The 280,934-nt window shown below is 35.5% G+C and overlaps 40 protein-coding genes and 3 pseudogenes across 74 annotated transcripts in view; 28 read left to right on the top strand and 15 right to left on the bottom strand.

Moving 5' to 3' along the window:
* The window catches only part of LOC130991359 (calcium-transporting ATPase 7, plasma membrane-type-like), a 1,155-nt gene extending 428 nt beyond the window's left edge, over positions 1-727 (top strand). The window contains exons 1-2 of the mRNA XM_057915526.1: positions 1-65; positions 454-727. The exon at positions 1-65 is cut by the window's left edge and continues 428 nt beyond it. Coding sequence (XP_057771509.1) covers positions 1-65; positions 454-587 — 199 coding nt within the window. The 3' untranslated portion in view covers positions 588-727. The remainder of the gene's footprint in view (positions 66-453) is intronic.
* Positions 728-1,531: 804 nt separating this feature from the next.
* Positions 1,532-4,112, bottom strand: LOC130991358 (pentatricopeptide repeat-containing protein At1g25360-like; annotated as a pseudogene).
* Positions 4,113-10,181: 6,069 nt separating this feature from the next.
* On the bottom strand, positions 10,182-18,489 carry LOC130991357 (calmodulin-like protein 11). The gene is made up of 4 exons (XM_057915524.1): positions 18,321-18,489; positions 18,071-18,228; positions 17,813-17,893; positions 10,182-10,534 (listed from the first exon to the last, which is right to left on the bottom strand). Exons 1-4 carry the CDS (start codon positions 18,394-18,396, stop codon positions 10,397-10,399), a joined length of 453 nt encoding a protein of 150 aa, XP_057771507.1. The 5' UTR covers positions 18,397-18,489; the 3' UTR covers positions 10,182-10,396.
* A 6,424-nt stretch (positions 18,490-24,913) lies between these two features.
* On the bottom strand, positions 24,914-29,151 carry LOC130991356 (protein LIKE EARLY STARVATION, chloroplastic). Its single transcript, XM_057915523.1, has 4 exons — positions 27,660-29,151; positions 26,184-26,842; positions 25,535-25,722; positions 24,914-25,457 (listed from the first exon to the last, which is right to left on the bottom strand). The coding sequence occupies exons 1-4, from the start codon at positions 28,159-28,161 to the stop codon at positions 25,073-25,075; spliced, it is 1,734 nt and encodes a 577-aa protein (XP_057771506.1). The 5' UTR covers positions 28,162-29,151; the 3' UTR covers positions 24,914-25,072.
* Positions 29,152-30,607: 1,456 nt separating this feature from the next.
* LOC130993012 (vegetative cell wall protein gp1-like) lies at positions 30,608-31,033 on the bottom strand. The gene has a single exon (XM_057917734.1). The coding sequence runs from the start codon at positions 31,031-31,033 to the stop codon at positions 30,608-30,610; it is 426 nt and encodes a 141-aa protein (XP_057773717.1).
* Positions 31,034-31,959: 926 nt separating this feature from the next.
* On the bottom strand, positions 31,960-34,698 carry LOC130991355 (guanine nucleotide-binding protein subunit gamma 2-like). The gene is made up of 4 exons (XM_057915522.1): positions 34,122-34,698; positions 32,474-32,526; positions 32,341-32,385; positions 31,960-32,257 (listed from the first exon to the last, which is right to left on the bottom strand). The coding sequence occupies exons 1-4, from the start codon at positions 34,236-34,238 to the stop codon at positions 32,173-32,175; spliced, it is 300 nt and encodes a 99-aa protein (XP_057771505.1). The 5' UTR covers positions 34,239-34,698; the 3' UTR covers positions 31,960-32,172.
* A 30,407-nt stretch (positions 34,699-65,105) lies between these two features.
* On the bottom strand, positions 65,106-66,996 carry LOC130991353 (putative F-box protein At1g49610). Its single transcript, XM_057915521.1, has 2 exons — positions 65,930-66,996; positions 65,106-65,573 (listed from the first exon to the last, which is right to left on the bottom strand). Exons 1-2 carry the CDS (start codon positions 66,902-66,904, stop codon positions 65,364-65,366), a joined length of 1,185 nt encoding a protein of 394 aa, XP_057771504.1. The 5' UTR covers positions 66,905-66,996; the 3' UTR covers positions 65,106-65,363.
* Positions 66,997-69,165: 2,169 nt separating this feature from the next.
* LOC130991352 (putative F-box protein At1g49610) lies at positions 69,166-71,718 on the bottom strand. Of its 2 annotated transcripts, none has more exons than XM_057915519.1 (2): positions 70,765-71,718; positions 69,166-69,790 (listed from the first exon to the last, which is right to left on the bottom strand). In XM_057915519.1, the coding sequence occupies exons 1-2, from the start codon at positions 71,671-71,673 to the stop codon at positions 69,365-69,367; spliced, it is 1,335 nt and encodes a 444-aa protein (XP_057771502.1). In that variant the 5' UTR covers positions 71,674-71,718; the 3' UTR covers positions 69,166-69,364. The 2 variants fall into 2 exon arrangements, with proteins under 2 accessions (XP_057771502.1, XP_057771503.1); XM_057915520.1 differs by having other exon boundaries at positions 69,166-69,787.
* Positions 71,719-73,438: 1,720 nt separating this feature from the next.
* On the top strand, positions 73,439-75,529 carry LOC130991351 (F-box protein At5g03100-like). Of its 2 annotated transcripts, XM_057915518.1 has the most exons (3): positions 73,439-73,569; positions 73,648-74,615; positions 74,956-75,529. In XM_057915518.1, the coding sequence occupies exons 2-3, from the start codon at positions 73,665-73,667 to the stop codon at positions 75,418-75,420; spliced, it is 1,416 nt and encodes a 471-aa protein (XP_057771501.1). In that variant the 5' UTR covers positions 73,439-73,569; positions 73,648-73,664; the 3' UTR covers positions 75,421-75,529. The 2 variants fall into 2 exon arrangements, with proteins under 2 accessions (XP_057771501.1, XP_057771500.1); XM_057915517.1 differs by having other exon boundaries at positions 73,452-74,615.
* A 2,682-nt stretch (positions 75,530-78,211) lies between these two features.
* LOC130991350 (F-box/LRR-repeat protein 25-like) lies at positions 78,212-80,248 on the top strand. The gene is made up of 2 exons (XM_057915516.1): positions 78,212-79,108; positions 79,698-80,248. The coding sequence occupies exons 1-2, from the start codon at positions 78,236-78,238 to the stop codon at positions 80,124-80,126; spliced, it is 1,302 nt and encodes a 433-aa protein (XP_057771499.1). The 5' UTR covers positions 78,212-78,235; the 3' UTR covers positions 80,127-80,248.
* A 3,988-nt stretch (positions 80,249-84,236) lies between these two features.
* On the top strand, positions 84,237-91,735 carry LOC130993011 (F-box/LRR-repeat protein At3g26922-like). Its single transcript, XM_057917733.1, has 2 exons — positions 84,237-85,220; positions 91,241-91,735. Exons 1-2 carry the CDS (start codon positions 84,312-84,314, stop codon positions 91,733-91,735), a joined length of 1,404 nt encoding a protein of 467 aa, XP_057773716.1. The 5' UTR covers positions 84,237-84,311.
* LOC130991349 (uncharacterized) lies at positions 85,511-87,849 on the top strand. The gene is made up of 2 exons (XM_057915515.1): positions 85,511-86,951; positions 87,539-87,849. Exons 1-2 carry the CDS (start codon positions 85,688-85,690, stop codon positions 87,574-87,576), a joined length of 1,302 nt encoding a protein of 433 aa, XP_057771498.1. The 5' UTR covers positions 85,511-85,687; the 3' UTR covers positions 87,577-87,849.
* Positions 91,736-93,706: 1,971 nt separating the features above from the next.
* LOC130993010 (F-box/LRR-repeat protein At3g03360-like) lies at positions 93,707-95,654 on the bottom strand. The gene is made up of 3 exons (XM_057917732.1): positions 95,531-95,654; positions 94,519-95,446; positions 93,707-93,916 (listed from the first exon to the last, which is right to left on the bottom strand). The coding sequence occupies exons 2-3, from the start codon at positions 95,419-95,421 to the stop codon at positions 93,707-93,709; spliced, it is 1,113 nt and encodes a 370-aa protein (XP_057773715.1). The 5' UTR covers positions 95,422-95,446; positions 95,531-95,654.
* A 2,915-nt stretch (positions 95,655-98,569) lies between these two features.
* Positions 98,570-128,244, top strand: LOC130991342 (F-box/LRR-repeat protein At3g26922-like). Of its 5 annotated transcripts, XM_057915500.1 has the most exons (4): positions 125,724-126,180; positions 126,260-127,223; positions 127,536-127,626; positions 127,740-128,244. In XM_057915500.1, exons 2-4 carry the CDS (start codon positions 126,303-126,305, stop codon positions 127,742-127,744), a joined length of 1,017 nt encoding a protein of 338 aa, XP_057771483.1. In that variant the 5' UTR covers positions 125,724-126,180; positions 126,260-126,302; the 3' UTR covers positions 127,745-128,244. The 5 variants fall into 5 exon arrangements, with proteins under 5 accessions (XP_057771480.1, XP_057771481.1, XP_057771484.1 ...); XM_057915501.1 differs by lacking the exons at positions 125,724-126,180; positions 126,260-127,223; positions 127,536-127,626; positions 127,740-128,244 and adding exons at positions 98,615-98,911; positions 99,176-99,954; positions 100,392-100,997; XM_057915499.1 differs by having other exon boundaries at positions 127,536-128,244.
* LOC130991337 (putative F-box protein At1g49610) lies at positions 102,262-131,738 on the top strand. 10 transcript variants are annotated; one of them, XM_057915485.1, is made up of 4 exons: positions 102,262-102,443; positions 102,556-103,407; positions 103,444-103,505; positions 114,346-115,107. In XM_057915485.1, exons 2-4 carry the CDS (start codon positions 102,564-102,566, stop codon positions 114,811-114,813), a joined length of 1,374 nt encoding a protein of 457 aa, XP_057771468.1. In that variant the 5' UTR covers positions 102,262-102,443; positions 102,556-102,563; the 3' UTR covers positions 114,814-115,107. The 10 variants fall into 10 exon arrangements, with proteins under 10 accessions (XP_057771468.1, XP_057771466.1, XP_057771467.1 ...); XM_057915484.1 differs by lacking the exon at positions 114,346-115,107 and adding an exon at positions 104,032-104,825 and having other exon boundaries at positions 102,280-102,443; XM_057915483.1 differs by having other exon boundaries at positions 102,263-102,443; positions 102,556-103,505.
* On the top strand, positions 107,344-109,900 carry LOC130991339 (F-box/LRR-repeat protein At3g26922-like). Its single transcript, XM_057915489.1, has 3 exons — positions 107,344-107,554; positions 107,667-108,613; positions 109,141-109,900. The coding sequence occupies exons 2-3, from the start codon at positions 107,675-107,677 to the stop codon at positions 109,636-109,638; spliced, it is 1,437 nt and encodes a 478-aa protein (XP_057771472.1). The 5' UTR covers positions 107,344-107,554; positions 107,667-107,674; the 3' UTR covers positions 109,639-109,900.
* LOC130991341 (putative F-box protein At1g49610) lies at positions 113,175-118,968 on the top strand. 2 transcript variants are annotated; one of them, XM_057915496.1, is made up of 3 exons: positions 113,175-113,320; positions 116,945-117,882; positions 118,333-118,968. In XM_057915496.1, the coding sequence occupies exons 2-3, from the start codon at positions 116,953-116,955 to the stop codon at positions 118,801-118,803; spliced, it is 1,401 nt and encodes a 466-aa protein (XP_057771479.1). In that variant the 5' UTR covers positions 113,175-113,320; positions 116,945-116,952; the 3' UTR covers positions 118,804-118,968. The 2 variants fall into 2 exon arrangements, with proteins under 2 accessions (XP_057771479.1, XP_057771478.1); XM_057915495.1 differs by lacking the exon at positions 113,175-113,320 and adding an exon at positions 116,703-116,850.
* Positions 131,739-133,386: 1,648 nt separating the features above from the next.
* On the top strand, positions 133,387-136,294 carry LOC130991334 (F-box/LRR-repeat protein At3g03360-like). Of its 2 annotated transcripts, XM_057915472.1 has the most exons (3): positions 133,387-133,760; positions 133,854-134,810; positions 135,607-136,294. In XM_057915472.1, exons 2-3 carry the CDS (start codon positions 133,854-133,856, stop codon positions 136,129-136,131), a joined length of 1,482 nt encoding a protein of 493 aa, XP_057771455.1. In that variant the 5' UTR covers positions 133,387-133,760; the 3' UTR covers positions 136,132-136,294. The 2 variants fall into 2 exon arrangements, with proteins under 2 accessions (XP_057771455.1, XP_057771454.1); XM_057915471.1 differs by having other exon boundaries at positions 133,387-134,810.
* A 1,479-nt stretch (positions 136,295-137,773) lies between these two features.
* On the top strand, positions 137,774-140,239 carry LOC130991345 (F-box protein At5g03100-like). Of its 2 annotated transcripts, XM_057915505.1 has the most exons (3): positions 137,774-138,128; positions 138,206-139,146; positions 139,553-140,239. In XM_057915505.1, exons 2-3 carry the CDS (start codon positions 138,223-138,225, stop codon positions 140,039-140,041), a joined length of 1,413 nt encoding a protein of 470 aa, XP_057771488.1. In that variant the 5' UTR covers positions 137,774-138,128; positions 138,206-138,222; the 3' UTR covers positions 140,042-140,239. The 2 variants fall into 2 exon arrangements, with proteins under 2 accessions (XP_057771488.1, XP_057771487.1); XM_057915504.1 differs by having other exon boundaries at positions 137,774-139,146.
* A 1,008-nt stretch (positions 140,240-141,247) lies between these two features.
* Positions 141,248-144,000, top strand: LOC130991336 (F-box/FBD/LRR-repeat protein At5g56420-like). Its single transcript, XM_057915478.1, has 2 exons — positions 141,248-142,841; positions 143,271-144,000. Exons 1-2 carry the CDS (start codon positions 141,837-141,839, stop codon positions 143,718-143,720), a joined length of 1,455 nt encoding a protein of 484 aa, XP_057771461.1. The 5' UTR covers positions 141,248-141,836; the 3' UTR covers positions 143,721-144,000.
* A 626-nt stretch (positions 144,001-144,626) lies between these two features.
* LOC130991347 (F-box/LRR-repeat protein At3g26922-like) lies at positions 144,627-147,723 on the top strand. 3 transcript variants are annotated; one of them, XM_057915511.1, is made up of 3 exons: positions 144,627-145,011; positions 145,314-146,002; positions 146,646-147,522. In XM_057915511.1, exons 2-3 carry the CDS (start codon positions 145,352-145,354, stop codon positions 147,084-147,086), a joined length of 1,092 nt encoding a protein of 363 aa, XP_057771494.1. In that variant the 5' UTR covers positions 144,627-145,011; positions 145,314-145,351; the 3' UTR covers positions 147,087-147,522. The 3 variants fall into 3 exon arrangements, with proteins under 3 accessions (XP_057771494.1, XP_057771493.1, XP_057771492.1); XM_057915510.1 differs by lacking the exon at positions 144,627-145,011 and adding an exon at positions 147,583-147,723 and having other exon boundaries at positions 145,018-146,002; positions 146,646-147,112; XM_057915509.1 differs by lacking the exon at positions 144,627-145,011 and having other exon boundaries at positions 145,018-146,002.
* A 1,753-nt stretch (positions 147,724-149,476) lies between these two features.
* LOC130991344 (F-box protein At5g03100-like) lies at positions 149,477-152,024 on the top strand. The gene is made up of 3 exons (XM_057915502.1): positions 149,477-149,847; positions 149,925-150,865; positions 151,292-152,024. Exons 2-3 carry the CDS (start codon positions 149,942-149,944, stop codon positions 151,778-151,780), a joined length of 1,413 nt encoding a protein of 470 aa, XP_057771485.1. The 5' UTR covers positions 149,477-149,847; positions 149,925-149,941; the 3' UTR covers positions 151,781-152,024.
* Positions 152,025-153,086: 1,062 nt separating this feature from the next.
* Positions 153,087-156,519, top strand: LOC130991335 (F-box/LRR-repeat protein At5g02910-like). 4 transcript variants are annotated; one of them, XM_057915476.1, is made up of 3 exons: positions 153,087-155,416; positions 155,846-155,932; positions 156,236-156,519. In XM_057915476.1, exons 1-3 carry the CDS (start codon positions 154,412-154,414, stop codon positions 156,293-156,295), a joined length of 1,152 nt encoding a protein of 383 aa, XP_057771459.1. In that variant the 5' UTR covers positions 153,087-154,411; the 3' UTR covers positions 156,296-156,519. The 4 variants fall into 4 exon arrangements, with proteins under 4 accessions (XP_057771459.1, XP_057771457.1, XP_057771456.1 ...); XM_057915474.1 differs by having other exon boundaries at positions 153,089-155,416; positions 156,086-156,519; XM_057915473.1 differs by having other exon boundaries at positions 153,094-154,316; positions 154,395-155,416; positions 155,846-156,519.
* Positions 156,520-157,119: 600 nt separating this feature from the next.
* On the top strand, positions 157,120-163,531 carry LOC130991346 (F-box/LRR-repeat protein At5g02910-like). 3 transcript variants are annotated; one of them, XM_057915507.1, is made up of 3 exons: positions 157,120-157,528; positions 161,515-162,498; positions 162,966-163,531. In XM_057915507.1, exons 2-3 carry the CDS (start codon positions 161,530-161,532, stop codon positions 163,404-163,406), a joined length of 1,410 nt encoding a protein of 469 aa, XP_057771490.1. In that variant the 5' UTR covers positions 157,120-157,528; positions 161,515-161,529; the 3' UTR covers positions 163,407-163,531. The 3 variants fall into 3 exon arrangements, with proteins under 3 accessions (XP_057771490.1, XP_057771489.1, XP_057771491.1); XM_057915506.1 differs by lacking the exon at positions 157,120-157,528 and adding an exon at positions 161,003-161,434; XM_057915508.1 differs by lacking the exon at positions 157,120-157,528 and having other exon boundaries at positions 161,457-162,498.
* On the top strand, positions 157,415-160,077 carry LOC130991348 (F-box/LRR-repeat protein 25-like). Of its 2 annotated transcripts, XM_057915512.1 has the most exons (3): positions 157,415-157,553; positions 157,591-158,556; positions 159,201-160,077. In XM_057915512.1, exons 2-3 carry the CDS (start codon positions 157,606-157,608, stop codon positions 159,639-159,641), a joined length of 1,392 nt encoding a protein of 463 aa, XP_057771495.1. In that variant the 5' UTR covers positions 157,415-157,553; positions 157,591-157,605; the 3' UTR covers positions 159,642-160,077. The 2 variants fall into 2 exon arrangements, with proteins under 2 accessions (XP_057771495.1, XP_057771497.1); XM_057915514.1 differs by having other exon boundaries at positions 157,522-158,556; positions 159,289-160,077.
* A 1,353-nt stretch (positions 163,532-164,884) lies between the features above and the next one.
* LOC130991340 (F-box/LRR-repeat protein At5g02910-like) lies at positions 164,885-171,174 on the top strand. Of its 4 annotated transcripts, XM_057915492.1 has the most exons (3): positions 164,885-165,430; positions 165,511-166,506; positions 170,680-171,174. In XM_057915492.1, exons 2-3 carry the CDS (start codon positions 165,526-165,528, stop codon positions 171,130-171,132), a joined length of 1,434 nt encoding a protein of 477 aa, XP_057771475.1. In that variant the 5' UTR covers positions 164,885-165,430; positions 165,511-165,525; the 3' UTR covers positions 171,133-171,174. The 4 variants fall into 4 exon arrangements, with proteins under 4 accessions (XP_057771475.1, XP_057771474.1, XP_057771476.1 ...); XM_057915491.1 differs by having other exon boundaries at positions 164,885-166,506; XM_057915493.1 differs by lacking the exon at positions 170,680-171,174 and adding an exon at positions 166,977-167,529 and having other exon boundaries at positions 164,894-166,506.
* Positions 171,175-176,227: 5,053 nt separating this feature from the next.
* LOC130993009 (uncharacterized) lies at positions 176,228-177,612 on the top strand. Its single transcript, XM_057917731.1, has 2 exons — positions 176,228-176,840; positions 177,160-177,612. Exons 1-2 carry the CDS (start codon positions 176,295-176,297, stop codon positions 177,610-177,612), a joined length of 999 nt encoding a protein of 332 aa, XP_057773714.1. The 5' UTR covers positions 176,228-176,294.
* Positions 177,613-186,942: 9,330 nt separating this feature from the next.
* LOC130993008 (F-box/LRR-repeat protein At3g26922-like) lies at positions 186,943-189,066 on the top strand. Its single transcript, XM_057917730.1, has 3 exons — positions 186,943-186,964; positions 187,071-188,017; positions 188,325-189,066. Exons 1-3 carry the CDS (start codon positions 186,943-186,945, stop codon positions 188,772-188,774), a joined length of 1,419 nt encoding a protein of 472 aa, XP_057773713.1. The 3' UTR covers positions 188,775-189,066.
* A 3,069-nt stretch (positions 189,067-192,135) lies between these two features.
* LOC130993007 (F-box/LRR-repeat protein At3g26922-like) lies at positions 192,136-193,647 on the top strand. The gene is made up of 2 exons (XM_057917729.1): positions 192,136-193,104; positions 193,213-193,647. Exons 1-2 carry the CDS (start codon positions 192,136-192,138, stop codon positions 193,645-193,647), a joined length of 1,404 nt encoding a protein of 467 aa, XP_057773712.1.
* A 3,519-nt stretch (positions 193,648-197,166) lies between these two features.
* LOC130991330 (F-box protein At5g03100-like) lies at positions 197,167-199,230 on the top strand. The gene is made up of 3 exons (XM_057915468.1): positions 197,167-197,233; positions 197,354-198,324; positions 198,581-199,230. Exons 1-3 carry the CDS (start codon positions 197,212-197,214, stop codon positions 199,025-199,027), a joined length of 1,440 nt encoding a protein of 479 aa, XP_057771451.1. The 5' UTR covers positions 197,167-197,211; the 3' UTR covers positions 199,028-199,230.
* A 2,885-nt stretch (positions 199,231-202,115) lies between these two features.
* LOC130991332 (ylmG homolog protein 1-2, chloroplastic-like) lies at positions 202,116-204,801 on the top strand. Its single transcript, XM_057915470.1, has 4 exons — positions 202,116-203,957; positions 204,059-204,108; positions 204,183-204,276; positions 204,521-204,801. The coding sequence occupies exon 1, from the start codon at positions 202,355-202,357 to the stop codon at positions 203,087-203,089; it is 735 nt and encodes a 244-aa protein (XP_057771453.1). The 5' UTR covers positions 202,116-202,354; the 3' UTR covers positions 203,090-203,957; positions 204,059-204,108; positions 204,183-204,276; positions 204,521-204,801.
* Positions 204,802-213,884: 9,083 nt separating this feature from the next.
* LOC130991331 (uncharacterized) lies at positions 213,885-215,300 on the top strand. The gene is made up of 2 exons (XM_057915469.1): positions 213,885-214,350; positions 214,672-215,300. Exons 1-2 carry the CDS (start codon positions 213,967-213,969, stop codon positions 215,122-215,124), a joined length of 837 nt encoding a protein of 278 aa, XP_057771452.1. The 5' UTR covers positions 213,885-213,966; the 3' UTR covers positions 215,125-215,300.
* Positions 215,301-219,343: 4,043 nt separating this feature from the next.
* LOC130991329 (F-box/LRR-repeat protein At3g26922-like) lies at positions 219,344-221,574 on the top strand. The gene is made up of 3 exons (XM_057915467.1): positions 219,344-219,462; positions 219,568-220,511; positions 220,819-221,574. The coding sequence occupies exons 1-3, from the start codon at positions 219,441-219,443 to the stop codon at positions 221,266-221,268; spliced, it is 1,416 nt and encodes a 471-aa protein (XP_057771450.1). The 5' UTR covers positions 219,344-219,440; the 3' UTR covers positions 221,269-221,574.
* A 2,532-nt stretch (positions 221,575-224,106) lies between these two features.
* LOC130993006 (F-box/FBD/LRR-repeat protein At5g56420-like) lies at positions 224,107-225,789 on the top strand. The gene is made up of 2 exons (XM_057917727.1): positions 224,107-225,102; positions 225,316-225,789. The coding sequence occupies exons 1-2, from the start codon at positions 224,107-224,109 to the stop codon at positions 225,787-225,789; spliced, it is 1,470 nt and encodes a 489-aa protein (XP_057773710.1).
* A 334-nt stretch (positions 225,790-226,123) lies between these two features.
* Positions 226,124-227,813, bottom strand: LOC130991328 (uncharacterized). The gene is made up of 2 exons (XM_057915466.1): positions 227,599-227,813; positions 226,124-226,639 (listed from the first exon to the last, which is right to left on the bottom strand). The coding sequence occupies exons 1-2, from the start codon at positions 227,608-227,610 to the stop codon at positions 226,232-226,234; spliced, it is 420 nt and encodes a 139-aa protein (XP_057771449.1). The 5' UTR covers positions 227,611-227,813; the 3' UTR covers positions 226,124-226,231.
* A 3,127-nt stretch (positions 227,814-230,940) lies between these two features.
* Positions 230,941-232,936, top strand: LOC130993005 (F-box/LRR-repeat protein At3g26922-like). Its single transcript, XM_057917726.1, has 4 exons — positions 230,941-231,846; positions 231,954-232,106; positions 232,307-232,519; positions 232,874-232,936. Exons 1-4 carry the CDS (start codon positions 230,941-230,943, stop codon positions 232,934-232,936), a joined length of 1,335 nt encoding a protein of 444 aa, XP_057773709.1.
* A 13,168-nt stretch (positions 232,937-246,104) lies between these two features.
* On the bottom strand, positions 246,105-247,621 carry LOC130993003 (uncharacterized). Its single transcript, XM_057917725.1, has 2 exons — positions 247,121-247,621; positions 246,105-246,551 (listed from the first exon to the last, which is right to left on the bottom strand). Exons 1-2 carry the CDS (start codon positions 247,619-247,621, stop codon positions 246,105-246,107), a joined length of 948 nt encoding a protein of 315 aa, XP_057773708.1.
* Positions 247,622-248,738: 1,117 nt separating this feature from the next.
* On the top strand, positions 248,739-250,163 carry LOC130993002 (F-box/FBD/LRR-repeat protein At1g51370-like). Its single transcript, XM_057917724.1, has 3 exons — positions 248,739-249,368; positions 249,552-249,704; positions 249,858-250,163. Exons 1-3 carry the CDS (start codon positions 248,739-248,741, stop codon positions 250,161-250,163), a joined length of 1,089 nt encoding a protein of 362 aa, XP_057773707.1.
* A 1,525-nt stretch (positions 250,164-251,688) lies between these two features.
* Positions 251,689-254,358, bottom strand: LOC130991327 (carnosic acid synthase-like). Its single transcript, XM_057915465.1, has 2 exons — positions 253,470-254,358; positions 251,689-252,549 (listed from the first exon to the last, which is right to left on the bottom strand). Exons 1-2 carry the CDS (start codon positions 254,337-254,339, stop codon positions 251,944-251,946), a joined length of 1,476 nt encoding a protein of 491 aa, XP_057771448.1. The 5' UTR covers positions 254,340-254,358; the 3' UTR covers positions 251,689-251,943.
* A 2,386-nt stretch (positions 254,359-256,744) lies between these two features.
* On the bottom strand, positions 256,745-259,502 carry LOC130991326 (carnosic acid synthase-like; annotated as a pseudogene).
* A 2,673-nt stretch (positions 259,503-262,175) lies between these two features.
* On the bottom strand, positions 262,176-265,664 carry LOC130991325 (carnosic acid synthase-like; annotated as a pseudogene).
* Positions 265,665-267,102: 1,438 nt separating this feature from the next.
* LOC130991324 (pentatricopeptide repeat-containing protein At4g18975, chloroplastic) lies at positions 267,103-268,128 on the bottom strand. Its single transcript, XM_057915463.1, has 2 exons — positions 268,023-268,128; positions 267,103-267,992 (listed from the first exon to the last, which is right to left on the bottom strand). The coding sequence occupies exons 1-2, from the start codon at positions 268,126-268,128 to the stop codon at positions 267,271-267,273; spliced, it is 828 nt and encodes a 275-aa protein (XP_057771446.1). The 3' UTR covers positions 267,103-267,270.
* LOC130991323 (putative ion channel POLLUX-like 2) lies at positions 267,103-277,897 on the bottom strand. 6 transcript variants are annotated; one of them, XM_057915458.1, is made up of 24 exons: positions 277,500-277,897; positions 276,788-276,864; positions 276,502-276,638; positions 276,092-276,387; positions 275,523-275,594; positions 274,545-274,629; positions 274,325-274,423; positions 274,097-274,251; positions 273,914-274,018; positions 273,712-273,798; positions 273,509-273,593; positions 273,285-273,432; positions 272,720-272,796; positions 272,554-272,634; positions 271,918-272,112; positions 271,739-271,852; positions 271,169-271,261; positions 270,943-271,072; positions 270,795-270,871; positions 270,620-270,667; positions 270,464-270,533; positions 270,308-270,381; positions 270,110-270,220; positions 267,103-270,030 (listed from the first exon to the last, which is right to left on the bottom strand). In XM_057915458.1, the coding sequence occupies exons 1-24, from the start codon at positions 277,571-277,573 to the stop codon at positions 269,929-269,931; spliced, it is 2,592 nt and encodes an 863-aa protein (XP_057771441.1). In that variant the 5' UTR covers positions 277,574-277,897; the 3' UTR covers positions 267,103-269,928. The 6 variants fall into 6 exon arrangements, with proteins under 6 accessions (XP_057771441.1, XP_057771440.1, XP_057771442.1 ...); XM_057915457.1 differs by having other exon boundaries at positions 276,092-276,399; positions 277,500-277,891; XM_057915459.1 differs by having other exon boundaries at positions 276,092-276,378; positions 277,500-277,890.
* Positions 277,898-280,934: the final 3,037 nt, after the last annotated feature.

Below are 280,934 nucleotides of genomic sequence, written 5' to 3'. Positions count from 1 at the left end.
CTCTGTGACTACAATTTTTTCAGGAGAACCCCCAGCAATCAACATAGTTACATCCATTTCATCTGGTAAGATTCCATTTGCAGCTCTCAACTACTGTGGGTAAAGTTGGTAGTAGGCACATTAGTTGTTTTAGCTCTTTCAGTCGATAATCCTGCTGAAAGCCTTATGCAAGAGATGCCTGTAGAAAAAAGGGAACCATTTATAACCAACATATTATGGAGGGACATCATAGGACAAGCTCTATGCCAAATCATTATCATACTTACCATACAGTTCGAGGGTGAAGCAACTTTCAAACTAAGTGGCACAGAAAAGGATACTTTGATTTTCAACATCTTTGTCCTCTGCCAAATCTTCACCATATTCAACACGGTAAAGGGGAGGAACATCTTTGAGAGACTGAAAAAGAAAAGGCTATTCTGGATGTTACTAAGCATGATAGTTCTTCTGCAGGTTGTTATTGTGGAGTTGTTGAAAAGGTTTGCAGATACAGAGAGGCTCAACTGGAAGCAATGGCGCGCATGCATCGAAATTGCCATGATATCTTGGCTGGTAGGTTGGTTATTGAGAAGGATACCTGTTCCTGAGAAGCCTTACTTCAGCTTTCTCTGTAGCCAAAAATAACACCAATGATGCTTCATTAGTTATGTTTAGATGAGATCATTTAATCTTTTTGTTGAAGACCTTTAGCATTTTTCCAGTCATTGATAGTTCAATTAATTGAAAATATAGAGAAGTGTATTGTTAGTACCTTGCTCCTATGAAAGGTCTTTCACTAACATGATCCATTGACGTAGTTCAATCGTGAATTATATATTCTAATGCATTACTTAATATGATGCATATCACTAATTCCTTAGATAAGAGATGAACAGATCTATTATGTTTGCTCCACATAAATCAAGTCTACTTATAAGTTTCATTCCGGTCTAAATAGAATCAAATCTTGCAACTTTAACACGACAACTAATGAACCCACTAAACCCTAAACACACATCAAGATCTTCAACAATAAACAGCTATTGTTTTATGATTCATCAACAGCATCACAATAAACAGAAATATTAACAAAGACACAAGGGTTGATGATGGGATATTAGCAGGTTTACCTGCCATGATCAATTAATTGGGTCAATAAGGCTAAGCAAGCCAACATGTACTCAAACACCATTGTCTTGCAAATGTGTGAGTTATACGGCCTAAGAAAAGAAAGTCACTATTTGCAAGTCCAAATTCTGCTCACTATATCAAAGAATCATAATATTCTCCTATCACGGAGTTATTAGGAGCTATACCTAGTTCCATGGAATACTGGGAAAAGGTATAACAGAACTAATTTGAAGAGCAATTCAATTCTAAGGTGAACTGATAGGACTGGTTATTGGGAGTTGGGAAGCAACTTTCTTCACCAAGTAACATAAACCACAACAGCTACTATTGTTGTTTCCGGTTTCTTCATTTCAGAGGATATGAGAACACAAACACAACAAAACTTAACTACCTTCAGCAACCAAGTCTTCACCAGTATCACCACAAGAGCATTCACCATCCCTAAAATGATGAAACCTCTTCCCATCTCTTACAATAATCTCTCTATCCTCAGCTTTCGACATGAACTTGATTGCACTGTGGCAGTCCCCACAAATACGGAGGTTCTTGAAGATTCTAATGGTGGCATGACGAGGAAGTTTTAGGAACCCATAAACAACTGCCAACTTCTCACTATGTGTTGACAACGAATGTTCTTTTTGTTCCGACTCCATATCATGCAATACATATTTGGTATCTGGAACATATCCCAATTCCCTTAACCTTACCACCAACCCCTTCAGATAATTGTAAACCTCATGAACCTCAGGGTGTACAGCGTCGTCAACTAAGAACACATGAACCTTCTTTTCGACCTCAAGCCAACTACACCCGGGCTCTTTCTTCACTCCTCTATCCCTCATAAACTTACGGACTGCAGCAACATTATGCCATTGCCCTGCAGCAGCAAACATATTTGCCAAAAGGATATAGGTGCCATCATGCTGCGGAATCATGTCAAAGAGTTTTCCGCAGCATGGACCCCTAAATCCATGTTTCCATGAAGCCGGCAGCCAGAAAGTAACGACTCCCAAATTTGTGCTCCGGGCTCAAAAGGCATGGCCCGGATCACATTCTGAGCTTCATTTAATTTTCCAGATCGTCCCAATAAATCAATCAGTCGTGCATAATGATCCTCACCGGGAGTGATTCCATATACTTTAGTCATGGACTCAAAGTATTTCTTGCCTTGATCAACTAAACCTGCATGACTACACGCAGAGAGGACTGTGAGAAATGTGATCCTATCAGGCAAAATGTGTTCCTCCAACATCTCTTCATATAACTCTGTTGCTTTCTCCCCGTGCCCATGTTGTCCAAGGGCTGCTATCATTGCATTCCACGACACCTGATCCAGACAAGGCATGGTAAGAAACACAACATATGCTGCATCAAGAGCACCACATCTTCCATACATTGTTATAAGAGCATTTCCTGCTGAAAGGCTCGAGTCAAAGCCAACACGAATGAGCTGACCGTGAAGCTGGCGCCCTTGTTCCAATGCTGCAAGTACAGCACAAGAGGTGATGGCGCCTGAAAAGGCATAGTCGCACGGTTCAATCCCGTAAGACTTCATCCCATTGAAAAGTTTCAGAGCTTCTTCACCTAAACCATGCTGAGCCAACCCTGAAATCAATAACTGTCCAGGATAAAATATTTTTCTCGTGCATCTCATTGAAAATGGCCTTAGCCTCATAAATTTTCCCCACACTCACATAAGCTGATAACATAGCATTCCAAGAAACAAGATCCTTGGTACAAGCTGCATCAAATATGGTTCTTGCTTGGTAAATTTGACCACACTTCCAATATAATGTGATCAACGCGTTAGTCACCGAAACCATGAGATCCCTCGGGGCTTCACCTCTGTCCGCAGAATGTATGCATGAATCTGCTTGCCATGAAGAAACAAGCTGGCATCGGCACAAGCACTCAAGATATTGGTGTAGGTAAAATCATCGTATTTAATCCCCAAAGAGTGCATATTTCTGAACATTTCAAACACTTTCATAACCATGCCCTCCTGCACATATCCAGAAATCATAGCATTCCAAGCCACCACCAAATCTTGATCCATCCCATCAAAAACTTCTCTTGCAGCATCAAGGTCTTTATTTTTCACATACCCTGTGATCATCGTTGTCCACGACAATTCATCCTTCACCGGCATCTCATCAAACAGTTTCCTGGCGGAAGCAAACAGCGACGAAGAAGACACCAGTGGCGAAGCTGCACACTTCACATAAACCGATAACAGAGCATTCTGAACAGAAGTAACCAAAGCGCAGCCCGACTTGAGCACAACACAGTGCAGCTGCTGGCATTGCTCCTCGCGAGTGGCGATAAGCGCCAACGCTGCGAGCGTGCTACAGTAAGTGAAGTTATCAGGTCCAAAACTCTGCCGCCTCATTTCATTGAAGAGCTGAATGGCGGCATGGCCATCGTTGCTATGGGAATAGCAAGTGATCATGGCATTGTAGCAGACCGTGTCACGGATTCTCAGAGGCGTCTTTTCAAATATATCTCTGGCCAATTTGGGGCTCCGGGAAGCAGAATACGCGGCGATCATGGTGGTTCTTGCAACGATATCTGGTTTGGGAATTTCGTCGAACAGCTTCTCCGCGTAGTTCAAATTGGAGGATTTGCTGTAAATATCAATCAAACGGTTACGAATGTGGCTGGCTGGGATGAATCCAGAAGCAATCATCTGGGCATGGACCCCGGCGGCGATACGGTGGCCGGAAGGGCCGCGTTGGTGGCAGAGCTGAAGCTTGGCGGCGTAGTGATTGGCCAAGGCGCCGACATCCACCGTTTGCCGGAGTATTTCATATTGGCGACCACCGCTCATCGGAATATCCGATTTTTCTGGGAGATTCAAACGCTCAAGAAAGCATTTGTTGGAGCATTTGGATTATGAATTTATGAGCAAGAAGAGAGTTATGCATACTGAGTGTTGTGTGTATCAATTGCATCTTTGCTAGCTTTCAGCAAGTCCTATTATATGGTTTCTCAAAGAATCACAATCAATCTGATACAACTACTGGATCTGTACCGGGGGAGCCCAACATCTCAAACGAAGGAGCAGCCCAATCGGGAGAAGGCCCAATTACTGATCGACGGCCCGGTCGCAACAAGAAGATCCCTGGGCGCTTTCAAGACTTTGTTATGTAGCAGACAAAGGAGCACCTGGCCTTGGGGACCACCTTTCTGTTAGGAGCATCTTTCCGTTGTGTTTTCTGCATGTTTGTGTAGTGCCATTTTGGGCAAGTAGTCATTAAATAGCTGAATGCAAAGTACGTTGCAATTAATGAATGAACAAGTCTGCTGCTTAATTCCTTCTCTCTCTCTTTTCTTGGAGTTTTGGCTCACTCGAAGCAGTCTATATTGATTTATCTTATCATTGGTGCTTTCATTGTTCTCACCTCCTCCCATGGCAGGCTCCGACATCCTCTCTGCCATCCAAACCCTTCAAGCTCACCTGGAAAATCAAATCGCTGCCACCAACAACACCCTTACTAAATTCATGTCGGCTGTTGAGTCCCCGCTTTGCCGATCTCACCATATCCCCTCCTGTACCGCCACCTCCTCTGCCTCCTAAAGATCCCATCCCTTTTAGATCTATGAAGATGGACGTCCCTAGCTTCGATGGCTCTGATCCCTCCGGCTGGATTTTCCGTGTGGAGGAGTTCTTCGATTTTCACCAAACCCCGGAAGAGCAGCGACTGCGCATTGTTTCCTTCCATATGGAAGGCCCCGCCGCTGCGTGGTTCCAGTGGATGAAATCCAATCGCCTTCTGTCCACTTGGCCGGTTTTTATTCACAGTGTCCGTCACCGATTTGGCGCTTCTATCTATGATGATCCACAGGGCCGCCTTTCTAAACTCACCCAAAAATCCACCGTCGCTGAATTTCAAGCAGAGTTCGAAGTCCTTATGAATCAGGTTGTTGGCATCTCCGAGCCCTTGCTTATTAGTTTCTTTGTCACTGGTTTGAAGGCTGATATCAGGAGGGAGTTGTCCATTTCGAAGCCAGCTACACTCATGGAAGCTTTTGCTTTAGCTCGTGCTTATGAGGCGCGCTTGGATGAGTCTCGTGTGGAACACCGCTGGCCATCGCGCTCTCCGGTGAAGGCCACTCCGGTTTCCTTCATTCCCCCTCCTTCTCCTTCGCCCGTCTACCCGAGCGGCCCCTCTGTACCGCCATCGATGCCACCGGTCAAATCCACATCAACACCATTGCTGCCAGCCCCACCCCTGCCCGTCCGCCGTTTTTCTCCTCAAGAACTTCGGGAGAAACGCGAGAAGGGTCTCTGCTATAACTGCGACCAGAAATGGACGCCCAATCATCGTTGTCGGAGCCGTTTCTATGGCCTGCTAGGCACCGATGACGACGCAGATCCTGACGATCCATCTTCTGGAGAAAATCCATCACCGGAGGAGACCCCAGATCCCGCCGTTTGTGGGGATATCTCGACGCTTAACACTCTATCGGGGTTAGGCCGTCCCCGCTCTTTGCATCTATCAGGGGCAATACACCGGCAGGCAGTCCGCGTGCTCGTCGATAGTGGAAGCACCCATAATTTCTTGCACCCCATTATTGCACAACAGCTGAAATTAGACACACAACCGGTTCCACCATTTCGTGTGTATGTGGGTAATGGAGATTACATTGTCTGTAATCGGATTTGCCCGACGGTGCCTATTGAAATGCAGGGGTATGTGGCCACGGTGGATCTCCACCTCCTTCAAATCGCCGGACCTTCGGTAGTGCTCGGAATCCAGTGGTTACAAACACTAGGCCCCGTCACCCACAACTATGCGACGCAATCCATGATGTTCACCGTTGCCGGCATCACGACGACGTTGGTTGGTGACTCAACGATTGATGTGCAGCCGATTACCTTTTCACGTTTGCAGGCCCTAGTCCACAAACGAGCAGTTGACTCAATGTGGGCTGTCTTTATTGGGCTGGATTCCCCTCTAAGTGGGCCGGCCTCTTTCAATCAATTCACTATTCCAGATTCGGCACCTTCTGCCCTACACCAGCTCCTACACCAATTCCACCATCTATTCTCGCCGCCCACTGGTCTTCCTCCCCACCGGACCATAGATCACCGGATTCACCTTAAGCAAAACACGGACCCAGTCAATGTTCGTCCGTATCGGTATCCCCAATTTCAGAAACAAGAAATGGAGAAGCTAGTTTCTGAGATGTTAGCTCAAGGCATCATTCGTCCCAGCCAATCCCCGTTTTCATCTCCGGTGTTGCTGGTTCGGAAGAAAGACGGGACGTTCCGCTTCTGCGTGGATTACAGAGCACTCAATGCTGTCACGGTAAGGGATAATTTCCCTATCCCCACCATTGATGAGCTCCTCGATGACCTCGGCAAGGCGAGAGTGTTTACTAAACTCGATCTACATGCTGGATACCATCAAATCCGTGTCCATCATAAGGACATCGCAAAGACGGCATTTCGAACATCTGACGGCCATTTTGAGTTCTTGGTGATGCCCTTCGGGCTTTGCAATGCCCCGTCTACATTTCAAGCCACCATGAATCAGTTGTTCGCGCCGTTCCTTCACAATTTTGTGGTGGTTTTCTTCGACGATATCCTCGTCTACAGTCCCACCATGGAGGAACACTTCGACCATCTCCACCGTGTCTTTACTTGTCTGAGCCACCAGGAGTTCGTGCTCAAAGCGTCGAAATGCGTTTTCGGGCAGCCATCAGTGGCATATTTGGGCCACATCGTGTCGGAAGGTAGTGTCCTTGCTGACCCAGAGAAGATCGATGCCATGAAGTCATGGCCTACTCCGCGCACGGTGAAGCAACTCCGTGGGTTCTTGGGACTTACAGGCTACTACCGGAGGTTTGTCCGGCACTATGCAGGTATCGCCGCACCACTTACTGAATTGCTAAAAATTGATTCGTTTTGCTGGAATTCTGAAGCAGAGGTTGCTTTTGAAAAACTTAAATTGGCCTTGACAACCACTCCGGTATTGCGGTTGCCGGACTTCAACATTGAGTTTGTGGTGGAGTCGGATGCCTCCGATGTGGGAATTGGCGCTGTCTTGATGCAGCAAGAGCAGCCTATCGCCTATTTTAGTCGCAAGCTTAGCGCGCGAATGCAAGCGGCGTCTACCTACACTAAAGAACTACATGCCATTGTGGAATCGGTACACAAATGGCGGCAATATTTGTTGGGAAGGTTTTTCATCATACGAACAGACCAAAAGAGTATTCGTGAACTCCTTCAACAGACAATTCAGACACCAGAGCAACAGAAATATGTCCGAAAGTTACTTGGCTTCCATTTCCGCATTGACTATCGTTCGGGGTCCTCGAACTTGGCCGCAGATGCCCTCTCGCGGCGCCATGACAAGCAGATTGACGGAGCAGAGCTTGAGAGTGTTCTAGCGCAAGTTTATATTGCTGTAAGCATCCCAACGACAGAGCTCTTGAGTCAGCTCCGACAAGAGAACACTAGGTGCCCTGACCTCAAAGAACTCCACCAGAAATTTGCTGAGCATCAGTTGAGTTCAGATTATGATGTGGTTGATGGAATCCTCACCTTCCGGCAGCGCTATTACATCAGTGAATCCTCCTCCCTCAAGCCCCGATTATTGCATGAAGCTCACGCCACCCCTATGGCAGGTCACGGTGGAGTTAAGCGTACTCTCATTCGCCTCGCGACCACATTTTATTGGCCGAATATGCATAAGTCAGTTAAGGAGTTTGTGGCTACTTGCTTAGTGTGCCAACAGATCAAATATTCAACGCAGCCGCCCGCTGGTCTTCTACAGCCCTTACCAGTGCCGGGTCGTGTTTGGGACACCATCACAATGGACTTCATTACCGGATTACCCTTGAGTCGCGGGTATACTGTAATTTTAGTTGTGGTGGACCGTTTAACCAAAAGTGCTCATTTTGGGTGCCTTCCGTCGAATTTCACAGCAACGAATACAGCATCCTTATTTGCAGACATGGTGGTGCGTTTGCATGGATTTCCGACTATCATTATCTCCGATCGCGATCCGGTCTTCATCAGCAACTTCTGGCAGCATCTCTTTAAGCTTAGTGGCACCACGCTCCGGCATAGTACCGCCTACCATCCCCAAACAGACGGTCAGACCGAGGTGGTCAATCGGACCCTTGAACAGTATCTGCGAGCTTTCACCCTCGCACGACCGACGTCATGGGCATCTTACTTAGGATGGGCAGAATACTCGCATAATACCTCCTATTGCAGCAGTATCCGCATGTCACCCTTCGAAGCTCTTTATGGTCGTAAACCGCAGATGATTCCTCCTTACTCCCCGGGCGCGACCTCCATTCAAGCTTTGGATGATCTTTTGCAGCAGAGGGATATCTTACTCAATCAGTTGAAGGAAATCCTCCGACAGTCTCAGTTCCGCATGAAGCAGCAAGCGGACCGTCACCGACGCGATGTTGAGTTTCAGATAGGCGATATGGTATTGGTTCGGTTGCAACCTTATCGCCAAACTTCAGTTCGAGGCCGCCAACCCCCAAAGATTGCTCAACGCTACTATGGGCCCTTTCGTGTTACTGAGCGACTTGGTCGTGTTGCGTATCGCTTGGCCCTTCCACCGGAGAGCCGCATTCATCCCGTCTTCCACGTCTCGAAGTTGAAGCAGTTCAAGGAAAGTAGCTCTACCCCGCTGTGTACTCTGCCCGAGATAACACTCGACTCAGCACCAATGCCGATTCCACTCGCCATCTGCGGCGAAAGAGAAGTTATTACTTCCGCCGGACCACAACAACAGGTGTTGGTTCAATGGGCTGGAGAACCACCAGAATGCTCAACTTGGGAATCAAAGGAGAGGGTGCAACGTTCATTCCCAAACTTTAACCTTGAGGACAAGGTTATTTTTGAAGGTGGGGAGAATGATACAACTACTGGATCTGTACCGGGGGAGCCCAACATCTCAAACGAAGGAGCAGCCCAATCGGGAGAAGGCCCAATTACTGATCGACGGCCCGATCGCAACAAGAAGATCCCTGGGCGCTTTCAAGACTTTGTTATGTAGCAGACAAAGGAGCACCTGGCCTTGGGGACCACCTTTCTGTTAGGAGCATCTTTCCGTTGTGTTTTCTGCATGTTTGTGTAGTGCCATTTTGGGCAAGTAGTCATTAAATAGCTGAATGCAGATGTACGTTGCAATTAATGAATGAACAAGTCTGCTGCTTAATTCCTTCTCTCTCTCTTTTCTTGGAGTTTTGGCTCACTCGAAGCAGTCTATATTGATTTATCTTATCACAATCACTCTTTTCTGCAAAGATTAAACAGCAATCTTCATCTTCTCTAGAATCTGGCGCTTGAATTCTTATTCATATGGAGTCTCTCTGTCTCTGTTTTCTTTGAAACAACTTTTTTGTATTGATTTTAGTTTTGGGCCAAGTGGCAAATCTTGTGGGCTCAAAATACTTTAGCCCAATAAGGTTTTTGGGCTTTTAAATAAAGTGATATAGAAATAAGGCCAGACCATAAAACCAAGCCCAATTTTTTTATTTTTTTATTTTTTTGAAAAATTCTACTAATTACTAGTATATGTTATTGTTTGTAACGATAAAGCGCAGTCTGTTGGTAAGACGCTTCCCCTCCAACCAATAGGTCGGGGGTTCGAGTCACCTTATGAGCTAGAGTGTGAGTGAGTTTTTTCCTTTCTTTGGTTGTAACAAATTTGAAAAAAAAAATATGTTATTGTTTGTTGTTTTACTTAATCTTCTTTATATTCATTTTAATAAATTTGAATTGTTTCAAGGAATATGAATATTCTTTATTTTCAACTTTTGACGGAAAATCTAATGCAAATTTTGTCATTTTATGAGGGAATTAATTATGTCGTTAATTCCATCGTAATTCGGCAATTTCTTTTGTAATGATTATAGGTAAATGTCAAATTAATGTTGCGTGTAAGGATTTGTTCTTATAATAAAGATTAGTTTGATTATTGATACATTTTGGTATTCCATTTTTTTATTTGTTTAAACCATAAATTCATATAATCTTTAAATGAATCAATAAATTAAAAAAAATGTAGTTCTCGTGCGAGGAAAAAAAAAAGAAGACCAATTCAAATTAACTTTACCATTTGATCTAAAAATTAAAGAATACAATTACAAACTAATCTAATTCAGATAGCAATCGCACCCTTACTTGCAACTGACATACATTTTTTTTCCTCTCTACACACAAAAGCTTAACTACTTAACCTTAATTAGACAATTGGAGCAGATTAAAGACTAATTAAACATGAGATTAACAAATAATTTATCAACTAATCTTTTATCCAATAGCCATCATCATCTTCACAAATTCATCGTAATTAACTTGTCCATCTCCATCCAAATCAGCCTCCCTAATCATCTGCTCCACCTCTTCATCTGTTAATTTTTCCCCTAAGTTGATCATCACGTGTCGAAGCTGCGTGAAATCGGATTAATTAATTTAAAATTTAAAATTAATTAAAGCTAGCTGGAGTTCCAGAGATTAAGGAAATGTTAATTAAAAAAGTGAAAGTGAAGTTCAAAAATAGAGCTAAGTGCATTTGCTTAATTTAAACTTGGTAAAGTTCATTGTATTGGGGATTAATTTGTGCACAAATTAAAACCCTATAGAAAAACCGAGTTGACAAATTCATGTGAACAACTGTGTGTCTGTGTCACATCAATTAAATTAAGTCTCTTGAATATTCCTTTGGAATGTATAAAAAAATCAGAGAATATATTAAAAGTGTATTTTTGTTTTTTCTTTTTCAAAGGATTTAAATAAATTAAAACTAGCATTTGCACCCCATGCAATACACGGAAAACGTCTATAATATAAAAATAAAGAAAAATAAAAATTGATATTATGAAAAAACGAAAAAATAAATTAAAAATGAGTTGAAAAATAAATTTATTCAAAAAAAGGTGAGAGATGAGAGATATTTTCTCAAAATTTTAATCTTTAAATAAGTATAACTTTTGCATTTTAAATCAAATATTTGCATAAAACATATCAAATTAAAGTTCTTATCATGATCTTTAATTTGATACGCACATTAAATATTTTTTGATTAGTCGAATTTCATAAATTTATAAAAAAAATAAAATAAAAAATAAGAAGATAAGGAAAAAGAAAAAAAATACAAATAAATCATCACTATATTATAATTACAAATTTGAAATTAATTTCAAATTGAAATCTTGACTTGTATAGATTTTGTAAAGGCCTCTTTTGCCCCTTGTAATTTTGCAAGATACAATAAATGAAGCTGATGAAAATAAACATAAACTGTAATTAATTCTTGTACTTATCAAGTACAATGTTGTTACGGATAATGAACAATGTTGGAAATATGGTTTTATGCCATATCTGAAAATTATTATTTAATTAAATATTTATTATTTAATTAAAATAATAATTGGATGTTAATCTACATCTCGAGTAGATCAACGTGATATACTTGAAGTCTCAAAACCGATTTCCGGTGAGTGAGATATTGTATGTCAAAGTTTGGATGTTGAAGAGGGAAAATCAGTTTCAACTTCTGCGTTCAACGATTGCGGCCACCTACCGCAGCCGCCGGAGTTGACTGTCGTCCGTTCACACCGGCCGTTCACACTTGGTTTAACACCTATAAATATGGGTGTGTTGTGAGCTTCATAACATACAACTTACGAATCATAATTCACAACTCACAACATAAGTCTAGCTTAGTTCTCGATCCTTATTCAGTTCGCCGGAGCTCGCCGGATTGTGGTGCTACATCCGACGAGACGAAGTCGTTTTACCTTTGGGGAAGATACGCCTAAACCGAAGAGCACTACCGGGGCGATAATCTTCTTGCGGGAAGAGATTCATCTCGACTCGACTTAGTTTATACGTATAATTTATTTATACAGTATATTTCAGTTGTATACATTTATTTGAGTTGTAATTTCTCAAATTATTTTCTTTGTAATAATTTTCAATTATTTTGAGTTGTAATATCTCAAAATATTTATTTTGTAATATCTCGATCGTGTACCCGGTTCTAACAATCGCAAGAAGATTATTTCTCTGCCGTTGATACACGTTCGAGAAATGGCTCACACCGACGTCAATATGGACGGCGCCACCACCTCTGCAACCATCGGTTCAACCACGTCGTCAATGTTTTCCTCGTTTGCATCAATGGGCGCTTCAACGTCAACCATAGCCCCATTGCAAACATCCAGAACTATTGGTCTTGCCGAGAAACCATCAACGTTCTCGGGCAAGAATTTTAAATATTGGCAAGAAAAGATGCTATTCTACCTCACAACCGTGGGGTTTGCCGGATTCTTGATGGAGGATAAACCTCCAACCCCGAGTGAAGGGGAGACGAGCCAAGAAATTCGTGCCGGATATTTGAACTGGTGCCGCGGCGACTACTTGTGCCGTAACACCGTTCTCATGTCTCTGGACGAACGGCTCTACCGTGTTTTCAAGGTTCATGAAACCGCGAAACAATTGTGGGAGGCCCTTGATTTGAAATATCAAGTGGACAAGGCAAATACTACCAAGTATATTGTCGCCAAATGGTTGGAATACAAAATGGTCGACTCCCGGCCATTGATGGACCAAGTGGAAGAATTTCAAAATCTTTCACATGAGGTTCAAGCCGAAGGGATGCCCTTGGCGGATGCATTGCTCGTTGCAATCATCATAGAGAAATTACCTCCTAGTTGGAGGAAATTTCAAAACCTTTTGAAGCATGAGCGCTCGGAGATGTCCGTGCCGATATTAATATCCAAGCTTCAAATGGAGGATCACGTGAGAAGTCGTGATCAAAAGGGAAAAGCTCCGATGGAGGCAAAGGCCAATCTCACCGAGAAAGGCGGTCCCTCCAATAAACGTGGTCGCCCTAACCCTAATAATAAGGGTAAAGGGAAGCAAAGCGGTAGTCAACCATCAAAGTTTGATGGTGTATGTTATAATTGTGACAAAAAGGTCACATGGCTAAGGATTGCCGCAAGCCAAAGCGGAAGAAAGCAAATGGCAACGTGAACAACGTCGAGAAGGACTTCGACGATTGGAACCACGATGACTTTGCTGCCATGATCTCCGAGGTGAATCATGTGGACAACCCGAACGCTTGGTTCGTGGATACCGGCGCTACCGTCCATATATGCATAAATCGTGAGTTGTTCCACAACTACAAAGAAGTGGAAAACAAAACGATAATGGAGGCTAGCGAGCGGACATCCCAAGTCCTTGGCATGGGAGATGTGATTCTTCAACTCACGTCGGGCGTGGAGATCACATTAAAAGACGTATTACACGTTCCAACTGTCCGAAAGAATTTAATTTCGGGCTTTAGGCTTACGAATAAGGATTTTGAATTATTTTTCAAATCTGATTATGTGGTAATACGCAAGTGGGGAAAGTTCCTAGGGAAAGGCTATGCCTCCGAAGGACTTTTCAAACTTGGAGTAAGAGCTTGTAAGCCTGCCAAGGCTAAGATCAATAAAGATGCATCAACCTCTTCTGCTTACTTGATTGAGTATTCTGATTTATGGCATTGTAGACTTGGACATGTTAATCTAAATGCTATAAAGAGATTAGTAAAAATGAATTTACTAAAAGTTGATGAATACAACTCACAAGAAAAATGTGAAGTTTGTGTTGAAGCCAAGATGGCTAAGTTACCGTTTAAATCGGTAAAAAGGAGCACTCAACCTTTGGAACTTATTCACACCGATGTTTGTGATTTAAAGTTCGTGCAAACTAGAGGTGGCAAGAAGTACTTTATCACCTTTATAGACGATTGCACAAAGTATTGTTACCTTTACTTATTGAAAAGTAAAGATGAGGCTATTGAAGCTTTTAGAAACTTCAAAAATGAAGCCAAGAATCAACTTGGATGTCGAATTAAGATGGTTCGAAGTGATAGAGGTGGAGAATACGTAGCTCCGTTTGCTGAATTATGCAACGAAAGTGGTATAATACATCAAACGACGGCTCCTTATTCACCACAATCTAACGGCGTTGCTGAACGCAAGAATCGAACTCTTAAGGAGATGATGAATGCCTTGTTGATTAGTTCAGGATTACCCCAGAACATGTGGGGGGAAGCTGTCTTAACGGCCAACTATATCTTGAACAAGATTCCACTCAAAGGGAAAGATGTAACTCCCTATGAGCTATGGAAAGGAAGGAAACCTTCGTATAAATACCTCAAAGTGTGGGGGTGTTTAGCCAAGGTAGAAGTGCCTTTACCAAAGCAAGTTACAATAGGACCTAAAACGGTGGATTGTATCTTCATTGGTCATGCACTTAATAGCAGTGCCTATCGTTTTATAGTGCACAGATCGGAGATACCTGATATACATGTTGGGACAATGATAGAATCAAGGAATGCTATATTCTTTGAAAATATCTATCCTAACAAGAATAAAGGTACATCGAACTCTAATGATGGAGTTGATGGTGATGCTACAGGTTCTAAACCTATGGAAGTAGCTAGTAATTCTACTCAAGTAGATGATGCCACGGGTTCTAATCATGTACCACCTAATAGGAAAAGACCAAGGTCTAAACCTATGGATGTAGAACCGAGACGTGGGGAACGAGTTAGAAAAGCTAATGTCTATGGACCGGATTATGTTATCTTGATGCTAGATGGCGAACCGGTGACGATTAAAGAAGCTATGTCTGGCTCAGATGCAGCTCTCTGGAAAGAAGCCATCGATATTGAGATTGATTCCATTATGCAGAATCATACTTGGGTGTTAGTGGATCTACCACCTGGAAGTAAAGCTTTAGGATGCAAATGGATCCTAAAGAAGAAGTACAAATCTGATGGTACTATAGATAAGTACAAAGCCCGACTTGTCGTTCAAGGTTTCAGGCAGAAAGAAGGGTACGATTTCTTCGATACCTATTCACCTGTGACCAGACTAACATCTATTCGGATGCTTCTCACTATTGCTGCCTTGCACAATCTCGAGATTCACCAAATGGATGTGAAAACTGCGTTCTTGTATGGCGAGTTGGAAGATGAAATATATATGAAGCAACCTGAAGGGTTTGTAGTACCTGGGCAAGAGCACAAAGTATGCAAACTTCAAAGGTCTTTATATGGGTTGAAGCAAGCACCGCTTCAATGGCATTTAAAATTTGACAGTGTAATGTTGTCAAATGGATTCAGAATCAATGAGTGCGATAAATGTGTCTACATTAAGAATTCTAATAACGGATATGTTATTGTTTGTCTTTATGTAGATGACATGCTCATCATGGAAGTAATTCCCGAGTGATTCAAGAAACCAAAGGCATGCTAAGTAAAAATTTTAGCATGAAAGATATGGGCTTAGCTGATGTTATCCTTGGAATTAAAATTCTAAGAAGACCTGATGGTATTGTTATAACACAATCTCACTACGTTGAGAAAGTGTTAAAGAAATTCAACGCTTTTGACAAACCAATAGCTAAGACACCATGGGAACCTAATGTGCATTTGAGTGTACACAAGGGAGAACCTGTTGACGCGTTAGAATATGCGAAGATTATTGGGAGCCTGATGTATCTAACAAATTGCACTCGTCCCGATATAGCATGCTCGGTCAACAAGTTGAGCAGCTTTACAGCTAACCCTAGTAATGAACATTGGAAAGCTCTTGAAAGGGTTTTGAGATATTTGAAATATACTCAAAACTATGCGATTCATTATACTAGGGAGCCCTCTGTACTTGAAGGGTACTGTGATGCAAATTGGATATCTGATGCCAAAGACTCGTTTTCAACGAGCGGTTATGTATTCACTGTGGGGGTGGTGCTGTGTCTTGGAAATCCAATAAGCAAACATGTATTGCTAGATCGACCATGGAATCAGAATTCATAGCTTTGGATAAAGCTGGTGAAGAAGCCGAGTGGCTTAAAAATTTCCTCGAGGATATTCCATGTTGGTCGAAACCTGTGTCGTCCGTAATAATTCATTGTGATAGTCAAGCTGCTATCGGACGAGCACAAAACCATTTGTATAACGGTAAGTCGAGACATATTCGTCGACGTCATAATACCGTGAGACATCTGATCACTAGTGGAGTTATCACAATTGATTATACAAGATCAATTGATAACATAGCGGATCCTTTGACAAAAAGTATCCATCGAGATCAGATGTATAAACTGTTAGGGGGAATGGGTTTGAAGTCCACAAATTAAGGATAATCATAGTGGCAACCCAACCATGATGACTGGAGGATCCCAAGAACTTGGTTCAATGGGACAACTAAGCTATGAAAATCCGTGTGTTGAACACTCGAATTGCCTATTCCTTGTAGAACAGTGAGTGTTCAGAAACCTGCACGTGGTGAGGTTAAGTCTTTGACTTTTAATGACTCTAGAACTCCTCGAAGGGGACAAGTATAGCAGGATACTTGAGTTAAGAGTCACCTATGTAAGTGTGAAGTGGGGCCGCTTCGATTGAAACACTTATGAATCCAAAGAGGTGTTCCACGGCCTGTAATGGACACAAACGTGAGAACGAATAAGGATTGAAACAATATTGTGTCAATATTGTTGACTCAGTATACACCGAGGAGGACTAGTTCAAGGAACCATATCCACTAGGCCGCCAGTATACTCGATAATATTGACTATGGCAGGTTCAAAGCCACAAGCTACCTTTCCAAATGCAATGTTGTTACTTAAGAGAACTGAGCTAAGTGTCTGCATACATTCGCATACTGATTTCTCACTCATGTGGGGGATTGTTGGAAATATGGTTTTATGCCATATCTGAAAATTATTATTTAATTAAATATTTATTATTTAATTAAAATAATAATTGGATGTTAATCTACATCTCGAGTAGATCAACGTGATATACTTGAAGTCTCAAAACCGATTTCCGGTGAGTGAGATATTGTATGTCAAAGTTTGGATGTTGAAGAGGGAAAATCAGTTTCAACTTCTGCGTTCAACGATTGCGGCCACCTACCGCAGCCGCCGGAGTTGACTGTCGTCCGTTCACACCGGCCGTTCACACTTGGTTTAACACCTATAAATATGGGTGTGTTGTGAGCTTCATAACATACAACTTACGAATCATAATTCACAACTCACAACATAAGTCTAGCTTAGTTCTCGATCCTTATTCAGTTCGCCGGAGCTCGCCGGATTGTGGTGCTACATCCGACGAGACGAAGTCGTTTTACCTTTGGGGAAGATACGCCTAAACCGAAGAGCACTACCGGGGCGATAATCTTCTTGCGGGAAGAGATTCATCTCGACTCGACTTAGTTTATACGTATAATTTATTTATACAGTATATTTCAGTTGTATACATTTATTTGAGTTGTAATTTCTCAAATTATTTTCTTTGTAATAATTTTCAATTATTTTGAGTTGTAATATCTCAAAATATTTATTTTGTAATATCTCGATCGTGTACCCGGTTCTAACAAACAATCGTAGTTATTATCGAAGCAATAAATGTATAAAATATGCAAGTGGCATTTGAATGTACAAAGCCAGCCCCTTGGATCTGAATAACGACATGAATAAATTAAGAAAACAATAAATTCATCACCTACACACAATTTGAAAAAAAAAAATGAAATATTCTTGTAAAATTTCCACTATATATATATATATATATATATATATATATCTATATATTAAAACTATATATATATATATATATATATCTATATATTAAAAAAAAAATCAGCATCATAATTAATTTATTACCTCCTCAGCTGAGATGTAGCCATTTTGATCCTTGTCAAACACTTTGAAAGCTTCTTTGAGCTCTTCCTCCGCATCAGTTTCCTACCAAAATCATCATAAATAAATCTACATAAATAATCAAATATATAAAAAATTACAAAAAAATTTATGCAGTCACACTATGGCCACCCACGAATTAGTTATTGTCTATATTGTACTTATTTTTATTTTTATTTTTTAATAAAAATAAGAAAATTACAAAAAATCATTACAAATTACCTTCATTTTCTTGGCCATGAGATTCAAGAATTCAGAGAATTCTATGGTGCCATTTCCATTGGAATCGATTTCATTGATCATGTCTTGGAGCTCTTCCTCTGTGGGGTTTTGATCCAAAGACCTTATTACAGTCGCCAATTCTTCAATGGTGATGCACCCTGCAATTTTATTACATCAATAAATTCTTCATGAAAATCATGTCAAATATAATATAAATGAAAAAAAGAAAAAAAAAAGTTATGTTAATCACCATCTCCATCTTTGTCAAATAGGCTAAAGGCCTCTTGGAACTCCACTATCTGGTCTTCGTTCAATATGTCTCCCATGAGGTTTTTGCAGGTGTGTGTGTGTGTGTGTGTGTGAGAGAGAGAGAGAGAGAGAGAGAGGGTGTTGAGTAAAGCTCAATCCTCGCTGGGCTTTATGTAGGGGGAGGGAAGGGGACAAGAAAACCTTGTAAATACATCCCATTTTCATTAAAGTTTACAAAAATATGTAAAAAAATGAGGAGTCAAAAAGATAAAATAAATAAATTTGGGGGTCGTGATTTGAGTAGGTCAATATTTGTAATAGTGAGTTAATCATATAGACGTGTCGAGGAAAGGAAAAACACTCGCCCACACACACCCACATCAACTCATTTTCTGGTGACGTACAAAAAAATGCAGTTTTTGGATCTCAATTATACTTTAATTGGTATAGATTTCATTTTATCAACGTGTCTCGTTACACAAAAACTTGGACACAATCGGATGTACCGTATAATTAAGTTAACCTGCATCTAAAAAGTGTTATTTATAAGGTTCGGGTCAAAATACGGGTATTTCGAATCAGGGTGCGGATCATGGTCTAAGTGAGAGTGCAACCCGATTGTACCCAAGACCACCTCATATCGTTATACACGTAAAATGTTTTTTTTTTTTTTTTTTTTGAAGTTTTGTGTTCAGAACTAAGATGAGCGGGTAAATATCATTTTATGATCAAATATTTGATATTTTATTTTGAAAAACGTCCTAACATCTAAGTGTACATTTTTATATAGCTAATTAAAACGTTTAAGATATAAGTTATAAAAATGCCCAACAACATAATTTTGAAAACAAATAAAGACACGCGTTGATCCAATGTTTTAATCTCCGTCTCTCAAAAATTTGCCCTAAAGTATTTTTTCTTCTCATTTATATTTATTAAAATGTTTCTTTATAACCAATCATAATGTGACCACATAGCTTTATTAATTTAGGAAAATATATATATTTATAGTTAATCTACATTTGACTCTAATACTAGGTTAAACCCTAAAGTATTATCGAAACCAAAACACATTGACGGGGACAAAATAATTAGTGTGCAACACAAAGTCAACATTACAAGAATGCAGCATAAGCTATAGTTTATTCTATAAATCACGTTTAATATACTTTTTAACATTATTGAACTCCATATGCTATGATCAAAAATCTTTTTTCACAACTAATTATGCATGTAACATACTTACATATCAATTAATGGCACCTATAAACGCCACTGTTTTTACAAATATTCATAACTCAAAACCATTTCTAAATTTGTAACAACTAACATAATTAACATATAGATCTTGTAATAACAAAATTAAAACTAAGAGAAAAACAAAACATGCTAAATTAATGAAGAGGTCAAAAAGTAGCATCTCTACTTAAAAACTTTTGTATTAATTGGTCCCTCACTCACTTTCTCTCACTCTATTGGTCAGCCAGCTCATATTTTGACATTTCAAACACTGTGCCTTGGATTTTCTCTTTGACCTATATTTTTCTACGTTCATATTGATTTTTTTTGGATCTATTTGGTCTACTTTTGGGGTAAATCTCACTTCATAATTTGAAGAATTTTTGTTACCCCAATGCTAATTAAATCATAAATTTGTATACCTTAATGCGAATTATACCATTGAGATAAATTAATTTTAATGATACAGTAATTATTCATTGTATTATTTATCTTACTTTTATTGATCCATTTTCAAATGTGAATACCAAACAAAATTAATTTGAGTTTTTTTTCCAAGAAAATTAAAACAGTGAAATAATAAAAGGCTTTGGTTTTATTTTGAATTCTCTTGATTAATAATTGAGATATCAAACACATAGATAAGTCTAGATTATTTAGCTATATCCATACATATAAAACCTATCAAATGTCCCCAAGGGGACACCAAGCGGTGCGACATCCTGTGTGCAAACAGTGAGGTCCCGGGTTCAAACCCCACTGCTCCCCCTCCCCAACTCCCCCAAATCAAAATAAAATAAAATAATAAAGCCTATCAAATATGCACTAACTATTTAACCTAGTACTACCTCCGTCCCACGAATCTTGGCACATTTTCCTTTTTGGGTTACCTTCTCTCTCATATTGTATCACTTTTATTACCTTATCTCTCCTACTTTATCATTTTTATATTTTATTAACTACACACTTAAAACACTAATCTACAACTCCTTAATTCCCGTACCGAATCCAAACGTGTCAAGATTCGTGAGACGGAGGGAGTAATATTTACAATGAGAGTAATATTTAACCTTATTAATTATTATGCACTAACTATTTACAAAATATTTAATTTACAATATATTACTAGTACTATTTTTAAAACCACTAGCAAAACAAAAACAAAAATGGAGAAGATATTGTAGCAAAAACAGACAAATAACTTCCTTTGACCCAAAAAACTGTCGGGGCAAAGTGTTGTAATAGATACAAATTTAGGAGTCAAAAGTGAATATTATACATAATATTTCAGGTGAATTGGCAGAAATAATAGTAAATATTGGGGGTAAAATTCCAATTTTCTGGGTATTTAGTTATATTTTATTTACAGCTGTAGTGTTTGATGGGAAGGGAACAATGAGAGTTCAAAAAGGTCAAGTGGGAAAGAATTAGAAGAGAAAGCGGGAAAAAAATAGTATAAATTGGAAAGCGTGTTTTGTGCAGTTTGCTCCTAAAACCAGAGGCCACGCTGCGCTTCTTGCACGAGGGGATCTGCCTTCTTCTGTTTAGCACGTGCCGCGCACGTGAGCATCGCTCGTGATCTTGTTTATGTTGTTGGATAATGATGGATTACTAGAAAAAAAAAAAATTATTATTAGAGGAGATTATTATAAATTATTCGGCCGCGGTTTGATGTTTTAATTTTGTTTAACATGTATATTGGAATTAATGATATTTTTTTGGATGTTTAATTAGATCGTGATAATTTTGCAACTAGCAAGGTGGGGTATATTTTATCATTTTATATATAAGAATGATATGATAACTATTTTATCATTTTGCAATTTAGATTTTAAATATCACTTCTTCTTTTCCAAGTAAAAAAAATAATAAATCCATAAGGTAAAGTATTAAGTCGAAAATCATATAGATGATTGCGCAATTATTGCAGTATCATAAATTCATAATCCTTCATATATAATATTCTTAGCTCTCCCGACGCATTAAAGGTAGTTTTATGAGAAAAGGAGGATGCTGTCATGCTGATTTATGCTAATATTTTTTTATAGTTAATTTTAATTTTTACTTAAATAAACTTTTTTTTATTTTCGACTTAATATTTATGAGAAGAGGAGGTGTTTTCAGATCATCGTTTTGTTCGATTGAATTATTTATATCCTTACGACATATATTATTATTATTATTATTATTATTTTTTTCAAAAGGCTAATTATAAATAATTATAGTTTCACTCAATTAATTAATTACAACACAATACAAAGCTCAATGATAGATTGGATTCAAGCAAAAGTTAATTGGAGGATTCAATTATGACACAACAGAATAAAATTGAATCCGCCGTACATCCACATATGTCTTTTGTGATTAGATTTTTCATTTTTTGTGTCAATTTGGTTATATTTATTTAGAGGAATATAGCAAAAACAAAAAATAAAAAGAATCTTAAAAAGACCGAATAAAATTACAGTCTAAGTTAGCTAGGTCGTCAGTTAATAAAAATTTGAAAGTCTAAATTTGTTATATTATATATGATATAATAATAACAAAAGAAGAAATTAACATGATTTAAGCACAACCTTGCATAATATAAGTGTTTTAAGACCAAACTGATAATCAGATAAATTTTGGCACTCAACATACAATAGTATTATTTTTCATGTTTCTTCTATTTTGGCACTCAACATACAATAGTATTATTTATAAATATTTACAAGAATAATAGATCCACATATTAAGTGACTAAATTCAGGACGGATTCAACTATTTTTAACAAATTCAACTTAAACAATTTAATTAAGAAATTTACCAATTTCCTATATATTGACTCGTTCGGTATATGTGATGCAATCTAATTTAAAATATTATATAGTATAACTCAAATTCAACCCCGAAAAAAAAAACAAGTTAAATCAATTATCTCTAACAAAGTAGGAAATTGACTTCAAAAAAATTGGAATGAGACCTATAATAAGTTAATTAACTTCTTTCGGTAGATTAATTTATTAAAAAAACATTACATAAACAGCTAAAACTTATACATAAACACTCATTTTTTTATGACAACCACATTAAACATTCCAACCAAGCACCATACTCTCTCACAACTAAACTTTGGGTTAAGAGCCGAATTAATACTAATTAATATAAACAGCTTTTGAGCTTCGGGAACTGCGATAATTAAACCTGTTTATTCCAAAAACTTATAAAAATACAATCATTAAAAAATTAATTACAATTTACAACATCAAAACGACATAAATGTGCTTGGCTGTCAACGCGGTTTTGCTCGCCATTGGCTCAGCTGACGAGGTGTAACACCTGTAAATGCATCACTATAGTCAAGTTTAATTAATTTCCTTTTTATTCCAATCCTTAATATTTTTTAAAATTATTTTAACAAGACTATAGTATTTTTATTTCTATAATATATTCATTAGATTTTTCACGTTAATAGGGCCAAGGGTGTGAAGAAATTGTTGAAGGTTTGTGTCTGCTTATACAGATTGACTGAAAGTGAAAAAGGTCCGAAAATCTGTCTCAATTTCTCAGAAATTTTCGATTTATTAATTAATATGGTCATATGCAAAAAAAGGTGTTATTGAATCATACAATCATGAATATAATTTTGCAAACGTTTGTATAGTAACAACAATAATCGAGTCAATTTAATCACATGAAAAATATTAATTATCAGGTAAAATACTTACACTTTCGATAGTAATATACGATCTCTCCACCGTCCATAAAAATAGTGAGTGAGAATCGTGAGATTAAACCCTAAACTTTTTCTTCTTCTTCTTTTTTAATTCAGAAGAGGTTTATTACTTATGTATCTCCAAAGGGACGAAGTTATATATTGTATTAATAATATGTGATTATAAAAATATGAAACATTTTCGAAAAAGCCTACATATAGTTTGTCATTTTGAAAGGTTAGGGACCATCCATATAGTGACATTGTGATTGTCATCTTATTATATGTTAGTCTATTTCGAGCAGTTTACTTCAATAGTTTTTTATATGGGCAAAATAAGAAATTGAAAAAGACAGTAAATAAATGTAGGATATATATATAATCACCCAAAAGAAAAAGAAAAAAAAAAGGTTTGTATTTGCTTAGCAAAGGGGTACTAACCGTACTATAATTTACTAATCTAGAGTTAATATATATTGGGCATTGTTATCAACCAATATATACATTAAAAATTGACATGTTAGTTGGTAGTTTTAAGAAAATCAAATAACAATAGTTACAAAATCCTCTATATTGTTTAGTGTTTATTTCAGCTTTGCATCGTCTTAATTACACAAGTTTTTATGCACGATATATAGAATATTATATAATGGAAACACGAATTTTCAAATCCAATCAAAATAAAAGACGTTGTATTTTTTATGTTTATAACAAAATAAAAAGTAGAAGAAGAAAACATGAAAATTAAATGAAAATATTTTTTTTTGATAAACTTAAATGAAAAGATTGATACCATAGAAATTCAACACACTACATAGCGTGTGATTGTGGAAACTCAAATAAATCATTAATGAAAACACGCTTACTTATTCCTCAGTTACGCGTACTTGGCTTTGAATAAAATATACTAGTACGAGGCTGTAGTTTTCTTGGTTGTTGGCCATAATAATAATAATAATAATAATAATAATAATAATAACATTTGAATTTCTTTGTGGGGTAACGTACATAAACATAAAATAAGAAGATTGTGACAAAATTTTTTGAGACACATAGAAGAGGAATTTGGGCAAAAAATGTGTTCTTATAAATTTTGATATACTATTGTTTTTTGAATGGTTTTTAAAGCGCTTTTTGCTTTGTTTCCTGTTTGACGAGCTCCTTTTCGAGTCTCGGGCCTCTAGTCTGCATTCTTGTGCTTTCAAAGGCTTTTTTCTTTTTCTTTTTATAAAAAACCTCAATTTAATAAATTTTGATATACTATAATATCTTTATTTATTTTAATTGCTAAAGATAGTTTAGTAATTTAATATATTTAGATTTAATTTTATTTATTTTGAAGCGAGATAAGAAACCTTTTTATGTCTAGTTGTTAAATTTATAATAATATTGATCTATATTATATACTTTTATTTAAATTAGTGGAAAAAAATAGCCCACTATGTGGTAGGGTATTTTCTAGTGTGGATGTCCCAAAATGATAAAAAGAGACTATTTTTTGTGGACGAAATGACTAATATTTAGCTATACGGAAAAGAAAATCAACCCACCTTTTCCCCTTACAAATACAAAGAAAATTAAAACTGTTTATGAATAGCAACTTATTAGCATCACCACAAACTAAAGTAGCAGCATGGAATGTGAGAACAAATGCAAAGATAGGAGCAATGAAGCTAAAGTATCAAACCAAGGTGTATATTGCAGAATACACAACAATCAAGATTCAAGAGAGCAAGTATTATGTCTAGTAATATCTACTTCCACTCTATTCAGACAAACACCATCATATATGCATCTACTTACTAGCTAAGAGTAATGCATCAGCTGTTCTCCGGCCATTCGGATGGCTTCTTAACGTCGCGCAGCTGAGTTGAGTTCTCAAAGCAATGGTAGAAACCGTAATGTGGGAATCTCTCGTACCACGTATCTTGCTGAACGTGAGTGTCCCAATGCTCTCCGCAGCTGCTCTTGCCGTACTTGTGCACCCATCCGGAACCGTTGTGACCCTCTCCCCATGTCCGGTTCCAACGCTCTCCATATTTGCCTTCCCACCAGCTCTCCCCCTGCTTCACTCCCTGGCTGTTTGCATCGAAGTGCTCGTCCCATTTGTCGCCCCATTTTGCCCAGCCATCGCCCTCATAGCGTTCAGCCCATTTGTCTGTGTATTTCGTGCTGCCCCCGAGTCCATCATACTTCTCACCCCACCTATGGTCATGATAAATAACAAAAGGTGTAAGAAGTAGTATCCACAGTTAAACTTATATATGTCTCGTTTCAGGTACCTTTCGTGCCAGATGTGTGCGTGGCCAGCTTCTAGAGGAGTGTGTGGATCGATGCTGCACCACTTGTGAGCCCACTTCTCGGCTTGGCCTGCACCATAGCGCTCCCACCATTTCTCCTGCCACTCAGTTCCTTGAGCGTTGTTTCCCCACTTTTCTGCCGTTTTCTCAAGATAGACGGACCCATCAATCTGCGTGGTTTCAACGACCCATCAAAGATGGCATTAGGAACATGTATTTATCGACACTTGAACTAAAAACTAGTGAAATATGAGCAATATTTCCTAACTAAATCTTGTCAGCAGAGGTGAAGTCAATGGCTCAATGATAATTGCTTATCGATGTGAAAGAGGATTCATTTGAAGCAATTAGATTCTAAACAGCACAAACTAGACACCGACTTTTTTTTTATAGGAAATCTGGCAAAACTCATCAGGAAATAAGACATTTCACTGATCATGTGTGTTACATAGCTTCTGTATCAGGAAGCATGACAGATACGTGTTCATATAACTAACATGTACGTTTCAATGATTTTGTTATGGTTCGTAAAGTAGATAGTTTCAAACTAAAGATATGATGCTTCACAGATAATCATGTGATCACACAGAAAATTAACTGATAGTGATAAGATATTAAGATAACGCCTAACCTCCATCATCGATTCCCTCCAGTATTCACGCCACACATTTCCTGCAGCATCGCGTCCAGATTTCTCAGAACCAAGTTCCTTGTAAGCAAGCTCGTCAGCAGCTTCCCAGTATTTGTTTTCCCACTCAACACCTTTATCAGCACTAACACCCCTGACCAGCGTCCACTTACAAACCACCCCGTCGGGCCTTTGTTCTATACCCGTCTCCTTCCACCACCTCGTTCCATCGGGATTCACTCCCTGGGTGGATGCTTCATTCATTTCACTCAGCGCCCCAGCTGCTTCAGCTGCGTGTGTCGAAAATTCAACTCCAAGCTTAAGTTCTTCCACCTGATGAGTTTTCTCCTCGGTGGATCTAGTGACTTCCCGTTTCTCTACCTCCACAAGAGACTGAAGAGGGGGCACAAGATTCTGACTTTGAAGCATTGCAGTTTCAAATGGAATCGACAGAGATTCCTGGCTTCGCTCCTGCTCCAGTACAGGGCTGCTTTGAGCTGCAAATGGAGAAGCCTGTGTAGCTGGCTTTAGTTGACCACTCATAAAAGAATCATCGTTGTCATCATCTTGTAGAGGAGGTGCCCAAGCCCAGAAACTTGGACCTGGTGTTCCGATGGTCGAGCTACTGAATTGTGCCTCCAAAGTGCTGCCATTTTCCCTCCCTGGTCAAGTTAAAATATCAGAGCAAATCCCTGACATGCTACAGAAAGATAAGCAACTAAAAAAATTGAGGCATCAAACTACCAAGTTGATAATGCAGATTTAGTTTTCAAGTAGTCCTACTAAGATGATGATTTTGTTAAGAATGTAATAATCAATCCATCAATCATTAGACGATGACATCCTCAAGAGCGAAACAGACATCACGAAGCTAGAAAACTTAGTTTTTCGACAAACTCAAACCTAAGTTCTTGGATCAAGATCATACAAGAAGAAGCACACACAAATGACAGAGCTATATTACAATGGTAGTTCTTTTCAACCATAATCATAATCTCAACCATAAATAGAGACAAAGTCGTCGACCCCTAGTTGAGTGTAGAGGACCAGGAGAACTCTCTGCAACTTAAAGCCTACAAAACACTACAGATTCTGAATATCTATTAAATCCTCTTTCACAACCATTATCCTCAAGAATAGGCGAACAACGCTGCAGGTAACAACAATTTCTTGACACATGAGTAATCCAAGAAATGTCAATGCATCCAAAATAAAATAAAGAGCACAAATTAGCATGTATACATTTCAGACCCTAAAATCTTGAACATATATTTCCTCTTTTCAACATTAAATCTTGAAAACAGAAATACGCACATTATCTTGAAACAATATGGCAAGCATTTTACTATTTACAATAATATAGCAAGTAATGCATTCTTGAAATGATGATGCCAAAAAACTAAGAAAGTTGCAAGATATTTCTCATGCCTAGTTTGTCAGAGTCTTCTCAAAAAAAAAAAAAAGGCATAATTGAATTACCCTCATCAAGATCGTCCATCTCGGCACCACCACTGGCAATGTCCGGCTGCGGAGGCGCGGTGTCCTTGAGCAACGCTCTCGCGGCCGCAATCGCGGCGGCGGCGCGATCAATCACTTGCATTCTCTGCACCTTATCCCTCTCCTCCGCCGGAACTTCCAGAAGTTTCTCGAACTCGCGGTTTCTTTTCTCCAATTCCTCCGCGCTTTCCTCTCCCGCATTCTCAGCCGCTTCAGCAGAGTTCTCCGCCAGTATCTGAAACTCCATAGAGCTCCGCTCGCGCTCCCTCGCCTTCTTCCACATGTCCAGGTACGAGTCTCCACTCTCACTCGAGCTCGCCGCCTTGATTCTTGAAATGCTCATCGCGCCGCTTTGATTCCCTAGAACATGCCTGGAGCGCCACGGGAGCGCCTGCTGCGGGAAGATGAAAAAAGGGCTCGCCCCGCTCCGGCGGCGGAGCGCCGCCGCGGCGCGGGAGTGAGATGGGTGGAAATGAGTGGCCATTCTCTCAGTAATTGAAATTTTTTTGTGTTGAATTTTGAGTGAAATTTATCAGGGATTCGTTTTCGAACTCTTTTGGGGGAATTGAAAAAGGATTTTCGTGGGATTGAAGGAAGGTTTTAGATGCCTGGCTTTAATGGTGAGAGAGAGAGAGAGAGACAGTTGCAGTATTTAACGGAAATACCCGCCGATTCCCGTGCGCGCTCATGCTTTACGACGGGTGATGTGTGAGCAACAAAATATTTCCCGTAAGTCGGTGAAAGCGAGAAGTGAACGCGATTTTAGGTGGAAGTGGAGGGAACTGTATAGTGAAGCTGTGTAGGGAACTTTTCCTAATCAATCGTGCTTCTTTGGAGGCTTCTATTTATTTCTATATATATGTATAAATTCGAACGATTTTGATCAAAATTATATTGAGAATTGTGAGCTTCTTCGGGAATTGTACTACACGGCACGTTCGTTTTTTTAATTTTTTGTTGTAGGTGTGAAATTGTTTGCAAATGGCATTTTCCTTTTAAAGCATAAACGATGCACTATATAATTATGGAGTTATACCTAAATAAATATTGTTAATAGTTGAAAATAAAGTAATATTTATTTGAGTTTATATTTTTATATATAGAAAAACTCTTGTACATCCCATGTCATGTATTAGACGGGTCTGAATAGGACAACGCAGAACCGGATATGAGTAAGTGAAAATATAATTTTTCTTGAATAAAAATTATTATTATATTTTTTTAACAAATATTACATTTTTTATGTTTATTAGTTCATTTGTTCCTCAAAATTATGCATACCCTATTTTGGAATATTATGCGTCCATGCAACCTTTCCTTGCAAAGTTGCAATCGGCACACCCCATGCATCACGTCTGTGCCGCTGCTCTGCCAGCCACTCGCTGGCGCTCCGTCGGCCACTCCTCTCCTACCACATGGAGTTGGGTCGGGTTAGACCCATCTCCAGTGAAAGAATGAAGCTACTCTTTTACATAAATTTCAATGACATTACATGTATTCCCTCCGTCCCGCGAGTCTTGACACGTTTTCCTTTTTGGGCCGTCCCACGAATCTTGACACGTTTCCTTTTTGGGCAATAATTATTACCTTCTCTCTCCTACTTTATCATCTTTATTATATTATCTCTCCTACTTTATCACTTTTATTACCTTCTCTCTCCTACTTTATCAATTTTATACTTTATTAATTACACACTTAAAACACTAATCTACAACTCATTAATTCTCGTGCCGAACTCAAACGTGTCAAGACTCGCGGGACGGAGGGAGTAATATTTTAATAGTGTTCATTTTGTAGTTCATTTGAATTTTGAACCAATCCTTTCTATCGAAAAATAAAATAAAATTACACGGTCTTAACAATTTTGAATTTCTGGTTTTTTATTGAAGTACTGCAATTTTTGGAATAGTAATTTCTATCATTGGTTCAAAAAACAAAATCTGACCTACACTCATTCAAAAGCTAAAACAACAGACACCACATTTGTCACGTCAAGTAGCTTTCGTATGTCACTGCCGACGTCGTTCGTCGTTTTTCGAAATTTTCTTATATTTGATTTTCTTTAACCACATAAACTCGAAGAATTTGATTACCCAAATAGCTGAGTGACTTATTGCATTATCATCTTAATTATTGTTAATTTAAAAAAAAACATTTAATTTAAGTGATAAAATAATTTAATCTATTAAATACTTTATTTAATAACATTCCACCGTAGTACTGTGATATGTTTTCTCACCTAAATTCTCCCGTCAAAACCGATACGATTATATAATCGAATTGAAGTAAATATTATCATATTCGCAAAAAATATTCTGATATTCGAGTTATATGAAAATATTATGATATTAGATTTGATATTCAATTTGATTTAAAATATTGAATCTCGATTCGAAAATTTGAAGAAAAAATATACTCTCTCTCTCCTACACGAATATTGAGTCACTTGCCTTTTTTTACGTCTCACAATCTTGAGTCATTTCTTTATATGACAATTTTTTTTTCTTTATTCACATTTTCACTTTTTCACCTACCACACTAAATATAATATTATTTTTTTAATTCTCGTGTCAAAAAGAAGTGACTCAAGATTCGTGGGATGAGAAGAAGAGAGTATAAAACAATATTCTAAATAATATAAATATATATTCAATATATTTACCTAATAAACACACAAATAATAAAATACTCAATTGATAATTTAGAGATTTATAATGATGAAACTAAATAATTTTAGATACGACTATCAAAATTTTGGATCGAGCAAAAATATTTAATTTTTTACAACATAAAAACCGAGCGCAAACATGAAATTTTTATCCTGAATTGTAATTTAGCTATACAAAGATTAGATTTTTTTTCTTTTTAATTGTACACAGATCAAAACTAACTACTACTAATAAACATCAATTACAACACACCATATTTCGTCAGTAAAACACAAGCCCATCTGAGCCCATGATGGGAGTTGGAATATCGGGCTGGGTCGGGTGTGGCGGGCCGGGCTCCGGCGGCTTCGGAGGTGTAATTTCGGGCCCATGAGGGGGGACCACCTCGGGTTCCCCGGGTGGCGGTGGTACTTCGGGCTTCGGGGGAAGCGGGTCGGGCGGGCCCGGATATAATGGGCCGGGCCCGGTTGGCGGTGGCGGCGCAGGCTTCTCCGGAGGGATCGGATCAAAATCGGGAGCGATGCGCCGGCGCGGCACCTCCGGCGGGAGGCCGGGGTTGTGCGTCGGCGGCGCGGTGGGAATCTCCGGCGGTGAACTCCCGGGTGCGTATGTCGGGTCGTGGGCGACCCGGAGAGAAGGTAAAGAGCAAATTTGCTTGGGAATTGCATGGAATTGTTGAGGGTTCATTGAGATTGAAGCATAGAGTGGGATGCTTTTCTTGAAGAAATTTAATGAGATTGAACCCAAAATTGTAGACATTTTTTTTTTCTTCACTAGCCAAAGGTGAAGGATTTTGGATTAGTTATTTCAAAGAGAGAAAATGGATAGACATAGTGTGTGTGTTAGTGTGCGTTGCATGTCAAGGTGGCAATGAGGGAACACGTGTCTTCATGTGGGTAAGTGTGAAATTAGGGAATTCGTGGCTTTTGGATTTTTTTTTAGAGAAAAAAATTGTCTCGTAATATATTTACATAATTTCATGTAGTTTGATTTTAATTGATCATTGATAGTAGTTAGTGATGGAATTAATAATTATAAATTACTTAAATATTTAGCCAAATTTAAAATTATGGAGTAATATACTCTAATACTATACCATTTCTATCACTCTATGACTAGACAATATAAGAGAGAAAGTTTAAGGAATTGAATTGAAGCCATATATGATTATGATGGGCTGGGCTCAAAATTGGGCCACAGTTATCTTCAACCTAATTTTAATAGTGGCCCAAACAATTCATGCTTAGTCCATCTAGAAGAATGAAAATGCCTTAGTGATTGAATCATTGAGCTCTCTAGACTTAGGTTTAGATTTTAACACATATTAATAATTTCTCATAAAGAAAACATTCAATTTAAAAATCAGTTTATTTTTTAAAAACTTATATAATTATAAGTTTACCAAATTAGTATATAATTTTATTTTTTCAAGCTGATTCACCTAAATGAGATTTAACATATTGTGCCATGCCAAGTTCAAATTCAATTCATTTTAGTTGATGAGCTTCACAAAACAAGTTTTCCATTAAATCCAACAAGTAGATCAAGGAAGGCTAGATTGCAAAGATAAGCTGAACACACAGAATGAAATATACAGTAACAAAGCAATACAATGAGGCCAACATTCGATCAATTAAAACTTTGGCAAATGAATTGAGGTTGAAAAATTGCATCTTTGTCTGTTTCATACATTTTAAAACATGTCATCTTGAATGCCACACCAACATTGGAAGTCAGTTGGAAGGCATGGGCTTTTTTCTGGGCTGTTGTTGATGTTGATGTCGTTTGCGGTTATAACGTTTGGAGCTCGATTTCGTGGCAACATTTCACAGTATCCAGCACCTGCAGCCAGAAGACTCCGGTGGACCTTCAAACCACCTGTCCCAGATCGGATTTATTGGCCCGGTGGTCCTGAAACGAAGTCACGGAACAAGAAATGAGCTCAACAAAGAGAAGTTAATCGGGAATATTGAGCATCGAAGCTTGCTTCTTACTCTGGAAGCAAAGGATCTGGTCTCGTTTCGATATTGATAAGCATCCTGGTGAAGTATATTTCTTGTTAGAGTGTTGCTTTTCAATGATAACATAAGAAAAACGAACCGTGTAAGCTAATATAATCTTGCTTACTCTTTGCAAGCAGCCGAGGCGCTCTCCATTTTCTCAAGTTGTTCCAGCTCTTCCTGTAGAGCAATAGTCATGAAATACTTTACTTTTGAAATGTCTTAATAAAAAGAAGGAAATATTAACATTATTGGATTATTTAAATGTAGAAAGGTGCTTGAAAAATACAGATTACCATTATCTGTAGAAGCTAATTTAAGAGTTTTCCATACAGATTTTATGAATAAAATTTCACATATTCCTCCATTTCTGCTAATTTTATAAAGAAGCCCTGGCTAGTTTCTGGTATTTTCTGCTGCAAGGAAGAAAAGCAAGCGACATCCACTAATTCGGCACCCAAACAAGTCTTAGTGGCTAAATTCATTAGGACTTATAGGATCTAGCAATGAGAATTTCACAGCCTACCTCTAAACCAAAAAAGAGAGTTTTTAGTATACTCAAAACATATCAGAACAAAAATCGATAAAATTTGCACGGATAAGTTCCTGTATACATATTTGATGTCATAACATAGTTAAATGGTAGGCGTCAAATATATCATATCAGCTTCTTATCCAGTGGAGAACCAAACCCTTGTCGTGTTTCATGGAATTATTAGATTTGGGAAAGGGAAGAACTAACAAACATGCGAACTCTAAAACTGCTACACCGAAACCTTGTCAGCCCAATCACTTAATTTCTGACTTCCTTTTTCTCATTTTATACGAGCCATCGCATAATGGTAGAGGCTAACCTGCAGTATGGGATCTTAAAAGTAGCCTGCGTAATAATCTTGAACAGTTGCAGTAGCCACAAAATAATCAACGTTTCATTGATAAAGCAACATCAGACTCTTCTTCTAATTTCAGAGGTAAAGAAACTTTAAGAGAGAAATTCCAAGACGGTTTTTTCCACATCCCAAGTACTTGCAACCTAATCTCAACAAACGAGAGAAGCCACGTTATCAAACAAATCAAAGAAACACACTCCAATTCCCTAAAAGGAGATCAAAGAAGTACTTTCCTAGTATCAACTATCCAGCCACAAGCCAAATTTTTGAAATCTCTAGACAACATCCAACCATCTTATGATCACCAAATCGTAAAGCAAATCTCTAACAGCACGTATTTTCCTGCAGAACTAATGGAAATTGGAATATATTCCTCCAAACACACACAGAGGTAGTAGATACCAATAGGTGTTTACAAACAAAACCCAAAGCCAATAAGCTTCTTAAGGTCAAAACTATCATTCTATAAGCTAAATGAACTGCAAAGAATTACTACAAGGCAGATTTTAACTTAAGACAGATTTCCTTTAGCTGAGAAATTAAATTAACCAAGTTCAACAAACTAAGGTAGCCCCAAATGTGCAGATAAGCAGCAACAAAAAGACAACAGCACAAAAGCAAAGTCTACTGTTCCAACAAATTAGGGCAGCAATTTTTTTTCTCCTTCCCCAATAATTGTACTACAACCTTACAAAAGGCAAAAGACCAGCCAAAAGAGAAAAAGTTCAATTTCAAGGCACCATTAGCATAAAAATTCCACCTTTTCACCATTAAACAAACAGGGCCTCCAAGAAATCATTTCCCAGATAACATAAACTCACAAAACAAAATTCAAAAAAACCGTGAATCAAAACGCTAAAACGATGCAAGTCAACCGAAAGATACCTCCAAGAAACGAATTTCTTGCTCGAGTCTCTTCAATTCAGCAGATATCCTGTGTTTCCCTCGAGTATCTGCTACTCCAACACCCGATCGCACTTCACCCGAACTCCCTGTTTGCATTTTGTCTCTGAATTGAACTTATTTAACCCAAACCCCCCAAAAACAGAACCCCAAAATCAAAAAAAAGGGAAGGAAGAAAGAAATGAGCCCTCCACAATTGTGGTTGCAGATTTATCCTAGACAGCCATTTTGAGAAAGGGGAAATGCCAGCTCCGTGATCAGTTAACTACTATCTGCATCTCATCGAGATGGAAGATTAATTGCAAATTGGGAAAAAGGGGGTTGGGTTTTACTATTTGGATTTATGCGGGCGTTGTTTAAGGTTCGCGAGTAAAAGGGAGCAAAAAGGAGAAACAAGAAAGAAAAAAAGAAACTTTGCTTTGCTTTAGTATTTTGATTTTGTCAAGAATCAAATAATGAGTAGAGTTGAAGGGAAAGGAGCTGCGCTTTGTTACTGCTGTGGTCAAATGAATTTGTCTTTTTCTTGTCTCATTCTCTTCCCACTGCTTTTTGTTTTGGTACTAAAAGAGTAAAAGGAAAATAGTTAAGAAATTATTGCATGCCCCACTTATTTTATTATTTTCTTGATGATTTCTCTTTTTAATTTCCCTCCAACTAGTTTTAAAGAGACCCCCCCTTAAAAAAAAATGAAATAATCTTTTAGAGTGTTTTAGTAGAGATCCAAGTGAAATAACTATTTCCAATTTATGGAAATAGAGAAAACCAAGGTAACTTCAAAAGATTGTTTTGGACATGAAATGAATGTATCCATTTTAAGTAAAATAGAGAGATTCAAAGTTTACGAACGGTTGTCTACTTGTAGTGAGAGTGTCATTAGATAAGATATACTTTTTTCATAAATTATAGTGATTCTGTTTGTCACGTACAAAGTGGTATATATATATATATATATATATATATATATATATATATATATATATAGGATTTGGTTCAATTGAGATTTATATATATTTTGAGATTTTGAGATAAATAAACATATAAGTACATTTTAATGAACTTGTCAATTAATTTTTATGAACGCGTGTTGGTCTGGGGTTCAATCCCTACAAGTGGCGTATTTTTTTAATAAATTAAATAGATTCATATGTTCATCAATTATATTGGTTACGTTCAAAAAATTTATTGATATGTTCATTTATCTCAAAATCTCAAAATATTTAAAATCTCAATATAAGCTAACCCTATATATATATATATATATATACGTAATACAAATTTTAATTTTAATTATTATTAGTTTTATATAATCTTAATATATTATACCAAAGAATGTATTGTATTTTAGAAATATTTCAATGCATTATATCAAACATGATATTAATATAACATATAATAAAAGATATTTCAATCAAACATATCACACCTTATCTCACACCGCATACCAAACGAGCCCTTACAGTTTAGGCGTGATTATTATAAATTAGCTGTTAATTAAAACATGAATAATTTAATTTTAATTATATCATTTTTTTATATTTGTTTCATTCACAACTTTTTCAAGAAAGAATTGCAAAAGTGGAGTCCAAAACTTATTGATAAAGCATAATATCAACACCTAAACTATAAAGCAGTAAACGACAAACGACACACGGATTTACGTGGTTCGGTCATGAAGACCTACATCCACGGGAGGTTCTTTGTTGGTTTCACTATCTTGAGAATTACATATTACATGTGGTGAATGAAAGATAAGATAAGATGCCTTCTTAATTCATCCTAAGCTTCTATTTATAGGCATGTAAAATAAATCCTAAGGCCTTAAGTCCACCCCTTAGATAACTGGGCCGAAAGCCCCTTAGTGCCTTAATACATTTAACTATAGCTTCTACTCTTAAGCCTTCTGCGCTGCGAGCTTCGTTATCTTGTGGCTGCACAGAGCTTCAGGTTCTCTAGGCTGCGCAGGAGCTTCGAGTATCTTTAACTGCGCAGGAGCTTCGTATTCCTTTTATTATCCCCAGTCTTAAGTTAAACCTGCGCTGGTTAGTTTACTTAATAATAATAATAACAACAACAACAACAACAACAATAATAATAATAATAATAATAATAATTAGGTAAAATAGACTTGAATTACTAAGCACAAAGCTGATGAGTATTCCAGTTCTCATCAAGTTCCAAAAACCCTTTCAAGACTAATAGGAAATTTGATAGAAAAATATCTATATATTTTGGTGGAAATTTTAAATAGATAATAATAATCATTAGATAAAAAGGTTTTGTCAAGATCTTAGTCATTTATTTGATAAGCCTCAAACTATAAGATGGTTTCATCTTCATTTTAATGCTACTATCCTTATTAGAGCTATTTTATATAAAAATATAAGTAATTTATAGAATTTTATTTTCTAAATTAATCAATAAAATTGATGCAAATGAGCAAACAAGAATTTTGGAAACTAAATCTACTTTTCTACAATGGTAACTTTAAATTTAGGAAACTAGATTTTGGGATTGGACCGTTGGAGGCAAGTCACCCTATCTATATATAGACTCTAAATAACGTGCATCTCAATCAATCTCTTCTCTCCACCGCTGCATAGGCTAAAGACGTTATCATTTCATGGGGATTTAGCACGGATTAATCAAAATGTGATTACCCAAATCTTGATTTCATGGGGATTTAGCACGGATTAATCAAAATGTGATTACCCAAATCTTGATTGGTAGCCCCAAATTAGAAGTGCTTGTGTTCTCAGTGACAGACAATTATGCAGGCTATACAGAGAAGTTGAGTTTCAAATCTAATAGTTGTGTTCAAAGACGGATTGTCGAGAACTGCAACTGAAAATGAAGAACAGATCCACTATTTCCCATAATCAGTAATTGTTTATGCTCCAAATGGTGTTTATCTTTTTTGTGGGGAATCTTCTATTATTTGTTTATCATTATATACTATCCCCAAGCCAAACTCTATTGTAATCTATGTTTTTCAGAATATTATATTTAGATAATAAAAGTTTATAAGTCTTTTATATTATATAAAATAGCTCTAACAAAAATAGTAACATTAAAATGAAAGATGAAATTATTTTATAGTTGGAGACTTATCAAATGAATGATCAAGATTTTGACAAAACATTTTTTATCTAATGAATACTATTATCTCTTTAAAGTTTTCACCAAAATACCTACATATTTTTTTCTTTCAAATTTTCTATTAGTGTAGAAAGAGTTTTTGGAACTTTTAATTATTTTTTATAGATCAGTATTTTACAACATATTTTTTGAGACGTTAATTGGCTGTAAATCCACAAAACTATTAGTGAATTTTGGTATTTTTTCAATTCTATAAAGTTGTAATGCTAATACATAAACTTTAGTCAATTCCGAAATTTGTCATGAGTTTTAATTTCACCCAAATAAAAAATGACATGACAAAATTAAAGCTGATATAATAAGCACACATTATATTAATAAATGGTCAAATAAATTTGATAAAATTCAGCCAACAAACAATTAAAATTTCAAACTAAGATAATAAATGATGTTGCCCTCCCAAAAAAATATAGAATTTACAACTGTAGTTTAGGTGGATTTTTTTTTTATCATTCTTGTATTATATAGGTAAAATGAACTTTCAAATTCTAACACTATGAATATGATGAGAAAATTTAAAACTAATATTTTCAAATTCATAATTATTATAACATTCTATATAGAATAAGTTAATTTAATTACACAAATTATATTAGAATCATATACATCTAATTTGACTATAATATTTTAATATATACCCACACGTATGCGAATATCTACACCTGTAAGATACATGCTAGTTTTATATTTAAATTAATTACCTTTAAATAAAGAAATAAGCAATTATCTACACAAATTATGAAAATTAAAATTGAAAATCTATTAATTGATACTAAATTAAGTTGATTAATTGATTTAAATATAGAAACTATTTAAACAAATTAATTACACACACATATATATTAGTATAAATAATAATTAAATTGATTTAATAAAAAACTGAAAATTTAGGATTGGGCTTCAGCCCACCCTAGCCTCCATGTAGATCCGCCATTGTGCGTGGGCTTTTTCCAAAGAATTGAACCAAATAAGACTTGGAACTTCTATTGGGATTTTGCTTATGACCAATGTTGGCGATTTTCTTTGGTGCCCAAAATATATTTTTCTCACTGGAACATTAAAATAATGAAAAAAAATTAAAATAATGTCGTTTTGACGTTTAAATGACAAATATATTTTCCAGCATAACTTGCAAATAAATCAAAATATCAATGTAGTTAAGTCTTCGATCGATGTTAGAATTTCCAGTTCAAAAATATAGACTTGGACCATATTTGCAACTCGCATTCAAAGGTCACATTGTTTTTACAATATTTCAAGAGCTATTTTGCAACTTGACCCAAAAGTCCAGCCATAAATTATAAGTGACCTGGTTTACAATCATTACTTATCCCACCTACGAAAAATGTAATTTTATTACTGCATCTATCCCGTGAAGTTTGAGCAATTTATTTTCGGTACAAGTTTTAAGAAATTAATATTTTGTGTGTTAAGTGTGATAGGTGAAAAAGTGAAAATGTGAAAATGTGAATAAAAGAAAAAAATTTTGTTGTATAAAGAAAGTGCTCAATTTTCTCGGGACAAACCGAAAAGGAATAATTAATGCTCAAGCTTCGCGCACGGGACGGAGGGAGTACTACTTTCATTCATCTACAAAAAATGTAGTATTTCTTTTCTTGTAAACTACTCCTTATATTTTAACTGCATTCATACTTTCATCAAAACAAAATTAATTATTTTCTCCACCTCTACTCAACTATTTAACACATTAGTTTTCATAGGTCTCTGCCTGTAATCAAATTTAAGGGATCACTTTCTCTATTTTATATATATATCTTTCGATTATTTATTAAAATATGTGCCCCAAACTATATGACAATTTTATAACAGATGGAGTATTAGATTTTGGTCTAGGTTACGGCTGAAGTATGTAAGTTGAGGCTATCATTCATTAATCCAAAAACTAATGTTTATATCAATTGGCAAAAACTAAGAGCTAGCTCCATTTGTAATGGCCTATATGTTTAGGAACTGACGTGTTAATTTTTATATCAATTCGTAAAAATTAAGAGCTCTATTTGTTGTATGTTTAGGAGCTGATCGCGATGTAGGGTAGGTCAATTAAAATTAAAATGGAAAAGTAGATAGAGAATGATTTATTTATAGTATATTTTTTGGAATTGGAAGTTGTCTTATGTTTAGGAATGAGACTGCACCCTAATTAATTTTTTATAATTAAGTTACTAGAAATCAAGTGACAATTATAAAACTAAGTTATGAGTAGTTTGTGTTTTGATATGGGTTGAACTTATGATCTTAGTGTTTAACATATGATACACATTAACATGCATCATATGCTTGTCCTTTTGCATGATCTCTGTATCAAAATGTAAACATGCCAATTAAACATATAGTATTAATTATTTAACAATAAATTAAAAACTACATATCACATTAAAAACTAGTTTTAAAGAGACCCCCTTTTTTAAAAAAATAAAATGAAATAACTATTTCCAATTTATGGAAATAGAGAAAACTAAGGTAACTTCAAAAAGATTGTTTTGGACATGAAATGAATGTATCCATTTTAAGGAAAATAGAGAGATTCAAAGTTTATGAACGGTTGTCTACTTGTAGTGAGAGTGTACTTTTTCATAAATCATAGTGATTCTGTACGTCACGTACAAAGTGGTATATATATACGTAATACAAATTTTAATTATAATTATTATTAGTTTTATGTAATCTTACTATATTATACCAAAGATTGTATTATATTTTAGAAATATTTTAATACATTCTATCAAACATGGTATTAATATAATGTATGAATAATTTAATTTTAATTATATCAATTTTTTATATTTGTTTCATTCACAACTTTTTCAAGAAAGAATTGCAAAAGTGGAGCCCAAAACTTATGCATGCACAACTTTGTCGAATTTATTATTTGGCACTCTTGTCTTTGTGGCATCATCCACAAACACAACATCATCGATCCTAGCAATTATATTGAACGCTGAACCCCTTTCAAGAGTCGAGTGCCATATTACATGAAAACTTTAAAGATTATCTAACTTGCATTTGCGAGAAGTGATTTTCTCACATGGGTTATGAACTTAAAAAAATAAAAAAAAAAATTATTAGTGACTCAAAGATATTTGTGTGGTTAAAGATATTTTGTTTACTCAACCCTTTTTTAATTGCTTACTAATTTTAATGTGATTGTCAAATACTCCATCCTTCCCAATTCAATATATAGGGCCTAGGCTGTATTTCCTTATTCGGACGTCATAATTCAATAGGTTACTTCAAAAAATGAAAAATCAACACATAACAAATATCCTCATATAACTCATTATTTACAGCAAATATCATTGTATTTCACACATAATTATCTTTTTTTTTTTCTCTCTACTATTTTTTCTCACATAAGTTACTTTCTCTTTTCTATCTTATTATAAATTATTCGTTTTTTAATATTCGTATCAAATGCTTGTGGCCTATTCAATCGGGACGAAAGGAGTATTAAAATGAAACAATGGTGTCAAATGGCCACATTAAAGACGCAAACACAATTTTTGGCCACTAATTGAAAAAACACAAATTATGGCCATTAATTAGGCAATATGCCTAATATACCCCTAAGTAAAAAAAAAATATTTTTTTATTTTTTTAATTCTCTGCGCCCTATCTACCCCTTGACCACACTCCCCCCACCCCCAAGCCAATTTTTTTTTTACTCCCCCTAGATAAAAATAAATCAAATTTTACTTTTGTTATTTTATTTAATGGCACTTATGGCACTATTAGTGCCATAAGTGCCAAAATGACCTTTTTAAATACTTCCCCTAGGGTTTAGATATTCCATTTAGGGTTTAGATTATCTATTTAGGGTTTAGATGTTCCATTTAGGGTTTAGATTATCCATTTAGGGTTTAAATGTTCCATTTAGGGTTTAGATGATGCTGTTGTTTCTATATTTGTTCTGCATGTTTGGCACTTATGGCACTAATAGTGCCATAAGTGCTAAAAAGACCATTTTACTTTATTTTATTTTGGAATTTCGTTGGCACTTATGGCACTAATAGTGCCATAAGTGCCATAAAATAAAATAACAAAAGTAAAATTTGATTTATTTTTATCTAGGGAGAGTAAAAAAAAAATTGGCTTGGGGGTGGGTGGGGTCGGGGGTCTGGGGGGTAGACAGGGCAGGAGGAGTAAATTAAATTTTTTTTTTGGCTTGGGGGTGGGGTGGGGTCGGGGGTCTGGGGGGGTAGACAGGGCAGGGGGAGTAAAAAAAAAAATTTGTTGGCACTTATGGCACTAATAGTGCCATAAGTGCCTAACCCGACCCGCGTGCCTGATCCTACCCGGCACACGATCCGCGCTCCTGACCCTACCCAGTCCGCCCAATTAAGGGCAAAAACGTCATAAAGCTATAAAAATGGCCAAAATTTATGTTTTTTCAATGAATGGCCATAATTTGTGTTTTATGATTCATTTTGGCTATTTCAAAATTTTACTCTATTAAAATAGTGTCAATACCTCTAAATAACCACTTTGCTTAACAAAAAATTAATAATATCCATAAGAATAAAAACATATTAACTCTAATCAATTTTATAGTAAATAGAAAATTTTGCCCTATTAGTTAAATCTTTATAATCGTTACTTTTTTTTAATCAATTTTCAGATTATACATACAAAATTGCAAACAATAATTTTAAATCATAAATAATATTTTTGACACAATTTACTGATAGGGTTGTGTGAAGTGGTTCAGAACCGGATTGTGTGAAATGGTTCAATTGTAGTATTACACTATGGGCATCACTTCATTTTAAAGTAGATTCCACGTGTATATATACATCCCAGCTGGTGATCCTCACTATGGGCATCACTTCATTTTAGTGCGGGCACTCCCTTCCAACGTTAATCCAAACACCCCTTAACTAACAACCTTCTGACACCCTCCAAATAGCCTTTTTAAAATTTTCATTTTATTGCGGGAAGCGAAGTAATCGGCGAAGAACACGCACGCAGAAATCACTCAACACTGAAAACTGTTCTTTGATGGCGGATGACAAGAAGAAATCGTATCAAACTCAATCGACGAAGCAAAAACCAGGTACTTCACTCACTCATAAGTCATATGCATACTTACTCATGGTGCATGCGCTGCCTTGACGCATAGTTTCAATTTTGATCTTGAATTACTACTGTTAATTATGTTCATGTTTTGATCTCGGATTACTAATGTTGATGATGTCCGACGTTTTAATTTTGATTCTATTTACGTAGAATTTTGTTTTTATGTTTCAATTTTGTTGAAAGATTAACGAGTATTGTGATTTCCCATTTTGACGCTATTATATCAATGATTTATGCAGTTGGTGTTGAAAAGGAAAAATCTCTAGTATCTAGTGTTGCTGATGGTTCCAATATTATCACTCGTATTAGTTAATCTCCATTTGGTTTCCGCTCTGGTCAATGTCCCTTCTCAATAAGCCCGGCGGATATTTTGGCCTGCAGGCCACGTGGCCCAACAGGCCGAATGGGTCGGGCCAAATTGGCCTGATTTTTTTTGGGCCTTAGAACGATTGTCTATGACAGACAACACAAACACACATTTTCCTGCAGAACTAATGGAATATATTCCTCTAAATACACACACATAGAGATAGATACCATTAGGTTATTACATACAAAACTCAAAGCCAGTAAGCCTTAAACTTGTATGAGGGTTCAGGGACTATCCCAAGCCAAATTCTATTGTAATCTATATTTTTTAGAATATTATATTTAGAAAATAAAATTTTATAAGTTTTTTCTATTATATAAAATAGCTCTAACAAAAATAGTAACATTAAAATGAAGATGAAATTATTTTATAGTTGGAGCCTTATCAAATGAATGATCAAGATTTTGACAAAATATTTTTTATCTAATGAGCACTATTATCTCTTTAAAGTTTTCACCAAAATACCTAGATATTTTTTCTTTCAAATTTTCTATTATTGTAGAAAGAGTTTTTGAAACTTTTAATTATTTTTTATAAATCAGTATTTCACAACATATTTTTTGAGACATTAATTGGCTGCAAATCCACAAACTATTAGTGAAATTTGGTATTTTTCCAATTCTATAAAGTTGTAATGCTAATACATAAACTTTTAGTCAATTCGGAATTTACCATGAGTTTTAATTTCACCCAAATAAAAAATGACATGACAAACTTAAAGTTGATAAAATAAATACACATTATATTAATAAATGGACAAATAAATTTGATCAAATTCAGCCAACAAACAATTAAAATTTCAAACCAAAATAATAAATGATGTTGCGGCCCCTCCCCCCAAAAAAATATAGAATTTACAACTGTAGTTTAGGTGGAAAAATAATTTTTTTATCATTATGCAATTATATAGGTCAAATGAACTTTCAAATTCTAACACTATGAATAGGGTGAGAAAATTTAAAATTAATATTTTCAAATTCATAATTATTATAGCATTCTATATAGAATAAGTTAATTTAGTTACACAAATTATATTAGAATCATATACATCTAATTTGACTACCATATTTTAATATATACCCACACGTATGCGAATATCTATACTTGTAAGATACGTGCTAGTTTTATATTTAAATTAATTACCTTTAAATTGTAGTGGGCAAAATCCGCCAACTTGGCTCAAACCCAATTAACATTCCAACCTGGACTAATGAGCCAAACAACTCGGTCAGTCCAGCCCGATAAACTTTGAACCACCTTGGATCGATAACAAGGCTGGCCCAATTACTTAAGAAAACTTGTTCGCCCAACCCGATAAGTCAAGTTATACTTATTGCAAGATCAACCTGGACCGACCCCGATTGACTATCTCACTTCAAGTCCAACTTGTCTAAACAGTTAGGCTGAATAATTTGCATTCAGCCTGAGCCCATCAAACTAGTCCAACAAGTTAGTTCGCCAATCTGGCGCGACCCTGAAAAGTCCTAATAGTCGAACAGACTAGCCTATCCAGCCCAGAAAGCTATAGATCAGCTTGAAGTGACAACCAAGTTGAATATATCACATCTGGCCCAAGAGTTGTTGTCAACCTAGATTGACGAAGTTACAAGACCCAACCGTCAAACCCTAAAACACGTATCTTAGTCGTTAAACCCTAAAACACGTCTCCTACCAAGCTGACGCAGTCAGAGGATACATTTTTATGATCCCGTCAAAATCGCAACAACCTGGAAGATAAGGGTTTTGACGAGGCCAGAGTGTAGAAATCCTAGTGGCTGGATGTCTTCTATATAAAATATCCAGACTAGGTCATAAAAAGAAACACAAAAATCTGGTTGGCTCTCTATCTCCTAAATTCTCTTTACTTTTGTCAACGTGCTAATTGCTCTTACGAGTTAGAAATAGCCAACGTGGTATATCTTTGCCTCCAATCTTCCATTATCACGACCTGTCATCATCGTTTCCACCCTCCGACGCCGCTGACACCTTCCAACCTATCTTTCTCTCTTGTTTCATTCTGTTTGTCATTCTATTTTATTATTTCGTTACTGACTTGTTTCATTCTGTTTGCCATTCTATTTTGTTATTTCGTTACTGACTTGAGCGTCGGAGGCTCTATGGTCGACACCCCCACCCGGTGCTCAACCTAGGGTTCTTACGTGTTCTTGTGTTGATAGGTTGCTAGTGCCCAATCGATCTGGATGTGTCGATGTCATCTTCAATTGTAGATTTTAGCCTCTACATAAATAAAGAAACATGCAATTATCTACACAAATTATTAAAATTAAAATTGAAAAACTATTAATTGATACTAAATTAAGTTGATTAATTGATTTAAATATAGGAACAATTTAAACAAATTATATATATATATATATATATTAGTGTAAATAATAATTAAATTGATTTAAAAAAAAACTGAAAATTAATTTGGGAGTGGGCTTCAGCCCACCCTAGCCTCCATGTGGATGTGGGCTTTTTCCAAAGAATTGGACCAAATAAGACTTGCAACTTCTATTGGGATTTTGCTTATGACCAATGTTGGCGATTTCTTTGGTGCCCAAAATATATTTTTCTCACTGGAACATCAAAATAATGAAAAAATTAAAATAATGTCGTTTTGACGATTAAATGACAAATATATTTTCCAGCGTAACTTGCAAATAAATCAAAATATCAATGTTGTAGTTAAGTCTTCGATGTTAGAATTTCCAGTTCAAAAATATAGACTTGGACCATATTTGCAACTCGCATTCAAAGGCCACATTGTTTTTACAATATTTCAAGAGCTATTTTGCAACTTGACCCAAAAGTCCAGCCATAAATTATAAGTGACCTGGTTTACAATCATTACTTATCCCACCTACGAAAAATGTAATTTTATTACTGCCTCTGTCCCGTGAAGTTTGAGCAATTTATTTTCGGCACAAGTTTTAAGAAATTAGTATTTTGTGTGTTAAGTGTGATAGGTAAAAAAGTGAAAATGTGAATAAATGAACTTTTGCCGTATAAAAAAAGTGCCCAATCTTCACGGGGGACAACCCGAAAAAGAATAATGCTCAAGCTTCGCGCGCGGGGAATGGATGGAGTACTACTTTCATTCATCTACAAAAATTGCATGTAGTATTTTTTTTATTGTAAACTACTCTTTATATTTTTAACTGCATTCATTCTTTCATCAAAACAAAATTATTTTCTCCACCTCTACTCAACTGCTTAACACATTAGCTACCTGCACTCAAATTTAAGGGATCACTTTCTCTATTTTATATATATCTTTCGATTATTTGTTAAAATATGTGCCCCAAACTATATGACAATTTTCATAACAGATGGAGTATTATAGTTTTTGGTCTAGGTTACGGCTGAAGTATATATCTAAGTAGAGCTAGGCTACCATTCATTAATCCAAAAACTAATATTTATATCAATCGATCGGCAAAAACTAAGAGCACCATTTGTCCTAGGGTGAGCAAAAAAATTCGAAATCGAATAACCGAATCGATCCAAATCGAAATTTTAAAATATGGTTTGGTTTTTTTGGTTTTTCGGTTTGATTCGGTTTAGATATTTTTAAAACCGAACAAAACCAAAAAACCGAATTATATTTATAATATATATATAATATTTTAATTATAATTTTATAATATCTAATTCTAATATTTTTTTTTCGATTTTTTTCAGAATTTTTGGTTTTTTTTCCCAACATTTTTTTTTCGGATTAATTCGGTTTTTTGGTTCGGTTCGAATTATAAAAATTTCGGATAATTCAGTTCGGTTCATTTTTTTTAAACCGAACAAAAAAATATGATTTGATTTGATTTTAACAAAAACCGAACCATATAATCGAATGCACACCCCTATTGTCCTATATGTTTAGGAACTGACGTGTTAATTTTTATATCAATTCGTAAAAATTAAGAGCTCTATTTGTTGTATGTTTAGGACCTGATCGAGATGTAGGGTAGGTCAATTAAAATTAAAATGGAAAAGTAGATAGAGAATGTAGGATAGGGTATGTTTTGGAATTGGAAGTTGTCTTATGTTTACGAGTGAGACTGCACCCTAATTTTTTATAATTAAGTTACTAGAAATCAAGTCACAATTATAAAACTAAGTTATGAGTAGTTTGTGTGTTTTGATACGGGTTGAACTTATGATCTTAGTGTTTAACATATGATACACATTAACATGCATCATATGCTTGTCCTTTTGCATGATCTCTAATGTAAACATGCCAAACATATAGTATTAATTATTTAACAATAAATTAAAAACTACATATCACATAAATCTAAAGATGGCATGCACTTGATTTCCTTTGTCTTTATAGCCTGGAGTTATGGTCAGTTGGCGTCTTTATTCTATCATTTGTATTTATAGTTTTTTTTAATAATAATAATAATAAAATTTAATTCGACAGATAGTATGGGAGTATGATCAGTTCAACATTACAACTTTTAAAATAAAACATAAATTGTCACCGGAATATATATTTCTACCGATCGATCGTGAATCGCTCAATTGTGAAGTCTAATTAATTTCAATAATTGAGATTGACTAAAAAAGTAAGAACAACGAAAAAGTTCCTAATTAAGAAAACACATGGTAATCGCTCGGCAGCGGATTCTCTTGATTTGCTTGGCGGGACTCGGATGTTATCTTCCTACCAGAAAGCTCGTCACCAGGTGGTTATTGAGAATCAACTTCTCCCTAAGGAAGGCTCGAAAAACTGGTACCCTCCCCCGAATGGCTTTCTGCGTGTTGACGTCGATGTGGCCTATCAGAATAATGGCCGTCGTATTGGTGTGGGCTTCCTTATTCGAGATTCTGAGGGTCAGGTGGTGGCGGCTGGGTGCCAAACCATTGGTTTTACTCCTACTGTTTTGATTGGTGAGTTACACGCTATTCTGATTGCTGTGGGTTTCTGTTTGGAGAATGAGTGTGGGCCGGTGGTTATTTTTTCGGACTCTCTCCTTGCTATCCATGTTCTCAACGACTCTCACCATGGGTCGGAGTCTTTGTGTGATGATCTTTGGGAAGCCTTCGCTCATGCTCGCCAGTTCGCCGTGGTTGATTTCCTTCACATGCGCCGTGAAGCTAACCGAGCAGCTCATGAGCTTGCTCAAATTTCCTTTTCTTTTTCTGATGTCATGATCTGGAAGGCCGACTATCCTAGTTGGCTTCGAGATATTGTTTTTTCAGATTGTTCTTAATGATATTTAGTCGTTTCCTCTCAAAAAAAAAAAAAGAAAACACATGGGAAAAGAGTAAAGGCCAAAGTAAACACATGAATAGAAAATTTCGAAGTTGCCGGCACTATGAAAATATTGGCCCAAAATAAAAGTCCAAGTCAATTCCCATTAATAATAACCTCCTAATGCACTAATTAATCACATGGAACCAAAGGAGGCCTTTGGTTTGATTGAGGGGATATATAAGATTGATAAAATGGATAGGATTGTGCAGGTGATTAAATAATTCATCTAGTTTTAGGATGATAAACTATTATTTATTTAAGTGTGCGGGCTGAGTTTTCAAATAAGTGTCATAAAAAATATGAACAATAGAATTACACAAAAGTATGCGTATCAAGAAGGAGTATAAGTTTACACGGATATCCATAATTATATTTTTTAATTTTAAGATTTTCAAGTTTTGATTCTCTCTCTCTCTCTCCTCCTCTCTCTATATTAAATGGAGAAGAAAATGAAGAGAATGCATTTAATTCTAATATTAATTATTAAGACATAATTGAAAATTTAACTTAATTTTATTTTAAAATTTGATAATATGACACTTAAAAGGGCATAAAAAAACTCTACCATATGATGCTTATTTGAAAATGAAGGGATCATACATTTTATCCTTCGACTCGTAGTCATAAATGTTAACTAGGGTGATATGGCCATATGGGGAATAAAAAATAGGGGGAAATGTGTCGTGGCTTGATACCTTTAATTTAAGTTTTATTTGAGTATTTTATTTAAGAGTTTATTCTTTTTGAAATTAGATTTTAAAATGATCAAAATAATTATTTTACGAGATTTTTGTATTTAAAAGTTATTTAAATTTATAATTAACACTTGAGTGACATGCATGTTCAGCACGCAGGTGAAGCAAGAAAATGGAGAAACAAGTAATTAAGGTTTAAGTTTCATTCATGCCATGTAAAAAAGTTAACAGCTATGCTATAAATGAAAAGAACATCAGTTTAAGACTCTCAATTAAGCTGTGGACAAAATTCTATTTCCCTTTTAAGAAATAATCATGAGAGAAGTTGGGGAAATATGGAGTTGTCACTTTTCAGTCCATATATATAATCTCAACCATTCTCAACTGCAGCAGATTTACTTCAAATGCTTCAAACTTGAGTGACCATTATCAATTTATCATCTCCGTCTTCATCGTCATCACCTTTTTCTTCAATCTCTTAGGAAATATCTCAAGAAGATCTGCTATTTATTCGAATTTTGAGAAACTTATATCCAAATTCAATATTTTCATCAGCATCAACGTGGGAACAGATTAAATCAAACACATCCTTTTCCTTTTCCAAGAACTTGGAACATATCTTTTTCAAGAACCCTAGCTCCTGAAATATATATACAACAATTAGTTAGATTCTCATTCTCATCAAAATAAATAAGGCATGTTGGTGTATCAAGCTAATTGTTTCGAAGCCAATTAAAAACAAATATGTTTAATTCGATACAAATTGTAGACTTTTATAAAGCAAATTTTTACATGATTAGAAGTTTTTATTAGAAGTTTTTAGTCTGTACCGGTTGAGACTTTACATAATTAGAATCAATTAATAGTGATATCTTCAAACTAATGCCTACTCATTTATCTAAATTAATCCCATCATAAATAAAATTAGTGGATAAAGAACCTAACCTCGTCGCACCAATCATCCGTCCAATCATCCGTCAATAATGTGACACTTTCAACATATCCATTGGTCGGAAGAATTTGCTTCAATGTTTCTTCAATCATTTTGTCCAACACTTCATTCATTCTTTGAAACTTTTCATTGTATAAGGGCCGAAGTCCAAGAGTTACATCAGTTAAAGACGGCGCATTCACCGGGAACTCGTCGCATGTAAACCCTACAATTTCTAGGGTTTCGAGATTCGGAGTTCGGATTGCGACCTCAAAATTCCTCCGCGGCCCCAATCCCATCAACTTCACAATCGAGAGCTTCTTCAGACTAGTAGATTCGATCCAGAAATGCGGAGGAAAGCTACAATAGTCGTCTATAACAGACAACACAAACACTTCCAACTTAGGACTTCCAAGCAAGATTTGGCTGATCACATCTTCCTTGATGCGACCTAAATCCACATTATGAAAGATATTATGGACTAGATTAGGATATATTTGATATATTCTAATACTAAGTAAGACAGTTCAAGTGTGAATTCCTTAGTCGTAATTGTTGACTCAAGTGTGAATTCCTTAGTCGTAATTGTTGACTAAGGAAGACAAGACAATTTAGAATTGTCTTCTTCGCTTATAAATAAGGGAGCTTGGTCTTACGAATCACATATGAAAATATACGAAAACATTAGAAGAGAAAACACCTAGAGAGTACTATGGTTTCAATCGGAGATTTCCTAGCTGTCGAAGATTGAAACATGCACTGGGAATTGTTCCTGCATCGAATCGACATGCACGTGGATACCTCTAGTGGTGGATTCAATTCGCGGGAATCGAGACGCACGTTTACTACACAACAAGTAAGTTAATTTTATTGTTGTGTACGTTTGTAATCTCTACACATGAATCAATTGTAAATCTAGATCTAATCCTTGACTGTTATTTCCGCTGCGTATCATTGGATGATGTCAAGGATAACCAACAGTGGTATCAGAGCCCGGGGCTCGATTTACAATTGTGATTGTGTTCTAATTGTTTATGGGTTAAGAATATGTGATTTTGGAAATCTGAAACTGGAAATTGAAATCGCAAGTTTTGGAAATTTGGGATTAAGGAATTTCGAAACCATTTTCTGAAATTGGGCTATCTTTGCTGGGCCATTCGCCGGATCCAAGCCGACCACCTTGATGAACGAGGCGGCGACGGTGGCTCGGGGGCTCGCCGGTGAGCAGCGCCCGACCACCTGCCGCTGGTTGCGTCGCGGTGCGTCGTGGCTTCGAGCCGACGTCCGCTGCACTCTTTAACAGACCCGCCAACTCGGTCTTGGAGCCCGGCGATGGTGGAGGTCTTGCGTGCTGGAGGCGGCGGATCCGGGGCTGTGAACGGCGACGAGGAGCTTCGAGCTCCTGCCGGAATGGCCGAGAAACGGTGAGGACGCAAGAGGCGTCGCACCGGTGGTGGTCTCGCGCGGCGGACCTGCGCGCTCGCGTCGAGAGTGCTGCTTCTTCCTCCGCTGAAGACGCCTCTCTCCGACGCAGCTTCGACCCGCGACCGGCGTGGACGCGCGACGTCTGATGGCGTCGTTGCTTCGCGCGCGGCGGCGGCGGGCTGACAGGCGAAAGGCGGCAGGCCGGCAGCGGGGCTCCGGGCGTGGCTGACGGGATTTGGAGGGAGGCGGCAGCTGCTGCACTTCTTCTTCAAACCCTTGCTACAGAACCGGGTATGGGCACTGGGCTGGGCGGCTGGGCCTAGTTCACTTGCTGGGCCGCGAGTCCTTGGGCCTTGGAGGCTGGGCTTATGATTTTTTTTTTTAATGTAAAGGCCCCTTTGTGGGCTGAAACTATTTTAAAAAAATATATATATATATATATATATATATGTTATTAATTTAGAATTAATAATATTAATCCCAATTTCAGAATTAAGTTTATTAATTAGATTAATAAATCTTGATTACTATTATTTTAGAAATAATAATAATCATTGTGTGTTTATATTAATTTGGAATTAATATAAATTAATTAGGTTAATGAATTTTATTTAGTATTATTATTTTGAAATAATAATATTGAATGTATATTTATATTAATTTGGAATTGATATAAATTGACTAATTCATTAATTTGATTTATAAATCATGAATTATTATTATTTTTGAAATAATAATATTTGATGAGTTTTATATTAGTTTTGAATTAATATATGAAATTATTATTTTTGAAATAATAATGTTGTATTAATTTGGAATTAATACAAACTGATTAACCCATATTTTAATTGGAGAATAAAATTTTAATTGGATTAAGGAATTTTATTCGTAGAGATTCTATGTTGTTTTGTGATAAGCATGCTATTTGATTTTATGCTTATTATTTAACTATAGTAGTTAGAGACCGCTTTAATGCTTGGGTAGGCGGCGCCCTGTATATGTAGTCCGCGTTACTATGTATGGGTAGGCGGCACCCAATACGTGTGGTCCGCATTTTGTATGCCTGGGTAGGCGGCACCCAGTAATTGTTTTGTTATTTAATATTGGATATTAAATATAAGCAATTAGTATCACATGCTAAATCCCCACTAAATATAAGTCTTTGTGTAAGCACAAAACGCGTCGTCCATCATAATTGTTTGAGCAACCCATCCTTTTCGACCAAGAGTATTTACACCCAAGTGTTTGCTCTAGTCTACAAGGCCAAGGCTCATGCATAGGTTGGCACCGTGTGATGGGGTTGACTTGCTTGATCATTTGTGGCGTGAAACTCGACCAAAGTGATTAGAGGACGCAGATTAATTGGATTAATCAACCAAGAGTTGCAAAATGGTTGTTGCAATTGGCTTAGAGGCCTACTAAGTAATATTATTGTAGTCATCAGCCCAAGCAGAGGCTGCATAATATTGACTTGGATCTTGGACCACTATAATTTATGTTTGATAAATTCGTATTTTATGTTGGGGTCATAAAATATGCAAAAATAGTGGGAGCTAATCAAGACAAAATGCCTTGTTTGATTAGTAAAATAAATGTGACTTTTTGATTTGATTCCTTTTACTGCTTTCTTTTATCTCTGTTTTATCTGCAACTGTTTTGTTATGTTTGTTGGATACGGTAAATTGACTAGGTCAAACTTTCTGGATTGACCGCGTAATTTGCGTTTGGTGCTAAGGCTAGACAGGATTGATTATGTCTTGGAGAAATCAATCAACATCATCCTTAATGTGACTTTAGAAACTTTCAAAATGTTTGACATTGAAAGTTATAAGAAACATATGGATGATGTAACTTCTGCTAAATATGTCATGATTGTGTCTATGAGTTTGGAACTGCATAAACAACGTGATCATATGTTTTCGATTGAGATGTTGATACACCTGAAGAGTGTTGATGCTTTAGAAGCTAAGACCATAAAGTATAAGATACTCATGGATCTCTTCAGGATTAATCTACATAGAGTAGACAAGGTCTCTATGAATGTCTTGAAAAAGATTGAGTTAATTGAGAGGATGGCCACGATTGGAACGAGACTATTCGATATTTGTCTCAATCAACTTAATCTTGCAGTAATGATCTGTCTCATTTGTGAACTTCATAGTGAATTCAAAATGAACAATAGGACAGTGACACTGCCATGAGTTTCATGACATGTTAAGGAACGATTTTGAATCGTCTTCCACTAAGGACAAATAAGTTCTTATGATTAATGCTTCTGCCAATTCTAACCCAAAAGGAAAGAAAAGGTAAAAGAATGATCAAAGAACTAAATTTTGTATCCTAAGGTGGAAACCAAAAGAAGCAGAAGTTACCCAAAGATGAAATGCCTTTTTGTCAAGAAAAGGACACTGGAAGGAATAATGTTTGATGTTCAAAACATTGGATGTTTTGATAGCAAAATTTGGTATGTTTATCATTGAGGTGAACATGTCTACTAACAACTCATGCTCCTGGGTATTAGATACGAGTTATAATTCACACATTTGTTAAAATGTGTGTTGTCTAACTAAAACAGGAGAGTGGGACCAAGGAAATTTGACTTACGCATTTGTTTTGAGCAATAGTTGTTGCTAAATGCATAAGGTCTTATGGATTTGATCTATCTTTGGGTTTGTGGACATGTTAGATTGTTATTTTGTTCTTGGAATTACGAGGAATATAATTTCCATTCTCGTGTTAGACATTGAAGTTTTTCATTCCATTTTGCGAATAGAATTTATTCTACTTTGTTTAATGGAGATGAAAATATTTCACTTGAGAATGCTTTATATTTGCTCAATGCGAACAAAATATCCTCAATGTGTAAAATAAACTATCACAAGCAATGCGAATAGTCCGACTTAACTTTGGCATGTAGGCTTGGTCACTTAATGAGAAATGATTAACAAGATCGAGAAAGTTAGACTATCTCACACTTTTTGACGTAAAGTCTTAAAGTGCTTGTGAAATCACATCTCAAGGTTAAAATGACCAACGAGCCACTTTCTAGGAAAAGAATACAAGCTAAAGTACTTGAGTTGATTCACATAGTGATATGTGGACTGTTTCCAACTTAAGCACAAAGTGGATTTTCGTACTTCACAACTTTCACAGACGATTTCTTAAGGTATGGAAATGTGTATCTTATGAAACACAAATCAGAAACTTTGAGAAATTTATGGAGTTTAAGTTAGAAGTCAAGAAACAACTTGGAGAAGTATTTAATCTCTAAGATTAGATCGAGAAAGAAATACTTAAGCCATGTGTTCATCGATTGCTTGAAGTCATATGGAATCCATCCACAATGGACTCCTCTAGGGATACCTTATCTGAGTTGGGTATCCGAAAGGAGAAATCGAACATCATTAGATATGATTCGATCCATAATGAGCTTCTCAAAACTTTCAGTGTATCTTTGGGACCATGCCTTGTTTATTATTGCTTATATTCTGAACCAAGTTCCACTTGAATTAGTTGAGTAAATATCATATGATTGTGGTATTGAAAGAAGCATAGTTTTACACATATGTGAACCTTGGGTTACACTACATATGTAGAGAAAATGCTCACTGATTAGTTGGAATCAAAAATGAGAAGTGTTACTTTGTGGGATATCCGAAGAAAACACGAGAATACTACTATTTTCTTGGAAAATATAAATTCTCAGTTTTAGGATTGCGATGTTTCTTGAAAAGACTTGGTCTATAGAGAACAAGATCGTTATGACTTAGATCTTGACAAGATTTGAGAGCCACAAAGTCAACATGGAGGAAGAAAACTTGTTAGATGGTCTAAACAAGGATTTAGTGGGAGCTGTTCATGATCTTATTGGTACTGATGCACTACTTAGAGCGTCAGACACATCCAATAAGAGCAGTATTGAAGATTTTTGCAGAAATTCAATATTCTTCAATACGGGGGGAGATATGACATTGGATGTCGAAGATCCTTCATCATGATATAGCGGATCAACTTCCTCAAGTTCTTCAAGTTCAGAATAACGAAGAGCCTGCACAAATGCAACGTCGTATAAGTTCTAAAGAACGTAAACCAACTAAAGAATGTATCTATTGATCTAGGATCAAGATGATAAAGAATTTGGAATTGGTGATGAACTTAGAACCTATGCGAAACTATGATAGTCATAGATTCTTAGAAGTGGCAAGAAGCCATAAAATCTGAATGGACCGGTTAGACCATAAATAAGTTATCATTTGGGGTAATACCTAATTGATGCTAATGATAATGTGCAAACCTGCAAGGCAAGGTTAGTGGCAAAAGATTATAGTCAGTGCGAGAGCATTGATTATGATGAAATCTTTTCGCCAATTGCAAAAGTCAAGTCCATTGAGATGTTACTTGTTGTTATGAACTAAAACAAGCTTCTAGAATATGGAACAAATGTTTGACAAAGAAATCAAATCGTTTGATTTTGGTCAAAAGTAAAGAAAGTATTGTGTTTATAGGAAACACAAGAATGAGAACACAATTTTCATCATCATTTATGTATGACATATTGAAAATGAAAATTATTGTACTCATGATGCAATCCATGAAAGACTAGTTGTAAATTTCCTTCATGGTGAAGGATTTGAGTAAAGCCTATTATATCCTTGGGATCAAGATCTATTGAGTTTGAGCTAATAGATTGTTAGGCTATCAAAATCCACTTACATAGGCAAGATGTTAAGGCGATACTCCATGAATAAGTTCGAAAGGACATCTACCGATGGAATATAGCATCTATTTGTAAAGAAAGGATTGTCCTTCTAATGACAATGAGATTTAACGCACAAAGGATGATCCTAACGCTAGGGCAATATGATGGTCATGAATGTCATGATTTTCACTACACAAGGTGTAGTCTGTGTGCTTAACATCATTGACAGATTTTAAGAGATATTAGAAACAAAAGATTATGTTAATTAGATCAAGTTCCCACATAAGAGGACATAGCTAAACCTTTTGACCAATTGTTATGCATTGTGAATCATAACAAACACTTTGAGTGTTTGGGAATTGGATATCTTCGAGACTGGCTTTAGTCAGTGGGAGTAAAAGTAATATGTCTAGAAATAATCTGTGTTGAGACTTATTACTTGATCACATTTATGACATTTGATGTCACTAATGGCATTATGCATTTATTTGATTGATTACTTTGATTATTTGTTTTCATTCAATTAAATGTTCCCATGAGTTAATACTGTTGCTAATTTAGTGGGAGGTTAGCAATAGAGTATAACTCTTAAAGAGCCCCAACTGAGGATCATCAAGATTGGGATATTGATGATATGTTATAAGTTGGCATGCGATCTGTATCACATTCTTAGAGAATATAGTTGTTCCCACGACTATGAGATATTAGATACTCGTGATAGATGCATGGATACTTTAGAGAGTATTGGCATACCCAACCAATATATCATTTGTTTTGGTGTCTATGATTATTGGTGTGTGGAGTTTGTGACAGTCCTTTGACTTGAGGGCAATGCTTATCTTACTTATTGAATGGTATACTTTGACCAAGTACAATGCTTGCACTCCAACCAAAGGGGTAGATACGGCTTGTGTTGGGTATATCGGGATATAAGGGAAGGTGGTAGTTGTGCCAAGATAGGATTCATTCCTCGATTTACATTTCGAGAAGAACACTCAGTTTCTCTATATTACTTGACCGTTAAGTCACTGGCCAGTGCAATTGATATGTTCGAACTTTAAAAGTTGAACATGATCGATGGATGTCATTTAATAAAGATGAGATAAATTGATAGAGCTATTAGAAAGACACAATGGCAAATTCTAGGCTCTATCGAGTGGTTCGTGAATGAAAGGATGTTACTATATCTTCGCATAAAGGTTTTGTTTACAGAATCCACGTAAACGTTCTTCATATATCGAGTTCGCTACACAACGCAGTCTAGGAGTTTTGTGTAGACTTTAATTTGATTATCGACGATAATGGAGGCCTATTGGGTCACACTTTATGTGTATTGTTGATTCGCTTAAGAGTGCAAAGTTAGTGCTTGGTGTTTAATCTAATGCTAGTCCAAGTGGGAGATTGAAAGATATTATGGACTAGATTAGGATATATTTGATATATTCTAATACTAAGTAAGACAGTTCAAGTGTGAATTCCTTAGTCGTAATTGTTGACTCAAGTGTGAATTCCTTAGTCGTAATTGTTGACTAAGGAAGACAAGACAATTTAGAATTGTCTTCTTCGCTTATAAATAAGGGAGCTTGGTCTTACGAATCACATATGAAAATATACGAAAACATTAGAAGAGAAAACACCTAGAGAGTACTATGGTTTCAATCGGAGATTTCCTAGCTGTCGAAGATTGAAACATGCACTGGGAATTGTTCCTGCATCGAATCGACATGCACGTGGATACCTCTAGTGGTGGATTCAATTCGCAGGAATCGAGACGCACGTTTACTACACAACAAGTAAGTTAATTTTATTGTTGTGTACGTTTGTAATCTCTACACATGAATCAATTGTAAATCTAGATCTAATCCTTGAATGTATATTCCGCTGCGTATCATTAGATGATGTCAAGGATAACCAACACATTAATCGTTAAACTCTTTAGCCGGTCCCACCTCACATTATTATTCTCATGAATTTGAAGGTTACATCCTCTGATTGATAAGACTTCAAGCGATGAGCACGAGTAGAGATACTGGGGCACCAAGTAATAGTCGTCAAAAAATTGATGAACCCCTGTCGAATTAATTTCATGTAGATGAATCTCTAACTCTGCCGCTGATTTCTCCTTTGCCAAACGCAACGACATATCGATTATTTCTTGAAACGGCTCCATAGGCGGCGACAAACATTCGAAATCAATCTTGAATTTCAGAATCTTAGTTCCCCTCCACAACATTAATGCCCGATTAAAAAAGTCGGGTGCCCAATTAAAGAAGTCCTGAGCTCGCGTACAATAGTTAAACGCGGAACAGTAGTCGAGATTAAGAAAGGGGACGGTTTTCCAGAGATCTCTCCAACGTTTAGACAGGATTGTTGTCCGAACAACTTCTATAATCGGCAAATATGAAAATATGTCGAAAATTAAGGAGTCGGGAAGCTCACTGAGGCGATCACGAGTTCTGCTGCGCTTTGAATTTCCCATCTCGTAGTGATCACGAGTTCTGCTGCGCTTTGAATTTCCCATCCGCGAAGCAGATGAAAGGGATGATTGATTGAGTGAGAATGAACGATAGATAGAGTCTATATATAGATATCTCGAAACCCTAATATTGTCTTATATGGCTTAGGCTTCATCAAATATATATCCACCCTAAAATATATATAGAGTCTTCGTAAACCCTATTATTGTCTTACGCTTTTCTTCTATATATGGAATATTTTAATTTTAATTATATCAATTTTTGATATTTGTTTCATTTACAATTTTTTCAAGAAAGAATTGCAAAAGTGGAGCCCAAAATTTATGTTTGCCATAAGGATGGACCACGAGTTTTCCATATTTATATATATTTTTTAATAAACTGAAAAGGAATAAATACCATATTAAATCATCATAAATGGAAAGAAAAGATCAATACATGCAGCCTAAAAACTTCCTTTTTCGTATTAGTGAAAATTTTGTTTTCCAAAATTGGAATCCCTTTCAATATTAAATTAAGTAAATTCGAACAATTATGATTCTTGTGGAGGCCGACAGCTGTGGCTGTTGATGAAGTATAAACGATGATGAATTGTAAGGTAATAAACGGTGTTTGTTGGAAAGAAAAAACAAATTAATTTCGACTCCGATCAAGGAAGAAAAGCAAGCGACATCCACTAATTCGGCACCCATGTAAATAAGCAAAATAATTGCAGCACTGTGTGCGTGTTTAATGCCTAAGTCCTAAGGTTTTGGGTTCGAGTGTTAATGCCTAAGTCCAAAGGTTTTGGGTTCGAGTCCCCTGTGACTCTGACGCACCTTTTAATTTCTTTATTTAATATTATAAATTTATATAACAAGTCTTAGTGGCTTAATTCATGAGGACTTATAGGATCTAGCAATGTAAGAATTTCACAACCAAATTTATTATGAAATAAAATTTAATTCTTATATATATTGATTAATTTTATTTAAGGATATAATTAAATCCAGAATCTTAGCAATTAGTTTTGATAAATCCAAACACTGGATAATGAATCTATTAGTATTCATTTTCCACATAATCATTTTCCTGAAAATAACAATCTCATCAATTCACATTACTTTCATGTTCAATGAAGTTCTTGGGCACCTATATATGCTGTGTACGTGATTGAAATGGAAAATGCGTTGTAGCATAAAAAGTTGATAATTGGGTTTTGGTTTAATGTCCATTCTCCCCTTTTTCTAACTATTTTTTTTACAAATCTTGTTTGTGTTAATGGACAAATATCATTCTATTAAATTCACTCATTTAAATTCTTTTGCATGGATTATCTAACTGAATCTGTATAACTTTTTTCTAATTATATTTTGATAACATTTTATATATTCTTGTATGAAAACTAAAATCATTAAATTCAATGGATATATTTTTTTACTTATTAAGAAAAGTATTTAGTATGAACTTGTGTCTGTGAACAGTGAGTCTAATTAAAGTTCAAACCCGACGACTCCCCCGCCCCCAAGTCCAAAAAAAAAAAAAAACCAATAGTTAAACCTAATTTATGAGCACATGACAAGGCTTAACTAGAAGTGAAGATACCAATATACCATACATGATATACACATATCAAACACAATGAAGTTAAGCAAATTGAAAACAACTAGTATGTGGTAAATTTAGTGAAAATAGTAAAGTAAATTATGCTATGGAAAGCAGCAGGGGATGCAGCATAAAAACATAACATACACAATAAAAACATGGGCTCACATCCTAATAACCTCAGTTAATTTAGTCAATTGATCAAGCTTCCATTTATAATAACCTTTGCAGTTGGGGAGGATCTTGGCATGCTTCGCACCTTCTCTTCGACCATCAACAACACCTCACGATAATTTCTTCGTGTACACTTTCTAAGACGAAGCACCATCTCGTCGAGCGAGGGAGCGTTTTGCAGGAGACTCCCTACAAAAGGAATCATTGAGGGGTCGTGTGCAGCGCAAGATATATCAACTCTCTTTAGATGGATCAGTGAGGAACTGGGGAATGCCGTCTCAGCGCTGATGGGATCAAAAACCTCGAACCCCTATCAAAGAAATTAATTACTACTAATTTAGTACTCAAAAGATGTCAAGCCAAACTGAATAAAATGACTAAGAAAAGCAAAAGAGGAAGCTTAGAAATTATTAGTAGGGTGGTTTACCTCAAAAAAAAGAAAAAGGAATTAATATGGTAAACATAATATTGGCTTATTCTTAAAAGTGAATAAAAGAGAAACCTGGTCTGGTCGATTGAAATACAACATCTTCAACTTTGGGAACAACTCAAGAAGATCAAGGACATCAAGTAGACCAATACGTTTGCTTATGCTTTCATGTATTAGAACCTCAGCATTTGGAAACTGAACAACCATATCTTTCTTCTTCTCCTTCTTCAACTGCAGATACAACACAAACATGAGGAGATCACCAATTCAAGTTACTAAGCTAGAGCATAGAAAATGAAATACTATGAAAGAGAAGAGGAATTTATATACTCCCTCCGTCCACGAAAGATATGCCACAATTTCCTTTTTCGTCCGTCCACAAAAAATATGCCACATCCATTTTTTAGTAGTAGGATCCACACCATTCCACTCACATTATCTTTGGTGGACGGAGGGAGTATAAAAAGACATGAATCTGCATAATTTGTCCAATTCGACTCTTTCATTATATTAATGCGAACAAGAAATCAAACCTTAATGTTCAACACCGTTAATGTGATCTTCTTAACATGGCAGATGCTTGTGAAGAGTTGATAGAACGGCTCAACAGGCAGATAATCCTCAACAAAATATTCTTTAAAACAAGCTTCAGTCAAAGAAGGGGCATGGCACAAAAACCTAGCACCATCATAAATAGATGCGTGAATTTTTAAAGTCAAAAGATTAGGAGCCGAAACCGTGATCACTCCATTTATTTTAGCCTCGTCGATATCGAGCGTCTTCAAACTGCGAGATAGGATATTTAAGTTTTCATCAATTTTAATGTATCTCAAAAGCATATTTTCCAAGCGAGGGGCGCCCAAGAGAATCTTGTTTATGGCGTCAGCCCACGGGGAAATCGGAAGCATAATTGATAAAGTCTCGAGTTGATTCAATTGCACACTCCCCTCGATTTTGAACAAACAAAGTATCAAGGAGTAGTGATGTAATGGAGGAGCATGAATACAAACTCTGAGGTGGGCAGTATGGGATACGGGGAAATATATGTAGATCTTCAACTTGCTTCTCCACCGCAAAAAGCAGCCACTCCACCGCAAAAAGCATCCACGATTTAACATCGCTACAGCTACTCATAGGTGATGACCACCGATGCTGAAGACGAAAACTCTGAATCTTGGCACCTCTCCATTTTGCAATAACCCCATAAATAAACTCAGGGTTTTCGTCTTGGAAGTGAAGGCAGGGGACGGTGGTCCACAGATCTTTCCAGCGTTTGGACAGAATGGTTGTCCTAACAGCATCTCTCGTCGAACACAAAAACGAAAGAATCGAAAGTATTAAGGAATCGGGTAACTCACTCAGTCGATCGAGGCTGTCGGAAACATCGTTATGTTCGGAGAGACAAAGCCGAGGAAGCCATTGTGAGGAAGGAAAGAGAAAAAGGACTTGATTGGAGAAGAAGTGAGCTAGGGTTCTTTCGGTTTGCTGAAAGAGGAGAAAATTCAACCATTCACGTGGACTTTTGATACGCCCAACCCAATTCCATAGCTTGGCCCTATTATGCTCGAGCCCATTCGCCTATTAAATTTTCATTATCAGATATAAATAATGTAATCTCTAAATTTATATGAATGGAATGAATATTTTGGTTGATGTTTATCAAATCTTTCTCTTCTCTCTTGATTTCTGGAGTTTGAGCTGCTCCACCATTCAGTGACGGATCTACGTTGCCTTCCATGGGGCACGTGCCCCCACAATTTATTTATTTAATTATATTAATTATATATATATATATATAATTAAAGTATGTAATAAATAAATAAACCTTTAAATCTTCAAATCCCAATAAATAGTTTGAATGGGTATTTTCTGCAATGAATATCATAAAAAATTATCTACGCAGTAAGATGAAAGATAAATGGTAGCTATGCATTTCAAATCCCATTGAGAAAGAGATTTTCGATGGTCAATCATACAAATATTTCACTTAATAAAAATTTGTAAATTTTAATTCTAATAAACTTGAATTATTATGTAGTATAATTTTTTAAACATATTTTATATTTATAATATGCTTATATATATTTTGTGCCCCTATAATAAAAAAATTCTAGATTCGTCCCTGCCACCATTGATGGTGATCGTATCAACTTTAGTGATTGTCTGATCTTATGTTGTTATTTTATTTAGTTGTTCAGGGGTAACGCTTTTATCTACTCCCTCCGTCTCATTACAAATGTTTTATTACTTTTGGGCACGAGATATTAAGAAATGTATAGAAAATAGATTAAATGAGTTGCTGAAAATTATTTAAATATTAAGTATATAGAGATAATATTTTCTAAAAAAAGAATAAGATATTTGTAATAAGAGGGAGGGAGTATTATTTTGTTGTTAGGGTTTCAACTACTTTTAGACTGCAGCATATATAAAAATTATCCAATTTCCTATTTCTCTCTCTTTTCTCTAACTCCCTCTTTTCTCTCTTAATTTCTCCCATTTCCCCTCGTCAAGATAGCAAAGTTACAGATTTACATCCAAAAAAATCATAAAAAAAAAAAATAGATACAATCATTGATGTTACAAAATCTCATGAAATGAAAGTGATCTTGGGAATGAAGAGAAAACTCACTAAGGATGAAAATGCAGGCGATGACAAAAGCAAATCCTTGAAAATAATTTTTTTTTGACCTTTCAATAAAGTCCGAAAGTTTAAATTTTTTTTAATTATTTTTCATTATTTATTACGTGTAGAACTGGATTTTTCTTCTTCAAAAATCTACTTATTTTAAGGTTAATCAAATTAAATTATTTTATAAAAGAAAAACCGAAAACAGAAAACTTCCTAAAAATAGGAAATGTCAGATTGATGGATAAGAAAAAAGCTTGTACATTCGCAGACAAAATTCCGCTTTAAACGGGAAGGCAAAGAAGTCGAGGTAAAATGGATTTCTTTTATTTCTGTAGTTCTTCGTCAATTCTTAATTAACAGAGTCTGATGGTCATTGTCGTTTGAAGAACAGAGTGTTCTGATTTTTATTTTATTTTTGTGATTTTCCTGCCTCAAGTCATGGATTGGTTTCTTCAGCCCTTTTTCTATGTATTTTTGTGTTATTGTGATTCTTGATTGAGTGAGAATTATTGTTGTGTTCCTGGAAATTCCTTGTTTGTTAATCGATCGAAAACTCTTCGCTGCCAAAGTATGTAAATTTATCGAACATTTGGTGGACATGAGAAAACCGACCGTTTTAAATAAAAAATAAAAAATTGAAAGATAAGTACTGTTCTACCAAGAGATACAAAAGGATGGGAAATAAGAGCACCCAACTATATAATAAGAGAGGCTGCACTGATTTAAAAGGATGGAAAATGAAAAAAAGTTACAAATCTTGTTTGAATATATATCATTAATGGAAGATGTGCTCTGTCATAGAGGGATGGATGAGCATGGAAGCTTGTGGAGAAGAAGAAGAAAAGATTGAAACAAGAAAAAAATTGATTTTGGATATCCGTAAGCAAATCCTGTGCAGAATATGAAATCCTCATTTTTCGGTGAAGAGAGAAATTTTCCAAAGAGAATAGAGTAGATTTAGTTTGGAGAAGTATTGGGTATCTTCGCCTAGCCGGGGGTTCACCGCTTGGTTCCCGACCGTCCTGCCGCACACTCAAGTGCCAATGTCCACTTCTCGACTCTCTTCGTTCTTCTTTACCTCTTAGTACCTGCAAATTACAAAGAAAATACAGCAAGTAAAAAGAAACACAAAGAAAACTTAAAGCATGTAAGAAAGAAGAAATTCAAAGGAAACTCGAGGTGGGAAAAATGTGTCCTCGGGACACTTTGGCTCAGATTTTTCCCACACAAGGTAGCAACTCTTCCAGCAGCTCAATGATCACGACTCAGGCGATAGTAAGAACAGATCAACACCCAGATCTCGATTGCACAGCCACCAGCAGCAGGAATCCGATGGACAGGATTCCGATGGCTTGCACATACACAGAGTATCACCAAACAGGAATCCGGCGATAACTCTCACAGCAAAGGGAAGACCTCGTTCACACACAGGAGAGGAATCTCACAGAAGGAATAGCAGAGCCTTCTCTAAATTTTGTCGGAAGATCTTCCCATCGCTGTGCGGAATTAGGACCAGATTATATAGAGGTTTTGGTGAGGGAAAAAACTACGGGAAGAAGGGAGAAGCCTTAATGGTGGAGGTGGGAAACGAGAAGACGGGTGGTGGAAGGGCGGTGCAGCGGGGAAGACGAAGGGGGAAGTGTGAGGGAGAGAGGGATTAGGGTTTGGGAGCGGCGCTAAGTGAGGTGGGGGTATATCAGATGGGGCAGCGGGCTAGGGTTTGAAAAGGGGCCGAGGAACTACTTTGGGCCTGGAAGTTGGGCCAGGTCAGAGGAGAATTAATGAGAATTGGGCCAACAAAGAGGAAGAAGAAGATTCGTGGCTTCAATCAGCCGAGCCGATATGTGTGAATCCTTCAATTAAATGTTAGCAAAAGGAAAGGAAAATAATTTAAATCCAAAACGGTGTAGTTTTAAGGTTGGGACAGGGAGTGGCACAGGATTTAATTACGGACAGAGAACGAGAAAAATCCAACAAAAGAAAAAAGAGTATTCATCAATTACAAAGCAAACAACCAAAACGACCGAATAAGACGAAATGAAAGAAGAACACTCCAAAGATCTCAAAAAAGAAATTAAAAAGCAAAGAAATTAAACTCTCAATTCTAAAAATAAACATATCAAGGAAATTTACAAAAGAATTCTATGTCCCTTTTAAGAAATAATCATGAGTGCTCACATGAAAATCAATTGTGCAGCAGAAAGGAACGAAGGCGATTTGCTTCAAACTTGAGTGACTGTTGATCATCTTCGTCTTCATCGTCATCGCCTTTTTCTTCAATGAAGACTAAATATCTCTCAAGAAGAGCGGCTATTTATTCGAATTTTGAGAAATTGACATTGCTTTGCAACATCTTCAACATGGGAAAAGGTGAAACCAAACATATCCTTCTCCTGTTTCGAAAAAAAAAACATATCCTTCTCCAAGAACTGATCCTTTTCCAAGTACTTGACCATGAGAAAAGACGATGAATAATCGAAACATATACTTGTCAAGATTCCTAGGTCCTGAAATATATATACAGCAATTAGTGATATTGTCATCAAAATAAGCAACAATTAGTCGGATTATCATTAAAATAAGCATTTTTCTGTACGTATTTGTTTTGAAGCCGAAAGATTCTCCACCAAATTCTAAATTCGATACAAATTGTAGACTTTAATTATAAGGCAAATTTTTACATGATTATAATTTTTTCTTTACAAACTTACCTTTTGAGACATTGCATAATTAGAATCAATTAATGGTGATATCTTCAAACTACTCATCTAATCCCATCATAAATTAATGGTGATGTCTTCAAACTACTCATCTATCTTAATTAATCCCATCATAAATAAAAATAGTGGCTAAAGAACCTAACCTTGCCGCACCAATCCTTCGATAGGGTGACACTTTCAACATATCTGGTTGGAAGAATTTGGCTCAATGTTTCTTCAATCATTTTGCCCAACTCATCAGAGTACAAATCATGTTCGTCACGGCAAAATCCAAGAGTTACATCAGTCAAAGTCGGCGCATTCAGCGGAAACTTGAAGTATGTAAGCCCTAAAATTTCTAGGGTTTCAAGATTCGGAGTTCGGATTTCGAGCTGATTATCCATCCACGGCTCCAATTCCATCATATTCACAATCGAGAGCTTCTTCAAACTAGTAGATTGGATGCACAAGTTCCCAACTAAGGTTGCATTAATGTCTGTGAGAGACAACGCAAACACTTCCAACGTAGGGCTTCCAACCAAGATTTGGCTGATCACGTCGTCCTCAACGCGACGTAAATCCACATGAATCGTTAAACTCTTGAGCCGATCCCACTTCACATTATTATTCTCGTGAATCCGAAGGCTACAGTCTTTGAGCGATAAGACTTCAAGCGATGAGCACGAGTAGAGATACTTGAGCACCAAGTGATAATTTTCCAAATATTTATACTTCGATCTCTCTGTCGAATTAATCTGATGCAGATGAACCTCTAACTTCGCCGCTGATTTCTCCGTTGCGAAGCCCAACGAAATATCGATTATGTCGTCAACAAACGGCTCTAGAGAATTAGTACTTACAAAATCAATCTTGAATTTCTGAATCTTATTGCCGCCGTCCCACAACACTAATGCCCGATTAACGAAGTCCCGAGCTCGCGCAAGATCCTTGAAATAGTTAATCGTGGAATCGTCGAGATTAAGACAGGCGACGGCTTTCCAGAGATCTTCCCAACGTTTAGAGAGGATTGTTGTCTGAACAACTTGTGTAATAGGCAAATACGAAAGTATTTGTAAAATAGAGGTGTCGGGAAGCTCACTGAGTCGATCACGAGTTCTGCTACGCTTCCAATTTTCCATCTCGTAGTTTACGCAGAGTCAACCACCCGCGAAGCAGATGAAAGGGAAGATTGTTTGATTGTTTGCTGCAACTAAAAACCGTAGCTAACTTGCAGTTGACTTGAAATTGAAGAGATTGATTGAGAATGGACGATTATATAGAGAGCATATATAGATATCTTCGTAAACCCTATTATTTGCCTTACTCTTTTCTTCAATGTGGGCCTAGTCTTCGTCAACATTGGTTGAGCCTCAACTTGACTCGTCCATATTTCGGGCCCACTTATAAATTAACTGTTGCATTGGTTTGGTTCATCATGTTGACTCGTATGAATTACTTTTGAATTTTTTTATTTTTGATTTAATTTAAATTTAAAAATTACAATAATTGAAATACCATGAAATCACACTAAACATAAATATGAAAGTACTTCAATTAAGGAAATCAAACATAAATTGTTGTATGTTTTGCATTAAGCTTTATGTATTATTAAATTCTCATCACATTAGCACACGAACTCAACAACACACATCACCATACCTTTAGTCAGTTGACCCAATCAATGAACCTGCATACAAATTGACTAATATCCTAAGCTCATAAAATTTAAATAAAAGTTTTTCTAAGTAACAATCCAAGTAACTTATAATCACCACATTCTGCACTCTAATTTAGTTATTTACCTAACTGAGCAAACTCTAGTTCAATTATCTGTCCAATTGAGCAGCTTGCTATCAGCAGGTTAGGTAACTGATCTCACAACATATAAAACAAACTATTTGAACCAAGTTAGCTCACTCATCGTGTGAGTCATCTGAAGCTCGGCGATATTTTCTAATTGATTAGTCTTATTTGCCGTGGAATCTTCGAGATAAAAGAAGGGGGCGGTTTTCCAGAGATCTTCCCAACGTTTAGAGAGGAATGTTGTTCGAACAACTTGTGTGATCGGCAGATACGAAAATATGTGGAAAATTAAGGAGTTGGGACGCTCGCTGAGTCGATCACGAGTTTTGATGAGCTGCGAATTTTGCATCTCGTCATCAACTCGCGAAGCAGATGAAAGCGAAGATTGATTGATTGATTGTTTGTGTGCTGCAGCTGAAAACCCTAACTTAGTAAGATGAGGCGGCTTTTATATAAATTAAGGTTCCAGTATATATCTGTATCTTGTTTACTTATTAATTTATGGTTTAGTTATATGTTTTTTTAGGGGTTTATATAGAAATATGTAGCATATGTTTTGGAATTTCATCTATTATTTGTTCTTTTTTTCTTATTTGAGGGAAAGTACATCTATTTATACAATAATTACTAAAATAGAAAACACATCTTAATTAAACAGAAGGGTTGCAATCTCATGTGACATTTCATCGAACAGTTGGAGCACTTCAATACGTGTGAATGATCTGCTGGGCATTTTGTCGAATAGTTGGAGCGCATCTTCAGTTTTAATTTATTATGTTTTAATACAACTTTAAGATAATAAAATATGATTCACTGACCAATTAGGATTAACTAGAGTTCACTCATCCAATTAGAAGATGAAGCAAGATAATAACAATTAATTAAGGTTTCCTCAATAGTTTGACATTATAAGGTTCCCTCCAGTGCTAAAACACACACATCGGAAAACATTTGTTAAAAATTTAAAATTAGTGATGGTGTAACTGCTGAATATTATAGGGTCAAGTTGTAATTGTGTTTCCAAATGGTGCGAACTTCTATCCCTAAACGTCTAGGGTTCAAATCCCACCGCTTCTCCTCCCCTAAATAAAGATAAAAGTTGTAATTGTAAAAAAAATGCACAAATATTGTGATTTTTTTTTGATAAATTATATAAATAAATGAAGAAATTTAAAAACCGTAAACGGTGCAAATATTGTGATTTTTGTTGCAATTGAGTTCTTCGAAAAAGAACATTCCCATGAGTTTAAGGGACGCTTACATTTGATGATTGATAATATGCATAATTGAATATTTTTATTTTCAGTGCTTAAATTTTTCCAATCTTACCCTTTCGATGGAATTTAAAATCAAACAAAGTTAGCTCAACTCCTGTGTGTGTTAACCAATTCAATAACCGCTTTTGTCCATCTCTATTCATGTTCATCTTTTAGGGGTGCTTCAAATATTGAATCGTTACATAGACAAAACTTCGAAGTAAATCCAAAACCATGGCCATGCAGAGGCGGAGCAAACGACAGCTGAATAATTTGTTGCAAATTTATCATGAGAAAATAAGGAATTACGTTAATTTAACATATGGAGAAGGTGTAGCAAGATAAGTATTCTCAATTTCATCACAAGAACTCAAACAACTATGTTATATATTAATCAAAAGAGCATCATCAACTTAATCCAAAAGTTTTCAAAAACCATAATACCAATGACATCCATCCCCAACTTAAGCAACAATTATTTACCTGAATTATTCATGTGGCTTCCATATGCTTGAGACATAACTTAGCATGATCAAAATATTAGCTACGCAGTTGGGGAGGATACTTCCATTTCCAACAACTTCTGTGATGCCATGAGCAAATACTCGGACAGTGTATCCGACTCCTTACTTTTATCTCGCGGTAAAAGGATATGGAGTTGTCGTCACCAATAGTCCAAGTAATATGAACTGTCCTGAGATGCAGCAGAAACAAGATGGAGAGATTTTTGTCGAACACGAGGCAGCCCTTGAAATGTTCCGGTAGACCGTTATAGTTGGTTACAAGGACTAAATTCCTCAACGTAGAGAACATCTCAACAACACCCAGAATTTGTTGTTGGTATTCTTCTGGGTAATCTTGTGGGTATTCTTCGGGGTGTTCTTCGCAACAAACATTGAGAATCAAGATCTTGGGAGTGGGAAAAGGTTTAAGTATATGTTTACCTTTCATAGCTCCAAGCGCCTGCTAAAACACAATATTCCATTAATAAAATTGAGTCCTATATATATATGTATCATAATGTAAGCAAGCAAGGGTGGATCCAACATTTGTAAGTAAGTAACAATTGTAAAATGTTACATAATACTATAATAACATTTGTTTATATGTATGTATATATTTATAAGGGTTAATTACCTATAATTACACTAACTATACACAATTTTTTTGATCAAAAAATACATGAACTTTTAATAATTTAGAATTTGGCCGGACTCTAAAAGTTTGTTGGTTAATAACTTAATTATCTGGAGTCTAATTGTTAATTCGATGGTACCGTCGAAAACCTTTTGGTGATAGCTCGCTTTCTGTAATGATACCTGTATTCTTGGATTTTAGTCCCTAGAAGTAGCCAAGAAAAAGAAAAAAATATAGAATTTCATGACATCAACTTTCATGCCATTTTTCGACCACTACCGGTGACCAAAATTCAACAATATAAAGTATCCTTAGAAAGATAACGTCATGAGTTTTCCAACGGTATATTCGAATGGTCCATCGGACTCCCGACAACCAAGTTATTGGCCAGCAAACTTTGGGCTCAGGTCAAATCTAGAAAAAAATAAAAAATCCCATTTATCCTCGAAGAATTTACCACAATTCCCTTTTCGTCCGTTAACAAAAAATTTGTCACTTTCATTTATAGTAACAGGGTCCACAGAACTCCACTTAAATTTAAAATGAAACTCTTACTCCACTAACAATTTCACTCCCATTTTACTAAAACTCATTCCGTTTACAATATGACAATTTTTTTTGTAGACGGAGAGAGAGTACAAATTTATGTATTTTTTTACCAAAAAAATAAATTTAGTTAAAACCCAAAATTTAGATATAATTAGTGTATTCATAGACAATTAACTCTATTCATAATAACTATAATAAACAAATAAATAAATGGAAGGGGAGCAAGCCATACATATATTGCCAAGAAAACGAACCTTGATGCACCAATTTGACAATGTGAGTTTTTGAACATGTTTGATGGCCGGAAAAATTCGTCTCAGTGTCTCTCCAACAAAATCAATCCCAGGAAATAACTTCTTTGGACCATCAATGTTCAGAGCCACTCTAGTTAAAGAAGAAACGTTCATCAAAAAACACTTGCTATATGGAACTCCTCCAATCTCTAGCTTTTCAAGATTCGGAGCCCAGATTCTGAGCTCCGGATCTTCGACAACACGAGCATCTTTCTTATAAAACATTATGATACTGAGCTGTCTCAAACTGCTGGATTTGATGCGCAAGTCTCCCTTGCTGCTGCGAAGAATCAGATTAAACTTTCTCAACCGAGGGCTACCGCGCAAAATCCGATCAATCGCGTTTTTGGTGAAGCCTTCGGCAAAGAGAGTTAATCTCCTGAGCTGATCCCACTGCACATTGCCATGAACTTGAGGATCACTTATCATTATCTGCAAAACTTTGAGAGATGAACACGAGTAGAGGCACTGCGGCACTGAGAATTTGTAGGCTAAAAATATCTGCAACTGTTCGACTTTTTTCTCCGTCGCGAATTGAATCCAAGAATCAATATCACTGTCGCTGGGTAATGACTTGTTGAGATTAGGATCGGATTCGCGAAATTCAACATTGAATCTCACGATCTTCATCCCTCTCCATGAATTTACTATTCCATTGACGAAGTCTCGGAATTTATCAGTATCGATTTTGAGCCGACGATCGTTGAAATCGAGCCAGGGGAAGGTGGTCCAGAGGTTATTCCAACGCTTCGACAGAATTGTTGTACGGACAACATCTGTCATCGGCAGAAACCGGAAAATTTCGAAAATTAAAGAGTCGGGCAACTCACTGAGTAGATCGCAGGCAGAGGACTCCTTATTGATGATCATCTTTTTTTCTTTTTTCTTTTTAATCTGATAAGATTTACAAAATTTGAAGCTCAGAAGCAGAATCTGGTAAATTATACACGAATTTACAAAATCATCGAAGAAGATTGGATGAAAATTACCTCAAAGCATTTCACGGCGGAGGCGCGCGCGGTTGCGGTTTATCAGATCGTATGAGATGCAGCGGCTTCAAAACCTGATTATATTGGGGAAATGATCAAACATACAACGAGGAAGGCGCCGTATATGTTGCCTAACTTCTAAATCCTTTGTTTGTAATTTTGATTCAGAAATCTTGCTTTTTGTTATTTTAAACTTTAATTCTCAGCCATCTCAAAAAAAAATTATACTACTCCCTCCGTCCCAAAGGAAATGTCCTATTTCTTTTCGGCACGGAGATTAAGAAATGTGTATAAAGTAGATAAAGTGGGTTGGTGGAAATTATTTAAATATTAAGTATAGAGAGATAGTGTATTGCCAAAAAAAGAAACATGACATTTCGTTTGCGACAGCCCAAAAAGAAAAACAGGACATTTCGTTTGGGACGGAGGGAGTACTAAAAAAAAGCTCATTTGAAACTCAATTCGATAGTAGAACGGGCCGAGCTCGAGCATGATTTCAAGCAGCAATCGGCTCGTTGAGCTCGTGAATATATTCAAATTCATTTGTTCGTGGATATATTGATGAGCATGTTCACGAACCTTCGATCGAGTTATTGTACGAGTCTTAACTAAGTCGAGCTTGAATTAATTAAAATTAAGAGCATATTTTAAATATTTTTCAAAATTTTCATGAGTTTTTAATGAATTTGAGCTTAAATATCATTTTATACGACGAGTTGAGCTCATACTTAAACTCGAAATCAATATTATCGAATATCACACAAGATGAGGAATCAAGCTCAAACTCAACAAAGGGGTGACAAACCGAGCTCCATCAACAAGACAAAAGCTCAAATCGAGCTCAGAAACACTCGAATATTTAAACGAGTCGAGCTTGAACTTGTTAATATTCCACTCGACTCTACTCGTTTACAGCTCTAGACTGGTATTTGCCTAACTTAGTAAATCATAGTTTGTATATTAGATTCATAATTTGTTGTTTTATACTTCCTCCGTCACATTAATAATATCCTCATTATTATATTAGGACGTCTCACTAGTAATGTTCAATACCATATTTAATAAAAAATTAATTATTTAAAATATTATTAAGAATGAGTCCAACTCACTTTATACGCCAACTCATTTAAAATAATTTTTAAATATCTTCCAGCAACTTTATACACTAACTAATTTTTTCTTCATTTTTGTGCCCAAAGTAGTGGGACATTACTAATTTTTATTGGTCGGGCTCCTTTGGTGTTGGGTCTTTTTTCGTGCGGTCTGTGTTTCCAGTTGCGCGTGCTTTGTTTGGCCCCTCTTTCGGGCTTCGTTTTCTTGCTTATGGCTGGGCTTGACGGGTTCTCTTTTCTTTCATTGGCATTTTGTCCCTCTGAATTTTCGCCGAAAAAGTTTTTATGAGGTTCGACCCTTTGTTAGCTTCGTTGTGCTTTCAATGGGTTGCTTGATTTTACTTTCCCTTTTTCTTTTAATAATATTTTTAACTCAGTAGTGCCCAAAGTAGTGGGACATTACTAATTTTCAATTAATAAGTTTCATCAATTACTCAATAATTTATTTTTATTTATATTAAAACAGAAAAAAAATTGTAATTAAATCAAAAGACAAAGACAATTGCAAATTACACAATTAACTCGACCATTGCAAAAGAAGAACATACAAACACACAAAACCCTAGAAATTGTATCTTCAAGTCCGATTCCACATCCTCTCTAACGGCTTTTGAATTCTCTGCCTTTGTTGATTAGGCGCTGCAGTAACCGAGAGATCATTTGAGGTAATCTTCGAGAATTTGATAAATGTGATATTTCTCCAAATATGTTTTAGGTAAATTTTGAGTTAGATTCTGTTTTAGAGGATTTGATTTTGAAGATGGATCGACTCAGTGAGTTGCCAGACTCTGTAATATTTCACATATTTTGGTTGTTGCCTATGAGGGAAGTTGTTAGAACAACAATTCTATCGAAGCGTTGGAAAAGCCTCTGGACTAGCACCCCTTTCCTTTACTTTGATGATTTTTTTGACCAGTTTGATACCAGAGATAAACTTCGAATCTTCATTCATCGCGCTTTATCGCGTTGGGATGGGGTGAAGGTTTTGAAATTCAAGGTTGAAGTGGAACACGAGGAAACAATACACGGGGATGTTGATTTGTGGGTGCGTTTTGCCATGAAATATGAAGTCGAAGAGTTATACTTGCATATGGTGATAGAGGATTATGTATCATGGAGTGGCGATACTGATCACGAGATACATTGTGTGCCGCAGTTTCTCTACTCGTGCTCATCTATTAAAGTGTTGTCGATCACAAATTGTTTCTTTAGAATCAATGGGGATGTGCAGTGGAATCATCTCAAGAGTTTAACAATAGTTGAAGGTTTTGGGGTCACTCAACACGTGATTAGCCAGATATTGTGTGGTAGCCCGCGGTTGGAGCTCTTAACCGTGGCCTTTGTGGAAAGAGGTGAGAGCTTGTGCATCCGATCTACTAGTTTGAAAGAGCTGTCGATTTATAAGTACTTGTATGAAGCCGATGATCCATCTACTTATACGACAGAGCTGGGAATTTGGACCCCGAATCTTGAAACATTGGAGATTAAAGGAAGTCCATATGACAAGTGTTTGTTGATGAATGTCTCGTCTTTAATTCGTGCAACGCTTGGGTTTTCTAATCTACATTTCTATGATGAAGCATATTGTGACAACTTTTGTGGGATGGATGGCTTTGTACCCAGAAACCATTTCTTTGGAGATTTATTTGGTCAAATTCTTCCAAGCATCCAACACGTTGAAAGCGTGAAACTAGTGTCCTGTTGCGTCAAGGTTTGGATTCTTTCAACTATCTTCTATTGATTACATTGTTATAGATTGATGCAGAGTAACAACATTCACATAAATATTAAGCATACTTGATGAAGATTTCATTGTTCATTCAGCTACACATATATACCTATTGATCATGTTCTCTTAATTCTATTTATTCGGCATCTATATCTCACATTTGATCAATGACTTCTTTAGTGAATCATATTATATTAAGATTTTGCCTTTTTCAATGCACATTTTAAAGATGTTATGCTTTACCAAATAGATTTTGCATTATTTGTGATTAGCTTTGAACCAATTATAGACACACTTTTACATAAACTTATTGTGACAACAGGTGTTTGGAGCTATGATAGAAAGATGCATGAATTCATCTTCTCCTAATGTCAAATCCCTACAGCTCGGATTTTATTTCGAGGAAAGTTATTTTGCAGGTATTATTGAGATTTTCCCTCTACTAAAGAAGTTAGTCATTAAATTTACTAAGAAGGATAGGCACGATGATTATCGAGAATACCTGGGCTTTGATTCTGAGAACTACCTCGAGTTTGAAGCAAATCTTCCTAAGCCATTTTTGCTGCAGTTGAGGATAGTTGAGGTTACTTGGATTGAGGGTGCCGTCATATTTCCGTTTCTAGAGTTTCTGTTGAAATACGCGAGCAAGTTAGAAAGGATTGTGTTCCGAGTAAAAGGATTCACGTCGCCTTCACACCCATCGAAGCTGTTGCTTTTGGCATCACAGAAGCTGCTCAGAATGCCAAAATCCTCTCCAGCTGCACAGTTTATTTTCAGTGAATATTGATCTCACCAAGTTGTGTGTTAAATCACAAGAATATTGCAGAAACTAATAGTCTTTTTTAGATGGATGAATAGCTTGTCATACATTTCTTGTGAATATATTGCAATATCACTATTTTAATTTTTTCAGGGAAACTGTCAAATTGTCAACTTTTATACATAAAGCAATAACCATATAACTTCAATTTTTAAATGTAATGTATCTTTAATACAACAAATTATATATACATCTCATCTGGAGTCTTTTCAAGTATTCAAAATGTTGCCACATCAATTACTACGATATCAATCCAAATTTACAGCAGTTTCATGCTCCCACTCGTGCTCGGTTGCTCGACACCAACGCCTAGAGTGCGAGCCTGCTGCTGATCAGCGTCGCCACATTGTTGATTTTGACGTTGGGGTCTTTGTTTGGGCGATTTTAACTCGTGATCGTTACCCTGCTCTTGAGTATTCCAAGTTGTCTGCGCGAAAGATTGGCCCCGTGGAAATCATTGCAAAGATGAACCCAAATGCTTGTCTGTTAAAGCTTCCTTCTCATTTACGTTACTACGTATACGTACCTCTGACGTTTTCAATGTAAAGCATTTGATTCCTTAATCTGGTGAAAATCCATCTGGAGATGAAGCTGTGCTTGATTCGGCGACGAATCTTTTCTTACATGGGGAGAATGATGGAGATGGGAAGCCCCATTAGCACATCTAGAGAAATTTGATTGTCTTCTGCCAATTAAGTCATATACCATGCTTAGGATAAACATAATTTAGTTTTAGTACGTGCCTGTTTGATATGGGTTTATAGGTAGGATAAATTAAATTAATACAGATTAGTGTGATGTTTGATATCATATGCAGTTAATATGGTCAACTCCTACTTAATCCTACTTCTCCATGCTATTTTGTGGGATTAACCCATACTAATAATCCGCCCACCCCCCTCGGATAAATTTAATACTGAGAAATTGGATAAAAATTCTGCTACCCTTCCTCACGCATATCAATGCAAATGCCCAAGTAATGGTGGACACACATGATATTTTTAAAATTATGTGAGGATAGTTTTGGTATTAGATAATATAATCCAACATAATCCTATGGATATCAAACATAATATAGGATTAAGTAGTCATGATATCAAACACCCATGAAATAATATAAATCCACACTAATCCACACTAATTTCTCAAGATAATTTTAATCCTAATCAATCCTAAACTGCAAATCAAACGGCCCCAATAACTTAGACTAATTTGAAAATTAGGGCTCGTTTGGTTTTCAGTAAAGGATTATGTAGGATAATTTGTAATCAGGATATTTAGCGTGGATAATGACAGATTATTAATACTGAGTTGGTGTTTGCTATCATGGCTAAATACAGAATATCATGATTTAAGTTAATCCTATGGGGGAGGTGGTATTATTAATCCTAAGAAATCTGAATTAATAATACTGGGTCATGGGATTAAACCGGGTCATCCGCATTATTACTAAATAATAACAAACACTAGACTGATCTGTACTAAATTAGCTAATACAGTGTATTAGCCAATATCAAACACACCCTTAGGATAAAAAAAATTAGGTTAGCAAAAATATGACTCAAATTAATAAATAATGCACACACGTGATTTTCAACCCAATTTAAGGGTTCAGGATTTATTTGAAACTAAAATGAGCCGAAAATTAAATTTTCGAATTTGAAAAAGTATGATACTAATTATAATGGGGCCGAAAATTGTTTTGTCATGGTTGTATTACTTATTAATTAGTGTCTTAATTTTGCAACCCCAAAATTTTTGTCCTAACTTTCAAAGTTTATTTTTTTGTTCACCTAAAAACCTCTATCTTTTAGCATTAGATTAGCACTCCTTATGCTATTAGGGTGTCTCCTAATTTTGCAAGCTCAAAAACTTTTTATCCTAATTTTCAAATCTTGTTTTATTGACCTAAAAAATCATCTAACTATCTTTTAGCATTAGATTAGGACTCCTTACTAATTTAGCAAGCTCAAAAAAAAATTATCCTAATTTTGAAATCTTATTTTATTGACCTAAAAAATCATCTAACTATCTTTTAGCATTAAACTAGGACTCCTTAGCCAACTTCAATTGTCGGCCCATTTAAAGAATTCCTATCCTAGTCGAAACCAAAATGGGGCTAAACTAATTAAAATGGGTCGACAATTGTCTTGCAAGTATATTACTTATGTTAATTAGTGGACCTAATGGTAAAAATAGGACCGTAACTTTCAGGATTTTTAGAAAAAGGACTATAAGTTACGGATTTTGAAAATAAGGACTATAATTTTTTTTTTAACATTTACACTCCTTTTTCGGGCCCAAAATTAATTGTTCGGGCTTTTAATGCCACGTAGAGCCCGTTGCTGACGTGGACTGCCATATTGTCAACTTTTTGGCAAAAAAATTTTTTGTTTCTTTTTTGTATTCCCGTTTTAACAATTAACAGTTATATATTTTTTTTAGGAAAATTAACAATTATATTTGTTTTATCTTAATTAATTTAATATCCTAAAAGAAAGCTACATATATACGTTCATTATAATGTTAAAAGACATGTATTATAATGTTACAGTCCTATTTTTACCATTAGGTCTAATTAGTGGCCTACTTTTGCAAGCCCAGAAGAGCCATCTTAATGTCCATATAATCTATATTATTAACCTAAAACAAGCGTTAGGGTTTCTTGCTCAGGTAAACTTCGACACTTTGATAGTATGTGTTATTGCTTCGAATGTGTTTAATTAGGTAAAAATATTTGTGTTTGTTATGTTTCAGACGTTTTGATTTTGCCGATTACGAGATGACAAACTCAAAGAGATGCAAATATCATGACCGACTGAGCCAGCTGCCCGACGCCCTAATCTTCGAGATATTTTGGTTGATGCCGATGACAGATGTGGTTAGGACATCTCTTCTATCCAAGCGCTGGAGAAACCTTTGGACCATTACTCCCTTTCTTAATTTCGATATTGTCGTGTTTGATGAAGATAGGCGTCGGAAATTCGTTAATAAGGCTTTATTGTGCTGGAATGGGACTAGGGTTTTGAAATTCAAAATTTCCGATTCGCGATATTGGCTTGGTGATTCAATGGTTAGTGATGTTGATTTTTGGGTGTGGTTTGCCAAGAAATATGGAGTCGAAGAATTATCTTTACTTCTACTTGTGCTGCCCAATATTGCAAATTCTGTGCCGCAATGTCTCTACTCGTGCTCCTCTCTTAAAGAGTTATGGCTATATTGTTGTAACTTGGAGATTTCTGGGAATGTGCAGTGGAATCAACTCGAGAGTTTAACTTTACGTGTGGAGAAGGTCAATACACATATGATTAACCAAATATTGTCGGGTAGCCCTCAGTTGAGAGTATTTGATTTGGGATATATGAACAGAGATGGAAACTTGAGTATCCAATCAAATAGTTTGAAAAAGTTGTTGATTACCAATTATAATCCTATGAGAAGAACTGAAGTTGTGGTTTCGAAGCTAAGAATTTGTACCCCAAATCTTGAAGAATTAGTACTAGGGGATTATTCATACAGCAAGTGTTTGCCGATGAATGTATCATCTTTAACCTGTGTAGATCTTGCGTTATTCGGATTAGAAGCATTGGGTCAAATTCTTCCAACCATTCAACATGTTGAAAACGTCATATTATCGACCAACTATAGCCCCAAGGTTTGGTTTCTATGCATTTTCTTCAATGGCTTACATTTATTGCAGATTAATTAATTCAACATTTGTATGATTTCTTTGTTGCATATATCAATGGCTTCTTTATGTTTGACCAAGTAGGTTTGTTTCTCATTAGCTTATAATCAATTGCAGCAATGCAGCTAGGTGAAATATCATGCTTGTGACTTATATGTTAGTACAGTGAGTTAGATGGTCTTTTAGTTAGGACAGTAACTTCGACTGATTTGGTAACTAAGACAAAATAATTCAGGCTTGCAAAAAAGTAGGACACTATTTAGTAAGTAATATTGCACTTACATGACAATTCTCAGTCCATTTTAATAGTTTTGGGCTTTACTTTGAATGTAGGCATAGTCAAACTCTTAAAGTGGATCGGGAATTATCCTGTTAATGCATTACTTATTAATTATTAGTGTCCTATTTGTAAGCCGAAAAGTTTTTGTCCTAATTTTCTAATTAGTATATTGGGAACTCCTACAGCATCCCCTTGCCTTGATGCTTGTCTTTTATCTTCCTTGGTTTTTTCTTCAATCAGCTGATTATGAATGTAATCAAACATATTGCTTTACAGGGGCTCGGAGCTATGAAAATGAATTCATCTTTTCCTAATGTCAAATCTTTACAGCTTACATGTTGTTCATATGACTACAAACACGTAGTAGGTGTTCTTGAGATTTTCCCTAAGCTTGAGAGATTAGTCCTTCAATACCAGAAAGAAGATGGCCACCAAGATCACATAGAGTCACTCAATCTACCTGAGTCATTTGTTTTGCAGTTGAGGACAGTGGAGGTTACTTGGGCTGAGGGCGACGACGTATTTCCATTGATTGAGATTATACTAAAATACGCGAGCAAGTTAGAAAAGATTGTGTTCCGATTAATAGAAACCAAGTCACCTTCACCACCATCAAATTCTTTGTTTTCATTGTCACAGAAGCTGCTGGGAATGCGAAGATCCTCAACTAACTGCACAATTGATCTCACCATGCTTCCTTCATAGATTTTGCAATGACCTCATGTTTTCATTTTTCTTTCCTTGATTATTTCTTTTGGAGATTTTTGTATGTGTTTATTCGGAGATTTTTTTTATGTGTTTATTCAAGTCACTAGAGGAATTTTACACTCTTTAATTAAGCTAATGCTCTTTTGATATGTAATGCTATGGATGATACTAACGATATCTAGTGCCTTAGATGTTAGTTTGTAAATTAGAATTCGAAAAGATATGAAAAATTGAAAATCCTGGGAAAAGTCCAATTTTCGATTGTTTAACATATGTAACATATGGGCTACTACAAATTGGAGTTAGATTGTCTTTTAGGATAATAATTTAGAAATTAGGACAAAAATGTTCGAATTTGCAAAAGTAAGACACTAATTAATAGGTAATGCACCCGCAGAACAATTCTCGACTCATTTGAAGAGTTTTGGACTTACTTGAAACTAAAATCAGCTGAAAACTAAATTTTCGGGCTTGTTTGTTTACTTATTAATTTATAGTTTAGTTATATGTTTTTTAAGGGTTTATATAGAAATATGTATCATATGTTCTGGAATTTCATCTATTATTTGTTTTTTTTTCTTATTTGAGGGAAAGTACATCTATTATACAATAATTACTCAAATAGAAAACACATCTTAATTAAACAGAAGGGTTGCAGTTTCATGCGACATTCATCGAACAGTTGGAGCACTTCAATAGTTCAATACGTGTGAGTGATCTGCTGGGCATTTTGTCGAATAGTTGGAGCACATCTTCAGTTTTAATTTATTATGTTTTAATACAATTTTAAGATAATAAAATATGATTCACTGACCAATTAGGATTAACTAGAGTTCACTCATCCAATTAGAAGATGAAGCAAGATAATAACAATTAATTAAGGTTTCCTCAATAGTTTGACATTATAAGGTTCCCTCCAGTGCTAAAACACACACATCGGACAAATTTTGTTAAAAATTTAAAATTAGTGATGGTGTAACTGCTGAATATTATAGGGTCAAGTTGTAATTGGGGAAATGATCAAACATACAACGAGGAAGGCGACGTATCTGTTGCCTAACTTCTAAATCCTTTGTTTGTTTGATTCAGAAATCTTGATTTTTGTTGTTTTAAACTTTAATTCTCAGCCATCTAAAAAAAAAACTCATTTGAAACTCAATTCGATAGTAAAATGGGCCGAGCTCGAGCATGATTTCAAGCAGCAATCGACACGTTGAGCTCGTAAATATATTCAAATTCATTTGTTCGTGGATATATTGATGATCATGTTCACGAACCTTCGATCGTTTTATTGTACGAGTTTTAACTAAGTCGAGCTTGAATTAATTAAAATTAAGAGCATATTTTAAATATTTTTCAAAATTTTCATGAGTTTTTAATGAATTTGAGCTTAAATATCATTTTATACGACGAGTTGAGCTCATACTTCAACTCGAATTCAATATTATCGAATATCACACAAGATGAGGAATCAAGCTCAAACTCAACAAAGGGGTGACAAACCGAGCTCCATCAACAAGACAAAAGCTCAAATCGAGCTCAGGTTGATCTCAAACACTCGGAATATTTAAACGAGTCGAGCTTGAACTTGTTAATATTCCACTCGACTCTACTTGTTTACAGCTCTAGACTGGTATTTGTTGCCTAACTTAGTAATTCATAGTTTGTATATTAGATTCATAATTTACTGTTTTATACTTCCTTCGTCACATTAATAATATCCTAATTATTATATTAGGACGTCACTAGTAATGTTCAATACCAAGTTTAATAAAAAAATAATTATTTAAAATATTATTAACAGTGAGTCCAACTCACTTTATACACCAACTCATTTAAAATAATTTTTAAATATCTTCCAGCAACTCACTTTATACACTAACTAAATTTTTCTTAACTTTTGTGCCCAAAGTAGTGGGACATTACTAATTATTATCGAAAACTACCTGGGCTTTGATTCTGAGAACTACCTCGAGTTTGAAGGAAATCTTCCTAACCCATTTTTGCTGCAGTTGAGGACAGTTGAGGTTACTTGGATTGAGGGTGCCGTCATATTTCCGTTTCTAGAGTTTCTGTTGAAATACGCGAGTAAGTTAGAAAGGATTGTATTCCGAGTAAAAGGATTCATGTCGCCTTCACACCCATCGAAGCTGTTGCTTTTGGCATCACAGAAGCTGCTCAGAATGCCAAAATCCTCTCCAGCTGCACAGTTGATTTTCAGTGAATATTGATCTCACCAAGTTGTGTGTTAAATCACAAGAATATTGCAGAAACTAATAGTCTTTTTTAGATGGATGAATAGCTTGTCATACATTTCTTGTGAATATATTGCAATATCACTAATTTTTTTTCAGGGAAACTATCAAACTGTCAACTTTTATACATAAAGCAAGAACCATATAACTTCAATTTTTAAATGGTCATTCCATTGGCTTTACACCCACGGTGCAACTCGGAGAGTTACATGCAATGTTGCTTGCCATTGGCTTTTGCTTAGAAAATGACCTTAGCCCGGTTTTTCTCTACTCTGATTCGCTACTGACCATACATGTTTTACATGATACTGATAAAGGGTTGGGATCCCTTTGTGATGATTTGTGGGAAGCTTTCGAGCACGCACGTCGTCATGTGGTCATTGATTTCTGTCATGCTAGGAGAGAAGCGAATCAAGCTGCTCATGCTCTAGCCGATCTGGCTCTGGCTTCAACTTGCAAAAATATGACACTAATTAAAAAATCCTCTCACTCACTTATATGTTAGTATAGTGAGTTTATATGATTTTCTAGGACAATAATTTAAACTGATTTGAAAATTAAAATAGCTTGATTGGGTACATATATATGTGGCCTAAGAATACCAAAAATTAAAATAATTGGCCTATTTTTGCAAGTTCGAGAAATAATAGCCTATTTTTGCAAATCGCCCTAAGATAATGGCCTTAAATAATTTTAAACTCGAAAGTGTAGTGTGGCTTTGGTATGTTTTGTATTATTTAATTAATAATTTTAATCAATTACTCAATAATTTATTTTGTTTATATTAAAATAGAAAAAATGTATAATATAATAAAAAGATGAAGACAATCTATATATCTATATATAATATAAAAGAAGAGTTTTTTTTCCTCCAAATTTTTTCTCTCCTCTCAATCTTTCTCATTAAATTTTATCTTTTTCTTTTTTCTTTTTCTATTTTAATTCTTTTGAAAAAATCGTTAATCTCGATTCATGAAAAAAATATTCAATATACATGTTGAATTAAAGATTACGAAAAGACCTTTAATTCAATTTAAAAATATAAAAAATTAATTTGAAATAAATAAGTTATATATGATCATTAAAGTGTCAAAATTAATTTTTGTTCTCTTTATCTATAATGTTGAATATTATACTCTATTTTCATTTGTATTGATTTGTTGGTGAAAAAATTAAGTTTATGCCATTTTTTCGTTCAAAATATTTTACATGATTGATAACTTAGACTAATTTGGAATTAAAAAAAAATGAGTTTACAAAAATAAGACACTATTTAATAAAAAATGCACCAACGTGACTCTCAAAATAAAAAACGCACCAACGTTGAAAATTAAATTTACGGGCTTAAATAAAGCAATTAAAATTAAATTAGTGGTCATCTTTTAATTTCCACTATTTAATGACTCTCAAAACCCAGCCCTTTATTTAAACTAATAGCATACATATATTATAAGCAAATATTAATTTTACCTAATCTTGCATGCTTAGATACACCCCAAATTTCCCTTGGTCCCATCTTCACTTTTCGTTTTATTAGATCCTTTTAATTGTGTAATCAATATCATTAAAGGAAACTATCAAATCGTTAATTTTTATATAAATATTATTATTAAATCATTAAAGGAAACTATCAAACGATTTCTCTTAATTTCCATATCAATATACATTATTTGACCTAAAACAAGCGATTAGGGTTTCTTTAGTCTTCTAGTATTTATATATTGCCTGAGACTTGCAAAACAGACGGATCGTGTCGTGTTTATTGTTCTTCATCGTTGTTGTTTGTCTGCATCATTGCAGTTCTTCTTGATCAGGTAAACTTCGACACTTTGATCGTATGTGTTATTGCTTCGAATATGTTTAATTAGGTAAAAATATTTGTGTTTGTTATGTTTCAGACGTTTTGATTTTGCCGATTAAGATCGAGATGACAAACTCAAAGAGATGCAAACATCATGATCGACTGAGCGAGCTGCCCAACGCCGTAATATTCGAGATATTTTGGTTGATGCCGATGACAGATGTGGTTAGGACAACAGTTCTATCCAAGCGCTGGAGAGACCTTTGGACCATTACTCCCTTTCTTAATTTTGATAATCGAACTATGTTGTTTGATGATGATAGGCTTCGGAAATTCGTTAATCGGGCTTTATTGTGCTGGGATAGGACTAGGGTTTTGAAATTCAAGTTTCTTTCGCATAAGCTTGGTGATTCAATGGTTGGTGATGTTGATTTGTGGCTGAGGTTTGCCCAGAGATATGGAGTCGAAGAATTATCTTTAGTTGAAGTAGTGCAGCTCAATAGCGCAAATTGGGTGCCGCAATGTCTCTACTCATGCTCCTCTCTTAAAGCGGTATGGCTATTTTGTGGTAAATTGGAGATTTCTGGGAATGTGCAGTGGAATCAACTCGAGAGATTAACTTTAACTTCTGGGGAGGTGAATGCACATACGATTAACCAAATATTGTCGGGTAGCCCTCAGTTGAGAGTCTTTACTTTGAGATATAACGATAGAGGTGGAAACTTGAGTATCCAATCAAATAGTTTGAAGGAGTTGTTGATTAGAAAGTATCCTGTTAGAGGTTTTGAAGATCTGGTTTCGGAGCTGAGAATCTGTACCCCAAATCTTGAAAAATTAGAACTCGGATGGGTTAATCCATATACAAAGTGTTTGCTGATGAATGTATCATCTTTGTCCCATGCGACTCTTAGGTTATGGGGATCATGTGTATTCGAGCTTATTAAGTATGACTTGCATTCTGGAGAAGCCTTGAGTCAAATTCTTCCAACCATTCAACATGTTGAAAACGTCAGATTATTGAACTGGAGCACCAAGGTTTGGTTTCTTTGCATTCTCTTCAATGGCTTACCTTTGTTGCAAATTAATTAATTCAACCTTTGTATGATTTCTTGATTTGCATCAATGGTTTCTTTTGTTGAAAATACTAATCAAGGTCAATAAACAACCACATCTAGAAGTATAGAAATATTTAGCAATAGTCAAAAGATATATTTTGTGTGACTTTAGTAGGATTTTGTATGACTTTGCTTCATGTTGTAATCTATAAATAGATATCAATGTAATATGAAAATAAGCAAGAGAAATACAAGAAACAATACTTACAATCTCTCAAATTCTCTTACAAAATGTTTATACCATATTTTAACATGGTATCAGAGCATGTTTAATCCTTGGAACTCAGAAAAATTTTCCTCATTGTTCCTTTTTTACCTCAACCCAAATCAAGGCAGCCAAGCCGTTTTTTTTCCTCCATTTTCCTTCCTGAAAAAAATTAGATCACAATGTCAGAAGAAAGGCAGATCATAGAACCAAAATCAGATACAAACGAGCTAACCCAACAAATAGCCAATCTGATGCGAAACTCCGAAAACGTCGTGCTCGGATTCAAATTACATGGCAACAATTATCCCCTATGGGCACGCCTCATGAAGGTAGCCATAGGCAGCAGGGGCAGGTCCGGACACATCACCGGACAACCACCACCACCAAAACCTGCAGATCCGAATTACAACAAATGGGAAGAAACAGATCTGGCTGTTTTTTCTTGGTTACTACAGAATATGGAAGGGAAACTAGTGATGAACTTCGCCCAACATCAGACGGCTAAGGCCGTTTGGGACAGTCTAGCAGTAACATACGGTAGTGGAGCCACAGATCCGCTCCAAATCTACGACTTGGAGGTGAAAGCAAATAAGGTGAACCAAGGACAACTTACCCTAGAGGACTACTGGAATGAACTACAAGCCATATGGCTCAACATCGACAGACGGGAGCCGAATCCGCTGGATTGCTGCGAAAAGGGCATCACCAAATACCAGAAGCTCATCGAGAGTCGGCGTCTGTATCAATTTCTATCCGGGTTGGACTCAAAATATGACCACGTTCGACGGGATATCCTCAAGGAAATCCCGGCTCCCTCAGCGGAATCGGCGTTCTCGAAAGTGAGAAGAGAGGCCGCCCGACTACAAATCTTGCAGCCGGCAACCAACCACGCCGACATCGACGCCTCATCATCGGGAGGAGTCGGAGCCGGACTCGCCGCCGTCCACCGCCCTACTCAACGGGCTGAAATCCGACCACCACACACCGCCACCATCAGGAACAACCCACCACGCTCAGGAAACTTCCAAAATCGAAAAAAGGAAGATAAATCCAAGCTCTACTGTACTCATTGTGGCATGAACAAACACACCAAAGAGATGTGCTTCCAAATTGTTGGTTACCCGGAATGGTGGGAAGACAACAACAAAATAGCGAAAGGGAAAATGGCAGACGGAAGTGGAGCAACACCAACCGGAACGACGGTGGCCGAAAACCGGCCGGCGTGGGCCACGGTGTCGGCGGCCATGGCTGTCGACCGACTGGCAGCTGGAACGTGGGGCGCGAGGGAGATGTCGGCGGCTGGAGATCAGTCGCCGCTGACCGTGAGGGCGGCGGCACCGGCCGTGATGCGACCAGCGGCGGCGGAGGTGGCTGAAGAACGTCCGGCTGTGCAAGGGGGTAGAAAAAATCGTGGAGGAGAAGGCGCCTATGAAGGAGGCGCAGGTATTGGAGGTGAAATTAAAGGGTTTGGTGGTGTTTTGCAACATAAACCCCTAACTTTCTCATATTACTATAAAAGACCCCATTTTTTGGGGTCAAGTCCCTCAAATTTTGCAAATTCGAAATTTCCACCCCTTAACTATTCTAAATTCCAGAAAGAACCCCATCTTATGAAAACTAACTCCCTAGTTTTTCATAAATTAAAAAACCACCCCAAACCTTTGTGTAATACGAAAAATACCAACCTTTTATGTAGAAAATCCCTAAAATCTTCCGCTACATATCAAAACTCATCTGATAATAGGGATAGGGATAAAAGGTGGATTTTTGATTGTGGAGCCACTGATACGATGACTTTTGATAAAACTGATATCATGAAGGCATCAGCACCATACCGAACACATGTTCAAACTGCAAATGGTGACTTAACCCGTGTTGAAGGGGCTGGAACCATAGAAATCTCTCCTACTATGCACCTCTCAAACTGTCTATATGTCCCTTCTCTGTCTCATAAACTCCTGTCTATTAGCCATGTTACAAAAGAACTAAATTGTACTATGCTAATGAATCCTCAATTTTGTCTTCTTCAGGATATCAGGACGGGGGAGATTATTGGACGTGGCACTGAGAGAAATGGGTTATACTATGTGGATGAGATAGCTCAACAAGGCGAGGTGATGCTCGCTCACGGAACTGCTAACCGTGACGCTTGGCTTTGGCATCGTCGGTTAGGGCATCCTTCCACAAGTTATCTTAAGATATTATTTCCTGAATTAATAAAGGGGGGAACTCTGTCTTGTGAAACTTGTATTTTGGCTAAAAGCCACAGACACTCTTTTAAACCTAATAATACTGTGGTTAAATCTATTTTTTCTTTAATTCATTCTGATGTTTGGGGACCTTCACCTATTGCCGGAGGTCCGGGTTTTAAATATTTTTTGCTTTTCATTGATGATTGCACAAGGATGACATGGGTTTATTTCCTCAAACACAAATCTGAAGTTTTTGAAAAATTTACCCATTTTTCAACCATGATTCAAACTCAATTTGAGAAAAACATTCAGACTCTTAGAACCGATAATGGGGGGGAATTTGTCAATAGATCTATGCAGGAATTTTGTCAAAAAAAGGGGATAATCCATCAAACTACATGTCCCCATACCCCTGAACAAAATGGTGTGGCAGAAAGAAAAAATAGAATTCTCCTTGAAATGACTAGAGCTGTGATGATTGAATCTAAAGTACCCACACACTTCTGGCCTGAAGCTGTTGCTACCTCTGTCTATCTTATAAACCGTCTTCCCACTAGAACTCTCCAGTTACAGACTCCTTTAGAAAAACTCTCCACCTTGGCATCTGTCCCTCTTGCTCTTACTCTCCAACCTAGGGTTTTCGGGTGCTCTGTTTTTGTCCATATCCCCAAACATGAAAGAACTAAACTTTCCCCGTGTGCCATTAAATGTGTCTTTGTAGGTTATGGCATTAATCAGAAAGGGTATAGGTGTTACAATCCTAAAACTCGTCAAGTCTTAACCACCACGAATTGTGATTTTCAAGAAACTGAGTTCTTCTATGATAACCAACTTAACAGTCAGGGGGAGAGAGAGCAAGGAAATAAAATAGACTTGTTAAGCTGGTTACCAATGCCAAGTACGGAAGCAGGACCAACAGAAACAGTTAACCTTGCCACTGAGCAGGTCTCATCCACTACAGAGCCCATATCTCCTCGGTACCCTGATTCTATATCTCCTCCACCATTGATATCCGAGGTAAGGCATTCAGAACAAACTTTATCCTCTGAGGTACCTGATTATGTTCATCAAACTTTATCCTCTGAGGTACCTGATTATGTTCATCAAGTTGTTGATGAAGAACAGGAGAATATTGCAGAGAAAGATACCAGGGGATACGTGCTGCCTCCTAGGAGTACTCGAGGGATTCCTCCTAAAAGGTACACTCCGGAGAAGGTCGGGAAGAACTCTCGGTATTCTATTGGAAAGATCGCTAAAGGAAATCTATCCAGAACTGCTGTTGCTTATGAAGCAGCACTGTATGATGAAGATATCCCGACGACAGCTGAACAGGCTCTTGAAATTAAGCACTGGAGAGAGGCCATGAAGAAGGAGATTAGTGCGTTAAATCGGAATCATACTTGGGAGAAGTGCAGATTGCCAAAAGGGAAGAAAACTGTGGGATGTAAGTGGGTCTTCACCATCAAAAGAAAACCAGATGGGTCAATTGAGCGATACAAAGCTCGATTGGTCGCAAAAGGGTACACACAGATATATGGGATCGACTATGAGGAGACTTTCTCTCCTGTTGCAAAAATGAACACCGTCAGGGCTCTCCTCTCTATTGCTGCTAATAAAGATTGGGACCTCCACCAATTCGATGTTACAAATGCTTTCCTCCATGGAGAACTTGAAGAAGAAATGGAGGTTTACATGGAAGTTCCCCAGGGTTTCTCAGAAGAATTCGGAGTTGGTGAAGTATGCAAATTGAAGAAGACACTGTATGGGCTCAAACAATCCCCCAGAGCCTGGTTTGGGAGATTCACCACGGCCATGAAAAAGTTTGGGTACCAGCAAAGCAATGCCGATCACACCTTATTTTTGAAGAAGAGAGGTGACCTTATTTCCTGTTTAGTCATTTATGTTGATGATATGATCATAACAGGAAACGACTTGGAAGAAATCCAAAAGTTGAAAGATAGGCTGTTCAAGGAGTTTGAGATGAAGGACTTGGGAAGACTTAAGTACTTCCTTGGAATAGAAGTTCTCAGGTCAAACAGGGGGATCTTTATCAACCAAAAGAAGTATACTCTAGACCTTCTAGCAGAAACAGGGATGCTAGATTGCAAGCCAACAGAGACGCCTATTGCTATGAATCACGGGCTACAGATTGAGGAAGGAGCAGAACTGACTAATCGAGGAAAATATCAGCGCTTAGTGGGAAAACTCATCTATCTTTCTCATACGCGACCTGATATCTCTTATGCCGTTGGAGTGGTAAGCCAATTCATGCACCAACCACAAGCTAACCACATGGAAGCTGCGATCAGGATTGTAAAATATTTGAAAGGAACTTTTGATTATGGAGTGTTATTCAAGAAATCTGGACACCTTGAAATACAGGCATACACTGATGCTGACTGGGCTGGAAATCCCGTCGATCGAAAGTCAACAGCAGGATACTTCACCTTTATTGGAGGCAACCTTGTCTCATGGAGGAGTAAGAAACAGAAAGTGGTAGCACTCTCTAGTGCAGAAGCCGAGTTCAGGGGAATCAAGAGTGGACTAACCGAAGTCCTGTGGCTAAAAAGATTGTTGACTGAATTGGGTCTTCAACCGACAAAGACATGTCAAATGTTTTGTGACAATAAAGCAGCCATCAGCATATCAGAAAATCCTGTTCAACACGACAGAACAAAACATGTAGAAGTTGATAGACACTTTATCAAAGAAAAAATTGAAGGAGGTATTGTGACGCTCCCATTCGTAAGGTCTGAAGACCAACTAGCAGACATCCTAACCAAAGCTGTGAACTCCAAGAATTTTTCAGAAGTTCTTGGCAAGTTGAATATCGGGAATCCCGTTACTCAACTTGAGGGGGAGTGTTGAAAATACTAATCAAGGTCAATAAACAACCACATCTAGAAGTATAGAAATATTTAGCAATAGTCAAAAGATATATTTTGTGTGACTTTAGTAGGATTTTGTATGACTTTGCTTCATGTTGTAATCTATAAATAGATATCAATGTAATATGAAAATAAGCAAGAGAAATACAAGAAACAATACTTACAATCTCTCAAATTCTCTTACAAAATGTTTATACCATATTTTAACATCTTTATGTTTGACCAAGTAGGTTTTGCTGCTCATTAGCTTATAACCAATTGCAACAATGCAGCTAGGTGAACTATCATGCTTGTGACTTATATGTTAATTAGTACACTAAGTTAGATGGTTTTTTAGGATCATACGTGACTTAGATTGATTTGGAAACTAAGAAAAGAAATTCGGGCTTGCAAAAAGGTAGGACACTATTTAATAAGTAATGCACCTACAGGACAATTATCAGCCCATTTTAATAGTTTTGAGCTTTACTTTGACTGTCGTAGATTAATTAGCATCCTACTTTTGCAAGCTGAAAAATTTTTGTCCTATAATTTTCAAATTAGTCTAAGTTATTGTCCTAAAAAATCCTCGCCTTGATGCTTGCCTTTTATCTTCCTTGGTTTTTTCTTCAATCAGCTGATTATGAATGTAATCAAACATATTGCTTTACAGGGGCTCGGAGCTATGAAAATGAATTCATCTTTTCCTAATGTCAAATCCTTAGAGCTTAGATGTTGTTCATATGACTACAAACGCGTAGTAGGTGTTCTTGAGCTTTTCCCTAAGCTTGAGAGATTAGTCCTTCAATACCAGAAAGAAGATGGCCACCAAGATCACATAGAGTCACTCAATCTACCTGAGTCCTTTGTTTTGCAGTTGAGGACAGTGGATGTTACTTGGGCTGAGGGCGACGACGTATTTCCATTGATTGAGATTATACTAAAATACGCGAGCAAGTTAGAAAAGATTGTGTTCCGATTAATAGAAACCAAGTCACCTTCACCACCATCAGATTCTTTGTTTGTGTTCCGATTAATAGAAACCAAGTCACCTTCACCACCATCAGATTCTTTGTTTTTGTTGTCACAGAAGCTGCTGGGAATGCGAAGATCCTCAGCTAACTGCACAATTGATCTCACCAAGCTTCCTTCAAAGATTTTGCAATGACCTCATGTTTTCATTTTTCTATCCTTGATTGTTTCTTTTGGAGATTTTTGTATGTGTTTATTCATGGCACTAGAGCAATTTTTACACTTTTTAATTAAGATAATGATCATTCGATATGTAATGCTATGGATGAAACTAACGATATCTAGTGCCTTAGATGTTAGTTTGTAAATTAGAATTCGAAAAGATATGAAAAATTGAAAATCCTGGGTAAGTGAAATTTTGATTGTTTAACATATGTAACATATTGATTACTACAAATTGGAGTTAGATGGTTTTTTAGGATAATAATTTAGATTGATTTAGAAATTAGGACAAAAATTTTCGGATTTGCAAAAGTAAGACACGGATTAATAGGTAATGCACCAGCTGCAAGACAATTCTTGGCCTATTTTAAGAGTTTCGGACTTACTTGAAACTAAAATCAGTCGAAAACTAAATTTTCGAGCTTGCAAAAGTAAGACACTAATTAGTAAGTAATGTACAACTTGCCCGTTTTTCTCTTATTTTTTTATCCTTTTTTTTAGTACAATTAATTTTATTAATGCCAAATATAAATACAAAAATTATGAATATAGATTATACATATATTTGTGTAAAATATGTAGAAAAAAGTAGTACTATAATTTATGATCATAATTATAACCCAAACTTATAATTATATTAGATCGCAATTGATCACTCTTGGTTACAACTTTGTCTGTGTTTGCTCTTGGGCAATTTTATCCGAATTTTAAAAAATTGGCTATAATTTATTGAAATTAAATTTGTGGTTTCCACTATTTAATGACTATCTCAAAACCCAACCCTTTATTTAAACTAATATCGTACATATATTTTAAGCAAATGTGAATTTAAACTAATCTTGCTTATACACCCCAAATTTCCCTTGGTCCCATCTTCACTTTTCGTTTTATTAGATCCTTTTAATTGTATAATCAATATATATGACTAATTAAAGGAAACTATCAAATCGTTAATTTTTATATCCATATTATTATAATATTGTTAAAGCAAGAATTATCTTGTGAGTATATTATTTATTCTTTAGTGTCCTACCTTAGCAAGCCCAAATTGACTGCTAATTTTGTAGTTATAATAAAATTGAAGGTTATTATAAACTATATTTTTTTATTTTTTTTCTTTAACTTCTTTTTTTTTCTTTCTAAAATTTTAAAATCCAGCTAATTATAAAATATTTAATATGCATATGTGAGTAAATATTAAAATTCATACACAAACACGACTAATTATTCATCTACAAATTTATATTATAATTAATACAAATTATAAACTTCTAAAAAAATATTTTAGCATTAAGAAGATCCAAAATAAATCAAAATGGTTTCTTAATTTCCTTAAAAACAATTATAATTAAAAAATACATATAAATTATTTATTTTTACACCAAATATAAAACAATCGAAAATTGCACTTCCCCATGATTTTCGATTTTTCATAGCTTTTCGAATTCCAATTTAAAAACTAATTAACTACTAACTATCTAAGGCACTAGATCGTATAGTTTCATTCATAGCGTTAAGTTAACAAATGTGCAACATATCAAAAGAGCATCAACTTAATCCAAAAGTGTAAAATAGCTCTAGTACATGCCTTGAATAATTAAGCACACACAATCTCCAAAAGAAAGAATCAAGGAAATAAAAATTAAAACAAGAGGTCATTGCAAAATATGTGAAGGAAACTTGGTGAAAAGAAATAATATAGGAAAGAAGAATTAAAACATGTAGTCATTGCAAAATTTGTGAAGGAAGCTTGGTGATATCAATGGTGCAGTTGGTTGAGGATCTTCGCATTCCCAGCAGCTTCTGTGACAACAAAAACACAAAATCTGATGGTGAAGGTGACTTGGTTTCTATTAATCGGAACACAATATTTTCCAACTTGCTCGCGTATTTTAGCAGAATCTCAATCAATAGAAATACGTCGTCACCCTCAGCCCAAGTAACCTCAACTGTAAACAAAGGACTCGGGTAGATTGAGTGATTCTCTTTGATCTTGGTGGTGACCATCTCCTTTATGGTATTTAAGGACTAATCTCTCCAACTTAGGGAAAATCTGAAGAACACCTACTACGTGTTTGTAGTCATATGAACAACATCTAAGCTCTAAGGATTTGACATTAGGAAAAGATGAATCCATTTTCATAGCTCTGAGCCCCTGTAAAGCAATATGTTTGATTTCATAATCAGCTGATTGAAGCAAAAAATCAAGGAAGATAAAAGTCAAGCAAATTAATTCAAGGAGATGCTATATAGGAATTCTCTGCTACACTAAGAGTTAGAGGATTTTAAAAAATAACTTAGACTGGTTTGAAAACTATGATAAAAAAATTTTTGACTTACAAAAGTAGGATAATTTATAAGTAATGCATCCGCAGAACAATTCGCGGCCCATTTTAAAAGTTTGACTAATGTCTGCAACATTCAAACCTCAGAGTAAAGCCTTAAATTGGGCCGGGAATTGTCCTGCATATCCATTACTTATTGAATAGTGTCCTACTTTTGCAAGCCCGCAAATTTTTGCATTAGTTTCCAAATCAGTCTAAGTTACTGTCGTAAAAACAATTAATCTAACTCCCTATACAAACATATAAGTCACAAGCATGATATTTCACCTAAGTGCATTGCTGCAATTGGTTATAAGCTAATGACATATAGAGCAAAACCTACTAGGTCAAACATGAAGAAGCCATTGAAGCAACAAAGAAATGCAATAAATGTAAGCCATTGAAGACATTAATGCAAAGAAATTAACCAAACCTTGGCGCTCCAGTCTGATAATATGACGTCTTCAACATGTTGAATGGTTGGAAGAATTTGACTCAATGCTTTTCCAGAAAACAAGCCATACTCATGAGAATCGATTCCATGTAATCCAAGAGTTGCATGGGATAAAGATGATACGTTCATTAGCAAACACTTAGCATATAGATTAACGACCCCTCTGAGTTCTAATATTTTAAGATTTGGGGTACAGATTCTCAGCTCCGAAACCGCATAATCTTCACTTCCTCTCAAGTTGAGAATCCCGAGCTGTTTCAAACTATTTGATTGGATACTCAAGTTTCCATCTATGTCTATACATCCCAAAATGAAGACTCTCAACCGAGGGCTACCCGACAATATTTGGTTAATCGTATGTCCATTCACCATCCTCAAACATAAACTTAAACTGTCGAGTTGATTCCACTGCACATTCCCAAAAATCTTCAAGTTACAATCTAAGAGCTTTAAGGCTTTAAGAGATGAGCATGAGTAGAGACACTGAGGCACGCTATACGAGCAATCCCAGTCCAAGCATAAATACAATTCTTCGACTCCACGTGTCTCCGCAAAACTCACCCACGAATCAACATCACTGTATATTGAATCATCACCAGCCACACGACGACTCGCTTGAAACTTGAATTTCAAAACCCTAGTCCCTTTCCAGAGAGATAAAGCCCTATCAACAAATTTCCGAAGCCTATCATCATCAAACAACATAGTATCGTTGTCGAAATTAAGAAAGGGGGTGTTGGCCCAAAGGTTTCTCCAGCGCTTGGATAGAACTGATGTCCTAACCACATCTGTCATCGGCATCAACCGAAACATCTCGAAGATTAGGGCGTCGGGCAGCTGGCTCAGTCGGTCATGATATTTGCATCTCTTTGAGTTTGTCATCTCGTAATCGGCAAAATCAAAACGTCTGAAACATAACAAACACAAATATTTTTACCTAATTAAACACATTCGAAGCAATAACACATACTATCAAAGTGTCGAAGTTTACCTGAGCAAGAAACCCTAACGCTTGTTTTAGGTTAATAATATAGATTATATGGACATTAAGATGACTCTTCTGGGCTTGCAAAAGTAGGCCACTAATTAACATAAGTAATATACTTGCAAGACAATTGTCGACCCATTTTAATTAGTTTAGCCCCATTTTGGTTTCGACTAGGATATAAATTCTTTAAATGGGCCGACAATTGAAGTTGGCTAAGGAGTCCTAGTTTAATGCTAAAAGATAGTTAGATGATTTTTTAGGTCAATAAAATAAGATTTGAAAATTAGGATAAAAAGTTTTTGAGCTTGCTAAATTAGGAGACACCCTAATCGAATAAAGAGTCCTAATCTAACGCTAAAGGATGGTTAGATGGTTTTTAGGTCAATAAAACAAGATTTGAAAATTAGGATAAAAAGTTTTTGAGCTTGCAAAATTAGGAGACACCCTAATCGCATAAGGAGTGCTAATCTAATGCTAAAAGATAGAGGTTTTTAGGTGAACAAAGAAATAAACTTTGAAAATTTTGGGGTTGCAAAATTAAGACACTAATTAATAAGTAATACAACCATGAAAAAACAATTTTCGGCCCCATTATATATAATTAGTATCATACTTTTTCAAATTCGAAAATTTAGTTTTCGGCCCATTTTAGTTTCAAGTAAATCCCAAACCCTTAAATTGGGTTGAAAATCATCGTGTGTGTGCATTATTTATTAATTTGAGTCATATTTTTGCAAACCTATTTTTTTTTATCCTAATTTTCAAATCAATCTAAGTTATTGTTCTAAATAAAAGGTACGTACTAAAACTAAATTATGTTTATCCTAAGCATGGTATATGACTTAATTGGAAGAAGACAATCAAATTTCTCTAGATGTGCTAATGGGGCTTCGCATCTCCATCATTCTCCCCATGTAAGAAAAGATTCGTCGCCGAATCAAGCACAGCTTCATCTCCAGATGGATTTTCTCCACATCTGTCATCGGCATCAACCGAAACATCTCGAAGATTAGGGCGTCGGGCAGCTCGCTCAGCCGGTCATGATGTTGACATGTAATTTGAGTTTGCCATCTTCCTATTCGGCAAAATCTAAACCTCTGAAACATAACCAACACAAATATTTACCTAAACATATATATATCCGAAGTAATATTAATATTAACACATACTATGAAAGTGTCGAAGTTTACCTGATAAAGAAGAGTTGATGCAACAATAAACACGACACGATCCGTCTGTTTTGCAAGCCTCAAGCAACATATGAATACTAGTAGAAAACTAAAGAAACCCTAATCGTATGAGGAGTCCTAACTCCTAATCTAATGCTAAAAGAGAGTGATCTTCTTTTGTGTGTTTATATGTTCTTCTTTAATTTGCAACTGTCGACTTAATTCTAATTTGCATCTAGTAGGTCATCAGACTCATCACAAGATATATTTATTTATTTTTAAAATTTTAAATTAGGTAAAAATATCATTACTTATTAGTTAGATTAATTAGTAACAAAAAAAATTATGTTAATTTAAATATTAATATTTGATTTAAAATAATGTATAACAACAATATTATCAACTTGATGAGTATATCTCCTCCAAAAAAAATTGATGAGTATAATTTTAAATTTAATGAGTATTGTATAATAACAATTGAATACATTATAGAATGTAAAGCAAATAATTTAAGTCAATCTCATTTTGAACAAATAACACTAAACCATTAATATAATATAACAAAATTAATAACAATCATTTAATATAATACTTTTGGGCTCTTTAAAGTTCAAATTGTATTATATTATTAAAAGTTCATATTTAAACAGCCAAAAATTAATTAAAATGTTTGAAAAATACAAATAATATAAAAAAGAAAATATAATAACAAATTTGTTTATATAAATAAATAAATAATTTGTACACATAATTAAATAAATCTATATAATATATTTTAAATTCTAATTTTAGGATATATAACTAATTTTTTATTTACAAATTTCCTTCTCCTTAATTGTATTAAAAATTATTATAATTTAAATAATTAAAATTAAACAATCATGTAATTTTTTTAGAGTAAAATTTTGAAATAGCCAAAATGAATCATAAAACACAAATTATGGCCACTCATTGAAAAAATATAAATGTTGGCCATTTTTATAGCTTTGGGACGTTTTTGCCCTTAATTGGGCGGACTGGGTAGGGTCAAGAGCGCGGGTCGCGTGCCGGATAGGATCAGGCACGCGGGTCGGGTTAGGCACTTATGACACTTTATCTTTTTTATTTAATTACACATTTTCCTTCAATTTTTATATAAATAAAATAAATGATTGAGTAATTGATTAATCGTACTCCATTAATTAATTAATAAATACAAAATAAACCAGAGCCACACTACACTGTGTACATTCATAGAGAGTGTTTGGCTGAGCTTATAAGCTATTTAAAACAGCTTATAAACTGTTTAAGAGCTTATAAGCTCTTCTAAAGTGTTTGGTAAAATAAGTTGTGAAACAGCTTATAAGGTGTAAAAATAAGTTCCAAGAGCTTATAAACTCTCAAAAAAAAAAAATTCCCCCACCCCAATTTATTTTCCCATCAACTTATAAGAAACAATAAATTTACCAAAATAACCTTAATATATTTTATTATTTTCAATTATACCCCTCTTATTTATGGCTTCTCTCACTTTCATATCTCGTTTCACTATCTCTTCTCCCTCTCTCATTTACAAACTAATTAAGTTAGGCAACAAATACCACAAGGGTCGTAAACGAGTAGAGGCGAGGCGAGTACTGACAGTTCAAGCTTGGCTCGTGCACAGAACTAAATAATGTCGAATTTGAGCTTGAATTTGAATTCGATTTATCAGATATTTGTATAAAATAATATTTGAGTTTGAACTGATTAGAAACTCACGAAAGTGAGACTATTACTCGATTAAAAATTTCACTTACATTTTATTAAAATTTGTATCGGGTTCACGATATGACATATTTTTTGTGAACATAGAGAGCACTTTAATAATGTGGCGAAGATCCAGTGGTGTAATATTTGAACAGGGGTAGCAAATAAATGAGGTTGAGCACTTGAGCTACTACTGCCTTGGTAGTTGTGGAAATGGTGGGTCCCACTTGAAATACACATAAACCCTCTGTATCTCCAATTCCCAACCCTCCGCCGCCATTGTCAATTGATTTTTTTCAGATTCACCGACTCCGCCGCCGCCTCTGTCGCTTCTAGTCGCGGCCACCATGGATCCTTTCGCCCCTTACTTGTTGGCGCTTGCTCCGTCTCGATCCCCTCGTTGAACAAGCTCTTTCTCTAGCTCGGCTCAAATTGTTGATTAGCTCAAACTAGGGCAATTTGGGGCTGCAGCAAGCGTTCATTTGAGGTAATCTTCGAGAATTTGACAGTATGTGTTGTTGCTCCGAATATGTTTAGTTGGATTTTGAGTTAGATTATGCTTTAGATGATTTGATTTTGAAGATGGATCGACTCAGTGAGTTGCCCGACTCTGTTATATTTCACATATTTTGGTTGTTGCCTATGTGGGAAGTTGTTAGGACAACAATTCTGTCAAAGCGCTGGTTAAACCTCTGGACCATCACCCCTTTCCTTAATTTTGATGAAACTGATTCGAGTTTTGATACTACAGAACAATTTCGAAACTCCGTGCAGCGGCCTTTATTACGCTGGGATGGGGTAAAGGTTCTGAAATTCAAGGTTGATACTGGTGAAAATAAATCAATAAATGGGGATGTTGATTTGTGGGTGCGATTTGCCAAGAAATATGAAGTCGAAGAATTATACTTGCATAGGGTGATAGATGAGATATTTTGGGCTGATGATGGAGAACACAACGTATATTGGGTGCCACAGTATCTATACTCATGCTCGTCTCTTAAAGTGTTATCGATCACGAATTGTTACTTTAGAATTAAGGGGAATGTGCAGTGGAATCATCTCAAGAGTTTAACAATTGTTGATGGCTTTGGGGTCACGGAACATGTGATTAACCAAATATTGTGTGGGAGTCCTCGGTTGGAAGTCTTAATCATGTCTCTTTTAGAATGTGGTAAAAGCTTGGTTATCCGATCTGCCAGTTTGAAAGAGCTGTTGATTTACCGGTATTTAGATTCCTATTCTGATGAATCTTATAGTACGGCAGAGCTGAGAATTTGGACCCCAAATCTTGAAAGATTAGATGTTAAAGGACTTCCATATAGAAAGTGTTTGTTTATGAATGTCTCATCTTTAATTCATGCCACTCTTGGGTTTTCTTGTCTTCATGAATTTGATGAAAAATATTGTGACGACCTCTCTGGGATAGATGGCTCTTTACCAACAAGCCATTTTCTTGGAGATTTATTTGGTCAAATTCTTCCAAGCATCAAACATGTTGAAAACGTCACATTAGTGTCGTGTTGTTTCAAGGTTTGGTTTCTTTGAACTATCTTTTGTACATTTATTAAAGATTAATGCACAGCAACATTCACACTCATAAAGATTTCATTGTTTATTAGGCATACCAATTGATCATTTTCTCTTGATTGCATGGATGTTGTGGCCATGTTTGTATGTTTTTTCTTTTTGTGGCTTCTTTACTAAATCAGTTATATTAAGGTTATCGCATTTATCTGGCAATAAAATCCCATCCTTTTTTTTGCCTTGTTGATCACATTACAAAGATTTTATGCATTACCAAGTAGATTTCGCATTATTTGGGATTAGCTTTGAACTAATTATGGACCCTTTTTTATTTTGAGTCAATTGTTGTTGCATTCCTTTGAATCAATGTTTCGCCTTGTATCTTACTTGGTCTTTGCTTCAATCAGCTCATCCTCTTATTGTAAAACTTATTTTTACAACAGGTGCTGGGAGCTATGATAGAGAGATGCGTGAATTCATCTTCTCCTAATGTCAAGTCCTTACAGCTCAAATTTCATTTCATTAAACAGCGATGTTTTGTAGGCATGATTGAGATTTTCCCTCTATTGAAGAAGTTAGTCGTTAAAGTTAGAGCGGATGACAGGGGCCATTATAATCGAGATGCACTGAATGTTGATCCTGAGAGCTATCTCGAGATTGAAGCAAATCTTCCCAAGTCCTTTGTGCTGCAGTTGAGGTCAGTTGAGGTTACTTGGATTGAGGGTGACACCATATTCTCATTACTAGAGTTTCTGTTGAAATTCGCCAGTAAACTAGAAAAGATGGTGTTCCGAGTAAAAAGAACCTTGCCACCTGCACACCCATCTAATTCCTTGCGTGTAGCATCGCAGAGGCTGCTGAGAATGCCGAGATCCTCGCTAGCTGCACAATTTATTTTCTCCGAATATTGATGTTGTCAAGTTGTGTCTTCAATCATAGGAATGCAGCATGATTTCTGGTAAACTCATAATCTTCTTAGAATGGGTAATAGCTTGTTGTAAATTTCCTGTAAATATTTTGCAATGAGCATTGTCATGTTTCAGATTTTCTTTCCTCTGTTTCATTTTATTTTGGGGATTATATTGAGGGCGGCAGAGCAAATTTAAACTTTTGGATTAAGTTAATATATACGTAAACAATGGAACAATGGTCTATGCCTTTTGGGCATGGAGATTAAAGAGAACAAAATTTCAATTTTAATTTTAATTTATTTAAATAATATTTACAATTTTAATTTATTTACATACTATTTTCTCTTAACTTATACTTCACTCGTTCACAAAAATTAGTCATTTTTTGTTATTTTGAGACGTTCACAAAAAATTGTCTCTTTATACTTTGAGAAATTTTATATAACATGATGTGTCTCTCTCTACTCATTTTGCATTAATTAAGAGTCGTGTCTTATCAAAATAAAATTTAGTTATTTTATTATATTCTTTGCGTTGTAGTTATATTTTTAACTTTTTTACAATGTTATTATTTTTAGTAAAAAAATAAAATAAAAATAAAAAATGTAAAAAAAAAATTAAAGAAAATAAAAATAATATAAAGAATATAATAAAATAACTAAATTCTATTTTCATTTTAAAAAACAAATTAAACAAATTAAAATTTTTCTTGTTAAACTAGTTTGCGGGTGTGGGTGGTAACGGAATGAGATTCAGTGTACCACACTTTATGTCTCACTTTGTGTCCCATTTTCAATTTTATTTATTTTCTTATATATTTTTTCTTCAATTTCAACTTTATATACTTTAGTTTAATTTTGTGATTATTAACTAGGGTTTATTCCATCGATTTATGGTATATAATTATTTTTTATCATTTAATTTCACTTTTATTAGTTAATACTCCCTCCGTCCACGAAATGAGTACTCATATTTCCTTTTTCGTCCGTCCACGAAATGAGTATTCATTTCCCTTTTTGGCAAGTGTACTCCACACATCTCTTTAATTAATACACTCAAAAAGTGGGACTCTTAAACTATTCACACTACTCTCCATACATTTCTTAAAACCCATGCCGTCCACAAATGGGTACTCATTTCGTGGACGGATGGAGTAATAGGTTGATAAATTCAAAGTCATGATATATAGGAGTACTTTTTAAAAATTTTAATTTTTTAAAATAAAAATTAAATATAATTCATAGTATCATACTCCATAAATTGTATTTTTATAAAAAAATATTTTTTAAAATAATAGATATAAGAATGGGACACAATGACACACATAAAATTGTGGCATCCTGACGGTAACAATGTGGCTGCGGATTATACAATAATCCATTGTAAACTAAAACCCCTATAAAAGAATTTTTAGAAAATACTTAATACAGACCATCATCAATTTCTTTCGATAAGTATCTTTTATTTCGAAGATTTGCCATTTTATCTGCTGTCCAAAAAAGTTCCAAGGCTTAATTTTCCACTTCAATTTTAGCTCAAACAAGGGTTTTGTTGGCTCGAGAACGAAGAAGCGTTCATCTTGAGGTAATCTTCGAGAATTTGATACTACAATGTGTTATTTTGCTTCCAATAAGTTTAAGGTGAATTCTGAGTTTTTGATGCGCATTTCGTTCATTGATGCTTCATTATGTTTCAGAGGTTTTCATGGATCGACTCAGTGAGTTGCCGGACTCGTTAATATTTCACATATTTTGGTCGTTGCCTATGACTGATGTTGTTAGGACAACGATTCTATCGAAGCGCTGGAAAAACCTTTGGACCACCGCACCCTACCTTAATTTCGACAATGCTGCTATGGGGTTTGAAGAGGATACAAAGCTTCGAAACTTCGTTGATCTGGCCTTATTGCGCTGGAATGGGTTAAGGGTTCTGAAATTTAAATTCACATCGGGTTATGAGTTTGATGAGCCCATGTATTTGGGTACTGATTTGTGGGTTCAATTTGCCAAGGATAAGGGGGTCGAAGAATTATACTTACATATTCTGTTTGAAATTAATGATAATGACGACATATACTGGGTGCCGCAGTGTGTATACTCATGTTCATCGCTTAAAGTGTTATCGTTTGAGGATTGTAACTTGAGAGTTTATGGGAATGTTCAGTGGAATCACCTCAAGAGTTTGACAATTATTAATGGTGATGAGGTCACTGAACGTGTGATTAACCAAATATTGTGTGGTAGTCCTCGGTTGGAAGTCTTGATCATGTCTTTTCTAGATATAGGTGAAAACTTGTGTATCCAATCTACTAGTTTGAAAGTGCTGTCGATTCACAGGTATTTTCAATTTTGTGCTGAACTATGTTGGGATTCAGAACTGAGAATTTGCACCCCAAATCTTCACACCTTAGAAATTAAAGGAGCTCCATATAAAAAGTGTCTGTTGGTGAACGTCTCATCTTTAACCCACGCAACTCTTGCGTTTTTTGGTCTACATTGCTTTGATGTATACGATGTGGACTTTCCTGGGATGGACACCGAGCGTGGCTTGTTTACCTCGGATGATTTTCTGGGAGACGTGTTCTGTCAAATTCTCTCAACCATCCAACATGTTGAAAATGTCACATTAATGTTCTGTTGCATCAAGGTTCGGTTCTTTAAACTTATCTTATGCGTCTTGCATTTGTTATATATGTATTGATAGAGTAGCAATGAGGATGAAGTGATCAAATTAATTTCTAAATATGTTGATGAAGTTTTCATTATTTATTTAGCAATGTTGTTAGTCATGTTTTCTTAATTCTAACTTCAATGCATGTCAGCTTGGATGGCATGGTGGTGTTTGTATGCTTTCTTTGTTGCATCATTGGCTTCTTTAACTGAACCACTTATATTACAGTTCCCACTTTCATCATGCAACTAACTCCTATCCTTTTTTGGCCTTTTTAAATCCATTCTAGAATTTTTATATACGCATTACTTTGTAGCATCAAGCTTGTGACTTGTATGTTAGTATTGTAATAACTAATAACCATAAATGATATGGAATGTTTGACATTCTTTTAATTTGATGAAGTCATTGTTGCATCCCTAAAAATCAATGCTTGCCTTTTTTTCTTACTTGGTGTTTGCTTCAGTGAGCTGATTATTATCATGAACTTGTTTTACGTCAGGTGCTTGGAGCTATGATAAAGAGATGCATGACTTCCTCTTTTCCTAATGTCAAGTCCTTGCATCTTGGATTTTGTTTCAATGACTACAAACTATTAGTAAGTCTACTTGAGAGTTTCCCTCAATTAAAGAAGTTAGTCCTTAAATGTAGAGTAGGATTCGAGATGCATGAAAACCAAGAGTCACTCAACTTTGATGCCAAGAGCTCCCTCAAGTTTGAAGCATATCCTCCCGAGTCCTTTCTGCAGTTGAGGACAGTTGAGGTTATTTGGGATGAGGATGAGGATGACGAAGTATTTCCGTTTTTAGAGTTTCTGTTAAAATACGCGAGCAATCTAGAAAAGATGGTGTTCAGAGTAAGAGGAATCATACCACCTAAATGTCCATCAAAATCTTTGTTTCGGGCATCACAGAAACTGCTGAGAATGCCAAGATCCTCCCCAACTGCTCAATTGATTTTCTGTGAATATTGATCTTACCAAGTTATGTCTTTAATCATAGGAATGCCACATGACTCCAAGTAACTAGCTGATTGTCTTCTTGGACGGGTAATAGCGTTTGTCGTACATTTTCTGTAAATATTTTGCAATGACGGCATTATGCTCCGATCTGGGGAGTTGGATTTTAGTTTTCTTTAACCCTGTTTCAGTTTTTGTTACCTTGTTTGTTTCATTTTGTTGTTGTATTTTGCTTATTCAGGGCAGTAGAGCAGTTCGACACTTTTGGATGAATTTCTTAGTGCTATGAATGAAACCTCATAAACTGCACAATTTACTTTTTTGAATATTGATCTTACCAAGTTATGTCTTCAATCAGAGGAATGCAGTATGTGCTGAGCTTGATATCCTTTCGTTTCCTCTTCAAATTTTCTTTATATATTTGCTTATTTAGGGAAGCAGAGCAATTTTCATTAGTAGCACTCTTGTTAATCTAGATTGTTGTTTATCTTGCTTTACTTCCCAATGTCAAATTAATCTTGTGCTTCATATGCTAACAATTTCATTTCTCTCACATATAAAACGTCGATCATATAGATTTCTGTTGGTATTCAAACAAAAGAGAACTGATATTGTCAGCTCTTTTCTTAGTTATCAACTAAATATTCTGTTAAATTAATAAAGGGGGAAAAAACATAATTACGATGGAGCTTCTTATAGTGAGTTGCCCATGGAATAAAAAAGTTTTTGGGTTTCTAAGTTCTAAACATTAAAAAATAGATTTCATAGAAACGTGTTTGCGGTTTGATACTATTTATAAAGTTATTGAAGCTTGAAAATGAAGGATGGTGAGCCCAAACTCCGGCCCATAACCAAATTAATATATGTTGCAAATGCAAACTAACAATATATATTCTCTTAAATGTAATATATCTATACTATTATATAAAAAGAGCTTTAAACATAATATGTGGATGACCTATTTTATTCCTATTGTATTTTTATTTTAAAGTTATTTTACATATTATATATTTATAAGAATATATTAATTCATTAGATATTACACTAAATTTATGTGATATATATCAATAAATTATACTCTTTCGGTCTTACCAATTCTTTCTAATTAATCTTGGTAGGAGATAAAATAATAGAATTAAAAAATTAAATAGATCAAATTGTTAATTGAAAAATTAAATATAATAAATATTATATTTATATTTTATCAAATAAAATATAAATACTATACATACGAATAAATACATGTCACTATATTAGTGTATAAGATATATTCTAGAGCATTCACAACGGGACTCTAATTGCCACAATGAGCCCAGCTATCCGCACTGCCCTTCTAGTGCGGCACCTCAAGCTCGTGCCAAGCTTTAAGCCTCATGTCGGATTTTTGTCGAGAAATATGAGGTGCATGCTATGCGCGTGCTATTTTAAAATTAAGTTTTAAATTGATCCCAATGGTTCTTTTTGTCTATTTTTTTTAATTAGTCATTGCAACTGTTGTTTCGCTTTTTTCTATTATAAAATTTATCTATAAATAGGTATTTCATTTATTCGATTTTATCAATTACTACTACTCATCTTTTATTTTTCATTTTTCTCCTCTAATAATGCTTATTTTTCCAACTCCTCTTCCAACTCTTCATTTTATTTATATTATTGTAATATATTTTTTTATTATATTTTATTTTAATCAATGTAATGCTTAAATTTTAAATTTAATGAAATGTTTGGTTTTAAATAAAAAGGTTAATTTAAGTAAAATGAAAATAAAAAATTTAAAACCAATTTTAAAGTCCCTTTTTAATTAAGAGAGATAAAATGGTTATCTGCCAATGGTTTTGGTTTGTGACAAAATAAAAAACAGATTGCCTCTTCCACATACGAATAACACTTTTAAAATAGTACTCCCTCCATCCACGTTCAATTCGGTCTGCATCCAATCATCAAATGAAGTGATTATTTATCACCCCAAATTTGAATGGATTATTTAATCATCCTATCAATCTTACTTATCTCATCCACCAAATCAAACGCCCTCTAAATATTCTGTTTAATTAATAAAGGCAAAAAAACATAAGGGTGATTCTATTTATAGCTCCCTTTTTAGTCTTCATAGCCTCCTACTTAATAAAAAATAAAAACCATTTATAGATAAACTATTTTACCCCGTAGCCCCAAATCAAAGCCAAGCCCAAATCAAAGCCAAGTCCATGCTTAAGCCCAAAGTACACTTGTAGACCAAGTCCTAAGAAGGCTTTTGAGTATGTCTTTCTTAATTATTTCCAAGCCAGTAACCAAATTAATACATGTTGCAAAACTAACCATATATATTTAATAAAAAAAAGATAAAACTATATAAATAAAATAGACTTAATAAATTAGCTAACAAAAATGAAAGATACATTATCCCTGTTTGTTAATAAATTAGACCAAATCATGAGGTGTTGGGTTCGAGTCCTCCGTCGTGTAGTCTTTAAAATTACTATTTATTTAATTATGTAATTTATTTTTAAAAAAAAGTGATGCTAAACAGGCATATTGTGATTACCCACAAATGACTTAAATAAAAAATTTTAATTTGTTTTACTTATTTTTAAAATAAAAATAAATTTTAGTTGTTTCATTGTATTTTCTATTTGGTAATTATTTTTTATAACTTTTTTGGAACATTATTATTTTTATTAAAAAAAATAAAATAAAAATAAAAAATGTGAAAAAAATTAAAGAAAATAAAAATAATATAAAGAATATAATAAAATAACTAAATTATATTTTTATTTTAAAAAATAAATTAAAAAATAAAAAAAAATCCTATTAAATTAATTTGTGGGTCGTAACAATATGATAGCGGATTATACAATAATTTATTGTAAACTAAAACCCTTATAAAAGAATTTTCGGAAAAGAATACAGACCATCATCAATTTTCTCCGATAATTATCTTTTATTTCGAAGATTTGCCATTTTATCTGCTGTCCAAGTTCCAAGGCTTAATTTTCCACTTCAATTTTAGCTCAAACAAGGGTTTTGTTGGCTCGAGCCTCGAGAACGAAGAAGCGTTCATCTTGAGGTAATCTTCGAGAATTTGATGGTACAATGTGCTATTTTGCTTCCAATTAGTTTAAGGTGAATTCTGAGTTTTTGATGTGCATTTCATTCGTTGATGCTTCATTATGTTTCAGAGGTTTTCATGGATCGACTCAGTGAGTTGCCGGACTCGATAATATTTCACATATTTTGGTCGTTGCCTATGACCGATGTTGTTGGGACAACGTTTCTGTCGAAGCGCTGGAAAAACCTTTGGACCACCGCACCCTACCTTAATTTCGACAATGATGCTATGGGGTTTGATGATGATACAAAGCTTCAAAACTTCGTTAATCGGGCCTTATTGCGCTGGAATGGGGTAAGGCTTCTGAAATTCAAGTTCAAATCGGCTTATGAGTTTGATGAGTCCATGTGTTTGGGTACTGATTTGTGGCTTCAATTTGCCAAGGATAAGGAGGTCGAAGAATTGTACTTACATATTCGTTATATTATAAATGATAATGACGACATATACTGGATGCCGCAGGGTGTATACTCATGCTCATCGCTTAAAGTGTTATCGTTTACGGGTTGTAACTTGAGAGTTTATGGGAATGTGCAGTGGAATCAACTCAAAAGTTTAACAATTATTAATGGTTTTGGGGTCACTGAACATGTGATTAACCAAATATTATGTGGTAGTCCTCGGTTGGAAGTCTTGATCTTGTCTTTTGCAGATAGAGGTGAAAACTTGTGTATCCGATCTACTAGTTTGAAAGTGTTGTCGATTTTCAAGTTTTATGATTGGAGTAAAGATCTATGTTGGGATTCAGAACTGAGAATTTGCACCCCAAATCTTGAAACCTTGAAAATTCAAGGAGCTACATATAAAAAGTGTTTGTTGGTGAATGTCTCATCTTTAACCCATGCAACTCTTGCGTTTTTTGGTCTACATGGATCTGATAAATATGAATCCTTTCCTGGGATGGACATTGAGCATGGCTTGTTTACCCCGGACGATTTGCTGGGAGACGCGTTCTGTCGAATTCTCTCAACCATCCAACATGTTGAAAACGTCGCATTAATGTTCTGTTGCAGCAAGGTTCGGTTTCTTTGAACTATCTTATGTGTCTTGCATTTGTTATGTATTAATAGAGTAGCAATGAGGCTGAAGAGATCAAATTAATTCTAAATATGTTGATGAAGTTTTCATTATTTATTTAGCATAGTTGTTAGTCATGTTTTCTTAATTCTAACTTCAATTAATCTGTGAATGTCAGCTCGGATGGCATGGCGGTGTTTGTATGTTTTCTTTGTTGCATCATTGGCTTCTTTAACTGAACCACTTATATTAGAGTTCCCACTTTCATCATGCAACTAACTCCTATCCTTTTTTGGCTTTTTAAATCCATTCTAGAATTTTTATAACGCATTACTTTGTAGCATCAAGCTTGTGACTTGTATGTTAGCATTGTAATAACTAGTAACCATAAATGATATGGAATGTTTGACATTCTTTTAATTTGATGAAGTCATTTTTGCATCCCTAAAAATCAATGCTTGCCTTTTTTTCTTACTTGGTGTTTGCTTCAGTGAGCTGATTATTATCATGAACTTGTTTTACATCAGGTGCTTGGAGCTATGACAAAGAGATGCATGAATTCCTCTTTTCCTAATGTCAAGTCCTTGCAACTTGGATTTTGTTTCAATGACAAACTATTAGTAGGTCTACTTGAGAGTTTCCCTCAATTAAAGAAGTTAGTCCTTAAATGTAGAGTAGGGATACATGAAAACCAAGAGTCACTCAACTTTGATGCCAAGAGCTCCCTCAAGTTTGAAGCATATCCTCCCAAGTCCTTTCTGCAGTTGAGGACAGTTGAGGTTAATTGGTTTGAGGATGACAACATATTTCCATTTCTAGAGTTTCTGTTAAAATACGCGAGCAATCTAGAAAAGCTGGTGTTCAGAGTAGAAGGAATCATGCCATCTCAACCTCCATCAAAATCTTTGTTTTTGGCATCACAGAAACTGCTGAGAATGCCAAGATCCTCCCCAACTGCTCAATTGATTTTCTGTGAAATATTGATCTTACCAAGTTATGTCTCTAATCATAGGAATGCCACATGACTCCAAGTAACTAGCTGATTGTCTTCTTGGACGGGTAATAGCGTTTGTCGTACATTTTCTGTAAATATTTTGCAATGACGGCATTATGCTCCGAGTTGGATTTTACTTTTCTTTAACCCTGTTTCAGTTTTTGTTACCTTGTTTGTTTCATTTTGTTGTTGTATTTTGCTTATTCAGGGCAGTAGAGCAGTTCGACACTTTTGGATGAATTTCTTAGTGCTATGAATGAAACCTCATGAACTGCACAATTTACTTTTTTGAATATTGATCTTACCAAGTTATGTCTTCAATCAGAGGAATGCAGTATGTGCTGAGCTTGATATCCTTTCGTTTCCTCTTCAAATTTTCTTTATATATTTGCTTATTTAGGGAAGCAGAGCAATTTTCATTAGTAGCACTCTTGTTAATCTAGATTGTTGTTTATCTTGCTTTTACTTCCCAATGTCAAATTAATCTAGTGCTTCATATGATAGTTAACAATTTCATTTCTCTCACATATAAAACGTCGATCATTTAGATTTCTGTAGTATTCAAGCAAAAGAGAACTGAAATTGTCACCCCTTTTCTTTGTTATCAACTAAATATTCTGTTAAATTAATAAAGGAAAAAAAAAAAAAACATAATTACGATGGAGCTTTCTATAGTGAGTTGTCCATGGAATAAAAAAGTTTTTGGGTTTCTGTTGGGGATACGTCCAACAACTACGGATAAGGACGTCGGGTCCTGGACGGTGGGCACTAGCAACCTGAAACCACAAATACGTTAGAACCCTTCTAGGAACACCGGTGGGGGTGTTGATGGAAGGGCCTCCGACGCTCAAGTCAGTAACTGTACAAGAAATCGTATCGAAAAGAATTGAAATATATTAAAAAGAACGACTAGATCGGATCGATCGGGTTGGTGGATCAGAGAGTCGTTCAGCGATCCGCCGGGGCGTCCTGGATCAACTGGTCGCTGGGATCTCCTAGATTGAGAGCGTGGAGGCGGAGTAATGCGTGTGAGGAGAGAAGGCGGAGAGAATGTGTTAAGGCGTGAATGATTGGATGGGTCGAGTGACCTAGTAATTTTCTCATATACTGTGGTATCTTGACGGTTGTGGTCATTCCGGGACGTCCGTGAAACCCTAACCGTTCCGATATTTACGGGATTGTCTCCTTGACCTGCCTTCTCCTCCAAGTCGCTGCCCTTTGTAGGGTTTGATGCGATTGGGCCTCAATGACTTAGCGTATGGGCCAAATTAATTGGAATTAACTCGATTTTTGGACTGGGCTGATTATTTGGACCACGAATATTTATTTAAATGTGCTATACGAATTTTGCCCATTACAGTTTCTAAGTTCTAAACATTAAAAAATACTAAATTTCATAGAAACTGGTTATTTGGTGCAATTTTTGGGTTCTATTTATGAAGTTAGGGTAATTCTATTCATAACCTCTCTTTTACTCTCTATAGCCCCCATATAAAATAATAATAATAAATAATTATAAATTTACTATTTCATCCTTTAATTTATAGCCCCAAATTAAATGATATAATAATCAAAGCAAATTACCCTTCACCATTAATTCATGCGCATTCTCATTATTTACACATAAATTCTTCTTGTAAAATTCATTTGTTGTTTGATCTTCTCTTAGAATTTCATTTCATTTCTCATCAAGATTGAAAGTTTTTTATTTTGGGTGCTAAATTATTGAAAATTGTGCTGAGTTTTGCAATTGCCACGTTTCATGCCCATGGAATAATAAATATCACAAAAAGAAAGGAAAGAGAAACAGTAGAAACTTCTCAATCCCTCTCGACCTCCATTGCAAGATCTATGATTTCTCTCTCATCTTCTCTTCTCTCTCTATTATTTTAGTGCTTCAGCATTTTTTTCTGTATAGAAAATTTTAGATTTTGTCTTCTCTTCGTTACACTCTTAAATCTTGCGGTCTACTCGTTGTTGATTCAGTTTTTTCAAAACCTGCGTCACTCTCGATTTTACCTTTTTAACACAAATTCTTGAAATAATCTGGGTTGTTTGATGTTAGGGACGACGGAAGCTTTGTTGAAGAATTGGATGAATAAAACTTACATTGTTTGGGGCTATGAATTAGTATAAAATATTTATTTTGGAGGCTATAAGTTGTAGGATAAATTAGTAAATTTATAATTATTTGTTATTATTATTTTATATAGGAGGCTATATGGAGTAAAATGGGGGCTATGAATAGAATTAGCCATGAAGTTATTGATGAAGCGTGAAAATTAAGGATGGTGAGCCCAAACTCCGGCCCATGACCAAATTATTTTCGGCCCATAACAAATTTAATATGTTGCAAATGCAAACTAACAAGATATATTCTCGGAAATATAATATATTTAACAGAAAAAGAAAAAACAATACAAATAAAATAGAGTTAATAAATTAGCTCTAACAAATATGAATGATAAATCAATTCTTACTGCGCATCTTGTATTTATCATTTTTTTTCATCCAACAATGTCTTTTTCTTTCCACCCCTCTTCTAGCTCTTTATTTTATTCAATTATTGTAGTAATATTTTCTTATTATTATATTTTATTTAATTAATGTTTAAATTTTAAATTTAATAAAATATTCAATTTTAAAAATAAAGAGATTAATTTAAGAATAAATAAATATTTTAAAACCAATTTTAAAGTCTCTTTTTATAAAGTAATACTCCTTTAAAAACCCTCAAAAAGGTCTCCAAGGAGACACCAAACAATACGACCTCCTGTGTGAACAGTGAGGTCACGAGTTTAGACCCCACTGCTCCCCTCCTCAACTCCCCCCACTCCCCCAAAAAAAAGCCCCCCAAAAGCTGTATCACGAAAACATCCTTCGGTTTTGATGAGAAGGTACTCTCTCCGTCCCTGAAATAAGTTTCTCTTTGGGGACGACACGGGTTTTAAGAAAAATTGATAAAATGTATTGATAGTGGAGAAAATTGTGTTATAATTAATATTGAGAGTGATGAAAAGGTAAAAAAGTGTTATAATTAGTATTAGGAGTGGTGAAAAAGTGAAAAGTAAGATAAATAAAGTATTATTAGAATTGGGGTAGTTGTCAAAAAATAGAAAGAAAGAAAGATAAACTTATTTGGGGACGTCCCAAAAAAAAAGATGAACTTATTTCAGGGACGGAGGGAGTATTAATTAAGAGAGACAAAATGGCAATATGCCATTGCCAATGGTTTTGGTTGGCGACGGAATAAATTAAAACCCCTATAAAGAATTTTGATAGTACTCCCCCTTAGTCATATTTATCACATTTTTTTATCCGTGAAAAAGAATCTCATTTAATTTTTTGAATCATCATGTCATATCTTTTCTTTTACATTTAACTATAAATTGTACTTTTATTTTATTTTTTAATTTTTAAATGTATTTTTATTCTATTTTTTTTGTACTAACACTATCCTTATAAATTTTACTTTTATTTCACTTACACCTATTTTAACAATTTATCTAAAATTCGTGTCGAACTCCAAATGTAACTCTTTTTGGTGGAGGGAGTGAGTATCTTTTATTTGGATTTGCCGTCTTAACATCTGCTATCCAACGCTTAAGTTTCAACTTCAAGTCTTCAATGTCTTGTCAGTCTCGTGTGTTTGTTGTTCATTAGCTCAAACAAGGGTTTTGTTGGCGCGAGAGCGAAGAAGCGTTCATCTTGAGGTAATCTAAAAGAATTTGCTACCACAATGTGTTATTTTGCTTCCATTAAGTTTAAGGTAAAATTTCGATGCGCATTTCATTCATTGATGCTTGATTATGTTTCAGAGGTGGAAATCTTGATCTTGTCTTTTGTAGATAGAGGTGGAAACTTGTGTATCCGATCTACTAGTTTGAAAGTGCTGTCGATTGACAAGTTTTGTTTTTGGGATTCGGAACTGAGAATTTGTACCCCGAATCTTGAAACCTTGGAAATTAAAGGAGATCCATATAAAAAGTATCAGTTGGTGAATATCTCATCTTTAAACCATGCAACTCTTGCGTTTTTTGGTGTACATCGTATTGATGGAGATGAATCAGATGATGGTACGGACTTTCCTGGGATGGACACCGAGCGTGGCTTGTTAACCCGGGACGATTTTCTGGGAGACGCGTTCTGTCGAATTCTCTCAACCATCCAACATGTTGAAAACGTCACATTAATGTTCTGTTGCAGCAAGGTTCGGTTTCTTTGAACTATCTTATGTGTCTTGCATTTGTTATGTATTAATAGAGTAGCAATGAGGCTGAAGAGATCAAATTAATTCTAAATATGTCGATGAAGTTTTCATTATTTATTTAGCATAGTTGTTAGTCATGTTTTCTTAATTCTAACTTCAATTAATCTGTGCATGTCAGCTCGGATGGCATGGCGGTGTTTGTATGTTTTCTTTATTGCATCATTGGCTTCTTTAACTGAACCACTTATATCAGAGTTCCTACTTTCATCATGCAACTAACTTCTATCCTTTTTTGGCTTTTTAAATCCATTCTAGAATTTTTATATACGCATTACTTTGTTGCATCAAGCTTGTGACTTGTATGTTAGTATTGTAATAACCAGTAACCATAAATGATATGGAATGTTTGACATTCTTTTAATTTGATGAAGTCATTGTTGCATCCCTAAAACTCAATGCTTGCCTTTTTTTCTTACTTGGTGTTTGCTTCAATGAGCTGATTATTATCATGAACTTGTTTTACATCAGGTGCTTGGAGCTATGATAAAGAGATGCATGAATTCCTCTTTTCCTAATGTCAAGTCCTTGCAACTTGGATTTTGTTTCAATTACAAACTATTAGTAGGTCTACTTGAGAGTTTCCCTCAATTAAAGAAGTTAGTCCTTAATTGTATAGTAGGATTCTGGATGCATGAAAACCAAGAGTCACTCAACTTTGATGCCAAGAGCTCCCTCAAGTTTGAAGCATATCCTCCCGAGTCCTTTCTGCAGTTGAGGACAGTTGAGGTTATTTGGGATGAGGATGAGGATGACGAAGTATTTCCGTTTTTAGAGTTTCTGTTAAAATATGCGAGCAATCTAGAAAAGATGGTGTTCAGAGTAAGAGGAATCATGCCACCTAAATGTCCATCAAAATCTTTGTTTCGGGCATCACAGAAACTGCTGAGAATGCCAAGATCCTCCCCAACTGCTCAATTGATTTTCTGTGAATATTGATCTTACCAAGTTATGTCTCTAATCATAGGAATGCCACATGACTCCAAGTAACTAGCTGATTGTCTTCTTGGACGGGTAATAGCGTTTGTCGTACATTTTCTGTAAATATTTTGCAATGACGGCATTATGCTCCGATCTGGGGAGTTGGATTTTACTTTTCTTTAACCCTGTTTCAGTTTTTGTTACCTTGTTTGTTTCATTTTGTTGTTGTATTTTGCTTATTCAGGGCAGTAGAGCAGTTCGACACTTTTGGATGAATTTCTTAGTGCTATGAATGAAACCTCGTGAACTGCACAATTTACTTTCTTGAATATTGATCTTACCAAGCTATGTCTTCAATCATAGGAATGTAGTATGTGCTGAGCTTGATATCCTTTTGTTTCGTCTTCAAATTTTCTTTATATATTTGCTTATTTAGGGAAGCAGAGCAATTTTCATTAGTAGCACTCTTGTTAATCTAGATTGTTGTTTATCTTGCTTTTACTTCCCAATGTCAAATTAATCTTGTGCTTCATATGATAGCTAACAATTTCATTTCTCTCACTTATAAAACGTCGATCATTTAGATTTCTGTTGGTATTCAAACAAAAGAGAACTGAAATTGGCAGCTCTTTTCTTACTTATCAACTAAATATTCTGTTAAATTAATAAAGGGAAAAAAAACATAATCACGATGGAGCTTCTTATAGTGAGTTTCAAAACATTAAAAAATTAAGGATGGTGAGCCCAAACTCCGGCCCATAACCAAATTAATATATGTTGCAAATGCAAACTAACAATATATATTCTCTTAAATGTAATGTATCAATAGTAATATATAAAAAGAGCTTTAGACATAATATGTGGATGCCCTATTTTATTCCTATTGTATTTTTATTTTAAAGTTATTTTACATATTAGGGTGTGTTTACTTTGGTAGTAAAATTTTCATTTAAAAGGATGGATAAGAAAAGGTGAGATAATATTATCTTTTTCTCCTTTTTTTTATCATGTGTTTACTTTGTTAAAAATAGATGGATAAACAAATTGAAATGTTGGAAAATATTTTCACACCCTCCAAATAGCACAGAACCGATCACCTACCCACCGTGGGCAAACATAACGTGTCCACCACTGATGTGGCAATGTTAATTAGGAAGGAGAATTAATAAATCTTACTCTAATTAAAATTATCTTACTCTAATTACAATTGCCACATCAGTGGTGGGCACATTATGTTTGCCCACGGTGGGTAGGTGATCAGATCTGCCAAATAGCATAATATTATCCAACATTTGTGATAAAAGGAGTGAAAAGGGGCTGCCCGAATAAATTTTCCAGTCTGACCGGAGAAAATTATCCATCATAGGAAACATGTGAAAATGATGGAAAATATATTTTTTCTAATCTTTTCTATCAAAGTAAACACACCCTTACTATATTTATAAGAATATATTAATTCATTAGATATTACACTAAATTTATGTGATATATATCAATAAATTATACTCTTTCGGTCTTACCAATTCTTTCTAATTAATCGTGGTAAGAGATAAATAATAGAATTAAAAAATTAAATAGATCAAATTGTTAATTGAAAAATTAAATGTAATAAATATTATATTTATATTTTATCAAATAAAATAATACTCCCTATAAAAGAATTTTACAAAAAGAATCTCATCATCAAATTTCTGCAATACGTAATACTCCATCCGTCCACGAAATGAGTATCCATATTTCCTTTTTAGTCCGTCCACCAAATGAGTACTCATTTCCTTTTTTGGTAAGTGTACCCCACACAACCCACTCACAATAAAAGTGGGCCCCTTATTCCACTCACACACACTTAATCAATTTCTTAAAACCCGTGCCACCCTCAAATGGGTACTCATTTCGTGGACGGAGGGAGTATCTTTTACTTGGATTTGCCGTCTTATCATCTGCTATCCAACGCTTAAATTTTCAACTTAAATGCCTTTTCAGTGTCGTGTGTTATGTTCATTAGCTGAAGCAAGGGTTTTGTTGGCGCGAGAATGAAGAAGCGTTCATCTCGAGGTAATCTTGTCAATGTGCTATTTTGCTTCCATTAAAGGTGAATTCTGAGTTGTTGATGCACATTTCATTCCTTTGATGCTTCATTATGTTTCAGAGGGTTTCATGGATCGACTCAGTGAGTTGCCGGACTCGATAATATTTCACATATTTTGGTCGTTGCCTATGACTGATGTTGTTAGGACAACGATTCTATCGAAGCGCTGGAAAAACCTTTGGACCACTGCACCATACCTTAATTTCGACAATGGTGCTATGGAATTTGGAGATGATAGAAAGCTTGAAAACTTCATTAATCGGGCCTTATTGCGCTGGAAGGGGGTAAGGGTTCTGAAATTCAAGTTCAAATCGGGTTATGAGTTTGATGAGTCCATGTATGTGGGTATTGATTTTTGGGTTCAATTTGCCAAGGATAAGGAGGTCGAAGAATTATACTTAGATATTATTCTGTTTGACGACATATACTGGTTGCCGCAGTGTCTACACTCGTGCTCATCGCTTAAAGTGTTATCATTTAAGAATTGTAACTTTAGAGTTTATGGGGATGTGCAGTGGAATCAACTCAAAAGTTTAACAATTATTGATGGCTTTGGGGTCACTGAACATGTGATTAACCAAATATTATATGGTAGTCCTCGGTTGGAAGTCTTGATCTTATCTTTTGTAGATAGAGGTGAAAACTTGTGTATACGATCTACTAGTTTGAAAGTGCTGTCGATTCACAAGTCTTTATATTTTCCCGGTGATCCATGTTGGGATTCAGAACTGAGAATTTGTACCCCAAATCTTGAAACCTTGGAAATTAAAGGAGTTCCACATAAAAAGTGTCTGTTGGTGAATGTCTCATCTTTAACCCACGCAACTCTTGGATTTTTTGGTCTACACGGTTTTGATGAATATGATTCGGACTTTCCTGGGATGGACACCGAGCGTGGCTTGTTTACCCTGGACGATTTTTTGGGAGACATGTTCTGTCGAATTCTCTCAACCATCCAACATGTTGAAAACGTCACGTTAATGTTCCGTTGCATCAAGGTTCGGTTTCCTTAAACTATCTTATGCGTCTTGCATTTGTTATGTATTAATAGAGTAGCAATGAGGCTGAAGAGATCAAATTAGTTTTAAATATGTTGATGAAGTTTTCATTATTTATTGAGCATAGTTGTTAAGTCATGTTTTCTTAATTCTAACTTCAATTAGTGTGTGCATGTGAACCACGTATATTAGAGTTCCCACTTTCATCATGCAACTAACTCCTATCCTTTTTAAATCCATTCTAGAATTTATATATATGCATTACTTTGTAACATCAAGCTTGTGACTTGTATGTTAGCATTGTAATAACTATAAATGATATGGAATGTTTGACATTCTTTTAATTTGATGAAGTCATTGTTGCATCCCTAAAAATCAATGCTTGCCTTTTATCTTACTTGGTGTTTGCTTTAGTGAGTTGATTATTATTATGAACTTATTTTACATCAGGTGCTTGGAGCTATGATAAAGAGATGCATGACTTCCTCTTTTCCTAATGTCAAGTCCTTGCATCTTGGATTTTGTTTCAATGACTACAAACTATTAGTAGGTCTACTTCAGAGTTTCCCTCAATTAAAGAAGTTAGTCCTTGAATATAAAGTAGGAAACGAGATACATGAAAAACAACAGTCACTCAACTTTGATGCCAAGAGCTCCCTCAAGTTTGAAGCATATCCTCCCGAGTCCTTTCTGCAGTTGAGGACAGTTGAGGTTACTTGGGATGAGGATGAGGATGACGATGTATTTCCGTTTTTAGAGTTTCTGTTAAAATACGCGAGCAATCTAGAAAAGATGGTGTTCAAAGTAAAAGGAATCATGCCACCTAAACGTCCATCAAAATCTTTGTTTCGGGCATCACAGAAGCTGCTGAGAATGCCAAGATCTTCCACAATTGCTCAATTGATTTTCTGTGAATATTGATCTTACCAAGTTATGTCTTTAATCATAGGAATGCCACATGACTCCAAGTAACTAGCTGATTGTCTACTTGGACGGGTAATAGCGTTTGTCGTACATTTTCTGTAAATATTTTGCAATGACGGCATTATGCTCGGAGATGGGGAGTTGGATTTTAGTTTTCTTTAACCCTGTTTCAGTTTTTGTTACCTTGTTTGTTTCATTTTGTTGTTGTATTTTGCTTATTCAGGGCAGTAGAGCAGTTCGACACTTTTGGATGAATTTCTTAGTGCTATGAATGAAACCTCATGAACTGCACAATTTACTTTTTTGAATATTGATCTTACCAAGTTATGTCTTCAATCATATTCATAGGAATGCAGTATGTGCTGAGCTTGATATCCTTTTGTTTCGTCTTCAAATTTTCTTTATATATTTGCTTATTTAGGGAAGCAGAGCAATTTTCATTAGTAGCACTATTGTTGTTTATCTTGCTTTACTTCCCAATGTCAAATTAATCTAGTGCTTCATATGATAAGCTAACAATTTCATTTCTCTCACGTATAAAACGTCGATCATTCAGATTTCTGTTGGTATTCAAGCAAAAGAGAACTGAAATTGTCACCTCTTTTCTTAGTTATCAACTAAATATTCTGTTAAACTAATAAAGGGAAAAAAAAAACATAATCACGATGGAGCTTCTTATAGTGAGTTGCCCATGGAATAAAAAAGTTTTTGGGTTTCTAAGTTCTAAACATTAAAAAATAGATTTCATAGAAACGTGTTTGGGGTTTTATTTGGTGCAATTTTTGGGTTCTATTTATAGAGTTATTGAAACTTGAAAATTAAGGGCGAGTTTGATAGTGTGATATAAAAATGAAGATATTAATTATATAGAGATAATTAATCCAACTTTTATGAGTTTAATTATTTAATCTTTTGTTTGATAGCTAATAAATAATGTATGTATAACTTGTTTTGGATGTTTGATAGGTTCTACTAAAATGCATATAATCTATACATATTTTTAATAACATTGTCTAAGTAATAGTATATCTGGTGAAATTACCATACTACCCTCCACTTAATTCTCAAATTATCCGATGAACCCTTCACATAATTGGGAGAAAATTAAGCAAAAATTACCGCCTACCAAGCTGTGAAGGTCGCTGAATACTGGAAGACCAACGAATAACTTGATCTCATCCCATCAACCTCATGCTATTGGAGCTTTCTCACAATTGACATCATCTGCAATTTGAGCAGTAGCAGAGGCTCTGAGAGTGAAGTCCACAGCATAATTTGAAGGCCATTTCAAGCTTTGATTGTGAATGAAGCAACACGTTTTTGAATTATTGTTCTTCAAATTGCAGATTTTGGCACCCAAATTCTTGCTAAAACTAAACAGCCCAGCATCAAATTTATTCCTAAATCCACCTGTGAGCTTCGAATAGCTAAAATATCCATACTTGCATAAAAGTCAAATGAAAAAAGATATATTTAACAATACCCCAACAAAATTGAATCTTTAGCCCCAAATCTTAGGGCGTCTTCTTCTGCGAGAAAATTGACTTACACATCCACATCCATGTACTTATATATGCATATAAAATTGGTGCACCTGCATTTCTTTCTCTCTCGTCGACTTGCAATTAGAGAGAGAAAGTTCTTGCTTGATACAGAGATCCCTATTCCGATACTGCTCCATGAACGCTGGGAATTTGTTGGTTTTGTTGAAGTAGGTTGAGGGATAAAATGGTCAACGGAAAAACTAATCTAAATCACTGTTCAAAAAATATAATTGAACTGGGGGTCTTGGAGGGATGACTTTTCTAAGTGGAATAGTGACTTTGGTGCGGGCTTCCCATTTACTGCGGGCCTGGAACATTAGTGGTGAAGCCTATCAAACAACATATTTAGGGGAGATAAATAAGCTAATACCCCCTTGTAACCCCTAACAAACACGCCTAAGGATGGTGAGCCCAAATAACGGCCCATAACCAAATTATTTCCGGCCATAACCAAATTAATATGTTGCAAATGCAAACTAACAATATATATTGTCCGAAATATAATATATTTAATAAAAAAGACAAACCTATACAAATAAAATAGAGTTAATAAATTAGCTCTAACGAATATGAATGATACATTATCCTTGTTCGTTAATTGATTGAGGTGAACCTTAAACAAGACTGCGGTATTATAATGAAGACTACACCTTAAGGAAGCTACCTAATATAAATACACTATATATTTTTATTTAGAGCATCCACAAGGGCCACAACGGGACTCTACCTGCTACATCGAGCCCCACTATCCGCACTGCCCTCCCAGTGCCGCACCTCAAGCTCGTGCCGAGCTTTAAGCCTCACGTCAGACTTTCGTCTAGAAATATGAGGCTCAACCTATGTGCACACCATTTTAAAATTAAATTTTAAATTGATCCCAATGGCTCTTTCTGTCGATTTCTTTTAATTAGTCATGCAACGGTTGTTTCACTTTTTTTTATTCTAAAATTGATCTATTGAGTATTTCATTTCTGCTATTTTTCACATCAATTCTCACTACTCATTTTCTATCATTCTCCTCCTTTAACAATGTCTTCTTCTTCCCACTCCTCTTCCAACTCTTCATTTTATTTAATTATTGTAATATTTTTTTATTAATATATTTTGTTTTAATCATTGTAATGTTTAAATTTAAAACTTAATAAAATGTTTGATTTCAAAAATGAAGAAATCAATTTGAATAAAATAAAAATAAAAATTTTCAAACCAATTTTAAAGTCCCTTCTTATAAAGTAGTAGCTCTTAAGTGGATGCTATTAGTAATTACTCCAATATCACAAAAATATCCACCTCGCTTTTGATGAGAAGGTATTAATTAAGAGAGATAAAATGGTAATCTGCCAATGGTTTTGGTTGGTGACAGAATAAATTAAATGGAAGTGTTATTTGGACAAAATTTATTCTGATAAAAAAAGGTCATAAATTTAAAAAACTTGATTTATTTATAATCTTTGGTTCAAATTCAAACAGGATTTATTTAGCTTTATTAATTTTTTCATATTGTAGTTTTTTTTGGAATTTTTTAACAATTCTTTTAATTTTTATTATTTTACTTTTTTTGTAATTTTTGCACTTTAAAAATAATAAAAATTAAAAATATTATTAAATAATTACAAAAAATATAATAAGGAGAAATGAATAAAACTAACAAAATTCTTGTTTTGTTTGAACCAAAAATTTTAAATAAATTTATCTTTTAAAAATATTTAACCATATTTTTGTGCGGACATATATTTTGTTCAAAGAACATTACCGTAAATTAAAACCCCTATAAAAGAATGCAATAGCAGCTTTTATTTCTATTTGCGATTTTAAAACCCCAAGTTCCAAGCTTAATTTTCCACTTTAGTGCTTTTAGGCAGCAATGCTACAATGCCTTTTGAGTCTCCTTTGTTTGTTCATTAGCTCAAACAAGGGTTTTGTTGGCGCGAGAGCGAAGAAGCGTTCATCTTGAGGTAATCTTCGAGAATTTGATACTACAATGTGTTATTTTGCTTCCATTAAAGGTGAATTCTGAGTTTTTGATGCACATTTCATTCCTTTGATGCTTCATTATGTTTCAGAGGGTTTCATGGATCGACTCAGTGAGTTGCCGGACTCGATAATATTTCACATATTTTGGTCGTTGCCTATGACCGATGTTGTTAGGACAACGTTTCTATCGAAGCGCTGGAAAAACCTTTGGACCACCGCTCCCTACCTTAATTTCGACAATCGTGCTATGGATTTTGATGATGGTAGAGAGCTTCAAAACTTCGTTAATCGGGCCTTAGTACGCTGGAATGGGGTAAGGGTTCTGAAATTCAAGTTCAAATCGGGTTATGAGTTTGATGATTCCATCTGTTTGGGTATTGATTTGTGGCTTCAATTTGCTAAGGATAAGGGGGTCGAAGAATTATACTTGCATATTCTGTTTGACGACATGTACTGTTTGCCGCAGTGTGTATACTCGTGCTCATCTCTTAAAGTGTTATGGTTAGAGGATTGTAACTTTAGAGACTTTAGAGTTTATGGGGATGTGCAGTGGAATCAACTCAAAAGTTTAACAATTATTGATGGCTTTGGGGTCACTGAACATGTGATTAACCAAATATTATGTGGTAGTCCTCGGTTGGAAGTCTTGATCTTGTCTGTTGCAGATAGAGAGTATGAAAACTTGTCTTTCCGATCTACTAGTTTGAAAGTGCTGTCGATTCGAAAGTATTGTACTCTTCTTGGTGATCAATGTTGGGATTCAGAACTGATAATTTGTACCCCAAATCTTGAAACCTTGGAAATTGAAGGAGCTCCATATAAAAAGTGTATGTTGGTTAATGTCTCATCTTTAACCCACACAACTCTTGCGCTGTCTGGTCTACATTATTTTGATGTATATAATTCCTTTCACGGGATAGACACTGAGCGTGGCTTGTTTACCACGGATGATTTTCTGGGAGATGCGTGCTGTCAAATTCTCTCAGCCATCCAACATGTTGAAAACGTCATATTAATGTTCTGTTGCATCAAGGTTCGGTTTCTTTAAACTATCTTATGCGTCTTGCATTTGTTATGTATTAATAGAGTAGCAATGAGGCTGAAGAGATCAAATTAATTCTAAATATGTTGATGAAGTTTTCATTATTTATTTAGCATAGTTTTTAGTAATGTTTTCTTAATTCTAACTTCAATTAATGTGTGCATGTGAGCTTACATGACATGGTGGTGTTTGTATGCTTTCTTTGTTGCATCATTGGCTTCTTTAACTGAACCACTTATATTTGAGTTCCCACTTTCATCATGCAACTAACTCCTATCCTTTTTTTGGCTTTTTAAATCCATTCTACAATTTTTTTTATACTTTGTAGCATCAAGCTTGTGACTTGTATGTTAGTATTGTAATAACAATAAATGATATGGAATGTTTGACATTCTTTTAATTTGATGAAGTCATTGTTGCATCCCTAAAAATCAATGCTTGCCTTTTATCTTCCTTGGTGTTTGCTTCAGTGAGCTGATTATTATTATGAACTTATTTTACATCAGGTGCTTGGAGCTATGATAAAGAGATGCATGAATTCCTCTTTTCCTAATGTCAATTCCTTGCATCTCGGATTTTGTTTCAATGACTACAAACTATTATTAGATCTACTGGAGAGTTTCCCTCAATTAAAGAAGTTAGTCCTTGAAGATAGAAGAGAATACGAGATACATAAAACGCAAGAGTCACTCAACTTTGATGCCAACAGCTACCTCAACTTTGAAGCATATCCTCCTGAGTCCTTTCTGCAGTTGAGGACCGTTGAGGTTACTTGGAACGAGGATGACAAAGTATTTCCATTTATCGAGTTTCTGTTAAAATACGCGAGCAATCTAGAAAAGATGGTGTTCAGAGTAAAAAGAACCATGCCACCTCAACGTCCATCAAAATCTTTGTTTTGGGTGTCACAGAAGCTGTTGAGAATGCCAAGATCCTCTCCAACTGCTCAATTGATTTTCTGTGATGATAGAAATGCCACATCGGGTAACTAGCTGATTGTCTTCTTAGACGGGTAATAGCTTGTGTCGTACATTTTCTGTAAATATTTTGCAACGACGGCATTATGCTCTGAGATGGGGAGTTGGATTTTACTTTTCTTCTACCCTGTTTCAGCTTTTGTTACCTTGTTTGTTTCATTTTGGGGTTGTATTTTGCTTATTCAGGGCAGCATAGCAATTTGACACCTTTTGGTTCAACTTCTTATTGCTATGAATGAAACCTTGATTGCTATTTTTCTTGTCAAACATGTCTACTTGATGTAGTGCTTTCAGATATTGGTGTGTAAATTTAGAAAACAGAAAAATTGTGAAAATATTGGAGAGATAAATTCAGTGCTACATCCCTGGGTGAAATTTGGCCAAATTGATCAGTGCTACACCCATAGGTGAAAACCCATGCAAATATATTTAAGACACCGTATCATTAGGAGGAAAAATTATTACTATTAGCGTGTTGTGTTTTAGTTGTAGAATTAATAGTTATGTGAACTTAATTATACAATTTTTATAAAATAAAAAGAAATTGCGAATGTGTATATATATATACATAGAATATATTTACATCTTTTCAAATAACACTATATGAATGCATAATAAAAATTTTCAATTGTGGTTCTATTTTATTCAACTGGTACGCTCATTCGTGCAATGCACGACGAACAATAAAATTAAACGATATATTTAAATAAATAAATATAAATATTAAAAAAATCAAAATATATTTTAAAAAAAAGTATAATAATCCATATCAGTTACTCAACAAAATCATAAATTTGAAAATGTAAATTTTTATCTTTCTAAAAAGTGTAATGATAAATATAGTTATTAAATAAATTTAAAATTATTTGATACTGAAAATTAGCATTATGCATATTATTATATAATATTACTCGTCATAATAAATTAAATAAATAAAGATTTCCATAGTACACAAATATAAATAAAAAGTTTAAATTTTTATAATTTATTCATTTTAAATTTATTTTTGATGATTTTTATACTATATTAAATTTAAGATACATATTAAATATTTTTTTATATATTATAGATATATTGATTACTAATTTAATCATATATGTACGTGATAATTTCGAGTAATTATGATCTTCAAATATTTTCTTTTAGTCCATTAGAATTGTTTATATTTTGTTGTCATGTCATGTGGTATAAATAGTATGATATGAAATTCTCTTTTTAAATCTTCAAAAACCTTTTTTACCATGTAATGTAAATTCTCTATTTCATTTAATTATTTTGGATTTTCGGTTGTAATTTCAAATTATTTTTAGAATTAATAATTAAATGCAATATGTTAGAAAAATACGTATAAATAATCAGTATACAAAACCCTCCAAATTTATCTCCATCTCCAATTCCGAACCCGCCGCCGCTCAGTCGTCAGCGTCTCTCTCACCACCGCAGCACCCCACCCCCACACCGGCCGAAATCAATCCCGCCACCATTCAATTCATCTTCTCTACTTTCCGCCGCCATTATCAACCTGCCACCCCATCAGCTGAACTAAAAGCACATCATTTTGCCGATTGATTTTTTCAAATTCACCGACTCCGCCGCCACATCTGTCGCTTCTAGTCGCGGCCTCCATGGATCCTTTCGCCCCTTACTTGTTGATCAAGCTCTTTCTCTAGCTCAACTCAACGAGCCTTTTACGAGCCGAGCTCGAGCCCAAAATAGACGATCCGAGCTCGTTTCCAGCCCGATTTAATGGCTTTTGAGCTCTCTGTGTTTGTTGATTAGCTCAAACTAGGGCAATTTTGGGGCTGCAGCATCCGAGAGAACAAAGCGTTCATTTGAGGTAATCTTCGAGGATTTGATAGTATTGTTATTGCTCCCAATATGTTTAGGTGAATTTTGAGTTAGATTATTTTTTTTAGGGTTTAGGGATAAGATTATGCTTTAGACGATTTGATTTTGAAGATGGATCGACTCAGTGAGTTGCCCGACTCTGTTATATTTCACATATTTTGGTTGTTGCCTATGAATGAAGTTGTTAGGACAACAATTCTGTCAAAGCGCTGGTTAAACCTCTGGACCACCACCCCTTTCCTTAATTTTGATGAATCTAAATCTGATTCACAATTTAGTACTACAGATAAATTTCGACACTTCGTTCACCAGGCTTTATTATGCTGGGATGGGGTAAAGGTTCTGAAATTAAAGGTTGTTGCGAATTATGACGAATCAGGTGGAGATGTTGATTTGTGGGTCCGATTTGCCAAGAAATATGAAGTCGAAGAATTATACTTGCATAGTCTGATGACAGACTTGTCGTGGACTGAGGAAGATCACCAAGTACCATGGGTGCCACTGTATCTGTACTCATGCTCATCACTTAAAATGTTATCGATCGAGAATTGTTACTTTAGAATTAAGGGGAATGTGCAGTGGAATCAACTCAAGAGCCTGAGAATTATTAATTGTTTTGGGGTCACTGAAGATGTGATTAATCAAATATTGCGTGGCAGCCCTCAATTGGAAGTCTTAACCATGTCTTTTGAATGGAAAGCTCAAAGCTTGTGTATCCGATCCACTAGTTTGAAAGAGTTGTCGATTTACAATGATCTTTATGATGACGATGAAGCATCTACTTATAGGGAGCTGAGTATTTGGACCCCAAATCTTAAAGCACTAAAAATTAAAGGAATTCCATATAACAAGTGCTTGTTGATGAATGTCTCATCTTTAACCCATGCAACTATTGAGTATTCTTATGTACATTGGTATAATGATGAATACTGTGACAAATTATCCATGAACCATATTGGAGATTTATTTGGTCAAATTCTTCCAAGCATCCAACACGTTGAAAACGTCACATTGTTGTCCTGCTGCGTCAAGGTTTGGTTTCTTTGATCTTTCTTCTGGCACTTACATTTCTTATAGTTTAATGCATAAAGTAACATTTACATTAATTAATCACGCTTGATAACGATTTCATTGTTTATTTGGCATACCTATTGATTATGCTGTGTTAATTATTACATGAATGTGCATGGATGGTGTGTCTGTGTTTGTATGTTTTTCTTTGTTTCATAAGTGGCTTCTTCACTGAACCAAATATATTAAGGTTATCGCATTTATCAGGTGATAAACTTGTATCCTTTGCTTCAATGAGCTCATCCTCTTATTATAAACTTATTGATACAACAGGTGCTTGGAGCTATGATAGAGAGATGCATGAATTCATCCTCTCCTAATGTCAAGTCCTTACGGCAAAGATTTCATTGCTCTAAATTTGTAGGTATGATTGAGATTTCCCCTCTATTAAAGAAGTTATTCATTGAAGTTGGAGAATGTGTCCCGTCCTATGATTACCGTGATTCACTGCGGACTGATTCTAACGTCTACCTCCAGCTTGAAAAAAATCTTCCTATGTCGTTTGTGCTAGAGTTGAGGAAAGTTGAGGTTACTTTGGTTGAGGGTGACATCTTATTTCCATTTCTAGAGTTTCTGTTGAAAAATGCGAGTAAGCTAGAAAAGATTGTGTTTCGAGTAAAAAGAACCATGTCACCTTCACACCATTCTAACTCCTTGCGTTTAGCGTCAAAGAGGCTGCTGAGAATGCCAAGATCCTCCCTAGCTGCACGGTTCACTTTCAGTGAATATTGATCTTACCAAGTTATATCTTCAATCATAGAGGAATACAGCATGATTCCTGGTAATTGATAGTCTTCTTAGATGTTCAAGTAGTTTGCAATTTTAATGTCTTCTGTTTCATTTTGGGGATTATACTTGCTTATTCAGGGAAGCAGAGCAATTTGACACTTTTGGATTAAGTTGATGCTCTTTTCATTTGTAGCACACTTGTTTACTCCTTATTGTTATGGATGAAATCTAGATTGTTGTTTATCTTGCTTTACTTCCCAATGTCAAATTAATCTAGGGCTTCAAATACTTGTTAATGATTTCATTTCTTTCACATGTAAAACGTCGATCATTTAGATTTCTGTTGTATTCAAGCAAAAGAGAAGTAGAGAACTGAAATTGTCACCTCTTTTCTTAGTTATCAACTAAATATTCTGTTTAACTAATAAAGGGGGAAAAAAAACCATAATCACGATGGAGCATCCTATATAGATTAGGTGCAATTTTATGGCTCTATTTATAGAGCTATTGAAGCTTGAAAATTAAGGATGGTGAGCCCGAACTCTGGCCCATAACCAAATTATTTCCGGCCCATAACCAAATGCAATCTAACAATATATATTCTCTTCCTTCAACAAAAAAAAAACGATATATATTCTCTGAAATATAATATATTTAATTAAAAAGATAAAACTAGATAAATAAAATAGAGTTAATAATTTAGCTCTAACAAAAATGAATGATACGTTATCCTTGTTTGTTAATTGATTGAGGTGAACCTTAAACAAGACTACAATATAATAATGAAGACCAAGGAAACTACCTAATATAAATACATACCAATAAATACATATAGTATATCAGTGTATAAGATATATTCTTATCTAGAACATCCACAACGGGACTCTATCCGTCACATCGAGCCCCGCTATCTGCACCGCCCTCCCAGTGCCACACCTCTAGCTTGTGCCGAGCTTTAAGCCTCACGCCGTGCTTTCATCAAGAAATATGAGACGCATGCTATGCGCGCGCTATTTCAAAATTAAACTTTAAATTAATCCCAATGGCTGTTTTTGTCCATTTTTTTAAAATTAGCCATTGCAACGGTTGTTCTTTCCCTTTTTATTCTAAAATTTATCTATAAATACTATTCCATTTCTTCCATTTTTCACATAAATTTATCTACAAATACCATTTTATTTAATTATTGTAAATTTAATAAAATGTTCGATTTTAAAAATAAAAAGATTAATTTGAGTGAAATGTAATTAAAAATTTTAAAACCAATTTTAAAGGCCCTTTTTTTAGGCCCTTAATTTTCGACTTCAGTGTCTCGTCAGTTCATTAGCTCAAACAAGGGTTTTGTTGGCGCGAAAGCGAAGACGCGTTCATCTTGAGGTAATCTTCGAGAATTTTTATGCTACAATGTGTTATTTTGCTTCCATTAAAGGTGAATTCTGAGTTTTTGGTGCTCATTTCATTCATTGATGCTTCATTATGTTTCAGAGGTTTTGATGGATCGACTCAGTGAGTTGCCGGACTCGTTAATATTTCACATATTTTGGTCGTTGCCTATGACTGATGTTGTTCGGACAACGATTCTATCGAAGCGCTGGAAAAACCTTTGGACCACCGCACTCTGCCTTAATTTCGACAATGATGCCATGAACTTTGATGATGATAGAGAGCTTCAAAACTTCGTTAATCGGGCCTTATTGCGCTGGAATGGGGTAAGGCTTCTGAAATTCAAGTTCAATTTGGGTTATAAGGTCAAATCGGTTTATCAGAATGATGGGTCCATGTATTTGGGTACTGATTTGTGGGTTCAATTTGCCACGAATAAGGAGGTCGAGGAATTCTACTTACATATTAGGTTACCAAAAGATTGGGATGATGATTTTGATAGTATGGACGACATATACTATGTGCCACAGTGTGTATACTCGTGCTCATCGCTTAAGGTGTTATCGTTTGAGGATTGTAACTTCAGAGTATATGGGAATGTGCAGTGGAATCAACTCAAAAGTTTAACAATTACTTATGGCTTTGGGGTCACTGAACATTTGATTAACCAGATACTTTGTGGTAGTCCTCGGTTGGAAGTCTTGATCATGTCTTTTGTCGATGTGGGTGAACACTTGTGTATCCGATCTACTAGTTTGAAAGTGTTGTCGATTCACAAGTTTTTTTGTTCTCGTGAAGATCTATGGTGGGATTCCGAACTGAGAATTTGTACCCCGAATCTTGAAACCTTGGAAATTGGAGGAGTTCCATACAGAAAGAGTATGTTGGTGAATATCTCATCTTTGACCAATGCAACTCTTGGGTTTTCTGGTCTACACGGTTATGAATTTGATGGAAATGAAAGTGTCTTTCCTTGGATGGACACCAAGCTTGGCTTGTTTACCAAGGATGATTTTCTGGGAGACGTGTTCTGTCAATTTCTCTCAACCATGCAACATGTTGTAAACGTCAAATTAATGTTCTGTTGCATCAAGGTTTGGTTTCTTTAAACTATCTTATGTGTCTTGCATTTGTTATGTATTGATAGAGTAGCAATGAGGCTGAAGAGATCAAATTAATTCTAAATATATTGATGAAGTTTTCATTATTTATTTAGCATAGTTGTTAGCCATGTTCTCGTAATTCTAACTTCAATTAATCTGTGAATCTCAGCTTGGATGGCATGGCGGTGTTTGTATGCTTTCTTTGTTGCATCATTGGCTTCTTTAACTGAACCACTTATAAGAGTTCCCACATTTATCATGCAACTAACTCCTATCCATTTTTTGGCCTTTTTAAATCCATTCTAGAATTTATATATGCATTACTTTGTAGCATCAAGCTTGTGACTTGTATGTTAGTATTGTAATAACCATAAATGATACGGAATGTTTGACATTCTTTTAATTTGATGAAGTCATTGTTGCATCTCTAAAAATCAATGCTTGCCTATTATCTTGGTGTTTGCTTCAGTGAGCTGATTATTTAATGAACTTATTTTACATTAGGTGCTTGGAGCTATGATAAAGAGATGCATGAATTCCTCTTATCCTAATGTCAAGTCCTTAGAACTCAGATATTGTTTCAGTGACTACAAACTATTAGTAGGCCTACTTGAGAGTTTCCCTCAATTAAAGAAGTTAGTTATTGTATGTAGTGGAGGATACGGGACGCATGAAAACCGAGAGTCACTCAACTTTGATGCCAAGAGCTACCTCAAGTTTGAAGCATATCCTCCCAAGTCCTTTCTGCAGTTGAGGACAGTTGTGGTTACTTGGGATGAGGATGACGACGTATTTCCATTCTTAGAGTATCTGTTAAAATACGCAATCAATCTAGAAAAGATGGTGGTCAACGTAAAAGGAATCATGCCACCTCAACTTCCATCAAAATCTTTGTTTTTGGCATCACAGAAACTGTTGAGAATGCCAAGATCCTCCCCAACTGCTCAATTGGTTTTCTGTGAATATTGATCTTACCAAGTTATGTCTTTAATCATAGGAATGCCACATGACTCCAGGTAACTAGCTGATTGTCTTCTTAGACGGGTAATAGCTTTTGTCGTACATTTTCTATAAATATTTTGCAACGACGGCATTATGCTCCGAGATGGGGAGTTAGATTTTACTTTTCTTCAACCCTGTTTCAGTTTTTGTTACCCTGTTTGTTTCATTTTGGGGTTGTATTTTGCTTATTCAGGGCAGTGGAGCAATTTGACACTTTTGGATTAACTTCTTATTGCTATGAATGAAACCTTGATTGTTATTTTTCTTGCCAAACGTTTCTACTTGATGAAGTGCTTCAGATATTGGTGTGTAAATTTAGAAAACAGAAAAATTGTGAAAATATTGGGGAGATAGATTCAGTGCTACACCCATGGGTAAAAACTAAAAACCCATGCAAATATATTTAAGGCACCATTTTCATTAGGAGGAAAATTATTAGTAGCATATGTTTTAGTTGTATAACTAATAGTTATGTGAACTTAATTATACAATTTTATAAAATAAAATCATACTTTTAAAATATAAAAAGAAATTGCCAATGTATATATATAAAGAATATATTTACATCTTTTCAAATAGCACTGCATAAAACATAATGAAAATTTTCCTTGTCTAGGATCAGTGCTCCGAAATGAATCAACGTAGATTTTGATGATCTAAGCGTTGAAAATGAATTATATTTTATCGTCAATGTAATTTCTTTGATAAATTCCAACTTTGATTTATTTACATTATTACATACTATTTACCTTCTCACATATATTGTTTTAGAAAAAAAAAATCTCTCACAAAAGTGTGGAAGAAATACACACAAACCCTCGAAATTAGGGGTGGCTAAATGGGGCGGGTCGGGTACCCTATCCGATTTTTGCGGGTACCCGACCCCGCAATTTCCTAAATTTTCCTACCCGGTCTCGACCCCGACGACACTGTTGGGTACCCTAATACCCGACGTGGGTACCAGATGCGGGTATTAGGGTACCCACAAACCCGCGTGTTAAACTAATTTTTCCATACATGCATCATTTCTTCTTCGTTTTTTGGTCAGTAAAGCTACTTTGTCTGAACGACTGAAACTCATACACGAGTAGAAATTTACTTTTTATACTTAAATCGCAAGATTATGAAAAAATGAAGAAAAAAAATATACAATATAATAAATGAATATGAAGGCATGATATCTTATAATGGGATTCTAGGAAAAATCAGAATATCGGAGCTTGTCCCATCATTTTAATGATGTTTGAAAAATCTTAAAGGCGTGTATGCTTGGATGCTATCTATCTAACTCTCTTTACGGAGATGAGACGTAGGGAATTCAAATATTTTTCAATGTTAGGGCAGGCTGCCTTCAGCGGCTATTTCTACTTTTCTTTTATTTCAGATTTTCAAAAATCAGATTCATAACAATTAAGGATTTATTACATTATCAAATTATATAAAATAATAAAAATATATGTTAATTACTCCATCCGTCCGCCAAGATTATGGCAAATTGCTTGGGCACGACATTTAATAAAATTGATGATAATTTTGATGTAGTGGAGGAAGGGTCCCACCATTTTATAAGATGTGTGGTTGAGATTGAATTTAGAGTGGATTTTTTGTAAATAAAGAGTGTTTGTAAGGATAAAATATAAAGGTAAATGGTGGGACCATTGCCATAAAAGGAAAATGACATAATCTTGGCGGACGTCTGATATAGTAATTGTGTCATAATCTTAGCGGACGGAGGGAGTATTTTTTATGCGGGTATACCCGATACCCGCAAATCTTCTCTAGTAAATACCCGATCCCGACCCACATCCCGTCTAAGGCGGGTATCGGGTACCCAAAACCCGCACGGGTATCGGGTTCGGGTCGGGTATACCTGATACCCACTACCCGTTTAGCCACCCCTACTCGAAATTGTATCTCCAAAACTCCTTCCAACCCGCCGCCACTCGTCGAGTCATCCTCAGCTCATCTCTCTCACCACCGCACCATCCCAAGCCCCCACCGCCCGAAATCAATCCCCTCACCATTCAATTCTTCTTCTCTACTTTTCGCCGCCATTGTCAACCCTCCACCCCATCGACTGAAAGAAAAACACATCATTCCGTCAATTAATGTTTTCAGATTCACCGACTTCGCCGCCGCCTCCGTCGCTTCTAGAACGAGCTGAGCTCGAGCTCGTCTACAGCCTGATTTGATGGCTTTTGAGCTCTCTGTGTTTGTTGATTAGCTCAAATGAGGGCAATTTGGGGCTGCAGCAAACGATGGGAACAAGGGTTCATTTGAGGTAATCTTCGAGAATTCGATATATGTGTTATTGCTCCGAATCTGTTTAGGTAAATTTTGAGTTGATTATGATTCAGAGGTTTTGATTTTGAAGATGGATAGACTCAGTGAGTTGCCGGACTCTGTTATATTTCACATATTTTGGTTCTTGCCTATGAGGGAAGTTGTTAGGACAACGATACTATCGAGGCGCTGGAAAGACCTCTGGACCACCACCCCTTTCCTTTATTTTGATGATTTTATTGAGCAGTTTGATACTAGGGATAAACTTCGAATCTTCGTTCATCGGGTTTTATCACGCTGGGATGGGGTAAAGATTTTGAAATTCAAGGTTGAATTGGATCATGAGGAATCAATACATAGGGATGTTGATCTGTGGTTGCGTTTTGCCAAGAAATATGGAGTCGAAGAATTATACTTGCATATGGTGATAGAAGATCGTGAATCATGTCTTTGTAATGATGACGATATACGTTGGTTGCCACAGTTTCTGTACTCCTGCTCATCGCTTAAAGTGTTATCGATCGAGAATTGTTACTTTAGATTTAAGGGGAATGTGCATTGGAATCATCTCAAGAGTTTAACAATTATCAATGGTTTTGGGGTCACTGAAGACGTGATTAATCAAATTTTCTGCGGTAGCCCTCAGTTGGAAGTCTTGATCATGACTTTTATAGATAGTCGTTTTGAAAATTTTTCTATCCGATCAACTAGTTTGAAAAAGCTGTCAATTAACAAGCATTTTTATGATGACTACGAGGATCCATCTCCTTATACGACGGAGCTGAGAATTTGGACTCCAAATCTTAAAACCTTAGAAATGAAAGGAATTCCTTATGGCAAGTGTTTATTGATGAATGTCTCATCTTTAAACCATGCAACTCTTGGGTATCCTAATCTACATCATTTGGATGAAAGATGCTTTAACGACCCCTCTGAGTACAATAGCTCTTTACTACCAACAAACCAATTTCTTGGATATTTATTTGGTCAAATTCTGCCAAGCATCCAACATGTTGAAAACATCACATTATCATCCTGTTGCGTCAAGGTTAGGTTTCTTTGAACTGTCTTATATGGCTTACATTTATATTATTAATTAATGCAGGTACGTTGACATTAACTAATCGTGCCTGAAAGATTTCATAATTATTCAGCGTACCTATTGATCATGTTCTCTTAACTCTAATGTCAATGTGCATCGATGGGGTGGCTGTGCTTGTGTGTTTTTCTTGTTGCATAGGTGGCTTCTTTAGTGAATCAATTATATTAAGGTTATCACATTTATCAGGCAATAAACTCTTATCCTTTTTTGCCTTTATTGACCAAATATTGTCTTGTATCCCTATATTGAGAGTCTTTATCTTGAATTGATATATGCAGAGATAGGTGAAAACTTGAGTATTCAGTCTGGTAATTTGAAAGAGCTATTGATTACCAACCACCTTTTGAATATTAAGGATCTATCTGTGTTTTCGTAGTGTTTTCGTAGTTTAGAATCTTGACCCCAAATCTTGATACATTAGAAATAATAGGATGTCCATATAGCAAGTGTTTGTTGATGAATGTCTCATCTTTAACCCATGCAACATGTTGGAAACGCCATATTATTCTACTGTTGCACCAAGGTTTGGCTTCTTTGCATTTTCTTCAATGGCTTACATTTATTGTTAATTAATTAATTCAACATTTATAAAGAGAAAACTCGTTGATCCTGTTCCATTCTAACTTCATTGCATGTCAACTTGTCTGGTCCGATGTTTATATGCTTCCTTTGTTGCATCAATGACTTTTTTATGTTTGTCTTACTAGGTTTATGAATCTAATAGAACTTATTGTTGTACCAGGTTCTCGATATTATGAAAATGAAACATATGCATTCATCTTTTCCTAATATCAAATCCTTGGATCTTAGATGTTGTTTGTATGACTACAAACAAATAGTAGGAATTCTTGAGATTTTCCCTCAGCTGGAAAGATTAGTTCTTAAATACAACAAAGTAGACCGACGCCGAGTTACTAATGACCAAGTTACCTCTGACAAAGAGTCACTCAAGTTTGAAGTGAATAACCCTGAGTCCTTTCTTCTCAAGTTGAGGACAGTGGAGGTTACTTGGGCTGAAGGCGATGGTGTATTTTCATTGATTGAGATTTTGTTAAAATATGCGACCAAGCTAGAAAAGATTGGGTTCCAGGTAGAAATAAAGTCACCAAATTCTTTGTTGTCGGTATCACAGAAACTGCTGAGAATGCGAGGATTCTCGATTAACTGCACCATAGATCTCACAACTTGCAATGACGGCAGTATGCTCGAGGCTTGGGAGCTCGATCTTCCTTATTTTAGGTGTGAGTGCGTAACTGTCCTGTTTTAACTTTTGCTTCCTTGTTTGTTTTGTTGCTTTCAGGGACTATATGTGCTTATATAATCTGACACTTTTGGATTAAGCTGATGCTCTTTTGATATGCAGCACACTTGTTAACTTCTTATTGTTGTGAAAGAAACTACTGATGAAACTTAGATTGTTATTTGTCTTACTTTGCTTCCCAAATAGTGCTTCAGATATTAGTTTGTAGAATGGAAGTTAGAAATTTTTGGTTATGGCAAATTTGTTTTTATCAAATTCTCTCAATACAAAGTAGCAACGAGACCAAGCGATGATAGCTCAGTTGGTGTAGCAATAGATTTTTTAATTCCAAATATATATATATATATATATATATACAAAGTAGCAACAAGGATGAAGAGATCACTTATATGTTTCATAAAGTTTTCATTATTTATTCAGCAATAGTTGTTGATCATGTACCCTTAATTCTAATTTTGATTAAGCATGTCAGCTTGGATTATATGTTTGTTGCATCGGTATTGGATTTCTTATTAGATCAATTATATTAGTGTTATCACTTTTTATCGAGCAACAAACTCCAATCTTTTTTCCCCCTTTTTAAATTCATTTAAAAAATTATGTGTTATTAAGAGAGGTTCATGTAATCACTAAACAAAATAAAAATGAGAATTATTTTTAATTATTTGATTATCAAGATCTATGGTCAATGCACCTGGATGAATACATTATTTGAAATGTGTGGTAAAAAATAAGGACTGCTCTCTCTGTTCATAGTAAAACTTCCTAAAAGGTCAACATGTGTTTTAATTAGTATTGAGAGTAGTTAAAATGTGAAAAATAAGGATAAATGAGATTATAGTGAAGGACCTGGTGGAGTATAATCTAAAAATAAAAATTATTTTTAATTCTTTTTTCTTCTTATTTTTTAATCTATTTTTTTGCATGCCATAAATTTTTAAATATTTAGCTCAAATATATTCAATAAAAATTAATTTTTTTATTATATTTATAAATATGACAATTAAATTGATAACAATTTTATACAAATAAATTAATATAAAAATATTTTTCCATGCATTGCACAAAATGCAAATGCTAGTATATATATATATATATATATATATATATATATATATATAGGGAGAGGTTCAAGAAAGAACCATAAATAAAAGAAGACCGGAGAACCATTTTCAGCCATTCGATCATCAAGATCTACGGTGGATGCATCATCTTGTTGGATGAATGCAGATCATGGGTTCGAATTCTGAAGGGAGCATTTTTTTTTAATTTTTTTAGTGCATTAATTTTAATAGCGAATGCATTAATTTTTACAGTGGATGCATTAGATTTGATAGTTCTCTCGTTCTCACAAATAATTTAGTTCTCTCTAGAATCACACCCATATATATATATATATATATATATATATATATATATATATATATATATTGTAAATATTGTGTGAAAATGAAATTTAAATACTATAAGAGTACATGTCATAAAATGAAATGACCACATTTATTATGAAAATAGCGAAAAAATTACATTTATAATTTTCTTGATAATTCCAATTTAATTTATTTACATACTCCTACTATTTTCTTTTTACATTTATGTATATTGTTTTATAAAAAATAAATAAAACTGAATCCCTCAAACAAGTGGGAGAGATATACACAGAGCCTTCAAATTGTATCCCCAATTCTGAACCCGCCGCCACTCATCGTCAGCCTCTCTCTCTCTCACCACCGCACCACCCCACCCCACCCCCACACCGGCCGAAATGAATCCCCAACCATTCAATTCATCTTCTCTAGAATCTCTACTTTTCGCCGCCATTGTCAACGCGCCACCCCATCAGCTGAAATAAAAGCAAATCAAGTCGTCAATTGATTTTTTCAGAGCTCTTTCTCTAGCTCGGCTCAACGAGCCTTTCACAAGCCGAGCTCGAGCTCGTTTACAGCTCAAACTAGGGCTATTTGCGGCTGCAGCAACCGAGGGAACGAAGCGTTCATTTTGAGTTAATCTTCGAGAATTTGATGGTATGTGTTATTGCTCCGAATATGTTTAGGTAAATTTTGAGTTGATTATGTTTCAGAGGTTTTGATTTTGAAGATGGATCGACTCAGTGAGTTGCCCGACTCTGTTATATTTCACATATTTTGGTTCTTGCCTATTTGGGATGTTGTTAGGACAACAATTCTATCCAAGCGCTGGAAAAACCTTTGGACCACCACTCCCTGTCTTAATATAACTAAGGATCATATTTATGATTCTTATACTAGAAAAAAAAAATCAGTCACTGTTCATCGGGCTTTATTACGCTGGGATGGGGTAAAGGTTCTGAAATTCAAGGTTAAATTGGATCATGAGCGTTCAATACATGGGGATGCTGATTTGTGGGTGCGATTTGCAAAGAAACATGAAGTCGAAGAATTGTACTTGCATTGGGTGAATTTTTACATACCAAGGAATCGTGATGAAGATCACAAAGCACATTGGGTGCCGCAGTATCTGTACTCATGCTCATCGCTGAAATTGTTATCGATCAAGAATTGTTACTTTAGAATTAAGGAGAATGTGCAGTGGAATCAACTCAAGAGTTTAACAATCAAGAATGGTTTTGGGGTCACTGAACATGTGATTAGTCAAATGTTATGTGGTAGCCCTCAGTTGGAAGTCCTAAGCATGTCTTTTGTGGAAAGAGGTGAAAGCATGTCCATCCGATCTACTAGTTTGAAAGAGCTGTCGATTGACAAGCATGATTCAGATGACCATGATTTACCTAATGATGCATCTCGTTATACGACTGAGCTGAGAATTTTGACACCAAATCTTGAAACCTTAGAAATTAAAGGAATTCCATATAGCAGGTGTTTGTTGATGAATGTCTCATCTTTAACCCATGCAACTATTGGGTATTCTAATCATTGGAGTGATGACACATGTGTTGCCCACTTTCATGAAGGTTTATTTGGTCAAATTCTTCCAAGCATCCAACACGTTGAAAACGTCAAATTACTTCCCTGCTGCATCAAGGTTTGGTTTCTTTGAACTGTCGTCTGTCGCTTACATTTCTTATAGATTAATGCAGGGTAACATTGACATTAACTAATCAAGCGTGATAAAGATTTCATTTTTTATTTGGCATACCTTTTCATCATGTTCCCTTAATTCTAACATCAATGTGCATGCCTTTCTTTGTTTTATTTATGTTAAGGTTATCACATTTATCATACAATAAACTCTATCCTTTTTTTGCCTTTTTAATCACATTTTAAAGATTTTATGTGTCACTTTTTGCATTGTTTTTTTTTAAAGCTTTGAACCAATTATGGACGCTTCCACTTATCGTTGCATCTCCTTGAATCAATGTTGTGCCTTGTATTTTACTGGGTCTCTGCAATCAGCCCATCCTCTTATTATAAACTTATTGATACAACAGGAACTTGGAGCTATGATAGAGGGATGCATGAATTCATCTTCTCCTAATGTCAAGCTCTTACGGTTCAGATGTCATTGCTCTAAATATACAAGTAGAGTTGAGATTTCCCCTCTATTAAAGAAGTTAGTCATTAAACTTGTATTATTGACTGACATATTGGGCAAGTCCAACTTTAATGACGTATATGCAAGCCAAGATACACCGTGGGTATCAGATACTGAGATCTACGACGAGTTGAAAGAAAAACTCCCTATGTCCTTTGTGCTGCAGTTGAGGACAGTTGAGGTTACTTTGGTTGAGGCTGACAACATATTTCCATTTCTAGAGTTTCTGTTGAAAAATGCGAGTAAACTAGAAAAGATTGTGTTCCGAGTTAAAGAAATCAAGCGACCTTCACGCCCAGTGAATTGTTTGCTTCGTGCCGCGCAGAAGCTGCTTAAAATGCCAAGATCCTCGCGAACTGCACAGTTCATTTTCAGTGAATATTGATCTTACCACGTTATTTCTTCAATCATAGAGGAATGCTGCATGATTCCTGGTATCTGAGAGTCTTCTTAGATAAGTAATAGCTTGTTGTACATATCATCCTTTAACTTCGTCCAACTACTTGTCATATTTCAGTTTTTCTTTCCTCTGTTTGTTCCATTTTGGGGATAATATTTGCTTAGTAAGTTCACTTTTGAATTATGTTGATGCACTTTTCATATGTAGCTCCCTTGTTTACTCCTTACTGCTATGGATGAAATTGAAACCTAGATTGTTATTTATCTTGCTTTACTTTCCAATGTCAAATTAATCTTGTGCTTCAGATATTAATTGACAATTTCATTGCTTTTTTGCTTGATGAATGATGACCACGTATAAAACGTCGATCATATGAATTTTTGTACTACATTATTCAAGCAAAAAGAACTGAAATTGTCAGCTGTTTTTTTAGTTATCATTTATCAACTATTGATGCGACAAAGAAAGCCACTGAATAATAGTAGTAAAATTTAAGTTTATTTAGAAAATAGAATATTTTTCTTTTTAATTCCTTTTTTGTTTTTATTTTTGAAAAAATGTGAAATTCAACTAATTATAAAATATTATTTAATATTCATGTCAAATTAAATATCACAATAACAAATTTAATTTGATGTATTTTATGTAAATATTCAATTTTAAATAATGTAACTATATTTAATTAAAGCAGATTATTTTTTTTAATAAAAATCTCTCTACTCTCATTTTTTTGAATAAATTTATTTCTGATTTTTTTATATTTAATTTAAATTATTTTTTATTATATTTATATATTTTCTTCGTTCACCAAAAATAGTCATAAAAATAGACGACACACGTTTTAGTCAAAATGATTACTCCCTCCGTCCACCAATTCAAGGCCTAGGGCAAGTGTAATTTACACTTGCCCTAGGCCTTGAATTGGTGGACGGAGGGAGTATTAATTTATTATATTGTGAGTGGAGAAATGTATCAATTTAAAAAGTTTTTGGAATAATGTTTATAATGATAATTAATTGTATTGTAATCGAAGAATATGACCCATCACGTGCTAAGTAATTTTTAAAAATAGAAAGAGACTAATTTTTCTGCATATCCTAAAATGATAAAAATGAATTAATTTTTTATACGAAGATGTAATAATTAAATTGATAACAATTTTATAAAAATATAAAACTTGAATCTCTCAAACAAGAGGAAAAATACACACAAACCCTCAAAATTATCCAATTCCCAAGCCGCCGCCACCCGAGTCATCATCAGGCCTCTCTCTCACCACCGCACCCCACGCCGGCCGAAATCAACCCCGCCGCCATTCAATTCATGTTCTCTACTTTTCGCCGCCATTGTCAACCCGCCAACCTGAAAGAGAAGCACATCATTTTGTCAATTGATTTTTTCAGATTCACCGACTCCGCCGCAGCCTCTGTCGCTTCTAGTCGCCGCCTCCATGGATCATTTTGCCCCTTACTTGTTGAACAAGCTCTTTCTCTAGCTCCGCTCAACGAGCCGAGCTCGAGCTCGAGCCCTAATAGACGACCCGAGCTCGTCTACAGCCCGATTTAATGGCTTTTGAGCTCTGTGTGTTTGTTGATTAGCTCAAATTTAATGGCTTTTGAGCTCTGTGTGTTTGTTGATTAGCTCAAACGAGGGCAATTTGGGGCTGCAGCAAGCGTTCATTTGAGGTAATCTTCGAGAATTTGACAGTATGTGTTATTGCTACGAATATGTTTAGGTAAATTTTGAGTTAGGTTATGCTTTAGATGATTTGATTTTGAAGATGGATCGACTCAGTGAGTTGCCCGACTCTGTTATATTTCACATATTTTGGTCGTTGCCTATGTGGGACGTTGTTAGGACAACAATTCTGTCAAAGCGCTGGTTAAACCTCTGGACCACCACCCCCTTCCTTAATTTTGGTGATCCTCGTATGCATTTTGGTACCGTAGATCGATTTCGAAACTTCGTTCAGCGGGCTTTATTACGCTGGGATGGGGTAAGGGTTCTGAAATTCAAGGTTGAAAGTGATACCACTGATGAGGAGGATTGCGAACCAATACATGAGGATGCTGATTTGTGGGATTTGCCAAGAAAATTTGAACCAATACACGAGGATGTTGATTTGTGGGTGCGATTTGCCAAGAAATTTGAAGTCGAAGAGTTATACTTGCATATGGTGATTCAAGATGATCATGAATCACGGAGTGGTGATATTGATGATTTAATACATTGGGTGCCACAGTTTCTGTACTCATGCTCATCGCTTAAAGTGTTATCGATCGAGAATTGTTACTTTAGAATTAAGGGGAATGTGCAGTGGAATCATCTCAAGAGTCTAACAATTAGTAGAGGTTATGGGGTCACTGAAGACGTGATGAATCAAATATTGTGTGGTAGCCCTCAGTTGGAAGTCTTAATCATGTCTTTTTTTGAATGTAGTAAAAGCTTGTGTATCCGATCTAATAGTTTGAAAGAGCTGTCGATTAACAAGCATTTATATGATTATGATGCATCTACTTATACGACGACGGAGCTGAGAATTTGGACTCCAAATCTTAAAACCTTAGAAATTAAAGGAGTTCCATTTAGCAAGTGTTTGTTGATGAATGTCTCATCTTTAAACCGTGCAACTCTTGGGTGTTATGGTCTACATCATTATGGTGAGACACATTGGTATCACAGGATTGATGGCTTCACAAGTCATTTTCTTGGAGATTTATTTGGTCAAATTCTGCCAAGCATCCAACATGTTGAACACATCACATTATCATCCTGTTGCGACAAGGTTTGGTTTCTTTTAACTGTCTTATATGGCTTACGTTTATCATAGATTAATGCGAGTAACATTGGCATTAACTAAACATGCTTGATAAAGATTTCATTAATTACTCAGCATACCTGTTGATCATGTTCTCTTAATTCTAACGTCAATGTGCATTGATGGGGCGACGATGTTTGTATGTTTCTTTATTTCATCAGTAGCTTCTAGACTGAATCAATTATATTAATGTCACCTTTCTAATCACATTTTAAAAAATTTGTGTTAGAGTAGATTTTGCATTATTTGTGATTAGCTTTGAACCAATAAAGGACACTTTTTTAAATTTAGGGAATTCACTGTTGCATCCCCTTGAATCAATGTTCTGCCTTGTATCTTACTGGGTCTTCGCTTCAATCAGCTCATCTTCTTATTATAAACTTATTGATACAACAGGGGCTTGGAGCTATGATAGAGGGATACACGTATTCATCTTATCCTAATGTCAAGTCCTTACTGCTCAGATTTCATTACTTTAAATTTGTAAGTATGATTGAGATTTCCCCTCCATTAAAGAAGTTAGTCATTGAAGTTAGAGAAAGGTGCATGTTCTCTGATCTGCAAAATTCACTGGGGGTTGATCGTGAGATCTACCTCGAGTTGAAAAAAAATATTCCTATGTGCTTTGTGCTGCAGTTGAGGACAATTGAGGTTACTTTTTTTGAGGGCCTTGAGGCTGACATTGTATTTCCACTTCTAGAGTTTCTGTTGAAAAATGCGAGTAAGCTGGAAAAGATTGTGTTCCGAGTAAAAGGACCACTAAATTCTTTGCTTCGTGCATCGCAGAAGCTGATGAAAATGCCAAGATCCTCGCGAACTGCACTATTTACTTTCGGTGAATATTGATCTTACCAAGCTATCTTCAGTCATAGGTAACTACATGGGTAAAATGGCAGCATTATGTTCTGTGCTTGATATCCTTTTTGCTTCGTCTGACTCTGTTTCTTTCCTCTCTTATATTTTGGGATTATATTCCCTTATTCAGTGAAGCAAAGCAATTTGACACATTTGGATTAATTTGATATGTATCACTTGTTAACTTCTTATTGCTCTTTTGTATTGTGTTGATGCCGTTTCCATATATGTATCACGCTTGTTAACTCGATTGTGTGACACTTTTTTCATACTCCCTCAATCCTATAAACATCTTACTGTATTATTTTTTCATTTTCGTTCATCCACGGAATATTTTTCCTTGCTTCTATTTCGTTCGTCTAGATCATTTTAGAAAATAATTCCAATAACTATTACTCTTATAATTTTTGGATTCATTATCTATTCATCGAATACGCAACTAATTATTATTAAAATTTGTGCTAACTCTTCTTAAAAAGAATTTTTATGGATAGAGGAAGTATGTAATAAGTTCCATTTTCCTACCACATAATTTTAAACATTGTCTCACAATAATATCTTTAACGTGTGATCCAAACTTGAGTCAAAATATAATTTATTAATGTAAGATTCAAATTTCATTTCCACATCATATATTTTTAAACATTAACTTATAATAAGATATTTAATGTAGATCCAACCTCTATTTATAACATATTTATCTAATTTTTTTAAACTCACACCAAAAAAGGTGAAAATATTGACTAACTTATAATAAGATATTTAATGTAGATCTAACCTCTATTTATAACATATTTATCTAATTTTTTTAAAACTCACACCAAAAAATGTGAAAATGTTGATTATAGACGGAAAGAGTAATAAAATGACTAATTTAGATATACATACACACTGAGGAAACCCTAGAAAACTCTCATCGCCCCCACTCCATAGTCCACACCATTCAATTCATCTTCTCTAATTTTCGCCGCCATTGACAAACCCGCCACTCCATCAGCTGAAAGAAAACCGCATCTGTTCGTCAACTAATTTTTCCAGATTCGCTCACTCCGCCGCCGCCTCTGTGGCTCCCTCCGCCCCTTACGCGTCGGCGTCTCGACTTCCTCGTTGAACAAGCTCTTTCTCTAGCTCAGCTACGAGCTGAACTCGAGTCTGTGGGGTGAATCAGCTTGGCTCGAATACAGCCCGATAACAACTGTTTAGCTCTCTATGTTCGTTGATTAGCTCGAATGAGTTTTATTTGAGGCTGCAGCATCCGAGAGAACAAAGCGTTCATTTTGAGGTAATCTTCGAGAATTTGATAGAATGCTTTGATTTTGAAGATGGATCGACTCAGTGAGTTGCCGGACTCTGTTATATTTCACATATTTTGGTTCTTGCCGATTAGGGATTTTGTTAGGACAACGATTCTATCCAAGCGCTGGAAAAACCTCTGGACCACCACTCCCTTCCTTAACATGACTGATCATGAGAGACTCTCTTTTGATCATAAAAAATTTTCAAGCATTGTTCATCGGGTTTTATTACGCTGGGATGGGGTAAAGGTTCTGAAATTCAAGGTTAAAATGCATCATTTTCTTTCAGCATATGGGGATGCTCATTTGTGGGTGCGGTTTGCCAAGATGCATGAAGTTGAAGAACTATACTTGCATTGGAGGGATTTACATCTGAAAAGGACTGGCAATAATGATCACAAAGTCCGTTGGGTGCCACAGTATCTGTACTCATGCTCGTCGCTTAAAGTGTTATCGATCCACACTTCTTACTTTAGAATTACTGGGAATGTGCAGTGGAATCATCTCAAGAGTTTAACAATTATCAATGGTTTTGGGGTCACTGAAGACGTGATTAATCAAATATTGTGTGGTAGCCCTCAGTTGGAAGTCTTAATCCTGTCTTTAGTAGAAAGTGATGAAAGCTTGCATATCCGGTCTACTAGTTTGAAAGAGCTTTCGATGAACAAGCATTTACATGATGCCGACGATGATTCATCTACTTATACGGCGGAGCTGAGAATTTGGACTCCAAATCTTAAAACCTTAGAAATTAAAGGAATTCCATATGGCAAGTGTTTGTTGATGAATGTCTCATCTTTAACTCATGTGACTCTTGAGTATTCTAATCTACATCAATATGATCGAACATATTGTGGCGACTTTCCCGGGATAGATGACTTCTTATCCTCAAACCATTTTCTTGGAGATTTATTTGGTCAAATTCTTCCAAACATCCAACACGTTGAAAACGTCAAATTACTGCCCTGTTGCTTCAAGGTTTGGTTTCTTTGAACTGTCTTATATGGCTTATTATGTTTATTATAGACTAATGCGGGTAACATTGACATTAACTAATCATGCTTGATAAAGATTTTTCATTAATTATTCAGCATACCTATTGATCATGTTCTCTTAATTCTAACGTCACTGTGCATTGATGGGGCGGCGGTGTTTGTATGTTTTTCTTTTTCATAAGTAGCTTCTTTACTGAATCAATTATATTATCACATTTATCAGGCAATAAACTCTTTATCTTTCTTTTACCTTTTTAATCACATTTTAAAGATTTTGTGCTAGAGTAGATTTTGCATTATTTTGCATCCCCTTGAATCAAGGTGTTTGTACGCTTTACTTTATTTCACCAGTGGCTTCTTTAATCTTTACTGAATCAATTATATTAAGGTTATCACATTTATCAGGCAAATAAACTCTTAGTCCTTTTTTGCCTTTTTAATCACATTTTAAAGGTTTTGTGTTAGTAGATTTTGCATTATTTGAGATTAGCTTTGAACCAATAAAAGACATTCTTTAAAATTTAGGTAATTATTATTGCCTCCCCTTGAATCAATGTTTTGCCTTGTATCTTATTGGTTTGCTTCAATCAGCTCATCCTCTTATTATAAACTTATTGATTCAACAGGTGCTTAGAGCTATGATAGAGGGATGCATGAATTTATCTTCTCCTAATGTCAAATCCATACAGTTCAGATTTCATTGTACATTTGTAGGTATGATTGAGATTTTCCCTCTTTCAAAGAAGTTATTCATTGAAGTTGGAGAAAGGGTCAAGTCCTATAGTGGTGAGGCATATTCACTGTGGGCCTCTCGTCACTTCTACCGCGAGTTTGAACTACATATTCCTATGTCCTTTATGCTGCAGTTGAGAATTGTTGAGGTTACTTTGGTTGAGGGTGACATCTTATTTCCATTTCTAGAATCACTGTTGAAAAACGCGAGTAAGCTAGAAAAGATTGTGTTCCGAGTAAAAGGATCACAAAATTGTTTGCTTCATGCATCACAGAAGCTGCTGAAAATGCCAAGATCCTCACGAACTGCAGTGTTTTCTTTCTGTGAATATTGATCTTACTATGCTATCTTCAATCATAGGTAACTACATGGGTAAAATGGCAGCATTATGCGCTTGATATCCTTTTGCTTCGTCCGACTATCTGTTTCTTTCCTCTGTTTCACTTTGGGATTATATTTTCAGTGAGGCAAAGCAATTTGACACTTCTGGATGAAGCTGATGTTGTTTTGATATGTGTCTCACTTGTTAACTTCTTGATGCTATGAATGCAACTATTTATGGAACTTAGATTGTTATTCAGTCTTGTCCAACTAATGTAGTGCTTCATATATTAGTTTGTAGAATTAGAAAATTTTGGGAAGGGCAAATTCGACTCTCCATGGGTTAAATCTGGGCAAAGTATGGCTATATGAGCATGTATAGATCATTTTTGCATTTGATATTTAAACGATATTGCTATCTATAAACTGCATACGATTTCTTTTTTTAATTCCTTTCTATTTTACGTGGACAACTGTGCTTACAATTTGCATGCAACATATGTTGGCAGGAAGGAGAAATTTGTAGGTTGAGGTATGCAAACAGAGAAATGTAAATGATTTTTTTTTCCTTTTTTCCTATAAATAGAGTGCTTCCACACAAATGTAAACCACGAATCGAAGATTTATAAAAGAACTTGAGTTCTCTGCGCGTTTTAAATGTTTTTCATTTGGTCTTTGGAGTTCTCTTCTAAATTCATAAATAAACAGGGAATTTGTTTGTTGTTGATTCATCAATACTATTCATTTTTTCCTATCAAATGGGCAAAATTTAACACATAAAAAAATATAGGCCCTATCATTTTTAATCATTTTATATTTATTTTTTTATATTTTACGTGCAATAAAACGCGATGCTGGGAGTAATTTTTTTTATAATTCCAATTTTAATTTATTTAAATAATAATAATAATAATAATAATAATAATAATAATAATACTGCATTGTTTTTGCAAAAAACAAAAAATATTTAAACTGACTCTCCCAAAGTGAAAGAAATACACGCAAACCCTCAAATTTGTTTTGTCAAATTCTTTCAATCATTCAATATGTTGAAAACGTCACATTAATGTACCGTTGCATTGAGTTTCGGTTTTTTTTTTTTTTTGATTTGGGGAGGGGAAGCAGTGGGGTTTGAATCCGAGATTTCACTGTTCACACACAGAAGATCACATTGCATGATGTCCACTTGGGGACGTGTTTTGGTTTCCTTAAACTATCATATTTGCGTACTTTTTTATATATTAATACGAAGTAGCAACAAGGATGAAGAGATCACTTTTATGTTTCATAAAGTTTTCATTATTTATTCAGCAAAGTTGTTGATCATGTTTTCTTAATTCTAATTTTAATTAAGCATGACAGCTTGGAGTATATGTTTTCTTTGTTGCATCAGCATTGGATTTCTTGTTGAATCAATTATATTAGTGTCATCAATTTTTATCAAGCAACAAACCCGAATCATTTCTTTTTCGCCTTTTTAAATCCATGTAAAAAAATTTATGTGTCACAAAATGAAATAAGAATGAAAATTGTTTTTAATCATTTGATCATTATAGGTAAAAAAAAATTATGTGTCACAAAATGAAATAAGAATGGAAATTGTTTTTAATCATTTGATCATTATAGGAAGTATTACGCGTGAGATTACTTTAAATAGAAAAAATAAAATAAATAAAATTATCACGATTGGAGGGAATGTAGTTTATGTTGAAAAATAAACTTTTATTTTATTTAGCCACTCTTTGAGTGGTCACTGTTCCTTTTTTTTCTCTCTGTCTATTTCATATAGATTATTCTTACAATTCTCGCATATTTAATACTACTATTTATTTGGTCCACGATAGATGAGACGTGAATTGAAGAGCACGAGTTTAAAAAATATTAAGAGATGTAATTAAATTAAACTATTGACAAAAAATGATTTATTGAGTAATTAATAAATGATTAAGAATATAACGGACGATAATAGCAAAAAATTAATTTTTAATATCATGAATGAATTTTTTTTTAATATTTAGCAAAAATATATTCAGTTAAAATTAATTTTTTTATTATATTTATAAATATGATAATGAAATTGATAACAATTTTATACAAATAAAGAAACATAAAAATATTTTTCCATGCATTGCACAGAATGCAAATGTTAGTATATATATATATATATATATATATATATATATATATATGTATTTTGCAAATATTGTGTGAAAATGAAATTTAAATACTATAAGAGTATATGTCATAAAATGAAATGACCACATTTATTATGAAAATAGCGAAAAAATTACATTTATAATTTTCTTGATAATTCCAATTTAATTTATTTACATACTCCTACTATTTTCTTTTTACATTTATGTATATTGTTTTGTAGTACTAAAAAATACATAAAACTGAATCCCTCAAACAAGTGAGAGAGATATACACAGACCCTTCAAATTGTATCCCCAATTCTGAACCCGCCGCCACTCATCGTCAGCCTCTCTCTCTCTCTCACCACCGCACCACCCCACCCCACCCCACACCGGCCGAAATGAATCCCCAACCATTCAATTCATCTTCTCTAGAATCTCTACTTTTCGCCGCCATTGTCAACGCGCCACCCCATCAGCTGAAATAAAAGCAAATCAAGTCGTCAATTGATTTTTTCAGAGCTCTTTCTCTAGCTCGGCTCAACGAGCCTTTTACAAGCCGAGCTCGAGCTCGTTTACAGCTCAAACTAGGGCTATTTGCGGCTGCAGCAACCGAGGGAACGAAGCGTTCATTTTGAGGTAATCTTCGAGAATTTGATGGTATGTGTTATTGCTCCGAATATGTTTAGGTAAATTTTGAGTTGATTATGTTTCAGAGGTTTTGATTTTGAAGATGGATCGACTCAGTGAGTTGCCCGACTCTGTTATATTTCACATATTTTGGTTCTTGCCTATTTGGGATGTTGTTAGGACAACAATTCTATCGAAGCGCTGGAAAAACCTTTGGACCATTACTCCCTGTCTTAATATAACTAAGTATCGTACTTATGATTCTGATACTAGGAAAAAAAAATTAGTCACTGTTCATCGGGCTTTATTACGCTGGGATGGGGTAAAGGTTCTGAAATTCAAGGTTAAATTGTATCATGCGCTTTCAGCATATGGGGATGCTGATTTGTGGGTGCGGTTTGCCAAGAAACATGAAGTCGAAGAATTATACTTGCATTGGGTGGATTTTGACATACCAAGGAATCGTGATGAAGATCACAAAGCACATTGGGTGCCGCAGTATCTGTACTCATGCTCATCGCTTAAAGTGTTATCGATCAAGAATTGTTACTTTAGAATTAAGGAGAATGTGCAGTGGAGTCAACTCAAGAGTTTAACAATCAAGAATGGTTTTGGGGTCACTGAACATGTGATTGGTCAAATGTTACGTGGTAGCCCTCAGTTGGAAGTCCTAAGCATGTCTTTTGTAGAAAGAGGTGAAAGCATGTCCATCCGATCTACTAGTTTGAAAGAGCTGTCGATTGACAAGCATGGTTTAGATGAACATGATTTACCTAATGATGCATCTCCTTATACGACTGAGCTGAGAATTTTGACACCAAATCTTGAAACCTTAGAAATTAAAGGAATTCCATATAGCAGGTGTTTGTTGATGAATGTCTCATCTTTAACCCATGCAACTATTGGGTATTCTAATCATTGGAGTGATGACACATGTGTTGCCCACTTTCATGAAGGTTTATTTGGTCAAATTCTTCCAAGCATCCAACACGTTGAAAACGTCAAATTACTTCCCTGCTGCATCAAGGTTTGGTTTCTTTGAACTGTCGTCTGTCGCTTACATTTCTTATAGCTTAATGCAGGGTAACATTGACATTAACTAATCAAGCGTGATAAAGATTTCATTTTTTATTTGGCATACCTTTTGATCATGTTCCCTTAATTCTAACATCAATGTGCATGGAAGTGGCAGTATTTGTATGCCTTTCTTTGTTTTATTTATGTTAAGGTTATCACATTTATCATACAATAAACTCTATCCTTTTTTTGCCTTTTTAATCACATTTTAAAGATTTTATGTGTCACTTTTTGCATTGTTTTTTTTAAAAGCTTTGAACCAATTATGGACGCTTCCACTTATCGTTGCATCTCCTTGAATCAATGCTGTGCCTTGTATCTTACTGGGTCTCTGCAATCAGCCCATCCTCTTATTATAAACTTATTGATACAACAGGAACTTGGAGCTATGATAGAGGGATGCATGAATTCATCTTCTCCTAATGTCAAGCTCTTACGGTTCAGATGTCATTGCTCTAAATATACAAGTAGAGTTGAGATTTCCCCTCTATTAAAGAAGTTAGTCATTAAACTTGTATTATTGATGGACATATTGGGCAAGTCCAACTTTAATGACGTATATGCAAGCCAAGATACACCGTGGGTATCAGATACTGAGATCTACGACGAGTTGAAAGAAAAACTCCCTATGTCCTTTGTGCTACAGTTGAGGACAGTTGAGGTTACTTTGGTTGAGGCTGACAACATATTTCCATTTCTAGAGTTTCTGTTGAAAAATGCGAGTAAACTAGAAAAGATTGTGTTCCGAGTTAAAGAAATCAAGCGACCTTCACGCCCAGTGAATTGTTTGCTTCGTGCCGCACAGAAGCTGCTTAAAATGCCAAGATCCTCGCGAACTGCACAGTTCACTTTCAGTGAATATTGATCTTACCAAGTTACCTCTTCAATCATAGAGGAATGCAGCATGGTTCGTGGTAACTGATAGTCTTCTTAGATGGGTAATATCTTCTTTTACATATTTTGTAAATAGTTTGCAATGACAGCATTATGCCCTGAGCTTGATGATATCCTTTAACTTCGTCCAACTTCTTGTCATATTTCAATTTTTCTTTCCTCTGTTTGTTTCGTTTTGGGGATAATATTTGCTTATTAAGTTCACTTTTGAATTATGTTGATACTCTGTTCATATGTAGCTCACTTGTTTATTCCTTACTGCTATGGATGAAACCTAGATTGTTATTTATCTTGCTTTACTTTCCAATGTCAAATTAATTTGTGCTTGAGATATTAATTGACAATTTCATTTCTTTTTTGCTTGATGACCGCATATAAAACGTGGATCAACTGTTTTATTTAGTTATCAACTATTGATGCAACAAAGAAAGCCACTGAATAATACTCTCTCCACCCCCGAATCTTGTTGCATTTTTTTTCGGCACGAGAATTAATAGTATTTAGTGTGTTAAGTGTGGTAGGTGAAAAAGTGAAAATGTGAATAATGAATTATTTTTTGCCATATAAGGAAATATAACAAGATTCCTGAGACGGTCGAAAAAGAAAAGTGTAACGAGATTTGTGTAATGGGAGAGTAAAATTTAAGTTTATTTGTAAAGTAGAATATTTTTCTTTTTAATTCCTTTTTTGGTTCTTATTTTTGAAAATTTGTGAAATTCAACTAATCATAAAATAATATGCAGGTCAAATTAACAACTTTAATTTGATATGTAAATATTCAATTTAAAATAATGTAATTATATTTATTTAAAGAAGATTAATTTTTTTAAAAAAAATCTCTCTTTACTCTCATCTTTTTGAATAAATTTATTTTCTATTTTTTAATATTTAATTTAAATATATATAGTTAATTTTTTTTTATTATATTTATATATATGAAAACGGAATTGAAATCAATTTTATAAAAATATAAAATGCTACTCCCTCCGTCCCAATAATGTTGTCACATTTCTTTTGGGCACGGAGAATAAGGAGTGTTAAATTAGTGTTGTAAAGTAAATGACCCCACATGTTTAACAAAAAGTAAGTACATGTTAATTATTGAAAACAAATGCCTAAATGAAGCTCGACTGATGCAGATTCAACGAACTCAAACAAGAATTCATCCCTAAAATGTTGAACAAATTATAAACCCTAAAATGCAGAACGAAAATTATCACAGAAAAAAAAAATTGTACTCTAAATCAAAGCTTCATCCCCAAAATCAAAGATACATAAAGGCATCATCCTCCACAAAAATCAAAGATACATAAAATCTTCATCCCCAAAATCAAAGATACATAAATCAAACCATAATTTCCTGTGCCTTGAGCTCGAGAGAGAGAGAGAGATCCGAGGTTGAGGTGCGCGAGAGAGAGAGAGAGATCCGAGATCTGAGCTTCTATGTCGCCTCACCTTCACCTCTCCGCCCTCACCTTCGCTTCTCCGCCGCCCGCAAAACCTTGATTTCGGCGGATCTAGGGCTTCCGGCGAAGCGTACACAACTTCAATCTCACCAACCACGGGCGACGCCTCCCCCGCTCAGGTAGCCCTCCCAGAGGTCGCTCATCTCCGCGGAACAGAAGGGTCAAGGCAAGAGGCGGCGAAACCCCGAATTTACCGAAATAGAGCACCGATCGATCGGGATTTACCGATCCAAGCCGGCGCCGGTACACCGAGATGCGGTACGCTGCGAGACTCCGGCGGAACGGAGGAGGAAAAGGGTAGGCGGCGCCAGTGAGATTAGGTTTTCGACGAGGTAGGAGAAGGTGGGCAGTAGAGAGAGAGCGCCGAGTGAGAAATGACGGGAGTGTACATATTTAGTGCTTTAATTAAGTTATTAATTATCTCCTAAATTTTACCCAAAAATAAAATGAGACAAGATTATTGGGACAGACTAAAAAGGAAAGTGAGACAAGATTATTGGGACCGAGGAAGTACTAATTGTTTTAGAAAAAAACAAAAACAAAAAGTAATAGTAAAACTGAATCTCTCAAACAAGTGGTAGAAATACACAAATCCTCCAAATTGTATCTCCAGACCCGCCGCCACTCATCGTCAGCCTCTCTCTCACTACCGCACCGCCCCACCCCACACCGGCCGAAATCAATCCCGCCACCATCCAATTCATGTTCTCTACTTTTCGCCGCCATTGTCAACCCGCCAACCTGAAAGCAAAGCATATCATTTTGCTAATTGATTTTTTCAGATTCACCGACTCCGCCGCAGCCTCTGTCGCTTCTAGTCGCCGCCTCCATGGATCATTTTGCCCCTTACTTGTTGAACAAGCTCTTTCTCTAGCTCCGCTCAACGAGCCGAGCTCGAGCTCGAGCTCGAGCCCTAATAGACGACCAGAGCTCCTCTACAGCCCGATTTAATGGCTTTTGAGCTCTGTGTGTTTGCTGATTAGCTCAAACGAGGGCAATTTGGGGCTGCAGCAACCGAGGGGAACGAAGCGTTCATTTGAGGTAATCTTCGAGAATTTGACAGTATGTGTTATTGCTACGAATATGCTTAGGTAAATTTTGACTTAGGTTATGCTTTAGATGATTTGATTTTGAAGATGGATCGACTCAGTGAGTTGCCCGACTCTGTTATATTTCACATATTTTGGTCGTTGCCTATGTGGGACGTTGTTAGGACAACAATTCTGTCAAAGCGCTGGTTAAACCTCTGGACAACCACCCCCTTCCTTAATTTTGATGATCCTCATATGCATTTTGGTACCGTAGATCGATTTCGAAACTTCGTTCAGCGGGCTTTATTACGCTGGGATGGGGTAAAGGTTCTGAAATTCAAGGTTGAAAGTGATACCACTGATGAGGAGGATTGCGAACCAATACATGAGGATGCTGATTTGTGGGATTTGCCAAGAAAATTTGAACCAATACACGAGGATGTTGATTTGTGGGTGCGATTTGCCAAGAAATTTGAAGTCGAAGAGTTATACTTGCATATGGTGATTCAAGATGATCATGAATCACGGAGTGGTGATATTGATGATTTAATACATTGGGTGCCACAGTTTCTGTACTCATGCTCATCGCTTAAAGTGTTATCGATCGAGAATTGTTACTTTAGAATTAAGGGGAATGTGCAGTGGAATCATCTCAAGAGTCTAACAATTAGTAGAGGTTATGGGGTCAGTGAAGACGTGATGAATCAAATATTGTGTGGTAGCCCTCAGTTGGAAGTCTTAATCATGTCTTTTTTTGAATGTAGTAAAAGCTTGTGTATCCGATCTAATAGTTTGAAAGAGCTGTCGATTAACAAGCATTTATATGATTATGATGCATCTACTTATACGACGACGGAGCTGAGAATTTGGACTCCAAATCTTAAAACCCTAGAAATTAAAGGAGTTCCATTTAGCAAGTGTTTGTTGATGAATGTCTCATCTTTAAACCGTGCAACTCTTGGGTGTTATGGTCTACATCATTATGGTGAGACACATTGGTATCACAGGATTGATGGCTTCACAAGCCATTTTCTTGGAGATTTATTTGGTCAAATTCTGCCAAGCATCCAACATGTTGAACACATCACATTATCATCCTGTTGCGACAAGGTTTGGTTTCTTTTAACTGTCTTATATGGCTTACGTTTATCATAGATTAATGCGAGTAACATTGGCATTAACTAAACATGCTTGATAAAGATTTCATTAATTACTCAGCATACCTGTTGATCATGTTCTCTTAATTCTAACGTCAATGTGCATTGATGGGGCGACGATGTTTGTATGTTTCTTTATTTCATCAGTAGCTTCTAGACTGAATCAATTATATTAATGTCACCTTTCTAATCACATTTTAAAAAATTTGTGTTAGAGTAGATTTTGCATTATTTGTGATTAGCTTTGAACCAGTAAAGGACACTTTTTTAAATTTAGGGAATTCACTGTTGCATCCCCTTGAATCAATGTTCTGCCTTGTATCTTACTGGGTCTTCGCTTCAATCAGCTCATCTTCTTATTATAAACTTATTGATACAACAGGGGCTTGGAGCTATGATAGAGGGATACACGTATTCATCTTATCCTAATGTCAAGTCCTTACGGCTCAGATTTCATTACTTTAAATTTGTAAGTATGATTGAGATTTCCCCTCTATTAAAGAAGTTAGTAATTGAAGTTAGAGAAAGGTGCATGTTCTCTGATCTGCAAAATTCACTGGGGGTTGATCGTGGGATCTACCTCGAGTTGAAAAAAAATATTCCTATGTGCTTTGTGCTGCAGTTGAGGACAATTGAGGTTACTTTTTTTGAGGGCCTTGAGGCTGACATTGTATTTCCACTTCTAGAGTTTCTGTTGAAAAATGCGAGTAAGCTGGAAAAGATTGTGTTCCGAGTAAAAGGACCACTAAATTCTTTGCTTCGTGCATCGCAGAAGCTGATGAAAATGCCAAGATCCTCGCGAACTGCACTATTTACTTTCGGTGAATATTGATCTTACCAAGCTATCTTCAGTCATAGGTAACTATTTACTTTCGGTAAAATGGCAGCATTCTTCTGTGCTTGATATCCTTTTGCTTCGTTTATCTGTTTCTTTCCTCTGTTTTGTTTAGGGATTATATATTCCCATATTCAGTGAAGCAAAGCAATTTGACACGTTTGGATTAATTTGATATGTATCTCTTGTTAACTTCTTATTGCTCTTTTGTATTGTGTTGATGCCCTTTGCATATGTAACACGCTTGTTAACTCGATCGTGTTGACGCTTTTTTCGTACTCCCTCGGTCCAACAAACATCTTATTATTTTTTCATTTTCGTTCATCCACGAAATATTTTTCCTTGCTTCCATTTCGTTCGTCTAGATCATTTTAGAAAACAATTCTAATAACTATTACCCTTATAATTTTTGGATTCATTATCTATTCATCAAATACACAACTAATTTTTATTAAAATTTGTGCAAACTCTTCTTATAAAGAATTTTTATGGATAGAGGAAGTATGTAATAATATCTTTAACGTGTGATCCAAACTTGAGTTGCAATATAATTTATTAATGTAAGATTCAAATTTCATTTCCACATCATATATTTTTAAACATTAACTTATAATAACATATAATGTAGATTCAACCTCTATTTATAACATATTTATCTAATTTTTTTAAACTCACACCAAAAAAGGTGAAAATATTGACTAACTTATAATAAGATATTTAATGTAGATCTAACCTCTATTTATAACATATTTATCTAATTTTTTTAAAACTCACACCAAAAAATGTGAAAATGTTGATTATAGACGGAAAGAGTAATAAAATGACTAATTTAGATATACATACAAACTGAGGAAACCCTAGAAAACTCTCATCGCCCCCACTCCACACCATTCAATTCATCTTCTCTAATTTTCGCCGCCATTGACAAACCCGCCACTCCATCAGCTGAAAGAAAACCACATCTGTTCGTCAACTAATTTTTTCAGATTCGCTCACTCCGCCGCCGCCTCTGTGGCTCCCTCCGCCCCTTACGCGTCGGCGTCTCGACTTCCTCGTTGAACAAGCTCTTTCTCTAGCTCAGCTACGAGCTGAACTCGAGTCTGTGGGGTGAATCAGCTTGGCTCGAATACAGCCCGATAACAACTGTTTAGCTCTCTATGTTCGTTGATTAGCTCGAATGAGTTTTATTTGAGGCTGCAGCATCCGAGAGAACAAAGCGTTCATTTTGAGGTAATCTTCGAGAATTTGATAGAATGTGTTTAGGTAAATTTTGAGTTGATTATGTTTCAGAGGATTTGATTTTGAAGATGGATCGACTCAGTGAGTTGCCGGACTCTGTTATATTTCACATATTTTGGTTCTTGCCGATTAGGGATTTTGTTAGGACAACGATTCTATCCAAGCGCTGGAAAAACCTCTGGACCACCACTCCCTTCCTTAACATGACTGATCATGAGAGACTCTCTTTTGATCATAAAAAATTTTCAAGCATTGTTCATCGGGTTTTATTACGCTGGGATGGGGTAAAGGTTCTGAAATTCAAGGTTAAAATGCATCATTTTCTTTCAGCATATGGGGATGCTCATTTGTGGGTGCGGTTTGCCAAGATGCATGAAGTTGAAGAACTATACTTGCATTGGAGGGATTTACATCTGAAAAGGACTGGCAATAATGATCACGAAGTCCGTTGGGTGCCACAGTATCTGTACTCATGCTCGTCGCTTAAAGTGTTATCGATCCACACTTCTTACTTTAGAATTACTGAGAATGTGCAGTGGAATCATCTCAAGAGTTTAACAATTATCAATGGTTTTGGGGTCACTGAAGACGTGATTAATCAAATATTGTGTGGTAGCCCTCAGTTGGAAGTCTTAATCCTGTCTTTAGTAGAAAGTGATGAAAGCTTGCATATCCGGTCTACTAGTTTGAAAGAGCTTTCGATGAACAAGCATTTACATGAGGCCGACGATGATTCATCTACTTATACGGCAGAGCTGAGAATTTGGACTCCAAATCTTAAAACCTTAGAAATTAAAGGAATTCCATATGGCAAGTGTTTGTTGATGAATGTCTCATCTTTAACTCATGTGACTCTTGAGTATTCTAATCTACATCAATATGATCGAACATATTGTGGCGACTTTCCCGGGATAGATGACTTCTTATCCTCAAACCATTTTCTTGGAGATTTATTTGGTCAAATTCTTCCAAACATCCAACACGTTGAAAACGTCAAATTACTACCCTGTTGCTTCAAGGTTTGGTTTCTTTGAACTGTCTTATATGGCTTATTATGTTTATTAAAGACTAATGCGGGTAACATTGACATTAACTAATCATGCTTGATAAAGATTTTTCATTAATTATTCAGCATACCTATTGATCATGTTCTCTTAATTCTAACGTCACTGTGCATTGATGGGGCGGCAGTGTTTGTATGTTTTTCTTTTTCATAAGTAGCTTCTTTACTGAATCAATTATATTATCACATTTATCAGGCAATAAACTCTTTATCTTTCTTTTACCTTTTTAATCACATTTTAAAGATTTTGTGCTAGAGTAGATTTTGCATTATTTTGCATCCCCTTGAATCAAGGTGTTTGTACGCTTTACTTTATTTCACCAGTGGCTTCTTTAATCTTTACTGAATCAATTATATTAAGGTTATCACATTTATCAGGCAAATAAACTCTTAGTCCTTTTTTTGCCTTTTTAATCACATTTTAAAGGTTTTGTGTTAGTAGATTTTGCATTATTTGAGATTAGCTTTGAACCAATAAAAGACATTCTTTAAAATTTAGGTAATTATTATTGCATCCCCTTGAATCAATGTTTTGCCTTGTATCTTATTGGTTTGCTTCAATCAGCTCATCCTCTTATTATAAACTTATTGATTCAACAGGTGCTTAGAGCTATGATAGAGGGATGCATGAATTTATCTTCTCCTAATGTCAAATCCATACAGTTCAGATTTCATTGTACATTTGTAGGTATGATTGAGATTTTCCCTCTTTCAAAGAAGTTATTCATTGAAGTTGGAGAAAGGGTCAAGTCCTATTGTGGTGAGGCATATTCACTGTGGGCCTCTCGTCACTTCTACCGTGAGTTTGAACTACATATTCCTATGTCCTTTATGCTGCAGTTGAGAATTGTTGAGGTTACTTTGGTTGAGGGTGACATCTTATTTCCATTTCTAGAATCACTGTTGAAAAACGCGAGTAAGCTAGAAAAGATTGTGTTCCGAGTAAAAGGATCACAAAATTGTTTGCTTCATGCATCACAGAAGCTGCTGAAAATGCCAAGATCCTCACGAACTGCAGTGTTTTCTTTCTGTGAATATTGATCTCACCATGCTATCTTCAATCATAGGTAACTACATGGGTAAAATGGCAGCATTATGTGCTTGATATCCTTTTGCTTCGTCCGACTATCTGTTTCTTTCCTCTGTTTCATTTTGGGATTATATTTTCAGTGAGGCAAAGCAATTTGACACTTCTGGATGAAGCTGATGTTGTTTTGATATGTGTCTCACTTGTTAACTTCTTGATGCTATGAATGCAACTATTTATGGAACTTAGATTGTTATTCAGTTTTGTCCAACTAATGTAGTGCTTCATATATTAGTTTGTAGAATTAGAAAATTTTGGGAAGGGCAAATTCGACTCTCCATGGGTTAAATCTGGGCAAAGTATGGCTATATGAGCATGTATAGATCATTTTTGCATTTGATATTTAAACGATATTGCTATCTATAAACTGCATACGATTTCTTTTTTTAATTCCTTTCTATTTTACGTGGACAACTGTGCTTACAATTTGCATGCAACATATGTTGGCAGGAAGGAGAAATTTGTAGGTTGAGGTATGCAAACAGAGAAATGTAAATGATTTTTTTTTTCTTTTTTCCTATAAATAGAGTGCTTCCACACAAATGTAAACCACGTATCGAAGATTTATAAAAGTACTTGAGTTCTCTGCGCGTTTTAAGTGTTTTCAATTTGGTCTTTGGAGTTCTCTTCTAAATTCATAAATAAACAGGGAATTTGTTTGTTGTTGATTCATCAATATTCAATACTATTCATTTTTTCCTATCAAATGGGCAAAATTTAACACATAAAAAATATAGGCCCTATCACTTTTAATCGTTTTATATTTATTTTTTATATTTTACGTGCAATAAAATGTGATGTTGGGAGTAATTTTTTTTTATAATTCCAATTTTAATTTATATATATATATATATATATATATATATATATATAGGGGAAAACTAAACTAAAAACGCATCTTAAAATATAAATTAATAACAATTTTCAACCCTTAGATCATCAAGATTGACGGTTGATTCATCACCTTGTTGGATAAATTAATGGTCCTGAGTTCGAATCCTAGCAAAAAATTATTTTTCACAATTTAGATAAATTCATGGTCCTCAATTTAGATAAATTCATGGTCCTGAGTTCGAATCCTAGCAAAAAATTATTTTTCACAATTCATACCTTTATACAGTATACGTGTTATACATAAAATTCATGCATTTTTGATGGTGTAATTCTTAAAATAAGGGTGATTTATTGAATAACCGCTCTCTATATTATATATATATATATATATAATAATAATAATAATAATAATATTGCATTGTTTTTGCAAAAAACAAAAAATATTTAAACTGACTCTCCCAAAGTGAAAGAAATACAGGCAAACCCTCAAAATTGTTGTATCTTCAATTTTGAACCCGCCGCCACTCATCTTCAGCCTCTCTCTCACAACCGCACCACACCACCCCAACCTCACACCGGCCGAAATTAATCCCCCAATATCCAATTCATCTTCTCTACTTTTCGCCGCCATTGTCAACCCGCCACCCCATCGGCTGAAAGAAAAGCACATCATTTCATCAATTGATTTTTTCAGATTCACCGACTCCGCCGCCGCTTCTAGTCGCAGCCTCCATGGGTTGAAGAAGCTCTTTCTCTAGCTCGGTTTAACGAGCCGAGCTCGAGCTCAAATAGACGACGCGAGCTCGTTTACAGCCCGATTTAATGGCTTTTGAGCTCTTTGTGTTTGTTGATTAGCTCAAACTAGGGTTATTTGGGGCTGCACCATCCGAGGGAACGAAGCTTTCATTTTGAGGTAATCTTCGAGAATTTGATAGTATGTGTTATTGCTCCGAATATATTTAGGTAAATTTTGAGTTAGATTATGTTTCATAGGTTTTGATTTCGAAGATGGATCGACTCAGTGAGTTGCCGGATTATGCAATATTTCACATTTTTTGGTCGTTGCCTATTATTGATGTTGTTAGGACAACAATTCTATCCAAGCGCTGGGAAAACCTTTGGACCACCACTCCCTTCCTTAATATAACTGATAATCATATTTCTGATTCTGATACTGGAAAAAAGTTTGCAAACATTGTTCATCGGGCTTTATTACGCTGGGATGGGGTAAAGGTTCTGAAATTCAAGGTTAACTTGCACCGTGAGCTTTCAATTTATGTGGATGCTGATTTGTGGGTGCGATTTGCCAAGAAACATGAAGTCGAGGAATTATACTTGCCTTGGAGGGATTTAAATATGAAAAGGATTGGTAATAATGATCACAAAGTATGTTGGGTGCCACAGTATCTGTACTCATGCTCCTCGCTTAAAGTGTTATCGATCAACACTTTTCACTTTAGTATTAGAGGAAATGTGCAGTGGAATCAACTCAAGAGTTTAACCATTGTTAATGGTTTTGGGGTCACTGAAGACGTGATGAATCAAGTATTGTTTGGTAGCCCTCAGTTGGAAGTCTTAGTCCTCTCTTTTGTAGAAAGTGGTGAAAGCTTGTGTATCCGATCTAGTAGTTTGAAAGAGCTGTCGATTAACAAGTATTTATGTAATGCCGACACTTATACGGAGAGGGAGCTAAAAATTTGGACTTCAAAAATTAAATCCTTGGAAATTTGGACTCCAAATCTTAAAACCTTAGAAATTAAAGGGATTCCATATAGCAAGTGTTTGTTGATGAATGTCTCATCTTTAAACCGTGCAACTCTTGGGTGTTATGGTCTACATCATTATGGTGAATATCATTGGTACCTCATTCACGGGATTGATGGCTTCACAAGCCGTTTTCTTGGAGATTTATTTGGTCAAATTCTGCCAAGCATCCAACATACTGAAAACATCACATTATTGTCCTGTTGCCAAAAGGTTTGGTTTCTTTGAACTGTCTTATATGGCTTATGTTTATTATTGATTAATGTGGGTAACATTAACATTAGCTAATCATGCTTGATAAATATTTCATTAATTATTCAGCATACCTATTGATCATGTTCTCTTAATTCTAACGTCAATGTGCATTGATGGGCCGGGCTGTGATTGTATGTTTTTCTTTGTTCCATCAGTGACTTCTTTATTTAATCAATTATATTAAGGTTATCACATTTATCAGGCAATAAACTCTTATCCTTTTTTTTGCCTTTTTAATCACATTTTAAAGATTTTATGTTGGAGTAGATTTTGCATTATTTGTAGCTTTGAACCAGTGAAAGACAACTCTTTTAAATTTAGGGAATTACCGTTGCATCCCCTTGATTCAGTTGTGCCTTGTATCTTACTTGGTTTTTGCTTCAATCAGCTCATCCTCTTATTATATAAACTTATTGATACAACAGGTGCTTGGAACTATGATAGAGGGATGCATGAATTCAGCTTCTCCTAATGTCAAGTCCTTACAGCTCAGATTTCACAACCCTAAATCTGTAGGTATGATTAAGATTTTCCCTCGCTCAAAGAAGTTATTCATTGAAGTTGTAAAAAGGGTCGAGTTCTATGATGAGCAACATTCACTGCTGGGTGGTCGTTTCATCTACTTCGAGCTTCAAAATAATCTTCCGAAGTCCTTTGTGCTGCAGTTGAGGACTGTTGAGGTTACTTTGGTTAAGGATAACTTCATATTTCTATTTCTAGAGTTTCTGTTGAAAAATGCGAGTAAGCTAGAAAAGATTGTGGTCCGAGTGAAAGGACCACTAAATTCTTTGCTTGGTGTATCACAGAAGCTGATGAAAATGCCAAGAGCCTCGCGAACTGCACGATTTACTTTCTCTGAATATTGATCTTACAAAGCTATCTTCAATCATAGAGTAATGGGTAAAATGGCAGCATTATGTTTTGATATGTATCACACTTGTTACCTTCTTACTGCTATGAATGAAATTATTGATGAAACCTTAGATTGTTAGTCTTCTTGCTTTGCTTCTCAACCAGTGCTTTAGATATTATTTTGTAAAATAGGAATTAGAAAATTTTGGGAGGGCAAATTCGACTCTCCATGGGTCAAATCTGGGCAAACTATGGCTTATGAGCAAGTATAGATCATATTTGCATTTAATATTTAAACGATATTTTCTTTTTAGAGGCAATATTTAAATGATATTGCTATCTACAAACTGCATGCAACTTCTTTTTCAATTACTTTCAATCAAAGGTATCAAATGAGAATCTCGGTTCAGCCCAAGCCCATCATGCCATGCTTTGGAACCCAAGCTTGCCGTCCGAAAAAAATTTGGGCCCACAAAAATATGGCCCACATTTGGCAGCTATAGTCACCTCTATTTCAACTTCCTCTCAATTTGGATATAAATATAATAAAAAAAATTAATTTTAACTGAATATATTTGAGATGAATATTGAAAAAAATAAAAATTTAAATAAATATTCAAACTAATAAAAATTAATATTATGAAAAAGGCAAAAAAAAAAAAAAATTTATTCAAAAAAAGATGATAAAGGAAAGAATTTTTTTTTAAAATTTTAATCCGTAAATAAATATAGCTTTTACATTTTAAATCAAATATTTACATAAAATATAATATTTAAGTTTTTATCGTAATCTTTAATTTGATATGAATATTAAATATTTTATAGTTAGTCGAATTTCATAATTTTAGAAAAAAACTAAAATAAAAAGATATAAAAAAAGAAGAAAATATAGTCTATAAATACTAGTTTACTACCGCGCTTTCTCTTTGCTTAATACCTTTTGAGTCTCGTGTGTTTGTTCATCAGCTCAAACAAGGGTTTTATTGGCGCGAGAACGAAGACGCTTCATCTTGAGGTAATCTTCGAGAATTTGATAGTATACATGTGTTATTTTGCTTCCAATAAGTTTAAGGTAAATTCTGAGTTTTTCATGCACTTCTCATTCATTGATGCTTCATTATGTTTAAGAGGTTTTCATGGATCCACTCAGTGAGTTGCCGGACTCTTTAATATTTTATTATAATTTGTGCCGACTCTCTTTAGAAAGAATTTTTGAAATATTGGGATATCCTAAGAAGAACCTTGATTAATTTTATTATTTAAGTTAATTTTGCTTGATTTTTATCTCATTAAAAGAGATTATTTTTATTATTTAAGTTAATTTTGATTGATTTTTATTTCATTAAAAGGGTGAGATTAGGCAAATTTTAGTTTGAGGTTAAAATAATCAAAATGCACCTTATTAATATGCAAAGTAAACGTAGAATTCAAACTTCACCCCACACTATACATCTTTAAACATTGTTTCATAATAACATATTTAATGTAAATCCAAACTCCATTTACAACTTACTCATTTAACTTCTCTTCAAACTCTATAGAAAAAGGTGAAAAACTTTAAGCCATGGAAGGAGTGAGTAGTAAAATGGAAACCCTAGAAATTGTCATCTCCAAATCCCAACCCGCCGTCTCTCATCACCCCCACTCCACACCGCCCGAAATCAACCATTCAATTCATCTTCTCTAATTTTCGCCGCCATTGACAAACCCGCCACTCCATCAGCTGAAAGAAAACCACCTCAATTCGCCAACTAATTTTTTCAGATTCACCCACTCCGCCGCCGCCTCTGCCGCTTCTAGTCGCCGCCTCTGTGGCTCCTTCCGCCCCTTACGTGTCGGCGCTTGCTCCGTCTCGATTTCCTCGTTGAACAAGCTCTTTCTCTAGCTCGGCTACGAGCTGAACTCGAGTCAGTGGCTATTCAGCTCGGCTTGTTTACAGCCTGAGAAGAGCTTTTTTAGCTCTCTGTGTTCGTTGATTAGCTCAAACTAGGTTTATTTGGGGCTGCAGCAACCGAGGGAACGAAGCATTCATTTTGAGGTAATCTTAGAGAATTTGATAGTATGTGTTATTTCTCCGAATATGTTTAGGTAAATTTTGAGTTAGATTATGTTTCATAGGTTTTGATTTTGAAGATGGATCGACTCAGTGAGTTGCCGGATTATGCAATATTTCACATTTTTTGGTCGTTGCCTATTATTGATGTTGTTAGGACAACAATTCTATCCAAGCGCTGGAAAAACATTTGGACCACCACTCCCTTCCTTAATATAACTGATAATCATATTTCTGATTCTGATACTAGAAAAAAATTTCCAAACATTGTTCATCGGGCTTTATTACGCTGGGATGGGGTAAAGGTTCTGAAATTCAAGGTTAATTTGCACCGTGAGCTTTCAATTTATGTGGATGCTGATTTGTGGGTGCGATTTGCCAAGAAACATGAAGTCGAAGAATTATACTTGCATTGGAGGGATTTAAATATGAAAAGGGTTGGTAATAATGATCAGAAAGTATGTTGGGTGCCACAGTATCTGTACTCATGCTCGTCGCTTAAAGTGTTGTCGATCAACACTTTTCACTTTAGTATTAGCGGGAATGTGCAGTGGAATCAACTCAAGAGTTTAACCATTGTTAATGGTTTTGGGGTCACTAAAGACGTGGTTAATCAAATATTGTGTGGTAGCCCTCAGTTGGAAGTCTTAATCCTCTCTTTTGTAGAAAGTGGTGAAAGCTTGTGTATCCGATCTACTAGTTTGAAAGAGCTGTCGATTAACAAGCATTTATGTAATGCCGATAATTATGCATCTACTTATACGACAGGGGAGCTGAAAATTTGGAGTTCAAATCATAAAACCTTGGAAATTTGGACTCCAAATCTTAAAACCTTAGAAATTAAAGGAATTCCATATAACAAGTGTTTGTTGACGAATGTCTCATCATTAAGCCGTGCAACTCTTGGGTATTATGGTCTACATCATTTTGGTGATTATCATTGGTACGGCTTGACCGGGATGGATGGCTTCACAAGACGTTTTCTTGGAGATTTATTTGGTCAAATTCTGCCAAGCATCCAACATACTGAAAACATCACATTATTGTCCTGTTGCCAAAAGGTTTGGTTTCTTTTAACTGTCTTATATGGCTTATGTTCATTATAGATTAATGTGGGTAACATTGACATTAGCTAATCATGCTTGATAAAGATTTCATTAATTATTCAGCATACCTATCGATCATGTTCTCTTAATTCTAACGTCAATGTGCATTGATGGGCCGGGTGGTGTTGTATGTTTTTCTTTGTTCCATCAGTGACTTCTTTACTTAATCAATTATATTAAGGTTATCACATTTATCAGGCAATAAACTCTTATCCTTTTTTTACCTTTTTTAATCACATTTCAAAGATTTTAATTATGTTAAGATTTTGCATTATTTGTAATTAGCTTTGAACCAATAAAAGACAACTCTTTTAAATTTAGGGAATTACCGTTGCATCCCCTTGAATCAATTTTCTGCCTTGTATCTTACTGGGTCTTTGCTTCGATGAGCTCATCCTCTTATTATAAACTTATTGATACAACAGGTGCTTGGAGCTATGATAGAGAGATGCATGAATTCATCCTCTCCTAATGTCAAGTCCTTACGGCTCAGATTTCACTACTCTAAATTTGTAGGTATGATTAAGATTTTCCCTCTCTCAAAGAAGTTATTCATTGAAGTTGAAGAAAGGGTCGGGTTCTATGATGAGCAACATTCAATGCGGGCCGCTCGTTACATCTACTACATGCTTAAAGAAAATCTTCCTATGTCCTTTGTGCTGCAGTTGAGGACTGTTGAGGTTACTTTGGTTGAGGATAACTTCTTAATTCTATTTCTAGAGTTTCTGTTGAAAAATGCGAGTGAGCTAGAAAAGATTGTGCTCCGAGTGAAAGGACCACTAAATTCTTTGCTTGGTGCATCACAGAAGCTGATGAAAATGCCGAGAGCCTCGCGAACTGCACGATTTACTTTCTGTGAATGTTGATCTTACAAAAGCTATCTTCAATCATAGGTAATGGGTAAAAAGGCAGCATTATGTTTTGATATGTATCACACTTGTTACCTTCTTACTGCTATGAATGAAATTATTGATGAAACTTACTAACTTAGATTGTTAGTCTTCTTGCTTTGATTCTCAACCAGTGCTTTAGATATTATTTTGTAAAATAGGAATTAGAAAATTTTGTGCGGGCAAATTCGACTCTCCATGGGTCAAATTTGGGCAAACTATGGCTATATGAGCAAGTATAGATCATATTTGCATTTAATATTTAAACGATATTTTCCTTTTAGAGGCAATATTTAAATGATATTGCTATCTACAAACTGCATGCAACTTCTTTTTCAATTACTTTCAATCAAAGGTATCTAATAAGAACCTCGGTTCAGCCCAAGCCCATCAGGCCATGCTTAGGAACCCAAGTTTGCCGGCCCAAAAGATTTTAGGCCCACAAAAATATGGCCCACATTTGGCAGCTAAATAGTTACCTCTATTTCAACTTTCTCTCAATTAGGATATAAATATAATAAAAAAATAATTTAATTGAATATATTTGAGATGAATATTGAAAAAAATAAAATTTTAAATAAATATTCAAAATAACAAAAATTGATATTATGAAAAAGGCAAAAAAAAAAAAATGAAAAAAAAATACTCCCTCCGTCCCGTTATTAATGGCACGTTTTCCTTTTTGGGTTGTCCCGTTATTGATGGCACGTTTCCTTTTTTAGAAAAAATAAGGGAGTGTTTAATGTTAATCAAATCCCTAATTAAAAGCCTAATAAATTAAACACGCAATGTCCCTCTTCCCCTCTCTCTCTCTCTCCCTCTCGCCGCCTCCACCCTCCCGCCGCCTCCACCCTCCAGCCTCGCCTCCGGCCTCCGCGCTCCCAGCCTCGCCGTCGCCGCTACCTTAGCCCCTCTCCGGTGACCTCCGTCCTCTCCCTCGCCCGTCTCCACCTCGCCAGAACACGTCCTGGGCAACAGATTCCTGCTCGCTCTCCTCACGCTCTCTGCATTTCTCCTGACGCTCGACGCCGCCCGGGCTGACGGAACCCCCGCCAACCCGGATCCGTCGGCTCTGCTCCAGAATCCGGAGGCGGAGATGACAATAGCGGATCCTCCGCTGGCGGAGAGAGAGACGGAGTCGGAGGCGGAGGCGCCGGCGGAGTGGGAGAGCAGGAAGATCGGGAAGCACCACTCGTCGGACAAGTCGGAGACGTCCTCTCCCTCGCCCGTCTCCACCTCGCCAGAAATTAGGGCTCGTCAGAAGAAGAGACGAAGGTGAGGGCAGATCTGTTGTGTCGTCGGTGCTGAGGAAGACGAGGCGAAGGCGAGGGCGCGGCGACGCGGCTCTTTCCTCTCCAGATCTCGCCGATGCAGCGGCCGCCTCCCGCCTCCCGCCGCAGAGGAATGCAACCACGATTTTAGGCCTAGGGTTTTAATTGCAGATGGAGATTTCTTAAATTTCTTGAATTTCATTACACTATTGGATTTGGGGGAAATACATTTGTTGGTTGTTTGAATGATGGTATATGGAGAGTAGAGGGAGACGAGGTGAAGGGAACGCGGCGCCAGCGCCGGCGCCGGCGCCGGCTGGTCGGTAGCGGCAGCAGAAGTGTGTTGGTTTATTAACTTAAATCAATTAACTCATGTGTGGGCCTTGCAATTTTTCTTCTAATACAACTCTCCTTCTCCTAATACAACTCTCCTTAATACCCGTGCCGAAAAGAAACGAGCCATTAATAACGGGACGGAGGGAGTATTCAAAAAAAGATGTGTAAGGAAAGAATTTGTTTTTTAATTTTAATCCGTAAATAAATATAACCTTTACATTTTAAATCAAATATTTACATAAAATATAATATTTAAGTTTTTATCGTAATCTTTAATTTGATATGAATATTAAATATTTTATAGTTAGTCGAATTTCATAATTTTAGAAAAAAAACTAAAATGAAAAGATATAAAAAAAAGAAGAAAATATAGTCTATAAATAATTTACTACCGCGCTTTCTCTTTGCTTAATACCTTTTGAGTCTCGTGTGTATGTTCATCAGCTCAAACAAGGGTTTTATTGGCGCGAGAACGAAGACGCGTTCATCTTGAGGTAATCTTCGAGAATTTGATAGTATACATGTGTTATTTTGCTTCCAATAAGTTTAAGGTAAATTCTGAGTTTTTCATGCACTTCTCATTCATTGATGCTTCATTATGTTTCAGAGGTTTTCATGGATCGACTCAGTGAGTTGCCGGACTCGTTAATATTTCACATATTTTGGTTGTTGCCTATAACTGATGTTGTTAAGACCACAATTCTATCCAAGCGCTGGGAAAACCTCTGGACCACCACTCCCTTCCTTAATATAACTGATAATCATATTTCTACTGATAATCATATTTTTGATTCTGATACTGGAAAAAAGTTTGCAAACATTGTGCATCGGGCTTTATTACGGTGGGATGGGGTAAAGGTTCTGAAATTCAAGGTTAAATTGGATCATGAGCGTTCAATACATGAGGATGCTGATTTGTGGTTGCGATTTGCCAAGAAACATGAAGTTGAAGAATTATACTTGCTTTGGGTGAATTCTTATATTCCATGGAGTTGTGATGATCACAAATCACATTGTGTGCCACAGTATCTGTACTCATGCTCATCGCTTAAAGTGTTATCGATCAAGAATTGTCGCTTTAGAATTAAGGGGAATGTGCAGTGGAATCATCTCAAGAGTTTAATAATTATTAAGGACTTGCATATAGCAAGTGTTTGTTGATGAATGTCTCATCTTTAAAACGTGCAACTTTTGGGTATTCTGGTCTGCATCACGCTGATGAAGTATATTGTGACGGCTTTTCCGGGGGGATCGATGACTTCTTATCCAGAAGCCATTTTCTTGGAGATTTATTTGGTCAAATTCTTCCAAGCATCCAGCACGTTGAAAACGTCACATTGTTGCCCTGTTGCCTCAAGGTTTGATTTCTTTAAACTGTCTTTTACATTGATGGTGCGGCGGTGTTTGTATGTTTTTCTTTGTTTCATCAGTGGCTTCTTTAATGAATCGATTATATTAAGGTTATCACATTTAATCACATGTTAAAGATTTCGTGTTACCGAGTAGAGTTTGCATTATTTGTGACTAGCTTTGAGCCCAATTATGGACACTCTTTGAATCAATGTTGTGCCTTTGCTTCAATCAGATCATCCTCTTATTGTAAACTTATTGTAAACTTATTGTTACAACAGGTGCTTGGAGCTATGATAGAGGGATGCATGAATTCATCTTCTCCTAATGTCAAGCTCTTACAGTTCAGATTTTATTACACTAAAGTTGATGGTGTATTTGAGATTTTCCCTCTATCAAAGAAGTTAGTCGTTAAAGTTAGAGAAAGTGGCATATCCAAAGATGCACAGCACGCCGATCCTAACATCTACCTCGAGTTTGAAGAAAATCTTCCTACGTCGTTTGTGCTGCAGTTGAGAACAGTTGAGGTTATTCTGGTTGAAGAGGATGATAACATATTTCCATTTCTCGAGTTTCTGTTGAGAAATGCAAGCAAGCTAGAAAAGATTGTGTTCCGAGTGAAAGGATTCACGCGACTTTCACGCCCATCAGAGTCTTTGCTTCGTGCATCACAGAGGCTGCTAAAGATGCCAAGATCGTCGCGAACTGCACATTTCACTTTCTATGAATATTGATCTACCAAAGTTATGTCTTCAATCATAGAGGAATGCTGGTAACTGATAGTTTTGCTTCATCTGGCTACTTGTCATGTTTCAATTTTTGAGGAGTATTTGTTTATTTAGGGAAGCAGAGCAATTTGAATATAAATATAAATTATCTTCTTATTTCATTTTTTAATTAATAATATACATTTATTCTACTTTTGTGTACTGATATTATTCCTATAAATTGTACTTTAATTCTATTTACAATAATTTTAACTATTTTATTAAAACTCGTGTCCACTTTTTTTCATAGACAGATGGAGTAATTAATTAAATATATATTGAAATCTATATTCTTTTATTTTTCATAGTTACATTAATTAAAAGGGTTATGACCAAAAAATACATGAACTTTGAAAAAAGTTGCAATTTTCACCTGAACTTTCAATTAAGCCCCAAAATACATGAATTTATATTTTTGTTGTAATTTTCACCTAAGTTTGACTTTCAACGAAATTAGAATTTAATTGACAGTCGAAATTAAGTCAAATATATTAATTTTTGCCTTCTTAGACCTCCGAGCTTCTAAATACTCATTCTAATTAGAAGTTAGATCGACATCAGGTAAATTTTCGACTGTCAATTAATCTCTAACTTTGTTGAAAGTCAAATTTAGGTGAAAATTGCAACAAAAATATAAATTCATGTATTTTGAGGCTTAATTGAAAGTTCAGGTGAAAATTGCAACTTTTTTCAAAGTTCGTGTATTTTTTGGTCATAAGCCCTAATTAAAAATCTATTTTCATTTTTATGTTACCTATTAAAAGAATCAATTTTTATAAATTTTATTATAATTATTTAATTTTAATAATTAATTAATGTGAAATTCACACACTCTTTAGTTTAATAAAGACCACAAAACGTCTAACTTTCCAGTCGTCCTGTCGTCCACTTTGCTCAAACAAGGGTTTTGTTGGCGCGAGAGCGAAGACGCGTTCATTTTGAGGTAATCTTCGAGAATTTCATACTACAATGTGTTATTTTGCTTCAAGTTTGAGGTAAATTCTGAGTTTTTGATGCGCATTTCATTCGTTGATGCTTCAATATTATGTTTCAGAGGTTTTCATGGACCGACTCAGTGAGTTGCCGGACTCGTTAATATTTCACATATTTTGGTCGTTGCCTATAACTGATGTTGTTAGAACTACAATTCTATCGAAGCGCTGGAAAAACCTTTGAACCGCCGCTCCCTACCTTAATTTCTATGATCCCGAATTCGAACATACTTGGAATGTTAATGCTACAGAGCTTCGAAACTTCCTTAATCAAGCCTTATTGCGCTGGAATGGGGTAAGGGTTCTGAAATTCAAGGTTGATTCGTATTATGATTATTATGTTGATACAATCAATGTGGATAGTGATTTGTGGGTGCATTTTGCCGAGCATAATCAAGCCGAAGAATTATACTTACATATGTGGGTGCCACAGTGTTTGTATTCATGCTCGTCGCTTAAAGTGTTATCGATCAGGAATTATGACTTTAGAATTAAGGGGAATGTGCAGTGGAATCATCTCAAGAGTTTAACAATTCTTGATGGATATGGGGTCACTGAAGACGCGATTAATCGAATATTATGTGGTAGCCCTCGGTTGGAAGTCTTAATCATGTGTGTTGCAGAAAGTGGTAAAAGCTTGTGTATCCGATCTACTAGTTTGAAAGAGCTTTCGATTTACAACCATTTTTCGTTTGATGACGACGGTAATGCATCGAAGGAGCTGAGAGTTTGGACTCCAAATCTTAAAACCTTAGAAATTAAAGGAAGTCCATATAACAAGTGTTTGTTGATGAATGTCTCATCTTTGTGCCGTGCAACTTTTAGGTATTCTGGTCTACATTTTTATACTGAGAAATGTTGTGATGGCTTTTCTGTGGGGATCGATGGCTTCTTCTCCACAAGCCATTATCTCGGAGATTTATTTGGTCGAATTCTTCCAAGCATCCAACACGTTGAAAACGTCACATTGTTTCCCTGTTGTGTCCAGGTTTGATTTCTTTAACATTGATGGTGCGGCAATGTTTGTTTGTTTTTCTTTGTTTAATCAGTGGCTTCTTTAACGAATCAATTATATTAAGGTTATCACATTTATCAGGCAATAAACTCCTATCCCTCTTTTACCTTTTCAAAATCACATGTTAATGATTTTGTGTTACCGAGTAGAGTTTGCATTATTTTCTGATTAGCTTTGAACCAATTATGGACACTCTTTGAATCAATTTTCTGCCTTGTATCTTACTTGGTCTTTGCTTCAATCAGCTCATCCTCTTATTATAAACTTATTGTTACAACAGGTGCTTGGAGCTATGATAGAGGGATGCATGAAATCATCTTCTCCTAATGTCAAGTTCTTACAGTTCAGATTTTATTACACTAGAGTTGGTGTAATTGAGATTTTCCCTCTATCAAAGAAGTTAGTCATTAAAGTTGAAGAAAGGTGGAGAGACGAAGATTCAATCTGCAGGGTTGGGCCTAACATCTACCGCAAGTTTGAAGAAAATCTTCCTATGTCGTTTGTGCTGCAATTGAGGACGATTGAGTTTATTTTGGAGGATGTTATCATATTTCCATGTCTCGAGTTTCTGTTGAAAAATGCAAGTAAGCTAGAAAAGATTGTGTTCCGAGTAAAAGGATCCATGCTACATTCACACGCATTAGAGTTTTTGTTTCATGTATCATGGAAGCTGCTCAAAATGCCAAGATCGTCGCGAACGGCAGAATTCACTTTCTGTGAATATTGATCTACCAAATTATGCATGTTTTCAATCATAGATTGCTTCATCTGACTACTTGTCCTATTTCAATTTTTCTTTCCTATGTTTGTTTCATTTTGGGGATTATATTTGCTTATTTAGGGAAGCAGGGCAATTTGACACTTTTGGATTAAGTTGATGCTCTTTTCATTTTGTAGCACACTTGTTAACTCCTTACTGCTGTGGATGAAAACTAGATTGTTATTTGTTTTGCTTTACTTACCAATGTCAAATTAATCCAGTGCTTCAGAAGATTGTGGCTGCATTTTGCCAAGCATAATCAAGTCGAAGAGTTATACTTATGTATGTTGTTAGGAAACAGGAATTGGAATGATGATTTTGATCGTAAAATGAATGGTTATGGCCAAAAAATACACAAATTTTGGAACAAGTCCGAGTCAAAATGTTGGGAGAGAGGCGATTTGCTTACAAGCAATCACAACTTATAAAAACCATCGTATTTTTAAGATGAATATATATTAATTCATTAAATATAGATTAAAAATATATCATTATATACGATTTTATCAAAAATGTACACGATTTCATCTTCTATCGCTATATGAAAAATACATTTGCAGTTTTCTTTCACTTTCCTATTAAAAGAAGAAGAATTAGACCTCAAAAATATTACTAGTATAACACTATATTACTTTATCCATCCACAAAAAAGAATTTTACTTACTCCTTTTTTTTCCCTACGAAATAGAGTCGAATTTCAATTTTTGAAACATCACATTATACCTTTTCTCCTATATATTTAAATATAAATTATACTTTTATTTTATTTTTAACTAATAATATATATATTTATTCTACTTTTTTGTACCGACATTATTCCATAAATTGTACCTTAATTCTATTTACAACAACTTTAATAATTTTATTAAAACTCGTGTCCACTTTCAAGGAAAACTCTTCTTGATGGACATATAGAGTAATTAATTAAAGAAACAATCCACCCAAATGGCCATAATGAAGAATGAAAATCAAATTTTGTCCACCATTTGAAAAAACACAAATTTTGGCCATTTTTATTGATTTGGACGCTTTTGCCCTTAATGAGGCGGACTGGGTAGGATCAGACACGCGGGTCGCGTGCCGGGTCGGGTTAGGCACTTATGGCACTAATAGTGCCATAAGTGCCATAAGTGCACACTTCCCCTAGGGTTTAGATATTCCATTTAGGGTTTAGATTATTCATTTGGGGTTTAGATGTTCCATTTAGGGTTTAGATTATCCATTTAGGGTTTAGATGTTCCATTTAGGGTTTAAATGATGTTGTTGTTTCTGTATTTGTGCTGATGACCATTTTACTTAGTTTTATTTTGAATTTCGTTGGCACTTATGGCACTAATAGTGCCATAAGTGCCAAAATGACTATTTTACTTGGTTTTATTTTGGATTTTCGATGGCACTTATGGCACTATTAGTGCCATAAGTGCCATCTTGGCACTTATGGCACTAATAGTGCCATAAGTGCCTAACCCGACCCGGCACGCGACCCGCGTGTCTGACCCTACCCAGTCCGCCCAATTAAGGGTAAAAGCGTCCCAAAGCTATAAAAATGGCCAAAATTTGTGTTTTTTCAATGTGTGGCCATAAATTGTGTTTTATGCTTCATTTTGGCTACTTCAAAATTTTAAAGAAAATATATATTAATATCTATATAATTTTATAGTCCATAGTTACATTAATTAAAAATCTATTTTCATTTTTATGTTACCTATTAAAAGAATAATTATTTAATTGTAATAATTAATTACTGTGTTTGTTCATCAAATAAGGGTTTTGTTGGCGTGTGTTTGTTCATCAGCTCAAACTAGGGTTTTGCTGGCGCGAGAATGAAGACGCGTTCATCTTCAGGTAATCAATCTTCAAGAATTTGATAGTATATAGTTAGTTTTATTCTGCTTCCAATAATTAAGTTTAAGGTGAATTCTGAGTTGTTGATGCGCAATTCATTCATTGATGCTTCATTAATCATTATGTTTCAGAGGTTTTGATGGATCGACTCAGTGAGTTGCCGGACTCGTTAATATTTCACATATTTTGGTTGTTGCCTATGACTGATGTTGTTAGGACAACGATTCTATCGAAGCGGTGGAATAACCTTTGGACCACCACTCCCTACCTTAATTTCGACATTTATGCTATGGAGTTTAATTGTGCTAAAGAGCTTCGAAACTTCATTAATCGGGTCTTAGTAAGCTGGAATGGGGTAAGGGTTCTGAAATTCAAGGTTGTTTTGCGTTGTGAGCTTGATGATTCATTTAAGGCGGATAGTGATTTGTGGGTGCATTTTGCCTAGCATAATCAAGCCGAAGAATTATACTTGCATGTGGGTTTATGGACTATTTATTCTAATATCGTCAAGGACTGGATGCCACAGTGTCTGTATTCATGCTCATCGCTTAAAGTGTTATCGATCATGGATGGTTACTTTAGAATTGAGGGGAATGTGCAGTGGAATCAACTCAAGAGTTTAGCAATTATTAGAGATTTGGGGCTCACTGGAGACGCGATTAATCGAATATTGTGTGGTAGCCCGCAGTTGGAAGTCTTAACCATGTCTTTTGAAGAAAGAGGTGAAAGCATGTCTATCCGATCTACTAGTTTGAAAGAGCTTTCGATTGACAAGTATGATTACCGGGGTTATGCTGCTTATGCATCTACTTCTACGGAGCTGAGAATTTGGACTCCAAATCTTAAAACCTTAGAAATTAGAGGAGTTCCATTTAGCAAGTGTTTGTTGATGAATGTCTCATCTTTAACCCATGCAACTCTTTGGTATTCTCATCATCCAAATGAGGGTACATGTTGTGATGACTTTTTATCATCAAACCATTTTCTTGGAGATTTATATGGTCAAATTCTTCCAAGCATCCAACACGTTGAAAACGTCACATTGTGTCCATGTTGCGTCCAGGTTTGATTTCTTTAAACTGTCTTCTACATTGATGGTGCGGCAGGGTTTGTATGTTTTTCTTTGTTTCATTTCATCAATGGCTTCTTTAATGAATCAGTTATGTTAAGGTTATCACATCTATCAGGCTATTAAACTCCTATCCCTTTTTTACCATTTTAATCACATGTTAATGATTTTGTTACCGAGTAGAGTTTGCATTATTTGTGATTAGCTTTGAACCAATTATGGACACTCTTTGAATCAATGTTGTGCCTTGTATCTTACTTGGTCTTTGCTTCAATCAGATTATCCTCTTATTATAAACTTATTGATACAACAGGTGCTTGGAGCTATGATAGAGGGATGCATGAATTCATCTTCGCCTAATGTCAAGCTCTTACGGTTCAGATCTGATTGCATTGAAATAATTACAATTGAGATTTTCCCCCTATCAAAAAAGTTAGTCATTAAAGTTGAAGGAAGATGCAGAAACGAAGATTTAATCTTTGCATCTTGCATCTACCGCGAGTTTGAAGAAAATCTTCCTATGTCGTTTGTGCTGCAATTGGGGACAATTGAGTTTATTTTGGAGGATATTTTGGAGGATGATATCATATTTCCATGTCTCGAGTTTCTGTTGAAAAATGCAAGTAGGCTCGAAAAGATTGTGTTCCGAGTAAAAGGATCCGTGCAACATTCACAGAGTTTGGAGTCTTTGTCTCGTGCATCACAGAAGCTGCTAAAAATGCCAAGATCGTCGCGAACTGCAGAATTCACTTTTTGTGAATATTGATCTATATTGAAGTGTGATGCATTTATCTAGAATATTCTAGGTGAGAATAAGCTATGAATATTCTAGAGAATTCACTACTAGCTAGATTAATCTAGAGTATTCTAAATAACACTAGGACAAGAATGAGTATTCAAGAGATTAGATATTTTCTATATAGTATCTAGAGAATTCCTTAAGTGGATGTTAGTAGAGAATTCTAGATACAAGTTAGTGTAGTGGGATCTAGAAAGATCTTCCCACACCTATAAATAGAGCTCTTGTGAGCCATTTGTAACCAATCTCAAAACCAATCTCAACAACCTCACATCTCAAACATCTCTAAAACATCACTCTATCTAATATTATCTAAGTTCTTTGGAGACAAGAGCTCCACTCTAAAATCATTATCTCTATCTTCTACACACACTACACTCACAATATTCTCTACACCATTTCACTACAATCACTCACCACACTCAAACCATTATATAATCACCTCCATTTTCTAACAAGTGGTATCAGAGCTTGTTCGATCATAAGCGGGCGTTATGGCGTCGTCAAGTCTCTCCATCACGACTCCAATATTCAATGGAGAAAACTATGACTATTGGAGTGTTCGTATGAAGACTTGCCTTGAATCCCATGATCTTTGGGATGTCATTGAAGAAGGAATCACCATGCCGGGAGAAGATATCGACAAGACATCCTCATCCGAGGTACGTAAGAAATTAAAGCAACAAAATGCTAAAGCTCTTTATCTTCTCCAACAATCTGTTAGTGATTCTATCATGGCAAGAATTATTCGAGCCACTACTGCAAAAGAAGCTTGGGATATCCTTAAGCAGGAGTTCCAAGGAAATGTTAAAGTTCGAACCATTAAACTACAAAGTTTAAGGCGAGAACTAGAGAATCTTAAAATGAAAGATTCAGAAGCCGCAAAAGATTATTTCTCAAGAATAATGGAAATAATCAATCAAATGCGGTCATACGGAGATAACATCTCCGATGAAAGGATCATACAGAAGGTCTTAATCAGCCTTACTGAGAAGTATGATCCAGTAGTGGCGGCGATTGAAGAATCAAAAGATTTATCAAAAATGTCTGTCGCGGAGCTGATGGGTTCCTTGGAAGCACACGAGCAACGATTGAGTAGGCGACATGAAAGTTCACTTGAGAGTGCCTTTCAGTCCAAACTCAACGTTAGAGGCAATAAGTCAAGGAGCGGCGGAAATTTTAAAAGCAATCACAAGGAAGGAAGCTCCAGCAACAAGGAGAGCAAGGCAAATTTTCCACCATGCGGAATTTGCAAGAAGACAAATCACTTGGAGAAGGATTGCTATCATCGAGGAAAGCCACAGTGCAAAAACTGCAAAAGGTTTGGGCACGTGGAAAAAGATTGCAGAGATAGAAGAAATCATCAAGCCAACTATTCAGAAAATCAAAATGAGAAGGAGAACATGTTCTATGCATGTCACTCGGCAACGGAAGCAGGAGAAGAAGAATGGTACATCGATAGCGGATGCAGCAACCACATGACATCCAACGAGACCATCTTCCGTGAGTTAGATACTTCAGTCAAGACGAAGGTGAAGATGGGCAATGGAGAACTGGTGGAGACGAAAGGGAAAGGTACAATTGCCATAGAAACTAATAAAGGTACGCGATTTATTAGAAATGTTCTCTTAGTACCTCGTCTTGCACAAAGTCTATTAAGTGTTGGCCAAATGATGGAAAGTGGATATGCCCTCCACTTTGAGAAAGATTCTTGTCGAATTTACGACAAGAAAAATAACCAAGATATTGCAGTAGTAAAAATGGGAAAAAATAGAAACTTTCCCATTCAATGGCAATATCCACAAAAGGCAATGGTGGCTCAACTCGACGATACGAGTCTATGGCACCGGAGATTTGGGCATTTCAACCTAAATGCCTTGAGGCTACTTCATCAGAAAAATATGATGAGAGATATGCCTCTTCTAAATGAAAGAGAAGGTGTATGCGAAGGATGCATGATCGGAAAGCAACACAGACAACCATTTCCAACGGAGAAAACATGGCGAGCCAAGGAGATACTAGAGCTTGTCCACACCGACGTTTGCGGTCCAATGCGCACACCTTCAGTAAACCAAAACAGGTACTTCATACTCTTTATTGATGACTACTCTAGAATGACTTGGGTATATTTTCTCCAAGAAAAATCAGAAGTCTTTAGAATCTTCAAGAGATTTAAGAACTTTGTGGAGAAACAAAGTGGTCGCAAAATAAAGAAACTGAGAAGCGATCGAGGTACCGAATACAACTCAAAAGAGTTCGACAAGTTCTGTGAAGATGAAGGTGTGGAGCATCAACTAACGGTGGCCTACACTCCACAACAAAACGGCGTGTCGGAAAGAAAGAATCGAACAGTCATGGAGATGGCGAGATCCATGCTGGCGGAGAAAGGATTGCCAAAGAAATTTTGGGCAGAGGCAGTGTATACATCAGTCTACCTACTCAACCGATGTCCAACAAAGGCCGTGCTAAACAAGACGCCGATCGAAGCTTGGTCAGGGCAAAAGCCTTCAGCCAAACATTTGAGGGTCTTTGGAAGTATCTGCTACATCCACATTCCCTCAGTAAAAAGACACAAACTGGAGGACAAGACGGAGAAGGGAATCTTCCTCGGCTACAGCTCTAAATCCAAGGGTTATAGAATCTACAATCTTGAGACCAAGAAGCTGGTGACAAGTCGAGACGTGGAATTTGACGAACAAGCCTCCTGGAATTGGGAGACAGAAAGTGTTGAAAGGCGGACAACAACTACACTCCTAAAAGAAGTCACAGAACATGGAGAACAAGATCAACAAAGCCCACCAAGGTCCTCTTCAGAAGCCAATACCTCAAGTGGATCCGACTCAGACTCCTCACCAGACTTTCCACCTTTTCGGGTAAGAACTCTAGCAGATTTATATGAATCCACTGATATATATGAGACATGCAACTTTTGTTCTTTGGAGCCAAGTAACTATGCAGAAGCATCCAAAGAGAAAGTTTGGATTAAAGCAATGGAGGAGGAGATAAAAATGATAGAAAAGAATGATACTTGGGAGTTGGTGGATCTTCCAAGTGACAAGGAAGTCATTGGAGTCAAATGGGTGTTCAAGACAAAGCTGAATCCTGATGGTTCGATCCAGAAGCATAAGGCAAGACTTGTCGCAAAAGGATATGCTCAAGTACCAGGAGTCGACTACACAGAAACGTTTGCTCCAGTAGCCCGGATGGACACAATTCGAGCACTCATAGCTCTAGCGGCTCAAAAGAGATGGAAAATCTATCAACTTGATGTTAAGTCGGCATTTCTCAATGGAGATCTAACAGACAAGATATATGTGGAGCAGCCAGAAGGATTCACAAAGCAAGAAGGCAAAGTTCTTCGTCTCAAGAAAGCACTCTATGGGCTCAAACAAGCGCCACGAGCCTGGTACAGCAAAATAGACGGATATTTCACCGGTCAAGGATTTAGGAGGAGCAAGAACGAAGCAACTCTATACATCAAAACTCAAGGTACGGACATCCTGATTGTCTCTCTTTATGTTGATGACTTAATTGTCACAGGAAATAACACAAAATTGATCGAGGATTTCAAGAGAGACATGATGAGCACCTTTGAGATGACGGACTTAGGATTAATGCACTATTTTCTCGGAATGGAGATAAGTCAAGAGGAAGAAGGCATCTTCCTATCACAAAAGAAGTATATTGAAGATATGCTCAAGAAGTTCAAGATGCAAGACTGCAAGCCAGTGGTTACACCTCTCATTCCAAATGAGAAGTTGAAGAAAGAAGATGGGTCAAAACCGACGGATTCTACAAAGTATCGAAGTTTGATTGGGAGTCTACTATATTTGACGGCAACAAGGCCTGACATCAAGTATGCAACAAGCCTTCTATCCAGATTCATGGAAAGTCCGAAGGAGACCCACTATGGAGCAGCAAAGAGACTTCTCAGATACCTGCAAGGTACGCTCAACTATGGTATTTGGTACAAACCAAAGTCTGACTCACAGATCAGTGGATATAGCGATAGTGATTGGGCTGGATCTCAAGATGACATGAAAAGCACATCAGGCTATGCTTTCAAGCTTGGCTCAGGAATTTTTTCTTGGGGATCAAAGAAGCAAGACTCAGTTGCACTATCAACAGCAGAAGCTGAGTATGTTGCAGCAGCCGAAGCAGCATGTCAAGCTATATGGCTTAGAAGAATACTAGCGGATATGGGCGAACCGCAAGACTCATCGACAGAGATCTACTGCGATAACAAGTCAGCTATAGCAATGGCTAAGAATCCAGTTCAGCACAATCGCACCAAGCACATCGACATCAAGTATCACTTCTTGAGAGATGTTGAAGCAAAGAAACTTATCGAGATGAAGTATTGTCCAACAGAAGAGCAGTTGGCGGACATCTTCACAAAAGCACTACCAAGGGACAGATTCCAGTTTCTACGAAGAATGCTTGGAGTAACCGATAAATGCATCAAGGAGGAGTATTGAAGTGTGATGCATTTATCTAGAATATTCTAGGTGAGAATAAGCTATGAATATTCTAGAGAATTCACTACTAGCTAGATTAATCTAGAGTATTCTAAATAACACTAGGACAAGAATGAGTATTCAAGAGATTAGATATTTTCTATATAGTATCTAGAGAATTCCTTAAGTGGATGTTAGTAGAGAATTCTAGATACAAGTTAGTGTAGTGGGATCTAGAAAGATCTTCCCACACCTATAAATAGAGCTCTTGTGAGCCATTTGTAACCAATCTCAAAACCAATCTCAACAACCTCACATAATCTCAAACATCTCTAAAACATCACTCTATCTAATATTATCTAAGTTCTTTGGAGACAAGAGCTCCACTCTAAAATCATTATCTCTATCTTCTACACACACTACACTCACAATATTCTCTACACCATTTCACTACAATCACTCACCACACTCAAACCATTATATAATCACCTCCATTTTCTAACAATCTACCAAGTTATGTCTTCAATCATAGAGGAATGGTGGTAACTGGTAACTGATAGTTTTGCTTCATTTGACTACTGGTCATGTTTCAATTTTTGTTTCCTCTATTTGTTTCATTTTGGGGATTATATTTGTTTATTTAGGGAAGCAGAGCAATTTGACACTTTTGGATCAAGTTGATGCTCTTTTCATTTGTAGCACACTTGTTAACTCCTTAAATGAAACCTAGATTGTTATTTGTCTTGCTTTACTTCCCAATGTCAAATTAATATAGCGCTTCGGAAGATGGTATATTTTGGTGTAATTAACTCTTAATTTTTAATATAATTTATTCAGAATTTAAAATATTGTATAGATTTATTTAATTATGTGTACAATTTATTTATTTATTATATAAAAATATTTGTTGCTATATTTTTCCTTTTACATTATTTGTATTTTTTATAAAAAAAATTAATTAATTTTGGGCTATTTAAATATAAACTTTTAATAATAATACAATTTGCACTATTAAAACCCCAGAATTGTGATACTCCCTCCGTCCACCAATTAAAGGCCTATATGAAAAAACACGAGTTTTAAGAAAAAATGTATTTTTATTAGTTGAGTGGAGAAAGGGTCCCACTTTTTTTGTAAAGAATCTTTGACTTTTTTGATTAAATAATGAATAAAAACTTACCAAAAATAGGTAGGCCTTGTTTTTGTGGACGGACCAAAAAGGCAAGTAGGCCTTGAATTGGTGGACGGAGGGAGTATTAAATTACATTATTTTTTGATATTGATGATTTATTGTTATTTGCTCAAAATGATATTGACTTAAATTATTTGTTTTACAATTTATTATTATTATTATTATTATTATTATTATTACATAATACTCATTAAATTTAATATTATACTCATTAAGTTGATAATATCATTATTATACACTATTTTAAATCAAATATTAATATTTAAATTAACATAATATTTGTTGGTTACCAATTAATCTAACTAATAAATAATGATATTTTGATATTTTTATATAATTTAAAATTTTAAAATAAATAAATATATTGTGGCACTTGAATCGCACATGAAGGCATACTAGTACCTTATTTAATTATAAGATATATATTTATTTAATTGTTAACTCATTATTTGAATTAGTTTAGTTAATTAACTAAAAATTTGGAAATTTAGGTTCTAATTAATTTAAAATCCCAAACTTTAGATCACCACTAAATTAACTAATTTCAAGATTAAAGCATAAAAAGCCCAAACTTAAAGAGATGTGTATGTAGCAGCCCAACCCAACCCAAGTTAAGAACCCAATTTGTTTTCGGGTGATTCTGAACATATAATTTTACTTACTATCTCTAATATATGGCGCCTTTTAATCATGAATAATGTATATATAGGTATGACCCCCAATTATAAGAGAGTTAATTGCTAAAAAGATCATGAACTTTGATATAATTTTGATCTGATAAGGTTTTTTAGTTGTTGCATGCAATAATAACACAACTTTTCAATCTATATAAATAATGTAATAATGTATATTACATTAATAGAATGTATAAATAAGATAAGTCTTTTTTATATTATTCGTATTAATACATTATACACAAAATTTTGGGTACACCTGAGTATATCGTACAATCGGGTTGATTCGTACCCAGAATAGTATTATTCATATGAGTTGGGTCAGGATATGAGTTCAAATCAGATTGCGGATCAAATTTTAAATGAAGGTGTAATCCGATTGTACGGTACACTTGGGTGTACCCAAGACCACCTCTACATTATATTACATTAATACATTCTTTTTTATACATTAATTCATTATATTATATTATATTATATTATACATTAATATAATATATACATTATATAATGTATATAATGTATATTATTCTTTTTTTTTATATTAATACACACTACATTAATATAATGTACTCCCTCCGTCCCAATAATGAAGACACACTTCATTTGGGCACGGAGATTAAGGTTAGTTAGATTAGGATATTAATGTGCCCACTTTATTAGTAGTTTATTTGATTAAGGAGTTGATTAGGGGCTTTATTTATTTTTATTTTAAGTTTATTCTATAAATATAAATTTTTAAGTTAATAAATTTTGAATTATTTAATTAATTAAATATATTTTTTTAAATTTGTTGTTATTCATTTTTTTTAAAAATTCAAAACTTAACAATTGCAATCCAAATTCAGTGATTCTGAAATGGAAGGCAGATTCAATTGACTAAAATGCTGAAAATAAAATCCTCGAAAGCACTACCAAAGGATTCCTCGAAAACACCCCCTATGCCGCTCATCTCAGTAAAATAACCCGACGGCGGCGACGATAATGGAGGCAAGGAATCAAAAAATTTGGAATCCTCCGACCCGAGGATGAATTTGGAGTTCAAATAGGCAGCCCAACCCAATTTTTTTTTTTTTTTTGCCATAAACGCGTAGATCTAGGATTCTAGAAAGAGGGAGGTGGAGATTAGGGTTCGAGAGCGGCAGAGTCTTAGGATTTCAGAGGAGGGCAGCGCAGAAGGAGGGGTGTAGCTTTAGGATTGCTGATAGAGGAGGAGGGTAGTTCATAGATCAGAGAAGAAGGGTGAAGAGAGTGAGGGAGAAAAGATTCGAGAAAATGAAAGAGGCGGATGAACCGAGAAATGTTTTTAGAAATTAGGGTTTTTTGTAACATATTTATACCATAATTAAGGTGCAATTATTTAGATATTTTTAAGCCCTAATTATTTTCTTATTTAGAGGTGTATATTTATTATTGGGACAACCAAATAAAAAAAGTATGTCTTCATTATTGGGCCGGATGAAGTATATAAAAGATAAGTTCTTTTTTATACTATTCATATTTTTCTATTTTTTAAATTAGTTTTGGACTATTTAAATATGAACCTTTAATAGTAGTAATACATTTTGAACTTTTAGGAGCTCAGAATTGTTAGTACATAATATATTAAATGACGGCTATTAATTTTATTATTGATGTTTTAGTGTTACTAGCACACGCCCACTCGTGCGATGCACGATCAGTATGGAAACTAAAAGATATTTTAAATAAATAAATATGTATATTAAATATTTACTATAATTTAAATATAAATAAATGTAAATATAAAATTGAAATTCAATAAAAAAAAATGAATTCGAAAATTTATAAATTTTCAATTTTGTATTTTCAATTACCAATTAATTGATTTTCATTGATAACTAAAAGAAATTATAAAAGAGAAAGGAGAGATAAAAGATGAGAGAGAGAAAAAAATAAGTTTGTAACTTTAATTGATAATAACTTATTCGCTTTAAATTTATTTTTTTATAATTTTTATATCAAATTAAAGATCTTTTCGTTATCTTTAATTTAACATCCATGTTGAATATTTTTTTATTAATCAAAGTTGACGATTTTTTTATAAAAGAATCAAAATAAAAAAGAAAATAAAGAGAGAGAAATTTTGGTTGAAAAAAATAGCTGTTATACTCTCTTTTATATAATATATAGATTTGCTCAAAACGATATTGGCTGAGATTATTTGCTTTACAATATTTTCACAATACACTATTTTCAATCAAAATTTATATTTAAATTAACATTATTTTACGTAATGTAAAAAACTAAAAATAAATAAATATATCATGTGTCGCGGCGGAGGCCTAAATACCAGGTTTGAAATAATTCGAAATAGCTGGAAAATGGGTAGTCTGTCAGTCTGCGTAGTACGTTGGCGTGTGTGGGAAGATGCTTCGAATTTGGGGGAATATATCAGCTTTTGATTTAATATCAGCTCAAACAAACAAGTCTTTTGGGGCTGCACCAACCGACAGAAAGAGCGTCCGTCCATTTTGAGGTAAACTAGCACATTTTTTTTGAAGCGATAAACTTGCACATTGATAGCAGTGGGTGCGTTTACTTTAATGGATAAATTTATCTATAGAAAATGATGCATAATATAAATTTATGTTTTTAAATATCTCATTTTTTTTTCTTCAATATTTGACACAAAAGAGATGCTCATTATTTTTACTTTCTTATTTTCACTTCAAAATGGATAATATTATTCCTCTATTTTTTATTGGAGCCATCCTTGAAGTAATTCAAGGATGGATAATATTATCCTTTAATGGAGGAATAATATTATCCATCCCTGAAGTGAAAATAAGGAAGTAAAAATAATCAGCATTTCTTTTGTGTCAAATGTTGGAAAATGAAAGAGACAGTTAAAGGCATACATTTATGTTTTTCCACTCAGTCCACTTTGCTCAAACAAGGGTTTTGGTTGCGTGTGTGTTCATCAGCTCAAATAAAGGGTTTTGCTGGCGCGAGAATGAAGACGCGTTCATCTCGAGGTAATCTTCTAGAATTTGATAGAATGTTTTATTTTGCTTCAAGTTCAAGGTAAATTCTGAGTTTTTGATGTGCATTTTCATTCGTTGATGCTTCATTATGTTTCAGAGGTTTTCATGGATCGACTCAGTCAGTTGCCGGACTCGATAATATTTCACATATTTTGGTTGATGCCTATGACTGATGTTGTTAGGACGACATTTCTATCGAAGCGCTGGAAAAACCTTTGGACTACCGCACCCTACCTTAATTTCTATGATACTGACGAGGAGGAGGATGATGCTACAGAGCTTCGAAACTTCGTTAATCGGGCCTTATTGCGGCGCTGGAATGGGGTAAGGGTTCTGAAATTAAAGGTTGAATCGTTTTATGAGCTTGATGATTCAATTAATGCGGATACTGATTTGTGGGTGCGTTTTGCCAAGAATAATCAAGCTGAAGAATTATACTTACATATGGAGTTATTGGATTATGATCGTATGCAGTGTAATGACTGGGTGCCACAGTGTCTGTATTCATGCTCATCGCTTAAAGTGTTATCGATGAAGTATTGTGAGTTTAGAATTAAGGGGAATGTGCAGTGGAATCAACTCAAGAGTTTAACAATTATTGATGGTTTTGGGGTCACTGAAGATGCGATTAATCGAATATTGTGTGGTAGCCCTCGGTTGGAAGTCTTAATCATGTCTGTTGTAGAAAGTGGTTTCACCTTGTGTATCCGATCTACTAGTTTGAAAGAGCTTTCGATTTACAACCATATATTTGATATCTGTGTTAATACTTGTCCGACGGAGCTGAAAATTTGGACTCCAAATCTTAAAACCTTGAAAATTGAAGGAAGTCCATATGACAAGTGTTTGTTGATGAATGTCTCATCTTTGAACCATGCAACTTTTTCTTATTCTGGTCTACATCGTACTGATACATGTTGTGAAGGCTTTTCCGGGATGGATGACTTCTTATCCACAGACCATTTTCTTGGAGATTTATTTGGTCAAATTCTTCCAAGCATCCAACATGTTGAAAACGTCACATTGTTGCCCTGTTGCCTCCAGGTTTGATTTCTTTAAAACTGTCTTCTACATTGATGGTGCGGCGGTGTTTGTATGATTTTCTTTGTTTCATCGGTGGCTTCTTTAATGAATCAATTATATTAAGGTTATCATATTTACCAGGCAATAAACTCCTATCCCTTTTTTACCTTTTTAATATCACATGTTAATGATTGTGTTACCAAGTAGAGTTTGCATTATTTGTGATTAGCTTTGAACCAATTATGGACACTCTTTGAATCAATTATTAAGTTTATGGTCTTTGCTTTAATCAGCTCATCCTCTTATTATAAACTTATTGATACAACAGGTGCTTGGAGCTATGATAGAGGGATGCATGAATTCATCTTCTCCTAATGTCAAGCTCTTACGGTTCAGATTTTATTGTGATGAAGTTGCAGTTACAATTGTGATTTTCCCTCTATCACAGAAGTTAGTCATTAAAGTTGAAGAAAGGGCCAGATACGAAGATTCAATCTGGGCTGACCCTTTCAACTACCGTGAGTTTGAAGAAAATCTTCCTATGTTGTTTGTACTGCAGTTGAGGACAGTTGAGTATAATTTGGTGGAGGGTGATATCATATTTCCATGTCTCGAGTTCCTGTTGAAAAATGCAAGTAGGCTAGAGAAGATTGTGTTCCGAGTAAAAGGATCCATGCGACATTCACGCAGATTAGAGTCTTTGTTTCGTGCATCACAGAAGCTGCTAAAAATACCAAGATCGTCACGAACTGCAGAATTCACTTTCTGTGAATATTGATCTACCAAATTCTCTCTTCAATCATAGAGGAATTCAGCATGATTCCTGGTAACTGGTAACTGATAGTTTTCTTAGATAGGCAATGACAGCATTATGTTCTGAGCTTGTGAGCTCGATATGCTTGCTTCGTCTGACTACTTGCTCTGTTTCAAATTTTCTTTCCTCTGTTTGTTTCATTTTGGGGATTATATTTGCTTATTTAGGGAAGCAGAGCAATTTGACACTTTTGGATTAAGTTGATGCTCTTTTCATTTGTAGCACACTTGTTAACTCCTTACTGTTGTTGATGAAACCTAGATTGTTATCTGTCTTGCTTTTACATATGCTGTTAGGAAACAGGAATTGGAATGATGATTTTGATCGTAAAATGAATCCTAATAAATTCGTTATTAGGATTTTCGTATTTTCGATAATCGTACTATGTTGTTTGATGATGATAACTTGATAAGCTTGTTAATTCAGTGTTTAGTGATATTGATTTGTGGGTGAGTTTTCACCAAGGTTTGGTTTCTTTGCATTTTTCCAATGGCTTACATTTCTTGTAGATTAATAGAGAGGAATTGATATCTATAAAGTATAAACTGCATACAATTTCTTTTATTTAATTTCTTTCTATTTACTGTGCCTACAAATTACATGCATGCAACCAGTGGCGGAGCCAGGATTTTTTTTTGGGGGCATTCAATACATTTTAGACATTTTTTACTAAAATATAAATATAATAATAATAATAATAATAATAACAATTTTTTCATAGATAATATAGTTCAAAACATTTACTAAATTTTTTTTTTGGGGCATTCAATACATTTAGACATTTTTTACTAAAATACAAATATAATAATAATAATAATAACAACATTTTCATAGATAATATAGTTCAACATTTACTAAAATTTTTTTTTGGGGCATTCAATACATTTTAGACATTTTTTACTAAAATACAAATATAATAATAATAATAATAACAACATTTTTAGACATATTATTAAAAAAAAAAAAAATCAAAATTTGGGGGGGCTCTAGGCCCCCCTGGCCCCTTGCATGCAACATATGTTGGCAGGAAGAAGAAAATGCAGACAGAGAAATGTAAATGCAATTTGTCGTAAACTAATATTGTACATATATTACAGGGTTATTATTATAAAATAACCCGAACTATGATGTTAGGGTGATTTTTAACTCGAACTTACAAAAGTTACAAATATAGCTTGAATTTATCTATGTTCAATTATACCCCGAGTTAAAATTTTATTCGCAGATATTACTATTGTTTTGCTTAAGAGTTCAAATTTTAATCTAATTTAAAATTAGATGTTCGAAAGTTGACGTTGATTGTCAAGTCAGCTCTCCACGAGCCATGTCACTCATCATTTGGCCAAAATTTTGATTCCGGCTATAAATTGAACAACGCAGATAAGTTCAAGCTATATTTATAATTTTTGTAAGTCCGGGCTAAAAAGTCACCATGAAATCAAAGTTTTCAATTTGCCCTGGTCCCATCTTCACTTTCAACCCACAACCTTTCTTTAAACATATTCATCTTTCTACTATTTATGGTATTTTCTTTAAACATATTCATCTTTCTACTATTTATTAAAATTTGTTTCTTAACCTACTATAATTTTCGTAGATGAAAGGACAGTACAAAAAAAATAAAAAATACTAGTGACATGAGACTTGATAGCTATTATGTACTCCCTCCGTCCCATTGATCTTGTCCCGTATTCCTTTTTTGTTTGTCCCACCATCTTGTCCCATTTCTATAAATAACCCTCCTACTTTATCACTTTATCACTTTCTCTCTCTTACTTTATCACCTTCTCTCTCATTCTCTCTCCTACTTTATCTACACACTTAACACTATTAATACTCTCCTTAATAACCGTGCCGAAACCAAATGGGACAAGCCCAATGGGACGGAGGGAGTATATCATAAAAATTAGTGATATTTGATGATGTAGCTATCATTAATAGTTACACTTTCAAACGTCTTCAATTTTTATGACACGAATATTAGTTATCAAGTCTGATGTCATTAATAGAAATTTTTTTGTAATGGGAGAATGTGTTTTGAACATGTTTTGAACAGTATTTTATGAATCTTAATTTCTAGGCGGGGAACCATTGGAACTTCAAGTGGGAAAATTATTATTAATCATCTTTTAAAATAAAAGAAGTGAGAAAATTAAATAAAACCTTTTGAACTCCAAGTCTCTTTGTGGGTTAGGTTTTTCTTTCTCCACAAGACGAGAAATTCAAATTCTAAATGTCTTAAGTATTTTAAATTGTAAATCTACTACTCATCCATATTGTCAAAAAACAATTAATTCACTTCTTTTGAAATGCCAAAAAGAGAGTTCCAAATGAAATGATCATATTAAATAAAATAACAATATGCGGAATATGAAATGAAAATAACAATACACGTACATATAGTGAGTAGTGCAATTAAACATAGTGATTCAAGAGCGGTTCTGATCCTTGGTTGAAAACTCTTGAAATTTCATCATAAATGTTCCTTGAGAAGTTGAAACATGGTTTTTCTCCTTTCAAAAAATCAACTTAATTTCTGAGGGCGCTCGTGACTTTGTATCTTCCAAAGCATATATATTTAGAAGAGGCGGCACCCTACTCTAGAAACCTTTTAGTTATAGGAAATTCTAGCCATACAAATAAAAATATGGAAATAATAGCATTTTTGACTGAAATATCCTTTTAGTGTGTAACAGTATAAAATACTCTATTACACACATTTTATAAGCGAAAAAGTGTGTAACAGTGTAAAATACACTGTTACACACTTTTTCGCAATCACACACTTTTACGTATTTACACATTTTTGAGAAAAAGTGTGTAACATTGTAAAATACACTATTACACGATTTTTGAAAAAGTGTGTAACAGTGTATTTTACACTGTTACACACTTTTTTGCAATTACACACTTTTACGTTATTACACACTTTTCCGAAAAAGTGTGTAACAGTATTAAGGGTATAATTGTACATTTACATTAAAAAATGCTAGTTTTTCCATATTTTTATTTGGGTGGACATTTTTTCCTTTTCTTATCCAAGAAGTGCTAATTGAGCCCATTAACTCTATTTAGAATCCAATCAGTTCTGCTGCAGTCCAATTCGATTTTGCTCTCGTCCACTTTGCTCAAACAGGCGTGTGTTTGTACATTAGCTCAAACAAGGATTTTGTTGGCGCGAGAGCTAAGCCGCGTTCATCTTGAGGTAATCTTCGAGAATTTAATAGTATATATGTGTTATTTTAGTTCCAATTATTTAAGATAAATTCTGCGTTTTTCATGCGCTTCTCATTCATAGATGCATCATTAGGTTTCAGAGGTTTTCATGGATCGACTCAGTGAGTTGCCGGACTCGATAATATTTCACATATTTTGGTTGTTGCCTATTACCAATGTTGTTAGGACAACAATTCTATCGAAGCGCTGGGAAAACCTTTGGACCTCCACACCCTACCTTAATTTATACCATGATTGGGAGGTTGTTGACGACTATGAAGATGAATCTATCCAAGAGCATCGAAACTTCCTTAATCGGGCCTTATTGTGCTGGAATGGGGTAAGGCTTCTGAAATTCAAGTTTGATTCGGAGAATGAGCCTTATCTTTCAATATATACGGATATTGATTTGTGGGTGGGTTTTGCCAAGCATAATCGAGCAGAAGAATTATACTTACATATACAGCAATTTGATACCTATGTTTGTAATTGTGATGAGCTTAATGACGCCATATACTTGGTGCCGCAGTGTCTCTATTCGTGCTCATCGCTTAAAGTGCTATCGATCAAGAGTTGTTACTTCAGAATTAAGGGGAGTGTGCAGTGGAATCATCTCAAGAGTTTAACAATAATTGATGGTTTTGGGGTCAATGGAGATGTGGTTAATCAAATATTGTGTGGTAGCCCTCAGTTGGAAGTCTTAATCATGCCTGTTGTAGAAAGTGGTAAAAGCTTGTGTATCCGATCTACTAGTTTGAAACAGCTTTCGATTAACAAGCATATAGATGATAAATCTACGTCTAAGACGGAGCTGAGAATTTGGACTCCAAATCTTGAAACCTTAGAAACTGATGGTCTTGCATATACTACGTGTTTGTTGATGAATGTCTCATCTTTAAACTGTGCAACTTTTGGGTATTCTGGTCTGCATCGTTCTAATCAAAAATATTGTGACGGCTGTTCCGGGGGGGTCGATGGCTGCTTATCCACAAACCATTTTCTAGGAGATTTATTTGGTCAGACTCTTCCAAGCATCCAACACGTTGAAAACGTTACATTGTTGTCTTGTTGCCTCAAGGTTTGATTTCTTTAAACTGTCTTTTACGTTGATGGTGTGGCGGTGTTTGTATGTTTTTCTTTGTTTCAATCAGATCATCAACTTATTATAAACTTATTGTTACAACAGGTGCTTATAGCTATGATAGAGGGATGCATGAATTCCTCTTCTCCTAATGTCAAGTCCTTACAGTTCAGATTTTATTACACTAAAGATGGTGTAATTGAGATTTTCCCTCTATCAAAGAAGTTAGTTGTTAATGTTGGAGAACGTACACTGTGCGCCAATCCTAACATGTACCTCAAGTTCGAAGAAAATCTTCCTATGTCGTTTGTGCTGCAGTTGAGGACAGTTGAGGTTATTCTGGTTGAGGAGGGTGATATCATATTTCCACTTCTCGAGTTTCTGTTGAGAAATGCAAGTAAGCTGGAAAAGATTGTGTTCCGAGTAAAAGGATTCACGCGACTTTCACGCCCATCAGAGTCTTTGCTTCGTGCATCACAGAGGCTGCTAAAGATGCCAAGATCGTCGCGAACTGCACATTTCACTTTCTATGAATATTGATCTACCAAAGTTATGTCTTCAATCATAGAGGAATGGTGGTAACTGGTAACTGATAGTTTTGCTTCATCTGACTACTTGTCATGTTTCAATTTTTGTTTCCTCTATTTGTTTCATTTTGGGGATTATATTTGTTTATTTGGGGAAGCACAGCAATTTGACACTTTTGGATTAAGTTGATGCTCTTTTCATTTGTAGCACACTTATTAACTCCTTACTGCTGTGGATGAAACCTAGATTGTTATTTGTCTTGCTTTGCTTCCCAATGTCAAATTAATCCAGTGCTTCAGAAGATTGTGGCTGCATTTTGCCAAGCATAATCAAGTCGAAGAGTTATACTTATGTATGCTGTTAGGAAACAGGAATTGGAATGATGATTTTGATCGTAAAATGAATGGGTTATGGCCAAAAAATACACAAATTTTGGAACAAGTCCGAGTCAAAATTTTGGGAGAGGCGATTTGCTTACAAGCAATCACAACTTATAAAACCATCGTATTTTTAAAATGAATATATATTAATTTATTGAATATAGATTAAAAATATATCATTATATTAGATTTATCAAAAAATGTACACGATTTCATCTTCTATCGCTATATGAAAAATACATTTGCAGTTTTGTTTCACTTTCCTATTAAAAGAAGAAGAATTAGACCTCAAAAATATTAGTATAACACTATATTACTTTATCCATCCACAAAAAAGAATTTTACTTAGACTTTTATTTTCTACGAAAAAGAGTCGCATATCATTTTTTGAAACATCATATTACACCTTCTCTCCTATATTTAAATACTCCCTTCGTCCCAGCCCAATAGGCTCAGTTGCTTTCGGCACGGAGATTAAGAAACTTGCTTTTTGATAGATAAGTAGTGTGGTCCACTAAAGATTAAGCTTTTAAGTATTCCCTTATTTTTCCTTAATCATTATTTCTTTGTTATCTCATTTATACCTTCTTCATTAAATTTAAGTGAATTAAAATAAAATGTGAATTGAAATATGCGAGCTGAATTAAAATAAAATGTGAACTGAAATATGCGAGCTGAATTAAATTGAAATATGCGGCTGGAATTAAACACTGAATTAAATAGGCAAAACCATTAAAAAGGCGGCTGAATTCAATAAATTTTCATCCAAAATTGGCGGCTGTTTACATAAAAAAAAAGGCGCCATATTTTTCCTTCAACACTCGAAAGCTAAAAGCCATTACTCCTATAAATATTCATTTACTCCTACACAACATTCTACGCTTCTAAACTAAAAGCTTCATACTAAAAGGAAACACAGCAGAATGCACTTTAGGGATCTTGAAGATGATAAGAAGATGATGGTTGTCCAGTTTCTCCTTCAACACTCGAAAGATGGCATCCCCAAGTACGGCAAAATGAAAGAAGCCGGCATCAAATTCAACTTAGGGCGCCGAACTGTCACTCGATTGTGGGCTGAAGCAAAGAAACAAAAAGAACAAGGTCAACTTATCAATTTGACATCAAAAAAAAAGATTCACTCCACGTTTGAGGAAGCGAGTCCAGATAGACATAGCACAAATTCAGGCTCTAGAGCTATGTAGAAGAGGCACAATCAGAAAATTGGCAGTTGGCATACAAGTTAGCAAGAGCACAGTGGGACGTTGGGTTCATTTGGGCCTAATCAGAGCGCATACGAATGCCATAAAGCCTGATCTCACTTCCCCTAATAAGCTACTGAGGTTAAGGTTTTCTCTTGAAGCCTTAGAGTATGATAGGATTGCAAATATTCTGAAATTTAAGACAATGCATAATGTAGTGCACGTAGATGAGAAATGGTTCTACATGACAAAGACAAATAATCTATATTACCTCACAAAAGAGGAGCCTGAACCTTACAGGAGCTGTAAGAGTAAAAAATTCATCACCAAGGTGATGTTTTTGTGTGCAGTTTGCAGGCCACTCTTTGATGAGAATGTCAATGTATTGTTTGATGGGAAAATTGGTATTTTCCCATTCACACAATTCATTCCAGCCCAGAGAAGAAGCAAGAATATGAATGCAGGAACACCAGAGACTAAACCAATTCAATCAATCACTCAAGCAGTGATGAGAGAGTGTTTCATCAACCAGGTATGGAGACACACATGGACTTGTATGCAATGCCAAAATGTACTTTATGTCATAGAATTAGTATGCAAAGTGTAATGCAGCCTTCATTTATTCAAGTTATTGCTTTTTTCAGCTTATTCCAACTATTATGAACAAATGGCCTCAAGGTGCATCAAAGTTGATCTTCATTCAACAAGATAATGCAAAGCCACATATAAGTGATTCAGATATAGAGTTCAGACAGGCTGCCTCTCAGAATGGCTTTGATATTAGACTTGTTCAACAACCCCCAACTCACCTGACACAAATGTCAATGACTTGGGGTGGTTTAGAGCAATTCAAAGCATTCAAGAGGAGTCAGCTTGCACCACAGTAGATCAGTTAGTTAATGCAGTATGCAAAAGCTTCATGGATCTCAGTCCAATAGCATTGAACAAGGTTTTCTTATCACTACAAGGCTGCATGATAGAAACAATGAAGATGAAGGGGCATAATGCTTACAAACTGCCCCATATGAGCAAAGATGCTCTAATAAGGCATAATGCCCTCCCTCTCACATTGGAAGTGGACAAAGATCTGTCGATCCGCCTTCCTTTTACTCTCTCGAGGAAGACATGGGAAGTAGCCACCAAGATCTATACGAGAGTCACAGCCATCGGAAAATTGCGAGTCGGAGACGTGACCACCGCTCAGAGACTCGGAATCGACGAATTCAACCAAGGATTGGTTGAATTCTGGACAAATCGAAGGGGGTTTTGGAGTACACATCACGGCGGGAGATCGAAGAAGTGGGTTGCGGTTGATCGGTGGAGGAGCGGCGACGGAGGTTGAAGAAGGGTCGGCGCCTTTTCGATTCTAGGGTTTGAGTAGAGAGAGAAATGATAGAATGAGCTCGAGGAATGAGTTCGGTGAATGGGCTGAGTGTGTGAATGAGAGAGAAATAATTAGGAGTATATCTCCCTTAATTAAGCCTCAAACTTACACTTACATAAGCCCTAATTCTTTCTATAATAAGATTGGGCCTATTGGAGTGAGACGTCCCAAAAAGGAAACTGAGCCCATTGGGCTGGTACGGAGAGAGTATAAATTATACTTTTATTCTATTTTTAACTAATAATATATATATTTATTCTACTTTTTGTACTGACACTATTCCATAAATTGTACCTTAATTCTATTTACAACAACTTTAACAATTTTATTAAAACCCGTGTCTACTCTAAAAAAAACTCTTTTTCATGGACAGATAGAGTAATTAATTAAATATATATTAAAATCTATATAATTTTATTCTCCATAGTTACATGAATTAAAAATCTATTTTCATTTTTATGTTACCTATTAAAAGAATAATTATTTAATTGTAATTAATTAATAGAATAATTATTTAATTGTAATAATTAATTAATGTGTTTGTTCGTCAAATAGGGGTTTTGTTGGCGTGTGTTTGTTCATCAGCTCAAACAAGGGTTTTGCTGGCGCGAGAATGAAGACGCGTTCATCTTCAGGTAATCAATCTTCGAGAATTTGATAGTATATAGTAAGTTTTATTCTGCTTCCAATAAGTTTAAGGTAAATTCTGAGTTTTTGATGCGCAATTCATTCATTGATGCTTCATTATGTTTCAGAGGTTTTGATGGATCGACTCAGTGAGTTGCCGGACTCGTTAATATTTCACATATTTTGGTTGTTGCCTATGACTGATGTTGTTAGGACAACGATTCTATCGAAACGGTGGAATAACCTTTGGACCACCACTCCCTACCTTAATTTCGACATTTATGCTATGGAGTTTAATTGTGCTAGAGAGCTTCGAAACTTCATTAATCGGGTCTTAGTAAGCTGGAATGGGGTAAGGGTTCTGAAATTCAAGGTTGTTTTGTATTGTGAGCTTGATAGCCTTGATGATTCATTTGAGGCGGATACTGATTTGTGGGTGCATTTTGCCAAGCATAATCAAGCCGAAGAATTATACTTTCATGCAAATTTATCGATTTATGATTATACTATTGTTAAGGACTGGATGCCACAGTGTCTGTATTCATGCTCATCGCTTAAAGTGTTATCGATCACGAATGGTTACTTTAGAATTAAGGGGAATGTGCAGTGGAATCAACTCAAGAGTTTAGCAATTAGTATTACAGATTTGGGGCTCATCACTGAAGACGTAATTAATCAAATATTGTGTGGTAGCCCTCAGTTGGAAGTCTTAATCATGTCTTTTGGAGAAAGAGGTAAAAGCATGTCTATCCGATCTACTAGTTTGAAAGAGCTTTCGATTTACAAGTATGATGGTGGTGTACAGGGTTATGCTTCTTATGCATCTACTTCTACAGAGCTGAGAATTTGGACTCCAAATCTTAAAACCTTAGAAATTAAAGGAATTCCATTTAGCAAGTGTTTGCTGATGAATGTCTCATCTTTAACTCATGCAACTCTTCGGTATTCTCATCATCCAAATGAGGGCACATGTTGTGATGACTTTTCCGGGATCAATGACTTTTTATCATCAAACCATTTTGTTGGAGATTTATTTGGTCAACTTCTTCCAAGCACCCAACACGTTGAAAACATCACATTGTCACCTTGTTGCGTCCAGGTTTGATTTCTTTAAACTGTCTTCTAAATTGATGGTGCGGCGGGGTTTGTATGTTTTTCTTTGTTTCATTTCATCAGTGGCTTCTTTGATGAATCAATTATATTAAGGTTATCACATTTATCAGGCAATAAACTCCTATCCCTTTTTTACCGAGTAGAGTTTGCATTATTTGTGATTAGCTTTGAATCAATTATTAAGGTTATGGTCTTTGCTTCAATGAGCTCATCCTCTTATTATAAACTTATTGATACAACAGGTGCTTGGAGCTATGATAGAGGGATGCATGAATTCATCTTCTCCTAATATCAAGCTCTTACGGTTCAGATTTAATTGCAAGAAAGTTGCAGTTACAATTGAGATTTTCCCTCTATCAAAGAAGTTAGTCATTAAAGTTGAAAGGTGCGGATACAACGATTCAATCTGGGCTGAGCATTACACCTACCACGAGTTTGAAGAAAATCTTCCAATGTCGTTTGTGCTGCAGTTGAGGACAGTTGAGTATAATTTGGTGGAGGGTGATATCATATTTCCATGTCTCGAGTTTCTGTTGAAAAACGCAAGTAGTCTAGAAAAGATTGTGTTCCGAGTAAAAGGATCCGTGCAACATTCACAGAGTTTAGAGTCTTTGTCTCGTGCATCACAAAAGCTGCTCAAAATGCCAAGATCATCACGAACTGCAGAATTCACTTTCTGTGAATATTGATACACCAAGTTCTGTCTTCAATCATAGAGGAATTCAGCATGATTCCTGGTAACTGGTAACTGGTAACTGATAGTTTTCTTAGATAGGCAGCATTATGTTCTGACCTTGTGAGCTCGATATGCTTGCGTAATCTGACTACTTGCTCTGTTTCAAATTTTCTTTCCTCTGTTTGTTTCATTTTGGGGATTATATTTGCTTATTTAGGGAAGCAGAGCAATTTGACACTTTCGGATTAAGTTGATGCTCTTTTCATTTGTAGTACACTCGTTAACTCCTTACTGTTGATGAAACCTAGATTGTTATTTGTCTTGCTTTTACATATGCTGTTAGGAAACAGGAATTGGAATGGTGATTTTGATCGTAAAATGAATCCTAATAAATTCGTTAAATTTCAATAAGCATACTTGATGATGATAACTTGATAAACTTGCTGATTCAGTGTTTAGTGATATAGATTTGTGTGTGAGTTTTGTCAAGAGATATGGAGTCGAAGAATTATATTTACATTGTTGCACCAAGGTTTGGTTTCTTTGCATTTTTCCAATGGCTTACATTTCTTGTAGATTAATAGAGAGGAATTGATATCTATAAACTGCATACAATTTCTTTTTTAAAATTCTTTCTATTTTACGTGGACAACTGTGCCTACAAATTACATGCATGCAACATATGTTGGCAGGAAGAAGAAAATGCAGACAGAGAAATGTAAATGCAATTTGTCGTAAACTAATATTGTACATATATTATAGGGTTATTATTATAAAATAACCCGAACTATGATCTTAGGGTGATTTTTTAACTCAGAACTTACAAAAGTTACAAATATAGCTTGCATTTATCTATGTTCAATTATACCCCGAGTCAAAATTTTATTCGCAGATATTATTGTTTCCCTTGAGAGTTCAAATTTTAATCTAATTTAAAATTAGATGTTCGGAAGTTGACGTTGATTGCCAAGTCAGCTCTCCACGAGCCATGTCATTCATCATTTGGCCGAAATTTTGATTCCGGCTATAAATTGAACAACGCAGATAAGTTCAAGCTATATTTATAATTTTTGTAAGTCCGGGCTAAAAAGTCACCATGAAATCAAAGTTTTCAATTTGCCCTGGTCCCATCTTCACTTTCAACCCACAACCTTTCTACATAAATATGCAACTTCCAAACATATAAACAATATTACACAAATCTCTCCAAAAAAATTAAACAATATGAAATATACACGATTAAGAAACGAGTAGATCAAGTAGATCAATAAGAGCTGTGAGGGAAACAACAGAAGCAAAAGCAGCAGGAAATGCTGTAAGAGGTTGAATCACACTTCCACCAATGGAAATCCTTGCGAAATCAATCGAAGTGGCTACAAATGTGAGCACAGAATACACAAACCTAAGCAATTCTCCTTTAGTTGGTGCATGCCATTCTTCACCACCATTCTTTCTGTAATAATATCTGCCTCTCTTCCTATAGAAACCCTCGAGATTCTTACCGCGGCCGACGTAGTTCTTCAGCATGCGGCTGAGCGTCATGGCGGAGAAGAAAACAGAAGAAGTGGCAAAAACATACCGTATGACATGTTTTCCGAAGAGTATGAGTAATATTTGGGAGAAGAAAGTAGTCGATGACATCGCCATCTGCCACAAGATAAGTCACATTTATTCTTTTATCCTCTAAGGGACTCTGCGTTTATTTTGATGGAAAATGAAAGAAAATATATATTTTCATAATTTTTTCACTATTTTCACATATTTACTATGATAGACACAAACTTCAGGGTAGGATGGAATATTTTCTCGGACAACTCATTTTCTCCACAATGTTGGATAATACTCCATCCGTCCCACGAAGTTTGAGCAATTTTTTTCAGCACGGGTTTTAAGAAGTTAGTATTTTGTGTGTTAAGTGTGATAGATGAAAAAGTGAAAATATGAATAAAAGAGAAAAATTTTTGCCATATAAAGGAAGTACTCAAGCTTCGCGAGACAACTCGAAAATAAATAGTACTACTCAAGCTTCGCGGGACGGAGAGAGTATTATCTTTGGGTATTGGTGTGAAAATATTTTCCAACATGATCTCATATTTTCATCTCTAGTAAAAAAATAATAAAATTTTCTCATATTTTCTTATCCATAATTTTCTAATAAAAATTTTACAATCAGTTTAAAATTTTCATTGGAATTGGAAAATAATGGATAAGAAAAAATAAAAAAATATTATCTTTTTTAGTTGTTTAATCATGTGTTTACTGTCCCCAAGGGGACACCAAGCGGTGCAACCTCCTGTGTGTGAACAGTGAGGTCCCGGGTTCAAACCTCACTGCTCCCCCTCCCCAACTCCCCCAAGTAAAAAAAAAAATCATGTGTTTACTAGCGATGAAAAGATAAGAAAATATTGGATATTATTCTCACGTGAAAATTGTGAAAAAATAGTGAAAATATATATTTTCTCACGTTTTTCATCAAAATAAACGGACCCTAGCTAATTAGAAATTGACAATTATACTAAAGAAGATGTCTAGCTAGGGTGTTTGAGATCCATGTTGAACACATACTTCCAATTTTATCTAAGTGAGAGATAGCGAAAACTATAAGTTTTGGAGACTCTTCATACATGGTTGTTCCATTTGAGATCATGTATTGTTAATTAAATATATATTTGCTATAAATGTAAGTGGTTTGTATATATATATAACAAATCATATATTTTAATTTTTTTCATTGGAAATTAACAGTATATCATGAAAAACATACCTCAAGACACTACGCCAAAAACGCACATACATAACGCTTCATAGATAACGGATATTTAAAATATCCGTTATGTATGTGCGCCCTTTTTGCATAGATAACGGATATTTCAAAAATCCGTTATGAAAAAACTGTTACTTATGATTATTTATAACGATTTTGAATCTACCGTTATCTTTGAGTGTTATGTATGTTCATTTTTAATAATGCGTATTTATTACCGTTATGCTATGTGTTATGTATGAATATATTTTAATAACAGTAAATATTACCGTTATTAATTTATGTTAGATTTTAATATCATTACAAGATTCAAAATCCTAAGTTCCTAATGATATCTCTCTCGTAAGCCTACTCCGCCCCCAGTCCGCCTCGCTGCTTCCCCGGTCTGGCGCGCCTCCGGCAGCCTCCTCCCATCAGATCCTCCACCCGCCCTCCTTCTCTTCTCCGGCGTCGTTGGCCGCCGTGCCTGGATCCAGCGAAGTCGTACCTCCATTTCTCCTCATATCTCAACATATTCTCACCTCTCTCCTTCGCATCCCTCAATTTCACAGTTCGTGCCCTAGATCTTCTTCCAAAATGTTATCACCTCAAGGATCTCCGCCGCGATTAGCTCCGGCGACGCTGGATGCCGCCGCCTCTGAAATTGGCGAGGCAGTCGCCGTCCTCTGTTCTCACCTACTCATTCACACACACACGGCCACCTTATCCCACCCAGCGCCTTCCCTCTCCCTTCATCCCACTCTCACCTCTACCCCACCACCTCAAAACCCAATTTCCTTCCCCTTTTCCCCTCCCCAAACCCTTCAATTCCGGAATCTCCGCCTCCATTTCCGCCCCCGCTATTCCCAAACCGGCTCCGGAAATTCTGATCGGGTCAACCCGGACAGTCACCTACTGGTCGCCCTCGGTCTCACCGCCTCGAAATTCTTCGCCCACAGACTCCTCAATTTGGCGGTACAATTGAAGGAGCCTCTGCTCTGCAGCGCGGGCCCTACCTTCTTCGCGGCGGCCAAGGACGTGCCCACGGTGTCGCTGAACACGCCGTTCACGGTGGTGGCGGCGGGGATGGCAAAGTGGCTGGATTTGTACAGCGGGGTTTTGATGGTGCGCGTGCTGCTGAGCTGGTTCCCCAACATCCCGTGGGACTGCCAGCCGCTCTCTACAATTAGGGATTTGTGCGATCCCTATTTGAACCTCTTCAGGAACATAATTCCCCCCATTTTCGACACCTTGGATGTGAGCCCACTCTTGGCTTTCACGGTTTTGGGAACGCTGGGCTCGATTCTCAACAGCAGCAGGCAATCTTATTGATGTTTTTGATTGGATATCAATAGAAGCGAATTGGGGTAAGTTTTGTAGCAGTTTTGATTGTTGCTATATGCGAAGTTTTGCTCTGAATCTTTGGATTGCTATTTTACATATGGAATAAAGATTTCTCACAGATAAAAAATGAGATGTATTACCAAATGTGACAGATTTTTCCATTGCCTTAATGAAGAAAACAGGATAAACATCAAAATCAAATCTGCAGGAAGCCAATAATCCACTGTATTCTATTTTGAGCCTTCATTGTCATAGATGCTTCTGATAACTTTCTGGGTTGAGACTTTGGGTGTAGCTGAAAATTGGTATATTAGCTTGAAATTATTTTTTGTGGATGATAAAATTATGCTTTGTTTTCTGGTTGCAGATTGAGATTGAAGTTTCATGTGAGAGATACAGGTGGATAGACATGCTTAACTTCTTTTTATTGAGAATTAGTCTTTAATAATTTGTAGCTAAAACATCAGGGCTTTTGTTAAAGACTTTGAGGTATAACTTGCTAAATTCCTTTTGCCCTGAATTCCTTTTAGTTTATTCTAATATGGGTGCTACATTGCACATTTATCCACATTTATGCTTCAGCTAATTTATTTGATTATAGAATTCACATTTAAAGCCCGTCATTTTTTCTCAGGTATTCTTATATATGATGTTTCTCTCAAGCCTTTTTTACCTTTTCTTTTACTATTTGTGATCCGAGATTCCGAAGATGATTCCAAGTAAGTGTCAGTTGTTAAGTGAAGTATTTTTCCGTTATCCCTGTTTTAATTAAGGGTTTTTATTTTCTATCTATATGTTAATATGCAGAAGACAGTCTGCTACATGTAAAAGCGGAGGTTATGCCAATGATTCAAAGGTTTTTTTTTTTTTTTTTTATTCTCAATTTAAGTATTGAGCTTTTACTTTTCTCGTTACTGAATAGTTTGAGTTTTTTCTCTTTTCCGTGTCTGTTTATAGAGTGGTGTCAAGAATTTGGAGAAGGGAAAAAAGTAAACCATATAAATCTAGTAAGTACTACTAGTCTGTATAGAATACCAAGTAATCCTATGTTTGTATTATTAAAACTTGGTGCATGTTGCAGTGAGTTCCAGAGTTGAAAGTAAAGTTTTGGCTGATATTGTCAATGGGAACTACATATTTTCAAAAACTGAACAGGGGAAAAGCTCTATACCTGGGTAAGTAATTAAGATTTTTCAGCATCCAGACATGATTCTTTGCATGTTGGATATTTCTCTCGTTATGGTTTGAAGGTGTATTTAATGAAAACCTGTTATATATAAATGACTATTGTCAGTAATTCGAACAATTTTCAAGTGCCCTGTGAAATGCACTGATGTAATTAGTTTTGTACTTTTACCTTCTATCTCAGTCAGAATTTGATCATCTAGTTTCCCAGTCTAATGCATCCCATTGTTGCAGGAAAGGAAAAAGTGATAAGGTGTTATATTACATCAAGAGGAAGCCCTATCTGTTTTTCAGTTTAACAAAGAGGAAGATGACAAAATGCGTGCGACAACTGCAAATGTTGCTGCTGTTCGAGCTGCTACTAGAGTGGGTGATATTACATCAAGATAGCAAATTTTGTTATTTTTCTTTTGACATACGATTGATAGAACATGTGTTTCTGTTAACTCTATTTGGATGGTGATTGTATGAATATTTTGAATGATATATGACATGATTTATAGATGATTTTATTATTTTGTTTGTTTTAGAATTAATTTTAATTGCAAATAAATTATAAGTTGTAGCATAAATAACGAAATATAAAAAAATATACACAACCGTTATGTATAAAAACATACATAACGTAAAAAAACAGTTATCTAAACAACAATTTAACGTTATTAAAACATTCAAAGATCACACAAACAAGAGTGTAATGTATTTGAAAACGACCGTTATGTATAACTACATAGATAACGGAGAAAAATAAACTTTCATAACCATCAGAAACGTTATGTATAAGACTTATAGATAACGGATTATCAGGTGTTATTTATTTATGGACAACCGTTATGTATAATAGTATAGATAACGTATAAATATCCGTTATGTATGCGCGCCACATACATAACACCACTATACTTAACGCAAGTTTTTCCGCATAGATAACGGATAAAATCCGTTATGTATGCGCGTTTTTGGCGTAGTGAGATACATGGAGAAAGCTCTCAGCAACGTCGTAATAAAATTTTTGAGAGGCGATTTGCTTTCAAGCAATCACAACTTATAAAACCATCGTATTTTTAGACCATGGATTTTATTCAAAGACAACTAATTCTTTCTGGATGACAGAGAGTTGTACTTGCACATTCGTGATTTAATCTAAATTCACATAACATTGCGTTGTAATAAATAAAAATATTTACACACAACTAAAGTTGTTGATGAATATATATATAGATATGAATCATATGATAAGCATGAAAGCATTTAGTTGGTATACACGACTTAATTTGTCCGCAGGGGCGGATCCATAAGGGGCGGTGGGGGTACAGCTGTACCCCCAATTTTTTTTAATAGTAGTATTACATATTTAAAGTTATTTAGACTAATTTAATTGCTTTTGTCCCCCCAAACCCCAAGTCCCAAGACTCCCAACCGACTGTGTTATACTTATAAAATTATATTTGGCCTTTGCTACTTTGGCCCATTAAAACTAATAAGTGGCGGCTGTGATATTAAACAGACATCAGAAACGATTCCTCAAAGAAAAAGAAAAGGGGTAATTTTAAACACAGCCCCCAATTTTATCACTATAGCCTCTTATTTATATAAATAATTAAAATAATTATAATTATACTATATTACCCCTATAAACCCCAAATATAATCGTCTTCTTCAAATCTTCAAATTAACTTAATAGAATGAAAATATAGCCCCCATTTAAATTAACAAACATAATCGTCTTCTTCAAAACTTCAAATTAAGTGAATAGAATGAAAAAGAAAAAAAGAAAAAAACTGAATGGAATTTCACAAATTATTTCTTATTGTCTACTCCACTTGCCAGCAGCCTTAATCAGCTTCTGCATCACTTTTCAAAAAGCTACTGTTTTTTCATTCTTCAAACAAATTCTCTAGATCGCACAAATTCTCTAGATCGCTTCTCCCTTTCCCCACCAAATTATTAACCTCCTTAGGTTTTCAAAAAGATGTTGTTTTTCCACACAAATTCTGTAAAAGCCTTAACCATCTAAACCTTCTATGAGGCATCGAATTTCTCCAATTTCATATTGAATGTCATCTTCTCTTTGGCGGCGGCGGCGGCGGCCAGCAGACGATGTGCCGTTGTTGGTTGACGAAAGCTATTGCGTGGAGGCGACGGGGAAACATGTTGATAAATTTAGTAAAATAAAAAATTGGGATTTGTGCTCAAGCTAAGAAATTAAATAAGCTCCTTTGCCGGATTGCTCATCACGCCAGACAATCTATCTGTGCAGTGAAGAAAAAAGAAATAGAGAGAGAGAGAGAGACCGGAGGCTATACTTTTAGTGAGAGAGAGAGAGGAAGAGAACGAAAAATGGGAGGCTATAATTTTTAATCATTATTTTATTAGAATTTTTAAATGGATCTATAAGGGTGAGATGGTAATTATATTAATATCTTATTATTTTTATAAATAGGGGGCTATAATGAGTAATATGGGAGCTATGTATATAATTACCCAAAGAAAAGAAATTAGAGAAGGGCGAATAGAGTCAGAACCGATATTGGCATATTGCACGCACAACGATGAATTGTTTTAAAAAATAATAGTGAGAGTTTTGGAGATAAGAAAAATATTTTATTAATTTAAAATTTATGTATTTGATATGCGAATTTGTTTATATTTGTAAGTAACTTTAGACTTTAATTAATTTTTTTTATATAGAACTCTTATATTTGTGTATTGCATATAGGAATGGCAAGTGAAATGCTTAAATATCACTATTTCACTTATCTTCTGGTAGATTGTGATGATATCGACTATTTTCTTCTCCCAATTATTCTCATACTCTTCAAAAAACATACCTCATGACACATGGAGAGAGCTCTCAGCAACGTCGTAATATAAATTTTGGGAGAGAGAGAGAGAGAGAGGCGATTTGCTTACAAGCAATCAAAGCTTATAAAACCATTGCATTTTTTCGATGAATATATATTAATTCATTAAATATAGATTAAAAATATATCATTATATTAGATTTATCAAAAAATATACACCATTTCATCTTCTATCACTACATTAAAAATACATTTGCAGTTTTGTTTCACTTTCCTATTAAAAGAAGAAGAATTAGACCTCAAAAATATTACTAGTATAACACTGTATTACTTCATCCATCCACAAAAAAGAATTTTACTTCTTCTTTTTTTCCTACGAAATAGAGTCGCATTTCATTTTTTGAATAATCACATATACCTTTTCTCCTATATTTAAATATAAATTATACTTTTATTCTATTTTTAACTAATAATTTATATTTATTCTACTTTTTTGTACTGACACTATTCCATAAATTGTACCTTAATTCTATTTACAACAATTTTATTAAAACCCGTGTCCACTTTCAAGGAAAACTCTTTTCCATGGACTGATAGAGTAATTAATTAAATATATATTAAAATCTGTATATAATTTTATTCTCCATAGTTACATTAATTAAAAATCTATTTTCATTTTTATGTTACCTATTAAAAGAATAATTATTTAATGTGTTTGTTCATCAAACAGGGGTTTTGTTGGCGTGTGTTTGTTCATCAGCTCAAACAAGGGTTTTGCTGGCGCGAGAATGAAGACGCGTTCATCTTCAGGTAATCAATCTTCAAGAATTTGATAGTATATAGTAAGCTTTATTCTGCTTCCAATAAGTTGAAGGTAAATTCTGAGTTTTTGATGCGCATTTCATTCATTGATGCTTCATTACGTTTCAGAGGTTTTGATGGATCGACTCAGTGAGTTGCCAGACTCGTTAATATTTCACATATTTTGGTTGTTGCCTATAACTGATGTTGTTAGGACAACGATTCTATCGAAGCGCTGGAAAAACCTTTGGACCACCACTCCCTACTGTTGAGAACTTTCCACTTCATGTGGGCCCCACGTTTTTGACAAAGGAACCCACAACTTTTGACATTTGAGGAAAGTTGTTGAATTGTCAGCAAGAAAAAAATAGCTGCAGCCCACCATGTATCCTCGGCAATGCAGCGAAGTCTTCTTCAACAATTGCTGCAGCAAAGCAGCAAACTTCAACAAACAACAGCTCAACTTTCCTATAAATAGAGCTATGTATTCGGCAAATGAAGAAGTGCAGAAGTGCGAGAGGTGTGAGGCAAAACAAGAGAGAGTTTGGTGAGTGCATTTGAGAGAAGAAAATTGTGAGGAAAAATCATAGGATTTTTCATCTCTCTTAAAATAGTAGCTCAGTCCTCTTGTGTTTTCCAAGTTATTAAACTTGAGATTTGTGTTTTCCCTATTTTGTGTAGGGAGAATTTTGTAAGCCTACTATATACATAGTGGAAGATTTCTAGACTACGGTCTCGTGGTTTTTCCCAATTTGGGTTTTCCACGTAAAAATTCTTGTCTCATATTTTCTTATATTTTGCACCAAATATTTTTCTTGGTTTGGATCCCATTTTGTAATCCAGCAAGAGGGAAAAGAATTATCATGGTTCCGCTGTGCAAGTGTCATTTATTTTGACACTCGTGAATATTTATTCACCACTTTTCCCAACAAGTGGTATCAGAGCCATCTTGGTTCTGAGGCGGATTAAAAATGGAGGAATCGTCGTCGCTTGGTGGTATGTTCAAATTGAACGGATCAAATTACTCAATTTGGAAGCCAAGCATGTTGGATCTTCTCTATTGTAAGGATCTCTATTTGCCCTTACATGGAGATGATGCCAAACCAAAGGATATGAGTGATGATGAATGGGTCATCATGCACAGAAAAACAGTTAGTTACGTCCGGCGCTTCATTGAACACAGTATTTTTCATCATTTTGCTAATGAGGAAAAAGCTGACGTTCTTTGGAAGAAAATGGAAGCTATGTTTGAAAGGAAAAATGCTTTAAACAAAGCTTCCATCATCAGAAAAATCGTTCGCTTGCGATATGCGGAGGGTGCCAACATGACGGAGCACCTCAATGCATACCAGGGTCTTATCAACCAATCCACCAATATGAAGATTTCTCTTGATGATGAAGTCGTAGCTTTATTGCTACTCAGTTCGTTGCCGGACAGTTGGGACACTCTTGTAGTGTCAATCAGCAACTCGGCTCCAGGTGGAGCACTGACCTTGCAGATGGTCAAAGATTGTCTTCTTAATGAAGAATCCAGAAGAAAAGATCAAGAACGTTCTTCTGAGACAAAGGCGATGATTGCTGAAAACGGAGATCGAGGGAGAAGTAAAAGTAAAGGCTCTCAATACTCGAGAGATAAAGTCTAAACCCAGAAAAGACTTCAAATGCCATTATTGCGGTGGTCCAAACCACTATGAGAGAGACTGCAGAAAGAAGAAAAGAGATCAAGCGCGTGGAAATAATGAAAAAGCTGAGAATGACACAACAGCAGTTGCAACTGATGGCGATGTTGTCGTAGTTTGCGATGATGCTCTTGTGAGTTCGTCATGCCAACAAACAGACTGGATCGTTGATTCGGGTGCATCATATCACATTACACCACATCGTGATATGTTTGCATCCTACACCGGTGGCAGCTTTGGCAAAGTCAGAATGGCCAATCATGGTGTGACAGAAGTTGCTGGTATAGGAGACATTGTCCTGCTTACTAACACTGGATGTAAGCTTATCTTAAAAGATGTCCGACATGTTCCTGATATCAGACTCAATATTATTTCCACTGGCAAGCTCGACGATGATGGTTACATCAACCATTTCGGCGAAGGAAAGTGGAAGCTAATCAAAGGCTCTCTAATTGCAGCAAAGGGTAGAAAGCAAAATTCTCTCTACATGATGCATGCAACGTTGTCCAATGGAGAGGTGAATGCAGTCGTCAAAAATTCCTCCATTGAGATATGGCATAAGAGGCTTGGGCATCTGAGCCAGAAAGGTCTGGAGATCTTGGCTAGAAGAAGCCTCATCCCTGAGGTTAAAGGAATGCACTTGGAAACCTGTGTTGATTGTTTGGCCGGAAAACAACACAGAGTTGCATTCAAGAGCTTCTCTCCCTCAAGAACAGCTCAACCTCTTGATTTGGTGCACACAGATTTGTGCTACATGAAAGACAGAACTCTTGGTGGCGCACTATATTTCGTCACTTTCATTGACGATTTTTCGAGGAAAGTCTGGTGTTTTGCTTTGAAAACCAAAGACCAAACGTTGGAGGTCTTTAAGAATTTTCAAGCAAAAGTCGAGAGACAAACAGGAAGGAAACTGAAGTGTGTTCGTGCAGACAACGGCGGTGAGTACCAAGGCCCGTTTGAGCAACACTGCAGGAACCATGGTATCAAGCTTGAGAAAAGCGTCCCAAAGACCCCTCAACACAATGGCATGGCAGAAAGGATGAACAGAATAATTTGTGAAAGAATCAAATGCATGCTGTCGCACTCCAAACTGCCAAAATCCTTTTGGGGTGAAGCTATGAGGACCGCAGTTGACTTGATCAACCTTTCTCCATCAACTCCTCTGGGTGGTGACATTCCAGATAGAGTTTGGTCCGGGAAAGACGTGTCTTACAAACACTTGAGAGTGTTTGGCTGCAGGGCTTTTGTTCACATTCCAAAAGATGAGAGATCCAAGCTTGATGATAAAACCAAACCATGTATCTTCTTGGGATACGCTCATGAAGAGTTTGGTTATAGATTATGGGACCCAGTTAACAGGAAAGTCATCAGAAGCAGGGATGTTGTATTCCTTGAAGATCAAGTTCCTGATGATGCGAAGGAAAAGCCTGAATCTAATTCAGAAGTTCCTGTCAACTTAGATCCAGTTCCTTCACCGACACTCCAGAATTACGGGGGAGATACCCAATCGGAGCATGGTGATCCGGTTGATGATGAAGCAGGTGACGATCAGACTCCACCTGTACAAGATGATGTCCCTCCAGTCAGAAGGTCTACCAGAGAAAGACAACCTTCTACCAGATACAGCCCACATGAGTATGTAATGCTCACTGATGGAGGAGAGCCACAGAGTTTTGTAGAAGCCATGACGCATGACCAAAAGGAGAAGTGGTTAGAAGCCATGAAGGAGGAGATGAACTCCTTAGTTGAAAATCACACCTATGACTTAGTGAAGTTGCCAGCCGGCAAGAGATCGCTGAAAAACAAGTGGGTCTACAGATTAAAGGCTGAGGAGAATAGCTTACAACCAAGGTACAAGGCGAGACTGGTTGTGAAGGGTTTCAGTCAGAAAAAGGGTGTTGATTTTGAAGAGATTTTCTCACCAGTGGTGAAGATGTCTTCAATCAGAGTGGTGCTCGCGATTGCTGCCAGTTTGGATCTGGAGATCGAGCAACTTGATGTGAAGACTGCATTTCTACATGGAGATTTAGACAAAGAAATCTACATGGACCAGCCTGAAGGTTTCAAAGTCAAAGGAAAAGAGAACCTTGTATGCAGGTTGAAGAAGACCTTGTACGGCCTGAAACAAGCTCCCAGACTATGGTACATGAAGTTTGAGTCCTTCATGTCAACCCATGGCTACAACAAGACCACCTCAGATCACTGTGTTTTCTTCAAGAAGTTCGCAGGAGGTGATTTTATCATATTATCTGTCTACGTTGACGACATGTTAATTGTAGGCCATGATGCCAGCAAGATTGATAAGCTGAAGAAAGAGCTAAGCAAGTCTTTTGCGATGAAAGACTTAGGCGCGGCTAAGCAGATCCTTGGAATGAAGATCTTCAGGGATAGGAAGAGCAAGGAGCTCTGGTTATCTCAAGAACAATATATTGAGAAAGTTCTTGAAAGATTTAGAATGAGCAAGTCGAAGCCAGTCGCCACTCCACTTGCGGGTCACATGAAGCTAAGCTCAGCACAATGCCCGACAAGTGAGACAGAAAAGAAAGAACTGCAAAAGATTCCATATGCTTCTGCGGTGGGGAGTCTAATGTATGCTATGATATGCACTAGACCTGACGTCGCTCACGCAGTTGGTGTGGTAAGTCGATTTCTCTCAAACCCAGGAAAAGAGCATTGGACAACAGTGAAATGGATATTTCGGTACCTGAGAGGTACTTCTAAACTTTGTCTGAAGTTTGGTGATAACCATATTCTACTTGAAGGATATGTGGATGCAGACATGGCTGGTGACATAGATTCCAGGAAATCCACATCGGGATACCTGATGAGACTTGCAGGGGGAGCTATCTCGTGGCAATCGAAACTTCAAAAATGCGTGGCATTATCCACAACGGAAGCTGAGTACATTGCTGTGACGGAAGCTTGCAAAGAGGTGTTGTGGTTGAAGAAGTTTCTACAAGAGCTGGGCTTGAAGCAAGAGAAGTATGTGCTTTACTGCGACAGTCAAAGCGCAATTCACTTGAGTAAGAATTCGAGTTTTCACTCGAGAACGAAACATATTGATGTGAGATATCACTGGATTCGAGATGTACTTGAAAGAAAACTAATGCAGCTCGAGAAGATCCACACCGATGAGAATGGTGCAGATATGTTTACCAAGTCCTTACCCCGAGATAAGTTTGAGATCTGCAAACGTGAAGCAGGTCTAGTTGAATCTCCACATGACGTGGAGGGGGAGAATTGTTGAGAACTTTCCACTTCATGTGGGCCCCACGTTTTTGACAAAGGAACCCACAACTTTTGACATTTGAGGAAAGTTGTTGAATTGGCAGCAAGAAAAAAATAGCTGCAGCCCACCATGTATCCTCGGCAATGCAGCGAAGTCTTCTTCAACAATTGCTGCAGCAAAGCAGCAAACTTCAACAAACAACAGCTCAACTTTCCTATAAATAGAGCTATGTATTCGGCAAATGAAGAAGTGCAGAAGTGCGAGAGGTGTGAGGCAAAACAAGAGAGAGTTTGGTGAGTGCATTTGAGAGAAGAAAATTGTGAGGAAAAATCATAGGATTTTTCATCTCTCTTAAAATAGTAGCTCAGTCCTCTTGTGTTTTCCAAGTTATTAAACTTGAGATTTGTGTTTCCCCTATTTTGTGTAGGGAGAATTTTGTAAGCCTACTATATACATAGTGGAAGATTTCTAGACTACGGTCTCGTGGTTTTTCCCAATTTGGGTTTTCCACGTAAAAATTCTTGTCTCATATTTTCTTATATTTTGCACCAAATATTTTTCTTGGTTTGGATCCCATTTTGTAATCCAGCAAGAGGGAAAAGAATTATCCTGGTTCCGCTGTGCAAGTGTCATTTATTTTGACACTCGTGAATATTTATTCACCACTTTTCCCAACACCTACCTTAATTTCGACATTTATGCTATGGAGTTTAATTATGCTGGGAAACTTCGAAACTTTGTTAATCGGGTCTTAGTAAGCTGGAATGGGGTAAGGCTTCTGAAATTCAAGGTTGTTTTGTATTGTGAGCTTGATGATTCATTTAAGGCGGAGAGTGATTTGTCGGTGCATTTTGCCAAGCATAATCAAGCCGAAGAATTATACTTACATGTGGATTTATCGATTTACGATTCTGATATTGTTAAGGACTGGGTGCCACAGTGTCTGTATTCATGCTCATCGCTTAAAGTGTTATCGATCACGAATGGTTACTTTAGAATTAAGGGGAATGTGCAGTGGAATCAACTCAAGAGTTTAGCAATTATTAGAGATTTGGGGCTCACTGAAGACGCGATTAATCGAGTTTAGCAATTATTAGAGATTTGGGGCTCACTGAAGACGCGATTAATCGAATATTGTGTGGTAGCCCGCAGTTGGAAGTCTTAATCATGTCTTTTGGAGAAAGAGGTGAAAGCATGTCTATCCGATCTACTAGTTTGAAAGAGCTTTCGATTTACAAGTATGATGACGGTGTACAGGGTTATGCTGCTTATGTATCTACTTCTACGGAGCTGAGAATTTGGACTCCAAATCTTAAAACCTTAGAAATTAGAGGAATTCCATTTAGCAAGTGTTTGCTGATGAATGTCTCATCTTTAACCGATGCAACTCTTCGGTACTCTCATCATCCAAATGAGGGCACATGTTGTGATGACTTTTCCGGGATCGATGACTTTTTATCATCAAACCATTTTGTTGGAGATTTATTTGGTCAACTTCTTCCAAGCATCCAACACGTTGAAAACATCACATTGTTACCTTGTTGCGTCCAGGTTTGATTTCTTTAAACTGTCTTCTGCATTGATTGTGCGGCGGGGTTTGTATGTTTTGCTTTGTTTCATTTCATCAGTGGCTTCTTTGATGAATCAATTATATTAAGGTTATCACATTTATCAGGCAATAAACTCCTATTCCCTTTTTTACCATTTTAATCACATGTTAAAGATTTTGTTTTACAGAGTAGAGTTTGCATTATTTGTGATTAGCTTTGAACCAGTTATGGACACTCTTTGAATCAATGTTGTGCCTTGTATCTTACTTGGTCTTTGCTTCAATCAGATTATCCTCTTATTATAAACTTATTGATACAACAGGTGCTTCGAGCTATGATAGAGGGATGCATGAATTCATCTTCTCCTAATGTCAAGCTCTTACGGTTCAGATCTGATTGCATTGAAATAATTACAATTGAGATTTTCCCCCTATCAAAAAAGTTAGTCATTAAAGTTGAAGGAAGATGCAGAAACGAAGATTTAATCTTTGCATCTTGCATCTACCGCGAGTTTGAAGAAAATCTTCCTATGTCGTTTGTGCTGCAATTGGGGACAATTGAGTTTATTTTGGAGGATATTTTGGAGGATGATATCATATTTCCATGTCTCGAGTTTCTGTTGAAAAATGCAAGTAGGCTCGAAAAGATTGTGTTCCGAGTAAAAGGATCCGTGCAACATTCACAGAGTTTAGAGTCTTTGTCTCGTGCATCACAGAAGCTGCTAAAAATGCCAAGATCGTCGCGAACTGCAGAATTCACTTTTTGTGAATATTGATCTACCAAGTTATGTCTTCAATCATAGAGGAATGCTGGTAACTGGTAACTGATAGTTTTGCTTCATTTGACTACTCGTCATGTTTCAATTTTTGTTTCCTCTATTTGTTTCATTTTGGGGATTATATTTGTTTATTTAGGGAAGCAGAGCAATTTGACACTTTTGGATCAAGTTGATGCTCTTTTCATTTGTAGCACACTTGTTAACTCCTTAAATGAAACCTAGATTGTTATTTGTCTTGCTTTACTTCCCAATGTCAAATTAATATAGCGCTTCGGAAGATAGTATATTTTGGTGTAATTAACTCTTAATTTTTAATATAATTTATTCAGAATTTAAAATATTGTATAGATTTATTTAATTATGTGTACAATTTATTTATTTATTATATAAAAATATTTGTTGCTATATTTTTCCTTTTACATTATTTGTATTTTTTATAAAAAAAATTAATTAATTTTGGGCTATTTAAATATAAACTTTTAATAATAATACAATTTGCACTATTAAAACCCCAGAATTGTGATACTCCCTCCGTCCACCAATTAAAGGCCTATATGAAAAAACACGAGTTTTAAGAAAAAATGTATTTTTATTAGTTGAGTGGAGAAAGAGTCCCACTTTTTTTGTAAAGAATCTTTGACTTTTTTGATTAAATAATGAATAAAAACTTACCAAAAATAGGTAGGCCTTGTTTTTGTGGACGGACTAAAAAGGCAAGTAGGCCTTGAATTGGTGGACGGAGGGAGTATTAAATTACATTATTTTTTGATATTGATGATTTATTGTTATTTGCTCAAAATGATATTGACTTAAATTATTTGTTTTACAATTTATTATTATTATTATTATTATTATTACATAATACTCATTAAATTTAATATTATACTCATTAAGTTGATAATATCATTATTATACACTATTTTAAATCAAATATTAATATTTAAATTAACATAATATTTGTTGGTTACCAATTAATCTAACTAATAAATAATGATATTTTGATATTTTTATATAATTTAAAATTTTAAAATAAATAAATATATTGTGGCACTTGAATCGCACATGAAGGCATACTAGTACCTTATTTAATTATAAGATATATATTTATTTAATTGTTAACTCATTATTTGAATTAGTTTAGTTAATTAACTAAAAATTTGGAAATTTAGGTTCTAATTAATTTAAAATCCCAAACTTTAGATCACCACTAAATTAACTAATTTCAAGATTAAAGCATAAAAAGCCCAAACTTAAAGAGATGTGTATGTAGCAGCCCAACCCAACCCAAGTTAAGAACCCAATTTGTTTTCGGGTGATTCTGAACATATAATTTTACTTACTATCTCTAATATATGGCGCCTTTTAATCATGAATAATGTATATATAGGTATGACCCCCAATTATAAGAGAGTTAATTGCTAAAAAGATCATGAACTTTGATATAATTTTGATCTGATAAGGTTTTTTAGTTGTTGCATGCAATAATAACACAACTTTTCAATCTATATAAATAATGTAATAATGTATATTACATTAATAGAATGTATAAATAAGATAAGTCTTTTTTATATTATTCGTATTAATACATTATACACAAAATTTTGGGTACACCTGAGTATATCGTACAATCGGGTTGATTCGTACCCAAAATAGTATTATTCATATGAGTTGGGTCAGGATATGAGTTCAAATAAGATTGCGGATCAAATTTTAAATGAAGGTGTAATCCGATTGTACGGTACACTTGGGTGTACCCAAGACCACCTCTACATTATATTACATTAATACATTCTTTTTTATACATTAATTCATTATATTATATTATACATTAATATAATATATACATTATATAATGTATATAATGTATATTATTCTTTTTTTTTATATTAATACACACTACATTAATATAATGTACTCCCTCCGTCCCAATAATGAAGACACACTTCATTTGGGCACGGAGATTAAGGTTAGTTAGATTAGGATATTAATGTGCCCACTTTATTAGTAGTTTATTTGATTAAGGAGTTGATTAGGGGCTTTATTTATTTTTATTTTAAGTTTATTCTATAAATATAAATTTTTAAGTTAATAAATTTTGAATTATTTAATTAATTAAATATATTTTTTTAAATTTGTTGTTATTCATTTTTTTAAAAAATTCAAAACTTAACAATTGCAATCCAAATTCAGTGATTCTGAAATGGAAGGCAGATTCAATTGACTAAAATGCTGAAAATAAAATCCTCGAAAGCACTACCAAAGGATTCCTCGAAAACACCCCCTATGCCGCTCATCTCAGTAAAATAACCCGACGGCGGCGACGATAATGGAGGCAAGGAATCAAAAAATTTGGAATCCTCCGAACCGAGGATGAATTTGGAGTTCAAATAGGCAGCCCAACCCATTTTTTTTTTTTTTGCCATAAACGCGTAGATCTAGGATTCTAGAAAGAGGGAGGTGGAGATTAGGGTTCGAGAGCGGCAGAGTCTTAGGATTTCAGATGAGGGCAGCGCAGAAGGAGGGGTGTAGCTTTAGGATTGCTGATAGAGGAGGAGGGTAGTTCATAGATCAGAGAAGAAGGGTGAAGAGAGTGAGGGAGAAAAGATTCGAGAAAATGAAAGAGGCGGATGAACCGAGAAATGTTTTTAGAAATTAGGGTTTTTTGTAACATATTTATACCATAATTAAGGTGCAATTATTTAGATATTTTTAAGCCCTAATTATTTTCTTATTTAGAGGTGTATATTTATTATTGGGACAACCAAATAAAAAAAGTATGTCTTCATTATTGGGCCGGATGAAGTATATAAAAGATAAGTTCTTTTTTATACTATTCATATTTTTCTATTTTTTAAATTAGTTTTGGACTATTTAAATATGAACCTTTAATAGTAGTAATACATTTTGAACTTTTAGGAGCTCAGAATTGTTAGTACATAATATATTAAATGACGGCTATTAATTTTATTATTGATGTTTTAGTGTTACTAGCACACGCCCACTCGTGCGATGCACGATCAGTATGGAAACTAAAAGATATTTTAAATAAATAAATATGTATATTAAATATTTACTATAATTTAAATATAAATAAATGTAAATATAAAATTGAAATTCAATAAAAAAAAATGAATTCGAAAATTTATAAATTTTCAATTTTGTATTTTCAATTACCAATTAATTGATTTTCATTGATAACTAAAAGAAATTATAAAAGAGAAAGGAGAGATAAAAGATGAGAGAGAGAAAAAAATAAGTTTGTAACTTTAATTGATAATAACTTATTCGCTTTAAATTTATTTTTTTATAATTTTTATATCAAATTAAAGATCTTTTCGTTATCTTTAATTTAACATCCATGTTGAATATTTTTTTATTAATCAAAGTTGACGATTTTTTTATAAAAGAATCAAAATAAAAAAGAAAATAAAGAGAGAGAAATTTTGGTTGAAAAAAATAGCTGTTATACTCTCTTTTATATAATATATAGATTTGCTCAAAACGATATTGGCTGAGATTATTTGCTTTACAATATTTTCACAATACACTATTTTCAATCAAAATTTATATTTAAATTAACATTATTTTACGTAATGTAAAAAACTAAAAATAAATAAATATATCATGTGTCGCGGCGGAGGCCTAAATACCAGGTTTGAAATAATTCGAAATAGCTGGAAAATGGGTAGTCTGTCAGTCTGCGTAGTACGTTGGCGTGTGTGGGAAGATGCTTCGAATTTGGGGGAATATATCAGCTTTTGATTTAATATCAGCTCAAACAAACAAGTCTTTTGGGGCTGCACCAACCGACAGAAAGAGCGTCCGTCCATTTTGAGGTAAACTAGCACATTTTTTTTGAAGCGATAAACTTGCACATTGATAGCAGTGGGTGCGTTTACTTTAATGGATAAATTTATCTATAGAAAATGATGCATAATATAAATTTATGTTTTTAAATATCTCATTTTTTTTTCTTCAATATTTGACACAAAAGAGATGCTCATTATTTTTACTTTCTTATTTTCACTTCAAAATGGATAATATTATTCCTCTATTTTTTATTGGAGTCATCCTTGAAGTAATTCAAAGATGGATAATATTATCCTTTAATGGAGGAATAATATTATCCATCCCTGAAGTGAAAATAAGGAAGTAAAAATAATGAGCATTTCTTTTGTGTCAAATGTTGGAAAATGAAAGAGACAGTTAAAGGCATACATTTATGTTTTTCCACTCAGTCCACTTTGCTCAAACAAGGGTTTTGGTTGCGTGTGTGTTCATCAGCTCAAACAAAGGGTTTTGCTGGCGCGAGAATGAAGACGCGTTCATCTCGAGGTAATCTTCTAGAATTTGATAGAATGTTTTATTTTGCTTCAAGTTCAAGGTAAATTCTGAGTTTTTGATGTGCATTTCATTCGTTGATGCTTCATTATGTTTCAGAGGTTTTCATGGATCGACTCAGTCAGTTGCCGGACTCGATAATATTTCACATATTTTGGTTGATGCCTATGACTGATGTTGTTAGGACGACATTTCTATCGAAGCGCTGGAAAAACCTTTGGACTACCGCACCCTACCTTAATTTCTATGATACTGACGAGGAGGATGATGCTACAGAGCTTCGAAACTTCGTTAATCGAGCCTTATTGCGGCGCTGGAATGGGGTAAGGGTTCTGAAATTAAAGGTTGAATCGTTTTATGAGCTTGATGATTCAATTAATGCGGATACTGATTTGTGGGTGCGCTTTGCCAAGAATAATCAAGCTGAAGAATTATACTTACATATGGAGTTATTGGATTATGATCGTATGCAGTGTAATGACTGGGTGCCACAGTGTCTGTATTCATGCTCATCGCTTAAAGTGTTATCGATGAAGTATTGTGAGTTTAGAATTAAGGGGAATGTGCAGTGGAATCAACTCAAGAGTTTAACAATTATTGATGGTTTTGGGGTCACTGAAGATGCGATTAATCGAATATTGTGTGGTAGCCCTCGGTTGGAAGTCTTAATCATGTCTGTTGTAGAAAGTGGTTTCACCTTGTGTATCCGATCTACTAGTTTGAAAGAGCTTTCGATTTACAACCATATATTTGATATCTGTGTTAATACTTGTCCGACGGAGCTGAGAATTTGGACTCCAAATCTTAAAACCTTGAAAATTGAAGGAAGTCCATATGACAAGTGTTTGTTGATGAATGTCTCATCTTTGAACCATGCAACTTTTTCTTATTCTGGTCTACATCGTACTGATACATGTTGTGAAGGCTTTTCCGGGATGGATGACTTCTTATCCACAGACCATTTTCTTGGAGATTTATTTGGTCAAATTCTTCCAAGCATCCAACATGTTGAAAACGTCACATTGTTGCCCTGTTGCCTCCAGGTTTGATTTCTTTAAAACTGTCTTCTACATTGATGGTGCGGCGGTGTTTGTATGATTTTCTTTGTTTCATCGGTGGCTTCTTTAATGAATCAATTATATTAAGGTTATCATATTTACCAGGCAATAAACTCCTATCCCTTTTTTACCTTTTTAATATCACATGTTAATGATTGTGTTACCAAGTAGAGTTTGCATTATTTGTGATTAGCTTTGAACCACTTATGGACACTCTTTGAATCAATTATTAAGTTTATGGTCTTTGCTTTAATCAGCTCATCCTCTTATTATAAACTTATTGATACAACAGGTGCTTGGAGCTATGATAGAGGGATGCATGAATTCATCTTCTCCTAATGTCAAGCTCTTACGGTTCAGATTTTATTGTGATGAAGTTGCAGTTACAATTGTGATTTTCCCTCTATCACAGAAGTTAGTCATTAAAGTTGAAGAAAGGGCCAGATACGAAGATTCAATCTGGGCTGACCCTTTCAACTACCGTGAGTTTGAAGAAAATCTTCCTATGTTGTTTGTACTGCAGTTGAGGACAGTTGAGTATAATTTGGTGGAGGGTGATATCATATTTCCATGTCTCGAGTTCCTGTTGAAAAATGCAAGTAGGCTAGAGAAGATTGTGTTCCGAGTAAAAGGATCCATGCGACATTCACGCAGATTAGAGTCTTTGTTTCGTGCATCACAGAAGCTGCTAAAAATACCAAGATCGTCACGAACTGCAGAATTCACTTTCTGTGAATATTGATCTACCAAATTCTCTCTTCAATCATAGAGGAATTCAGCATGATTCCTGGTAACTGGTAACTGATAGTTTTCTTAGATAGGCAATGACAGCATTATGTTCTGAGCTTGTGAGCTCGATATGCTTGCTTCGTCTGACTACTTGCTCTGTTTCAAATTTTCTTTCCTCTGTTTGTTTCATTTTGGGGATTATATTTGCTTATTTAGGGAAGCAGAGCAATTTGACACTTTTGGATTAAGTTGATGCTCTTTTCATTTGTAGCACACTTGTTAACTCCTTACTGTTGTTGATGAAACCTAGATTGTTATTTGTCTTGCTTTTACATATGCTGTTAGGAAACAGGAATTGGAATGATGATTTTGATCGTAAAATGAATCCTAATAAATTCGTTATTAGGATTTTCGTATTTTCGATAATCGTACTATGTTGTTTGATGATGATAACTTGATAAGCTTGTTAATTCAGTGTTTAGTGATATTGATTTGTGGGTGAGTTTTCACCAAGGTTTGGTTTCTTTGCATTTTTCCAATGGCTTACATTTCTTGTAGATTAATAGAGGAATTGATATCTATAAAGTATAAACTCCATACAATTTCTTTTATTTAATTTCTTTCTATTTTACGTGGACAACTGTGCCTACAAATTACATGCATGCAACCAGTGGCGGAGCCAGGATTTTTTTTTTTGGGGGCATTCAATACATTTTAGACATTTTTTACTAAAATACAAATATAATAATAATAATAAAAACATTTTCATAGATAATATAGTTCAACATTTACTAAAAATTTTTTTGGGGCATTCAATACATTTTAGACATTTTTTACTAAAATACAAATATAATAATAATAATAATAACAATATTTTTAGACATATTATTAAAAAAAAAAAAAAAACAAAATTTGGGGGGCTCTAGCCCCCCTGGCTACGCCCTTGCATGCAACATATGTTGGCAGGAAGAAGAAAATGCAGACAGAGAAATGTAAATGCAATTTGTCGTAAACTAATATTGTACATATATTATAGGGTTATTATTATAAAATAACCCGAACTATGATGTTAGGGTGATTTTTTAACTCGAACTTACAAAAGTTACAAATATAGCTTGAATTTATCTATGTTCAATTATACCCCGAGTTAAAATTCTATTCGCAGATATTACTATTGTTTTGCTTAAGAGTTCAAATTTTAATCTAATTTAAAATTAGATGTTCGAAAGTTGACGTTGATTGTCAAGTCAGCTCTCCACGAGCCATGTCACTCATCATTTGGCCAAAATTTTGATTCCGGCTATAAATTGAACAACGCAGATAAGTTCAAGCTATATTTATAATTTTTGTAAGTCCGGGCTAAAAAGTCACCACGAAATCAAAGTTTTCAATTTGCCCTGGTCCCATCTTCACTTTCAACCCACAACCTTTCTTTAAACATATTCATCTTTCTACTATTTATGGTATTTTCTTTAAACATATTCATCTTTCTACTATTTATTAAAATTTGTTTCTTAACCTACTATAATTTTCGTAGATGAAAGGACAGTACAAAAAAAATAAAAAATACTAGTGACATGAGACTTGATAGCTATTATGTACTCCCTCCGTCCCATTGATCTTGTCCCGTATTCCTTTTTTGTTTGTCCCACCATCTTGTCCCATTTCTATAAATAACCCTCCTACTTTATCACTTTATCACTTTCTCTCTCTTACTTTATCACCTTCTCTCTCATTCTCTCTCCTACTTTATCTACACACTTAACACTATTAATACTCTCCTTAATAACCGTGCCGAAACCAAATGGGACAAGCCCAATGGGACGGAGGGAGTATATCATAAAAATTAGTGATATTTGATGATGTAGCTATCATTAATAGTTACACTTTCAAACGTCTTCAATTTTTATGACACGAATATTAGTTATCAAGTCTGATGTCATTAATAGAAATTTTTTTGTAATGGGAGAATGTGTTTTGAACATGTTTTAAACAGTATTTTATGAATCTTAATTTCTAGGCGGGGAACCATTGGAACTTCAAGTGGGAAAATTATTATTAATCATCTTTTAAAATAAAAGAAGTGAGAAAATTAAATAAAACCTTTTGAACTCCAAGTCTCTTTGTGGGTTAGGTTTTTATTTGTGTTAATAGGCAAAAATGCCCTTTTCTTATAAACACTTGTAAAAGTGGGCATTTTTACAAGTGTTTATAAGAAAAGGGCATTTTTGCAAATGCCCCTTTTTCTTTCTCCACAAGACGAGAAATTCAAATTCTAAATGTCTTAAGTATTTTAAATTGTAAATCTACTACTCATCCATATTGTCAAAAAACAATTAATTCACTTCTTTTGAAATGCCAAAAAGAGAGTTCCAAATGAAATGATCATATTAAATAAAATAACAATATGCGGAATATGAAATGAAAATAACAATACACGTACATATAGTGAGTAGTGCAATTAAACATAGTGATTCAAGAGCGGTTTTGATCCTTGGTTGAAAACTCTTGAAATTTCATCATAAATGTTCCTTGAGAAGTCGAAACATGGTTTTTCTCCTTTCAAAAAATCAACTTAATTTCTGAGGGCGCTCGTGACTTTGTATCTTCCAAAGCATATATATTTAGAATCCAATCAGTTCTGCTGCAGTCCAATTCGATTTTGCTCTCGTCCACTTTGCTCAAACAGGCGTGTGTTTGTACATTAGCTCAAACAAGGATTTTGTTGGCGCGAGAGCTAAGCCGCGTTCATCTTGAGGTAATCTTCGAGAATTTAATAGTATATATGTGTTATTTTAGTTCCAATTATTTAAGATAAATTCTGCGTTTTTCATGCGCTTCTCATTCATAGATGCATCATTATGTTTCAGAGGTTTTCATGGATCGACTCAGTGAGTTGCCGGACTCGATAATATTTCACATATTTTGGTTGTTGCCTATTACCAATGTTGTTAGGACAACAATTCTATCGAAGCGCTGGGAAAACCTTTGGACCTCCACACCCTACCTTAATTTATACCATGATTGGGAGGTTGTTGGCGTCTATGAAGATGAATCTATCCAAGAGCATCGAAACTTCCTTAATCGGGCCTTATTGTGCTGGAATGGGGTAAGGCTTCTGAAATTCAAGTTTGATTCGGAGAATGAGCCTTATCTTTCAATATATACGGATATTGATTTGTGGGTGGGTTTTGCCAAGCATAATCGAGCAGAAGAATTATACTTACATATACAGCAATTTGATACCTATGTTTGTAATTGTGATGAGCTTAATGACGCCATATACTTGGTGCCGCAGTGTCTCTATTCGTGCTCATCGCTTAAAGTGCTATCGATCAAGAGTTGTTACTTCAGAATTAAGGGGAGTGTGCAGTGGAATCATCTCAAGAGTTTAACAATAATTGATGGTTATGGGGTAAATGGAGATGTGGTTAATCAAATATTGTGTGGTAGCCCTCAGTTGGAAGTCTTAATCATGCCTGTTGTAGAAAGTGGTAAAAGCTTGTGTATCCGATCTACTAGTTTGAAAGAGCTTTCGATTAACAAGCATATAGATGATAAATCTACTTCTAAGACGGAGCTGAGAATTTGGACTCCAAATCTTGAAACCTTAGAAACTGATGGTCTTGCATATAGTACGTGTTTATTGATGAATGTCTCATCTTTAAACTGTGCAACTTTTGGGTATTCTGATCTGCATCGTTCTAATGAAAAATATTGTGACGGCTGTTCCGGTGGGGTCGATGGCTACTCATCCACAAACCATTTTCTAGGAGATTTATTTGGTCAGACTCTTCCAAGCATCCAGCACGTTGAAAACGTCACATTGTTGCCCTGTTGCCTCAAGGTTTGATTTCTTTAAACTGTCTTTTACATTGATGGTGTGGCGGTGTTTGTATGTTTTTCTTTGTTTCATCAGTTGCCGAGTAGAGTTTGCATTATTTGTGACTAGCTTTGAGCCAATTATGCACACTCTTTGAATCAATGTTGTGCCTTGTATCTTACTTGGTTTTTGCTTCAATCAGATCATCCTCTTATTGTAAACTTATTGTTACAACAGGTGCTTGGAGCTATGATAGAGGGATGCATGAATTCATCTTCTCCTAATGTCAAGCTCTTACAGTTCAGATTTTATTACACTAACGTTGATGGTGTATTTGAGATTTTCCCTCTATCAAAGAAGTTAGTAGTTAAAGTTACAGAAAGTGGCATATCCAAAGATGCACAGGGCACCGATCCTAACATCTACCTCGAGTTTGAAGTAAATCTTCCTACGTCGTTTGTGCTGCAGTTGAGAACAGTTGAGGTTATTCTGGTTGGAGAGGGTGATAACATATTTCCATTTCTCGAGTTTCTGTTGAGAAATGCAAGCAAGCTAGAAAAGATTGTGTTCCGAGTGAAAGGATTCACGCGACTTTCACGCCCATCAGAGTCTTTGCTTCGTGCATCACAGAGGCTGCTAAAGATGCCAAGATCGTCGCGAACTGCACATTTCACTTTCTATGCACATTTCACTCCTTACTGCTGTGGATGAAACCTAGATTGTTATTTGTCTTGCTTTACTTCCCTATAGCTTGAACTTATCTACGTTGTTTAGTTTATAGTCCGAGTCAAAATTTCATTTGCAAATATTATTGTTTCGCTTAAGAGTTCAAATTTTAATCTAATTTAAAATTAGATGTTCAGAAGTTGACGTTGATTGCCAAGTCAGCTCTCCACAAGCCATGTCACTCATCAGTTGGCCGAAATTTTGATTCGGGCTATAAATTGAACAACGCAGATAAGTTCAAGCTATATTTATAATTTTTGTAAGGTCGGGCTAAAAAGTCACCATGAAATCAAAGTTTTCAATTTGCCCTTGTCCCATCTTCACTTTCAACCCACAACCTTTTTACATAAATATGCAACTTCCAAACATATAAACAATATTACATAAATCTCTCCAAAAAAATATAAATAATATGAAATATACACGATTAAGAAACGAGTAGATCAAGTAGATCAATAAGAGCTGTGAGGGAAACAACAGAAGCAAAAGCAGCAGGAAATGCTGTAAGAGGTTGGATCACACTTCCACCAATGGAAATCCTTGTGAAATCAATCGAAGTGGCTACAAATGTGAGCACAGAATACACAAACCTAAGCAATTCTCCTTGAGTTGGTGCATGCCATTCATCACCACCATTCTTTCTGTAATAATACCTGCCTCTCTTCCTATAGAAACCCTCGAGATTCTTACCGCGGCCGACGTAGTTCTTCAGCATGCGGCTGAGCGTCATGGCGGAGAAGAAAACAGAAGAAGTGGCAAAAACATACCGTATGACATGTTTTCCGAAGAGTATGAGTAATATTTGGGAGAAGAAAGTAGTCGATGACATCGCCATCTGCCACAAGATAAGTCACATTTATTCTTTTATCCTCTCAGGGACTGTGTGTTTATTTTGATGGAAAATGAAAGAAACGATATATTTTCATAATTTTCCCACTATTTTCACATATTTACTATGATAGACACAAACTTCTGGGTAGGATGGAATGTTTTCTCGGGCAGCTCATTTTCTCCCTAATATTGGATAATACTCCATCCGTCCCACGAAGTTTGAGCAATTTTTTTCGGCACGGGTTTTAAGAAGTTAGTATTTTGTGTGTTAAGTGTGATAGATGAAAAAGTGAAAATGTGAATAAAAGGGAAAAAAATTTGCCATATAAGGAAAGTGCTCAAGCTTCGCGGGACGGAGAGAGTATTATCTTTGGGTAATGGTGTGAAAATATTTTTCAACATTATCTCATATTTTCATCTCTAGTAAAAAATAATAAAATTTTCTCATATTTTCTTATCCATCATTTTCCAATAAAAATTTTACAATCAGCTTAAAATTTTCGTTGGAATTGGAAAAATAATGGATAAGAAAAAATGAAAAATATTATTTTTTTCGGTTGTTTAATCAAGTGTTTACTAGCGATGAAAAGATAATAAAATATTGGATATTATTCTCACGTGAAAATTGTGAAAAAATAGTGAAAATATATATTTTCTCACGTTTTTCATCAAAATAAACGGACCCTAGCTAATTAGAAATTGACAATTATACTAAAGAAGATATCTAGCTAGGGTGTTTGAGATCCATGTTGAACACATTACACATACTTCCAATTTCATCTAAGTGAGAGATAGCGAAAACTATAAGTTTTGGAGACTCTTCTTACATGGTTGTTCCGTTTGAGATGTATTGTTAACTAAATATATATTTGCTATAAATGTAAGTGGTTTGTATATATATAACAAATCATATATTATAATTTTTTTTCATTGGAAATTAACAGTATATCATGAAAAACATACCTCAAGATACATGGAGAAAGCTCTCAGCAACGTCGTAATAAAAAAATTTAGAGAGAGAGGCGATTTGCTTTCAAGCAATCACAACTTATAAAACCATCGTATTTTTAGACCATGGATTTTATTCAAAGACAACTAATTCTTTCTGGATGACAGAGAGTTGTACTTGCACATTCGTGATTTAATCTAAATTCACTTATTATTGCGTTGTAATAAATAAAAATATTTACACACAAAAAAAAGTTGTTGATATATATATAGATATGAATCATATGATAAGCATGAAAACATTTAGTTGGTATACACGACTTAATTTGTCCGTCAATTATTATTATTATTGACTTGGGAGTAAATTAATTTTCTAATTCGTATTTATGGGCTCATGGTCATGGGCTGATATGGGCATGTTGCATTTTAATATTCACGAGACTGTTAGTCTCTTCCAATTTTGCCTTTTAAAATTACTAAGTACTTATTAATTAATGGTATATTCTGAAGAAATTTGATCTTATGACCTGCTCCGTGAAAAATGAACTTTTGGTTTATTGTTAATGCAGACTCAAAACACCCAATTTTCGGTTTTTTACCAGTTTTGTTTTAATTTTCAGATTCAGATTAGTGTGTTACAATTGATGTTCCACTTTTAACTTTTTTTTTTCATATATATATTTTTCCTTTAGTTTCAACTCTGTACTCTTTAATTTAATTTTGTGATTATTAACTAGAATTTATTTCATATAATTAAAATGTATAATTAATTTTTATTATTTAATTTCACCTTTATTAGCTAATAATAGGTTGATAAATTCAAAGTTATGGTATGTATATTTTTAAAATTTTATTTTCTAAAATAAAAATTAGATATAATTCATAATATTATAATAATAATTTTTTTAATAGGATTAAGTATCAATTTCCCCCAACGATGACACTCCTATCGCCTTTAACACCCTAACGCTTATTACCCTCGCCCTCGCCGTCTTAACCCTTAAAAATATTATTAAAATAATATATAACATACATAAAATTATGGTACATTAAATTTTATTCCGATTTGAATACCCAATTTTCGCTTTTTTGTCAAATTTTGAGAGAGAGAGAGACTGTGTCAACGGTCTTATTTGTGAATTATTTTGTGTTTGACTTGATCATGAATAAATTAAATCAAAACTTAACATGCAACTCGTTGATTTAAATATGAATTCTACTCTTTGCGCATGACTTTTGATGTTGTAATATACCTCGCAGCTGATTGGCCTCGATCTAATATTAAATTTCAATTTGTTGTAAACGTGCAATTCACAATGAATGGAACTGGTCGATTAATACTACAGTGTATAATTGACCGATTCTATTATGTTTTGTATGGGCTGGAGAACTTAGATGCAGATTAACTAACTTGGGCCTTTTTCAGACAATTTGAAGCATAATTGGATAAGCTATATATGTTGGATTCTGATATATGTAGGATGTCAATCTAGCTCGAAACTCGTGGGCTGACCCGTTTAACCCGCCACCCGAGAGGGTTAGGGTTGAATATTTTCAACCCGATAAAAGTTACAACCCGATTAGCCCGTAATCGAATAGCCCGGCACCCGATAGGGCCGGCCCGACTAACCCGATGGGCTAGCTCGAAACCCGAATACTTAATATTAAATATTTAGATATAAAAATAAAAAAATGACAAAATATTATAAAGTCTCGTCATTTCACTTTTCTGTATTTTTTAGATGCTTTGCTTCTATGAATTCAAACTATTGTTGGATATTTATTATTTTTTCGTTAACAAAGTTGAACATTTTATTGTTATCAACTTATTTTATATGTTATGCAATCTTGATTTTTTTTCAATATCTTATATTTTTGCATTTCATGCTTGCTATATAATTTATATCTTTGATTTCTATGTATATTTTATACCTTATACAATAGATCATTAAAAATAACAAAATACAAATGATTATTTTATTTTACGCATTTAAGCCGACTAGCCCGATGGGCTAGCCCAAAACCCGAACGTTTAGGATTAGGGTTCAAAATTTATAACCCGACAAAAATCCTAGCCCGATTAGCCCGCACCCGATTAACCCAAAACCCGATAGGGCTGGCCCGAAACCCGGTGGGCTGGCCCGATTAACATCTCTAGATATATGTGTGGAATACACGAGACGAGAATGAGAACCTTTTTTTTTTCTTTCAAAAAGATGATCAATAATAATTGCACATTTCCCTCGATGACTCAAACCTCTGACCTATTGATTGAAGGGAAAATCTTTTACCAACCGAGTCGCGCTTCATTGTCCACAAGATTCAGAACTTAAAGTTAGATTAATTTATTCTCAACAAAGTTAGATCAATTTGATCGAATTTTCCTGCATACACTACTAGAAAAATGTACCGATTATGACCGAAAAATGATCGTTAAGACGAAGAACCCATGCGAATTGCGACGCCTCTGAGCGATCGTTAAGTTGATCGTTAGAATTTTTAAAGACCGTTTTCTTGTAATTAGCGACTATTTTTTTGATAGTTAGGCCCACTTTCTCCAGCAGTAATAAAAAAGACTAATTATAGATTGATTGTAAATACTCCCTTCGTTCATCAAACATCTTAAGAGATTTTTAGCGATGGAATTTTTATTTTTAGTAACGGAAAATTCCATCGCTCTGATTCTTTATAGTGATATAAATGGAACTGATCAATAATACTAGTATTATATAAGACTTTTAAATAAGCTTGATTGTACACAATCCTCCATTTTTTTTTTCTTTTTCATTATTGTACTTCAATTAATACTAACATCATTTTAAACTAGTCACTTCAATTATGAAGGCCAAATAAGAGTGGAAACCAAAGAAATCCTCGTTTACATCACTTTCGTTCATGATAAAACTTTCTAATTTGTATAAAGAAAATTATAATTTTATTTTTCACATTTTCATCATTCATAATATTAATTACACCAACTTCGTCTTAAAATACGTGTTACTCTCTCTTACGATTTTTTTGTCATTTTCATGGACGGAGAAAACTGTATTTTCAATTAAAAATACAAATATGCGATTATCACCTACAAAAAAATTCAAACGTTGTTGAAGCTACTTTGATTTTGAAGGTCGTTTAACTTTCCAAGAAACTACTTTAATTTTGGAGGTCGCTTAACTTCCCAATGCTGTGCCTCTTTTCAGACTTCCATTTTAGGGTTTGATTTCCCAAAAGCAAGTTGTAAGTCATGCTTGCTTGCTGCGTCTATGAAACTAGTTGCATAAATTCTTCTTGCTGCTGCCCATTTCTCACATCATCTCCCTCCTACTTTGTTTACCTAATTCCAAATTTAATTTTCAAATGAGTTCATACAACTCTTCTGGATTTGACGTAAATTCTAAAGATTTGGACAGCAGTGAGCGCCATGATCGACTGAGTGAGTTACCCGATTCCTTAATCCTTTCGATTCTTTCATTCTTGTCAATGTACGATGTTGTCCGAACAACCATTCTCTCAAAACGTTGGAAAGATCTCTGGGTCACCATCCCTTGCCTTCATTTCATTATTATTCGTGATATTCATTTTAGATATGTAGACTTTATTAATGGTGCTCTTGCACAGTGGAAATGCTCCAAGATGCTGAAATTCTCCCTGCACCTGTCTTACCAATTTGGTCATTCCTTTGATAGTGATATTCATTCATGGCTGCTTTTTGCAATTGAAAAACAAGTGGAGGAGCTCTCTATAGATTTGGACAGTCGGTATAGTAATTTTGTCGCGCCTCAGCGTTTGTATTCTTGCTCGTCTATTACAAAATTATCCCTTGCTTTTCATGACCTGGAAATTGAGGACAAAGTGCAGTGGAATAAGCTCAAGAGTTTGACAATTAGAGTTGACGAATCCTTGAGCGAAGAGGTCATGAACCAAGTCCTCTGTGGTGCTCCTCACTTGGAAGAGCTGATTTTGAGCTTTAGGGAAATTAGTAAGAACTTAAACATCAGATCCACAAGTTTGAAGATGCTCAAAATCGATGCGTATACTTCGTCATGTAATGCTGCTGTGCTTGGAATTTGGGCTCCTAATCTCGTGACTTTAGAAATTTCAGGTGTAGTTTATCATGATTATTCGTTGGTCCCTTCTTGCACTCATGTAATCCTCTCTTTGAAAAAGAGTGATTGGGAGTTTCTGCCTTGTGAGAATTTTACTCAAGTTTTTGGAAGCATAAGCCATGTTGAGAAGTTAACTTTATCAGAATGGTGCATTAAGGTAATTAATTAGATTTGTTTGCCACTCTTTGGTTTAATCTTTTCTACTTGTATATATCATTTATATATAACTTATGACTTTGACATAATCTCATGTTGTGCCTGCAGCTTCTTCTCTTCATGAAGGATAGAAATATGGATGTGCCCTTCTCAAATGCAAAGTTTCTAAAACTCTACGTTCATGAAGACGACGAGATGCTTGATGTTTTTGTCTTTTTTCCCAAGCTGATGCATACAATCATTGATCATCGTGATGATAAGGTCTTGCTTTTGTTCATGTTTAATTATTTTCTCTAATTGTTATACTTTCATTACTAGGAACTCCTTTTCTCATGTTGAATGATGCTATGTTTGAGAATCACAGTTAATTAATAAACTTAACATAGAATACCTTCTTTTTTCTTCTTTCTGCTTCTTTTGGGCTAATATATACATACTGCTGTTTCAACAAAACATTTCAGGATCCTTCTTATTTCGTAGCGCCTAAGCATCTTGATACGCTCGATTATCACAAGGCTTTTTTCCGCAGTCCCTCACTTGTCGAACTAAGGACAGTTGAGATTACTTGGTCTGCAGGCGATGCCTCTATAATCCAAGTGATGGAATGCCTATCGGAAAAAGCTCACAAGCTCGAAAAGATGGTGCTTCAACTAAGAATGGCCGGAGAAGAGAAGGTGCTACCGCACAAATACTTATTACTCCCTCCGTCCACGAAATGAGTACCCATATTTCCTTTTTCGTCCGTCCACGAAATGAGTACCCATTTCCCTTTTTGGCAAGTGTACCCCACACATTTCTTTAATTATTACACTCAAAAAGTGGGACCCTTAAACTATTCACACTACACTCCATACATTTCTTAAAACCCGTGCTGTCCACAAATGGGTACTCATTTCGTGGACGGAGGGAGTATAATTTATAACCAAGATTTGATAAGTTAACTTGCCTCTACTACCAGATATAGGATATGCCAATTTTATCTATGCTTGTGGTTGAGCTATTGTGTTGATGGCATTCATCTGTTTTAGACTCTGCTTGAAGATATATACCCTATTTGTTTAGGGCATATATGCATGTTTGGTAATCTTTAATTTAGTCTTATTATCATGAATTACTTTTTAAAATTGATTATATGATCATCAATTAGCAAAATTGATACTCCATTTGGAAGAATATTATAGTGATTCTATTTTTATTTTGGTGATTAAGAAAATATTAAGATAAATGCATGCAGTTGTTTGTATGTAGTGATAAAATATCTTCTCTGCTCAAACGATCGACTAATTTTTGAATTTTAGTTCTCAAGATTTAATGCTTCATTCGTTCATTCAATAGCTTTGCATTGTTTAGTTGCAGACATTCACAAATGCAAATTGTATTACTATTATTAGAAGTTCATAAATCAATTTATAGTTGTGTAATTATCTTTTTCACAACATTAACAACGTTGAAAGATTAACTGCAAAAATTAAATAAGAATTAAGATTAAAAACTTTATGAAGGTAATATAAGAAATTCAGATGAAAAGGCTTTACTACATATGAAAAACTCATTATTAAATTTTTAAATTAAAAAATAAAAAGCCTTTGATAATAAAAATTACTATAAATTACATGATTAATGACAAACATGGTTTTCGTACCTCAATTCCACATGATTTGTTGTCATTTTCCTTCATGTTTTGTTTGCCAATGCGTGTTTGTACCATAATGTTGAGTTTTATGAAGATTTGATGTCTTGGTGTAGTTTTGGAGTAATTTCAGGAACAATCAAGGATTAATTAGAGGATTTTGAAGATATGAGATTGAAGTACGTCTCGAGAGGAATCCGTGAGCTCAAACGGCGACCAAATCCGAGTCCGGACGAGAGAGAACGGAGCAAAACGAGCGGACTGTGCAAAACGCCCAGTACCCCGCGGTCACCACCCGCGGCCGCGGGGTGGGACCGCGGGTCAGCTGTTCCCGACTCCAGGAGTCACCCGCAGTCACCACCCGCGGCCGCGGGGCGGGACCGCGGGTCCCCTGAGCATCCCCCACGTTTGAAGGCCGCGGACGCGGGCCGTGACCGCGGGAAAAGGGCGGGGCTTCCCCCAAGTGGGCCCCAGACGCGATTTTAGCCCCAAAACTCCATTTTTCCCCTCTTTTTTCTCATATCATTCACCACACACACCCACTTCATCTTCCCCAACTCTCCAATCCCAAACCCTAGCCTCCATTCTCTACCATTTTTTCTCTCTTCCACACACAAAAACAACACCAAAATCAAATAAAGAAGGGGAAGACTTGGAAAGGAGCTCATCAAGACTACATGATTGAAGATCAAGATTATAGGATTTGTCTATGAATCTCTATCTCTCTATATCTTTATTTATGTTTTCTTATGACTTGAGATTTGCTTTTATTATGAATATGCTTGGCTAAAATCTCTTATCTTAGGGATTAGATTAGATGGATTTGTAATGGATTGATTTCTTTGTTCAATATATATCTTGATTGTGCTTATTGTTATCTTTTCAAGCCCTAGATTTATCTCTTGTATGATTGGTTGGCCACCTTTTGTGCATTTCTAATTTGTGATTTGAATCGGGAGAGGATAATTACAATAGATTAGGAGCTTGAAACACATCATCTCAATAAACCGGGAGGTTGAGAGTTGGGTGAGGGCTTGTTGATCTTTTGTGCTCTTGGGAGTTATAGGTTAGAAATTGACCGGGGACGGCAATTATGACCCGTAATCTACTGTTTTAGTCGTCCGGGAGGGGGCTAAAACTAGTGTGGAGATCGCCCTAGATAAGTAGGCCATATCAAGATTAATATTGCTTTAGATTGAAGTTCATTACGATCCATCGAAATCTAGTCCCTAGGATAACTTTCATTCGAGTCATTCCCCAATTTATTAACTAAGTTTATCTTGTTGTTATTTTATTTACTTGCTTTATTTAGCTTTGTTTTAGTTCTCAATATCTCTTCATCTTTGGTTTGTCTAAATAGATTGAAAACAACTTATTAATAATATTTAGAAGTTTAAATTCACCAATCCTTGTGGAATACGACCTTGCTTCCATATATTACAACTACCCGTATACTTGCGGCGTGGTGAAAATATTAGCGAACAAGTTTTTGGCGCCGTTGCCGGGGATTGGTTGAATTTTTACTTTTGATATTGTGAAAAGTTGTTTTTATCTAATTTAGATATTGTTTTTATGTTTGTTTATTTATATGTTTATTTATTTTTGTTAGAGAAAATTGCTCCACAACCATAAAAGCGGCACCAAAAATGGATGATGGAAGGAATGAGTTGGTTGAGCAACTCCAACTACAATTGGCGTTGATGCAACTTAAGTTGCGTGTTTTGGAAGCCAAAAGAAATTGTAGGCAACCAATGATCCAAAAAGCCTTCCAACCAACACCTTCCTATGGTGAGTATTATGACATGGGGTGCAATGCCATGGAGTGGCAATCACCATTGGAGTATGAGGACCATTTCAATAGTTGGAATTATGAAAATTCTTATTCCACTCAAGAAGGCTTCCAAGGGGGAAATCGATACTATCAAGTGGAGAAATCGAATTCGAAAGACGATCTCCTACAATGCTTCTTAACTACACAAGCTTGGATAGAAAAAAGTCTAGCAAAATCGGAGGTTATGCTAGATGAGCAAAGGAGGTCTTTGGCTACCACTATGGAAAATCAAAAGCGAATTGATGATTTGTGCATGGCCATTAGCCTACGGAATGGAACCTTGTATGAGGAACCAATGCCGATGCTAAGTGAAGAGCCTCAAGAAGTTGAAGAAGAGTATAAAGAAGATGATGATCAATTCTCCAAACCCCTTGAAGTTGAGAGCCCAACTTTTCCAACGCAACCTCTACAATTCCAAAAAGATGAAGATTTCACAAGCTTTAAAGAATGCAAAGTTAAAAATTTTGTCGATCCTTACCTCGACATGGGCGATTCTATGAAGGCTTGCTTCTTTCACTTTTATTTATCTTCATCTTTTGATTTTCATTTTGATTTATCTAATAAGGAATTGTTTGAGTGTTGTGGTACTTTAGATGGTGAACGAGATTACCATGACGCCCGTGATGTCTCAAGAATTGCAAAGCCACCATATTTTTGGATCGCGGTGGATGGAGCATGCAAATTTGATGAGAAATGGCCACCGCCTAAGCCTCCACCTCGCTTGTGAGTACGAGACAAGTAACCATTTTCTCCTTCATCCAAACTTATTTCTCCTTTGTGTGAAATAAGTTTGGGGGAGGGTGAAGATGGGTTACTTATCTCGTTTATCCGTTGTTTATTTATTTAGTTAGTTTAGTTTTCGAATAATGAGATTTTGTCTCTTTTCTTGAGCTTTTCCATGTCTCTTGAGTTTGAGCTTGATTGTTGAAAAACATGAGTTGGATGAAATGTGTGTTGGGCTTATGATATGAATGTTGTTTTTGAAAAGAATTTGTTGTGTTTCACTTGTTGATTTTGCATGTAGAGTTTGAACTTGTGACAAATGAGCTAAATGTTGTACCTCCAAGAACTTGAAAACGAAAATGAGCTTGTGAGAATTGAGCCTTTGATTGTCATACATTTACAATCTCATTTTGTTCTTGAGTGTAAATCATTTGAGCATGTGTGTTGATCTCTAGAACTTGCCATGAGTCCTCTCTTGAAAATAAAAGTAGATGTGTTGTTAATATTGAAGTGATTTAAGGCCATCCTTGTTAGCCACTTGACTTAAATTGTGTCCAAATTCTCATATGATCCTAGTTTACCCTCTTTGTGCCTTGTAGCATTTCTTTGAATTAACCAATGATGGGTAGAACTTAGATTGTTAGTGGTTACTTTGATGAAAATGTTTGGGAAATGATTGAAATTGCTTATCAAGCTTTGATTGAGTGAAAATCACTAGTCCCCTATGAGCTTAAAAAGAAAAAGAAAAAAAAAAGAAAAAAAAAATGAAAATGAATGTGAATAAAAGAGCATAAAGGGGAGTGATTTGCCTTTTGAATCATATCATGATAAGTATCACTAAGGGTGAAAAGAAGAAATGTGGGGATATTGGTTTTTGATTGATTAAAAAAGAGAAATGGTGAATTTGACTTGTTCATTGTGATTGTTAGATTGTGGAATATGAGTCATTTGCCTAAAAACACCTCACCTCACCAAAGAGCCCTCATTACAACCTTAAGAAAAGCCCTTGTTGATCATTATTTATAACACATTGAAGTATAGAGAGTTAGGATAAATGGCAAGCTTATGGTAGATTGCATACATTGTTTCAATTTGAGTGCAAACACGCCCAATCTAAACACTTGAGAGTTGAGTGCATCATTGAAACATCCACATTTGTGAGGATTCAAGCTTGGAGGCCATAATATTGAACTCTTCATCACTTGTGATTTCTTGGAATGCATTTCTACTTGTGATACACTTTTGAAAGATTTTTGAAATTGTTGAAGCCCTTGAAATGACGACACCAATTCATTCTCACATGTTTGTTATCTTTTATTTCTCTTCTCTTTGTTGTTTGGGGACAAACAACGCTTTAAGTTTGGGGGCTTGACAAACATGGTTTTCGTACCTCAATTCCACATGATTTGTTGTCATTTTCCTTCATGTTTTGTTTGCCAATGCGTGTTTGTACCATAATGTTGAGTTTTATGAAGATTTGATGTCTTGGTGTAGTTTTGGAGTAATTTCAGGAACAATCAAGGATTAATTAGAGGATTTTGAAGATATGAGATTGAAGTACGTCTCGAGAGGAATCCGTGAGCGCAAACGGCGACCAAATCCGAGTCCGGACGAGGGAGAACGGAGCAAAACGAGCGGACTGTGCAAAACGCCCAGTACCCCGCGGTCACCACCCGCGGCCGCGGGGTGGGACCGCGGGTCAGCTGTTCCCGACTCCAGGAGTCACCCGCGGTCACCACCCGCGGCCGCGGGGCGGGACCGCGGGTCCCCTGAGCATCCCCCACGTTTGAAGGCCGCGGACGCGGGCCGTGACCGCGGGAAAAGGGCGGGGCTTCCCCCAAGTGGGCCCCAGACGCGATTTTAGCCCCAAAACTCCATTTTTCCCCTCTTTTTTCTCATATCATTGGTGGGCGTCGCCAACCACCAAATAATTCCTGCAGAATTATCAAAATAAATTAGTATAATGACAAGCAGGGTCGATCCCACAGAGAGCAGGTAAAATCATTCAATTCCCTAAAATCTATAATTTTGGTGTAGCCACCACGCCTTAATTTGAGAAAATATTAATTAACTAAGAAAGCAAATTAAATCAAATAAAAGACTCTAGAAAAATATCAATAAAGAAGTAACTCGGCTCGAATAAATCCACACTAATTCAAAGCTCTGATCCTCGACGCAATAATTAATCAATCCCTATCAACCAACCAGTTATAGGATACCGTGAAACGCAACGGACGTACCCCAATTCCTACTTACTGTGTCGATAAACAGCTGGAGACGCCAGACCTGCTTATTTCCTTATTAAAATATAACCTAGCTGGAGACGCCAGACCTAGATTTAATATTCTAATAGCATTACGATGAAGGAACCCAATTTATATCAATTATCCTAGAGACGCTAGTAATAATTAATATACCAATTAATCCCCCCTACGAACACGGTAGTTGTATCACTAATTAGTCCAATTCCAACAATTACGGATTGGCAGGAACTAATTGACTGTAATCCAATTAAACTTAAGTTGGCCAGACTTAAATAAAATCAGAATTATCTTGGAACCTAGGAATTAATCGGAATCAATAGGAATCAATTTTAAACCAATTAGGTCTCACAGATCATTAAATTAGAGTTTCATTATTATCGCCGAATTAAAAGAATTAGCTACTCATGCTTAAATTAAAAACAATCAAATATATAAAATTAAACATAATTAAAATATGCGAATAAAGCTGAGAAAATAAATTGCAAGAAATAAATCAAACTTGATCCAAATTGAAGAAGAATCGTCTGCCTCGATCAAACCAATCCAGCCGCAATTTGATGATCCAAATAACAAGAATTAAACTAACTAAAGCTATGAAATCCAAAAACTACTACGTGAGAATCAAAAATTGCATGGAAGAAAAGTAGCATGAATCAAAAGCAAAAGTCAACTCTAGCTATTAAGAAATCAAAAAGTGCGGCTACTGCATGTATCAAAAAGTGTGTATGTATCAAACTAAAATCAAAAACCTAATAATCAAGTCTAATGTTGCGGCTGAAGTTGTAAAAGTGAATATATCAAAGAAACTTAAAACCTAATTCTATCTAAGCATGCGTGCGGCTGTAACTAATTGTGTAAAAAACAAGAAAATAAAACCTAACTATTATATATGTCTAACTATGCGTGCGGCCCCCATCAAGAAGTTTAGGAAATAAATCCCTAAAAGGGCGCCGCCTAATCCAACGCATGGGCTTCGGCCTTTAAACAAATAAAACCTAAAAAATAATTAAAACATGAGTTTTGGGCCTAATTAAATGTATGATAATTAATCTAAGCCCAATCTCTAAACTCTTCCAAAAATCCATGCTAATCTTCATCAATTCTCGACTTTCACCGACATCTTCCATCTACGAGCATCCATCTTCAATCTCTCTAATTCCTGCGCCATACATCACCAACTTGGGTAATATCAAGGAAAAATCAACGGCAAAACGACACGAAAATAGATAACTAAATCACACACATCAATCATTCACCACACACACCCACTTCATCTTCCCCAACTCTCCAATCCCAAACCCTAGCCTCCATTCTCTACCATTTTTTCTCTCTTCCACACACAAAAACAACACCAAAATCAAATAAAGAAGGGGAAGACTTGGAAAGGAGCTCATCAAGACTACATGATTGAAGATCAAGATTATATGATTTGTCTATGAATCTCTATCTCTCTATATCTTTATTTATGTTTTCTTATGACTTGAGATTTGCTTTTATTATGAATATGCTTGGCTAAAATCTCTTATCTTAGGGATTAGATTAGATGGATTTGTAATGGATTGATTTCTTTGTTCAATATATATCTTGATTGTGCTTATTGTTATCTTTTCAAGCCCTAGATTTATCTCTTGTATGATTGGTTGGCCACCTTTTGTGCATTTCTAATTTGTGATTTGAATCGGGAGAGGATAATTACAATAGATTAGGAGCTTGAAACACATCATCTCAATAAACCGGGAGGTTGAGAGTTGGGTGAGGGCTTGTTAATCTTTTGTGCTCTTGGGAGTTATAGGTTAGAAATTGACCGGGGACGGCAATTATGACCTGTAATCTACTGTTTTAGTCGTCCGGGAGGGGGCTAAAACTAGTGGGGAGATCGCCCTAGATAAGTAGGCCATATCAAGATTAATATTGCTTTAGATTGAAGTTCATTACGATCCATCGAAATCTAGTCCCTAGGATAACTTTCATTCGAGTCATTCCCCAATTTATTAACTAAGTTTATCTTGTTGTTATTTTATTTACTTGCTTTATTTAGCTTTGTTTTAGTTCTCAATATCTCTTCATCTTTGGTTTGTCTAAATAGATTGAAAACAACTTATTAATAATATTTAGAAGTTTAAATTCACCAATCCTTGTGGAATACGACCTTGCTTCCATATATTACAACTACCCGTATACTTGCGGCGTGGTGAAAATATTAGCGAACAATTAATAATGTGAAATGTATTATGTAGATTTATTTAATTATGTATATGAATTATTTATATATTTATTTATATAAATATATTTGTTGTTATATTTTTCTCTATTTTTTTAGTATTAGTTATGGGTTGTTTAATTATGAACTTTCAATAATAATACAGTTTGAATATTTAAAATCCAAATTTTTATGAATCATGTGTTACGTTTGATAAATCATTTTATTAATCATATAATTTGTATTTTTATTACAAGGGCTATTTAATTATAACGACGGATTTTTGGATCGTTAAACCAGTTTATTTAGTAGTAATAAGAAACACTAGCAATAGATTGGCTTGTAAATATAATTTTTATTTTTTGGATTAGTAGTGTTTTATGTCCCAAATGTTTAGCATTTTTCATAAACATTGAACTTTTATTTTCTCTTAAAAAACCTTGAACTTTCAACTTTTTCCATAAAATATCTCGTTATGCAAAATTCGGTGATGATGAGAAGATGACTTATTTCGCCAGATTAAATATTCTGGGGCCGCCCTTTGTGAAAAACATTGAAAGTTCGGGGTTTTTGTCATCAAATTTTGTTATAACGGGACATTTTATGTAAAAAAAAAAAAAGGTGAAACTTCAGGATATTTTAGGATAAAATGAAAATACAGGTCCTTTTATGAAAAACATTGAAAGTTCAGAACATAAAATTACTTCGAATTCATTTTTTTGTGAGAACCAAAAAATTAATAGGTATCTTTCAAAAGTATGATAGTTTTAAAAAATAATGACATTCACCATTCATTTTTTGGTGTGGAGAGGAAGTAGATAAAAAAGAGTTCAGTCGCTGAGAAGACGCATGAAACACCGACATCCTTGACCATTCATCTTCTTCCTAAAGAAATCTTGAAATTCCAACATAAATGTGTTCCTAATCGAGCCGCTTCACCCCATCACACAACTGCATTTTCCATCGATCCCAATTAGCAATAGTCACACCATGGATGAGTTGCACCTGTCTCAGCTTCATATTTCCGAAGATCGACTCAGTGAGTTACCCGACTCCTTAATCCTTGAGATTCTTTCATTGTTGGAAATGAGAGACGTTGTTCGAACAAACATTCTCTCCAAACGTTGGAAAGATCTGTGGGCCACCATCCCCTGCCTTGATTTCTTTGACACTGAAGATTCATGTGTTTTTAAACACATGGATACATTTCAAAACTTCATCTGTGGTGCTCTTGCACAATGGAGAGGTGCCAAGATTTTCAGGTTCAGTTTAGCTTTATGTGGCCCTTTCTTCATCGATAAAACTAGTGATATTGATTCGTGGCTGCATCTAGCTATCGAAAAACAAGTGGAAGAGCTACGTATAAGTTTTGGAAATTGGAAATGTATGACTGGTAGTGAATATTGTTTACCTCAGCGTTTGTTTTCATGCTCCTCCATTACAAAATTATCCATCACTTATTGCTCGTTGAGAATCGAGGAGAATGTGCAGTGGAATCAACTCAAGAGCTTGAGAATTGAGGGGTGTGAATCTTTGAGTGAAGACTTGGTGAGCAAGATTCTTGCTGGTGCTCCTCATTTGGAAGAGTTGATTCTGATCTTTGATAGAACTGGTGGAGACGTAATCATCCGATCCAGTAGTTTGAAGATGCTTCAAATCGGCAGGCAGGATAGTTGGAGTTTAGGGTTTGCAACTGAATCAAATGCAGAGTTGAGAATTTGGGCTCCTAATCTCGTGACTTTGGAAACTACAGGTTTTGTTGATATGTCTTGAATCTCTCGCTTCGCATAAAATATGTTCTTCTCTCTGCCCGTGAATGTAGTCATTTTGATGAACCACGTAAATTTGTGTCTTCTTTATGTTTTATTGCTCTATAATCCTATTCTGTCACAACAGGTTTAATTTGTCGTGAAGTTTTGTTGGATGTCCCTTCTTTGACTGATGCAATTCTTCATTTTGATGAGTGTTTGGAGCCATTAAATTCATGCTACTATTTGCCTATGGGAATGTTCAATCGAGTTTTTCGATGCATCCGCCATGTGAAGAAGGTCACGTTATCATCAGATTTGTGCATTAAGGTTTGATTTCTTATCAGCTTTATTAAACATTTAGGGGGCGTTTACTTTGCCCTCAGATATCCCAACGTTTCAATCCATCAAAGTAAACACGAGATTAGTCTTACTATTTTTATATATTGTACCTGCAGTTTCTTGTCTATTTGAAGAACAAAGAGCTGGTTAAGCCATTGTCAGATGTTGAATTTCTAAAACTCTACTCTTTGGAAGCCGAAGAATTTCTCGACATTCTTGAGCTATTTCCTAACCTGAAGATATTGATTGTTAATCAATCAGATAAGGTCTCTAGATAGCTCCTTATTCTATCTTTGAGTAGGATTTTTGAAAATTTTGAATTATCAGCATTTGTTTTATTTAATTTGATAGGTTTATGAAATCGACTCAGTGGCGTCTGGAATTGTTTTGCTCAAACCCTCTCTTCTCCTACTAAAGAGAGTTGAGATTACTTGGTCTGTATGCGATGCTTCGATAATGCAAGTGATGGAATATCTGTTGGAAAATGCTCACGAGCTCGAAAAGATGGTGCTTCGACTGAGAATGGCCGGAGCTGATACGGAGGCGTTCGTTTTGGCGGAGGAGAAGGTACGGAGCATGCCGAGATCCTCAGCTACTGCACAACTCATTATCATAAGCCAAGTTTTATAGTCTGCTTTGAGAGTTTGATAGCATGTAGTTATCAATGCAGTTGTTATCATGGGATGTATATGCATTTTGAACCAAGCTTGTGTTGTTTCAATGTTTTGTTTTCCTTTTTTGGAATATTATTGCGAGATTGAGCCATGGAGTTCATGTGCCTCATCTGCTGGAAGATAATGCTTTGTTTTCCTTTATAAAGTATTTAATCATGTTTTGTTTGAGAATATTTTATCCAAATATATAGCATTGTTGTTTCCCTATTTATTTGATCTATGGTTAGCAAGGATGAATTAATGTAATTATTTTGATGATGAAGCGTAGTCTATTAGTCTATTGATAAGACGCTTCTCCTCCAACCAATAGGTCGGGGGTTCGAGTCACTTAGAATGATAGAGTGCGTGAGTGTGTTTTTACTTTTTTTAAATGTAACAATTTTTTTTAATGTACAATAATGCTAACAGAATATGTCCGGACGAAACATGATTAATTACTTCATAAAATAAAGTTATTTAAAAATTTTGGTTGTAGATAAAAAATAATTTAGCTAGTTTCATTGTTTTCTCTAGCTTAGTTGAAAACTTTTGAAATTTGATCATAAATGTTCCTTGAGAAGTAAAAACATGCTTTTTCTCCTTTCAAAAAATATTGAACTTAATTTCCCAGGTCGTTGTAACTTGTAACTTTGTATTTTCCAAAGAATATTTAGAATTTGAACCTATATAATTCATCCCAGCAATCAGTTTCATTTCCAAAGAATCAAATCAGTTTTGCTGCAGTCCAATTCGATTTGTTAAACAATGGATGAGTCTCACTTTTCTCAGCTTCATGTTTGCGAAGATGATGAGGCTATTGATCAGTCGGAGCGTGATCGACTGAGTGAGTTACCCGATTCCTTAATCCTTTCGATTCTTTCATTCTTGTCGATGATCGATGTTGTCCGAACAACCATTCTCTCCAAACGCTGGAAACATCTCTGGACCACCATCCCTTGCCTTCATTTCATTATTCGCGATCATAATCTTAGATGTGTAGACTTTATCAGTGGTGCTCTTGCACAATGGAAAGGTGCCAAGATTCTGAAATTTTCCCTTTCTTTCTACATTCATCATCCCGTTCATAGTGATATTCATTCATGGCTGCTTTTTGCAATCGAAAAACAAGTGGAGGAGGTCTTCATAGATTTGTATAATTGGGATAGAGATTACTTCTCACCTCAGCATTTGTATTCATGCTCGTCTATTACAAAATTATCCCTTACTATTCGTAAACTGGAAATTGAGAACACAGTGCAGTGGAATAAGCTCAAGAGTTTAACAATTATAGTTGAAGGATACCTGACGCCATGAACCAAGTCCTTTCTGGTGCTCCTCACTTGGAAGAGTTGGTTTTGAGCTTTTGGAGAATTGGTGGAGTCTTAAACATCAGATCCACAAGTTTGAAGACGCTCAATATCGACCATAATGCCTGCAATTTTAATGAGACTGCAGTGCTTAGAATATGGGCTCCTAATCTCGTGACTTTAGATCTTTCAGCTCTGAATTGTGGTGGTTGTTCGTTGTTTGTCCCTTCTTTGATTACTGCAATTTTGTCTTTGCAAAATATTTATTGGGAGTTCATGGCTATTAAAAATTTTAATCAAGTTTTTCGAAGCTTAGGCCATGTTGAGAAGTTCACTTTATCAGAATGGATCATCAAGGTTAGATTTGTTTGCCACTTTTTTTGGTTTATTCATTTCTACTTGTATCATTTATCACATATGACTTTGACATAACATAATTAATCTCATGTTATATGTAAACCTGCAGTTTCTTCCCGAAATGAAGAAAAGAAATATGGACGTGCCCTTGTCAAATGCGAAGTTTCTAAAGCTCTACGTTCATGAAGCCAAAGAAATACTTGATGTTTTAGACATTTTTCCCAAGCTGATGCATATAATCGTTGATCATAAGGTCGATCTTGCTTTGTCCACCTATTATGTGGAGTTTTGTTTCCCTAATTGTTATACTTTTATCACTAAAATCTGTTTTTTATAAGCCATGTTGAAGGATGACATACCTTGTTTTTTCTTCATTTGCTTTTCCTATTCTTTTAATTTGAGTTTTGTCGATTTTCTTCATCTTTTAGTCTGATACATGTAGCTCTTTCAACTAAACATTTCAGGTTGATTTTGATAAGCCTAGAGGTCCTTGTAGTTTCGGCAGTCCCTCAGTTGTCGAACTAAAGAGAGTTGAGATAACTTGGTCTCTAGGTGATGCCTCCATATTCCGAGTGATGAAATATCTGTTGGAAAACGCTCACAAGCTCGAAAAGATGGTGCTTCGACTAAGAATGGCCGGAGCTAATCCAGAGACGTTCGTTTTGGCGGAAGAGAAGGTACGGAGCATGCCGAGATCCTCACCTACTGCACAACTCATTATAACCAAGATTTGAGCTACTGATGTGTTCATGTACCTCATGGCCTTTATCTGTTTTAGACTTTGTTGGAAGATACTCTATTTGTTTAGGGCATGCATGGTTGGTAACCTTTAATTTAGTCTTATTATTACTTGTTTACTTTTTAAAATTGATTAAAATGTTTTGTCTGCTCAAACATTTGACTAAATTTTGAATTTTAGTCTCAAGATTTAATGCTTCATTAGTTCATTTAAGCAGCTCATATTTTTGTTGCAGACATTCAGAAGTTCAATCTGTATTGTTATTAGAAGTTCATAAAGTAATTTATAATTGTGTAATCTATATTAATCTACAAGAAATGTAAGCCATTGGCAAAAATACAAAGAAAACCAGACCTTGATGCAACTTTCTTCATATCTCTTGGCAAAACTCACACACAAATCAAAATCACTAAACACTGAATTAACAAGCTTATCAAGTTATCATCATCAAACAACATAGTACGATCAATATTCATTGAAACTGAATTCTGCAGTTCGCGACGATCTTGGCATTTTTAGCAGCTCCCGCGATGCATGAAACAAAGACTCTAAACTCTGTGAATGTTGCACGGATCGTTTTACTCGGAACACAATCTTTTCTAGACTACTTGCATTTTTCAACAGAAACTCGAGACATGGAAATATGATATCACCCTCCACCAAAATATACTCAACTGTCATCAACTGCAGCACAAACGCCATAGGAAGATTTTCTTCAAACTCACGGTAGATGTTAGGCTCAGCCCAGATTGAATCTTCGTATCTGCGCCTTTCAACTTTAATGACTAACTTCTTTGATAGAGGGAAAATCTCAATTGTAACTACAACTTTATTGCAATAAAATCTGAACTGTAAGAGCTTGCCGTTAGGAGAAGATGAATTCATGCATCCCTCTATCATAGCTCCAAGCACCTGTTGTAACAATAAGTTTACAATAAGAGGATGAGCTCATTGAAAACTCTACTCAGTAAAACAAAATCTTTAACATGTGATTTTAAACAGGTAAAAAAGGGATAGGAGTTTATTGCCTGATAAATGTGATAACCTTAATATAATCGATTCATTAAAGAAGCCACTGATGAAACATAGAAAAACATACAAACACCGTTACACCATCAACGTAGAAGACAGTTTAAAGAAATCAAACCTGAACGCAACAGGGAAACAATGTGACGTTTTCAACGTGTTGGATGCTTGGAAGAATTTGACCAAATAAATCTCCAAGAAAATGGCAACATGTCTGAGTATAGTGATGTAGACCAGAATACCTAAAAGTTGCACGGCACAAAGATGAAACATCCATCAACAAACACTTGTTATATGGTCTTCCTTTAATTTCTAAGGTTTTAAGATTTGGAGTCCAAATTCTCAGCTCCATCGTCGTCATCATAATATAAACACCTGTTAATCAACAGCTCTTTCAAACTAGTAGATCGGATACACAAGCTATTACTACATTGTACAAAAGACATGTTTAAGACCTCCAACTGAGGGCTACCACACAATATTCGATTAATCGCATCTTCAGTGAGCCCAATGCCTTCAGTAATTGTTAAACTCTTGAGTTGATTCCACTGCACATTCCCATTAATACTAAAGTAACAATTCTCCACCGATAACACTTTAAGCGATGAGCATGAATACAGACATTGCGGTGACACCCAGCCATGACGACACATAAAATCATCCTCAATGTATAACCCCATATGTAAGTATAATTCCTCGGCTAGATTATGCTTGGCAAAATGCACCCACAATTTAGCATCCGCATAAACTGAATCATGAAACTCAAAATACGATTCAACCTTGAATTTCAGAACCCTTACCCCATTCCAGCGCAATAAGACCCGATTAACGAAGTTTTCAAGCTGTGTAGAATGAATAAACATCATATCATAGTTGTCGAAATTAAGGTAGTGTGCGGCGGTCCAAAGGTTTTTCCAGCACTTCGATAGAATCGTTGTCCTAACAACATCAGTCATAGGCAACAACCAAAATATGTGAAATATTAACGAGTCTGGCAACTCACTGAGTCGATCCATGAAAACCTCTGAAACATAATGAAGCATCAATGAATGAATTGCGCATCAACAACTCAGAATTTACCTTAAACTTAATTATTGGAAGAAAAATAACACATATATACTATCAAATTCTTGAAGATTGATTACCTGAAGATGAACGCGCCAACAAAACCCTTGTTTGAGCTTATGAAGAAACACACGCCAACAAAACCCCTGTTTGAGCAAAGTGGACGAGAGGAGAATTAGACGTTTTGTCTTAACTTTATTAAACTTTAACAGATCGAATTGGACTTGCAGCAAAACTGATTGGATTCTTAACATATATGTGCTGTGGAAGATACAAAGTTACGAAGCATGTTTTTAACTTCTCAAGGAACATTTAACCTCAGAAATTAATGTTGATTTTTTGAAAGGAGAAAAAGCATGTTTTTAACTTCTCAAGGAACATTTATGATGAAATTTCAAGAGTTTTCAACGAAGAACGTCAACGGTTGAGGATCAAAACCGTTCATTTCATATTCTGCATATTGTTGTTTTATTTTACTTAATATATAGAGTATTCATTTGGAACTCTCTCTTTTTTATCCTCGACCGTTGATGTTCTTCGTTGAAAATCTCTTGATATTCATCACAATAAATGTTTCTTGAGAAGTTAAAACATGCATGCTTTTTATCCTTTCAAAAAATCAACTTAATTCCTGAGGTAGTTGTAACGTTGTATCTTTCCAAAGCATATTTAGTTAGAATCTGAACCTATTTAATTCACCATCCAAACAATCAGTTTTCAAAGAATTTGTAATCAGTTTTTGCTGAAGTTCAATTCGATTTGTTAAAAACAATGGATGAGTCAGAGCGCGATCGACTGAGTGAGTTACCCGATTCCTTAATCCTTTCGATTCTTTCATTCTTGTCGATGATCGATGTTGTTCGAACAACCATTCTCTCCAAACGTTGGAAAGATCTCTGGGTCACTATCCCTTGCCTTAATTTCATTATTCGCATTCATTTTAAAATGGTAGATAGATATATTGTAGACTTTATTAGTAGTACTCTTGCAAAATGGAAAGGTTCCAAGATGCTGAAATTCTCCCTGTACCTGAATATTGATGATTCCTTAAACAGTGATATTCATTCATGGCTGCTTTTTGCAATTGAAAAACAAGTGGAGGAGGTGTCTATAGATTTGAATGGTTGGTATTTTAAACATGTTGCACCTCAGCGTTTGTATTCTTGCTCGTCTATTACAAAATTATCCCTTTCTTTTCTTAACCTGAAACCTGAGGACAAGGTGCAGTTGAATAATCTCAAGAGTTTAACCATTAGAGTTTACTATTCCTTGAGCGTAGACGCCATGAACCAAGTCATTTCTGGTGCTCCTCACTTGGAAGAGCTGATTTTGACCTATTGGGAAATTGGTGAAAACTTGAACATCAGATCCACAAGTTTGAAGACGCTCAAAATCGGCCAACATGCTTGCAATGTTGGTGAGACTGCAGTGCTTAGAATTTGGGCTCCTAATCTTGTGACTTTAGAAATATTAGGTCTAAATGGTGGTGGTTGTTCGTTGTTTGTCCCTTCTTTGACTCATGCAATTCTCTCTTTGAAAGAGAATGATTGGACGTTCAAGCCTTTTCGAATAATTAATCAAGTTTTTCGAAGCATAAGCCATGTTGAGGAGTTCACTTTATCAGAATGGTGCATTAAGGTTAGATTAATTTGTTTTTGGCACTTTTTGGTTAATTTAATAATTTCTACTTGTATCATTTACTCTCTCTCCGTCTCACTAAAATTTTTCACTAGAAGTGAGCCGTGTTTAGTGGGACAGAGGGAGTACTATCATTAATCATTAATGACTGATATATAATCTGTGATCATGTTGTACCTGCAGTTTCTTCTCTCCATGGAGAATAGAAATATGTATGTGCCCTTATCAAATGCTAAGTTTCTAAAATTCTATGTTCGTGAAGCCGAAGAAATTCTTGATGTTTTTGTCATTTCTCCCAAGCTTATGCATACAATCGTCGATCAACGTGATAATAAGGTCTTGCTTTTGTTCACCTAGCTATTATGTGGAGTTAGAGTTTCATGTTTTGTTTCTCTACTTGTTATACTTTTATTACTAACATACCTTCTTTTTTATTCTTTTTACATCTTTTAGTCTAATACATATTTCTGTTTCAACAAAACATTTCAGGATAATTCTTATTTGGTAGTTCAAGGGCCTGAGCAGCTCGATACGGTCGATTATGATAAGGCTTTTTTCCGCAGTCCTTCACTTCTCGAACTAAAGACAGTTGATATTACTTGGTCTGTAGGTGATGACTCCATATTCCGAGTAATGGAATATCTGTTGGAAAACGCTCACAAGCTCGAAAAGATGGTGCTTCGACTAATAATGGAGTACGGATATAAGCCAGAGACGTTCGTTTTGGCAGAAGAGAAGGTGCGGAGCATGTCGAGATCCTCACCTTCTGTGCAACTCATTATAACCAAGATTTGATATGTTAATTTGTCTCTACTACCAGATATGGGATGTGGTGTGGCAATTTTATCCATGCATGCTTGTTTTTCAATTTTTTATTTTTTTTTATTTTCAATTTTTCAATTTCTATGTGTCTAAAACTCTACGTTCATGAAGCCGAAGAAATGCTTGATGTTTTTGACATTTTTCCCATGCTGATGCATACAATCGTTGATCAACCTGTATATAAGGTCTTCTTTTTGTTCACCTATATATTATACTTTTATTACTAAGAACTCTTTTCTCATGTTCAAGGATGATATATATGTTTGAGAATCACAGTTATTTAACATATATATATATATATATATAGAGAAAGGTTAAACGGAGAATGCTAAATATTTAGAGAATAGAGAAATCGGAAACAAAAATGAACAGATCTACAAATTTAACGAACAGATCAATGTACCGCATGAACAGCAATTTGCCCAGGGTTCGAATCCTGTTGGTGGCGAGATTTTCTTTTTTTTTTACTAAATACGTCTGTTCAAATTGCTGTTCATGCGGTACATTGATCTGTTCGTTAAATTTGTAGATCTGTTCGTTTTTGTTTCACGATTTCTCTATTCTCTAAATATTTAGCATTCTCTGTTTAACTTGACCCTATATATATATATATATACCTTATTTTTTCTCCTTTTCAGAGTCTTTCTTATGTCACAGTTCGAGTGCCTGAGCAGCTCGCTACGGCCGATTATCCTAAGGCATTTTTCCGCAGTATATATATCCAAAAAAAATTAACTTAATTTGCCTCTACTACCAGATATGGGATGTGGTGTGGCAATTTTATCCATGCTTGTTTTTCAATTTTTTATTTTTTTTATTGCTTGGCTATTTTTTACTCTGCTGGAAGATATCCTATTTGTTTAGGGCATGCATGGTTGGTAACCTTTAATTTAGTGTTATTGTCTTGAATTACTTTTTTGAATTGATTTTATGATTATATCACTACTATACTGCTCCAATATCTAAGGCCTCTTTGATCTATAGATATTATATTCTATCAATCTATCTTCGTAAATTCTCTTATATGACGTTTGTATCGTGCGAACATCTGCACAGGAGACCTCATCTTCTGTCTTAATTTGTTTCATCGTTTAATTTTATAATATTGATATATTTTGATTGGAAAGGGCTATAAGCATATACCTAAAGATAATGATATATTTCGAGATTTAATTTAGATGCTTATACATGACCTAGTAGTATTTGTGGTATTAATTTCTTTATATACTACTCCCTATTGACCTTTCAACTATTTATTAAAATTCGTGTCTTTCAAATTATACTACAGTTTTCATGGACGGAGAGAGAACACGTTTTCAACAGTAGAAACTTAATGTGCGTTCGGTGATCAAAAGCCAAACATAAACGTTTTGTGTTGCGTTTTACGGTTGGAGCAAATTCCTACTGCCATTTGTGTTTTGGAGCAAATTCCTTAATTTCTGGAAACATTCTAACACTAAAATTTTGAATTTCAGTCTCAAGATTTAATGCTTCATTAGTTCATTTAAGTCCTTCACCTTTCTGTGAGGCATTTTCACATATACACCTTCTGCGCAACAACTCTTTGCTAATAATATCTCTGCGAGGCATTTTCACATACACCTTCTGCGCAATTCTCCAAGTACATTAACCAACGCATACATATCTTGTTTATTGATCTTTTACTACAACGCATTGGTTCTCATAGAATAACACAACCTATTTCACATTCTAATCTCTTATTAATACTCGTAATCAATCACACAAACCACCATCAAACCTTAATTGGAATAGCCCAAAGAGGGGTTTTCTTCTGCAGCGACAACCCAAACACATCCTCTCTCTGCAACCCTTTGCATTCATTCCCTCTCTCAAGCTCCCAATCGAAGTTGTGACACAGCGCCGCCACCATACAATGCAGCATCCGGCTAGCCAGCGGCATCCCGGGGCAGATTCTCCGCCCCGAACCGAACGGAATCAGCTCAAAATGTTGCCCTGAAAAATCAATATCCTTATCCAAAAATCGCTCGGGCTCAAAGCGCTCGGGATCCTTCCATATGGTGGGATCTCTGGTGATCGCCCAGACGTTGACGAACATTTTTGTGTTTTTGGGGATTAGGTATCCGTTGAGCTCCGTCTCCTCCTCGGCGGCGTGAGGAGCCAACAGAGGCGCGGCGGGGTGGTAGCGCAGCACTTCTTTGATGGTGGCTTGCAGGTATGGGAACCTCGAGATATCTGATTCTTCCACCATTGTTTGATCTCCGATAACGCTCTTCAGCTCTGCTTTCAGCTTTGCGAGTTTGTCGGGGTGGAGAAGGAGTTCCACCATTGCCCATTCCGTTGTGGCTGCGCTTGTGTCTGATCCGGCAATAATTAGGTCCTAAACAAGGTGAAGTAAGTGAGTGAGAACTAATTCATTTTTAACGAGTTAATACAATTTTTTTCCAATAGTCGGAGTGATAATTGGAGCTTACATGAATTAGTAAAGACGATGTTGTTTTTATGAGGTCTAAACGACGTCATTTCCTTCAGTTTTAATTATAAAAAAATTCCCTTTGTACTACACCTGATTTTCAATGTTCAACGATTTTATTGCAAATGATGTAGTAATATGAATATTACGTGGCGAACTAATCCATGTAAACTCCAATTCATCAATCCAACGATCGGAAGAAAGTGAGGGGACGAAATCGCAAAAATTATAAAGATTGTAATTTAATTCCTCATCACACTTCAAAAATCACGTTAAAATTGTAATTTCGAAATAGTTTTTGATTTTATTTGCCAAAACCTCTCATAATTATAAATACTCACGATTAAATCGGAATAAGTTGTGAATTGTGTTGGTAAAACAATAAGAATGCAGTTTAATTTTTGGATTAATAGTGTTTTATGTCTTGAACTTTCATTTTCTCCTAAAAAATCACGAACTTTTAGTTTTTCCTATAAAATGTCCCGCTATACAAAATTTTATGACAGAAAGATGACAAAAAATTTCGAAATTTTAGGGTTTTTCAACAATGGTGGTTCTTAATATGGTTTTCCAATAATGACAATATTTCATTCAACGAGATAAGTCATTTTTCCGTCATCGGATTTTGCATAGCGAGACATTTTATTAGAAAACTGAAAGTACGAGGTTTTATAAAATAAAATAAAAGTTCGAGACATTTTATGGAAAACACTTAAAATTTGAGACATAAAACACTATTAAATAATAAAACCGGCTATTTTATTAATTCGGTCAACATTTGAATATAGAAAGAAAAAAAAGAGAATAATATAGGAAAGAGTGCTCACCACACACAAGTGCTTAATCTCTTCAATGCTCAAATCATATTCATGTCCTTGGATGAGATCCAGCAGCGTTTCCAGAAAATCATTCTTTTTCTGGTAATTTGATTCCTTTCTTGCTCGCAGCCGTTGCTCGATCATGCCGTTCACGATCTCCAGCAATCCCCCGAGGTGATGAATCACCTTCTTCTTGATTCCTTGTGGATCAAAGGGAGCAAAAATGGGGAAGAAATCCGAGATATTCGGAAGCCCTATATACCTCGCGAAAGAGTTCACATGCTCCCTCAACACCTTGCTCGCCGCCGAGCCGCCGCCGTAATCCGCCGAGAAAAGCGTCGCGAACATGATGTTGGCCATGGTGGCGAAGGTGGCTTCTCCCACGTTCATGGCGCCGCGGCACTCGCCGACGCGGTCGATCAGCCTCCGCAGCCGCTCGTGCCGGAGGGCCTGGCTGGCCTGAAGGGCTTGGAGAGAGAAGAGCTTCTCCCTCGCCACTCGCCGGAGCTTCTTCCACGCGGCGGAGCTGGAGGGCAGCATGGCGACGGAGTTCTCGTCGTGGCCGAGAACGCGCATCGCGACGGGGTTGAACGGGTTGGCGAAGATGAGGCCTTGCTTCTGCAGCACCTCCGTCGCCATCTCCGGGGAGGAGACGACGACGGCGAATTGGTTCCCGAGATGGAGGGACATCAAGGGGCCGTAGGTTTTGGCGAGGTGGGCGAACGACTTATGGGGGTTTGGACCGAGCTGGAGGATGTTGCCGATGATCGGGAGACGAGGCGGCCCCGGAGGGAGTCTCCGCCGCCTCAGCTCCGACCACCATGAGTAGGCGACCCATGCCGCCGCAAAAGCCAGGGAGAGAAGAATGAGAATTTGCATTTTTGGTTTGGTTATTTTGTTTTGTATATATATATATATTAAGTATAAGAAAGAATATAATTCGTCTGTCTCGATTATCTTGAGACAAAAATTTTGGGCACAAAATTTAAGAAATTAATACTCCCTCCGTCCGCCAAGATTATGTAAAAATTACTATATTTGGCGTCCGCCAAGATTATGTCACTTTCCTTTTATGGCAATGGTCCCACCATCCTCTTTAATATTTTATCCTTACTAACACTCTTTATTTACAAAAAACCCACTCAAAATTCAATCTCAACCACACATCTCATAAAGTGGTGGGACCCTTTCTCCACTACATCAAAATCATCACCAATTTTATTAAATCCCGTGCCCAAGCAATTTTACATAATTTTGGCGGACGGAGGGAGTAGTATTTAATAAAATTTAATATCACAAAATCTCTTGTATATCCAAGTGTACGGTATATCTGGGTCGTACCCGACCCGAATCTTGACCCGGATCTAACTCAATTGGACTATCCTACCCGAATGTCAAGTGTTAGTATCATTTCGATATAGTGTTAGTATCATTTTCGAAATAGTGTTATTTGTAAAACAAAATAGTGTTAGTGTTATTTTTTAAATAAAATAATATTAGTGTACAGAAAACCACCTCATTTAAACATTTAGATGATTTTTGGTGTAAGAATTAAAGAGTTTGATGTTAATGAAATCGAGATGATGGAAGAAAAAATTGAGGAATTTTTTATACAAATTTTGAAAAACCCGAAAGATGCAAGAGGATACGAACTAATGTTGGGCTATAATTCTAATCAAATTTATTTCTTTGGCCCATCTATTAAAAGTGACGTTTAGTTTGTTGTTAGAAATAATATAATACTATTGACTTTTTTCTTTGGTAATTAACAAGTTTTGGACGCCACTAGGGATCGTGGCGGCTATAGTGGCGACTGTAGAGCAGAAGAATTGATCTTAGTTTTATTTTTTATGTACAAGTCGAAGAATAATTTTGGTAATAGCATTCATTTTAATAATTAGTCGTATATGATTACTTATTGTTACTATGTTTAAATTTATTAGTATGAATAATTAATTTATTTGGTTCGGTAAAATAATGAAACATTAGTCCAAAATCTATAATATTTAATTGTTTGTTAATTAATTTAATTGGATTTCGATTTTTTTTCCTAAGTAGAGAGTTTTAATCTGATTTTCTTGAGCCTGATCACCTTAGGTTCATTCAAATTAGCGTCAATTAATTTTTCCAATCTGTAATTATTGGAATCGAGCTAATTAGTATTGTATCGATAGTAGGGAATGAATTCCACTTATTATCCAAGTATCTTTGGTTTTTATTCAATTGCATTCAAATTGCTTAGCAAATAGGACATTGTTCCAATTCACAGACAAATTCTAGCATCAGTTGATTTCAGATATACTAATAGTTATCTAAGAAGCCAAGGACAATCAAACAATTATTAGAACCAAGAGAGATCAAGTGAGAATTGATATGTTTAGTGTTTTGAAATAATTTTGAATTTAAATTAAATTCAGCATGTATCTATCAATTCATTGGTTGTTCGTTGGTTGTCCCTTCTTTGATTAATGCGATTTTCTCTTATGAAAATTATCAGTGGGAGTTCCTGCCTCTTGATAATTTTGATCAAGTTTTCCGAAGCGTAGGCCATGCTGAGAGGTTCACTTTATCAGAATGGATCGTTAAGGTTAGATTTATTTGTCACTTTTTTTGGTTTTAATCCTTTCTATCATTTTTAATTATCTCATGTTGTACCTGCTGTTTATGAAGAATGGAAATATGGATGTGCCCTTGTCATCAAATGCTAAGTTTCTAAGACTCTACGCTCATGAAGCCGAACAAATACTTGATGTTTTTCACATTTTTCCCAAGCTGATGCACGCAGTCTTTCCTTGGCTTGAATTGTTCACCTACTATGTGGAGTGTGTGGCATGTTTAATTTGATTATTTATATTACTTAAGCTAATTTTGTTTGATTCTTGTTCCATTGAAATAGTGGGATTGAATAAAAATACTCAATCATGCATCTTATTAACCGTGCAAAGTAAACGCCCCCTAACTGTTCTACTTTTATCGCTAAAATCTGTTTTTTATAAGCCATGTTGAAGGATGACCTACCTTGTTTTTTCTTCTTTTGCTTTTCCTCTTCTTTTAATTCGAGTTTTGTCGATTTTCTTCATCTTATACTCTGCTGGAATTGTTTGGTAACCTTCAATTTAGTGTTATTGTCTTGAATTATTTTTTTGAATTGATTATATCACTACTATACTACTCCAAGCTAAGAACTCTGATCTATAACAGATACTTCCTCCGTCTTACAAAAACATGAACCTTTGTGTTTTGGAGCAAATTCCTTAATTTCTGGAAACATTCTAACACTAAAATTTTGAATTTCAGTCTCAAGATTTAATGCTTCATTAGTTCATTTAAGTCCTTCACCTTTCTGCGAGGCATTTTCACATACATCTTCTGCGCAACAACTCTTTGCTAATAATATCTCTGCGAGGCATTTTCACATACACCTTCTGCGCAATTCTCCAAGTACATTAACCAACGCATACATATCTTGTTTATTGATCTTTTACTCCAACGCATTGGTTTTCAAAGAATAACACAACCTATTTCACATTCTAATCTCTTATTAATACTCGTAATCAATCACACAAACCACCATCAAACCTTAATTGGAATAGCCCAAAGAGGGGTTTTCTTCTGCAGCGCCGCCCCAAACACATCCTCTCTTTGCAACCGTTTGCATCATTCCCTCTCTCAAGCTCCCAATCGAAGTTGTGACACAGCGCCGCCACCATACAATGCAGCATGCGGCTAGCCAGCGGTATCCCGGGGCAGATTCTTCTCCCCGAACTGAACGGAATCAGCTCAAAATGCTGCCCTGAAAAATCAATGTCCTTATCCAGAAATCGCTCGGGCTCAAAGCGCTCGGGATCCTTCCATATGGCGGGATCTCTGGTGATCGCCCAGACGTTGACGAACATTTTTGTGTTTTTGGGGATTAGGTATCCGTTGACCTGCGTCTCCTCCTCGGCGGCGTGAGGAGCGAGCAGAGGCGCGACGGGGTGGTAGCGCAGCACTTCTTTGATGGTGGCTTGCAGGTATGGGAGCCTCGAGATGTCGGATTCTTCCAACATTGTTTGATCTCCGATAACGCTCTTCAGCTCTGCTTTCAGCTTTGCGAGTTTGTCGGGGTGGAGAAGGAGTTCCACCATTGCCCATTCCGTTGTGGCTGCGCTTGTGTCTGATCCGGCAATGATTAGGTCCTAAACAAGGTGAAGTAAGTGAGTGAGAACTAATTCATTTTTAACGAGTTAATACAATTTTTTTACAATAGTCGGAGTGATAATTGGAGCTTACATGAATTAGTAAAGACGATGTCGTTTTTATGAGGTTTAAACGCTGTCATTTCCTTCAGTTTTAATTATAAAAAATCCCTTTGTACTACACCTGACTTTCAATGTTATGTGGCGAACTAATCCACGTAAACTCCAACTCATCAATCCGACGATCAGAAGAAATTGAGGGGACGAAATCGAAAAAATTATGAAGATTGTAATTTAATTCGTCATCACACTTCAAAAACCACGTTAAAATTGTAATTTCGAAATAGTTTGTGGTTTTATTTGCCAAAACCTCTAATAATTATAAATACTCACGATTAAATCGGAATAAGTTGTGAATTGCGTTGGTAAAACAATAAGAATGCAGTTTATTTTTTGGATTAATAGTGTTTTATGTCTTGAACTTTAATTTTCTCCTATTAAATCACAAACTTTTAGTTTTTTTTATAAAATGTCCCGCTATACAAAATCTTATAACAGAAAGATCACAAAATTTTTTGAAATTTTAGCGTTTTTTCAACAATGGTGGTTCTTAATATTGTTTTCCAACAATGACAAATATTTCATTCAACGAGATAAGTCATTTTTCCGTCATCGGATTTTGCATAGCGGGACATTTTATGAGAAAACTGAAAGTACGAGGTTTTATAAAATAAAATAAAAGCTCGAGACATTTTATGGAAAACACTGAAAATTTGAGACATAAAACACTATTAAATAATAAAACCGGCTATTTTATTAATTCGGTCAACATTTAAATATAGAAAGAAAGAAAGAAAGAAAAAAAAAAGAAAAAAAAAAAGGAATAATATAGGAAAGAGTGCTCACCACACACAAGTGCTTAATCTCTTCAATGCTCAAATCATATTCATGTCCTTGGATGAGGTCTAGCAGCGTTTCCAGAAAATCATTCTTTTTCTGGTAATTTGAGTCCTTTCTTGCTCGCAGCCGTTGCTCGATCATGCCGTTCACGATCTCCAGCAAACCCCCGAGGTGATGAATCATCTTCTTCTTGATTCCTTGTGGATCAAAAGGAGCAAAAATGGGGAAGAAATCCGAGATATTCGGAAGCCCTATATACCTCGTGTAAGAGTTCACATGCTCCCTCAACACCTTGCTCGCCGCCGCGCCGCCGCCGTAATCCGCCGAGAAAAGCGTCGCCAACATGATGTTGGACATGGTGGTGAAGGTGGCTTCTCCGACGTTCATGGCGCCGCGGCACTCGCCGACGCGGTCGATCAGCCTCCGCAGCCGCTCGTGCCGGAGGGCCTGGCTGGCCTGAAGGGCTTGGAAAGAGAAGAGCTTCTCCCTCGCCACCCGCCGGAGCTTCTTCCACGAGGCGGAGCTCGACGGCAGCAAGCCGACGGAGTTCTCGTCGTGGCCGAGCACGCGCAGCGCGTCCGGTATGAACGTGTTGGCGAAGATGAGGCCTTGCTTCTGGAACACCTCAGTCGCCATCTCCGGGGAGGAGACGACGACGGCGAATTGGTTCCCGAGATGAAGGGACATCAAGGGGCCGTAGGTTTCGGCGAGGTGGGCGAACGACTTATGGGGGTTTGGACCGAGCTGGAGGATGTTGCCGATGATCGGGAGACGAGGCGGCCCCGGAGGGAGTCTCCGCCGCCTCGGCTCCGACCACCATGAGTAGGCGGCCCATGCTGCCGCAAAAGCCAGGGAGAGAAGAATGAGAATTTGCATTTTTGGTTTGGTTATTTTGTTTTGTTTCTACATTTTCTTGCATGACTCTCTCTATTTAAATCATGCGGATCTAGGGACTAGGGGGCTGCAAAATTGAGTCTTTTTTTTAATATATATATATAGTATAAGAAAGAATATATTCCGTCTGTCTCGATTGTCTTGAGACAAAAATTTTGGGCACAAAATTTAAGAAATTAATAGTTTTTAATAAAATTTAATATCACAAAATCTCTTGTATATTCGGATGTACGGTACATTCGGGTCGTACCCGACCCGAATCCTGACCCGGATCTAACCCAATTGGACTATCATACCCGAATGTCAAGTTTTAGTATCATTTCAATATAGTGTTAGTGTAATTTTTGAAATAGTATCATTTGTAAGACAAAATAGTGTTAGTGTTATTTTTGAAATAAAATAGTGTTAGTGTCATTCTAAGATCACGTTAGTATTAATGTCATTTCAAGAAAAGATGGGCCAGGATAGTCCAATTGGATCAGGATTCGGGTCAGGTACAATTCGGGTGTACGTACTAATCAAATTTATTTCTTTGGCCCATCTATTAAAAGTGACGTTTAGTTTCTTGTTAGAAATACTACAATACTATTGATTTTTTTCTTTGGTAATTAACAAGTTTTGGACGCCACTACGGATCGTGGCGGCTGTAGTGGCGGCTGTAGAGCAGAAGAATTGATAGTTAGTTTTATTTTTTATGTACAAGTCGAAGAATAATTTTGGTAATAGCATTCATTTTAATAATTAGTCGTATATGATTACTTATTGTTACTATGTTTAAATTTATTAGTATGAATAATTAATTTATTTGATTCGGTAAAATAATGAAACACTAGTCCAAAATCTATAATATTTAATTGTTTGTTAATTAATTTAATTGGATTTCGATTTTTTCCTAAGTAGAGAGTTTTAATCTGATTTTCCTGAGCCTGATCACCTTAGGTTAATTCAAATTAGCGTCAATTACTTTTTCCAATTTGTAATTATTGGAATCGAGCTAATTAGTGATAAAGTTATTGTATCGATAGTAGGGAATGCATTCCACTGATTATCCAAGTATCTTTGGTTTTTATTCAATTGCTTTCAAATTGCTTAGCAAATAGGACAATATACCAAGATAAATGCTATGAAGCACAACAAATATTCCTCAAAAATCAACAAGGCATTCATATAATGAAATGATACATTTATAAACATTGTTCCAATTCACAGACAAATTCTAGCATAAGTTGATTTCAGATATACTAATAGTTATCTAAGAAGCCAAGGTAGAATCAAACAATTATTAGAACCAAGAGAGATCAAGTGAGAATTGATATGTTTAGTGGTTTAAAATAATTTTGAATTTAAATTAAATTAATGCATGTATATATCAATTCATTAAGGCTGATATTACTGAAGATCCTAATAATGATCAAGCTAAAGATGATTCAACAATATGTTCATATTTAAATAAGTTACCATATTATTCGTATTTGTAATATTTTAATAATTATTAATTTATAATATTAACGAGACCTATATATTTTTATCTAAATTGGTCATAGAATACAATAATAAAGCAGCTCCTTCAAAGCTCAAGCTTTCCTAGACAATTTATCAAAGCAAAGTAACAACTAAAACGCTACAAAAGTTTAAGACTTCTCCAAAGTTAGGAACTTCACCACACCATCAAAGAGTGCAACCATCAACAAGAGTAATTACAATGGACATTATACCTCAAACTCACCCTCTTTGGCTTGCTCTAGCTTTCTTGGGAGAGCGACCGCGGATGATTTTCTTCGTTTTCTTGGCTTCAAACAGATCCTTGTACTTCTCCAATACCCTTTCCTTCTCCTCAGGCAAGCCCAGCAGCTCATATGCATTGCTCACTTTCTGCACAATCGATTTCTCTTGGGGCTTACGGTCGAATGACTCGAGCCCTTTGAATAGCGCCACAAGCTCCTCGAGCATCTTGTTCCTGTAATACATTGAGATCACAAGATTGCACAGTTTCCATTGAGATCCTCGACCGTTGAAAACTTTGAAATTTCATCATAATAAATGTTCATTGAGAAGTTAAAACATGTTTTTTCTCCTTTCAAAAAATCAACTTAATTTCCGAGGGTGTTGTAACTTTTTATCAACCGTATCTAGAATCTGAACCTTTTTAATTCATCGATCTCGGCAATAAGTTTTCAAAGAATCCAATCAGTTTTGCTGCAGTCCAATTCGATTTGTCAAACAATGGATGAGTCCCACTTTTCTCAGCTTCATGTTTGCGATGATCATGAGTTTATTGAGTCGGAGCGTGATCGACTGAGTGAGTTACCCGATTCCTTAATCCTTTCGATTCTTTCATGCTTGTCGATGTTCGATGTTGTCCGAACATCCATTCTCTCCAAACGCTGGAAACATCTCCGGGCCACCATCGAGCCTTGCCTTCATTTCTTCTATATTGAAGATTTTAATTTCTGCTATACTGATTACGATCATTTAACATATTGTTCGTCTCGCTATCGAGACTTTATTAGTGATGCTCTTGCAAAATGGAAAGGTGCCAAGATGCTGAAATTCTCCCTCTCTTTCGAACTTCTTCCTCCCCTTCATAGTGATATTCATTCATGGCTGCTTTTTGCTATTGAAAAACAAGTGGAGGAATTCTTTATAGATTTGAATATTTTGAATTTCTGTCTCAAGATTTAATGCTTCATTAGTTCAGTTAAGTCCTTCACCTTTCTGCGAGGCATTTCCACATACACCTTCTGCGCAACAACTCTTTGCTAATAATATCTCTGCGAGGCATTTTCACATACACCTTCTGCGCAATTCTCCAAGTACATTAACCAACGCATACATATCTCGGTTATTGATCTTTTACTACAATGCATTGGTTTTCATAGAATAACACAACATATTTCACATTCTAATCTCTTATTAATACTCGTAATCAATCACACAAACCACCATCAAACCTTAATTGGAATAGCCCAAAGAGGGGTTTTCTTCTGCAGCGACAACCCAAACACATCCTCTCTTTGCAACCGTTTGCATTCATTCCCTCTCTCAAGCTCCCAATCGAAGTTGTGACACAGCGCCGCCACCATACAATGCAGCACGCGGCTAGCCAGCGGCATCCCGGGGCAGATTCTCCGCCCCGAACCGAACGGAATCAGCTCAAAATGCTGCCCTGAAAAATCAATATCCTTATCCAAAAATCGCTCGGGCTCAAAGCGCTCGGGATCCTTCCATATGGTGGGATCTCTGGTGATCGCCCAGACGTTGACGAACATTTTTGTGTTTTTGGGGATTAGGTATCCGTTGAGCTGCGTCTCCTCCTCGGCGGCGTGAGGAACTAACAGAGGCGCGTCGGGGTGGTAGCGCAGCACTTCTTTGATGGTGGCTTGCAGGTATGGGAACCTCGAGATGTCTGATTCTTCCACCATTGTTTGATCTCCGATAACGCTCTTCAGCTCTGCTTTCAGCTTTGCGAGTTTGTCGGGGTGGAGAAGGAGTTCCACCATTGCCCATTCCGCTGTGGCTGCGCTTGAGCCTGATCCGGCGATGATTAGGTCCTAAACAAGGTGAAGTAAGTGAGTGAGAACTGATTCATTTTTAACGAGTTAATACAATTTTTTTCCAATAGTCAGGAGTGATAATTGGAGCTTACATGAATTAGTAAAGACGATGTCGTTTTTATAAGGTCTAAACGATGTCATTTCCTTCAGTTTTAATCATAAAAAAAAATTCCCTTTGTACTACACCTGATTTTCAATGTTCAACAATTTTATTGCAAATGATGTAGTTATATGAATATTACGTGGCGAACTAATCCACGTAAACTCTAACTCGTCAATCCGACGATCGGAAGAAATTGAGGGGACGAAATCGCAAAAATTATGAAGATTGTAATTTAATTCATCATCACACTTCAAAAACCACGTTAAAATTGTAATTTCGAAATAGTTTGTGGTTTTATTTGCCAAAACCTCTAATAATTATAAATACTCACGATTAAATCGGAATAAGTTGTGAATTGCGTTGGTAAAACAATAAGAATGCAGTTTAGTTTTTGGATTAATAGTGTTTTATGTCTTGAATTTTCATTTTCTCCTAAAAAATCACGAACTTTTAGTTTTTTCTATAAAATGTCCTGCTATACAAAATCTGATAACAAAAAGATGACAAAAAAATTCGTAATTTTAGCGTTTTTCCAACAATGGTGGTTCTTAATATGATTTTCCAACAATAATAAATATTTCATTCAACGAGATAAGTCATTTTTCCATCATCGGATTTTGCATAGCGGGACATTAATTTTATGAGAAAACTGAAAGTACGAGGTTTTATAAGAGCATCCACTATGGTGTTATCCCATAGTGGTACTACATGTGTCACCTCAACAACTACCTCCTTTTTCAATTACCTTATATTTTCTCCACTGTGTCACTACCTCATATTTAACTATTCATGAATCCCATTATCATTATTACCACTAGACTTGGCACACTTGCCTTTTTTGTTTGTCCCACTAGAATTGGCACTTTCCTAAAATAGTATGTGGTCCCTACTTTCTCTACTCACATAAAATAAGTGGACTCTACCTACTTTACACTCTTAACCCTTTATTCTTAATCTCCGTGCCCAACTCAAAAGTGTCAAGTCTAGTGGAACGGAGGGAGTATTATATTTACCACTATATATATATATATATATATATATATATATATATATATATATATGGAAGGGCTAAAATAAGAGCATATCTTAAGATATAAAATAAGAATCATTTTCAGCCCTTAGATCATCAAGATCTACGGTTGATTCGTAATCTTGTTGGATGGATTTATGGTCCTGAGTTCGAATCCCAAAGGTAGCAAAAAATTATTTTTCACAATTCATATCTTTATACAGTGAATTCATACGTGTTCTATATAAAATTCATACATTAAAAAATTGCTCTTATTTCTTATTTTAAGATATGCTTGTACGGTAGCCCACCCCTATATATATATATATATATATATATATATATATACTCCAAACCAACAAAAAACACAAACAACAAGTCAAATAATTCAAGAGGGGGCCCCACTATCTGCTATAGTTCCCAGGTAGCAAGTTTGCTCGCTTCAATTTGCTACCTCTAATTTACTACCCAAAATATACGGTTCCACAGTGGAGGAAGTAGTTTTACTATCTCCTAACTTTCCTCCATAATGGATGCTCTAAAACAAAATAAAAGTTCGAGACATTTTATGAAAAACGCTTAAAATTTGAGACATAAAACACTATTAAATAATAAAACCGGTTATTTTATTAATTCAGTCAACATTTAAATATAGAAAGAAAAAAAAAGAGAATATAATATAGGAAAGAGTGCTCACCACACACAAGTGCTTAATCTCTTCAATGCTCAAATCATATTCATGTCCTTGGATGAGATCCAGCAGCGTTTCCAGAAAATCACTCTTTTTCTGGTAATTTGATTCCTTTCTTGCTCGCAGCCGTTGCTCGATCATGCCGCTCACGATCTCCAGCAATCCCTCGAAGTGATGAATCACCTTCTTCTTGATTCCTTGTGGATCAAAACGAGCAAAAATGGGGAAGAAATCCGAGATATTCGGAAGCCCTATATACCTCGTGTAATAGTTCACATGCTCCTTGAACACCTTGCTCGCCGCCGCGCCGTCGCCGTAATCCGTCGAGAAAAGCGTCGCGAAGATGATGTTGGACATGGTGGCGAAGGTGGCTTCCCCGACGTTCATGGCGCCGCGGCACTCTCCGACGCGGTCGATCAGCCTCCGCAGCCGCTCGTGCCGGAGGCTCTGGCTGGCCTGAAGGGCTTGGTGGGAGAAGAGCTTCTCCCTCGCCACTCGCCGGAGCTTCTTCCACGCGGCGGAGCTGGAGGGCAGCATGCCGATGGAGATCTCGTCGTGGCCGAGGACGCGCCTCGCGACGGGGTTGAACGGGTTGGCGAAGATGAGGCCTTGCTTCTGCAGCACCTCCGTCGCCATCTCCGGTGAGGAGACGACGACGGCGAATTGGCTCCCGAGATGGAGGGACATCAAGGGGCCGTAGGTTTTGGCGAGGTGGGCGAACGACTTATGGAGGTTTGGACCGAGCTGGAGGATGTTGCCGATGATCGGGAGACGAGGCGGCCCCGGGGGAGTCTCCGCCGCCTCGGCTCCGACCACCATGAGTAGGCGGCCCATGCTGCCGCAAAAGCCAGGGAGAGAAGAATGAGAATTTGCATTTTTGGTTTGGTTATTTTGTTTTGTTTCTACATTTTCTTGCATGACTCTCTCGCTATTTAAATCATGAGTATAGGGAGGGCGGATCTAGGGACTTGGGGGCTGCAAAATTGAGTCTTTTTTTTTATTTATATATTTAGTATAAGAAAGAATATAATCCGTCTGTCTCGATTATCTTGAGACAAAATTTTTGGGCACAAAATTTAAGAAATTAATAGTATTTAATAAAATTTAATATCACAAAATCTCTTGTATATCCGAGTGTACGGTATATCTGGGTCATACCCGACCCGAATCTTGACCCGGATCTAACTCAATTGGACTATCCTACCCGAATGTCAAGTGTTAGTATCATTTGATATAGTGTTATTGTCATTTTCGAAATAGTGTTATTTGTAAGACAAAATAGTGTTAGTGTTATTTTTGAAATAAAATAATATTAGTGTACAGGAAACCACCTCATTTAAACATTTAGATGATTTTTGGTGTAAGAATTAAAGAGTTTGATGTTAATGAAATCGAATTTATTGATATAATTCTAATCAAATTTATTTCTTTGTTAGAATTAATACTATTGACTTTTGTCTTTGGTAATTAACAAGTTTTGGACGCCACTAGGGATCGTGGCGGCTGTAGTGGCGGCTGTAGAGCAGAAGAATTGATAGTTAGTTTTATTTTTTATGTACAAGTCGAAGAATAATTTTGGTAATAGCATTCATTTTAATAATTAGTCGTATATGATTACTTATTGTTACTATGTTTAAATTTATTAGTATGAATAATTAATTTATTTGATTCGGTAAAATAATGAAACATTAGTCCAAAATCTATAATATTTAATTGGATTTCGATTTTTTTTTCTAAGTAGAGAGTTTTAATCTGATTTTCTTGAGTCTGATCACCTTAATTAGGTTAATTCAGATTAGCGTCAATTAATTTTTTTAATCTGTAATTATTGGAGTCGAGCTAATTGGTGACAAAGCTATTATATCGATAGTAGGGAATGAATTCCACTTATTAATCCAAGTATCTTTGGTTTTTATTCAATTGCATTCAAATTGCTTAGCAAATAGGACATTGTTCCAATTCACATACAAACTCTAGCATCAGTTGATTTCATATATACTAGTAATAGTTATCTAAGAAGCCAAGGTACGTAGAATCAAACAATTATTAGAACAAGAGAGATCAAGTGAGAATTGATATGTTTAGTGTTTTGAAATAATTTTGAATTTAAATTAAATTCAGCATGTATCTATCAATTCATTGTAGCTGATATTACTGAATATCCTATTGATGATCAAGTTAAAGATGATTCAACAATATGTTCATATTTAAACAAGTTACCATATTATTCGTATTTGTAATATTTTAATAATTAGTAATTTATAATATTAACGGGACCTATATATTTTTATCTCAATTGGTCATAGAATACAATAATAAAACAGCTCCAAAGCTCAAGCTTTCCTAGATAATTTATCAAAGCAAAGTAACAACTAAAATGCTACAAAAGTTTAAGACTTCTCCAAAGTTAGGAACTTCACCACACCATCAAAGAGTGTAACCATCAACAAGAGTAATTACAATGGACATTAGACCTCAAACTCACCCTCTTTGGCTTGCTCTAGCTTTCTTGGGAGAGCGACCGCGGATGATTTTCTTCGTTTTCTTGGCTTCAAACAGATCCTTGTACTTCTCCAACACCCTTTCCTTTTCCTCAGGCAAGCCCAGCAGCTCATATGCATTGCTCACTTTCTGCACAATCGATTTCTCTTGGGGCTTACGGTCGAATGACTCGAGCCCCTTGAACAGCGTCACAAGCTCCTCGAGCATCTTGTTCCTGTAATACATTGAGATCACAAGATTGCACAGTTTCCATGGGACTGAGTGCAGATCAAAACCAAGTTTCTTCTTCCAAATCTCCTGCGCCTCCTCAACCCGATTATCCATATCCAAGGCGTGAATCAACTGGCCGTATGTTCCATTGGTGGTGCCCTGCCCCTTGCTCAGCATCCACTTGATGACCTGAACTACCCTGTGCCACTGCTGCTCTTTCTCGAGAGCGAGCAGCACATTCTTCAGCGCCCCAATTGGGAAGTCCCGTTCCCACGCAACCCAAGCATCCAGGGCGCTGTACACGGCTTCCTTGCTATCCGGGAGGTCCATGAGCGTGCTCACGAGAAAGCTGATCTTGTCCTTCCTCGGAACATTCTCTCCTATTTGGCAACGGGGCACGCTTCCCATGCCTTTGATCCGGTTCTGAGACGTGGAATGGCTAGCATTCGCGTCCTTCATGGATTCCTCTTCATTCTTTTGGCTAGAGAAGGATTCCTCTTCATTCTTTTGGCTAGAGAAGGTGGAGTGTCGCGTAGCGTTACAACGAGAAGAGAGGGGCTGAGCTCTCTCGACATTGATTCGGTTCAACTGCTTGGCCAGTCGTGTTACAAAGCTTATTCTTGACATTGGTATTCAATTGCAAAATCTGTAAATTGGTTAGAAACGATAAATCATCAAACTTAAAACAAAGAAACAATCTTTAGTAGAGCATTCATCCAAAAATTAGAGCACATATTTTAAAACATCCAATCTCAAAATCATGACTAGCTTGCCTCAAAGATGTTCAATATATTAAATCTGTATGCTAAATAATCGGAAACAGGAAAAAATGGTTTTTTTTATGGATTTCTGCAGTTTCTGATAGCATGATCAGCTAGGCATTTTATCGAACAGGTAATATGCACACAAAAGAAAGCGCCAAAACACATATGAAACGGTCATCTTCTAATAAGATCGGCTCCATTTCAACCTCAATTACTACTCACAACAAACCCAATTCATAAAATTATTGAAACACAAAACTTCTTGAATATAACGGTATAACACTAGTGTGTAACCAAGAAGGAAAAAGATGAAACTCAGCCAATTAATCAGAGGAGTACAAAGAAAGAAACAACAAATTAACAATAAAAAAGAAAAGGGTTTTCAGTTGATGTTGAGCGTTGAAGCATCTCAACTTCAACTTTACCTCTTCCACCAATTCAGCTCTTCCTTGAGCTTACGGATTCCTGCAAATTTGAGCTTACGGATTCTTGCCTTCCAATCATTCAGCACTCTTATTTTTGTTGGGCCATAAATCATACAGAAAAAGCCCACCCAAAAATGCAGCCCGGCCCACTTAAAATTTTCATATTTACTCGGCCCGAGTTGCTAACTTGCTGTCCTGTTTTGAACGCTTTCTCTGAGTTTTCTGCATACGGCCTTTGGTATACTAATCGGGCTCGTTTGGTACGAGAGATTATGGTGTATATTATAACTATAACACCTTGTTTGGTAGAAGAAAATATGAAATAAACTATTCTTTATAAATTTAAAAATCTGATGAAATTATACAAATTTGTGTGATATTCCATACAACTTTGAGGCAATATACGTAATATCAATCTTCATTATAACATATACTACTGAGGAGTATTAATTTACTATTAACTAAATTGTCCTATTATCAACCAAAGTGACATTATTAAATAATTTAATTATAAGGACATTTTAAGAATTAAAATTTTATATATAATCTTAATACATCATATCAAACAATATGTTATATTTTATAAATATTTTAATACATTCTCTCAAACATAAGTATTAAATATGACATTGCTAAAAAAAACATATCATATCTTATCTCATACTACAATTTAAATGAGTCCATATATATATATATATATATATATATATATATATATATATATATATATATCTATATATATATATATTGAAGAAAATGATTTTTTTTTCAAGTGTATTAATTTTAACAATGAATGCATTATTATATTATTAAGTATCAAAATTAAGTATTTAATTAGTATTTCCAAATAGAATTTGTTATTCATTTAGTTAATCGAATACTTACGCAAAATGTAGTTCCACAACATTTAAGCACATCGTCTCATAATCTTTTTTTCAAAATAACATTAAAATTATTTATATTTTGATACCAACAACCGCTATAATATCGTTATCATTTTAACATTTGATAAGCTTAAGACCTCATCTCACTTTCAGATGAAGGTTCAATGTCTCATAAGCCCATACATCTCAAAACTACAAGATGTAAGAGCTTATAAAAAATTCCAAATAAAACTTATATTTATTCTTTGACAGTAACTTCTTGATCTACACTCATTTATAGTCTAGTGGAAAAAAGAAGACAAAAATAAGAAGAAAAAGAATATGAATGTGATCATGTTTACTAACAACGATACATTACATTACCACTGGTTGCTCTCCTTCAAGCTCAGATATCACAATCAACGAGTCGTTGAGCTCGAGGTTCAGAGGCTCGGACTTGGGGATCGGGTTTATAACCTGCAACGAGCAAAGGGTCGAAGAGCTGCAACAAAAGATGCAAACTAAACAGACAAAGGATGCATATATACATATATACCTTCTTATTGCTTTTCACATAACCAATGGCTACTTCTCTGCGTAGGACTGCTCTTTCTGATAGCTCGTGAAAGCACGGGTTCTCGCCTTGTTTCATGTAAAGGCCGATATCCTGCCCACATACGTCACATCCGATCTTCATCACAATTTGGACTTGTATAATGCATACTGTAACGTTTTGTGCTCAAAGGTTTCGTACCTTCACGTATATTTCGTCTCCCTCTGCATTCAGGATGTCCTTCCAGACCTCGTTGAGTTCTGTGTTTTCTGCCACTGCAAACACATTTTATGATTAATCAAACCCGAGCCCAGACGAGACAGTTTATAGACAAACACGACATAGATGATTGCTAACCTTGAGCTGTGACGAGGCTCATTATTTGCTCTGCTGCAATATACGTGAGAGACGGTCTGATCCTCGTTAGCTGCAAAGCAAGGAGGCACACGAGCAGCAGTCGGTCAGTTGCTTTGAAGAAGGAAAATAATTTAGATGTCTAGAAGGAAAACTTACTTGTTTTCCCAATTTTGAATCGATAATCTCAGCTACAAGATTTTGCACCTGCAATTTATGGAAGTGCTCGATTTGAATAGGACATCGATCAACACAAGAAAGAAACGACACATTCAAACGTGAAGAGTGAAAAATGTGTCGAAAGTAAGTTGAATTTCGTCAAGGTAAACCTCACCTTTACTCCGAGCTTAGCACATATATTTTCAGCAAGAAGAAGGGCATATGCGGAGTTTTTGTCCATCCTTGACAGATCTAAATAACAAACAAAGAAATAAAATTATAATTAATCTATTTTAAATGTAATGTACGTTATCTCCTTTTACCTCCTCCACCTTGCCACTCTTTATCAGATACCACGACGATTGAGAATGGAATATCTTCATCTTTTCTGATGTTCGTCCGCATGTTGTTAATGGTGTCCTCTAAAGTGCTGTATTCCATTGGATTTCCGACCTGAAATGGACGACGAATACGAGTCAGCCTAAGAGTAAAGGAAATGAGAAAACTGATGAAAAATATTTAGTTAATTCAGAATCTTGATAACATTACTCTGTGAGAAACTTGAATGTTTTTTAGCTTTCCTCGACTGAAAAGCTTGAACGATCTATGTCTTTCATCCAAAGGAACATCCGACAAAATCTCCTGCACTCGTGCCACAATATACGAAACTCAGTCAATTTACACACCAACAGCAGACTTAGATATATGAAACCAAGCATAAAATGATGATACAAGCTTCTCGTTGTTTACATATTATATCTTGCTTCGACTCTTGAAGTTTTTAACACATATGACAGACACCAGTGAGCTTGAAACTAAAATTAGTTGATAAATTCTTATGCTTTGGACGACTAAGAAACGGATATCCCTAAAACCTTTGTCTGTCGTCCTATTAGCTAATTGAATATACTAGTAGTAACTCATACGGCTATTTTCAGTGAGCAATCGACATATTTGTCACATTTCGTGGGAATCTATACTATCATCATATTAAAGGTTCCTCTAAAAAGGGAGCTTCTACTAGGCAAGCCCAGTGCACTTCGAGATTAGAATAAAGCGATTTCATCGTGAAAATTGATGAAAAGAGATTATCGAAATCTAAGATGGAAAATAATCTACCAAAACACTGCCGGGCCCTAGATAGTTGTCGTATTCTTCAATCATTTCAACAACAGCAGGGCGCCATCCGAGCACCAATAGACACTCTTTTGGACCAATGCACGAATCCGATGCCTGCACACCACAGAATCCAAACGACATCAAGACTGGTATGGAGCACTCTCCAACAGAAGGCATACCTTTGACCCTGATCTCTTTGGTCTTCTTACTACATTTTCCTGCCTCCCTCTTGTAAAATCCAGTTTCCGATTGACGAATTCACTATTTTGCTTGAGGGTTTCCACATTATTGATCGAGTTATCGTTATCGATAGCTTCATATGGGTATGTCAGCTGCGGTTTTTTCTTCCCATGCACAGATGCGATAAATAAGACCTGCATGTATCACATATCACATTAGTAGTTGTTCCGAAGCTTTTACCATAAGATCAACTCTTTTAGCACATTAGATTAGAGTATATTTGATAGGCTCTCCACCGGTTAAAGAAAAAGATTACAATAAAAAGGTATAGTCACGGATAAATGAAACAGCAGCGATGAATTTGGTTGTGCTGTGAATAGTCCTCCAGCTTTTTTTCAAGAGAAATGTTTTACTGATTCTATGCTTCACATCCATCGGCAAAGTTGGCAGCGATTTCATAACTAGTTAGAACCTATCTGAGAAACAGCTCAAGCTAGACGGCTTCTTCTACGTTCAAGGAAAACCAGTTACTATTATTTCGTAATGCCTTATTTCATGACTATGAAGACATGAACAAAAAGACATCTGCTCACGACAAAAGTGAAATGCATCCAATACAAGCATTATTTACATACCTTGTCGGTTTCTTGCACAATTTCTTCATCACTTGGATGGAAATAGATCTTTCCATCCCTATAAAGACCACAAACCACAGCCTACACATGTAATCAAAACAGGAAAATAAGAAATCGGTCAGTTTATAACACTTAAGGAATGAGTGCAGACAATTCTATGGATTACCTCTTGGAATCCACGTCTCAACTGTCTGTATGTTAGTCCTACTAAATGAGGAAAATTACAGAGGTTGAATACATTTTCTGCGAGATTGAGATACCCGTCATCAGAAATCAGTAGGATAAAGTTCATTCTCTTTTGTGGTAAACTTTAACAAAAGAAAGAAACTACGAAGTCATCCTTCAGAAAATAAAAGAACAAAAGAAAAGAGATGACCACCGCACCTCTTAGTTCATGGGAAACAAACTCAAACTCATGATTTTCGACAATTAAAGAAGTTGGAATTGATATAGGGCACAAAATAGGAAAGATTCATAAGATATGTGGTAGCATCCATCCACCATTGAGAATCACCCAATAGTGTAAAAGTAACCAAAGTATGTTGCGTGTCCAAGCTTGCAAACAAAGAAGGCACACGAAAAAAAAAAAAAAAAAGATCACTATGGTTGACCAAGAGTGGAAAAGAATCATGGCTTTTCCTACTTTTTCCTACTTAGTATTCGAAGGAAAATGCTAACAAAATTATTTATCAACTATAACGTAAAAGAGGAAAGAAAGAAACTCAAATTACTTCGATAATCGAGCAAGTGTTTGTATATCTTTATTAGTCCTTTTTGGCGAGAGCACTGAACAAATAATTTGGAGGTGACGTTTTCCACAGGTTCCACCTTCAGTCCTGAGATTGATCTTAAAAGCTCACAGGTATTTGAACTAGAAACCTGTACCACAAAGAAGAGTAAATATTCCAATATATGATTTCAAGAGAAGAAGCAAAAAAGAACATACGCAGATTACCTCTACTATTGTAGGCACAGAGGCCATTGAGGAAAGGGGTTGAAGAGCAAGAACTGAGAGAAATGCATCCGAGTCAACTTCATATCTGAAAAGCAGAAGAGTAAATACACATAAAAAAGAAGCAGATTATATGCTCCGTTCCAATAACTTAAAACAATCAAAGTCTGATTCAAGCAAATCATCATGATCCATCTCATTCTTACCGATCTTCCTTTGTCGGCAATATAATTATGGCACGTGCTTTATTTGCTGCAGCTCTTTCAAATGATTTGGTTAAACTAAGACTACAACTGCAGAAGCGGAGGTTTTGTCAGACATAAGGCAGACAATTTGAAGTACCAACGAAGATAGATCAAAGTATGTGATTGCTTGAAGCCTTGAAGTTGACTGTATCATGAGTTATACCTTTTTGTTAGAATATCAATATGGCTGAGATCTTTGGCTATGTTTTCGGCCATTTTGTCCATCTGCTTCCTAGGAAGGTCAGCCATAAGAAGAATTCTCTGTCTCCTGCAAAAGTCCCTCGACTGTAAGAGGCTGGCGCCATTTTAAACAATATGAGACATCAAGATACCTAAAAGGAATTACCTAGCAGTGGCAGTGCCCAAGCGAACAGCAAACTCGTGGTACTTATTCAGCTGCTTCAAAACAAAGCCCAGGCGACTATTCGATCCACAAATAATTATATGATCTGTCTCTAGAACTTGCATTTGTGCCCCTTCTCTGAGTCTGTGCATATTATGCTGTTGGAAATTCTAATCAGGGTTATGACTTCTGCTAAGCTCCAAGACGACATAATTTCTTCCATGATCTTACCCTAAATTGTTCGGTCATTGTGCTCAATAGCCGTGAATAGAATAGTATGCCCCATATAGCAAGCACAAAGCCTATAACGCGTTCAATCCGAGTTCTTTGCTGCAGTTGAAGTCGGAAGATTATGGTTAAAAATGAAGTTACTACTCGACATCTTTGTAGTGATACAATGACGGTTACGTTTTCTCAAGGACAATAGCGAATGGATAAAGATGAATCACACTTTCAGGTGTGTGGATGATGAACATAGACAAGCCCAAGCCTCCCAATAGCAATCCTCGAGAGTCTGAGTGCCACCCTTGCTAACTCTGTGGTTTGTATACATGTTCACATCAGTTGTCAAGCTTGAGATTCCAGTAGAAGGAAGATGTGATTATAGACAGAAAAATATTTCTGAACATAACTAATTATAAATATTAAGCATAAATGTTATCATTGAAATGCAGAACATATGATTTTGATATGATGAAGTTTCATTTTTATCATACTACAAAACCATGAAATGCAACAAAAGAAAAGCAAAGATCAAATTACATGATATTATTTGACTGAAAAACGACATCCCTTAAAAAGATGAATAGCTAAAAGTGCATAAGAAAAGGATTAATTGACGACATCTATAACTGGATACAGATTATCAATAGCCAAGTTGGTTTGAGTATTACTGAAGCTAGATTTCTACTGTAAAAAGCTAGACTTTCGAAAAATTTATATCAGCTAAACCAGACTGAAAAAAAAAATCTATCTGGAACTAGGAGCTACACCAGACTGAAAACATCCTAAGATTCAAACCAAACATGTTTAAGAACTTAAACCAAATCAAGTTACCAAATAACATTCACATCCTATCCTAAGAGCAAACATGTTTAAGAACTTAAACAAAAACTTAGACTTACAACAGTGAGTTTCAAAATAAAATATTAAAGCCTGTCAGATATAACAGATACAGATATTCTCAACAAAAAGAGCCATATAATATATAATGGTCTCATTATCTCAAGTTATTAACACCAGTAGAAGATGAATAACAGAAGTATGCAAACACAGAATCCCATGTAGGCATGGTGTTGCCTGTCCTCCCAAAGCAGCAAGGCTTTTAAAGCTCGAATTTCTAATATTCTTGTAACAGCATACGGGGCAATAACTTGGAAAAGACAAATAATTATCTAGTATAGCTCTTCAAAAAGCATGACAGTACTACCTGAACTTAAAGAAGAGAAAACCACCGATAATGACAAATGAGAAACATGCCGCGAGGAGCACAACAAAAAACCTGCAGAAATCCATATTAGGAACTTCTGATCAGTTTAATGTGAAGGTAACTTATCAAAAGAGGTGTAAATCAGCTAATGTAAAACATTAGAAAATAAGAATGAAACAAGAAAAAGACATCACTTCGAAGACTCCACGAGACTATGGAACAGCATATATACATAGCAGCATTTGTATCTTCACTTTGAGGAGTGCACACCCAAACAATTTCAGAGAAATCCATTAGACCCACTATATCTATCTAGAGTAGTGGATTCAAAGATTGTCTTGATTGATACCATCTAGTAAATGGCTCGCTACAATAAACTCTTTCCACCATGTGACACTCTGATTCTGTCACAATATTCTAATGGGTATAAAAATAATAACAAAGCAATCCATTCCCCGTCTATTAGGGTGATTACAATAATCAGGACTTAAACCATGTGAATACATGCATCATTTATAGTCATGTAATTGGAGATAAGCTTAGAAGGAAATAGCATTTGATGCTCTTACGTGGCAACATTTCTCTCAAGCTGTATGTTGAATAAGTAAATTAAACGAGCAATATTCCATCTGATATCTTGAAATGAAGGCAAAGACACATCCAGTTGAAGCGATGTTGGTTTACTCAAGGAATTGGACATGCACGCAAAAGGCGAGTTTGAAGCTCCAAACGTTTGAACAGCATAACGGAATGATTCTTGAACAACTTCGACAATTTTTTTCTTGTAACTTTGATGTATCAACCTAATCAAGAAATAGGATGAGAGGGATGCCATCACGAGTTTAACTCCAAAAACCTGCACAGGCTTCAATGCCAACTAGTAGTTAGTTACTCGGATGCCCATATCAACATACAACACATGTAAGGGTGAGGCACTCTCAAATCCAATCACAAAAATATATATATGTAGTAGTTGTACCAGATATTGAAATGCATGCACCTCAGAACTACTTCTCGAATCCATCTCCGGGAGACTAGAATTCACTTTACTGCAAAAGCATCTCACTGACGGACTGAGTTTCCTCCTCTTCATTCTGGAGCTTGTTTTACATTTTTCTGGCAAAAACCATAATGAATCTACTAATCAGCCAATTTTGGATGCCCACGGTTGACATACTCAAATCTACTATAACTCTCGTACTGTAGTATGTTATTGTTTAAGATCAAATGACGAAATGCTTCTAAGAATACATATATCTCCTCACCTCTATTGTTTATTAACATAATATCAACGTGGCAGGTCGAAAAGGGAATCCACCCGCAGGAATACAGCCTTGCGTTTCTGAAAAACATCCGGCACCATCATTCAAAGGAATACAAACTCAATATGTATCAATCAATAACACATAGAATAAGGAACACAATCAAAAGTAACAGATCAATGGTACAAAGCACAGATAGGATAAATCATGTTACTGTACCACACAATATTACAATTCCATAGAATTAAAACAAGAATAAGAAAGCCAAATAACTGTAAACTAGATAAAGATACAAAACTCTCAAAATATCCCATTGACAAAGTAAAGAAAAAATATATCCAACACCACACAATACTCATTCCTCTTTTATCTCTCGAAACAAAACACAGCTGCAAAACACTTATTATTATTAACCTGAACAAAATCATTGGCAACAATAGAAATTCCAAAGAAGATACAATCACAATCACTGTATTATTTAGCCATAATTTACTTTTCTTGGAATCTTGAAGCAATTTCAGTTTTCAAATAAATAACCACCCCAAATATCTCATCCGCACACTTCGACGGCATTGGTTGAGAAATTTTCACATACATCATGTGTGTATTCCCATTCACAGCTGCACTCGGCTGCATGAAGCCTTCTTAAATTCGCAAACAAGATAAAGATCGAATATTTTGCATGTATTTGATAGATTCAGAGCAAAGGAGTGACCTTTTATATGAACTCAAATCGGATTCTGAACTCCTCGCTGAAATCCATGGCCGCAAGCTGTGTAACTGCAGCATCGCTTTCTCCCTCTTCCCACTCTCTCCCTCACTAAAAATTTGTACACTTTATATAGAGATGGCAGAGAAACGGAGGTGGGTTTTGAGCTGAGGGATGAAAGGATTGAGATTCGTATCCGGATTACTCGAAGCTCGAATACACAAGGTGGGTTCTTGAGGATCTTGAAATTCATTAGTGCATGTCTCTGTTTTTGCACAAAATGAAGTGGAAGAAACCAAGAAAGCGACTTCCCCCAAAGGCCAAATCGATCTTGTCAGTTTATCTAAAAAAGTGTGGATATTCCTATATGTCAGTTCACCATCGACTCCACTTCATCATTTTGTATTATGGTTGGATTTGGAAAAACTATGTTAACTATTTTAATCAATTTCAATTTATGATTTTTTTTATTTTTTTGGGGGGGTGGGGGGGGGTGTTCAATTTATGATCTAATTAGGAAATTGGTTGAATATTTGTAAGCTCAAGCTCATACTCGATTAGATAGGATTATATGATGGTAAAGCTTGAGTTTGATTCGGTTATTTATTAATTTTAAAATTATTATTACCTATATATTCTTTATATCTCGAACTTTCGTTGTCTCTTAAAAAATCATGAGCTTTTATGTTTTTTCATAAAATATCTAGCTATACAAAATTTGGTGACAGAACTTTCAGCGTGTTCAAATAATGGTGGTTCATAATATGGTTTTCCAATAACAGCGATCCCCAAAATATTTAATCTGACGAGATAAGTCATTTTTTCTTCATTGGATTTTGCATAGCGAGACAATTTAAGAAAAAAGGTCAAAGTTCGAAATAAAAAAAAAAATTCAAAATGTTTTATAAAAAATGCTAAAAGCCCGAACATAAAACACTATTAACTCTTAAATCTAAACCAAGGTTAACCATGAATAGGCTTCATCTTCTCGAGTATATATCATTTGATTGAAAGAATATTAAACTAATTGGGAAAGTAAAATGCCTTTTTGTAAATGGTAGGTTTGATTAATTAATTATTCAACCTTTTGATTTAGGTATATATATAACTCAAATTCTTAAAATAAGTTCTAAACGTACTTACGTCTTCTCTTATGATACTTACCCCATGTGTTGTTTATTTGTTGTTTGTCTCATGAGCTTATCATGAGTTGTTTATTTGTTGTTTTGTGTCAATAATTCAAGTGAGCATAATAAACAATTTTTTTGTCATTAATATATCATGTACTTCAATGGTTATAAATCATAGCAATAAAGCAAACAAAAAATTGATGTTGATAATGCATACATGGTCCAAAGCCAAGAACCATCAAGGCAATTAATTTTGCTTGTTCTAGCATGAAAAACACTATAAAAAAAGGTTGCAAAAAGAGTAAAAGACTAAAATTATGATCGAAATAATCCATGTTAGCATTTTTTTTTTTGTCTTACACTTCAAAAATTATATAATTAAATTTATAAATTACCTTTGAATAAAATTCTGATTTAATGGTGCTCCCAAGTAATAAAAAAATAGTATACACATATATATATAATTTATTTTCATCCATCATAGTCCAATATTGTACTAATAAAACTACTTATGATACAACCGCATATTAATGGACCCATAAAGTAGTAATAGAAACAAAAAGTAATAAAAAATCTAAATTCTGAAAATTTGAATAATGTTAAAAGTTTAACTAAGGGAAAGGGACAACAGAGATCTTACCTAAGTCCCAAGGCACTATTTTTTTCACAATATTCTTTATTTAAATATGCACAAATGAATTCATATGCACGTTTATATGGTCCATTCCAAATTTTTGACATGTAAATCATGACCCAAACTAAATTTATAATTTGGCTCTATATATTTTGGAATGTGAAAGAGCTTAATAACATAGTACTAGCCACATTATTTTGGTTAATTGGATTATTGAGTTTATATATTTTTATACAAAAAATTTGTTACAACCAAAGAAAGGAAAAAATCACTCACACTCTAGCTCCTAAGGTGACTCGAACCCCCGACCTATTGGTTGGAGGGGAAGTGTCTTACCAACAGACTGCGCTTCATCGTCGATTATTGAGTTAATATGCATATGCATATTTGAAGCTTCCCTTTCTCACTCATTGTTTGTTTGAACCGATTCCCATGCGTATGCTTTAATTTGATTTGGGTGGAAATTTTCAAATCATGCGATAGGAAAAATATGCCTTTTCTAGTCACAACTCACCTTTCATATTTCTTCAACTAAGAGAAATGTGTTTTCATAGAGATAGGGTTATGTATATTTTGGATGGCAAGTGCAATGATGATAAAGATATGCTTCAAAAAAAATTGATAACCTAATATTTAATTATTTTCCAACAATATTTGACAACAACAATTAATATACTTGTGGATTTTGTGAATTTCATTGCGATTAATAAATAATTAAATATTGAACGTCAAAGCCCAATCTTTAATTTCTCGAATTAAAGACACGAATTAATCAAAGTTGGGGGATCCTAATTGCAATAAATCGAAAGGTTGAATATCGATTTGCAATTGCAATGTGGCCTAAAATTTACGATTTTAAATGCAATTAACCCTTATAAGAATTGGTTTTTATCTAACACGAGATGAAATTCAAGCCAAGGAATACTTTTTTCTTTCACATTTTTTTTAGTCAAGTATTGAGTAAATTGTGATGATTAATGCATGATGAAATATCAAAGATTTGTTTATTCTATTAACTAGAATTATATTAAATGTAAGTCTCTCTTCGAATGTAATGAAATTTCCTTTAAATATTAATCAATTTTTTTAGGAAAGTTTATTGTTGGTTTGCTTTATAGGACACACGACTACACGAGGATCTCGTCTTCTAGAAGAAATGAAGGTAACTTTTGATAAAGCAAAAATGGTCGTGCTTGCTATTAATACTTTAGTGGATATTTTAGTGTAGTCCATTAGATATTTAGATATAGGCTAGAGCCTAAAAATTTAGTGGATATTTTTTTTCTTGCAGTTCTTACAAATTTATAAAAAATAATAATAATAATTAGTTATATGACGTTCAAGTTAGAAAGAGTGATTGTCGTGGAATCATAAAGACTTGATATGTGTTACTCATGAAAACTCCAATAAGAAAACTCCAATATTAAGTGTGTTGGGCTTGGAACAATGGTAGAATCTAAGATTACACGTATTTGCTTGGAGCAATAGTATAAAGATTGGTAGCGAGGAAATTTTTCGAACAGTGTGTGTATAAGGACAAAGCACATTGAAAAAATTTGTGTTGATCTGTAAAGACAGTCGGCAATCTGAAATTTGAGTCATTTCAGATGGTATTTTAATAATCAATTTGGAGTTTCAAGAAAGCGAATCAACAGGAAGTTAATTGAAAGACGAATA

Source organism: Salvia miltiorrhiza, chromosome 7, assembly GCF_028751815.1.
Source record: "Salvia miltiorrhiza cultivar Shanhuang (shh) chromosome 7, IMPLAD_Smil_shh, whole genome shotgun sequence".
NCBI lineage: Eukaryota > Viridiplantae > Streptophyta > Magnoliopsida > Lamiales > Lamiaceae > Salvia > Salvia miltiorrhiza.
Note: the sequence above shows the minus strand (reverse complement) of the source record. Positions and strands in the feature narration are given on the sequence as shown.

Bases quoted from the DNA above. Each gene is read 5' to 3' on its own strand.
- LOC130991357 (XM_057915524.1), bottom strand. From the start codon at position 18,396: ATGGGAGACATATTGAACGAAGACCAGATAGTGGAGTTCCAAGAGGCC. The intron at 18,229-18,320 runs GTGATTAACATA...ATAAAATTGCAG, and splicing joins ATTTGACAAAGATGGAGATG to GGTGCATCACCATTGAAGAA. The intron at 10,535-17,812 runs GTAATAAATTAA...GATTTCACGCAG, and splicing joins GCTACATCTCAGCTGAGGAG to CTTCGACACGTGATGATCAA.
- LOC130991356 (XM_057915523.1), bottom strand. From the start codon at position 28,161: ATGGCCACTCATTTCCACCCATCTCACTCCCGCGCCGCGGCGGCGCTC. The intron at 26,843-27,659 runs GTAATTCAATTA...TAACTTGACCAG, and splicing joins GATGGACGATCTTGATGAGG to GGAGGGAAAATGGCAGCACT. The intron at 25,723-26,183 runs GTTAGGCGTTAT...GAAACCACGCAG, and splicing joins GGAGGGAATCGATGATGGAG to ATTGATGGGTCCGTCTATCT.
- LOC130993012 (XM_057917734.1), bottom strand. From the start codon at position 31,033: ATGAACCCTCAACAATTCCATGCAATTCCCAAGCAAATTTGCTCTTTA.
- LOC130991355 (XM_057915522.1), bottom strand. From the start codon at position 34,238: ATGCAAACAGGGAGTTCGGGTGAAGTGCGATCGGGTGTTGGAGTAGCA. The intron at 32,386-32,473 runs GTAAGCAAGATT...ATACTTCACCAG, and splicing joins GCCTCGGCTGCTTGCAAAGA to GATGCTTATCAATATCGAAA. The intron at 32,258-32,340 runs GTAAGAAGCAAG...ACTTCGTTTCAG, and splicing joins CCAGATCCTTTGCTTCCAGA to GACCACCGGGCCAATAAATC.
- LOC130991353 (XM_057915521.1), bottom strand. From the start codon at position 66,904: ATGGAAAATTGGAAGCGTAGCAGAACTCGTGATCGACTCAGTGAGCTT. The intron at 65,574-65,929 runs GTTAGGTTCTTT...TATATATTTCAG, and splicing joins CGAAGGATTGGTGCGGCAAG to GACCTAGGAATCTTGACAAG.
- LOC130991352 (XM_057915519.1), bottom strand. From the start codon at position 71,673: ATGATCATCAATAAGGAGTCCTCTGCCTGCGATCTACTCAGTGAGTTG. The intron at 69,791-70,764 runs GTTCGTTTTCTT...ATTGTGTTTTAG, and splicing joins TGTCAAATTGGTGCATCAAG to CAGGCGCTTGGAGCTATGAA.
- LOC130991351 (XM_057915518.1), top strand. From the start codon at position 73,665: ATGGATCGACTCAGTGAGTTGCCAGACTCTGTAATATTTCACATATTT. The intron at 74,616-74,955 runs GTTTGGATTCTT...TTGTGACAACAG, and splicing joins TAGTGTCCTGTTGCGTCAAG to GTGTTTGGAGCTATGATAGA.
- LOC130991350 (XM_057915516.1), top strand. From the start codon at position 78,236: ATGACAAACTCAAAGAGATGCAAATATCATGACCGACTGAGCCAGCTG. The intron at 79,109-79,697 runs GTTTGGTTTCTA...ATTGCTTTACAG, and splicing joins CGACCAACTATAGCCCCAAG to GGGCTCGGAGCTATGAAAAT.
- LOC130993011 (XM_057917733.1), top strand. From the start codon at position 84,312: ATGACAAACTCAAAGAGATGCAAACATCATGATCGACTGAGCGAGCTG. The intron at 85,221-91,240 runs GTTTGGTTTCTT...ATTGCTTTACAG, and splicing joins TATTGAACTGGAGCACCAAG to GGGCTCGGAGCTATGAAAAT.
- LOC130991349 (XM_057915515.1), top strand. From the start codon at position 85,688: ATGTCAGAAGAAAGGCAGATCATAGAACCAAAATCAGATACAAACGAG. The intron at 86,952-87,538 runs GTATTGGAGGTG...TGTCTTCTTCAG, and splicing joins CGCCTATGAAGGAGGCGCAG to GATATCAGGACGGGGGAGAT.
- LOC130993010 (XM_057917732.1), bottom strand. From the start codon at position 95,421: ATGACAAACTCAAAGAGATGCAAATATCATGACCGACTGAGCCAGCTG. The intron at 93,917-94,518 runs GTTTGGTTAATT...ATTGCTTTACAG, and splicing joins TATCAGACTGGAGCGCCAAG to GGGCTCAGAGCTATGAAAAT.
- LOC130991342 (XM_057915497.1), top strand. From the start codon at position 99,007: ATGGATCGACTCAGTGAGTTGCCCGACTCTGTTATATTTCACATATTT. The intron at 99,955-100,391 runs GTTTGGTTTCTT...TTTTTACAACAG, and splicing joins TAGTGTCGTGTTGTTTCAAG to GTGCTGGGAGCTATGATAGA.
- LOC130991339 (XM_057915489.1), top strand. From the start codon at position 107,675: ATGGATCGACTCAGTGAGTTGCCGGACTCGATAATATTTCACATATTT. The intron at 108,614-109,140 runs GTTCGGTTTCTT...GTTTTACATCAG, and splicing joins TAATGTTCTGTTGCAGCAAG to GTGCTTGGAGCTATGACAAA.
- LOC130991341 (XM_057915495.1), top strand. From the start codon at position 116,829: ATGAAGAAGCGTTCATCTCGAG. The intron at 116,851-116,944 runs GTAATCTTGTCA...ATTATGTTTCAG, and splicing joins GAAGAAGCGTTCATCTCGAG to AGGGTTTCATGGATCGACTC. The intron at 117,883-118,332 runs GTTCGGTTTCCT...ATTTTACATCAG, and splicing joins TAATGTTCCGTTGCATCAAG to GTGCTTGGAGCTATGATAAA.
- LOC130991337 (XM_057915481.1), top strand. From the start codon at position 129,485: ATGGATCGACTCAGTGAGTTGCCGGACTCGTTAATATTTCACATATTT. The intron at 130,469-130,981 runs GTTTGGTTTCTT...ATTTTACATTAG, and splicing joins TAATGTTCTGTTGCATCAAG to GTGCTTGGAGCTATGATAAA.
- LOC130991334 (XM_057915472.1), top strand. From the start codon at position 133,854: ATGGATAGACTCAGTGAGTTGCCGGACTCTGTTATATTTCACATATTT. The intron at 134,811-135,606 runs GTTAGGTTTCTT...TTGTTGTACCAG, and splicing joins TATCATCCTGTTGCGTCAAG to GTTCTCGATATTATGAAAAT.
- LOC130991345 (XM_057915505.1), top strand. From the start codon at position 138,223: ATGGATCGACTCAGTGAGTTGCCCGACTCTGTTATATTTCACATATTT. The intron at 139,147-139,552 runs GTTTGGTTTCTT...TTGATACAACAG, and splicing joins TACTTCCCTGCTGCATCAAG to GAACTTGGAGCTATGATAGA.
- LOC130991336 (XM_057915478.1), top strand. From the start codon at position 141,837: ATGGATCGACTCAGTGAGTTGCCCGACTCTGTTATATTTCACATATTT. The intron at 142,842-143,270 runs GTTTGGTTTCTT...TTGATACAACAG, and splicing joins TATCATCCTGTTGCGACAAG to GGGCTTGGAGCTATGATAGA.
- LOC130991347 (XM_057915510.1), top strand. From the start codon at position 145,052: ATGGATCGACTCAGTGAGTTGCCGGACTCTGTTATATTTCACATATTT. The intron at 146,003-146,645 runs GTTTGGTTTCTT...TTGATTCAACAG, and splicing joins TACTGCCCTGTTGCTTCAAG to GTGCTTAGAGCTATGATAGA.
- LOC130991344 (XM_057915502.1), top strand. From the start codon at position 149,942: ATGGATCGACTCAGTGAGTTGCCCGACTCTGTTATATTTCACATATTT. The intron at 150,866-151,291 runs GTTTGGTTTCTT...TTGATACAACAG, and splicing joins TACTTCCCTGCTGCATCAAG to GAACTTGGAGCTATGATAGA.
- LOC130991335 (XM_057915473.1), top strand. From the start codon at position 154,412: ATGGATCGACTCAGTGAGTTGCCCGACTCTGTTATATTTCACATATTT. The intron at 155,417-155,845 runs GTTTGGTTTCTT...TTGATACAACAG, and splicing joins TATCATCCTGTTGCGACAAG to GGGCTTGGAGCTATGATAGA.
- LOC130991348 (XM_057915512.1), top strand. From the start codon at position 157,606: ATGGATCGACTCAGTGAGTTGCCGGACTCTGTTATATTTCACATATTT. The intron at 158,557-159,200 runs GTTTGGTTTCTT...TTGATTCAACAG, and splicing joins TACTACCCTGTTGCTTCAAG to GTGCTTAGAGCTATGATAGA.
- LOC130991346 (XM_057915507.1), top strand. From the start codon at position 161,530: ATGGATCGACTCAGTGAGTTGCCGGATTATGCAATATTTCACATTTTT. The intron at 162,499-162,965 runs GTTTGGTTTCTT...TTGATACAACAG, and splicing joins TATTGTCCTGTTGCCAAAAG to GTGCTTGGAACTATGATAGA.
- LOC130991340 (XM_057915492.1), top strand. From the start codon at position 165,526: ATGGATCGACTCAGTGAGTTGCCGGATTATGCAATATTTCACATTTTT. The intron at 166,507-170,679 runs GTTTGGTTTCTT...TTGTTACAACAG, and splicing joins TATTGTCCTGTTGCCAAAAG to GTGCTTGGAGCTATGATAGA.
- LOC130993009 (XM_057917731.1), top strand. From the start codon at position 176,295: ATGCCACAGTGTCTGTATTCATGCTCATCGCTTAAAGTGTTATCGATC. The intron at 176,841-177,159 runs GTTTGATTTCTT...TTGATACAACAG, and splicing joins TGTGTCCATGTTGCGTCCAG to GTGCTTGGAGCTATGATAGA.
- LOC130993008 (XM_057917730.1), top strand. From the start codon at position 186,943: ATGAAGACGCGTTCATCTCGAG. The intron at 186,965-187,070 runs GTAATCTTCTAG...ATTATGTTTCAG, and splicing joins GAAGACGCGTTCATCTCGAG to AGGTTTTCATGGATCGACTC. The intron at 188,018-188,324 runs GTTTGATTTCTT...TTGATACAACAG, and splicing joins TGTTGCCCTGTTGCCTCCAG to GTGCTTGGAGCTATGATAGA.
- LOC130993007 (XM_057917729.1), top strand. From the start codon at position 192,136: ATGGATCGACTCAGTGAGTTGCCGGACTCGATAATATTTCACATATTT. The intron at 193,105-193,212 runs GTTTGATTTCTT...TTGTTACAACAG, and splicing joins TGTTGTCTTGTTGCCTCAAG to GTGCTTATAGCTATGATAGA.
- LOC130991330 (XM_057915468.1), top strand. From the start codon at position 197,212: ATGAAGACGCGTTCATCTTCAG. The intron at 197,234-197,353 runs GTAATCAATCTT...ATTATGTTTCAG, and splicing joins GAAGACGCGTTCATCTTCAG to AGGTTTTGATGGATCGACTC. The intron at 198,325-198,580 runs GTTTGATTTCTT...TTGATACAACAG, and splicing joins TGTCACCTTGTTGCGTCCAG to GTGCTTGGAGCTATGATAGA.
- LOC130991332 (XM_057915470.1), top strand. From the start codon at position 202,355: ATGTTATCACCTCAAGGATCTCCGCCGCGATTAGCTCCGGCGACGCTG.
- LOC130991331 (XM_057915469.1), top strand. From the start codon at position 213,967: ATGTCTTTTGGAGAAAGAGGTGAAAGCATGTCTATCCGATCTACTAGT. The intron at 214,351-214,671 runs GTTTGATTTCTT...TTGATACAACAG, and splicing joins TGTTACCTTGTTGCGTCCAG to GTGCTTCGAGCTATGATAGA.
- LOC130991329 (XM_057915467.1), top strand. From the start codon at position 219,441: ATGAAGACGCGTTCATCTCGAG. The intron at 219,463-219,567 runs GTAATCTTCTAG...ATTATGTTTCAG, and splicing joins GAAGACGCGTTCATCTCGAG to AGGTTTTCATGGATCGACTC. The intron at 220,512-220,818 runs GTTTGATTTCTT...TTGATACAACAG, and splicing joins TGTTGCCCTGTTGCCTCCAG to GTGCTTGGAGCTATGATAGA.
- LOC130993006 (XM_057917727.1), top strand. From the start codon at position 224,107: ATGCATCATTATGTTTCAGAGGTTTTCATGGATCGACTCAGTGAGTTG. The intron at 225,103-225,315 runs GTTTGATTTCTT...TTGTTACAACAG, and splicing joins TGTTGCCCTGTTGCCTCAAG to GTGCTTGGAGCTATGATAGA.
- LOC130993005 (XM_057917726.1), top strand. From the start codon at position 230,941: ATGAGTTCATACAACTCTTCTGGATTTGACGTAAATTCTAAAGATTTG. The intron at 231,847-231,953 runs GTAATTAATTAG...TTGTGCCTGCAG, and splicing joins TATCAGAATGGTGCATTAAG to CTTCTTCTCTTCATGAAGGA. The intron at 232,107-232,306 runs GTCTTGCTTTTG...AAAACATTTCAG, and splicing joins TTGATCATCGTGATGATAAG to GATCCTTCTTATTTCGTAGC.
- LOC130993003 (XM_057917725.1), bottom strand. From the start codon at position 247,621: ATGACTGATGTTGTTAGGACAACGATTCTATCGAAGTGCTGGAAAAAC. The intron at 246,552-247,120 runs GTCTTAAACATG...TTGTTACAACAG, and splicing joins GTGGTAGCCCTCAGTTGGAG to GTGCTTGGAGCTATGATAGA.
- LOC130993002 (XM_057917724.1), top strand. From the start codon at position 248,739: ATGCTGAAATTCTCCCTGTACCTGAATATTGATGATTCCTTAAACAGT. The intron at 249,369-249,551 runs GTTAGATTAATT...TTGTACCTGCAG, and splicing joins TATCAGAATGGTGCATTAAG to TTTCTTCTCTCCATGGAGAA. The intron at 249,705-249,857 runs GTCTTGCTTTTG...AAAACATTTCAG, and splicing joins TCGATCAACGTGATAATAAG to GATAATTCTTATTTGGTAGT.
- LOC130991327 (XM_057915465.1), bottom strand. From the start codon at position 254,339: ATGCAAATTCTCATTCTTCTCTCCCTGGCTTTTGCGGCGGCATGGGTC. The intron at 252,550-253,469 runs GTGAGCACTCTT...CACCTTGTTTAG, and splicing joins AGATTAAGCACTTGTGTGTG to GACCTAATTATTGCCGGATC.
- LOC130991324 (XM_057915463.1), bottom strand. From the start codon at position 268,128: ATGTCAAGAATAAGCTTTGTAACACGACTGGCCAAGCAGTTGAACCGA. The intron at 267,993-268,022 runs CCTTCTCTAGCC...ATGAAGAGGAAT, and splicing joins TAACGCTACGCGACACTCCA to CCTTCTCTAGCCAAAAGAAT.
- LOC130991323 (XM_057915457.1), bottom strand. From the start codon at position 277,573: ATGCTGCAGTTACACAGCTTGCGGCCATGGATTTCAGCGAGGAGTTCA. The intron at 272,113-272,553 runs GTATGTAAATAA...TGATACATGCAG, and splicing joins TTGTGCAAGAAACCGACAAG to GTCTTATTTATCGCATCTGT. The intron at 270,031-270,109 runs GTATATATGTAT...TGCTCGTTGCAG, and splicing joins ATGTGAAAAGCAATAAGAAG to GTTATAAACCCGATCCCCAA.